We start from the raw sequence: 254,824 nt of genomic DNA, 5'->3' as shown, positions 1-254,824 counted from the left end.
CCCCATGCTCAGCCTCACGTGTGCACCCCCAGCCCTGCACAGCCATGTGCGTGCACACGCACACCCCGCGGCACAGCCTCACACACGCACATTGACCCACCTGCACGGCACTGGGGCACCCACACACGCGTGCAGAGCATGGTGTGGTGATGCACACCCACACCCCACGGGGGCTCACCAGAGCTGCGCCCGCCCCTGCTGTGCGTACACAAACGCGCCCCGTGCAGGGCCCCCAGCCGCTGTGCCTGCACAACGCGCACCCCATTTACACACGTCCCGGCCAGGCCCGCGCCGGGCACACGCTGTCCCACAAAACATAACCCTGCAGCTGCCCTTGTGCGTGCACAGGCAGGAGGAGCTGGCCCTGCCGTGCCCGATCACTTTGCCGTCCCCGTGCTCCCAAGCAAGCCCTGTGCCACCGGTTTGGGTCCATGCATCAACGCAGGGCAGGGGGACGCTGCGCACCGGTCTGCAGCACTGGAGCTGCCCTCCTGGTGCCCTGCCAGGCTGAGCCTCCCCCAGCGTGTCTTGCTCTTGGCCCAGCAGATGCTGGGGACACTTGGCCGGTGCCGCCTTTTCCAGAGCATGGCCAAACTCCAGCCCCCCCAGCTCCAGCAGCAGCCCCAGGCGCTGGGCGGCTGCGGGCGCAGTGGGCAGGGAGCAGCCCCTCGGGCCGGAGCTGGCACTGGCCCAGGCGCGAGCGGCGCCTGCCCGGGCGCGGGGCGGGTGGCGGGGAGGAAATGCCTTGTGCTGGGGGAGGGACCGGGCGGCAGCAGGTTAATTAAACCTAGAGCAGGAGGCAGATGTTTGGAAGTGCCCAGGGGCTGGAATGCTGCAAGGTCCCGGGAGATGGATTGGGGGGCAGGTGACAGGGCCTGGGGCGGGCAGGGGCTCCCGCGGCGCCTGCCTGCGTCACGGTCACCTCCGCCCTGTGCCGGCGGGGGTCCGCTGGGTGGCAGCCCCAGGGTCCTGGCAGGGGTCTCGCCGTGATGTGTGCCCTGACCCCAGCACCGGCCCCTGCTCAGGGCGAGAGCTGGCGCTGGGTGCTCGCTTTGGAGAGATGTGAGGTCTTGGGGGGGCTGGGGCTGGCTCCCGCTTCCAGAGCAGAGACCCCTCCCCAGCTCCCATGGCACCATGGCTGGGGCTGCTCCAGGGTAGGGGGGCTTGCAGGGGAGGCTGAGCCCTCGTCAGCAGTGTGCTCAACGAGCCCAGTAGCTCGAGGTGCAGGTCACCCATCCAGGGACCGTTGTCATCTGCCAGTGCTGCTGGCCCTGTCTGCACCAAGTGGCCCTTGTGCTGCCAGCTGCCAGCATGAAGCCAGAGGCGTTGTCTCTGTCCCAGGTGCCCCATGGCTCTGCCCAGAGCCTGAGCACTATGTGCACAGCAAAGCTTGTGCGAGGGACCCCCCATATGCACCTGCAATGGGAGGGGGCTGGGAATATCCCAGTGCACCCATACAAAACTGCTCCTCATTTCTCGGCCACGGCCCACACCCCCACGGTCCCCGGTGGGTGCCCCCACTCCTGCTGCAGCAGAGCTGGATGTGGGGTCCCCTGCGGGGCGCAGCAGTTGTGTCCCCAGGCCAGCACACTGCATGAACTGGCACCTGCATGGCACAGGCAGGAGGGGGACAAGGCAGAGGGGGCACTCGCCTGGCTTGGGGTAGGAAATCAGCTGTCAGCCTCAATACTCTGCCTGACCCTGCTCAGCGCCAGACCCTGCTGCTGCCAGAGCTGCACGAGGGCTGCACACCCGAGCACCCCAGCATCCCAGCACCCCGCTGCCCCCCTCTCCAGTGGCTACACCCAGCCCTTGGCACAGCCGACCTGGCAGGCAGGGGATGGACACACCAGTCCTGGCACCTGCCCTGTGGCCCCGTGCAGCGATGTGGTCCTGCCCGCTGCAGCTGTCCTGGGTGCTGCCGTGGCCCCCACAGTGCCTCTGCCGGCAGCCCCTCGCCCCGTCCCCCAGCCTGCCCGTGGGCACCTGCAGCACGGGGCTGCTGTGGCTCCATGGCGCCGGGTCCCCACGGGCCAGCCCCGTGCCTGCGTCCCTGTCCTCTGCAGGGCCTCCTGCCGGGCTCAGGTGTTCCTGCCAGGGGGCAGGAGTTATTAAAATGGGTCCCTGCCCACCCTTCACTGCTGACAGCCCGCTCCCTGCGCGCCGGCCAGCGCGCAGCAATTAAGCGGCGGAGGCCTGGTAGGGCCCCACGTTACCACCGGCGAGATGCTGCCAAGCCGTCCTCTCCCGCCCGCTCCCCCCCTAATCTCATTATCGCTGGACGTCCCCTTCTTCCTCCCGCTTCCCCCCCAAACCCGCTGGCAAACTGTAGGGACAGTCAGCTCCTCTCTGGCTGCTGGGTTAATTCTGGGCTAATTAGATGAAGCCAGCCCAGATTGGATTACTTTAGCCTGCATTTGGTCCTCCAGTCCTTGACTTGCGGCTCCCGGGGGAGCTGCTGGCGCCTCCTGCCTCAATCAGACACTTCTTAACTGCATGAAACACTCCCGGTGCCCCGCACCCGCCGGCCCCGGGCTGGGCGCTGGCACCCGGGGTGGGGTGCAGGGGGTGACGCGGTGGCACGCACGCCTCCCACCCAGCACGCGAGAGGGCTGCGCCGGGCCGGGACGCGGCTGTGGCGGCTCCCGGGCAGCTCGGCCGTGCAGCGAGATGTGGCCCAACCGGACCAGGACCCCCCAGTGCCCGGGCCCCGAGAGCCAGAGCCGCCCAGGCTGGACGTCACGGTGGCCGTCGGCACCTACGCAGCGTCCTTGGGGAGGAGCTCGGTGTGACGGGGACGCAGGCGGCTGCAGCGTGGTGGCACCGGCCGAGCTGCCCAGGGTTTGATCCTGCCGGGCGGCCCCAGGCTGCAGCCCCAGGATGGGGGGGGGAGAGGCACCTGGTAGGGGGCTCGGGGCAGCCCCTGAGCCCCATCCCTGGGGCTGGGAGAGGGGAGCCTGGGCTGGGGGTAGAATGGGTGCTGCAGCCCCCCACAGCCCCCTGCTGCCTGCCTCCGTCAGCTTTATGGGATGGGAGCAGGGACAGAAGGGCTTGGGGAGGGGTGCGGAGCAGGCGTTGCTGCCCATGCAGCACAAACCTTCTGCCACGGTGCCTGAGAGCACGACCCTGTGTGCCCTGGGGGGGCAGGAGGGACCCGCTGTGACCAGTGGCAATGCTGCAGCTGCTGGGGTCGGTAGCCGAGGCCCTGAGGCTTCCGCAGGGCCAACAGCGCCAGGGCTCAGGGCTGGGCTGGGGGACGCGGAGCAGGGACGTGGGGACGCTGCGGGAGCGGGGAGGCAGCAGGAGGGGGGGTGCAGCCCCTGGCCCCCTTTTGGCCACAGGCACCAGGTTGGCTGCTGCAACCTCCCGAGTAGCAGCGGGTCCTGCAGTGCCGCAGGGCTGGTGCTGTGCCCAGCAGCCACCGGCAGCCCTATCCCCACCTCCCTGGGGGCTGTGGGGGTCCTGACAGCGGGACCGGGGCTGCGGGTGCCGGGGGGCTCCCGTCCCCGCAGGCCGGGGTGCCGAGTGCCTGCAGCCGTGGCTCTCGCTGCCGCGGGGCCGTTGACAGAAGCCGTCGCTCAGAACCTCGTTATCAAAGGCCGAGGGCAGGTAATTGGATTCTGCAAATCCAATCAGGTGCATTAGGCAGGGAGTTCAGTCCATAACCGCCCAGCCCCCGGCCCTGCGCCCCCGCTGGAGCCCCCCGCCCCGCGCCCTGCCCAGCCCCACGGCTGTGCCTCCCCCAGCCCCCCCGGCACCAGCCGCCCCTGGAGCCCCCTCACCGGGGGACTCCCTCCACTGGGACTTGTGGGGCTGGTGACGGTGTGGGGCAGGGGGCCCCACGGTGATGCCGGGAGGGAGCTGATGGCACCTAGGGGTGCAGGCACCTGGGTGGCAGCCACGGCAGTGGGACCGGCCCTGCGATGGGCCCCCACTCGCCTGGCCCCGGGGGCTGGAGCACCACTGCCCTACACTGGCTGCTGTCACGAGCGTGCCAGGTCTCAGCGCAGCCCCCCCCCCCCCCGCCCCCCCTGTTGCCCCCAGCCCTGAGCAGGGTCCGGCCAGCCCCACACCCCAGGGCCGGGAAAGCCCCCGGCAGGCGCTTACCAGAAGGAGCCGCCCAGACCCCGCGCGGCTCCGCAGCGGAAATGGAGCTGAATATTTGAGCAGGTCTCTGCTAAAAGCACCGGCCTGCCCGGCCCCGGAGCTTCGCGGAGGCCAGGGAAGCGCCGGCTGCCGCCCAGGCATTAATTATGCATCGGGAGATGGAGCTGTGCGGCCCCGCGCGTGCCAGGCTGCAAACGTGGCCCTGGGGGCCCAGGCTGATGTGGACGCCCGTGTCCTGCTGCCACCTGTCCCCAGCCCCTGCCACCCCGCACACCCCGCTCCTCACCCGCGCTCCCAGCCCGGGCACTGGCACTGCCGGCGTGCCAGGAGGTGTCGGCGTGCGCCTGGGCACAGCACGCAGGGTGACACGTGTGTGTGTGGGGTATGGACGTGTCCTGCGTGCAGCAGGTGTCGGGGTGAGGGCACGTGTGGGGACAGTGCATCCGCACCACAGGCTGGGCTGAGGGGACAGCACACCCGGCACGGAGCGCGCGTGGTGCCCCTGGGTGGGCCGATCCCGTGGGGATGTGTGCCAGCAGGCGTGGCAGCTGGGTGCCTGCACACAGCAGTGCCCGTCCCTGTCCCTGGGCACCTCTCCTGGGGTTGCTCCTGTCCCAGCAGAGCCACCGCAGCCCCAGGATCACCACCAGGACGTCCGCCTGCTGGCCTGGGCCACAGCCCAGCCTGGGGGGGCTGAGGGGACAGCGGGGCGCAGGGCTGCGCATGCAGAGCGCATGGCCGTGCCGTGCCAGGGTGCGCGTGCAGGGAGACGGATTGGGGCTGCGCTTGCTGCGGTGCCGGCAGTGCCGCGGTGCCGGTGCTCGGCACGGTGACCTTGCTCCACGCAGTGCTGGTGCCGCTGTGTGGTGCACTTCTGGTGCTCGGTGCGGTGCGGAGCTGGCAGTGAGCGATGCTGCCCAGCCCCAGGGCTGTGCTGGCCCAGCTGTGACCCCCGCAGCCCCCAGCGCGGCCGTCCCTCCCAGGAACTGCTCCTGGCAGGTACAAATGGGGCCAGGCCCTCCCGCGCTCACCCCAGATGCGAGCGCTCACCCCGGCCCCAGCCTCATTTCTCACCGCCTGGCGAGGACGGGGCCGGAGGGGGGGCAGGCTCTGGCTGGCAGCGGGGGGGCGTGTTGCGTGGGCCCACGGCCACCCCAGGGCGCGGGGGCTGGTCCTGGCTGCCCCCGCTGAGGGTCCCCTCTGGGGGTGCCTGGACTGGGGGTACTGGAGCCCAGCCACACACCACTTCGCTGGGGCAGGAGGCAGGGAGGGGACGGCTGACAGCATGAGGACACGCCGGGAGCTGCCTCTCGCGGGCCAGGCTGAGCCACTCAGACCTGGGCCAGCCTGGGCTGGCTGGGACCTGGAGGAGCTGAGGTGACTGGTGCTGGGACCCAGGTGCTGCCATCGTGACCCAGACCCAAAGACTGGCCAGGACAAGGGAGAGCTGAGCGGACCAGGACCAGGACCAGGACCAGGACCAGGACCCGGACCCAGACCCTGACTTGGACCAGCACCAGCCAGGCCAGCAGCATCCAGGGGCCGGTGCGACAGGAGGACGCTGGTGGCAAGGGGACGGTGCGGGGCTGCCCAGGGTCCCCGCAGCTCCACGCTGCCCCAGAGGCACCGGGACCCACAGCCCGACCGACGGGGCGGAGGTCACGGGGCTCCTGCGGGCGGCCCAGGGCCAAGGAGCCCCGCGGAGGCCCCAGGCGCCCCCGAGCCCCGCGCTGCCCATCCGCGCCCCGGGGCCGGCGCCGGTACCGGGCTGGTCCCTGCGCCCCGGGCCCGGCCCCGCGCCCGCAGCGCCCGGCCCCGGCCCCGCGCCCGCAGCGCCCGGCCCCGGCCCCGGCCGCGGCATTTCGGCTCGGCCGGCGCTCGGGGCTCCCCTCCCCTCCCCGGCCCCCCCGCACCGTGCCGGGGCCGCCCCGCAGCGCCGGGCGCCCGGTGCGGGTCCCTCGGGGCCGCGCCGTCTGCCCGCCCGGCCCCGGCCCCGGCGGCTCCCCAGGCAGCACTTGTTGCTGGGGATTGCAGCAATAATCGTAACCGTAACGAGCCATTACGGCCCTTAACAGCCTCTGCTTTGCATTAGCGGGGCCGCTCCTTCCCCTCCAGAGCCCTGATCCAATCACCCCCATTAGCGCGGCTCCAGGCTCCGGCGGCTGCGCTGCGGAGAGCGCCCGGCCCCGGCCCCGGCCCCGAGCCCCCGCGAGCCCCCCCCGAGCCCCAGCCCCAGCCCCCCAGAGCCAGCCCCGCACGCTGCCCCCCGCACCGCCCCCGGCCCCGCAGGTGAGCGCGGCCCCGCGGCACGGCCCGGCCCGGCCCGGTCCCACCGGCGGCCCCCCCCCGGCAGAGCGGGGCCGGGGGCTGCGGGCAGGGCGCGGCGTGCCCCGGCGGGACGTGCGTGCCCCAGCAGCCCCCCCGCCGCCGGGCGCCCACCCGCTGCCCCCCTGACCCCCGTTCTCCATCTCCCCCCTTCCCCTTCCGTCGGGAACTCCCCCCACAGCCCGCTCCCCGGTGCCCCCCGTGCCCCCCGCTGTCCCCATCGCCCCCGGTGCCCCCATTGCCCCCCGTGCCCCTGCTCCCCCCCGTGCCCCCATTACTCCCTTGTGCCCCCATCGCCCCCCCCCCCGGTGCCCCCCCACTGCCCCCCGTGCCCCCGCTCCCCCCGGCGCCCCCCCCGCGCCCCTCCCGCGGTGCCCTGCTGCCCCCTGCCGGCTGCCGGCGGCACCACGCCCGGCGCTGATTGGCCGCGGCGCAGGGCGCCCCCCGCCCATTGGCTGCCGGCGGCGGGGCGGCCACGTGGGGGGGGGAAGGCACGTGGAGGGCCCGGGGGGGGGCGCGAGGCTCCGGGACTGGGCCCCGCCATCAGCCCGGGGAGTGCCGTGCTCGGGGGGGACAGGGCGCCTGGGGCAAAGTACCGGGCACAGCACGGCTCAGCCCGGCACGGAACGACACGGCTCGACACGGCTCGGCTCCGCACGGCGCGATCAGTACGGCTCGGCTCGGCACGGCACGGCTTGGATAGGCACTGAACGACACGGCTCGGCTCGGCTCGGCCCCGCGGGGTCAGGGGCCAGCACCGGGGCCAGCGCCGCGCCGCCCGGCCGTGTTTCCCGCCGCGGCCGCCAGGGGGCGCCCGTGCTCGCGCCTGGCCCGGCCGCTCCCGGCACCGGGCGAGGCGCGCGGGGCACGCCGGGAATTGTAGTCGCGCCGCGCGTGGCGCCGGCCCCGCCCCGAACCCGGAAGTGAGCGCGGAGGCGGAGGAGGTTCTAAGATGGCGTCGCCTCCTCAGGGGGGCCCGATGGCGATCGCCATGCGGCTGCGGAACCAGCTCCAGGCCGTCTACAAGATGGACCCGCTCCGGAACGAGGCGAGCGGCGGCGGGCGGCGGGGCCGGAGGGGGCGCCCGGCGCATGCGTGGGCGGAAGAGGCGCCGCGCCCGCAGCTCGGGGGGCGCCGGGGCCGCGCAGGCGCCGTCCCCACCGCGCTGCGCATGCGCCGGGCGCCCCCGCCGCGGGCGGGCGGGGTCAGGGGGCGGGGCGCGTGCTCAGGGGGCGGGGGGCGCGTGCCTCGGGGCGGGGCGGGCGCGGGGCCAGGTGCGGGGGGCGGGGCGCAGGTGATGGGCGGGGCCAGGCGCAGGTGGTGGGACATGTGTGAGGGGCGTGGCCAGGGGGCGTGGCGCGGGGGCGGGGCCAGGTGCGGGGGCGGGGCCAGGTGGGCGGGGTGCGGTCCCCCAGCGCCGTTCCCTGGCCCCACACGGCCCCGGCCCCGCGGGCAGGGGGTGCCCGGTGCCAGCCCCCGCCCGCTGCGCTGGCAGCCGTGATGGCGGCCATGGGGGGCCGCGGGGCGCCCCCAGCCCCTCGCCGCCCGCCGGGCCACCCCCGCCCCGGGGCCCCGCGCCGTGGGGCCGGGTGACGCCGCCGCGCCCCGCAGGAGGAGGTGAAGGTGAAGATGAAGGAGCTGAACGAGCACATCGTGTGCTGCCTCTGCGCCGGGTACTTCATCGACGCCACCACCATCACCGAGTGCCTGCACACCTGTGAGTCCCCGCGCGGCGGCTCCGGCCTGGGCTGCGGGCAGCGGGGTAGCGGGAGCCCCCCCCGCCCCAGCCCCAGCCCCGCCTGCCGGCGCTGCCCTGGGGCCGTGGCTCCTGCCCGGGGACGCGCCCGCAGCTCCGTGGTCGGCGCCTGGGGGCGCGCGGCCCCGCTGATCCCCTCCCTCTGGCCTCAGTCTGCAAGAGCTGCATCGTGAAGTACCTGCAGACCAGCAAGTACTGCCCCATGTGCAACACCAAGATCCACGAGACGCAGCCGCTGCTCAACCTGAAGCTGGACCGCGTCATGCAGGACATCGTCTACAAGCTGGTGCCTGGCCTGCAGGAGAGTGAGTGTCTGCGGGCTGCGCCCCCGAGGAGCCTGGCTGGGGAGCGGGCGCTGCGGGGGGGCTCCAGCGGTGCCGGGCTGCGGCTCTGCACATCCCAAGTGACGACGTGGGCAGGGGACCCGCTGCCACCCCCTCAGATGCCCCGCAGGGATGCGGCAGGGAGCGGAGCAGAGAGGCCAGGATTTGGCCGAGGAGGTGCCTCAGCCCAGCTCCGCTCCCCCGCCTCGTCACTCCGGGCGCTGGTGTCTGGTTTTTGCTCGGCGGTGCTGAGCCGTGGGGCCGGGAGCCGGGGCCAGCTCTGTGCAGTGTCCCCAGGGCCAGGCTCTGAGCGACAGCGCAGCGAGGGCGGGCGGCGGGCGGGTGGTGATGAATGCAAAGTGGCGCACGCGGGGGGGCTCCAGATTAGCCGCCGTCACTCAGGACAGGGATGGGGAAGGCGCTGGGGACGCGTCTCTGGAAATGTCAGCTCGCCGCAGCAGCGGGGGGAGGCAGAGGGGCTCCGGGCGCTGTCACGGCGGGATGGAGACGTGCTTGTGCTGCGCCGGGAGCGTGCAGCCAGCGTGCGGCGTGGGCCCTGCGCCCCAGAACGCGGGGGGGGAGAGCGGGAGCAGGTCTGAGGGACGCCGAGAGCAGGGACGGGGCTGTGCGAGACGGGGGGGCGTTGCTGCAGGTCCGTGGGGCTGGCCGAGGGCACGTGGCTCCTGGCTGCGCAGGGCGCCAGGCGCTGGCAGTGCTGCTCACCCCCCTGCAGCAGGGAGATGGGCGAGGGGCAGTCGGGGAGTCCCCACAATCTGGGGGGGCAGGGGACAGCCCTGAGCACTGCTTGCCTCTCGCCCGCAGGTGAAGAGAAGAGGATCCGGGAGTTCTACCAGTCCCGCGGCCTCGACCGGGTGACGCAGCCCAGCGGCGAGGGTGGGCGCAGGGCCAGGGGGCTCCAGGGGGACGCGGGGCCAGAGCGCGGCGCTGCCAGGAGCTGGCTGCGTGCGGAGCCCTGGCACCTGGCGCCAGCTGACCGCCACCCCCTTCTCCCCAGACACAGTTGGGGGTGACCCCATGGGGCTCCCCTACAGCACCTTCGACCACTCCCGTGCCCACTACTTCCGCTACGACGAGCACGTCTCGCTCTGCCTCGAGAAGCAGAGGTGAGTGCTGGGGTCGCGCTGAGCCGCTGCCCCTTGGGCTGGGAGCAGGGACAGGGACAGCGCGGAGGCCGTGCATCGCGCTGCTGGGCAGCAGGGCACCCGGCCGAGCCGTGGGGCTGCGCGGGCCCGCTGCAGAGCTTGCCCCCCCCGCTCCCCCCAGCAGCAGCCCCTGCCTGGCGGCTGCGAGCGTTAATAAATGCTGGGGAGGGCGCGCTGCGCAGCTGCCTGCTGGCTCCCGACAGCAAAGTCAATAAGTGGCAGCTCTGGGAGCTGTAACGGGATCGATGGCTGCAGCTCAGCTGCCAGCCCAGCCACACGCCTGCCCCGCTGCAGCCCCAGCTCCACGCGTGCGTGACGGGGGAGCGGGGGGACGTGTGGCACGGGGCAGCCCCCACCTCCAGGGCTGGGCGCAGGAGCCCCTGCGGACTTGTCCCAGGTTCTGCCGGGAAAGGGGTGAGGGGCGCAGCCTTTCTCCCCTGCAGGGGCCCCCAAATTCCCCCTTCTCTTCCCTCTGCAGCTCCAGCAAGGACAAGAGCAAGGCTGTTCTGCAGGTGAGCGCCCGGGGCCTGCAGGCTCTGCCCTGGGGGCTGCTGCGTGCCCAGGGACGGCCCCAGACCGCGGGGCGGGCAGAGCCCCCGCCTCGGGCTCGGTGCCTGTGGTGCAGGGGCTCGGGCTCGGCCCGGTGCTGATCCCAGAGGGGGCGGGGGGCTGGGGCCCCCTGCCAAGCACCCGCGCCGCTCTGAGCCCTCTGCCCCTTGCAGCACAAGTACGTGAGGTGCTCCGTGCGGGCGCAGATCCGGCACCTGCGGAGGGTCCTGTGTCACCGCCTGGGGCTGCCACTGCAGCATGTGAGTGGGGCCCGGGGCTGGGTGGGGGCCAGGGGGGCGCAGGCCCTGGGTGGGAGCTGGGTGGGGGCGCAGGCCCTGGCTGACTCCGTGCCCCCACGCGTAGGTGCAGATCCTGTTCGGCGGCGAGGTGCTCCCCGACCACATGACAATGAAGCAGCTCTGGCTCTCGCGCTGGTTCGGCAAGGTGGGCGGCGCGGCGGGACGGGCACCCAGTGCCCCCGCTCCCCCTGCCCTGGGCAGGGAGATGGGCATGGAGCAGGGTGGGGGTGCGGGGGGGCTCCGGGAGGTGTTTGGGCTGGGGCAGCACTCGGCCGAGGCTGCGGAGCAGGGGAGCGGAGAGAGGAGGAGGATGGATAACGCCGCTCCCTGCAGCCGCAGCCAGGGCGGCAGCTCGGCGCAGAGCCGGGCGCTGCGTCCCCGCACCGGTCAGGGTGGGGGCGCGTCCCGGGGGGGGTGGGCAAGTTCACAGAGCAGCCCCTGCGCTGGTCACCGCTGCCCAGGGCCCTGGCGGGTGGGGCCCAGGGCTTGGGGGTGCTGCCGCTGTCCTGACGCCCCCCCTTGCCTTGCAGCCCGCGCCCCTCCTGCTGCACTACAGCATCAAGGACAAGAGGAGGTAGGGGCTGGGGGCGGGTGCTGCCCCCCCCCCGCAGCGCAGCCCTGCTCCCGCCCCCCTACCCCACTCCTCCTAACTTAATACCCCCCCCCGCTTGAGTTTATTTTTTGAATAAAACTGTTGAAAATCCTCTGTGCCTCCCTTCTCTGTGGCGGGGGGTGTGGGGAGGTTGCTGCTGGGGTCCCTCTGGTGGGGGGGCCAGGCTGGGTGCCCGGGGGGTGCCGTGGGGACAGGGTGCAGAGGTACGGGGGGTGCACAGCACTCGGCCATGAGCAGCAGTTTTGGGGTGCAGAGCCGGGCCACGGGGGTGCACCGGGGGGAGCTGCGCTGGGCCGGGGGGGGCGCACGGTGAGCACGGCGCTGTGGGGCGTGGGGCAGAGCTGTGGGCCCGGCCCCCCCCCAGCCTCATTCCTCGCCCCCCCCCCCCGGTTCCCCGCGGTGCCGGGGCGCGCAGCCCCTCGGCCGAGCGCAGATGCGGCACCCGCCCGGCCCGGCCCCCCCGTGCCAGCACGCGGCTGAGCGGCGCGCCCCCCGCCGCCCGCGCATAATGAGCCGTAATGAAGGCACGGGCCCGGGGCGCCGGGGAGCGGCGGAACGGGGCGGCCCCGCCGCGGGGGGGGCTCCCGCAGCCATCTGGGGCGCGGGGGGGCGGCGGCGCGGGGCGGCCCCGGGGGGCGGGCGCGGGGCCGGGGCCCGCCCGCAAACGCGGCCCGGCGGCTGCGGCCCCGCTCCGGGCAGGGGGCAGGGGAACAGGTGCCCGGCCCCGCCGCCGAGCCCCGGGGCCGCGCCGCGGCCCGGTCCCCGGTCAGCCCGGGGGGTGTCCGCGGGAACCCCCCCCCTCCGCGGGACCCCGGCGCCGGCAGCAGCGCGGCGGGGCCGCCCCCGGCTCCGCGGTGACCCCGCGCCCGGGACCCCGCCGCCGCCGCGGGGGGATCCGGTTACCGGCCCCGCGCCCCCGCCCAGCTGTCGGCCATCCCTCACCCGGGCCGCGGCCCCCCCGCCAAGCGCGCCCCGGGGAACGGGGGCGCAGGGGCCGGCCCCGCACCCCGGGGGGGCCACACGGGACCCCCGCCGCCCCCAGCACCCCCGGCGGCGCGGGCGGGAGGACGGGCGGGGGACGGGGGGACGGGCGGACGGGCGGCGGGGCGGGCCGGGGGGGCCGGGCGCCCCCGCGTCTTTCAGCAGCGGCTCTGGCAGAGCAGGAAACCGCCGCGGGGCCGGGGCCGGGGCCGGGCGCTCCCCCGCGCATCCCGCGCCCCCCGCGCCCCCGCTTATCAGCGCGCCGGGCCCCGGAGCCTCAAACCAAGCGCCGCGGGGGCTGGGCCGGGGGGGGGGGGCTGGGGGCGCGGGACGAGCCCAGCGTGCCGGGAGCACGGGGCGGGCACGGGGACCGCGGGGCGCGGGACGGTACCGGGCTGCCGGCAGCCCCCGTGCCCGCTGCCTGGCCCCGCGAGGCCGCGGGCGGTGCCGGGGTGCGGCGGGGCGCGGGGGGGGGGGGCAGGGGCCGGGCCGGGGCCCCGCGTCCAGCCCGGCCGTCGGGGCCGGCTGCGAGCCGCGGTCACGCCGCTTAGCGTGGGGCGAAGGCGCTTTGATATCCTGCCCCCCCGTCATGCTCCGAGGGGGCTAATGGCACCAGGCTCCAGCCCGGCAGAGAGGGAAACCTGAGCCCCCCGTTCCGCCCGGCCCTAATCCGGGGGGCGGCGGGGGCCGCGCAGCCCTGCCCGGGGAGCGCGGCACGGCCCGGCCCCACCGCGGCACCCCGCGGCCACGCGGGGACCCGAGGGACCGCTTGGTGCCCCGTGCGTGGGGTCCCCGGGAGCGAGCCCAGCTCAGGACGGGGGCAGCGACCGTCCTGAGCCCTGAGCCTTCCGGGGCTGGCCAAGGGCCTGGCTGGGGGACTCGGGGTCGGTGGCCGCAGCCCCGCACAATGACACCAGGCAGGGACAGGGACACTGCTGCGGGTGGCTCACGGCGACATGGGGGTGCCCCAGGCGTGCCGGGCCCCGCGGGCGCAGACGGGTCCCAGTGCCCCTGGCCCCGTGCGGGCGGTAACGGACAGGCTCAGCTGCAGGATTACCTCGAGAAGGGGCCGCGTCTGTCAGCGGGACGGCTCGGCCCTCGAGGGACCCCTCGCCCCCACCGCCACATGGCCCCCCAGCCCCTGCCCCTGCCCCTGTAGCCCCGGGGTACAAGGCAGCACCAGCCCTGCCTCGTGTACCCCATCCTGCTGGCCCCCCTCCCCAAGCCCCCCCCGCCCCTTGCTGTGCTCGTTCCCCCTTTCTGGCAGCACCTCAGGGAGGAGATGGGTGGTGCCGTGAGTCCCGCAGGGGCTGCCAGGGCACCTGGGCCCCGCAGGGAGGCTGTGGGGCTGTGGTGCCTGTCAGAGCGGTACGGCACTGCCCCTCTGAAGGCTTCACCCCCCCCATCTCTGTCCCTGTCGTGCAGGGGTTGGACCCCCATGCTGCCGGTGCTTGGTGCTGGCACCGGCTGCACCACCGTGGGGCCCATCCCCGCGTGGCTGCCCTGTCCTGAGCCGAGCTGGGCAGTGGGCTGGTGTCGAGCACCCGCTCGCTGCTGCTGTCCCCGCCACGCTTCGGCGGCACCGTCTCCCGTGCTGGCTCCTGACAGAGACAAATGAGTTGCCCGTGCCTGCCACGGCTTTCACACCCCATTGCTGGGGTGAGCGGGGCAGCGCCTGGGGACCCGGTGCGTGGGGCCAGCCCTGCGACACCCCCGTGCCCAGGCCAGGAACCCCCGTGGACCTCAGCGTGGCTCCCGGCCTCGGCTGGGTGCTGCCAGCACCGCGGCACCGTGCTGCCAGGCCAGCTGCCAGGCCGCGCTGCGGGGCCCCGCTCGGCTGCCAGCCCGCGCACAGCGGGACCTGACAGTGCCTCTCGGCAGGGCGCGGATGGATGGGGCGCCGCAGGACACAAGAGCCAGGGCCCAGCCAGTGCCACCCCGCAGCCTGCACCCTGACCACGTCACACCCACGCGCGCGTGCTGGAGCTGCTGGGGTGCACGGCTGTCCCTCCCCGGCACCCCGGTGACCACCGGTGCGCAGCACGGGCACGCTGGCATATGGCTGTCATGGTGGGAATGAGCTGTCATGCCGGAGCGGGGAAATTACCCCGTAACGAGGCGCGCTGGAGATTAGGCTAATGAGAAAATCAAAACACAATTTAATTCCTGTCACCGCCTGATCGTCTTTAAACGACGCCGTGCGGTTCTGACGGGCCGGCCTGCTGTGCCCACGCGCCCCCCGGCACGGCGCCGGCCCTGCTCCGGCACCGCGCCACCGCCGCTCCCGGCCCTGGGGTCCCGCACCAGCCCCCGCCGAGCCCCCGCAGAGGGAGTGGACCTGGGCGGAGTGGGGGGGCAGCGCCCGCTTCCTGCTGGCTTCCCGAGGATGTGGGCACCGGAGGCTGGCACCGGGATGCCCGGCACCGTGGGAAAGTGGGGCCGGGGGGGGGCACCTTCCTGCGGACGGAGGGGCCACGGCAGCCCCAGCCCCGTGGGACACAGCCTCAGGGCCTGGGAAAGCCGTGCTGGCCACGCAGGGCTCTCTCCCGGCCAGAGCATCAAAGCAGCAGCCATGGAGGGGTGGGAGGGCTTGGGGTGCACATGGAGCTCAGCCCCCTGCATCCCCCAGCACCCCCCCGCTGCAGTCCTGTCCCCACCCTCTGCCGGGTGCCGGGACCACGCAGGCCCCATAGCAAGCCCAGAGCAGCCCAGGCTGACCTGCACCAGCCCCAAAACTGTGCTAGCCAGCGGCCCTGGCCCCGGCCCTTGGCTGCAGGGATGAACCTGGGACCCAGCGCCACCAGGTGCGGGCAGTGACAGCGTGGCTGCCCTGGCACAAGGGGCGCTGGGGCCGGCACCTCCAGGCCTTTCTCCTCCAGCCCCGTGCAGGGGCGCACGGGAGGTAGGGCTGGAGGCCGTGGGAGCACGGCCAGGCGGGGCGGGAGGGCACCCCCTCACCTTTCCCGGTTTATCTTGGACGGCGGCATTTCCTCCAGCCCTTTGTTTGTGAGGCCGCGCCGCCCGCGCCCCACCCTGCCTTCCTCCGTGCCGCCGGGCACGGTGCGGGGGGATGCGCACCGGGATACGTGTGGGGCCGCGCTCGCGCCTTGGGGCCACCACCCCCGCGTGCCCCACCACGGTCTTCAGGCTGGGGCCACCGTGGAGGGTGCTCAGTGCCCACAGGGCATGGTGCTGGGCTCACCGCAGCCAGCCCCGTGCACACAGCAGTGCCCACACGGGAGCCGCTCGCACGGGGTGCACGCATGGGATGCATGTGCCAGATGCGTGTCCTGGGTGCGCGGGCTGGATGCAGGCGTGGGGTGCAGACGTGCTCGGGGTGCACGTGCAGGGTGCACGTGGGCTGCGGTGCCACCCGCGTCCCCAGGGCCCTGCCTTCGCGGGTGCCACAGCGCTGGGCCCATCGGCCCCGCTATTGTTGCGGCCACAGCCCTGTGCGGCCTTTGAAGTTGGCGAGACTTCCTGCCCCGAGGTTTTATGGCCCGATCTGTCTGCACCGCGCGCTTCCCCCTGCCCATAAATCACTCGGCGCTGGGAGGCTTGGGGGAGCGCAGCGTGCCTGGCCGTAACCCTCAGCCCCGGCCCCGCACGAGGGCACCGTCGGGGCCCACGCTGGCCTGGGACCTGCCCGGGGAGGCGATGCCCTGGGGCCGAGTGCTGTGCGCACGGAGCAGCCGTGGGGCGGTGCCCGGTGCCGGGGCTTCACCTCCAGCACGGACAAGGGCAGCCGAAGGACACGCGGGCAGCTCCTGTGCGGGACCTGGGGTGCCCCAGAGCCCTCGTGCCTGGGGGTCCTTCCCTCCTGCCCTGAGGGATCCAGGGCGTGACTGGGGGCGTCTGCACCCCTGGCCAGGGGGTCCCCTGCCCTGCTCTGTGCCCCTGTCCTTGCATCCCCTGTGCTGGAGCCCTGCCTGGCTGTCTCAGGGACAGACAACACCCTGCCATCCCCATCCCCATCCCTGTCCCCAAACCCATCCCCATCCCTCCAGAACTGCCCCACCGCTCCCCACCGCACTGCCCAGCAATAAAACAGGCAGTGGTTTAACGAGGAGGACGTGGGGTCAGACTTTTAGGGCTAATCACTGCAAGACTGGAAACACCAGCTAGCAGCGAGGGCTGCGTGAGGGCTCAGCCCCGGCCTGAGGCATGTCGGGTGCTGTCCAGTGTGGGGCTGCGGGATGGGGATGGGAATGGGGATGGGGATGGGGATGGCAATGGCGATGGCAATGGGGACAGGGCAGCCTCGCGGAGGCCCCCAGGCCCCAGTCCCTGCCCAGCCGCTCCATCTGCCCGATGCTTCCGGCTTGACTCAGCGCAGAGGCGGCACAAGGGCTCGGTGGAGCAGTTACCTTTGCTATTCAGAGCATTTCCTGGGTTTTATTGTCTTCCCCTCCTTGTCCCACCTTCCTTGCAGGAAGCCCCCGGTCCCAGCGGAGCCAGCGGCTCCGTGCCCAGGACGGTGCTCCCAGCCACGGGGAGAAGCGGGGCTGGCGCCTGCCCCCCAGTTCCCAGCCCAGGCCCCTGCAGCACCGGTGCACGCAGGGCAGCCTGCGCTCAGCACCAGCCCTGGCACCAGCCCCAGACTTGCCTGGGCCATGTGGAGCTGATCCGAGGAACTTGGGCCCTGCGGAACTGGTCCAAGGCTTTGCAGTCCTGCACCCGCTGCCAGCCCTTCTTGCAAGCACTGTGGAGGGAGAGCTCGGGGGGTGCCCCTGGTTGCATTCCCTGCGTGGGACATTTGTGGTCGCATCCCTGCACGGGACGCCTGCAGCTGCGTTGCTGCACAGGACGCCTGCAGCTGCACCAGCACCCGGCCCAGGGCACTTTCCTCAGCCTTCACCCCGGCCGTCTGCCCGCTGGCCGTGGCCACAGGGCCTGGGGACCCCAGGCTCCTGCTGCCAGCGGGTGCCTGCCCAGCCCCAGCTCCCCGCTGCGGTCGTGGGATGGCTCCAGCCCCACTTTGGGCGCTGGAGAAGCCACCAGCTGGGCTGGCTCTGCCCCGCAGCAGGCAGGGGATGCTGAGTGGGCAGGAGCGTGCAGGGGAGACCCCAGGGCTGGGAGCAGGCATGAGAGCAGCGGTCCCCTCCCCGCCCCACGCTCAGGCTGTCCTGGGGTCCCCGGCGAGGCCCCGACCTGGCGCAGGGCGAGGGCTGTGCCGCGCCGTGCCGCATGGCAGCGACTGGGCGGGAGGAAGAAGAGCCGTCGCAGAGGAAGCCCCATCCTTCCTCCTCCTCCCGCTCCCAGCCCAGGTCTATTCTTAGCCCCGGTCTGTCCTGCATCCTCCCTGCCCGGCCAGGGTCTGGCCCATGCTGTCCCAAGGGGGGCAGAGAGCACGTGAGGGACCCGCTGGGGGGGCCCTGCCCCTGCCTGCCCCTCCCTGCCCCAGGCCCTGCTCCCCCCGGCCGCACCCCCAGGGCCAGCCCAGCCGCAGTAACTCGAGAGCCTGACAGCTGTGCCCTGTGCCTTGCCGTGTTGTGCCGTGCCATGCCGTGCTGTGCCATGCCGTGCCGTGCCGTGCCGTGCTGTGCCATGCGATGCTGTGCCGTGCTGTGCTGCACCATGTGCCGTGTGCCATGCTGTGCTGTGCCCTGTGCCGTGCCAGGCAAGGACGCGGGGGGGGAGACAGAGCCCACTGGGTGGCCACCGGGCACCTCTGGGGCATTAGGACCGAGGGGATGGAGCAGGGGACGGCGTGGCCGGGTGCAGGTGACAGCAGTCTGCCTGCCTGCCCGCCCAGTCCCACCAAGCCCCTCTGCTTGGCCCAGGCCGGGGGGGACCCAGGTGTCCCTGGGGATGGGCCCTCCTATGACAGTGCCTGCGGCGTGGGGACAGCGGGTGGCACCTACCGGGAACGGTCACGGCACGGTGACGCGGTGACAGCATCCCTGCTAGGCTGGGGACGCTGGGGACAGCCCTCTCCATGGACAGGGACCTCCGGAGCGGCACCCAGCTGGGTCTGGGGGCCGGGGTCGCGTCCCTCCTGGCGGGGCGCGGGGCTGCGTGGCCGCGGCCGTGGGCGCGGTGGCACGGGTGGGTCCCCGCGACCCCCGTGTCCCGGGGCCGTCCCCAGGAGAGCGGGGTCAGCGTGCCGGGAGCGCCGCATTCCTGCCGCTGGCCCGGCCGATCGGGTTACCCGCAGGCATGAGCCGGGCTCGGCCCCGCCGATTAATCTTCCCCTTGTAACACTTTGTAATTTGCCATTACAAAGCCCATTAAACGCGCGGGCCGGTCCCCGGCCGGGCGCGGGGGGGCTCGTAAATATGGGCCGTGTCAGGAGCAGGTACTCGGGGCCCGGCCGCGGGGCCGCGGGAGCAGGCACAGCCAACATGGTGATGGATGGGCCGGCAGCGCGCCCCTTTCATCTCCGGCCGGCCCTGCTGGGGCCGATTACGCCCGGCCGGGGGGCGCCCACCTGAGCCGGCGCCCGGGGCCGGGGCCGCCCGCGGGACCCCCCCGCGGGACCCCCACTGCAGCCCCCGGCGGCCACGGCCCCGCCGCGAGGCCCGGGATGGCCCCGAAGCGCGGCGGTGCCGCGGCACCGGGTAACGGGGCGGGAGAGGGGCCCCACATTACCGGGGACCACAAGCACTGAGCCGCCAGACGGAGCCGCGGCGTTTCAATAACCCCGGAATTGATTTAGGGAGCGCGGGAGCGGGCGGCGGCGGTGCAGGCAGCGGGAGCCCCCCCTCGGGGCTGCGCCCGGCCGGGCACGTGGGGGCGCGGGGACTCCGGGCCGGGTCGGGGCTGCAGGCTGGGGACACGGGGGCACACGGCGGGGGGCAGGAGGGCCCAGAGCCCAGCGTGTCCCCCCCACACACACACAGAGGTGTGCACAGGGTGGCACAAGCATGTTTGCTGGTGCTGGTGCACACAGCAGTACCCCTGTGAGCATACAAAACAGCTGCATGTGCTACTCAGATGCCTACACCCACGTGTGCCAGCGCACACGAATTCACGTGTGTGTGTGCACAAATACCGGTGCGCATGCAAACATCCGCAAGCTGAAGCACTCGACCCCTGCCGGGCGCACACCCCCTCGCCACGTGCCGCACAGGCACCGGCACACGCAGCCATGCTCAGATGTGTCCTCACTGCCAAGCAGCCACATCTCCCACAGCGTGCGTGTGAGCACCCACTTGCAACACACACGTGCACACACGCGCCCCAGGCTTGCACCCAAGAGGCACCCGAGCGCATGCATGCAGCTGGGGTGTGCAGGCAGGTGCATGCCCACTGTGCCCGAGCACCCACACGCAGGCAGCAGGCACAGAACCCCCACGTGCACGGCACACGAATACCCCGACCACGCGTGTGCGCTTGCAGAAATCACACCCATGCATGGACACACACAAGGCAGCGTGCGGGACACGGCGGGGCTGGGGGTGCCGGGGCTTGGGGGAGAGGGGGAAATCTCCCCACAGCTGAGTCCAGCGGCCCCACACCCTGCCCAGCCCTGGCACCCACGGGCGGGGGGGGTCTGTGTGGCAGCCGGGGGGCAGCGAGCAAGTGCTGGGGTGGGGACAGGGACGGGGTGGGGATGGCGGCCCTCTGCCCTCCTGCTGCCCGCCGGCAGCGCTGTGGCCGCTCCAGCCCGAGCCCCCACCCCGTAGGGTGCCCCCCCACCACGGAGCAGGGCCCCAGCACCCACCTCGCTGAGCCCCGCAGCCCTGGGACGGGGACGCCCCGCAGCCGCCTGTCCCCCCCTGCTGTCCCACAGCCCCCCCCCCCCCCCAGCCCTGAGTGACAGCCCATGCTGCTGGGGGGGGGCGATCAATGGCTGCCCCCAGCGGCACCGTGCCCGCCTGCCTGCACCAGTGCCGACGCACCAGCCCCCCCACAGACACCGCTGCTGCGTTTCGTTGAACTTTTCTTTTTAATTAACCTCTCGGCGGCGCGGCCCGGCAGCCCTGTCGGGGTTAATGATATCACTGACCCGCTGCGTGGCGGCCCCGATCGATACCCCCCCCTCCTTCCCCGCGCCTCCGCCTGCCGCCACGCTGCAGCCCCAGCGCTCAGTGCGCCGACGCACGCCGCCCCACCGCCCTGCCCACCGCTGATCCCCCCGGGAGACGGTGGGGTGCCCAGCACCCTGGTGCTGGGCCTCAGCGCCCAGCCCTGCCTGGCAGCATGCTGGTGCCTGCTCTGTAGGGCCGCAGGGGGGCGTGGGGCTGTGGGGCACTGGCAGGACTGCGCTGTGGGGCGTGGGGACGGCTGCGTGCTCCGGGAAACTGGTGGGGAGTGGTGTGCGGAGCTGCAGCCCTGGTGGTGGCAGAGCAGCTCAACCCTCACTTGTTGCCTCCTGACCCCATCCCTGTCCCCATCCCCGTCCCTGTCCCTGTCTCTGGAGGATGCCCCACGGGCGATGTCCCACCAGAGGAGAGCGCTGCGGCACTGCAGCCCTGCTGTCCCTGAGCCATGCCCTGAGCACCCCAGGGTGCTGGTGCCGGTGCTCCCAGCTCATGCTCCCTGGCTGGGGAGGCTTCACCGAGCCGAGCGGTGGCTCCAGGCCGGGGTTTGTGGGGCTGAGATCGCACGGTGCCCTGCAGGTCCTGCATGACTGCCAGCCCGGCACCACTGGGTGCCTGAGGGGCCTCGCTGTGGCTGCAGACCCCCATTCCCGGGGCTGTACCCCACAGGTGCCAGGTCCCCCTCGCCCCTTGGGCATCCCAGAAGCCCTCTCCCCAGCCCCCCTCGGCCCCTCTGCCGTGTCGGGGTCCCGGGACACCCTGCCTGCGGCCGCCCCAGCCCTGCTCCTCACTCAGGTGCGCCCTGTCAGCGTGCGAAGCTTTAATCCCGCGGTCGTTTATCTTCCGAGCGCGGCCCAGAGCTGTCAGCGGCTCAGACGAGCCATTTCCTCATTTCATTGCCCCGGCGAGGGGCTGAGCTGGGGTCCCTGCGCTCACAGCCCTAATTGAATCCGCATGGCTGCGGGTCGCCGTGCCGGCCCCGCCGCAGCACCCGGCCACCCCACACCGCCCAGGGGCCCCGGGGTGCTGCGGCAGCGGGGCAGGGGCCAGCCCGGCCCACAGCCACCCGTCCCCGCCACCCCCCGGAGGGGACCCTGATTCCCACCCGGCCCCCACTCCGCACGGTGGCTGGGAACCCCCGGGGGCCGTGGGGACTCCAGAGGTTGCCCTGCGCTCAGGACAGCAGTGGGAGAGGGTCCCGCAGAGCCCCCCCGGCAGCTGCCCCCACTGGCTGCCCCGTCGCACGGGCAGGGCTATTTGTGGCGCGGGGCAGGAAGCGGCAATGGGGAGACGGTGCTGCCTGCCCCGCTTCCTGCCCTCGCCGGGCGCGGGCGCACAGCCCTGCACAATGGCCCTGCCCGACCCTGCGGCAGGACGTGGTTCCCACGCCGGGGAGGCTGTGCAGACGCTCGCCTTGCTGCAGCTGACAGCGCCTGGCCCCGCGGGGCAGGGGTCCAGGGCCGCTCCCCGCAGCCCCCGCCTGCTCCCAGCCCCAGGTCTGGCCGCAGTCCCTGCTCCCCTCCACTCCCTCCTCTCTGCCCTGGGCAGCGTGGCCTCCCCCTGCAGCACCCCTCGCCCCAGCACCCTTGGGAAGAATCCCCAGGCCCTGTGGAGGGGCCTGCATGAGGCCACCCGGCACAGGCACCTCGCCAGCGCATCCCCCGCTCCCATCCCTCCGCTGCTGGCTGCTCCACGGGTGCCAGAGGCCACCACGGGCTGGGGCTGCCCCCACCGTCCCTGGGAAAGGGGACGGGGCTGTCCCCAGCAGCCCTGCCCTGACCCAGGGCCAGCGGGGCGCGGGGCTGGGAGGCAGCCCGGGAGGAGGGAGCAGCGTTTGCTCACAGCCGGAGGCTTTGAAATGCAACCCCCCCCCCCAGGCCCATTTGGCTAGAGTTTGGCCCAGGCCCATATGGAGGCCCCTGTGGCAGGGGGGGTCTCAGGGGGAGGGCGGCAGCTGGGGCTGGGGGCTGGCAGCTCCCCCCATGGCACTGGGCTGGGGTCCTTGCGGCGGGGTCACCTGGTCCCTGCTGGGGCATCACGCACAGGGCTGGGTCCAAGCCTTCCCCAGGGCTGGGCGCTGCCTGGGGCCCCCAGTTTGCCAGCACGTCTGGTCCCAGTTTGCAGCCTGGAGCTCTGTGCACCCCCATGCACGGCTGTCACACGCCTGCACACCTCTGTGCACGGCCACAGCCGCACGCAGGGCCGCTGGGTGTCTGCTGGGGGTGCACGCACACAGCACAGACGTGGGGGTGAGCACTGCCTGCACACCACGCACACCTGCACGGCCCCACGCGTTTCAGGTGCCCCCAGCCCCTCAGCTCCCAGGGGGCACGAGCCCCTGCCCACTCCTTGCCCTGTCCTCTCCCGCCAGCGCTCATCCCCGCCGCGCTCTCCGCTTGATTAAGCTGCGGGTCCGCCCAGCACTTGTGCGTGCAGCGAGGTCAGTGCACGGTAATGAATAGATCATTTGCCAGTAACCCCTGGCGAGGGATCCCCGGCGCCCCCCCCCGCTCCCCGGACACATTAATACGCCGTTTCCCCGGGGCGAGTGTAATCACATCAGTTGCTGCTTCGCCGCAGCCGCCCCAGCCGCGAGCCGGGTGAGTGTTTATTGCCAATAATTGGCCGGGTCTCCTCCCCCGGCACCAGGGCGCGCAGGCCCCGCACAGCAGCTCCCCTGGTAATGCCCCGCGCGCCTCCGCTACTGACAGTTTAATTTTACACCGAGCTATTCCCCTTATTAAAGGAAAATTCATTTGCAAGCAATTTCCATGTGCAAACTGCTCTGCATTTCTAACTCTGGCGCGGGGCTGGGAGCGCCCCTAATTGAATTACTGCCAGGCGGTTCGTCATGGAGCCTGCGTTATTGAAATGGATTCACTAAATAATAGATCAGGGGCAGAACGCGGTGCCTTGGCATAAGCATATTAGAGGGCTGAGCTGCCGCCTCCCGCCCCTAATCACGTTACCCTGTCACGGGGAATTCGCTGCACAGCGCAGACACCCGAGCGTGGGGCGTCCCTGCCGCCTGCTCCCAGGGCTGCCATGGCCACGGGTGCCCAAAGCCGCGCTGGTGCCCCCCCAGCCGCTCGCACCCCAGGCCACGGGTGCCCCTGCGCCATGGGCGTTTTGCGCTATGGGTGCCCTCGAGACATGGGTGTCCTGGGCAGGGGCGTCCGGGCAACCCCCAGCCATTGGCGTGGGCACCATGCAATGCACGCACGCCATCCTGCATGTGCTCACACAGCCCTGTGTGCACGCACACCCTCACACGTGCATGCGCAGCTGTGCTCTGGCGCTGCTCACGTTGCTCCCGATGCGAGTGCTGCAGACCCTGCGCAGCTGCTGGGGCAGAGCCACGCTGAGCTCCGCCTCGGCTGTCCCAGGCCGTGCTGGGGGCACCCACGGGTGCGCTGGGGGCAGCTGCCCCCACTCAGGCCTGCACCAAGGGAGTGACATACAGGACACGAGGCAGGTGCTGGCAGAGCCGCACGGGGGTGTGCACCCCCACGGTGTTGGGGACCCCAGCTCTGTCCCAGCACCCGTGCAGGACACAGCACCCGCCGGGCCGTGGGCGCCTGGCCAGCTTGGGCCGGCCGCCAGCCAGGGCGCTTTGCCCCGCTCAGCAGGAAGCTGAAATTTTCCTGCAAAAATTCAGAAGTCTTTTTGTTTTCCACCTTGTGTCCTGCTTTGGGGTGAAGCGCGTTTCCCATCCTGTTCCCAGCAGCTGGGGCCGATGCTTCCCCACCCGGTGTGAACCAGGGGCCAGTGCCCTCTCTGTGCCTAGCTGGAGTCCGTGTGCCCATGGTGAGCAGGGCCGGAGCAGGACAGTGAGCCCGCTGCAGGGAGGGGGCGGCGGGTGGCACGCTGCTCTGCGCCCTTGTGTCCATCTCCGTGGCTGTGCACTCCCCCGACAGCTGCCCTGGTTCAGGCTGTGTGGGGCACGTGCCGGGGGGGATCTCACGTCCCAGCAGGGTGAGCACTGCAGCCAGACGCAGCCCTGTGACCAGCCCAGGTCCTGGCCCCACGGTCCTAGCCCCAGTGTTGAACTCCAGGCACCGCTGGCCCAGGGCTTCGTAGGCGAAGTTCTCGTCCCGGTCCCCAGAGCAGATGAAGTTGCAGGGGGAGATTTATTCAGAGGTGCAGGGCTGCTACAAACCCCGGTCAGTGCAAGAACAAGGAATTAGCCTAAGCAGCAATTTCCTGGTGTGTGTCACAGGGCATTAGCTGAGACAGAGCACAGGGCGCGGGCGTGAGCTGGGGCTCAGCCACCCCACAGGGCTAGGACCAGGGTGAGGAAGGCTGCAAACACAAGAGGGCTGCGCAGGCTGAGGGTGCAGCTCGTGGGAATCACAGCCCCAGCATCCCGGGGGAGAGCTCCCCTCTCCCCACAGCACATGTGGCTGGGGAGCTCAGAGAGCCCCTTCCCTGCCTGCGCTGGGTGGCTGGGACTCAGGGTCCGGCACGGTGCCCCTGTGCTGCCCGGTGCTGCCGGAGGGGACAGTGCGCACAGCTGGCACTGCCACTCGCTGCGGCCCAGCCGAGGCCTGGGCAACTCCTGCGGGGTCAGGGGCCAGGGGAGGCAGCGGGGGCCTGGCTCATCCGCGCCCTGGGACAGGCACTGCAGAGCCGGGCAGGAGCACGTGCAGCGAAGGTGGCACCACCGGCTCCTTGCCGTGTCTCTTTACCGCCAGCTGAGCGCACGAGCCCTGCGGAAAGGACAAAAGGCTGCAAGGCAGCCACATGGACGCTGCCGCATCGGCACCGTGTGCGGGGGGCCGTGGGTGCCCCCACGAGCGGGACCAATCCGGCAGCACACAGCCAGCACCAGGGGAAGGGGCAGCCCTGAGCTCTCCCAGCCTGCGCCGCGGCACGGGGACTTCCCGAGAGCAGCTTTAAAACCTCTCAGAAATTGGTTAAATCTCACGCTGAGGGCTGGAGCGCCGGCAAGCCCTCACCCCACCCCCGCCCCGGGGTTTAATTGCTCCGGCTGCTAGGAAATTTCAAGGTTGAATTTGTCTAACTCCAATTTCCAGCCAGGGGATCGCGTTCTGCCTTTGTCAGCAACATTGGAAGCACCCCCCCCCCTCAGCTCTCCCCCTCCCCAGCACCAGCAGCGGCACACGCGGGTCCCCCTGCACCTGCTCCCACCCGCCCGGCGCGGTTCCCCCACGGCCCCCAGCCCACAGGTTCATTTTCTGTCATTACTGTGGTGACCCCTGCACCCGCAGCAGCATCTCTGGGTTCCCCGCTGTCCCCTCCCCACATTCAGGCTGCCCTCCCTCGGAGCATCACCCACCCCAGAAGGGCACCGGCACTGGCACGAGCCCACCCTGCCCGAGCAGGATCCCCTCTCCAAAGCCCCCCCAAAAGTGCATCACCAGTGCTGCATGTGCCGCACATTGGCCAGCCTGTGCCCACATGAGCTCCAGCAGCGCAGGGCTTCACCGCTGCACCCAGCAGAGCTGCTCCCCGCTTGCTGCAGCATTTCCTCCTTCCCATTCCCCCCAGCAGCTGGGAGAGCCCCCAGGCCATTCCTTGCCTCCTGGGGACAGCCCCTCGCCCCTCCTTTCCCCTCCTATCTGCAGCATCCTGGGGGTGGCACTAGGACAGTGGGACGGTGTCCTCCACTCCCTCCCTGTTCCCATAGCTGGGTGCCCCCTCCCCAGACCCCCAGGGAAGATGCTGCCCAGCGCCCAGGCAGCATTCCCCTAGGATGCACCACTGGGCCTGGGAAGGATCGAGACCTCTGGGCAATGAGACAGCTCCTGGTCCCAATCCCGCCTGGGAAACCGGTCCCGGTGCCGGCGGCGGGGCTCACCTGCGTGTGCGGGCGTCCCTGGGCCTTTACGAGCGGACGGGATCACGGAGCTATTTGTACCGGGGGGTTTACGGCCGGGCCGCGCTCTGAAACCCAAAACCCGCCCGAAGCGGCCTAATCACTCCCAGACGCGGCGGCCCCTGCGCTTTTATGGGGCGTTTTAGAGCAGGGGAGCTAATAAATTTCTGCGACGGCAAAAGCCCCGCCGGGTCGGGCGGGGGGGCTCGGCGGGGGGTTAGCGGGCCGCCCCCGAGGAGCTCTTAAAACCGGTCGCAGTGGCGCGGCGCTGCGCCCCGGCTGCCTCCCGTTACAGCCGCACCGGCCCGGGAGCGGAGCCCCCCCCGCCCCGCGGGGCCGGAGCGGCGGGGACCCCCCCGCCCCCCCCCCGCTCCCCCGCTCCCGGCTCCCGCCCCCGCGGCTCCTCCTCCTCCCGGTGCCCCGTTATCCGCCCCGGCCCCGCGCCTTTAAGGCTGCGGCACCGGGGCCGCGGGGGGCAGCGGCGGCGGGCGCGGAGCTCGCCCTGCCCGCCGAGCGGCTCCCGGCGCCGGGAGGCCGAGCGCTCCGCCGCCGCCGGGCCCCCGCCGAGGGGGCGGGCTGCGCCCGCCGGGTTTAAGTGCGGCCGCGGCCGGCGCGGAGCCGCTTCATGCGCGGGCGGGGCGGCCGGGACAGCGGCTCCGAGGGGGGATCCGCCGCCGCGGCCCCGGCAGCATGAGGCGGGCGCGCCGCTGAGCCGGCCCCGGTGCAGGACCGGGGACGCGCCATGACCTCGGCGCGGGAGGCGGCCGGTTCCCCCCCGCTGCCCGCCGCGGGCGAGGAGCGCCGCCGGGGCGCCCTGGACCAGCTGCCGCCGCCCGCCAACTCCAACAAGCCGCTGACCCCCTTCGGCATCGAGGACATCCTCAGCAGGCCCTCGGGCCGCAGGGCCCCCCCCGGGCACGGCGCGCCCCCGGCCCGGCTCCCGGACAAGGCGGCGGGGCCCGGCGCGCCCCGCAACGGCGTGTGCGCCCCGTCCTCGCCGCTCTGCGCGCTGGAGGAGCTCGCCAGCAAAACTTTCAAGGGGCTGGAGCTGAACGTGCTGCAGGCGGCGGAAGGTACCGGGGCGCCTCGGGGCCGGGCCGGCGGCGCGGGGCCGGGGCCGGGAGCGGGGCCGGCCGGGGAGGCGGCCCAGGGCCGGCGGGGGCCCGGAGGGAGCGGGGCAGGTGCGTGTCCGGCGGCCGGGCCGGGCCGGGCGCGGAGGGGGCGGCGGGCGGCGGACGCGCTCCCGGGGCGGGCCGGGGCTGGGCCGCCTCCGGGGTCTCTCCTCGCCTCCAGCCCGGCGCGGCGCGGCCCGGCGGCTGCGGTAAGTTTGGTTCGCGTCCGCACCGGGAGAGCGGGGCCGCGGCGCCGGCCAGAGCCCGGAAGGCGGCGGCGGCCCGGGAGGGCCCGGTGCGAGCCCGCAGCGAGGACCGGGCGCGGCGTTACCGCTCCGCGGAGCCGCGGCCCGGAGGGAGGCAGGGGCCGGGGCCGGCCCGGGGGGCCCAGCGAGCCCCCCCGCCGTGCGCACCGGCCGAGCCGCTCCGCGGAAGCTCCGCCGCGGCCCCGGGACGGGCGCGGTCAGAGCCCGGTACCGGGCCCTCGGCACCCCGGCGACAGCGGGAGCGCGAGCTCCGCAAAATGCCGCAGCGGGCGCGGGGGCAGAGCCCCGGCGCCTTTACCGGGAGCCGCACATAACGAGCCGCCGCCGGGCCGGGCCGCGGTGTCCGCGCCGCAGAGAGCAGGGGATCGGTCCCGCCGGCGGCCCCAGCCTTAAAACGGAGGCACCGGCCCCGCGGCGGGTGCGGATCCGTTACCGAGCGCTCGGGCAGACCGGCCGCGGCCGGCTCGCTCCCGTCGGTAACGAAAACCTTTAACGAAAACCCGCGCCGGGCCGCGGCTTTTCCGCCCCCCGGAGCGGCGCTGGGTTCCTCGCCGCGTTACGAGCGGACACGCCGGCCCCGGCCGCGATCCGCGTTTGTAGCGCAGAAATCCCGTTTGCGCGGACTCCCGGCCCCGGCGGCCGCTGGCACCCGCTACCGGCAGAGGCGGCCCGGCGGGGCTGGAAATGGCCGCGCGGCTCTCGGGTGGGAACGGCGGCGGCAGCCCGGCCGCTCAGCCACGCCGCCGGCGGGGCCCGGCCCGGTCGCGGCTCCTCCGAACGCCCCGGGCGGCCCCGGGCTCCCGGCAGCGGCAGCCGCCGTGTGCGCGGCCCGGCAGCCCCGGCCCGACAAAGGCCGTTACGGGGCGGACACACGGGCGGGCAGAGCGCGGCCCTCGGAGCTGACGAAAAGAAACCGTTGCACGGGGACAGGGACGGGCAGAGCGGGCTCCCGTGATTAACGGGGAAAACAAAAACGTACCCCGAAGGACACACGGACAGAAACGGGACAGCTCGGGGCTCCGTAATTATCGAAAAAATAAAAGCCCTTACCCGGACGGACACACGGACAGAACCCGGGCAGCGCGTGGTTCCGAAATTAACGAAAAATCCTTTACCCGGACGGACACACGGACACGGACGGGCAGATCGGAGTTCTCGTAATTAACAACGAAATCCTTACCCGGATGGGCAGAGCGGGGTTCCTGTAATTACTGAAAAAAAAGAGAAAAGAAAAAAAAAGAAACGTTACCCGGACAGACACCCGGACACGGACGGGCAGATCGCGACTCCCGCAATTATCGAACAAAACCCTTACCCGGACGGACACACGGACAGAACCGGCACAGCTCGGGACTCCCGTAATTAACGTAATTAACGAAAGAGCCCGCTGCACGGACGGACACACGGGCAGAAAATTGGGACAGCCCGGGGCTCCCGCAGTTACAAACGAGCGCGCCGCACGGACGGACACACGGACGGAGCCGCCGCCGACCGGCGCCTCGCGGAGACCGGGCCGGGCCGGGCAGCCCCGTTACGGGCGGACGGGGCCGCAGCGGGGCCGGGGCCGGCGGCGAACGCTCAGCGGGAGGAGAACCGAGAGCGGCCCGGGCCGCGGCCCCGCGGGCTACGGCGAAACGTTAGCGGGAGCCGCACGGGGCGAGCCGCCGCCGAGCCGGGCCCCGGGAGCCGCACTACCGAGCGCGGCGGGTCGGTGCCGCCGGCAGCAGAAAGGCTTTAGCGGCCGGGCGGAGCCGCGGGCGGAGCGGGACCAGGACCGGGACCGGGAGCGGGACCGGGAAGGCGCCGCCGGTGGGAAGCCGTTACCGAGCGCGGAGCAGACCGGCCGCTGCCGGACACGGATCCGCGCATTTCGCAGAAGCGCTTTACCGGGAGGAGCCGCTGAGCGCGGTCTGTCGGGGCCTCGGAGCTTCGGCGCGGCCGGAACCGACTCACACCGCAAACCGGCCGCGGGGCACCGGCCCGCCGGTAACCGGAACGCTCTGAGAGCGGGCCCCGGGACGGGCCCGCGGGGAGCGGGAGTTCCTAAAACCGCTGAAGCGAAAGGACAGCCGGCAGCGCGGGCCGGTCGGGGGCCAGCCCGGCCCGGCCGCGGCGCGGTGCGGGCCCTGCGGCAGCGGCTCCGGGACGCACGACCGGGGGCGAGCCGCCGGCGAGGAGAGGCCGGACCGGAGCCCCGGAACGCTCCGCCGGGCCGGGCCAGCGGGGGACGGAGCGGCCGCGGGGCCGCGGGACACGGGTGGGCTCGGCCGGGCGCGGCGGGGAGCCGGCGGGCGGCGGCTCGGCACGGGTCGGGGCCGCTGTGGAGCGGCGGGGGAAGCGGGCGGAGCGGGCCGGGAGCGGCGGGCGGCTCCGGGCCCCGGGAACCCGCGGCTGGGCACTGGGCTCCGTGCGGAGCCACGGGCAGGGCCGCGCCCGGCACCGGGCACGGCACGGGGCGGCATGGCGCGGCTCGGCTCGGCTCGGCACTGCAAGGCTCTGCACGCCTCGGCACGGCTCGGCTCGGCTCGCTTTGCACGGCTGAGCGGGGCCGGCTCTGCAAAACTCGGCACGGCCTCGTCGGGCACCGCTCGGCACGGCTCGGGTCGGTTCAGCACGGCTCGGCCGGGGAGGGCCCGGGGGGCGGCGGGGCCGGGGGGGGGGGGGGGGCGGCGGGGCCGGGGGCGGCCGCGCTGACGCCGTGTCCCCGCAGGTCGGGAGCCGCTGGGCGCCTTCGGGCACCGCCCGGCCTCCAAGAAGCGGCGCAAGTCGCGGACGGCGTTCACCAACCAGCAGATCTACGAGCTGGAGAAGCGCTTCCTCTACCAGAAGTACCTCTCCCCGGCCGACCGCGACCAGCTGGCGCAGCGGCTGGCGCTGAGCACGGCGCAGGTCATCACCTGGTTCCAGAACCGCCGCGCCAAGCTCAAGCGCGACCTGGAGGAGATGCGCGCCGACGTGGCCTCGCTGCAGGCGCTGCCCCCCGCCGCCCTCGAGCAGCTGGCGGCGCTCCCCGAGCCCCCCCGCGCCCCCGCCGCCGCCCCCGCCGCCGGCCCCGAGCCGCCGCCCGCCGCCGAGCTCTCGGAGGAGGAGATCGACGTCGGGGACTGAGGCGGCGGGGCCGGGCCGGCACCGGGAACTGACCGCGGGCCGCCGCCGGAACGGGGCGGCCGCGCTGCCCCCGCCCCCGCGCCGGGGGCTTTGGTGCAATTTCTCTTTTTTGTCTTTGTTCTTTTTTTTTTCTTTTTTTTTTTTTTTTTAATTTTATTTTCTATCGTGACTGTCCCGTCGGTCCGTCCGCGAGGCCCGGGCCGCCCCGCGTGTATATATTTTGAATAAAGGAGACACCTTATTAACGAGGAGCGGGGGGGCTCGCTGGGGCGCGGCGGGCTGCGCACGGGCAGACGGACGGACGGACGGACGGAGGGACGGACAGACGGACGGATGCGTGCACCCACGCACACGCAACCCCCGCTGCAGCCCGAGCTGGGCGCGCTGCGCACACGCGTGCAGTGCTCAGCCCGGGGGGGCTCCGGGGCGGGCGGGGGCCGAGGCGGGGAGCGGAGCCGCGGTCCCTGAGCCCCCCGGCGCCCTGCCCGGCCCCGCGCCGGCACCGCCGCCGGGCCCCAGCCCCGCGCCCGGAGCGCTGGGACCCCCCCGGCAGGGCTGGGTGCGGGGACGGGCTCGGGGCGCCGCCACCCGCAGCCGGGGCAGGGAGCAGCGGGGGGGCGAGCAGCGGGCCCCAAACAGCACCCGCAGCTGTGTGTCCGTGTGTCCGCGTCTGTGTGCTTGTGTGTCCGTGTCCGAGTGTCCGCGTGTCCCTGCCCACGCGTCCTTGTCCGTGCTTTTGTCACCGTCTGTGTGTCTCTGTTGGTGTGTCCGTGTCTGTGTGTCTGTACGTGTCTGTGTTCGTACATGTGTGCGTTTCCGTGTCTGTGTGTCTGTGTTTGTACGTGTGTGTTTCTGTGTCCGTGTCTGTGTCTGTACGTGTCTGTGTTCGTACATGTGCGTGTTTCCGTGTCTGTGTGTGTGTGTTTCTGTGTCCGTGTCTGTGTGTCTGTGTGTGTTTGTACGTGTGCGTGTTTCTGTGTCTGTGTGTGTGTGTCTGTCTGTGTGTGTGTTTGTACATGTGTGCGTGTTTCTGTGTCCGTGTCTGTGTGTCTGTCTGTGTGTGTGTTTGTACATGTGTGCGTGTTTCTGTGTCCGTGTCTGTGTGTCTGTGTGTGTTTGTACGTGTGCGTGTTTCTGTGTCTGTGTGTGTGTGTTTCTCTGTCCGTGTCTGTGTGTCTGTGTGTGTTTGTACATGTGTGCGTGTTTCTGTGTCCGTGTCTGTGTGTCTGTCTGTGTGTGTGTTTGTACATGTGTGCGTGTTTCTGTGTCCGTGTCTGTGTGTCTGTCTGTGTGTGTGTTTGTACATGTGTGTGTGTTTCTGTGTCCGTGTCTGTGTGTTTGTACATGTGTGTGTGTTTTTGTGTCCGTGTCTGTGTGGCTGTGCCCGTGTCCGTGCCCCCACCGCCCAAGCAGGGGGAGGCGGGGGCGCACCCCGGTACCCGGACACCTGCTCCGAGTCGTTGGGCTCCACGCCGCCGCCCTTGACGTCATGCTCCGGTGACGTCACCGCAGGGGGGGGGCGATGACGTCACTCCCCGAGGAGGCTCAGGGCGAGCGGGGGGTGCCCGAGCGGCAGCGAGGCGCTGCGCCGTGCCGGGGGCCCGGCCCCGCACCCCCCCGTCCGTTCCCACCGAGCCGGGGCGGCCGCGGGGAGGTGACAGGCAGCTGCCGGCCCCGTGCCCTCGCCAGCGGTCCCCGGAGCCCCCTGTCATCGCCGCTACGTGTGAGCCCCCCCGGGCTCCATATGAGCCCTCGCTGATCTAATTACGCCGGTGCAAACTTCCGAACGGAGACCCGCTTCTTCCATTATTTACTCCATTTTTAATTGCATTGTCCTTCCCTTCCCCCAGCGCTGCAGCAGCGCCGGCCGAGGGGGAGGGGGAGAAATGAGATTTAGCCCTGAAAGTGCCTTTGAGCGTCCCCCCCCCGGGGAATTGCTTTTAATTTGACAGGTAGGAGGCCTGGGGAAGGCGGGCTCGGTGCGTGCGCGGGGCCGCGGCCATGCCGAAGCCCCAGGCTGCGGGTGTACCTCGGGGGGGGGAAGGCGAGGGGGGCGGCGGTGACCGGGGGCTCCCCTTGTGCTACGGCTGCGGGCACCCCACGGGCGGGGGCAGAGGCCCCGGGCAGGGCTCCGGAGGAGAGGGGGCAGAGGACAAGGGGTGGGGGGAGAGGACCCCCAGGGGGTCCCGCCCTGCCTCCCTCCTCCCTCTCCTCGGTGCTTGCGGACTCCGGGGGCTGCCCGGCCTCGGGAGCCCCCAGCTCAGCACCCACACGGCTGCCCCGGTGCTGCTCCGGGGCTGGCTCCTTTCCCCCAGCTCCGCACAGGCCCCCAGAGGCCCAGAGACTTGGGGGGGTCCTCACACCCCGCGGCGAGGGTTTGCACACCCAGCAATGGGGTTTGCACACACAGCGATGGGGTTCACACACCCTGCAGGGGGGGGGTTGCATACACAGCAATGGGGTTTGCACACACAGCAGTGGGATTTACACACAGCAGTGGGATTTGCACACGCAGCAGTGGGATTTACACACAGCAGTGGGATTTGCACACAGCAGTGGGATTTGCACACGCAGCAGTGGGATTTACACACAGCAGTGGGATTTGCACACACAGCAGTGGGATTTACACACAGCAGTGGGGTTGCACACGCAGCAGTGGGATTTGCACACACAGCAGTGGGATTTACACACAGCAGTGGGATTTGCACACGCAGCAGTGGCGCTGCACGCCCCGCGGGATCCCAGGACTCTCACACTGACCCACGGTGCCCGCAGCCACGGCCCCGCAGGGCTGGGGCAAGGCTCCGGGGTGCTGTTGCCGCAGACGCCTCATTCACTTGATGGGCGACCAAAAAGCGGCGGTTTGTGCCCAGCCCCAGAGCCAGGAGCCCTGCGCTCACCCCACGAGCCCCCAGCAGCCGCAGCCAGGAGCCAGGAGCGAGATAACGAGGCGCCTCCGCGGCCCCGCAGCCCCCCGGCCAGCACCGGCCCCCCCGGCCCCCCCTCCCGGCAGGCGGCCACGCCGGGCGATGTCCCCGGTCCCCACGATAGAGACGGGCACGGGGCCGCACGCCCGGGGCCGGGGGCTCCAGCGCCGCTCCCCCCCCCCGCTGTCCCGGCGCTCCCAGAGCCTCCCCGAGCGCGGCCGGGACCCCACATCCTCGGCCCCAGCCCGCCCCATGCGCCCCACAGGCTGGGGGGGGGGGGCGGGGGCGGCGGGGCAGCGTGGGGCAGGGACGGGGGAGGAGGACGGGGCTCAGGCCCCCGCGTTTCGGCCCCGTCCCCGCAGCGAGAGCCGGTGCCAGCACCTCCCGCCCCTCCGTCCGCGGGGCCCGCCGGCTTCGGTGCCCCTGCCGCGGCCCCAGCCTGCCCGAGCCCCCCCCCGGGCCCAGCCCCCCCCCCCCCGGCCGGCCGGTCCCGCGGGCGCAGCTCATCGGGGCGGAAGCGGCCGCGGGGCCGGGCAGCGGCTGGAGCCCCCCCCGGCCGTCCCGCGGGAGGCTCCGCTCCGGGACGCGCCGCAGGCGCCGGGCGCGCCGCCATCAGCAGCCGCTTCCCACCGCCGGGGGCGGCCCCGGGCCCCCCGCCCGCAGCGGCACCGCGCGGGGGCGGCCGGCCGCGGGCTCGGGCACAGGCAGCAGCTGCGGCCCCCCCGGTGGGCGAGCTGGGGGCGCTGCGGGGCTGCGGGGGGGGGAGCGGGGCTGCGGGGGGGTGCGGGGCTGCGGGGGGGTGCGGGGCTGCGGGGAGCAGCGGGGCTGCGGGGGGGTGCGGGGCTATTGGGGGCAGCGGGGCTGCGGGGCTGCGCGGCGCCGCCCGAAGCGGGGCCCCCCTCGCGTACTCCACGCGCACGGGCGCCGAGCACCCCGGGGGGGTTCCCCGGCTGCAGGACCGGGCCCCCGGTCCCGGGAGGCTCTGCCCGGAGCCGAGCCGCGGGCACGCCCCAGCCGCGCTCGCCCCCGGCCCCGGCCCCGGGGCAGGCTCCGTGCCCGCGCCACCCGCGGGGGCACCGCCAGGCCCGGCCCCGCGCTCCGCTCCTCCCCACGCGCTCTCGTCTTTTTCCTCTTCCAATTTTCTGGATGATTAACTCTGCTGCTGTTTCCTGACAACCTCTGCTGTTGGTATTAATTTCTTTTAACTAGTGATTAATTACTCGCTGTCTCCCGCGCTCCTTCTCCCCGCCGCCCATTTGCATATTAATCAAATCCTACTTGATGGCCTGCCTACTGCCTTCCTGCCACGGCCCCTGCGACTCCCGTCACCTGCAGATGACATTACAGGCACTGCTCTCCTAACAGCGGGGCTGGGGGCCCACAGCAAACACAGCGTGGCCCCGTACCGGGGGCAGCGGGACCCCCCCGGGCCCTGCCCCTCGCCAGGACCCCCGCTGACGGGAAACTGGGGCACCGGGAGGCCCCAGTGGGAGGCACTGGGGGCTGCCTGGGCGCTACCCCCCGCCTCACCCCAGGTGCTCAGAGCCTGGCATGCCTCGATGCCTCCCCCATCCCCATGCCCCTGGGACCCCCAGGCTCTTCCCCACACCAGGAGGTTCCCAGGGTTGGGGGCCCAGTGCAGCTGGGCTGACCAGGGAGGTGGTGCCCTCCCCATCGCTGGTGTATTCGAGACACGTGGCCGAGGCGCGAAGGGACGGGATTTAGTGATGGGACGTGGTAAGCCAGGTTGGCGGTTGGACTTGGTTGAAGCTCATTTCCAACCGAGGTGGATTCCATGAATTGGTGATTCCGCACTGTGCGGAGCAGCCTGGGCACGGAGCTGCCCTGTCCCTGCTGTGTGACACCGCTGTCCCCCCGCCAGCACCACCACCTCTCCTGCAGGACCCCCGCACTGCCCTGGGCAATTGCCCACCCCCTCTGTCCCTGCTGTCCCTTGTCCTGTCCTCCCCGGCCAACACCGTGTCCCCACTCCTCCAGGGAGGGAAAACAGCCCCAGGGCAACAGCCACACGGGACCAGGGCAGGGAGTGCCCACGCCCCCCCCTGCAGCACAGCCAGAGGGCAGCACCAGTGGCAGGGCAGCAAGACTCAGGGCAGGCGAGCGACCAAAGCAGCAGCCCTGCGGGTGCCGGGCCCCTGAGGACACAGAGCCGCCTGGAGCACGTGCACCAGAGCCGCTCACCGCAGCCCGGTGAGCAGCGACGGGCCCCGCACGGCCCCAGTGTGGTGAGCCAGCAGCCCCATGGTGAGGGCCTGGTGGGATGGAGCTGCGGCAGCGCCCGGCTGGGAGCCTGCCCGACACTCGCTTCTCTCCCATGCAAAAGCCACCGAGCACGGCTTGCCTCTGTAAATCACATGAAACCCTCAGATGCCTCAAAGGGCAGCTCCATTAGAGATAATCCCGCTAAAAACCCACAGATGTTCGCTGGGAAACCAGCCTCCCTGTGTGCCGCGGGTGCTGCTGCAAAGTGAGCTTTAATGGAGCTCAGCAGCAGCCCCAAACGCTTCAAAGGCCGCGCGCAAGTCCCAGGCCATCAATCGCTGCCAGGGCCTGGAGGGACTGAGAGACAAAACACATCCACCGTGCCCTGCCTGGGAACGCGGCTCCCCCCGCCCCCGTGTTGGGTTTCCCCAGAGTCACACAGGGGGGCTGTGCGGGGGGGCTGCACCGCAGCACAGGGAGCCCGTGGCAGGCGACGGGGCAGGAGCTGGAGGAAAGCAGGGGCAGCAGGAGGTGGGGGGATGAGGTGTGACGGTGGCAGTGCCCCGGGGGGGACGCAGAAGCACAGCCCGGGTGGGGGGGAGCAGCTTTGCACTGATGTGAATGGGGGGGCTGATGGGGTGCCAGGGACAGGGGAAGGAGCAGCACAGGAGCACGTCTGGCTCTTGGTTTTATTAAGAAACCCAAAGCAGGTACAAATCCCTGAAGGCAGCGTCTGCCGCTGTGGGCAGGGCCCAGCCCCGCTGCGTGCAGGGCCCCCGGGCACAAGGAGCTCCATGGGCAGCCCCCGGGGCAGCACGGTCCCTGGTCCCCAGAGCCCCCAGGGGGGAGGCCCCCAAGGCACAGCCACACCAGGTGGCAGGAGGTAGGGCCCTGGGCTGGGACCAAGCCCAGCACACAGCAGCACGGGGCCAGGGCTGCTGCTGCAGAGGGAGAGAGGGTGCGGGCAGGGCCCCCCCAGCCCACTGAGGCCCGGGGAAGGCACCCTGCAGGGTGCCCCCGGCTCCTCCCAGGGCTGGGGACCAGCTCCGAGAGCCCAGCGCACAGCCAGGAGCTGCTGCTGCAGGACGCGGGGCACAAAGCGCCAGGCTGGGGAGGAAACCAGAGCAGGGAGGGCCTAAACCCAGCTGTGCTCACTCCTTGGCTCCAGGGCCTGGGGAAAACATCCCAAGAGGTCACAGCCCCCGCGGCCACAGCCCTGCCAGGAGGGGTCCGTGCTCCTGCTGGCTCCCCGGGGCGCGAGGCCGGGCGCTACGGAGCTGGGTGGCGCAGGAGCAGCAGTCTGTTGGGGCCAGCCCCTGGACAGGGTCCCAGCGGTGCAAGGGGGCAGCGTCCCACCACAGGGGGCCTGGCTCTGCTCCCCGTGAGCTGGTGAGGTTTGCTGGCTACAGGAGCCCCCCGGGGAGGGCACCCCCCTCGCAGCAGGCCTATGGGCGCTGCCAGGGGCTCGGCGTGGCGTGGGAGGGGTGCTTGAGCTGCAGCACCAGCCTGCTTCCCTCCAGGTCAGCGTCCTGGGGAGGGAGAGATATCGGTGCTGCCATGGCCCCGTTGGACGCAGAGCCCAGGAGGGGCCGTGGGTCCCCCCGGCCCAGTGCTCACCAGCATGTCCTCGTAGGCTGCTTCTGCTGATGCCTTCTGCTTGAAGTTGATGAAGGCACAGCGTTTGCCTGGGAGCATCCGGATGGACTGGATCTGCCCAAACCTGCGTGGTGGAGTCTCAGCAAGCCTGCCCCACGGCCACCCCGCACCAACACTCCCCACGCTCCGCAGGGAAGGTAAAACACAGCAGGGATGGGGCCGGGATGTGCCATCGCAGAGCAGGGGACACTCCCACCACGGAGCACGGGGAGCAGGGGCCCAAGTGAGTCAGCCCCACAGGGCAGGCAGGGGGCTGGCAGGGCACCGTGGATGCAGGGTCCTGGCACCGGGATGGCGACACGGAGCAGGGCGGGCACAGGGAGAAACACTCACCGGCTGAAGCAGTCCCGCAGCACCTTCTCGGTGATCCTGGAGGTGACGTTCCCAACCCACAGGGGATAGCAGTCCCTGCCAAACCGCACCACCATCACCGGCAGCTGCCTCCCTCCTGCCCACGCCTGGAGGGCTCCCCAGCACCCCCAGCTCGGTGGCAGCAATAGGCTTCACCCGGCCCTCCCGCTGCCCCGAGTAAGCACCAGGCACCTCCCCTGGGGCCCTGGGCTGCAGTCCCCGCCAGCCCCGTCTCCCTCCCCAGCCCCTGGGCCCTACCTGCCAGGATGATGCGGAGGCAGCTGCTGCTGCTTGCTGCTCGCTGCGGCTGTGGCCCGGGCCTGGCTTTTCGAGTGGCTCCTCGAGTTCACCACGGTCACAAAGCCACTCATGTCGGTGTCACAGCAGCTCCCGTTCACCCACTCCTCTGGTGAGAGGCACCCAGGGCTCAGCACACTGAGGGCTGGGGGCCAGCCCAGCCCCTGCATCCCCCGCTCCCGTCCAGCTCCACCGCACCCAGGGCCCCCCAGCACCATCCCTGAGGCAGAACTGCTGCTGGTGCTGAGCCCCTTACCGGGCAGGGGCAGCGGTGGATCCCCATCTTCCAGCAGGGACAGCACGGGGACGCCCCCAGGGCCGCCAGCCGTGTGGGCGCTGCTCTGCTGCGGAGGGGAGAGGGGTCAGGGCCCGTGGGGTGGCGCTGGGGCCAGCAGCACGGCAGGGCCAGAGCTCACCTGCAGCAGCACCCGGCAGGCCTGCAGCTGGGCGGCCGCGTCAGCGTGGGCACCATCCAGCCGCAGCAGCTCCTCGAAGGTCCTAACGGCCTCGGCGTAGCGCTGGGGCCACGTGGGGAGAGGGGCTGAGCTCCTGTCCCCAGGGACATGCTGCCTCTGCCCCCATGCAGGGCTCTGCCAAGCACCTGCAGCCCCCTGCCCGCCCTGGTACCTTCAGCCCCCGCAGGGCTTTGCCCTTGCGGAAGAAGCCTTTGGGCCAGTTGGGCTGGAGGCTGAGGGACATCTGCGCATCCCTGAGCGCCTCCTCGTATTGCTGGAGCTTCTCGTAGCAGTACGAGCGGTTCCCGAAGAGCCTGGGGGCAGAGCAGGGTCGTGGCTGCATGCTCTGTGCACACCAGCTGGGACGCGGAGCTCGGTGACCCCGCAGCGCCCAGCCCCGTGCTCACCGGTGCTCCCTGGGGTTCAGCTTCACGGCCTCGGTGAAGGCCTGCACTGCCTCCACGTAGTGGCCCTCCTGGGCGGCCTCGTTGCCGTGGCCTGCAGGGAGAGCATCGCCCGCTGCCAACCCTCGAGCGAGGCGGGCAGCCCAGGTGGGGGAGCAGAGCGGTGTCCCAGCACGCGGCAGGGACACGTGTGTCTGCTGGGGACGAGCAGGGCCACAGAGAGGAGGTGGCAGCAGCTTCGCCTTCACCCCGTCAGGTGGGAAAGGTGCCTCGGAGACAGCCCGGTGCCACACAGACCCACAGACAGTGAGAAGCACGAGGGTGCACGCCCAGAGCAACCCTCCTGGGGCAAAGCTGCCCACAGAGCCTGGACAAAGCAGGGCAGAGCTGCCATGTGCCCACCCTCTTGCTCTCGCTGTCCGGGGAGGCCCGAGGCACTGACCTGCAAGAATCAGGCTCTGCTCCACCACGCTTGTGTCCAGGGGCACAGGCTCAGTGGCCTGCGGGGCAGCCAAGCACGGCAGCGGGGGCTCAGGTGCCTGTGGGGCAGCCAAGCAGGGCAGCGGGGGTGAGGACTCCTGCCCCAGCCTGGGGGCCGAGGCAGACGGCCCAGGAGAGCTGCCTGTCCCCGGTGTGCAGGCACCGCTCCCCGCTGTGCCCCAGCTCATAGGGCTGGGCAGAGGATGGGGGCACCCACACCCCCACCAGTGCAGCGCAGCCAGCTCCAAAGAGCTGGGGGAGGCTGGGGAGGAGCTGCCATGGCTCCCGGCCTAGAGCACCGGGGTGGACACTGCCCCTGTCACCACCCAGGCAGACAGAGCACGGCCCTGGGACCCACGTGCTGCGCCAGCCCCTTGGTGACTGGGGGCTCCCTCTGCCCACACACGGTTTCAGCTGTAAGTCAGGAGCTGGGCCAGCCACAGGCTGTGAAGAGAGGCCAGGGCGAGTCAGTGCCGAGGGTACTTACGGCTCCCATGCATCCTTTACCAGGTTCCCGCAGCTGCCATCAGCGTGCTCAGGAGGCCCCAGCCTGAAGGAGCTCTGGCACCAGGACCGCTGGTGCCCAGCCTTGGGACCGGCGGCAGCAGCACCGCTGCCCACGGCCGCCCTGGTTCCCAATCCCTTCCCAGGAACTGCCCAAGGGACCGCCCTGCCCGAGGCCCCTCGTGGGCAGGGGTCCTGCAGAGACGCCCCAGCCCCCTGGCAGCGCGCTCCTGCCTGCAGGGAAGGCCCCTCTGGGGGGCGAGATCCAACTCACTGTCTCCTGCAGCCCCTTGTCAGGCTCTACAGCACCAGGTTTGGTCGGTTTCTCCTTCCCAGGCACTTGCAGCTTCACACCTGCTTTCTGCCGTGCTTTGAAGACAAAGGTGCAGCTCAAGTCCAGTTCGTCCTAGAAGATGAGATGGGTCAGAGCCGTGCAGAGCCGCGTGCCCTGTCTGCACGGCAGGCAGCGGTCAGGGAGCACAGCAGGCGCCGCGCGGGGCTGACCCCGGCTGGCAGGCAGGCAGCGCAGCCCACGGCCGCAGCGCCTCACCTCTGCCTCCTCCACGCTACCATCCTGGTCCCCTGCTCCCTCCTCCGCACCATCCCCGAGGTTCTGAGAGGGGCTGGAGGCTGAGCAGCCCTTCTCCTCCTCAGCACCATCAGCATCGGCGGGAGCAGCGCTGTTCAGAGACGAAGTACTCTGCAAGGAGAGAATGGGAGCGGGAAGGCAGCTGCAGGCAGGGCTCTGCCCCCGGCAGCTCTCGCAGCCCCAGCTCTGCACGTTCCGAGGTTTGTGGGAGCCCTAGGGGGAGAGAAAGGTGCACGGCCGCTCACCGACTCAGCCTCCTGCTTGCTTTTTAGCTCTTGTTTTAACTTTTCCTGCTTCTTCCTGTCCTTCTGCTTCTGAAAGGCAGAGATAAAACCACGCGTTGGCAGCAGCCCAAAGCGGCACAAACCCAGGCCTGACCCGTGGCGCAGCTCTCTGCCCAGCGTGCTGCTGCGGGCAAGGAGCGTAAGCAAGCGCCAGCCCCCGGGAGACATGCCTCGCACCGGGGCTATCAGCGGGGCTCAGACAGCAGGGACCACGCTCCAGGCAGGCCGTGAGAGAGCCCCACAGCGGCACACACCCACCTTCTTCTTCAATTTCTTTTTCTCCGCTTTCTTCTTCATTCGCTCCTCCTCTGCCACCAGCTCCTTTGCGTTCTTCTCTGCTTCCTGGGGGGAGAGAGGTGTCAGTGACCAAGTATGAGCCCCCGACACCGCACCCCAGCCAGGAAAGGGCTGGGGTGTGCAGGCAGCAGGGCCTCGGCTGCCCCTGAGCGTGGTGGGAGCTGCTGCAGGGCTGACGGGGACACCACGGAGCTGCAGGGATTCGTGGGGGAGCCACGGATTCGGGAGGGGATCACGGGCAGGAAGCTGCAGCGGCTGCTGCTCACACAGGAACTACGACGTGGCCCAGCCACAACAGGCCGGAGCCCAAAGGGGCCATCGGGGCAGCCCTGCAGAGCTGGAGCCAACGTGGGGATCCCAGGAGCAGCTTGCGAGAGCTGAGCCTTGCTGCAGCCAGGAGGCGGAGGGACCAGCGGGCACAGTATGGCAGGGACGGGTCAAGCTGGCAGCAGGGGCACCTCGGGGAGCAGGAGCAGCGCGTGTGGCCGAGGACATTCACCTCCGCTGTGACCTGGTGCCTCCAGGACGCGTTCAGGCCGTGCACGCCCAGGTTTAGGAAGCCAGGGGCTGGGTGCACAGGCAGCGGCTCCCGGCACGGGATGGGGTTGTTGGTCCCGTGGAAACTGAAGCCGGGGCTGCTGTAGCTCCGGGCGTAGTCGATCCAGTCGTCATCCTCCTCCTCCTCGCTGGACTCCGGCTGGCTGGGGCAGCCTGTGCAGGGCGAGGCGCTGCCCACACCTCCCCACGGCCGTGCCCCCCGCAGCCCCAGGCACGGCCGCCCCCACCCCGCCTCCCTCTCCCCCCCGGCACCGAAGCAGCAGCAAACGGCCCCGCAGGCGGGGGAGCCGCCGGCCGCTGAAGGCCACGCTCCGATAACGGGAGCGGCGCTGCGGGGGAGCGCCCAGCCCCAGCACGGCCGGGCCGGGTCCTCCCCCCCGCCTGGCGGGGGGCGGCAGCCGCTGCCCGCTCCTCCAGCGCTTCGCCCCGGTGCCGGGGAACGCCGGGCACCGCCGGGCCGCTCCCAGCCCCCCCCCCCCCGCCCTTGGGGTCCCCAGGGGCCGAGCCCCCCAAGCCCTCACCTGGCAGCGGCTCCGCGGCGGCTCGTCCCGGCGCCGTGCGGTGCAGCGGGGGGCAGGCGGCCTGCGGGCGGAGCGGGCCGGGAGGTGCCGCGGCCGCCCCGCACACACCGGGGGCGCTGCCCCGGGGCTCCCAGCCCCCCCCCGGCCCGCCGCCTACCTGCACCTGCCGCATCCTCCGCTCGGCCTCGGGGGCTCCGGGCAGCAAGTGCCGGGGGCACGAGGGCGCTGCGGGGGCCGGGGGCAGCGCTCAGCCGCCGGCGGAATCGAAACCGAAACCCGGCGGCGCGGGGCGGGGCGGCGCGGGGCGGCCCCAGCGCTCCCCGCTCCCCGCTCCCGGGACCCCGCCCCGCGCCCCCCGCCGCACCCCCCCCCCAGCCCCGTACCGCCGCTCCAGCCGCCGGCGCCGAGCACGCAGCCCCAGGGACCGGCGACGGGGGCGGCCCCGGGTCCCGTCCCGGCTGGGCCCCGCATGGCCCGGCCCCGTCGCTCCCGGTGCCCGCCGCCGGACCGCGGAAGCTCCCGCTCGGCGCGGGCCGGAAGCGGGGCGCGGGCGGGGCGTGAGGCCGCCGGCCGCCATCTCGGGTGCGGGCAGGACGGCGGCCCGCGAGGCCCGAGCGGCCCGTCCCGCCCCCAGCGGGGCGATTCGGGGGGCCCCGCGGCCCCTCGGGCTGCCCCCGGGGGTCGCAGCCATGGGCGCCGCAGCCCCTCCCGCCGCCCGTCCCGGGGCACGGCCGTGCCCCCCCGCACCCCGCGGCGCTGCCAGCAGGCGGGGGCGGGAGCGGGCGGGCGGCCGTCCCTGCCCGCCGCCCTGCGCCGGATTAGCGGGGCTCACGAGCGCTAAGCTCATTTCCCTGCGGCCCTGCCGGCGGCGGTCGCCCGTGCCCGGAGCCGTGCCCGTGCCCGGCCCAGCATGCAGGACGGACGGCCCGGGAGGAGCTGCGGGACGCCCTGCGGGCAGGTGAGGCCCCGAGCCCCGCGGGGACGGCGCGGCGGGGACGGGGCGCGCAGCTCTGCCCTCGGGGCCCGGCCCCGGTCCCTGCCGGCGGCCCCCGCTCCCCGGCGGCGCCGTGGGGGCCTTAGTTGGGTAACGGGCGAGCGGGCTGGTGGGGAGCTCTGGGGCCGGCGCACCCGGGGAGGGCCGGGCCGGGCCGGGCCGGGGCGCAGCAGGGCGCCGCCGGCAGCACGGCCCCGGCCCGGCGCAGAGGTCGCGGCCTGGCGGCGGCACCGGGCCCGGCCCCGCTTTCGGCGTCTCCTCGGCAACTGCGCCCGCCCGCAGGGCGTCACGTGGCCCCGCCCCGGGAGGGGGCGTGGCGTTCCGGCTCGGCGGGCACCGATTGGCGGCGCGGGCGGGCGGCCCCGCCCCCTGCTGCCCGCCCCCTGCCCGCAGCCGCCGCCCGCCGCCCGCCCGCCCCCGCTCCCGGTGCCCGGCCCGGTGCCCGCCCCGCCGGCCCTGCCCGCGCTGCCGCCCCTGCTGCCGCCCCTGCTGCCGCCGCTCGCCGCCCCGCCCCGGCCGCCCGCGGAGCCAGGTGAGCGCCGCCGCCCCCCGTTCTCCCCGCCCCGCGCCCGGCTCGGTCCCGGTGCCGGTGCCGGTCCCGACCCCGCAGGCGGCGGCCCCCGGGGCGGCCTGGCCCGCTCGCTGCGGAAGGCGGAGGCCATGCTGCGGAGCTGCGTCGGCCCCGGCCTGCGGCGCCTGCTGCCCCCCCCGCCCGGCCCGGCCGCCCCGGGCGGGGACGCGGAGGAGCGCCCCGAGGCGCTGGCGGGGCTGGAGCGGAGCCTGGCGGGGCTGCGCCGCGCCTTCCGCGCCTGGGAGGACCCGCGCACCGAGACCTTCCGCGGCCACGTGCGGCACCAGCCCGCCGACGCCTTCTCCTTCCACCCGCTGCACCCGCGCGTGGCCGAGCGCGGCGCCACGCTGCAGGCGCTGCTGCGGCACCGCCACCTCCTGCGCCTGGCCCGCGAGTACTGCCGCCGCCTGCACGCCGCCTCCGCCTTCCTCCGCCGGCTGTTCCCCGGGGCGCCGGGGGCGGCCCGGCCGCTGCGGGGGCTCTGCGAGGAGCTGCGGGCGCACGCCGGGCACTGGAGCGCGCTGCAGCGGCGGATGCGCGGCGAGGCCTGGCTGCGCCCGCTGCTGCTGCCCCGGCACGAGGCGGTGGCGCACATGCGGCGGGCGCTGGGGCTGCTGGCGCTGCAGGCGGCGCGGCTGCTGGAGGCGCGGGCCGAGGAGGCGCTGCGGGGCCTGGCGAGGGCCGGGCCCCCGGGTCCCCCCCCGGCGCTGCTCGCCGACCTCTTCCAAGGGCTGGAGATCTACAACCGCGTGCTGGGCGACCTGGACCCCGAGCTGGGCTCCGTCCGAGGCTGGGCGGGGGGGCTGCCCCGCGCCTTCCCCCTGCAGAGGGTGCTGGCGGTGCTGGCGGCTGAGCGCGGCCGGCTGGCGGCCAAGCGGCTCGGGCAGCTCCTGCGGCACGGGGCAGAGGGCACCGAGCTTTGGCCTCCAGCTGGCTGCCCCATCGCAGCGGGGGATGTGGGACCTTCGGGCCGGGGAGTGCTGCAGAACCTCCCCGAGGAGCTGCGGGCGCTGTGTGTGGAGGACAAGGAGCTCGTTGGCCCCATCCTGGAGGTGCTGGTGGCCTCTGCTGACAGCCTCTGGCGCCACGTGCTCAGCGAGCCGGCGGGGAGCCCCGTGCCCCCATGCACGGCCCCGCGGCCGGGCTCCCCGGGCTGGAAGTCGGTGCGCTGGCTGGACGCGTCCCACGCGGCAGCGGCCGAGGCCCTGTACGCCCGGTACCTCCCGCTCTTCTGGGACGCCACCAGCGCCGCGCTGGGCCTGCGGCTGGAGCTGCCGGACTGCAGGGCAGGACGGGCCCCCAGCAACACACAGGAGCTGCGCCAGGCACTCGCCCAGGGTCCCTGCGGAGTGGTCGCCTCCGGGAGACCCCCAGCCCTGCACCGGGGGCCAAGGGTCCTGCAGGGCGTCCCTCAGCGCTGTCCCCCTGCAGCCTGCATCCCCCCGGAGTGCCAGGAGGAGCTGGAGCGGCTCTGCCTGCGCCTGCTGTGCCAGGGCGTCCTGCGCACCTGGGAGCGAGGTAGGGGGTGTGGGGTGGCCAGGGGGGCCCTGCCCGGTGCCCAGCACCGCTCACCCCATGTCCCCCTCGCAGACTTCACCCGGGCACTGGGCTCGGGGCTGTGTGACCGGTGCTCAGCGGTGCCGGAGCCATCAGGGGGAGCGGCGCAGAGCAGCACCGCCCGGCTCCTGCAGCAGCTCTACCCAGGCCTGTCCTTCGCCCTGCAGCACCTGCCGCCCGCGCTGGAGGGTGAGTGGCACCTTGTCATGGCCCTGCTCTGCTGAGCTCCTGCTAGGTGCGGCGTCACCGCAGCCACCACCACGTCCCCACCGCTCTGTCTGCCCCCAGGCAGCCCCCCCGGCTCGCCCTGCCTGCGCCTGCAGCTGCTGGGCCGGTGCCTGGCCACGGTGCAGGCCTCCTGCTCCTGGCTGATGGGCAAGGCCTTCCAGTACCTGGCGTCCTGGTCCCTCCACCAGTTCCTGCTCGTCACCCAGGGAGACCTGCAGGTGAGTGCAGGGCCAGGGTGGGGGCAGAGGGGGCTCAGCCCCACTGCGGGGCTGGGGGCAGGATTTGGGTCACTCTTCTTCCCTCTGCCGCCTACAGCTGCTGAAGGCCGAGACAGACGCGCTGGTGCTGCTGGTGAGCGCGGCCTTCCCGGAGCCCGGGGACAGCCCCCAGCACCTCGCGCCCCACCAGCGGCTCCGGTCCCACCAGGAGATGTGGCTGTGCCAGCAGATCCGCTTCATGGCTGCCAGCATCCAGGTAGGGCCGAGCACTGCCAGCGGCTTGTGTGCCACTGCCGCAGCCCCAGGTGCCAGCGGCTGCCACGCACCGAGCCCTGCACTGTTGGGAGAGGTCCCGCAGCGGGGAGGGAGTGGTTTGGCACGGCCGGGTGCTGGGCTGCGCAGCCCCAGCTCCCCTCGCTCCGCTCCCCAGCAATTTGCGGGGGAAGTGCTGAAGATGTTCTCCACCGACTGCAAGCGGATGTCGGCCGAGATCTTTGACCAGACCATGCCACTGGGCAAGCACTGGAGGGTCAGCCTCCGAGCCGGTGGGTAGCAGGCGCCCCGGCCCCCCCAGCCCTGGCAGGGCCGCGGGGCTGACCGGGTCCCCGTCCCCGCAGAGCTGCCCAGCTCCCCCAGCGAGTACGCGGCGGCAGCGGCCCAGACGGTGCTGGGCCAGGTCCTGCAGGGTGCCCAGCTGCTGCCCCGCGACTGCCAGGTGCCTGCCCTGGCCCGGGTCACGACGGCCTTCGTGGAGGCCTGGATGGATCACATCCTGGCTCGGAAGATCAAGTTTAGGTGAGGGTGGCGGGGCCGCGGCTGGGCAGGGGCAGGGGCCGGGGGCGCCCAGGCTGAGGCGCTGTGCGCAGCCTGCAGGGCGCCCTGCAGCTGCAGCAGGACTTCGCGCTGGTGCGGGACCTGGTGCAGTCGGAGCACTACGGGCTGGCGCCCGAGACCCGGCAGTCGCTGCTCTCCCTGCGCGTCTTCCAGCAGATGGACAGCGCCATCCTCTGCCTGCTGCAGCAGCCCAGCGGCAAGGCCTACCTGTCCTCCCACCCCTGGCCCTCCCTGCGCCAGTGCTGTGAGTTGGGACGGGGACAGGGATGGGAGCCCCCAGCCCGCAGCTCCCGCGGCGCCTGGCTCGGGCTCCTCATCCCTCCCCAGTGCCGGGGAGCTCGGGACGGGGGGCACGGGGCAGGCCCCCATCCCTGCTATGACCCCGTCTCCTCTCCCCATCCAGGCTCCAACGACGGCGCCCGCACGCAGGAGCTGGGCGCGAGCAGCCTGCACAGCCTGGAGACCCTGGAGGCGCCGGGGGCTGCGGCGGGGCCCCCCCCGGACTCCCCCAGCGCGGAGCCTCCCTGCCGGCTGCGCGCCCCCCCCGAGTCCTACCTGGCGGGCAGCCAGCAGCAGTGGCTGGCGCTGCGGCTGCGCGGGGCCCGGCGCTGGCGTGTGCCCGGCCTGCCCTGCATGGCCAAGAGCCCCGAGGGCTGAGCAGCAATAAAGCGCCCAGCGAGCTGAGCTGAGCCGGGCTCTGGGCCTCCGTCCCCTTCCCCGTGGGGGGGTCCCGTGGGAGCACCCGGGGGGGGCAGCCCCAGCCCCGGCTGCCGACTGCCGGCGCTCGCGGCCTCGAGCAGCGCCGTGCGCCCGGCCCGGGGGCCCGTGGCCGTCGTCCCGGTGCCGCTCCCTGCCACCCCGCGTGGGTGCCCGCCCGGGGACACCCCCGGGGACGTCCCCGTCCCCGCTGTGCCCGAGGGGCTCCGCCGGCCCCGCCAAGCCCCGTGCGGCTCAGGCCGTGCTCGCCCGGTGCTGCCCGGCGCCGTGCTGCCCACCCGGGGCCGGTGCGGGGGGGGGGGGGGGGGGAGGTTCCCCGCGGGGGGGTCGGGGTCCGCACCGCGCCGCTGCCGACCCCCGTGCCCCTGCCGTGCCCCCGCCGTGCCCCCGCGTCTCGTTTCTTCCCCTCCCCCCCCCCCCCCCGCGGTGCCGCCGCGCCCGGTGCCGGGGTCTCCCGGCCCCCCGGTGCTCCCCGCGCCCGGTGCCGGCGGGACTACGGCTCCCATCATGCCGCCGCTGCCGCCCGGTCACTTCCTCCGCGCGGCGGGGCGGGGCGGGGTCGGGCCGAGCCGCGCACCCCTTCCCCGTCCCGGTCCTGGTCCCCGTCCCCGTCCCGGTCCCCGTCCCCGTCCCGGTGCCGCCTCGGGCCCGGCTCGGCCCGGCCCCGCCGCCGCCGCGATGTCCGCCGCCAGCGCGGCCGAGCTGGGCGCCGCCGACCGCGCCCCCTTCGCCACGGCAAGTACCGGGACCGGGACCGGGAGCGGGAGCGGGACCGGGACCGGGAGCGGGAGCGGGGCGGGAGGGGCCGGGTCCCGGCGGGGCGCGCGGTGACGGTGCCGGTGGTGCGCAGGGCCCGTGCCCGGCGGGCGCCGAGGAGGACGGGGCCGAGGAGCTGCCGGGGGCCGGGGGGCCGCTGGCCTGGGCCCCCCGCGAGAAGCTGCTGCACGAGGCGCGGCTCAAGGCCAAGGCCAAGCGGCGGCTGCGGCGCGCCTCGTCCCGGGACTCGGCCCGAGAGTCGCTGTCCGAGGGCGCCGAGCCCGGCCCCGAGCCCGGCAGCCCCAAGGGCAGGGCCCACGACCGCAAGTCCCGCATGGGCAAGGGCCGCGGGCTGCCCAAGAAAGGTGAGGGGCGGGCTGGGGTCCCCGCGAGCCCCGGGGGGCTGGGAACCCCCCTCCATTTCCCCCTGGGGCTGGGGACCCCGCACAGCCCTGTCACCCCCCCCCCCCATGGGGCTGGGACCCCCCCTCCATTTCCCTCTGGGGCTGGGGACCCTGCACAGCCCTTTCACCCGCCCCCCCCATGAGGCTAGAACCCCCCCTCTTTCCATTCCCCCCGAGGCTGGGACCCCCATACAGCCCTGTCACCCCCCCATGAGGCTGGGACCCTCCCCTGCATCCTCCCTGACCCGCACAGCCCCGACACCTCCCCACGAGCTTGCCCCCTTCCCCCCCCCTCCTCGCATCCCCCATGGGGCAGGGCTCCCTCCCATCCCCCCAGGCTGGCCCTGCTGGTAGCCCCCCCCGGGTGGTTTCAGTGCCCCCCGTGGCTGAGCCCCCTCTATGCCTGGTGCAGGCGGTGCCGGGGGCAAGGGTGTGTGGGGTGCCCCCGGCGTGGTGTACGGCTACCAGGAGCCCGACGCCCGCGACCCCAACTACGACGAGGTGGCTCAGGTACAGCCCCGGCCCCCTCCCTGAGCCCCTGCCTGGGGCAGCCCCCACTGTGGGCGGCTGGAGCCCCACGGATAGCCACGTCCGTCTGTCCCCGCAGGGGGACACAGTGTATGCCACCGTGGTGCCCGAGCTGGAGGAGGACGAGCTGGAGAAGAACGTGCAGCCCATGGTGCTGGAGTACTTTGAGCACGGGGACACCAGCGAGGTCATGGTGCGTCGGGGCAGGGGGAGAGGGGACCCTCGGTGAGGGGGACGGGGCCAGCTGGTGCGGGGCAGGGTCCCGGGGAGGGGAAGGGTCCCTTGGGGCGAGGAGGGGGGTCCCTTGCTGGTGGTAGCCCTTTGGAAGGGGCAGGGTCCCTCGGGGAGGGGACGGGGTGCCTTGGTGATGGGGAGGGGAGATGCAGGGGCCAGGCTGGTGGTGGGGCAGGGTCCGGGGAGGGGCAGGGCCTGGGGGGTGTGCGCGGGGCTGGCGTTAACGTGCTGGGCACAGGCGCTGCTGCGGGGGCTGAACCTGGGCAGCCAGAAGCACGCGGTGCCCTCGCTGGCGGTGGCACTGGCGCTGGAGGGCAAGGCCAGCCACCGCGAGCTGACGTCCCGCCTGCTGTCCGACCTGGTGGGCCGCGTGGTGAGCCCCGAGGACATCGCCTGGGCCTTCGACAAGATGCTGCAGGACCTGCCCGACCTCATCCTCGACACCCCCGAGGCCCCCCAGGTGTCAGCGGGCGCGGGGACGCGGCCGTGCCGGGGCGCGCTCTGGGGTTGTGGCCATGCCGGGGGCTGCCGTGCGGGGAGGTGGCTGTGCCGGGGGGGTGGACGTGCCAGGGGGTGCCAGGGGAACGTGGCCGTGCTGGCAGTGCTTGGGTCGGCGGCGGGCCACGCGCTGACACCGTGCCCCCAGATGCTGGGGCAGTTCATCGCCCGGGCGGTGGCCGACCACGCGCTGCCCCTGGACTTCCTGGAGCGCTACAAGGGGCGCGTGGACTGCGAGCACGCCAGGTAAGCGCCGCCCCGGCCCCCGCTGCCCGCCCCGCGCCCGGCCCTCACCCCGTCCTCCGCAGGGCCGCCCTCGACCGCGCCGCCGTCCTGCTGCGCATCAAGCGCGACGTCAACCGGCTCGACAACGTCTGGGGCGTGGGGGGCGGCCAGCGCCCCGTCAAGCACCTGGTCAAGGAGGTCAGCGCGTGGCCGGCCCCGCGTGCATCCCGCGCCGCGTCCCCCGGTCCCGCCCATTCCCCGTCCATGCGGATGTCCCCACGCTTCGTCCCCTCCCATGGGCCCTGCCCGTGCCTCCAGACGTGCCCTGTGTGTCCCCCGCCGCACCCCTCTGCACGTGCGTGCCCACGTGGCACCCACTGCTCGTGTCCCCGGTCTGTTCTGCCATACCAGCAGCACCCCCAGCTGTCTCAGTGCCACCCCCCCATCAGGACCCCATTCCCAGCCCTCCCCACACAAAGTCCCGGTGCTGTGTCCCCACTGTCCCCACCGCAGCCGCCTCTGTCCCCAGATGAACCTGCTGCTGCGGGAGTACCTGCTCTCCGGGGAGGTGTCGGAGGCTGAGCGCTGCCTGCGGGCGCTGGAGGTGCCGCACTTCCACCACGAGCTGGTGTACGAGGTGAGGGGCTGGGGGGGCTGGGGGTGCCGGGGGGGCCCCGCGGCCGTGCTGACGCCCGCTGCCCGCAGGCGGTGGTGATGGTGCTGGAGGGCTCCGGGGACGCGCCAGTGACGATGATGGTGACGCTGCTGAAGGTGCTGTGGGAGACGGGTCTGGTGACGCTGGACCAGATGAACCGGGTGAGCGCGGAGGCAACCGTCGGGGGGGTGGGGGTGCGGGGCGGGGGTCCCAGGGCTGACGCCTGCAGTGTCCCCGCGACCCCAGGGCTTCCAGCGGGTGTACGCGGAGCTGGGGGACATCAGCCTGGACGTGCCCCTGGCCCACGGCCTCCTGGAGCGGCTGGTGGAGCTCTGCTTCCAGCGCGGCATCATCACCAGGGCGCTGCGGGACGCCTGCCCCGCCAGGTACGGGGGGGCGGGGGGGCGAGGGGGCCTTCATCCCCTCACCCCCTCCTCCTCCTCCTCCTCCTCCTCCACAGGGGCCGAAAGCGCTTCGTCAGCGAGGGCGACGGGGGCCAGGTCAAGCAGTGAGCGCCGGGCACGGCCCCCCCGGGCTCCGAGGGCCCCGCCGCTGCTGCCCCGGGACCGGACCCGGAGCCGGGGCCGGGGCCGCCGGTGCGGGCGGGCCGGGCGCGGGCACAATAAAGCGGCTTCCAGGGACGAGCGCGTCTGCGTCTGCGGCTCGGGCCCCGCCGGTACCGGGGACGCCGCGGTCCCCCCCCAGCGGCGGCCCCCGGAGGCGCCGCCAGGGGGCGCTCCCCCCCCCCCCGGCCCGGTGACACGCGGCGATGGCGGCGGAGCGGCGGCGGCGGGGCGCGGAGGGGCCGCGGGAGGCGCGGGGCCGGCCCCGGGAGCGGGAGCGGGAGCGGGGCGCGGCGCGGGGGGCGCGGGGCGGGCGGGCGGCGCTGGGGCTGGCGGCGGCGCTGGCGCTGGGGCTGGGGCTGGCGGCGGCGGCGGCGGCGCTGGCGCAGTGGGGCCGGTGGCGAGCGGCCGCCCGCGCCGTCAGCCCGCACCCCGCGCCCCCCGCGCTGCCCCCCGGCGCCGCCGGGCCCCGCGCCGCGCCCCGCCGCTTCTGGGGCTCCTACCGGCCCCACGTCTACTTCGGCATGAAGACCCGCAGCCCCCGCGCCGTCGTCACCGGTACGCGGCGGGGCCGGGGGGGGGGCTCGGGCCGGGCTCGGGGCCGGCGGGCGGGGGGCGGTGGCGGGGGGCCGGGGACCGGGGACCGGCAGCCGGCTGAGCGCCCCCCGCCCCGCGCCCCCAGGGCTGATGTGGCTGCAGCAGCGGGAGGCGGGGGGCGGCCTGCGGCACACGTGCGAGCAGGGCGACGGGCTGGCGAGCTACGGCTGGCTGCGGCACGACGGCGACAACTTCGGGGTGCAGGACGTGCGCGACCGCGGGCTGCTGCTGCGCACCGAGTTCGTCAAGCGGCCCGGCGGGGAGCACGGCGGGGACTGGAGCTGGCGCGTCACCGCCCGGCCCGAGGTGGGTGCTGCCGCACGCGACCCCCAGCCGTCAGCTGGCGACCCCCCCCTAGTCGTCGGCGTCCCCGGGAGGGGAACGCGGGCGGCCCCGGCACCCCCCGATCCGGACGCGTCCCCCCTCCCGCAGGGCGCGGGCAGCCCGGCCTCCCTCGTCTCCCTCTTCTTCTACGTGGCCACGGACGGGCAGGGGACGCTGCGGCCACACGTGGAGGACGGGACGCGGCTGGCCGCCGTGACCGGGACGTCCGAGGAGCTGGGCGACTTCAAGATCACCTTCCTCAGGCCCACCACGGAGAGCGGGGAGGACCCCAAGTACAGCAGGTGCCTCGCGGTGCCCACGCCCCCCGTCCCCAGGGCGCCGCCGGGCGCTGACGTCTCTGTGCTTGCAGCTACCACTACCTGGACGCGTGGAGCCCGGGGCTGCACCGCCTCACCGACGTGGTGCGGAGCAGCCTGAGCGACCGCTTCGTCTTCTCCCCGCCGGGCGGGCCCCGGCAGCGCTTCCTGGCCGTGGACACCTTCCACGGGCTGCCGGGAGCGGCGGAGGCCCCGCGCAGCCACCTGCTGCTGCACCAGGTGACGCTGCGGCTGCCGGCCCGCGTGGAGGTGACCTTCGAGTCGGGCAGCGTGCGGGACCGGCGCGGCCCGCTGGTGGGGCCGGCGCTGACAGCAGAGCTGGCGCGGCACGAGGCCGCCTTCGAGCGGCGCTTCGAGGAGACCTTCGCCCTGGAGCGCAAGGGTTTCCCGCCCGCCCAGCGCCGCTTCGCCCAGGCCGCCCTCAGCAACATGCTGGGCGGGATGGGCTACTTCCACGGGCACTCCCTGGTGCAGTCCCCGCTGCACGAGCACCCCGTGCCTTACCCCGAGAGCTCCCTCTTCACCGCCGTGCCCTCCCGCTCCTTCTTCCCCCGCGGCTTCCTCTGGGACGAGGGCTTCCACCAGCTGCTGCTGGCGCGCTGGGACCCCGAGCTGAGCCGCGAGGTGATCGCGCACTGGTTCGACCTGATGAACGCGGAGGGCTGGATCCCGCGGGAGCAGATCCTGGGCGAGGAGGCGCGCGCCAAGGTGCCCCCCGAGTTCGTCGTGCAGCACAGCGAGACCGCCAACCCCCCCACGCTCTTCCTGGCGCTGCAGCGGCTGCTGGGGACGGCCCCGCTGCCCTACCTGCGCCGCCTCTTCCCCCGCCTGCGCGCCTGGTACGAGTGGTACAACAGCACCCAGGCCGGGCCCCTGCCCTACACCTTCCGCTGGCGCGGCCGTGACGCCGACCCCGAGCGCTTCCTCAACCCCAAGACGTTGGCGTCGGGGCTGGACGATTACCCCCGCGCCTCGCACCCCTCGGCGGACGAGCGGCACCTCGACCTGCGCTGCTGGATGGCGCTGGCCTCCCAGGTGCTGGCGGAGGCGGCCGAGCGGCTGGGGGAGCCGGCGGAGCCCTACCGGCAGATGCAGCGGGCGCTGAGCGACAACGAGCTGCTGGAGCGGCTGCACTGGGCCGAGGAGCTGGGCGCCTTCGCCGACTACGGCAACCACAGCCGGGCGGTGGGGCTGCGGCGCGAGGCGGTGCGGGCGGCCCCCGGGCGGCCCCCCCCAGCCCCCCGGCTGGTGCGCGTGGTGCGCGAGGCGCCTCGGCCCCGCTTCGTGGGGGCGCTGGGCTACGTCAGCCTCTTCCCGCTGCTGCTGCAGCTGCTGCCCCCCGACTCGCCACGCCTGGCCCCCGTGCTGGCCGCCATGCGCAGCGAGCGGCAGCTCTGGACGCCCTTCGGCCTGCGCTCGCTCGCCCGCGACAGCCCCCTCTACATGCAGCGCAACACGGAGCACGACCCCCCGTACTGGCGGGGCCCCATCTGGGTCAACATCAACTACCTGGCGCTGCGGGCGCTGCACGCCTACGGCAGCCGCCCCGGGCCCCACCGGGAGCAGGCGGCGGAGCTGTACCGCGAGCTGCGGCACAACCTCGTCGCCAACCTGTACCGGCAGTACGCCGAGAGCGGCTACCTCTGGGAGCACTACAGCGACAGCACTGGCGCGGGGCAGGGCTCCCACCCCTTCACCGGCTGGTCGGCGCTGGTGGTGCTGGTGATGGCCGAGGACTACTAGGGCAGGGTGCGCCGGGGGGGGGCCGGCTTTCTCAGGGGCAGGTGGAGGCGCCCCGGGACCGGGGCTCGAGTCCTCCACCGACAATAAACCTTGGCCGTGACGCGCCTCGGTGCCTGTGTCAGGGATGGGTGCGAGGGCCAGGCATGCGGCATAGGAACGGCCGCTGCTGCCCCCGCACCTGCCGGACCCCAGCTGTCCTGGTCCTCCCCTGCTGCTGGGGGGGGGCAGCACCCGCTCACTGCAACGCCCCCGCCCACGGGGAAAGATTGGGGAGGGGGAGGGGGGGTCACAGCTCAGCCCCAGCTCCACAGCACCCTGCGCTCCCCCAGGCCCCACAGAGGAAGGCGGCGGGGCCGTAACTCCACATCTCTTTAATGATGAGGGAACGCTACTCGGACCCCGCGCACAGGCCTGCGGGCTGCGGCGGGACGGAGCCGCCCCCCCCGGCCGGGGCCCAGCTCCCTGGAAGCAGTTCAGGGGGGACAGCGGGGGGCACGGCGGCACCGCGGCGGGGCCATCCCGGGGGCTCCGCGGCCAGAGTCCACAGCCCGGGGATGGCGGCACAGCCCGTGGGGCCGCAGCGGGGAGCGGAGGCGGGGGAAGGCGGCCCCGCCGCACCCGGGGCCCTCTGAGCAGGGGCGGCTTCAGCACCGAGGTGCCCCCAGCCCGGCTGCTCCAAGGCGGGGAGCGGCGGCGCGAGCCGTGGCGGCGGGGAGATGCGCGGGCGGCACCGGGCCGGCCCCGGGGGCAAGGTGATGGTGGCGGCGGGGGCAACGGCAGGGTCAGGCCGGGCCCCTCAGACGGGCAGGGCGGGAGCGCCCGGCTCCCCGCCCCCCCCCTCGGCCGGGATGCTGCACCGGGCCGGGGGCGGCGCAGGGCCGGCCTTGCCCAGCAGGCGCACGCCCTCGCCCTCACCCTCCTCGCCGCCCTCCTCCTCCTGGCAGCGCCCCACCTCGATGCCCGAGTCGCCCGTCAGGCGCCGGTGCCGGTAGTGCTCGCCGCCCTCCTCCGGGGCCGCGCCACCCTCCTCCTCCTCGCCTTCCTCGATGTCCGAGCACCGGTGGCAGTCAGCCTCGAAGAAGTCCACGTTGGAGGAGAAGAGGGCGTGCTTGTGCGGGGCCGGGCGGGCGGGCAGCTCCTCGGGCAGCTCCCAGCTGGCGCCGGTGCCGGTGCTGCTGGTGCCGCCCTCCTCGCTGGGCGTGCTGGCCCGGCTGCGCTCCGTCTCGTCCGTCACCTGCACCGACAGCGAGGTGCTGCTGGGGGACGTCACGCAGCTCGACTCGCAGGAGCAGCTGGTGTAGTTCTCCGAGCTGGGCGAGAGCGTGAGGCTGCTGGAGCCCAGGCGGCTGCGCGGCCCGCTCAGCTGGGCCAGGATGGCGCTGTAGGGCGGCGGCGGCGTGCTGGGCCGGTGGGCCACCTCCTCGTAGGCAGGCAGCTTGAAGGAAGCCAGCATCCCTGCGGGGGGCACGCGGTGAGCACGGCCAACGAGAGCCCCCCACCGGCGCCCATCTCTGCGGGGCGCAGCCACCCCAAACTGCCACGGCCCCCTCTGTCCCCGGGGGGTTCCTCAGGACCAGGCCGAGCGCGGAGCCGAGCGCGGGGCCCCGGGGACGTGCGGGGGCAGCGGCACTCACTGAGATCCATCATGGAGGTGGGGTAGTTGCAGGCACCGTGGTAGGCGATGAGGTTGATCTCCCGCTGCCGCTGCTGCTGCTGCAGGCGCAGCTTGGCCCGGCGGTGCCGGTAGGCACAGCAGCAGCTGAAGAGGATGAGGATGGTCCAGAGCAGCCAGAACCCTGCGGGGCAGAGCGGGGTGACCGTCCCAACGCGCCGCTGCCCCCGCCTGCCCCGCGCCCAGCCCCTGCCCCCCCGCCGCACTCACACCACAGCTCGTAGTAGTACGTGCAGCAGCCGGTCTCTCCGCAGCAGTGCCCGGTCTCGCACACGTAGGGCTGGTTGTTCACCCCCGGGCAGTACTCCCGGGCCTGCGGGGGGCAGCGACACCGTCACGCGCGGGGCGCGGAGCCGGGCCGCCCGCCGCCGCTGCTGGGCGCCCGCTGCAGGGCACCGGGACCGGCCCCGGGGGGCTGCGGCGGGGCGGCACGGGGCGGGTCGGGATCGGGCAGAAGGAGACCGGACGGGACGGGACGGGACGGGACGGGACGGGACGGCACCGGCCCGCCCCGTCCGGGCTCGCGGCGCCCCCCCGCCGCGCGGCCTCTCCCGCCGGTACCTGCTGGTGCTGCCGGCCCAGCAGCGCGGCCCAGGCCCCCTCGGCGCCGCCGCTCCCGGGCCGCTCCATGGCGCCGCCTACAGCCCGCCGCGGCCCCGCGCCGGCTCCTCCCGCTCGGCCGCCCCGGCCCCCGCCGCCCGCAGCAGCAGCCGCTGCCCCGCCGCCGCCGCCGCCGCCCCCATGGCGGCCGCCGGGGCCCCCGCCGCCGCCCGGGCCGCAGCCGCCGCCGCCGCCATCGCTCCCGGGCCCGAGGTCCCGCCCCCCCGCCGCCGCCGCGGCCAATCCGGCGCCGCCTCGCCTCCACCCGCCAATCGGCGCCTCCGCCGCCGCCCTGCCCCCGCCAATCGGGTGCCGTCTGCCCGCACCTCACGCCCAACAACAGAGACAAAGGGACCGAGCCCCGCCCCCGCGGGGAGTGGCAGCGACCGCGGCCAATCGGAGGCCGAGCACCACCTCCCCGGCCGCGACGGACGTGGCTCCTGCCCAATGGGGGCCTCGCCCTCCGTAGGCGCGCCTGACGGGCAGCTGGTACCACCAATGGCGAGCTCGGTCCCGTCCCAGAGGCGGGCGCTTAGGAAGCCGCAGCTAAACAGACGCGAAAGCACTGCTCAGGCGAAAGATTGGCGGAGAGGCCGACCAACCAGCGGCGTTGTTCTTTGCCAGACAGCGCTCCCAGCCAATAGGGCCCGCCGGCAGCTGCCCGCCCACCCCCCCACCCGCTGGCCCCGCCTCCGTTGCCCCGGGAGGGGCGGAGCCAACCGCGGCGTGCCCGGGGGGGCGGGGCTGGGCCCGGGGCCCAGCGGGGACCCCCCCGGAGCCTCCCCCAACGCCCCCCGGCCCTGGCCCAGGGACCACCGGGAAGCACCGGGGACCCCCCTGGGATTCCCCCGGTCCCAGCCCTGGCACCCGGCGGTGCCGCCAGTCCCGTCCTGTCCTGTCCCGTGCCTCCGGTCCCCTCCGGTCCCATCCCATGGGCGCCGGTGCTAGGCCGCAGCCTCCTGCAGCCGCAGGTTCTTCTTGTAGCAGGCCAGGCTGCAGAGCGGCAGCCCGGTGCGGGAGCAGGAGTAGCGCTTGTGGTTGGCGCAGCCGCTCACCCCGCAGAGCGTGGGCGGCGGCGGGGTGGGGGCGGGCGCGGGCAGCAGCGGCAGCGCCATGCCGGCCGGGAAGGAGACGGTGATGCGGTCGGCGGCGTTGCAGTAGTGCACGACGGGGCAGGGCGCCTGCTTGGCCCTGCGCTCCCGCAGCGTCTTCACCTTGGCCTTGTTGGTCTTGGTGAGGCGCTCGATGGTCTGGTTCTTGTTCTCCTCCGCCTTCTTGGCCGCCTGCAGGCGCCGCTTGCGGGCCCGCTCCTCGCGCTTCACCAGCATCTCCTCCGTCATCTCCTTCGTCTTGTAGCCCATGGGCAGCTCCAGCAGCGGCTGGCTCTGCTGCTTGTGCAGGAGGGCTTTCTGCGGGGGCCACGGGGGCGCCATCAGGCTGCAGGAGAGGCCCCGGGAGGCGGTGGCACCCCGACCTGGGCCCCCATCCCTGTCCCTCTGAGGGCACAGAGGCTTTGACCTGATTCCCAGCCAGCTCTGGGGTCCCCACGCTCCTCATCTCGCCACAGCCAGCCTCCTCTCAGGCAGAACCCAAACTAGGCAGGATGCCCCTGCCTGGGTGCTGCCCCTGAGCAGGCTTCACCACCACCACCCCAGCCCAGTCCCATGCCTCCATCCTGCCACCCTCACCTGTCTTGCCGTCAGCAGGGACTCATCCACTTCCTTCTTGAGCTCCCCGTTGTCGTCCAGCTCACCCTTCTCCAGGGCATCGAGCCAGCGCTCTTCTTCCTCCTCCTCCTCCTCACGGGCAGGGAAGCAACTCTCTGAGTCCAGGTCTGGCAGGGGTGAGGGGTCCAGGTTGCTGTCCTCATCTAGGCCAGGCAGCAAGGGACAGAACGGTCACTGCGGGAGCGCAGCTGCTGTGTCTGCTCCATCCTGGGGTGACGCCATCCCCAAACTGCATCAGGGTGACTTGCACTGCCCCCATGATGCAGGAACCATCTCTGCCCCCCTCAGTGAGGCACTGGACACTCGCAGCCTGCTTAAAGCCTGGAGGAGGGAACCAGAACATCCCTCCAGGGCTCCCCTCTTGCTCCAGCCCCTCCACTTTCCCCTCCAGCCCAAGCCTTCCTCAGAGACCCTCCAGCCCCAACACCTCCCTGCCTTGTGCCCACATCAGTGGCAGCGCCCTGGGGCTGGCCGAGCGAGCCCGCCCCAGCACTCACCCAGCCAGGCCCGGTACTGCTCGATGGGCACCCCCTCCGTGGGCTCGTCCTCCTCATCCACCACCATCAGCGGGGAGGGGGAGCGCGGCGCCTCGGGGACCACCGTGAAGGTTGGCACGCTGCGGAGAGAGCGCGGCAGCCCCTGAGGCCGGGACAGGGCTCTGGGGGGTGGGGGCGGGCACCGGTGCTGCGGGGCTGGGGGCGCTGGGGCAGTGGGACGCGGGAGGAGGCTGGGGGCCTGCCGGGCCCCTGTGCTGGGCAGGGTCCCAGGGCACAGCGGCCACGCGCTCTCACCTCTTGGTGCCCAGGATCTGCCCCCCGAGCTTGATCTTGAGCTTGAGCTGTGGCTTCCGCAGGGCGGCTCCAGGCTCCGGCGCCTCGAGCGCGGGCGGCCCCGCGGGCTCGTGGTGGTGCTTCTTCTTGTGCTTTTTCTTGTGCTTCTTGTGCTTCTTCTTGTGCGAGCCGTGCCCGCCGGCATCGTCCTCCTCGCCTGCGGGGCACCGGCATCAGCCCTGCCCGGAGCCCCGGCCGCGGGACCCCGGGAGGGGCAGGCGGGGACACCCCGCGGGGCCGGGGCTCCCGGGGCTGGGGCCAGGCCGCCGGCCGACCCAGGGGCACCGGGCCCGGCCCGAGGGGACCGCCGGGGAGCGCCCGGCCCCGGCCCGCCCCGGCCGCCCGGGGTCTCACCGTGCTCGCCGCCCTCCGCCCTGCCCCGCCGCCACGCCTTGCTCATCCGGCCGAGCCGCCCGCGCCCGGTGTCGGTGCTGGCGCCGACGCCCGAGCCCGCGACGTGGGGGAACCGATTCCGGACGGACCCGCTTCCGCCCGCCGCGGAGCACCGCGCGCAGCCTCGGGAGGGCGGGGTAGCGCCGCCGCCGCCATCTTTGAAGCGGGCAGAGGCCTCCGGGCCCCGCGGCCCGGGTGGGAACCGCTGCCGCGCGCCCTGGGGCCGGGCCCGCCCCTGCCCTGCCTCGGCCCGGCCACGGCGCGGGGGGGCCCGGGGCTGGGGGGCGGGGCGCGACGCGGCGGGGGGGGGAGGGGCCGGGCCCGCCGGTACCGGGGAGCGCCGCGGCCGTCCCGGGTCAGCGCCCCCGGCCGGGGGGTCCCGCGGCGCCCCACGCGTGGGGCCCGACCGCCGCCCCCCCGGGGCGCGACGCGCGCTCGGCCCCACGCGCGTGCACGCCGGCGGCCACGCGCGTGTGCGCAGCCCCGGGCACGCGGGGCACGCGCGGACCGGCGGGCGCGCACAGCGCGGGGTGCGCGCGTGGGCACGGACACGCGCCCAGGCCACCTGCACGCCCCCCCGGCACGGGCACGGGCACGGACACGCGCGGCCCCCCCGCCGCCCCCGGCCGCAGCTGCCCGCCCTGACTCGGGCTTTGTCCGCCCGGGGCCGGCGGCGCCACGCGCGGCTGGGGGCACCGAGCCCGCCCCGCCCGTGCCAGGGGACGCCCGGTACCGGCCCCGGCCCCGGCGCCGCTCCCGCTCCGGGCGGGCTCGGTGCGGCTCAGTGCGTGTCGGTGCGGCTCGGTGCAGCTCGGTGCGGCTCGGTGCGGCTCGGTACAGCCCGGTGCGTGTCGGTGCAGCCCGGTGCGTGTCGGTGCAGCCCGGTGCGGCGCCGCCCGCCCCCGCCGCCAGGTGCCGCCGGCCCCGGGGAGGGGTTTGCGCGACTTCGGAGCTCAGGGAAGTTCCCGTGGGACCCGGAGCGGCCCTAGCCCCCGGCCCCGGCCCCGGCCCCGGCCCCGGCCCCGCCGCCGCGATGTTCTGCCGCAACCACCGCAGCCGGGTGACCGTGGCCCGCGGCTCGGCGCTGGAGATGGAGATCCGACGGGGCCGCTGCCGCCTCAGCCTGCTCGGCGCCGCCCCGCAGGTAGGGCCCGGCCCCGCCGCCGGTACCTGGGCGCCCGCCGGGTGCCGCCGCCCCGGAGCCCCCCGCGCAGCCCCTGCGCGCCGCGGGACGGGCGGGAGCCCCACGCGTGTCCCCACGTGTCCGCGTGGGCGCGCCGGGACCTCCCGTGCCGCGGGGTCCGCGCGGGGCCCCACGAGGTTCCCGGGGCCGTGGGAACGGCCGGGGCCGGGCCCGCGCAGCCGCCTGGGAAGGGCGAAGGCGGCGGCGGCCGCTCCCGTCCCGTCCCGTCCCGTCCCGTCCCGTCCCGTCCCGTCCCGTCCCGTCCCGTCCCGCCGGTGGGACCGGGCGTTGCCGGCCCAGCGAGCCCGGCCGGGCGGAGCGGGAACCGGCCCCGCGGCACGGGAGGGGCCGGCGCCCCCGGCGGCTCCCACGGCCCCGCGCCCTCCCCGCCGGCTGCGGGGCCGCGTCCTGCCCGGGGCGGCGGCGGGGCCGTGCCGAGCCCGCCCGTGCCGTGCCGTGCCGAGCCCCGCGGCTCGGTGTCTGCCTGCGTGCGGCCGGGGGGCTGCGGCCGCGGGGGGCTTCGCGCCCCGGGCAGAGACGGGGAGGTCCCGGCGTGGGGGCGCCCGAGCCCCCTGAGCCCCGGGCCGGTTTACGGGGCGGGGGTCCCGGTAGCCCCGTACCGGCTGCACACGCGGCGGCGGGGTCTCGGTACACCGGGGGGGGACGGGGGACGGGCGGAAGGACCCGCCGCCAGGGGGCGCCCCCGCGCCCCGGGGTGCCGGTGCCGCCGGTGCCGCGGGCGGGGGGCCGGGCCGGGCCGGGCCGGGGGCGGCCCCTGTAACCGGAGCCGCCGGAGGAATGCCGGGGGAGGGCGGGCCGGGGGCGGGCGGCCGCCGCCTTCCTGTGCGCGCCGCGCCGCGCCGGAGCAGCGGTCCGGGATCGGCGGCAGGTACCGGCGGGGCGGCCCCGCTGCAGCGCACACCGGGGCCGGCAGGGGGCGGCGGGGGGGCGGCGCGGGGCGCACCGGGGCCACGTCCCCGCCACGCACCCGGGACCCCGACCCCGCAACTCGCGCCACGTCCCGGCGCCCCCCTCACCCCCCTCCCCTTACACCCCCCCGTGCCCGGCCCCGCTCCCCCCGCGCCCCCCGCGCCCCCCGCGTGCGGGTTTCGGGGCCGCTGCCTCCCCCCCCCCCGCCGCCCCTCCCGGTCCCGTCCCCCCCCCGTTGCCCCCGGCCGCCCGCGCTGCCCTTTCCCGGCACAGAGGCCGCTTGTTCGCCGGCCGCGGCCGGGCGATGAAAGGCCCTTTCTCTCCGCAGCCGGGCCGGGCCGGGCCGGGCGGGGGAGGCCGCGCACGGCGCTGGACGCGGCGGGGGCCGCGGGCCGGGGGCCGGGGCGGATGCGGGATCCCCGCGCCCGGTGTCGGCGGCTCCCCGTGGGGCCGCGGCGGGGCCGATGGAGGTGGCCGGGAGGGACGGCTGCGCCCCGCTGCAGGACAAGCTGCGGATCCTGGAGGACCTCAACATGCTCTACATCCGCCAGATCGCCCTCAGCCTCGAGGTACGGGGGGGTCGCGCCCCCCGCCCCCTCGGCAGCGGCCCCCCGGTACCGGCTGCCCCGCGGCGCCGGGGCCGAGGCTCGCGGCCGCCCGGCCCCGCGGCGGCACCCCCGGGGCGATGCCACGCGGCGAGGCCGGGACGGGGCGCGGGGACCCGGGGGCGGCCCCGGTAACGGGCCGGTCCCGCAGCCCGGGGCCCTGCCCTGCCGCGCGGGGGCCCCCCGCGTCCTCCCGGTGGGGCGGACGGAGCCCCGCGGCGCTCGGAGCAGATCCCCCCGCAGCCCCCTCCGCCCGCCCGGGCCGGGCCCGCTGCGACGCTCGGTTTGGGGGGGGTCCCCCGTCGGTCGCCCCCCCCTCGCCCAGCAGCGCCCCCGAAAGCTCCCCGCCGTGGGGCGGGCGCCCTGTGGCGAGCGGGGCCGCCGGGCGCGGGGAGAGGGAGCGGTGCGGGGGGGGCGCGGGGCTTACGGGGGGGGTCCCGGGGGGGCTGCAGCCGCCCGCGCCCCCCGCCGCGGCTCCGGTGGCTATTTATAGCTGCCGGTGATGTCACCGCTCCGGCGCTGCGGCTCCGCCAGCCCCGGCCCCGCGCCCGCCCGCAGCTCTGCCGGGCCCCGCTGCCGGGGGCCGGGGGCAGGGGGCTGGGGCGCGGGGGGCGGCAGGGGGATGCCCTGGGCCGGCATGGATCGCCGCGGCACCGGCAACGTGAGTCGGGGGCCGAGCCGGCGGGGGGGGCGGGGGGGATGCGCAGTGCCGAGGCTGCGGATTGCGGCAGGGGGGCTCCGGGGGGGTCCTGCGGGAGGGGGCGGCCCCGCGCCGGGATCTGGCATCCTCCGCCCGTGTGGCTGTGGGGTGCCCTCCTCCCCCTGCGGCTGTGGGCCCCGGGGCGGGGGGCTGGGGCTGCGGGGGCTTTGCCACCCTCCGATGTGGCTCCTGTGCAGCTCCGGTCCCGGGGGGGGGGAGCTGGGGGGCAGTGCTGGGGGGGGCTGGGGTGTCCGTGGGGTGCGCGGCACCTCCGTGCGGCACGTCAGGCAGCTGCGGGATGCGTCACCGCTCCGTGGGGTGCGGGGCAGCATGTGATGTGCCTGTGGGGCACGGAGCTCCCCCGGGAGGCACGGTGAAGCTGTGGGGTGCGTGGCACGTCTGTGGGGCGCGTGGTGGAGCTGTGGGGCACGTGGCACCTCTGTAGGGCGCATGATGGAGCTGTGGGTATCCGGCTCCCCTGTGGGGTGTCTGTGGGGCACGTGGCTTGTCTGTGGGATGCATGATGGACCCGTGGGGTGTGTGGCACAGCTGTGGGGCATGTGATGCAACTGTGCGCTCTGCGACGTGTCCGTGGGGTGTGGGAAACAGCCGTGGGGTGGATGACATACCCGTGGGGCATGCGGCATACCCGTGGGGTTTGTGAAGTGCTTGTGGGGTTTTTGGCTCTCCCGCAGGGTTCATGATGTATCCGCAGGGCGCGTGGCGCTCCGCGGGGCACGCGACACGTCCTTGGGGCACGTGGCTCCCCAGGGGCCTGGGCTGGGATGGTGGCTCTCTGCCCGGGGGGTCAGGGGACGTGTCTGCTGGTGCAGCAGAGGCTAGTTTGGGCAGGAGGGTCGGCCCCGGGCACTGGCCGTGCTGGGGGGAGCGGGGCCGTGTGGGGGCCGCTGTCCCCTCCATGTGAATGTGGCTGCCCCTTCCCGGGGACCTGCCGGGGTCTGCAGTGGCAGGGGAGGGCGGGACCTGGGACCCCCCCCAGCTGGGTCCTGTGCTCCCACGCCGCCTGTCCCACAGGACACGGACATCCAGAAGAAGATTGACCATGAGATCCGGATGCGGGAGGGGGCCTGCAAGCTGCTGGCCGCCTGCACGCAGCGGGAGCAGGCGCTGGAGGCCACCAAGAGCCTCCTGGTGTGCAACAGCCGCATCCTGGCCTACATGTCGGAGCTGCAGCGCATGAAGGAGGTGCAGGTGATGCAGCGCGTGGCCAGGCGGTGAGGACCCCGCGGCGGGGGGGTGGGCGGGAGGTGGGGGTCCCCGGGCAGCGGTCACGGCTCTGCGCTTCCTCCCGCAGCCCCTCGGACGCTGGCCCCACAGACGACCGCCTGCCCTGCCGGGGCAGGGTCTGCATCTCAGGTATGGGGTCCCCAAAAGCCCTGCGGGGCCAGGGGGGTGCCGGGGGTCCTGCACCGGCCCCTGGGGTGAGGACAGGGCCCCGGGGGTCTCACCACCACTCCCCCCCACCCCCGCAGACCTGCGCATCCCGCTGATGTGGAAGGACACGGAGTACTTCAGGAACAAGGGAGGTGAGTGGGGGGGGCGGCAGCGCGGCCCCCAGCCCCACGCTGGCCTGACCCCCGCCCCCGGCGCAGAGCTGCACCGCTGCGCCGTCTTCTGCCTCCTCCAGATCGGGGTGGAGATCTACGACACCGAGATGGTGCTGGTGGACCGGACCCTCACCGACATCTGCTTTGAGAACGCCGTCCTCTTGTGCGCGCTGCGCCGGGCAGGTCCCCGCGTCCCTGCATGTCCCCGCGTCCCCCCGCGTCCCTGCAACCCACAAATCCCCGCCTATCCCCGCGTCCCCATTTCCCTGCATCTCCGTGTCCTCGCGTCCCTGCATCCCCACGTCCCCGGGGGCTCCCCGGCAGTGCCCCCCCCGGCAGCGGGGAGGGCGGGGGCCGGGGGCTGCATGCGCCCGCTGAGCCGTGCCCCCAGCACGGAGGCCGGGCCGGACTTCGAGCTGAAGGTGGAGCTGTACAGCGCGGGGCTGGAGGAGGAGGCGCCGGGCAGCGCGCCCAAGAAGCTGGCCAGCAAGCTCAGCAGCTCCCTGGGACGCTCCTCGGGACGCCGGCTGCGCACCGCCATGGACGGGGGCCCCGGCAGCCCCGGCGGTAACGGTGGCAGCGGCCCCTTGCTGCTGCCGGCCCCCAGCGTGCCGTGAGTACCTGATCCCCTTTCGACACCCCCCCCACACACCTGCTTGCCCCTCACTCTCGGCTCCCCCAGGGGCCCCAAGTATCACCTGCTGGCGCACGCGGTGCTGTCCCTGGCCGAGGTGCAGGACGGTTTCCGCACCCACGACCTCGCCATCGCCTGCAATGGTGAGCGCAGCACCGTGCGGCTTCCCTGGCCAGGGCTCGGGCTGGGGGCCTGGGGGGGGGCAAGGGGGGCTGGGGTGTGATGGGGCGGGGGAGAAGCAGCTGCGGGGTCCCGGCTGGATGGGGGCAGAGGGGGTTGTTGGGCTGGGGCTGGGGTCCTGGCAAGGTGGGGGGGCAGCACCGGGACGTGGGCAGCTCTGGGGAGAGCTGGGGACAGGCAGGGGGGAGCCAGGGGGGCCCTGCCCTAGGGCCCCCCTGTGAGTGCTCTGCCCCCCCCAGAGGAGAGCTCCTTCTGGCTGCCGCTGTATGGCAGCATGTGCTGCCGCCTGGCTGCCCAGCCCCGCTGCATGGCCACCCAGATGATGTGCGGCTTCCTCAAGGTGCAGGTGAGCACGGGCACGGGATGGGGATGGGACGGGGACGGGATGGGGACGGGACGGGAACAGGGGTGGAGCAGGGACAGGCTGCGTTGGGGCAGGGTGGGTAGGGGACAGGCAGCGCCAGCAGCCCGCCAGGTGTCGGCCGTCCCTGCCGTTAGGCTACGGACTGTGGTGGGGACGGGGAGCGGGGATCCCTGCACTGGGGACGGGGCTGCTCCCACCCCCGGGGCCGGGCTGTGGGTGCTGAGCAGCCCTGTCCCACGGCAGCAGGCATCGGGGGAGCCGCAGGGCTGGGCTCGGCTGTTCTGCGTCCTGCGCGGCACCAACCTCCTCTGCTACCGGCGCCCGCAGGAGGCTGAGGCGGGCGTGGAGCCGGCGCTCACCATCGCCATCAACAAGGTAGGGGCCGGGCCGGGGGGCTGGGGGGGTGCGGGGGCGCGGGCTGACCGCAGCGTGCCCCGCAGGAGACCCGGATCCGCGCCACGGAGCAGGAGGCGCGCGGGAAGCTGCACAGCATGTCCGTCACCAACCGCTATGGGGCCGAGGAGGTGACCCACACGCTGCTGGCCGAGAGCCGCGCCGAGACGCAGCGCTGGATGGAGGCCTTCTGGCAGCACTTCTACGACATGAGTGTGTGCGGGGACGGGGACGGGGACGAGGACCCCCTGCCCCGTGGCGCACTGAGTCCGGCCCCCTCCCCTCCCGTCCGCTCCCCGCAGGCCAGTGGAAGCAGTGCTGCGACGAGCTGATGCGCATCGAGGTGCCGCCGCCGCGCCGGCCGCCTGCCCCACTGCCACGGCAGGGCTCGCTGTACCACGAGATGGGTGAGCGCGGCCGGCGCGCGGCTTCCTCACCTTCCTTGTCACCTTCCTTGTCATCTTCCTCCTCATCTTCCTCCTTATGTTCCTCCTCACCTTCCTCCTCACCTTCCTCCTCACCTTCCTCCTCATCTTCCTCTTCTCCACTGACCAGCCTCTCCTGCCACCTGCGCCTCCCTAACCTCCTGCCTTCTCTCTGCTGTCCTCTGCCTCTCTCTGCCCCTGGCCGTGCCCTCCCACGGTGCAGCCCTGCCCGGCCCTGCCGTGCCGCCCTCGGCCTGCGAAGGGCTCCTGCTGCAGGATAACGCCGTCTCGGCGGAGATCCGCGCCCTGCTCTCCTCCTATTACAGCGACAGGTGACGTACGGGGCCGGCACAGCTACACATGGCGCGGCCGCGGGGCACGGCACGGCCACCCCGGCCACAGGGCACGGCTCAGCTGCCCCGGCCTGCCGGAGGTGTCGCAGCAGCACCGGCTGCAGGGCAAATCCCAGCTGCCCTGGCCACAGGGCGCATCCTGGCTGTCGTGGCCATGGGGCATGTCCTGGCCACCCAGGCTGCAGGGCACGTCCCAGTTGTCCCAGCTCCGGTGCACATCCCAGTCCCGGTGCCTGTCCCAGCCGCGGGGCACATCCCGGCCCTCCCTGTGGCGGGGGATGCACGTGGCTGGCCCCCCGCTGACCCCCGCTCTTCCCCGCAGCTATTGAGCCGGCCGACGACATCGAGGCGGTGACGGACATCCTGACGCGGCGGGCGGCGGGGCTGGAGGGGGGGCCGGGGCTGGGCTGCCCCCCCTGGCTCTCCCTCTTTGAGGGGCCCCCCCTGTGCGCCACCCCCCCCAGCGGGGTCAGCCCCGGCCCCCGTGCCCGGCCCCGCACACTCTCGCTCGACGCCAAGCTCAGCACCCTGAAGGGGCGGGGGGCCCGGCGCGCCCCCTCCCCGCACCCATCGCCCGGCTCCAGCTCCTCCAGCCCCGGCAGCAGCAGCCCGGACACGGAGCGTGCGCCTCCCCCCCCGAGCCTGCCGGCCCCCCCCGGGTACCTCCAGTCCCAGGTCTGAGCCCGGCACCTGCAGGGGGCCCTGTCCCCCCCCCCCGGGGGGGCTGACACCACAGAGGACCTGTCCTGGGAGGGAGTGGGGGGTCCCAGGGGTCCCTGGCCCTGCTGGGGGCTCAGAGCTTCTTTCCTTGGGGAGAAACTGGAATTTACGGTGCCCCTGTGCCGGGGGGGGGGGGGGCACTTGGGGCCAATGCCGCCACTGCAGGGGGCATTTGGGGCTGACCCCCTCCGAGGGGTGCTCGGGGCTCAGCCCACCGTGAGCAAGTGTGGGCCCAGCCCCCGGGGGCCAGAGCCCCCCCACTCTGCTTTCCTCACCGTTCCTAACCCTGGCCCCGCTGCACGCCGTGGGGACCAGCCGACGCCACCACCTCATTCATGTGCATTAAAATTTATTTAACAGCCACTGCGTCTCACTGGGGGGGCTGGGGGTCGCGGGGGGGCAGGGTCCTGCTGCCTGCCCTGTGCCCCCCAATCTGGGGACCCCTGTCCCCCCCCAGCCCTGTGCTGCACAGGTGGGTCGGGGCTGTGGGGTGCATGGCTGCTTCCCAAAGCTGCTGTATGGGGGGGTAGGGGGCCAGCGGCCCCAGTGCAAGAGGCTGTGCTGGGGGGGGGGGGCAGGGGGCTGCAGGCACCACACCGAGCGTGGGGCAGTGGGGCGAGGTGCGGGGCAGCCAATGCATGGGGGGCTGGGGGCAGCCCCGGCTGTGGGGGTGCTGGGGGGCACAGTAGGCGGTGCTCGGGGGGGCGGCGTGCTGCTGTCCCCCCCGACTACACAGCATGGGGGGAGAGGTCCTCGTCCTCGGCTGGGGGGCTGCTGCCGGCAGGCAGCTGCTGGTGGGGGGCATCGCGGGCCAGCAGCAGGGCGAAGCCTGGGGGGGAGAGGGGGTGAGGGCTGAGCCCGGCCAGGGGTCTCGGGACACACGGGGGGGGGTCGGGGGGGTGCAGCGGTACCTGGCTTGGCTTTGTGCAGCAGCTCCGGCAGGATGGTGTCGCTGGGCTCATCCCCCTGCAGGAGAGGGCCCCGGGGGTCCCCTGCTCTCAGGGCCCCCCTGCCCGGCCCTGCCCCTTGCCCCCAGCCCCATCCTGCCCCCCCTTACCAGCCCCTGCCCTGTCTTGTCCCCCCCCCAGTCCCGTCCCTGCTCCCCCTGCTGTCCCCTCCCAGCCCCCAAACATCCACCCCCAGCCCCCTGCTGCCCCCCCACTGCCCCCCACCTGTGCAGGTGCCGCCCATCCCACCCATGCCACCACCACCTTGTGCCCCCAGCCCCCCCAGCCCTACCTGCACCGGGGGGTCCTGCTCCCAGGGGGCTGGCCACCCCCCATGCCCGAGGCCCCCGATGCCGTTGTGTCCCAAGTCGCGGCGGGCCGGCTCCTGCTCGGGCTCCCCGATGGTCCCTGGGGCGACGGGGGCACGGCTGAGCCCCCCCCACCAGCCCAGGTGCTGGGGCTGGGGGGGTGCAGAGTGCAGGACCCCCACCCCAGCCCCACGCAGCAGGCAGGGGGCTGCGGGCACCCACCTTGCTGCGGCTCCCGGGCTGCCAGGCTGGGGAGGGCCGGATCCTGCGGCGGGCTGGGGGGGCTGGGGCCGTGCAGGGGCACCGGGGCGGGCGCCAGCCCAGGGGGAGGAGACCCCCCCCGGGGGCTCGGGGCCCCCTCACCCGGCCCCACCGGCAGCCCCGGAGACCCCCAAGCCGGGGGGCTGGGGAGGGGAGGGGTGCCCGGGGGGGGGCCCTCCTCATCCAGGGGGGTGCCGGGGGGGCTGGGCAGAGGCAGAGCCTCAGCCCCCGCGCTGTCGGTGGGGGATGGCACGGCCGGCCCCGGGGGGGGCTGCCAGGGAGGGCTCGGGGGCGGCAGCCCCCCGCCGGAGCTGCTGGGGGGGCCCAGCCCGGGAGTGCCGCGGGGGGGCTCGGGCTCTGCCCCACGGGTGCCGTCGGGGGGCCCCGACCCGGGGGGGCTGGCGGGGGGCGGGGACCCCGGCAGGGTCGGGGGGGGCCCTGCCCCGGCTGGGCTGGGAGCCCCCGCGGCGGCACAGCGAGGGGGGGGCCCCGTCCCCGCGGGGCCGGCGGGGAGCGGCGGCGGGGGGCGGCGGGGGCTGGGGGGGGGCGCCGCCCTGAAAGCCCCGGGGTCGAGGGGCGCGGGCGAGGGCGGGGGCTCCGGCCGGCGGAAGATGAAGGCTGACTCGGTCAGGCTGCGCTGGTACCGCAGGAACGGCCGCCGGGCTCCTGGGGGAGCGCGGGTCAGCAGCCGGCCCCCGGCCCGGCCCGGCCCCCCGGCCCGCCCCCTCCCGCCCCCCGCACCTACCGGGCCGGGCGCCCAGGGGGCCGGCGGGCAGCGGAGCCCCGGAGGCGGACCCCGCGCGCTCCCGCTGCCGGAAGAAATCCCGGGGGTTCTGCGGGCGCTGGGACACCAGCACGGCCGCCTCCTGCAGCACCGGGAGGGGACGGCCGTCAGCGGCGGCCCCCGGCCCCCTCGTTCCCCCCGCCCCCCCCGCACTCACGGCCGCCTTCTCGATGGACTCGGAGCGCCGGGAGCGGTCCCGCGTGGCCTCCTCGTGTTCCCGCTGCTGCTGCTCCTGCGGGACCGGGAGCGGGACGGGGCCGCGGTGAGGCGGCTGGGGCGGGGCAGCCCCGTGCCCGCGCCGTCCCTCCGTGCCCCGTCCCCCGGTCCCCCCGTGCCCCGTCCCCGTCCCCGCTCACCCAGCGGGCTTTCTCCTTCCTCCGCTCCTCCGCCTCCAGCCGCGCCTGCTCCTTCCTGCCGGGACGGGGACCCTCAGGGCCGGCACCGGGGCCGCCGCCGGGGCTCGGGGACCGCGGGGACCGCGGGGACGGGGCGGGGGCGGCTGCGTGCCCCCGGGGGTGCCGCGCTCACCGGTGCTCCTCGATCAGCCGCTCCTTCTCCCTGAAGCGCTGCTCGCGCTCGGCCGCCTCCCGCCTCTCCTCCTCCATCCGCTCCCGCTCCCACCGCCGCCGCTCCTCCAGCAGCCGCCGCCGCTCCTCCTCCTTGCGCTGCTCCTCTTCGCGCTGCGCCGGGCGGCACCGGGCTCAGCGGGGCCGGGACCCCCGGGAGCGGCACCGGGGCCGGGCCCGGGCCCCCCGGGAGCGGCGGCCGCGCGGGGCCCCCCGGCCCTCACCTCGGCCTGCGCCCAGAAGGAGTCCCGCTGCGTCCGGCGGATCTCCAGCGCCGGGTTCGTCTTGCGGTAGTTGGTGCCCTGCGGGGACCGGCCGGGCCTCAGGGCGGCCCCGCGGCGGCGCCGAGCACCCGGGGGGCGCCCTCGCCCCGCCGGTCCCGGTCCCCGGCCCCGCCGGCCCCGCTCACCACCAGCTCCTCGGTGTCGGCCGGGGGGGCCCTCCTGGCCGGGGGGGCCGCGGCGGGGGCCAGCTGGGCCAGAGCGCGGCTCAGCCCCTCCTGGGTCACCTCCTCGGCGCGCCGGGCGCTCAGCACCACGCTGGCCTCCTGCCGCCAGACGGGGACGGCGTCAGCCCCGAGCACCCGCGGGGGTGCCAAGGCGCCGGCAGCCGCAGCCCCCCCCCCAGCTCCCCCCGGGACGGGCCCGCAGCCCCCCCCCGAGCGCTCCCCAGGGAATCCCGGCGCCGTTCCCCGCCGCGTGCGCGCGCCCGACGGATCCAGGCGCGGGGCCGGATCCGGGCGCGGGGCCGTCCCGCAGGGCGGGCTGGGGCAGCGTCCCCGCTGCTGCGGGGCCGGGCAGGATCCGGCCGGGGCAGGGAGCCCAGCCACAGCCCCGGGTCGGCGGCCAAGGCTGGGAACTGGGAACGGCGGCGCCTGAGTCAGCAGCGCCAGGAATGCACTGAGCGCAGCAAGCAAAGGTCGGGGCTGCCCCGGGCTGGGGGGCGGGAGGAGGCGCGGGGGGAGCCCCCCCGGGTCGGGGCCGCCCCCGGCCCCCCGCCGGCCCCGACTCACCCTGAAGAAGGCTCTGATGGCCGGCAGGTGCCCCGCGCACGCCTGCCGCTGGGACTCGGGCGTCTTCTCCCCGACCTGGCACGGGCACAGGCGGCTCAGGGCTGGGGCCCCGCCGCGCCCCCCCCGCCCCGCGCCCGCCGCCGGCCGGAGCCCCCCCCCGCGACCCGGCGCGGCCGAGGGGCCGGGGGCCGGGGGAGGTCTCGGCCGTGCCCGCGGCGGGCTGCGAGGCGGCGGGGTCAGCCCCAGCCCCCACCCCCCCCCCCGCAGGAGCCCCCGGCCCGCGCTCACCCAGCTGATGAGGACGATGCGGGGGGTGCCGGTGGCGGGGTCCCGGAGGCGGCACAGCCCGTACATGACGCTGCCGGCGCAGAACTTGCCGGCCAGCTCGTCCGCGCCCCCGGCTGCAAGGAGGGGGCGGTCAGGGGGGGCCTGGCGCTGCGGGACCCCCGCGCACTCCGCGGGGGCAGGCGGCGGCTGGGCCCCCCCCTCGTACCTCCGGAGTCCAGCAGCTTGAGGTCATGGTGCTTCTCGTAGGCAAAGACGGCCCTGGGGGGGCAGAGGGAGCAGCAGCTGGGAGGGGGGGAGGCGGCACCCCCGGGGGAAGCGCCGGGAGGAGCCTGGGCAGGGCCGGGGGGGCGGCGGGGATCCAGCCCCGGGTCCCCGCCGCACCGGGACCGCGCGGCTCCGCCGGCCGCCGCCCACCAGTGCCCGGCCCCCGCGCCGTGCCCACCCCATCCCACCCCCCCGCCGTGCCCCCCCCGCTGCCCGCCGGGCTGAATTCGTGGAAGTGCCGCCGGCAGCATCCGCCCAGGGGACAATGGGGCCGCGGGAAGCGCCGCAGCGCCCGGACCCCCCCGGCCCGTGCCCGTCCCCCTCCTCCCCCGGTGATACCGGCCCCGAGCCGGCCTCTCCCCGCTGCCCGAGAGCCCCCCCAGCGGCCGGGCAGCCCCGACCCGCCGGCGCCCCCCGGCCTCGTGCGTCCGGGGCTGGGGCCGGGGGGGCCGGTGAGCCCCCCGCCGGGGCGGCATTCCCCGCCAGCCGCCGCCGCCTTTGTCTCGGCACGGCTCCGATTACAGCCGCATGTGGCGGCACGCTGCGCGCCGGGGACACGGCGGGGCCCGGCTCCAGCAGCACGCGTGCGGAGCGGCACGGCTCGGCACGGCTCGGCACGGCACCGGCACGGCACCGGCACGGCACCGGCACGGCTCAGTAGCGGCGCTCTGGAGCACGGCGCGGCTCGGGGCCACGGGGCAGAGGGCAGCGGCCGCGGGGCCGCGCGGCACCGGGAAGCGGCGGGCGGCGGGGAAAGGGGCGGCCCCGCCCCCGGCCCCCCCGCCCCCCCCGCCCCGCCGCCGCCAGCCCGGGGGACCCGCCGCGACAGCCGGCCCCGACCGCGGCCGCGCGGTGTCGGGAGGGCGCCGGCTCCCGGCCCGGCTCCCGCGGGAGGAGCGGCACCGGTCCCGGGACAGGCTCCGCCGCCCCGCCGGCAACGGGAGGGGCGCGGGGCTCCCACGCCCGGGCGGGGCCGGGCAGGAGCCGCGGTCCCCACGCGGTGCGGCCGGGGGGGATGGCAGAGCCGGGCGGGGCGCTGCGGGCACCCCCGGGCGGGCACCGGTGCGGGGGCGCGGCCGCTCCCCCCGGCCCTGGCGCGTCCCGGGGCCGTTCAGCCCCGGCGGGCCCCGCGCCCCGGAGCCGCTCCCAGCCCGACGAGCCGGGCCGGGCCGCCCGGTTCCCTGCCCGGGTCCGCGGGCTCAGCGCCGGGCGGGGCCCAGCCCCGGGGCCGCGGCACCGTCGCGGCACCGTCCCGCCGTCCCCGTTCCCCGGGGCCACGCTCGGCCGGCCCCGGTGCGCGGGTCCACGTGCGCCCCGGGACCCCCCGGCCCGGCTCCGGTGCCCGGTTCCCCGGCCCCGCGTGGGGCCCCCCCGCCCGCTGCCCCGTACGTCGCGGCCCCCGCCCGTGCCCGGTGCCGAAGCCCGGTGCCCGGTGCCCTCACCAGTTGGTGGCCGCCCGCGGGTTGCCCACGTCCTCCTTGGCCGCCAGCAGCGCCAGCCGGTGCCGGTCCAGCCCCGGGGCCCCCATGCTGCGCCCTGCCCGGCCCCGCGCCGCCCGGACAGATCCTGCGCCCGGCCCGGCCCCGCCTCCGCCGCCGCCGGGAGGGCGGGGAGGGACCGGGCGGGACCGGGCGCCGCGCCAGCCCCGCGCCCTGCGCCCGGCCCGGAGGGGGCGGCGGAGGGGGCGCGGGGCCGCTACCGGCGGCGGGGCCGTTACCGGTGCACGGGGGCCTCCCGGTGGCCGCCCGGGACGGGGTCGCTGCCGCCGGGGGGGCCCGGCCCGGGGCAGAGCGCGGGGGCGCGGCGATGCCGGGCCCCCCCCCGGCGGTTCGGGAGCCCGAGGGCGTGGGTGCGGGGCGTGGGTCGCTCGGCAGGCCGTGGGCTCGCGGGTGCCACGCGGTAACGTGGGCAGAGCGCGGGGCCCACACCGCGGCGTGGGGGCGGTGCGGGGTCCCGCTGCGTGACGTGGGCACAGGGCAGGGTCCCACGCGGTAACACGGGAGCAGCGCGGGGCCCCACGCGTAACACGGGTGCAGGGCAGAATCCCCCGGGGGGGCCGGGACGTGGGCACAGGGCAGAATCCCACGCCGGGACGTGGGTGCGCCCGGTGCGGCGGGGCCCGTGCGGGCGGACGCGGCGCGTGACGCGGAGCCCCCCCGGGGCCCGGCCCCCCGGGAGCGGCCTCCCCACGCGCGGGGCCGCCCGGCGCCGCTGCCCTTATTTGGTCACCGCGGCCTCCGAGCCCCAAAGCCCCAGAGAGGGAAAAAATTCGGCGGCGGCAGCTGCGGCCGGGCGGGGGGGGTGCCCCCGGGGGGCGGGGATGAGCCCCCCCCCCCCGCCGTGTCGCCGCACCGCCCCGTGTCCCGCAGCGCCCCGTGTCCCGCAGCGCCCCGTGTCCCGCAGCGCCCCGTGCCGCCCCCAGCCCCGCACACGGGTGTGCCCATCACTGCCCCCCCTGCCCCCCCCAGCTCTTGGCTGTCGCTGCTGGCGGCATGGGGGGAGGAGGGCGGAAGGGGGGGGGGCCCGGTCCCGCAGCCCCCGGACGCCGGGCACGTCCTGGGCCCTCCTCTGCTGCGAGCAAAGGGGGCGCCGCTGGGGGCCCCTGCGGGGGGGCCGAGCTGCGGCCCCCTGCGGGCACGGGGACCCACGCGCCACAGCCCTCGCCCCCCCCCAAAACAAGGGTCCACGGCCGCAGCGGCCACCGACGCCCTGGGCCACCGGCTCACCGCGGCCCCCAGTCCCGGGGGGACAGCCCCGAGCTGCAGGGGACCCGCAGGAGGAGGCCGGGGACAGGGAGAGCCCCGGCGCTGGGGGGGACCGGGCGGCAGGGAGCGGTGTGCCCGCAGGGCCCCATGCGGCACCGGCACCCCGAGGCGCTGGGGCAGCAGCGCTGCGCGCACCGCGGGGCTGCGGCGGCGGTTTGGAACGGTGCTGGGGGCGTGGGGACAGCGGGACAGCGGGCAGCCCTGGAGGCCCACGGTGTCACTGGGGTCACTGGTTTGTACTGGAGCGTGCTGGTGGTGCTGCGACCGCTGGTGTCCCTGGGGTCCCGCTGTGCCAGGCGTGTGCTGGCTGCGCTGGGCCACTGGCACTGCTGGTGCCACTGGAGTCACTAGTGCCACTGGTGTCACTGGTGCCACTGGTGCTACTGGTGCTACTGGAGTCACTGGTGCCACTGGTGTCACTGGTGCCACCGGTGCTGCTGGTGCCACTGGAATCACTGGTGTCACTGGTGCTACTGGTGCCACTGGTGCCACCGGTGCTGCTGGTGCCACTGGAATCACTGGTGTCACTGGTGCTACTGGTGCCACTGGTGCTGCTGGTGCCACTGGTGCTGCTGGTGCCTGGTGCCACTGGTGCCACTGGTGCCACTGGTGCCACTGCTGTCCCTTTCACCGCCGGTGCCCCTCGCGGCCCCGCTGTCGCTCCGTGCCCCCGCCGCTCCCGGTGTCTCCGCCGTCCCCCCCGTCGACGCTCGGCGGGTGGGCGTGGCGCGGGGGCGTGGCTTCCCGCAGGACCAGCCCACGCGGGGGGCGGGGCTTCCTACGCGACCCCGCCCACCGGGGGCGTGGCGCCGCCGGCCGCGAGGAGCGCGGGGGCAGGGGGGCGGTCACGTGGGCGCGGCGCCCCCTGGCGGCGCTCCTTTGTCCGCGCGCGGGCGGGGCCGCGGCGGGGCGGGCGCGGATTGGCGGGGGGGGGGGCGAGGGGGCGGGGCCGGGCGGGGCGGGGCGGGCGCGGGTTGGCGGCGGGCGCGGGGCGTGGCCGGAGGGGCGGGGCTCGGCGCGGCGGAGCGGGCGCGGATTGGCGGCGGGGCGGGGCGGGGCGGGGCGGGGCGGGGCGGGCGGGGTAACGGGCCCGGGCGGCGGCGGCGGCGGCGGCGCGGGATGGGCGGGGGGCGGCGCGGGGCGCGGCGCTGAGCGGGGCCCCATGGACCTGGACGTGGACTACGAGCGGCCCAACGTCGAGACCATCAAGTGCGTGGTGGTGGGCGACAACGCCGTGGGCAAGACGCGCCTCATCTGCGCCCGCGCCTGCAACGCCACGCTCAGCCAGTACCAGCTGCTGGCCACGCACGTGCCCACCGTGTGGGCCATCGACCAGTACCGCGTCTGCCAGGAGGTGCGGGGGGGGGCGCCGGGCGGGGGCGGCCCCGGCCCCGGGGGGAGCCCCCCGTCACCGGGGGGGGCCCGCCCCGACCGCGGGGAGCCCCTGACCGCCGCCCCCGCAGGTGCTGGAGCGCTCCCGGGACGTGGTGGACGAGGTGAGCGTGTCGCTGCGGCTCTGGGACACCTTCGGGGACCACCACAAGGACCGGCGCTTCGCCTACGGCAGGTGGGGGCGGCGCGGGGGGGGCACGGCCCCGGAACCGAGCCCGGCGGCGGGCGGGGGGCGCCGAGCCCGAGGGACCCCCGGGCGCCACCCGCGGCCGGGCGGGACTCGGGGGGGCCGGGAGAGGTCTGACACCCCCCGGCCCGCCCCACCCCCCCCCGTCCGGTGTCCGGTTGCAGCCCCGGGGGCACCGTGACCCCAGGGCCCGGGCAGGCACCGGTGCCAGGGGCAGCTCTGGGTGCTCGCGGCGTCCCTGGCGGGCAGCGGCACCACCGGGGGGCTGCGGGGTATTTGGGACACACGGGGCCCCGCCGCACCCGGGGCTGCACGGCCCTGGTGTCCCGGGGCCGGACCCGGGGATCCCCTGCCGTGGCCGAGAGCACTGAGCGGCTGAGCCCGTCCTGGCACCGGGAGATGCCCCGTGGCCGTGGCTGTGGCTGAGCGGGTGACAGCCCCCGCCCCCCCGTGCCCCCCCCGTGCCAAGTGACTGGGCTGTAAACAACCCCTTCCCCGTGGCCTCTGGCACGTCCAGGCTCTTATCGCCCCGCCACACCGCGCCAGCTTGGCTTGGCGTGCTCTGATCACCCCCCCGTGTGGCTGGGGGGGCAGGGACACCCGGTGGGAATGGGGGCACCCCTGGGTGAGGGGACACAGCCTGGGGTGCCCAGAGCGCACCCAGCGCCACCACCCTGCCGCCCCCTTCCCCGCGGGGCAGCGGGTGCTGGCTGAGCTGCGGCTCCCGTGCTGGCCGGGGGCCCGGGGGGGCGGGAGGACGGCGTCTATCTTGGTCCCCGGCACGGGCCCAGCTCCAAACACGGCTCCTGGTCACGTCTCAGAAGGCACGGACTAAAAACAAACCCGGCCTGGCGGCCACGCGGCTGCTCCTAGCCACCCTGGTCCCTTCCCACAGGGGTCCGGCCCCACACTGGGCACGGGACGCAGCTCGGGTCCCCTGCGCCCGCTCTGGCCCTGTCCCGGCTGCTGTTGGTGGGCATCTCCCTGCAGCCGCTGGTGCACGTGGCGCCTGCGGGTTGTGCCGGGGCAGGGCTGTGCTGACCCCCTTCCTCCTCCTCCTCCTCTTCCCCTTCCTCGCCGCAGGTCGGATGTGGTCGTGCTCTGCTTCTCGCTGGCCAACCCCAACTCCCTGCGCCACGTGAAGACCATGTGGTACCCCGAGATCAAGCACTTCTGCCCGCGGACGCCCATCATCCTGGTGGGCTGCCAGCTGGACCTGCGCTACGCCGACCTGGAGGCCGTCAACCGCGCCCGGCGCCCCCTGGCCAAGTGAGGCTGCGCCCGGTGGGTGGGTGGGTGGGGGGTCGGGGGCCGGGACCCCCGCGCGGTGACACGGCCCCGCTCTGCACCCCCAGGCCCATCAAGCCCACGGACATCCTGCCCCCGGAGCGGGGCCACGAGGTGGCCAAGGAGCTGGGCGTGCCCTACTACGAGACCAGCGTGGTGGCCCAGTTCGGCATCAAGGACGTCTTCGACAACGCCATCCGGGCCGCCCTCATCTCCCGCCGGCACCTGCAGTTCTGGAAGTCCCACCTGAAGAAGATGCAGCGGCCGCTGCTGCAGGCCCCCTTCCTGCCCCCTAAGCCCCCGCCGCCCGTCATCCACATCCCCGACCCGCCGGCCAGCCGCGGCTGGGGCCCCGCCGCCCTCTTCTGCACCCCGCTCTGCGCCGACGTTGTCTTCCAGCTGCAGGGTGGCCAGCAGGTCTTCGCCCACCGCGTCTACCTGGCCACCTCCTGCTCCAAGTTCTACGACCTCTTCACCCTGGAGGGGCCGCGGGGGGCGGCCAAGGAGCCGGCCGCCCGCGCCCGCAGCCTGGACGGGGAGCGGGGGGCGCTGGGCGAGGGGGCGCGCGCCCCACTGCGGACCTCGCAGAGCGACGATGCCCTGCGGCCGGCGGCGGGGGACGGCGCGGTGCCCGGTGCCCGCGACCTCTCGGCATGGGGCCGCGGCTTCGTCAGCATGCGCTGGGAGCTGGTGGCGGACCCGGTGGCGGGGCGGGAGAAGCGGATGACGGTGGTGTGCATGGACCGGCTGGTGCAGGCGGAGCCCTTCCGCGCCGTGCTGGAGTACCTCTACACCGGGCGGCTGGACCAGGCCCGCGGGGACCTCATGCAGGTGGCCACCATCGCCGAGCTGCTGGAGGTCTTCGACCTGCGCATGATGGTGGCCAACGTGCTCAACAAGGAGAGTTTCATGAACCAGGAGATCACCAAGGCCTTCCACGTCCGCCGTGCCAACCGCATCAAGGAGTGCCTGGGGAAGGGGGTCTTCGCAGGTACAGGGGGTGAGGGGTGGCGGTGCCCTGCTGGGGACATCACACGGGCTCCCTCCCCTCCAGCTGGGTCATTTGGCTCCCGCTGGGCTGTGCATGGACCCGGGCTCCCGGCCACCCTGGGCGCTGCCCCTCCACCGGGGCCACGCTGGGCTGCGCTCCCAGAGCCCTCGTCCCCTCCCCGCGCCATCCCCAGCACCTGCGTGGCTGTGCTGCGGTCCCTGTGCTGGGCTGGCCGCGGTATGTGGGGCTGGTGTCTTGGCACCAGCTGTGGCGTGGGACCGGGATGGCCGAGGGGCGCCTGCCCCGTGCTGAACCTGACCCTGTGCCGCCCCAGACGTGGTTTTCCGCGTGGACGACGGGACCGTGCCGGCGCACAAGCCCCTGCTGATTGCCGGCTGCGACTGGATGATGGCCATGTTCCGGGGGGCTTTCCGGGAGAGCTACGCTGCCGAGGTGAGGGCACGGGGATGGCGGTGGGGGTGACCTCCAGGCCCCGGGAGGATCGGCTGTCGTGGGGCTGCGGCTGTGCTGGCACGGGGCACGTGGGGCCCAGCTGCGCCCATGGTGTCCCCGTGCTCAGCCCCGGCTGCGGCGGGGGCAGGCGATGCCAGTGGCGGGGCAGGGTCTGTCCTTGCTGCAGCGCCCACCCCGCCGCCAGAGACCGGCCCCCAAGCCCCTGTCCCACAGGTCTCCCTGCCGGGCACCAACTGCGCCTGCCTGCGCGCCGTCCTCGACTTCCTCTACACCGGCGTCTTCACCCCCACGCCCGACCTGGACGCCATGGAGCTCCTCATCCTCACCAACCGCCTCTGCCTGCCCCGGCTGCAGGCGCTCACAGGTGAGCCCCCCCGGTGCCCGCGCTGACGCCAGCTGCCAATACGATTACGGAGCCGCGGGGCCGGGGATCGATGCGGCCCCGGGGTGTCATTAGCGGGGTCCTTATGTAAGAGCCGGACGAGCCCGGCGTAACCCCAGCGCCGGGCCGGGCGCGTCATGTCCCTGGTGCGCATGGCTGCCCCGCGTCCCCCGGCGCTCACGGCCCCTCTCCCTGCCCCCAGAGCAGTACGCCGTGGACGAGCTGCTCCGAGCCTTCATGCAGCAGGTGGAGATCGACGAGCAGGTGATCATCTACCTGGAGATGACGCAGGTACGCGGGGATGGGGGGCACAGGGTGGGGGCTGCTCCGGGACACGAAGCCCCAGGGTGGGCTCCGGGCTGTGAATCCCCAGCCCTGGCTCCCCCCACCCCTGCCTGCAGTTCCACAACGCCCGGCAGCTGGCCGCCTGGTGCCTGCACTACATCTGCACCAACTACAACAGCGTCTGCCGCCGCTTCCCCCGGGAGATGAAGTTCATGTCCCCAGGTAGGCTGCCGGGGGCCGGGCAGGGTTGGCCCCAGCCGTGCCGGGGCCGGCCGTGCCGTGACACACCGCCGTCCCCGCAGAGAACCAGGCCCACTTTGAGCGGCACCGCTGGCCGCCGGTGTGGTACCTGAAGGAGGAGGACCTGTACCTGCGCTCCAAGAAGGAGCGGGAGCGCGAGGAGCAGCTGCAGCGCAAGCAGCACACCCGCAGCAAGTGGTGCTTCTGGCGCCCCTCGCCCCACGTCTCCTGAAGCGAGGGGCACGGCCGTGACGCACCCCCGGGGCAGGGGGCACGGCCGCGCCCCGGCTGGCACAGGCCCTGCGGTGCTGGGCGGGGGGCTCCCCTCCCTGCCTCCCCCCCACCCCGGGGCTGCGGCCGCTGCGGGCCCTGGGGGCCGCTGCCTGTTTACACCCCCGTCCCCAGGCTGGTTTACAGGCGCTCGCTGCCACCGCCGCTCTGGTTTACGGCCCGAATCCCCCCCCCGCCGCCACCTCGCGGTGCCTTTCCCTGGGGCGGCGGCGTGCCAAGCCGGGCAGGGCCCCCCCCCACCCCGGCCAGCGCTGGTGCTACCTCTGACCGAGCAGTATTGTGGGGCTGGGGGCTCTGCCGGCCCCCTCCCCTGCCAGGGCCCGCGGGAGGGTGCTGGCTCCCCCGGGCTGGGGCTCCCCGGCCGGGCTCTCTGGTGCTGTATTTTCCCCCCTTCCTCTGCCTCAGCAGAGGTGGGGGCCAAGCTGTGAGCGGGGCACAGGGCGGGAGGGCAGAGGGGCCGCGGGGGCTGCACGTGCCACAGGAGCTGCCCCTGCCCGCGGAGGGCGTCCCGGCTCACCCCGGTCATCTCTGTGCCTTGGACACGTCCCGGCGGGGCCGACGTCCCCGTCCCGGTGTCCCTGCGCTGCACAACCCTTTGTACACTTTTCTACTCCGCTCGCCCCGACCCAGCACAACCTCCCGGGCGCCTGCGCCCGCCTCAAGGGCTCTTTGTACCTACGCCTTCCCAACCACTGTGAGTGGGGCGCCGCGCTTCGCCGCGCCGACTGTTTTAACCTTTAATAAAGCCTTTTGTAACGGGACGGGGCTCCGGCTCCTGCGCGGCAGGGTCCCACAGCAAGGAGCGACACGGGGGGGCTCGGTTCAGGTGCATTTATTGTGGGTGAGGTACAGTGCAGTGGGGCTGGGGGGACAGGGCAGGGTGCGGAGTCCTGACCTGTAGCCGGGGGGGGCAGCACATGGGGGTACAGCATGAGCGGGGGGGGTACAGCAGGGGGGTGTGCGGTGCCTGGGCTCAGAGGTGCTGGGAAAGGGGCACGATGGGGGCCAGGGGCTGTGGCTCACAGCTGGGGGCAAAGCGGTGCGTGGGCAGCGGGCCCCCTGCCCGCAGCGTGCCTCTCGCCCCCGCGCAGCAGCAGGGGCTGGGGCCGCCTTTCCCAGGGCCGTGCCGGACCCTGCTGCTGCCGGGAGCTGCAGGAAGCTCCTGCGGGGCCGAGCCGGATCCGGGAGCTGCGGGAAGCTCCTTCCCTGCCTGCTGAGGACGGGGCCTGCCCCGGGCAGAGCCCCCCCGCACGTGGGGCCCCGCTGCCCCGCAGGGCCCTGGGAACAGCAGCCAGCAGCGAGAGGGACTGGGATATGGACAAGGACCAGGGGGACAGCGACCGCTGGGACAGGGCCGAGCCCTGCCCTGGACGCAGAGGGGGAAGCAGCGGGAGCACGGGGGGAGCCCCAGCACGGCGCATGCCCCCCTTCCAGCACCCCCTGTCTGGGGCCGGGGCAGAGCCAGCAGGGCACAGGGCCCCGGGCTGAGATGGGGAGCTGGAGCACAAGGACAGCCTGCTGGCACGCAGCGCCACGGCTCTGCTCGGTGACCTAGCAGTCTGTCCCTGGGGCGCTCAGCTGGCCTGGAAGAGCACAGTGCAGCCGCCTCTGCTTTTTCCAGCCCAGGAGCGCAGCTGTGGCCCCGCACATCTGCCTGCCAGCCGCCGAGCGTGCGGTCCCGCTGGGACGCGGCCGTGCCCAGGGCTGCTGGCAGGGTGCGGAGGCTCCTCGCCCCAGCCCGTAAGCACGCTGCCCCGAGGCAAGGCGGCCCACGCTGCAGCGCCCGTGGGTGCGGCCCCCCAGGAGGGAGCGGCTCCCGCAGCCCTCCCGGCCGGAGCAGCGTGCAGGGCAGGTTTGCCCTGGATCCTCTCCCGTTTGAAGCAGAGGTGCCGCGGGGAAGAGGGGAGCCGGTTCTGCTCCTCCCCAGGACTGCCGCTACCAGAGCCTGCGGCGAGGCAGCCGCTGCTCAGACACGTCACCTCTGCTGCCTCCTCCCCTCCCGGGAGGGCTCAGGAGGGGGCGAGGGGCAAGGGGGCAGCTTTTGGCTCAGGGACCCACAGCCCCGTACACCTGGGTCCCACTGAGCCAGAGCAGCTCCAAAGCCCCGTTCCCCGTGCACGGCCATGCCCCGCTGAGGGCAGGTTTGCTTTGGGAGTGACAGGATCCCACTTCAGCTCCGCCTCTGCGCTGATTTCCAGCCCAGTGGGGTACGGCGCTGGGCCGGAGGGGTGCCTGGTGACCTGGCTCGGGACAGAGGGCGCAGCTCGCGGCCTACACCTGGCTGTAGCGGAAGATCTCGCTGAGGTCGTAGCCGGTCACGGCAAAGGAGCAGCCCTCGGGGTCGCAGAAGCGGGCGCCGCAGATCTGGGTGTCGGTCACACACTCGGCGTGGCAGTGCTCGATCTGCAGCGGGAAGAGGAGCCAGCATGAGCGGCACATGAAGTAAGTGCAACCGGCACAGCCGCAGGCCCAGCAAGCTGCCTTAGATCCACGCCTTCCCGTAGGAGCATCGCCTCCGAGCAACGGGCAGGCAGGGGAGTGCTGCCACACCACGGGGATGCGGCCAGCGCTCCCCAGTTCAGGGGCACAAGAACCTTTCCTTTCTTGCAGCTCCACCGCTCGAGGGCAGGACTCAGGATCACGCCCAGGGGGAAGAGCGCTGGGCCCCCACGCAGCAGCTCGGGCTGGGCCCAGAGGGCTTCCACCGCTCAGCTCCGCAGCCCCCCAGCGGTAGCAGCACCCCGCGGGAGGCTGTGCGACCCAGCAGCACCGACCCGCGGTCCCAGCGGGCCAGCGACAGCTCGCAGGGACCCACCCCGGCTCCAGGTTCCCTGCCGAGTGTCCGTGCCTCAGGACTCACCTCGACATCGTCGGTGTCTGGGTTCCTGCTGAGCTTCCAGACGTGAACGAAGGAGTCCTCGGCACCCGAGAGCAGCTGCGAAGGGGAGCAGCAGCGAGGCCGTGGGGACCGGGACACCAGAGGGGTGCAGCGCAGCGTGCTGGTGCTGAGCAGCCCCTGCCCGGCTCCGGGCCCGTGGGTCCCGCACGCAGAAGGCACAGCGGGCCGGGTGCCCGCTGTGGGCAGCTTACCCCTTACCTTTCCCGTCAGCGGCGCCAGGTCCAGGGCGTAGATCCAGCGAGCGTGAGCGTTGACCTCGGCGCGCAGGACGCCCGTCGCTGCCTCGTACAGCCGAATCTGCCCGTTGCCGTAGCCAGCAGCGACGACCCCATTCCAGAGCTTCACGGAGGAGCAGGTGCAGCTGGGCACAAGGGCACGCGTCACCTCCTCCCCTCCCGGCTGCACACCCGCACGCTGGGGCCGGGGGTCCCCTCCTGTCCCGGCCCAGCACCCTCCCAGTCCCACACAAGAGCCGGGAAGGGTCCGGCCGGGGATGTTTGGTACCACCTCGCTGTCGGGATCCTGCCGTGCCGCTCCGGCTTACCCGAAGGCTGGGATCTTGTTGAGCAAGGTGAACTCCTCCCCAGAGCTCCAGATGCAGAGGGTCCCCGCGTCGTCGGCAGTCACCAGGTCCCCAGCCCCCTCCTGCAGGAGGGACGTGGGGTCAGCAGTGCCCCAGCACCTGCAGAGGCTGCTCGCGGCCCCAGGCACCGAGCTGCCGCGCACCAGAGCCAGAGCCTGCAGCAGGACAGGCTTAAAGTTTAACTGCCCCCAGAAACTGCTGACATTCTGCGAACGAGGAAGGCTGAGCTATGATCGTACATGGGCATTTCAGTTTAAACATGTCAGTGTTTGGCAATGCTAATTACACACGGGATAAATTTGTGAGAGCAATCACTACATCTCCTCCCTCTGCTTTTGAGTCACAACAGACCTCACCTCGACACGCATCTCGGATTGCATGTGCAAAGCACCATCCCTGCTTGCTAGAAAGCCTTTCGAACAAACCACGGAGCAAAGTCTGAGTGCAGCGAGTTGGAGAAGCCAGCCAGAGACAGATGAGAGACCAGCTTTCACATAAACAAGCTCCATATCCAGGCTAATTGGGAACCAGTTCTAAGCAATTAATTGTTCAAGGGAGTCCCAAGCGCAGAGAAAGTTAAATGTACCTAATTAGAGAAAGTGTTTGAAAGTGTCCTCGTTGGGAAGCATGCAGCCAGTAATGAGGAAGCCAATTAGTGGATCTGCAGAAATGTCAACCAGAACGAACTGAACTGGAGGAAGCCCCATCCTGACTCCAGACCGCTCTGTAATCAGGTGGAGTTATTTCACGTGGCAGGAGAAAGGTCACCACGGCATCGGTGGCAGCTCGGACAAGACACCTCCGTCCATTCGGCAAATTTAGTGAGGGGAAACAGACTTCTGGCCTCAGACGCCTCCTGCACCCGGCCCTGGGTGCGGAGCTCTCAGCCCCGTGCGGGCGCTGCCCTCGGCCTCCCCACCTGCCCTGCTCCTGGGGAGCAGAACCGCGGTCCCGCAGCGGCAGCTCGGCGCCTGGGCTTGCTGCGGGGGTAGGGGCGTGACAGGGCTGCGCCCCCCGTGCTGCCCTGGGGAGGGCACGCTGGCAGCCTGAGTTCAGTGTGTGTTTATTCAGGGCTGGTTTTGCTCGTTTGCTCGTGTAGCAGACCGGCCTTTGGCTTCAATAGCAGCTGTGTGCTCTGGCACGCACCCTGCTGCATCACAGGATATTCTCTGGCAATTAGTCACACGCCCACAGTCACCCTTCTTGCGGGAGGGCCTCAGCTCCTCATCTCTGTCAGGACGGTTCTGCCTCTGCACAGTTTGTCTTCTGAGAATCTGGGTGACCAGGACTGAGGCTTGGTCAGCTAAGGAACGGGGAGATGGAGGAGCTGAAAAGGCAGGAACTGGCTGAACACCGATGGCCCAGCGGGACAGCTGGTGGGGTGGCTGCTCCCAGCTGTCTGAGCAGCAGAGGGAAGAGCTCTGAAATGCCAGCCTGCAAACGCGGCGTTTTAAACTGCTCTCGATGGCAGTCTGCTTACGCTGCACGCCACGCTGAGCCAGCCGGGCGGCTGGTTACGGGCTGCAGCAGGGGCTGAGGGCGCCCCAAGCCAGAGCTTCACCCAGACCTGTCCTGACCTCCCCTAACAGCAGAGACCCCCCGGTGCCACAGCAGCCTCGGGAGCCAACGTCCTCGGTGCAGGAGGGGAGGTGAGAGCTGCCTGCTGCCCTGCACCGCAGGGGGAGGCCGCCTTGGCCGCACCACGGCCTGCATGCGGCAGGGATTGGGCTGGCCGTGGTGCCACACACCAGGAAAGGCCCCAGGCAGCCCCCACGCCGAGGGGTGGCTGGAGCCCCCACCGCCCCCTCCCACAGCCGGGGCCCCTGCAGCACCTCTGGCCCCGGGCAGTTTGCCCCGGTGGCCACGCACGTACCGGAGCCTGGCCCAGCTCCGCCGCGATGTCGGTGATGGCGTCGCGGTGCTCCTCCAGGACCTCGCTCACCGTCACGTTCGTCCCTTTGTGGGGGATGTCGAACACCAGCACTGTCCCAGAGGACGTCCCTGTGGGGGGACCGGACGTGTCAGCAGGACGCGTCCCACGGCCGAGCCCCCAGCTCCCGCCGTGCCTGCAGCCGCGCTCCGCTCTGCCCCCGACCCTCTGCCTGCGTGAGGCCGCTCCCGAGGGAGAACGTTGTGCAGACCGACCCCTCTGCCGGGCACAGCCGCCCCACGCACCAGCTCCCTACGAGAGCCGCAGCGTGAGCGCAGCCCTTCAGCTGATCCTACGTCGCCAGGTTCCACCCGGGGCCACGAAGGCCGCCCGGCGTGGCCCTGCCTTCCCTTCCTCCCTCTCGCTGCCACGCTTCACTCACCCACGCAGATGAAGCGTTCTCCAGCTGCAGCGATCCCTCGGGCAAACACGGCTTGTGCTGGAAGGAACCAAGAGCTGGCTGCAGCCTGTGGCAGCCCACAGGAGCGCCCGGTTGAGTTTCATCCCCAGTCCTGCAGTTGCCACAGGGCCCCCCGAGCCCCTCCCTCCAGCCTTCCTAGGCCCACATGAAGCCTGCAAGAGGGGTCAGGATGGTGCAAAACTTCCAGACCCTTCTACTAACCTGCCATGCAGCACCGGCCTGGCTCAGCCCTGCCTGGACGTGGGAGCGGTGCTGCTGGGGTCCCAGGCCGGCAGGAACTAGGCTGCCCAACAGGAACGCCCGATCCCACCCTGCCAGGGGCAGCACGGGGGGATCCGGGAGCCCCTTGCAGTGCTCCCACTGCGGCACTTACCCGGCGGGTGCTCTGTGATGTCCAGCGCGTGCCAATAAACCATGACGGAGCCATCCGACTCATACATCTGGGAAGAGAAAAAGCAGCGGGGTGAGAGCTGGCCGCCGGGAACGCTGCTCCCGCAGCCTCGGGCTCACCCCCCGCCCACGTGAGCTCCAAACGGGAGCAGCGGCGCCCCGCTCCCGCAGCCCCACGGCCCGGAGCCCGGCTGGAGCCCGGCTGCCTTCGGGCCGCCCTCCCAGCCCCTGGCTGCCGTGCGCGGGGGGCCGCCTCACCTGGATGCCTTTCTGCGAGGTCAGCACCAGCAGCACGCGGGCCGGCAGCACGCACCAGGCGGCCTGGAAGGAAACGCAGCTGGGGGGGGCTGGGGCTGGGGGCAGGAGCCCTCGCCCCCTCCCCAAAGGGGGGACCACCGGCAGCCGCCCGCACACACGCGGGCTGCGGGGCTGGGCTCGCGTGGGCCTCAGCGACCCCCCAGGCTCACGCAGAGCTCTCCAGGAGGCTCCTTCCCTCCCGCCGCCTCCTCCCGGTACCGGGGGCGCTGCGGGTGCTGCCCGCGCCCCGGCCGGGACGGCCCCCCCCCGGCACGGCCCTGCCTCCGCCCGCACAGCGCAGGGCCCGCGGGGCCTGCCCGGGCCGGGCACCGGGCGGCGGGGGAGCGGTAAGGCCCGGGCACAGCGGGGAGCGCCGCCTGCCTCGGGGTGCCGGGAGGGGAACGGGGAACGGGCACCGGGACCGGGACCGGCACCGAGACAGCGCCGCGGCAGGCGCCGGGCGGCCCCGGGACCGGGCCGTGGCCGGGGCCGGGGCCGCGACCGGGACCGCGGCCGGGCCCTGTCGGCCCCACCTGCGTGACGGCGGCGGCGGCGGCGGCCGGGCCCCCCGGCGGGGCGCGCAGCTGGCGCTGGGAGGCGCCCAGCCCGTCGGCGGCGGCGCTGAGCACGCTGGCGGCGGGGCCGCGCACGGCGCAGAAGCAGGCGAGCTGCCGGTGCGGCAGGCGCAGCACGCTCAGGTTGTTGTACAGCGCCGAGCTGCCGCCGCCCAGCTGCAGGCTCCGGCCCCGCCGGTACATCCCGGCCGCGCCGCGCCCGCCCCGCGCCGCCTCAGCCCCGCGCCGCCGCCGCTGCCATGGAGACGGCGGCGCCGCGCGATGACGTCACGCGCGGGCAGCGCGGCACCGGCGCGCCTCGGGGCGGGGCCGGCGTCGCCGCGGAGACCGGGCCGGCGGGGAGCGGGGGGTACGGGGGGTACGGGGGGGGCGCCGGGGGGGTACGGGGGCACGGGCACGGCTGGGGAGCGGGGGCTGGGGGCTGGAGTACGGGGGGTGCGCTCGGTGGGGGGCGGTGGGGTGAGGCGGGGGCACCGGGAGGGGCTGGGGGCACCGGGAGGGGCTGGGGGCACCGGGAGGGGCTGGGGGCACTGGGGAGTGCTGGCAGGTACTGGGATGTGCTGGGGGCACCGGGAAGGGCTCGGGGCACTGGGAGGAACTGGGAGGCACTGGAAGGAGCTGGGGGCACTGGGATGTGCTGGGGTATATTGGGAGGAGCTGAGAGCACTGGGATTTGCTGGGGGCACTGGGAGGAGCTGGGTGGCACTGGGAGGAGCTGAGGGCACTGGGAGTAGTTGGGGGTACTGGGATGTGCTGGGGGCACCGGGAAGGGCTCGGGGCACTGGGAGGAACTGGGAGGCACTGAGAGGAGCTGGGGGCACTGGGATGTGCTGGGGTATATTGGGAGGAGCTGAGAGCACTGGGATTTGCTGGGGGCACTGGGAGGAGCTGGGAGCACTGGGGAGTGTGGCGGGTGCAGGGGGTGCCGGGCCAGGGGGTGCCGGGCGGCAGCAGGGAGCCCCCAGCCCTGCCGGGCTCCTCCTGGGCGCCGCGGGCAGGCCTGGCCACAAGGGTGGCGGCTGTGTCCCCGTCCAGAGCATGGCCTCCCGCGAGCGAGCGGCCGCCTCCAGGCTGCGCGGGGACAAGTCCCGGCCCCCCACGGCCGCCGCCGTCCCCACGGACGTTGTCCCCGGGCGCCTGAGCGAGGCGCAGTGGCTGGCGCTGGTCGCGGCTGAGGAGGGGGACGGGGATGTGGGGGACGTCCTGGCGGAGCTGCTGGGCCGCGTGATGGAGGAGTGCTTCCGCGTCTACCTGGCTCGGCAGGTGGGCAGCGCCCGCACCGCCTGTGGGACGCCGCGGCCGCCGTCCCCGTGGGCCCCCTGCCCTCCGTGCTCGGTGGCCGCGGGGCCGGGGGCTGCCAGGCCTCGCCGCGTGAGCCCCGCTCCCGGCTGCCCTTTGCCGTCCGCACCGGGCACCGAGGCGGGTCCTGTGCTCGGCAGCGCGTGCCCTTCACCGTGAGCCAGGCGAGGGACGCCGTGCTGCAGGTCGCCGCGTGGCGCTTCCTGGCGCGGGACGAGGGGGACGCGGAGCTGCGGGGGGACGGCGCCTGGCAGGAGGACGAGGAGCCCGCGCCCTGCGCCATCGACACCTGGGCTCAGGGCTCGGTTCCCGTCCTGCAGGAGCATCCGTCCCCGCGCCCGGGGGACAGAGAGGTGACAGCCCCCAGACCCTTCCTGCGCCCCGAACACCCCGGATTTTCCTTCCTCCTGTTCGTGGGGCCTGAGGGGGGGAGCCCGGCTGGCTGGGGCTGACCCCAGGGGTCCTCACAGCTGTGGCCACGTCTGGGTGAGGGGCAGGAGGGGCTCTGGGTGCTTGCTGCGGCTGCTCAGGGCATCGCTCGGGTGTTGCTGGGACAGTTCCCACCACCGCGTCCCCCGTGTGATGCCACAGGGCTGCAGGGGTGATGAGGGGCCGGTGCCTGCGGCAGCTCTGGTGCAGCCCGAGCAGCCCCTGCTGCACCCTTGGCAGCGCCGGCGTGGGGGCAGCCCTCAGACCCAGCCCAGGCTGAGCGCACACCGTGACCCACCCCAAACATCCCCAGCTTTGCCCTTTCCTGGGCAGGTGCCACACGTGGGTGCCGTGGCTGGGGCTGTGCCGCCCTGCCCCAACGCCGCCCCTGTGCCCTGGCCAGGTCTCCAGCACCGACACCGTCCTGTCCGAGACCGAGTGCGCGTCCTCAGCACCCCGCAGCGTGCCAGCACCTTCCCGCACGCCTCTGCCTCAGGACGGGGAGCTCACCGCTCCCCAGCCACCCAGGGGAAGATCCAGCAGCTCCCATGGCCCAGCACCACGACCAGCCCCACTCAGCCCCGCCGCGGCACGGCCCCGCCGGCAGCCCCGGCACCAGCCCAGGCCCTCGCCCGGCCTCGAGAGCCCGAAGCCCCTGGCTCAGAGGGAGGCTGGCGGCGCGGCGGAGGACAGCGGGGACGGACTGCTGCTGCCTCTCTCCTGCAGACCCCTGGTGAAGATCCAGACGGGGAGGCCCCCGCGCAGCAAGGCGAGGGCGTGCGATCAGCCCGGCACCACGCTGGGAACCTCCTGGCTGGACCCCACCAGGCGCTGGATCCGGCCCCAGGTGGAGGTGCTGGACCCGGGCGAGGAGGCCAAGCGGCAGCCGTGTCCCCCCGCCGCCCGCCGGCACAGCCGGGAGCCTCGGAGCCCCGCCGTGCGGTGTGAGGGGCCGGGCAGCTCGCTGCCCCCCCTGGGGCTGGCAGCTGCGGGGGGAGCACGGCTCCTGCCGCCCGCCCCGGGGGCCCGGCAGCCCAGCAGCCCCCAGCCCCCAGAGCTGGGCTCCTTGCTGGGTGCCGTCCGGCTGGCCCCCGGCGTCACCATCAGGCGTCGTGATGGCGAGAGACATGGGCTCTGCCTCCCTGCTCGCCATGAGGAGGAGGAGGAGGAGATGGGGGAGGCCAGGCGGGACCTGAGGCCCCTCCGCCCCACTGTGCCCTTCCCCACTGTCGCGGTGAGCCAGGTCACCGGCTATGGCCCGCATTGAATGCAGCACCCATCCGACACCTCCCAGGCTGTGGGTCAGTGTGTGGCGCGTGGGGACCTCCCTCTGCTCGGGGCCAGCCCCGTCCCCATCCCTGCCCCCATCCCGGCGTGTCCCGCACAGACCCGTGGGCACTGTGGGTGCCGACCCCCTGCTCCCCTCTGTAGGCTCTGTGTGACCCGGGGCTGCTTCTGGCAGCCCCTTCCTAACCCAGCGCCTCCAACACCGCTCCCTCCCCTCCTCTCCTGGGCATTTCTCAGCAGCCGCCGGGTCCGGCACCGCGGGCTCCCGGTGTCCTGATGCACCGTGTCTGCGCTCGCCCCGGGCACGAGGCACTGCCTTGTGCCAGGCTGGGTGCCCGCGCCCCCGCTGCACCCCGTCCTCGCGCACCGGGCAGCCCCAGGCTGGGAGGGCAGAGCTGGGGCACAGCCCTCGGCACCGGAGGTGATCCACGGGGCACGGGCTGGGGAACCGGCACCGTCAGCTCCCTGCGGGCCGCCGGCCCCGTGCCCACCAGCCCCCTCGCCCTGCCTGAGCTCAGGTGCTGCGCCGCGTGCTTGGGCTGCGGGCTCGTCCTGTGGGGTTGCTCCCTTGTCTCAGCCGCCCGTTCCCGACTCCCCGGTGCCCGTGGCTGTACCGAGGTCGCTGCTGCAAGCGTGCGTGGGCTCCCGTGCCCCCAGGGCCTGCACTTTGCTGTCACAGGGGGCAGTGCCGTGGCCTGGGGCTGGCAAACTTCCACCCAACCGGCCGAGTGCCACCGATGGATGCAGCACGGGGTGAGGCTGGGCTCTTCACAAGCTCTGGGAAACAAAACAAATAAACTCAAGGTGCTCCCGTAGCGCCTGGGAAGCAGCACTCGGCAGCGATCATTTATCATGCCAGCAGGCTGCTTTTTAGCTCAGCTGGGGGACCGAGCCACCACGGGGCTGGCTCTGACAGCTCTCCGGCTGCACGAGTGCCCCAGTTTCGCTAAAAAGAACCATTTCTGGGCTGTGGCCGTCTGCCGATGCTCAGGGGTGGCTCAGCTGGGGCCGGGGATCAGCACCGGGGAAATGCCCGGTGTTGGCAGGGAGCAGCGGCAGAGCGGGGCCGGTGATGCTCATCCAGCGCCGGATGCTTCGCGTTGCCTGTGCCCGGGGGAGCTGGATGCATTCCCCGGGGAGTACCGCCGGTGCTGCTGCCGATGGAACGGCCAGGAGGGGCCGGCCGGGAGCGTGCCCGGGGGAAGAGCCGTGCCCGTCCCCAAACTGCCCCCGGGGGAGCCCCCCCAGCAGGGTCCCGGCACACCCTGGCTGGTGGCTGAGCGTGTCCCCGCCTGGTGGGACGGGGACCTCGGGGCTGTCCGGACCCAGCCAGCCCTCGTGCCACTGCTGGCCCCGGGGCTCACGGAGGGGCTCCCAGCCATGTGGGCGAGCAGCCCCGGGAGCCACGCGGGCCGCAGCGTGCCCAGCCTGGCCTCCTGCCCCCTTGTTAGCATCCACGAAGGCACATAATCCACAAAGCGATTATATGAAGGTGCTTTTATTAGGCGCCGGAAGTCCAAATCTAACTTCACCTGATTTGTTCACTCAGTTCTCTTTTATCTCCTAAAATATGCATTAAGTTTCACAACACGTCTGTGCATATTCATTTCCTAGCTCCGCCTAGCCCCGCTTCGTATGCTAATTATCAGTCCTTCTGCGCTTGCGTATCACTCTCTGGTGGTCGTCCGGGTGGTCGTCGGGCTGAAGTAAGATGTCTTCATCAGAGTTGAACTTTTTAACTTTTCCTTCTCACGCATGCTCTCTGAGCCCTCGGTCTCAGTCCAAACCACAAGGGTGGTTTGATCCAGTTCCCGGGCTCTGAGGGGCCCCAGTTATCTAGGTGTCTTGCAAATTGGGCATTCTTTTAGTCCCCGTTACTCCTCATCAGGAACCGGTGCATTCTCCCATGCTATCTTTGCACATATATTTTGTATCTTCCAAGCGCAGCCCCGGCACAGTACATCACAAATGTAACACATACGAAGCAATAATCATTGCATAAATGTAGATGTTATCTTCTATTACCAACACCCTCTGCCGCTTCCTGGAGCAAGCCGCAGGTTCCTGCTGGCTGTCCTGGCTCGGGGGGCAGGGGGGGACCACGGCGTGCCAGGGCTGCGGGGCTGGACGAAGGTCCTCAGCTGGACTCTGTCCCCCATGCGGAGCTCGGTGCCCCGGACGCACCCTTTCCCTGAGCCAGCCGCTGTCCCCCGCCATGGAGCTGCCGAGCGCCTGCAGCCACCCGGGCTGGTCCGTGCTGGCGCTGGGCCTGGGGCTGCTGCTCTGGGCCAGGAGGAGACGAGGCTGGGACCCGCGCAGGTGCCCCACCGACCTGACGGGCAAGACGGTTATTGTCACCGGAGCCAACAGTGGTGAGACGGCGCTGGTGGCATGGGGGGGCCACGGTGCTGCAGAAGCTGGGGCGCGGGGACGCAGGACGTCAGGATGCCATGTGGGGGGCCGGGGAGATGCAGGACAGGGGCGCGGGGCTGTGGGACCCCGCGTGGCCATGGAGCTTGGCTGCCGGGGGCCCCCCTCTCCAGCTGCCGGACTTGCTCCGGTGGCACAAATGGCCCCAGGAGAGGCTGGCAGCTGGTCCCCAGGGTGTGCACGTTGTGCCCCCGGTGCCTCCGCGCCCTGCACCGCGCTCACTGCCGGCCGCGTGCCTGGGGACCTGGTGCCCACCGGCATCCTCTGCACGGGAGCTGCTCTGCCTCGCCAGGCTCTGGGCGGCCCCTGCGCCTGGACTCTGTCCCCGCTGGGTTAATGACTGACAGCCAAGGCCAGCACGGTGCCGCCTGTCCCAGCGGGCCGCCAGCCGCCCCCCGCACTGCCTCGCCCCTAGGCTGCTCCCGCCCGGCCCCCTCTGCACGGCACAGGGCTGCCACAGGGCCACGTGTGGGCTCAGTGACCACGTCTGTGCTGCGTGCTCCAGGCGAGCCCCGAGCGAGCCGCGGCGATCTGCCACCCTTGGCTCCTTCCCGCACCGTCCTGCCCCATCCCCATCCCGCTCAGCCCCCCGGCCCTGCACTGCCTGTGGCCCAGGGCTGCCGGCCCCATTTCGGCCCCGCGCTGATGCCCCCTGCTCCAGGGCTGTGGTGCCCGCGGTTCAGCACCGGGCTCCTGGCAGCACCTGAGCCGCCTGGCACGGGCCCTGGAGGCGGCGGGCACGGACCCTCGGGGCTCCCCTCGCCACAGGGCCCAGGCGGGGACCAGCCCGGCGCCCGCTCCGTGTCCTGCAGGGATCGGCAAGTGCGTGGCCCTGGACCTGGCCCGCAGGAACGCCCGCACCATCCTGGCGTGCCGGAGCCGGGAGCGGGGCCAGGCGGCGGTGGAGGAGATCCGTGCGGCCACGGGCAACCCCGCGGTGCTGCTGCGCCTGCTGGACACCAGCTCGCTGGCCTCTGTGCGCGCCTTTGCCCAGGCCGTCCTGCGGGAGGAGAAGCGGCTGGACGTGCTGGTGAACAACGCCGGCCTCACCGGTACGCGCCGGGGCCCCGCTCCCCGTCCTGCCCTGGGGGGCGACGCCTGCCCCATGGCTCCCCGCGCCTCCCGCAGGGCTGCCCCTCACCATCACGCCGGAGGGGCTGGAGCAGACCTTCGCCACCAACTACCTGGGCCCGTTCCTGCTCACCAACCTGCTGCTGGGTGAGCGCGGGGGCTGCCGGGGCTGGGGGTGGCTGGGGGCCGCCCCGCTCACCCCCGGCTCCGTGCAGACCTGCTGAAGGCGTCGGCACCCGCCCGCATCGTCAACGTCTCGTCCTTCCGGCACGGCGTGGGCACCGCCGACGTCCGCTACCTCACCGGGCAGGCGCAGCCCGGCGGCTACGACCCCATCTACAACAGCACCAAGCTGATGAACGTCCTGTTCACGGCCGAGCTGGCGCAGCGCCTGGAGGGCACAGGTGGGTGCCGTGCCCGGCTGTGCCGCGCCATTCTGCTTGGCCTCAGGCTCCCGGGGGTGGCTGCGCCTCAGGGCCGCCCGCCCGTCCCCCCCACACCGCGCTGCTGTGCCGCGCCCCAGGAGCCGCACAGGGGGCTGAGGGGGCTCAGCCCTCTAGAAACACCCCGGGACCCCCGCATCCCCCGTGGGTGGGAGAGCTGGGCTCAGGGACGGGGCCCTTCCTTCTGCCCCAGGAGGGTGCGGGGGCCCAGCCCCTCTTTCCCAGGGCCATCCCGCCACCTCTGCCCGCGCTCGGGTCCCTGCTTGGGCACGGTGGCAGCTGCCCGGTACCGGCGGAGCAGGTGCTGATGGTGCCGCCGGGCAGGGGTGACCGCCAACAGCGTGAACCCCGGTGTGGTGAGCACCAGAATCATGCGGCACTTCAGCTGGGCGATGCGCACCCTCTTCCTCCTCCTCCGCCCCTTCATCAAGGTGAGCGCAGGCACCGGGGGGCTGAGCGGGAGCTGCCCCGCAGCTCAGGGGCGCTGGGCTGGACAGGGGCAGCAGGGCCCCCTCCTCACCCGTCCCTCCCCCGGCAGTCGGCAGAGCAGGGCGCCGTCAGCACCATTTACTGTGCTGTCTCAGAGGAGGTCTCGGGCATCACAGGCAAGTACTTTGGCAGCGACTGCGGGCTTGCGCTGCCCTCCGCAGCTGCCCGCGACACCGGCCTGGCTCGCAAGCTCTGGGAGGAGTCGGAGCGGCTGACGGGGCTGCCGGCGGGCCCCCAGCACTGAGCCGGTGCTGCTGGGGGGGCCCTGGGCTGCCGAGCCGCCTGGCACCCCCCGAGCTGCAGCCAGCACCAGGGTGCGGGACGCTTCCCCAGCTCCAGCGGTGGCACCACCGCAATGCGCGGCTGAGCTCCCCCAGCCCCTTCCCCAGGGGGGCACAGGGAGCGCAGCTGCGCTGGGACGGGGCAGAGGTGTCGTCAGTGGCCACGGGCAGTCGCAGCACTCGCAGTGCAACTCCTTTATTAAAGACCTCTGTACAGCCAGACCCGCTCTCCGGGCTGGGCGCCTACTCCCAGATGATGTCCAGGTCCAGTCGCTGCTTGCGCACCGCCTGCAGGAAGCCGTCGTAGTCCCGGCGGTAGATGTCGCGGCAGCGGGACAGGTCCAGGCGGCACAGGCGGCCGTCGGAGGCCAGCAGCAGCTGCACAGTCTGGCTGGACACCTGGCTCTCGACCAGCGAGAGCTCCCGCAGCTCCAGCAGGGGCGGCCCCGGGGCCGCCAGCACCGTTTCAAACACCGAGTCCAGCGAGAAGGGGATGCCGAGCAGGGAGAGGCTCTGCAGGCGCGGCGAGCGGCACAGCAGCGAGGCCAGCGTGGCACGCAGCACCAGCCCGTGCGGGACTGGCAACGGGCTGGCGGTGCTGGCCAGGGACAGGGAGAAGCGCTGGAGCCGGGGGAAGGCGTGGGGTAGCAGGCCGGTGTCCCAGCGGGGGGGCTCGTCGGGGGGCTCCTCGTCGGGGCGGGCGCCCGGTGGGGCCTGCAGCTCGGTGCTGAAGGCCCGCAGGTTGGGGCAGCTGCAGAGCAGGGCGCCCAGGGAGAGCTCGTCCTCGTAGCAGAAGCCGTGCAGCGCGAGGCTCTGCAGCTGCGGGCCCAGGCTGTGCGCCAGCGGCAGCACCTCGCCCAGCGCCCGGCCCCGCGGCCCCGCGCAGGACAGGCTGAGCCGCACCAGGCGGCCCCAGCGCAGCGCGTCCCAGCCGGCCGCCGCGCCGTCCCCCAGCCACACGCTGACCTCCTCGGCCTCGGGGCAGGTGGCGCAGGCGGTGCCGAGGACGGGCTCCTCCACCTCCTCCAGCTGCCGCAGCGGCAGGGTGAGCCGCGAGCCGTTCCGCCGCTGCGCCAGCAGCTCCTGCAGCGAGGGGAAGCCGTCGGCGTCCCCGCCGCCGCCCAGCTGCTGCGCGTGGAGGAGGCAGAGCGCGTCCGGCACGGCGCTGTGCGCCAGGACCTCCAGGCGCGGCAGGGCCAGCAGCAGGAAGGCCAGCGCCGCCACCATGCCGCCGTCCCCCGCCGGCTCGAGGCCGCGGGCCAGGAGGACACGGAGCGCGGGGCAGCAGAGGGCCCGCTCCAGCGGGTCGTAGGCCAGGTGCCGCAGGGCGCGCGGCGACACCTTCTTGCAGCGGGACACGTCCAGCTCCCGCAGGCGCCGGCAGCAGGAGCCCACGGCCGAGAGCACCTGGACGTTGGCCTGCGTCTCCGCCAGCCCCAGGCGGCTCAGCAGCGGCAGCTCCTCCACCAGGTCCACCAGCACGTCCGCCGACAGCCGGCTGCAGCCGTGCAGGTCCAGGGCGCTCAGGCTCTGCCGCCGACAGACGGAGCCTCCTCAGCAGGGCACGGGGCTCAGGAGGGACCCCACACCCTGCTGCCGGACAGCCCTGCGCCCTACTACCGGGCAGCCCCCCTGGCTGGCTCACGGGGGCTGCAGCACCCAGCCCGTGCCCCCAGCAAGGCGGGTAGTCTCGCACCCAGCCTCAGACAGGGCAGCGTCAGCCCCACGGCATCGGCTGCGGGAGATGTGGGGCACGGAGCCAGGGCCCGGAGGGAGGGACCCAGAGCCCCCCGCTCCCTCCCTGAGCCCCCGCACCCAGACCCCTGTGCTGAGCCCCATGGAGGGCGATCACCCCCCGCCCTGCCCGCTCACCTTGCAGCGCACGGTGACGAGCTGGCCGATGGCGTTGCTGACGAGGCTGGGGCAGGAGCGCAGGCTCAGCTCCTGGAGGTGTGGCACCAGCAGCAGGTGGAGCGCGGCTCGCGTCAGGCGCCGGCTCTCGCCCAGCAGCCGGATGAGGTCCTGCACCAGGCTGCCGGCTGCGGGGGGCGTCGGGGGGGTCAGGGAGCGGGGCCCCGGCACCGCTCGCCCTTCCTCCTCCTCGCCCCCCACTCGCCCTCCCTCCTCCTCGCCCCCCGCCGCGGCTCACCCAGGTCGTTGAAGGGGCCCATGATGTAGCGGAACTGGTACTCGTCCAGGTAGTTCTCGCTGTAGTCCTTCACCCACACGCTCTGCATGTGCTGCGCCAGGCTCTGCAGGCAGAGGCTGCCCAGCGCCGGCACCGGCTTCCTCCTGGGCATCTGGCTGCTGGGGGGGAGCTGGTGGTCAGGCGCTGCCCCCGGGCTGCCCGCCCCCAGCGGGCACCAGGGCTTCCTGGGCCCGAGCTTATTTTGGGCGGGTTTTAGCTGTTTCTGCACGGTTGTTTAAGGAAACTGCTGCCCAGGAGCGTGCTGTCGCACCGGCCTGGCTGCGCGGCTGCTGCCTGCTGGGCTCGGCGAGCCGCGCTGCGCGGGCACCGCTGGCGCCTGGGGCTCGGTGCGGTGGCACGGTTTAACCGGGAATAAACCGCACCAGGACCAGGAGCCGCCAGCAGCGCAGCCGCGGGCAGCCTGCGCGAGAGGTGACAGCGGCGAGGGACGCGCGGAGACCCCGAGCGGCAGCCAAGGGGTGCCCAGGGCTCACGGCCGCGCGCTCTCCCGGCAGGCGGGCCGGGCACCGGGGGCGAGCAGCACGGCAGGGGGCAGGGGGCGGGAAGCTGCGGTGGGAGCGTTACCGGCGGCGCCACCGGGGGCTGGCACCCAGCGGGCCCGGTGCCGTGCCGCACAGCCGCGGGCGGGCAGCGGGGGGGTGCTGACAGCGCCCACGGCGGCCGGGCTGGCGGCGCGCTGCGGGTCCGGTACGGCGCGGGGGGACCCCCGGAGAGCCGGGAGCCGGGCGGGGCGGGGCGGGGGGGGCCGGCGGGGGCCGCCTGCGGGTCACCGGGCAGCGGGGCGGGGGGGGGGGCCGGGCCGTGCTGCCGCCGGACACAGCCCGGCACCGGGCACCGGCCGCCCCCTGGGGCAGAGCGGACACCGGGCCCCTTCCGCGGGGGGGGCGGCGCGGTCCCGGCCCCGGTCCCGGGACCCGACCTCGGCGGAGCCGCGCGGGGCCCAGGGCCTGGGGGGGCCCCAGGGGAGCGGCCCCGCTGGTGCCACCGGGGCCGGGCCGGGCCGCGGGGGGGCTCAGCCCGGGGCCGGGGGGGGCGGGGGACCGGCCTGGGCCGCCCCCACCCCACGGCACTTACCGGCGCCGCTCCCCGTCCCGTCCCGTCCCGTCCCGTCCCGCTTCCTGCTCCCGCCCGGCCCCGCCCCCCACCCCACGGCCGCGCCCTGCCCCGCCCGGCCCGGCCGGACCCGGTGTGCCCCCCCCGCCCCCGCCACGGAGCGCCCCGGCGCCCGGCCGGCTTCACCCCGCGCACTGCGCCTGCGCGCGGCCTCAGGTCCCTTCCGCCCTTCGCTCCCCGCCGGGCTGTCCCGCGCCGCGCCTGACGGCCCGCTACGCTGCCGGCCGCGGGGCCCTGCGGAGCGGCGTGGCGGCGGGCAGCCCCGGGGGGGCCTGGCGGGGGCCTGGCGGCAGGGCGGTGCCGTCGACTGCCGAGGGCGGGCGCGGGGCGCGGCGGTGGCGGCGACGGCAGGTACCGGGCGGGGGGAGGGGCGGCACCGGGACCCCCGGGCGGGCGGGGGTGGGGGAGGAGCCCCGGGGAGGAGCCCCCCAGCCCCCCCCAGCCCCTCCGCGCGGGGTCCGGGCTGCGCCGAGCGCTCCGCCGGCGGCAGGGGGCGGCGGGGCCGGGCCGGGCCGGGCCGGGCCGGAGGCGCTGCGGCCGTTACCGGCACCCCCCGGGCACCCCCCTCACAGCCGCGGTACCGCGGGGGCGCCCCGTGAGCCGCGTCCCTACGGCCCCGGCCCCGGCCCCGGCCCCCCGGGCCTGCCGGGAGCCCTCCACCGGGCCGGGGCCCTCGGGGCCTTCCCCGGGTCGCCCCCGCAGCCCAGGCCGGTCCCGCCGGGCGCCGCGCGGGTCTCGCTGTGCGGCCTCGGCCGGTCCCGTCCCTTCTCCGCTCAGCTCCCGGGCGGGGCAGGGGCCGCGCGCTGCTGCCCGGCGCCCCGGGGGCTCCGTGCCGGGTTAAAGGCGAGGCACCGCGACCCTCCTGGGAGCCGAGCGGGGCGGCAGCGAGCCGGCGGCCGGTTCTTCGCCGTTGCCACTCGGAATGGCCGGGGGGCTGCGGGAGCGGCGGTGCCGGGAGCAGAGGCTGTCCTTGTGACGGCCGTGCCGTACCGACGCCTGCTGAAGCCCCAGGTCCCAAGCAGGGCTCGCAGAAGCTGAACCGCGGGGGTGTTTGCTCCTGTTCCTGAGGAGCTCGCAGGGTTCTGTTTGCTTGTTTAAAAACTTTCTGACAATCACAGAACGGCAAGGACAAAACTTGGCAGTGAACGCGCAGGGGTTGCTGTAGCTGGCCAGGATTTTCCTGTCGGCGTAACGAGGAGCGTTGTGCTGGGTCTTTGGCCGGGTGACTCCGGGTGGCGAGCGGACCCAGGGCCAGGGCGACGCCGCCCCGTGCCCGGGAGGCGGGGTGCTGCCCTCGGTACGGGGGGGCAGCTGCAGTTACGTGCCGCCGGGAGAAACGGGCTCCCCTTGGTCAGGAATTCCATAATTTGGCAAAGGAGAGAAGTTTGTTAAGGGTAATTGCATCTGACAGGGAAGCGAAGGCGGCCGTGTGGGCGCTGAAACGCGGCGGCTGCTTTCCCAGCACTTTGGTCGAAGTGTCCCGGAGGGAGCGGGAGCGACAAACGGCTGCGGCGGCTCCCAGCGCTGCGGCGGCGAGGCAGAGCGGGCGCGTCCCCGTCAGCTTTGGGGCGAGCAAAACCCGTGGCAGCTGCGGGAAGGAGCTGGGCTGTGAAATACCGAGCTGCGAAATAACCAGCGGGCGGCCGGCACTGACCTGCCCCTGCGAGCAGGGCGACGCGGCGGGGCTGCGGCATCCTGCGCTGCGGTGCTCGCTCCCCCGCGAGGCGCGGCGGCTGCGGTGCTGGCGGCCCGGCGTCGGCGGAGGAGCAAACGGCGGAACGCGGGCCGTGAGGGACGCGGAGCGCCGTCGGCTTCCAGCTCCCGGCGCGGCGCTGCCCGGCTTTGTTGCGGCGCTGCGCGGCTGCCGCTCGGCCGGGAAATGCTGCAGTTGTGCAGGGCGCAGGCTCGCAGCGCTCAGCGCCCGCGGGGTCCTAGTGCCGGGGGCTGGCGCTGGCTGCCACCGGGCTGGGCTGCCCCGGGGCCCCACGGCACGGCACGGTGCTGTGCCTGGCGGCAGCTGCCTCCCCTTCTCCGGGGCTCTGCACGCAGGCAGGGCTGTGTTTTGCCCCAGCGGTGCCGTGCCGCTCACCCGCTTCTGTCAGCTGGCGTAGGGACGGGCGAGGGGCCCCCAGAACCGTGCCCGGCTCGCTCCAACGCTTTCGCTGAGCGGAGTTCAGCGCCCGTGGCGGTGTCGCAGGGGCTGTGCCCAGCGAGGGCAGACCGGCTGTGGCAGCTCTCCGCCGCGCTCCTGCCTGTCCCGCGAGCCTCTCTGCTGCTGTGGGGCGCTCGCAGTTACGGTGACGCTTTTTGGCATCTGATGCTGTTGGCACGTGATGCAGGCTCAGGTGCTTTGTTCTGGGAGGCCAGCACCCGTACGGGAGGGTGTGTGGGGCCGGCCGGCGGGCACGTCGCTGCGGTCTGCAGTGGCTCAGGACCTCCCTGCGCTGTGGGTGCGCAGGGACGGGGCGAGAGATGTCCCCAAAGGCCGCGGTCTGAATTAGGGTGAGGGCTGCAGGCCCCTGGAAAGCACAAAGGGTTCACAGGGCAGCGCGATGGCTGTTCTCGGTGCTGGATGTTATCCCACGTGAGGACCCCGGTGAGGTGCTTACCGGCCCCGCAGACTCTCTGTGATGGGGCTCGCACCGGAGGCTGCTGGGGGCGGGAGGTACGGCTGTACTGCCGTTGGCAGTGCTGGGGCAGGAGCTGGCGCTGGGATCTGCTCTGGCTGTTGTGCCAGTTTGGGACAGAAATCTGCCTCCCCTGTGCTGCTGTGCCGCTGGGCAGCGGTGGGCTCATGGCTGAGAGCGGGGCTCAGAGCGGGCAGAGCGAGATCTCTGCGTGCCCGGGGCTAGAGCAGAAGGGACCCCAGGCGGCCTCTGGTCACCCGAGGGCCGTGCGTAGCTGAGAGTTCGTTAGGGAGTCCTGAACCCAGCAGGGCTGGCCTGGATTTGTACTGCCGCGGTGAAGGTAGACGCCTGACGTGCCATCTCTAGGATTTCTTTTCTCAGCAGGATTGCTGGCAGACTCAGGCACTTACGAGTCAGAAAGCAGTGCTGAAGCAGCTTTGTGTGTGTGTGTATATAAATATGAGCACAGTAAGGTAACATCTTGCTCTTCCTAAATAAAAAGCAAGGAGTTTTCGGAAGGCCTGTGGGCTTCCTGCTCGGTTTGCCTGGAGCAGCTAGGCTCTTGGTGCTGCAGCTGCTCTGGGCTGGTTCTTGTCCCGACGTCAGCACGCGGGCTACTGGCCTGGCCTCCCTGTGTGCTCCTTGGCCGCCGGGTGGTGGCCGTCCTCTGACGGGCGCCGTTACACGCAGCGGGGGCAGCTGCCGGATGGCTCCCGGGGCTCGGGGAGGCCTGGGTGGGGGTGTCCCGCAGCGGGGCCCTTGGGTGGGGGTGTCCCGCAGTGGGGCCCGGCCCCCAGGGGACGGGGAGGGGCAGCCCCAGCCGATCCCTGAGGAGCGACGTGCGGGGTTTGTGACATTTTCCACTCTTTTGCAGGCGAAGGAAGATTGCCGCGAGCTCGGGCGAGGAGGACCCCGATGTGCGAATTATGCCCCATGCTGGTCTAGTTCAGCCTCCCGCGCCGATAAACGCCTCCTGAGTGGGATCCGCAAGCCAGCACCCGGTCAGCTCTCACTTTGAGGTGCGTGTTACCACCCCGAAACGGGGCCGCGGCCCCGCGCCCTGCCCTGGTGCCCGGGCTGCTGGCGCCTGCCTGGCCCGGGTGCTCTGGGGCGCCCCGCTCCCTGCTGCCGGCCCCCTGAGAGGTGGGAAGGGGGCGTGCGGGCTGCCTGCTGCTGGCTGGCGGCGCTGGCAAAGGAACGAGCGCCGGGCGTCTGCCGGGGTGAGGGCTGGGCGCGAGGCCCCTCCGGCGCGGCTGGGAGCAGGTGGTGCAGGCGAGGGTGCCCCCCAAAATCGGGGGGCTGCGAGCCCCAGCCCCGACGGCGGGGCAGCCGTGCCGCTCGGGTGTCATTGCCTGCTCCTTGGGCATCGCGTGTCGTTTGGAAGCGCGGCCTCTTTTAGGCCGACACGTCTGTGGTTTGTTGAGCCAAGCTCGTGGAAGGAATTCACGCACGGGGTCACTCCAGAGCTGTAACGCGAGTCAGAAACTCGGGCGTGCCTTTGTGGGGCCGGGCTGCGGCACTCCTGATAGCTGCGGCAGTCCCCGGAAGCACCGGGGGGTTGTTTGTTTCAGTTATTTTGTTTGATCGAAACACAGTTTGTTCGAAAATGACTGTCTGAGTTTGGGGTGGGAGGGGAAAGAGTTGTTCACTGCGACACGGCGCAGGCCCTGGGCTGCAGCCTGCTGGTCCCGCAGCGGCCGGCGGGCAGCCGCGTCTCGCAGGTATTTTTCTTCTTTGCATCCGTGGCTTAAGGCTGCCTCAAAGCGCTTTAATTACAGAAAACTTCACGTTTCCACGCGACGCAGTTTTAGTTAACGAATAAAAGTGCTGTCAAACATCGGCTTCTTGTCTTTTGATCAGGGTTCAGGTTTCACCTGAAGTTCACGTGGGGAGTGGGGAGTGGAGCGGGGGCTGCGTGGCGCAGCTCGCTGCGGTGCCCGGGGAGCGGGGTGTCCCTGGAGGCGCAGCCGTCCCTCCCGCTCTGCCGGGCACCGGGCGCGATGCTCGGCGCACGGTTATCCACAAACCCGTTTTCAAGGGCCCGTGCTCTTCTGTTTGTGCTTTAAGCACAGACGCGGGAGATGTGAAGACAGAGCCGGCGTCCCGCGGCCTGGCTGCGCTCTGCCGTCAGCGACGTGGCCGCGCTGCCCCTTGGCCTCCGGCTTCGGGCGGTGGTCGGTTACGGCGGGGCTGGACGCCGCCGCCCCTCGGTGTCCCTTTCAGCAGCAGAGTGCTCCGTGCGCTGCAGGTGCCGTGCTCTCGTTCTCGACCTCTTTCAGTGGCCGTGTGGGTGCTTTTTTCTGTGGGGAGCTTCCCAGGGGCCCCGGGGGAGCGTTGCTGGGCAGCCGCGGCCGCTTCCCGGCGTTCGGCCGCCTCGTGGTCCTGTTGAAAACGGAGGCGGGCTCCAGCCGCAGCGCTGGGGTCGTGGGGGGGAGTGTGCCTCGGGTGCCGTGAGCCCGCCCGTGCTAGGGCAGGTAGCTCCAGTGTTTGCTAATGTTTCAGTCTCACAGAATCGCAGCGTGGTTTGGGCTGGAAGGGACCTTAACGATCATCCAATTCCAACCCCCTGCCGCGGGCAGGGACGCCTCCCGCTGGAAGGTGTGATTTAGCCGCAAGTGACCTGAAACCGAGGCTTCTTCCCTTTTTTTGTCAGTTATTCTGCAGCTTTTGGATGCGCTGGGGAAGCTTAAAATTCCCTTTTGTCTTACTGTCCTTGTAGGCTTGTTTTACACATCAAATGTTGTCAGGTTTCGCATACGTGCTCTTAGCTTTCCCACGCAACTCTAACTTGCCCCGAAGCTGACGTTAACGATTCAGTGCCCACGCTTACTGGAAGCTGCTCGCACCTCGGGTGTCGGGGAGGAGACTTCGGGACGGGGAGGAGGGGGGCATGAGCCGTGCAGCGTTTGTCGCGTTCTCCTGAAATGGCAGACGTACCCTGCTGGCCGCAGCCGGCCGTGGGAGAGGAAAGCCTTCCCCGTACCTGCGCCTTCTGCCTGTTCCAGCGTGCGTCCTGCTGCTGGCGGGGCTCTGCAGGCAGAGCAGGGGCTGCGCGGTCGGAGGGGGAGCGGAGCGCCCCGCTGTTCCCGGGCTGCGCTTCCTGAGGTCCCCCTGAGATTCTGCAGTTGCTCCCCGGTTCTCATCCCCGTCCTCGGCCCGACCTCGCTGCTGTCATCCGGCCCCTCCCAGCGCACCCGGCACCCAGCGCCGGCCGCGTGTGGGGTTAGCGCCCTGCGGGTGTTTGTGCCCAGTGGCCCCGGTGCCGGCCGTGCCCTCCCCGTTCCGCACCGCAGCCGGCTGCCGCTTCGGCTCTGCGCCAGCCTCGGAGGCCCGGAGGTCGCAGGAGGAAAGAAAACACCAGGGCGCTCAGAATCCACACCTCCCGAGCCTGTCCCGTGCCTCGTCACAGGAACCTTTTTTCCTCCTTACAGTGAGTTTGTGGACGCCCGAAGCCGTGCTGCTGCCCTGCCCCGCGGCACGCCTGCCGGCGGAGCGCCGGGGGAGCCGCCCGGGGCCGCTGCTGCCGCGGGGCGAGGTCTGGACGACCTGGGCCGAGGAAGGGAACCCAACAGCGGGGCGGCGCCGCTCCCTCCCGCACAGCCTCCCAGGTGCTGGCAGCGAGCTGCGGGAGCCTTCCCGCGGCGCAGGTGGCGCTCCCCTCTCCGGTTAAAAGCGCTTGGCTGGAACTGGTGGTTCCGCCTCTGGTTAAAAGCACTTGATGGCGTTTCTGTGAGGGAATAAAACCCGTGCAGTGTTTATCAGAGGGGGGCGGAGCGGGCAGCCCGAACGCGGACAAAATCCTTGCAGAAGAACGAGGGAAGGCTGAGGGGGGGCTGCTTTCGGCCAGGGGGTTTCTTTGACCCATGACTCTGGGATTCTCCTGCAGTGTGAACGAAGATCCCCGGGGCTGCCAGCACCCACCCAGCGGGGCCCCACGCCGCCCGGTGTCACTTACCGATTGCGGTGTGCGGGGTTTTGCGATCTCGCCCCAAAATGTTGGCTTGGTATTGAGCAGCTGGAGAGAGAGACGTGACCGGGACAAGGCGGCTGTACGGGAGCAGGCAGCGCGTCGGAGCGCTCCTGGATGTTGCTTTGCAGCTTCCCTCTCCCGGTAATCAGTGGGGACTGGGCCGTCCCAGACGGGGGGTGTTTGTGGGGTCCTCGGGGACCCGACGGCCCCAACAACCCAACGCCGTTCGTGAGGCACGTGTCGGGCGGGTGCCCCTTGCTGCCCCAGCCCGCGGGCTGGCTGAGCTGATGCTGGTGTTGGTTTTTCATGCTGTTGTTGTGTTTGACCAACTTTGGTTGTGTTTCGCTTGGATCTTGTTCAGATAATGCAGGTTTTGCATCTGCTCTCCTTGATCTGTCCTGGAACTGACAGAGCGGAGGGGAACGGGAGGGCAGTCTTGCTTTTTTGTAACCTTCCCAATAATTTTTGGGCTGGATTTCTGTACGTCCTTTAAAACGGCCCGGAGAGGAGGAAAAATGACGGAGTGAGACGCTCACGTTCTTGCAGAAGGCGTGAGGAAGCGGTCGACAGCTTTTAGCTCCCCTTTCGTGCCAGCCTCCCGCAGGAGCAGGGGGTAGGCTCGCTGGACGCCACGTGCCTGCCCGACGGGTGGCGCGGCGTCGGAGGAGAAGTACGGTGGGCGCTGGCAGCCCGCCCGTGGAGCTCGGTGGGCGCTGCGGCAGCCCCTGGCCCCGGCACGCTGCCCTCGCCGGGCTGAGCCCGTCCCGTGGCTGACGCAGGCCCGGTGTCCGTGTCGCCCCGGGGCGTCGCTCGCCCGGCGGGGCCACGCGGGAGCCGAGGGACCCCGGGTGCGGACGCCGGGCCGGCTCCTTAAGCCGGGCTCTGCAGAGCCCTGGTCCCCGGCCTGCGCAGGCGGGAGCAGCGGGCTCCCTGGCGCCCGCTTGGGAAGCTGCGGGTGCCGCCGGGCGGTTCCTCTACGGGCGCCGGGCTGCTGGAACCGCCGCACGCGCTGCTGGGAGCCGCCTGGGGGGCACCCTGCGGGCCCCCCCCTCCGCCCCGCCGGGGCAGCAATTAACGCTGCTTCGGAAGGGGGGCCGATGATTTTAATTAGGCGTCTATCCGGATCGGACAGCAAGTATTGATCCGGGACGGATTAACCCTTCGGCTGCCACAGCCCCGCTGGGCGCTGGCTGGGACGTGGCTCGGGGCCGGCGCGCCCGCCGCAGCCTTGCTGCGTCCCCGGGGCCGGCAGCAGAGGGCCGGGGGGGGTGCCCGGGTCTCGGGCAGCAGCAGGAGCCCGGGGGGCGCGGGGCAGCGCCCGGTGCCCGCCGGGGCCTTCCTGCAGCACCCTCCTGCGGTGCCCGCCGCAGCCGGGCAGCGTTAGGACCCAGCGCGCTGGCGGCGCGGTGACAAGCCTGGAGCGCAGTAGCGCAGAGTAGTCTCCGTCAGCTGGGCTGGATTCCTGCATGGCCCCGATCCGAGCATCCTCCGCCCGAAAAGGGCCCTCTCCCCTCTCCCTGTGACCCAGCAGCGCGTCGCCGGGGGGGCGCAGGGACGATGAGATCAGCTGAAACGTGAAAAGCCTCCGCTGAGTCGCTGCGAGCCATGAACTGAGAGCATTATTGGAAATAATAAAGCCTTGAAATAAAGAGAAAAGCCGGCGGCAGCATGGCCCAGAGCAAGAGACACACGTACAGTCGGGTAAGTTGGGGGGGAGGGAAACTTATTTACCAACTCCTGGCTGTGCCGTGAGACATTGTTCTGCACCGTAACGCTATCTGTTGCAGTGAAACTGCGTCTGTTTTTGTGCTGAAATTGAGATTGTGTTTCCCGTGCTTTCTTATTTCCTGAATGCGATGCCTTCATCCCCACCAGTATCTGTTCAGATATGCGGTGGGTGGATAAATTTGTCTGAATTATGGTGGTGGCCGCGTCCTTCTGATTTAAATTAGGCTTTCTGTGCCGGTAATTGTCGCGGATAATGCAGCGAGGTGTCAGCTGAGCCTCTGGTGATGACAGAATCTTTCTAGGGCTTTTCAGCACAAAGATTCTGGGTTGTTTTCCTTTCTCCACCGTGGGCTTTTTCTTCCCGTCTGCTTATTTTCCAGGTTGCGCGGCGAGATAGCGACCCTCCGAGTGTCTGAAACCATTTCCAGGTTTTCCCGTGCTGCAGTTAACCCTGGGCTGTGCGGTGGGCAGCGCAACTGAAGCCGGGCACCGGCCTCGCGGCGAGGCCTTGCTTCCGAGTTCCCCTTTGTCGCTCTGCGCCTCCTCGGCAGCGCGATGACGCCGCGTCCCGGTCGCTCGCCGCTCCGGGGACCAGCAGCGCGGTGTCGGCGGCCGCCAGCTCGGCGGAGCGCCGCGGCTCCTGGCTGGCCGCGGGCTCCCTGTCCGCAGGGCCGGGCCGGGCACCGCGAGGCCGGGGCTGCGGGGAGGGGGCGTCCGGGTGGGCCCTGGCCCGGGGGGGGCTCGTGTGGACACGGCCTCTGCCGAGGGGCTGTTTGTGTGGCCGGCCGGAGGCGGCGGTGGCAGCAAGGGCCGCTGCAGGCAGCGGCTCCATGCGGAGGGCCGGAGGATGCCGGGCGCAGCGCAGGGCCGGAGAGCTGCTTCGCCCGCCCTGCGGAGGGGCTGAGAGCCTTACCGGCGATGGTGGGCTGGGAGAGCGATGTCCTCGGCTTGCCACCTCCAACCGCTCGGCCCCGGGAGTCTGCATTTGCTCAGCGTCCCCGTTGTGGTGCGGGGAGCGGGGCGAAGAGGTGGAATTTCAGGCGGAGTGCCGGCAGTACTGTGCTGTGGCTGCGCTGCCTCTCAGCCGGGTCGGACGGCCGCTGGCTGCGGGCGGCGTCCGCGGGGCTTTCTCGAGTTGCGTTGTGAAATGGGTTCTGCAGGACCGAAGCCGAGCCTGCCCTGCTGGGCGGGCTGGGTGATGGCTGTCCCGCCGGCACTCGGCGGGCTGCGTGAGGGTTTCGGCGAGGCCCTTTCACACACGCCCGGTGCCGTTGTGTTCGTGATGCCTGAGCCCTTTGCCTCTGCCCTCTGGCTTCCAAGCCTCGGGCAGGCGAGGTCCGGCAGGACTGCGGTGGGCGTGCAGCAGGGCTCTGTCCCCGCGGGGCCCCGCGGTGCATCTGCGGGGCATCCAGCAGCCACCTGCTTGTCACCGCCGAGGCTCTGCCTCTGTGCCGCCGACCCTACAGCAGTCCCCCCGCCGAGCCGGGGCGGCACAGCAGCACCCAACGTCGTGCGCCTGGCCGTGGCTGGGCTCAGCAGGCGCTGCGGTTACCGGCAGGTCCTCCTGCCTTCTGGCTGTGCTGGGGCACCTCTTGGGTTTGAGGCTGGAAGCGTTTGAACCTGTGGTTGCGAATCTCATCGTGGGAGCTTTCGGAGGCAGTTGCCGTGTTCCTGGTTTGCCTGAAACTTTTGATCTGCGCTCTGAATGACGGTTTGAGGTTCAACTAGTTGTGTCTGCTCGGAGGGAGGCGTCCCCACGTGCCTGGCTTCTGGAAGGAACGCCGTAGGTGTTCCTTGGGCTGTCCCCTGCGATGCAGCGAAGCGCTGAAGCCGTCATGTTCAGGTGAAGCACAGCAGTGACCCAAATCGCATTCGAATCACAAGTTAAGTCACTTGAAATTACAGACATTTTTCAGTGGCTAATCATCAGCATCGTTAAACAACGGAGGGAATTGTGTGTGGGGAGTCGGGGTGGTGGCGGCAGCTTGGCGGGCGGCTGGGGGAAGGACGCCCTGCGGCTGCGCCCCCAGTGCCCCATTTCCCCCCAGCCTGTGCCTGCGGGTCCCCGCTTGGCCGCCGGTTTCTGTTTTAATTTAATTTATTGGCTCATTCGCCCTTTTGGCCACCGCTGCATGGGAGTGATGGGCGTGCGCTGTCCTGAACTGCCCGTGCTGGTGCCTAAACAGCCTTCCTGAGGGCCCCAGGGAGCCTGTCAGGGCGCGAGCCGCTTCTCTCTGCCCTCGTGTGGGTCTGCTGGAACTCCCCGTAGCCCGGAGGTCCCCCGCAGCCTTGCTCACCCACCGGCAGCACAGCGCTCCGAGTGCCCAAAGCTCGGGTGTCCGGAGTGCTGGGGGGGCGGCTGGAGGAGCTCGCATGGGGGCACCGAGCACCTGGGGCTGATGTTGAGGTGCTCGCGCTGCTGCCAGAGCCTCAGCGCCGGCCCGGAGAGCTCTGCCCGTGTGCTTCAGGAGGAGATCAGAGGGGAACCTCTATTGAAGAACCCAAGGAAGCTCTGGGCTGGGTCACCGGCAGCCCTTTTGGGCAGCGTGACGCCCAGGTGACCGTCCCCAAGCTTCGTGGTGTTCCTCACCCCCCTGCTCACCCCGTGGATGGTGGGGGGCACGTCTGCCGCCGGGAGGCATGGGGCAGACCCCCACGGGCTCCCCAGCCAGGCTCTGCCCTTCCCCGTCAGGCTTTGAGCGAGCGGCTGTCCCTCTGGGAAGGTCGATGGGGCAAGGCAGTACGTGCAGCCCGCACAGCTTCTCCCCTTTTTAGATCTGAAGTTGCGGTAATGGCGCTGGTTCTAATCCCTCTGGGAACTCCGGGCTCAGGTCTGGCCGGGCGGGCGGCCCCTGGCTCGTCGGGGCAGCCAGCTTGGTGCTCGCTCCGGTGTGGCGCACAGACAGCAGCACGGGGCGCGGGACGGAGTGAAGTGCCGGAGCAGAGAGCCCTGCAGCACCGTGTTGTCCTGGGGCGAGCAGAGCGGCGGTCCCGGCCTGTGCCCCACCCGGCTCTCCGCGGCTCCAGCTGGGTTGCTTCCTCCCGTTCTGGTCGGAGCAACGTTGTCGCGCGTTACCCGAGCTGTGCGCTCTCCAGGATTTTGGGGAGATGCCTGGGCCGTTTACCGCGGCCTGCTCAGCTTGAGGCCGTGGTGACGGGCGTGCACCGTCATCCTCACATTGGAGCGCCGCGCTTTGTCCCCCTGGCTTATTTGGAGTTTGTTGTGAAGAAAAGTTAGCGAGCAGTCCTAAGGGCTGGAATGTGTTAGGGGGCTTATTCTGTGCTCTCCCATCTTTCCTGAACGTTAAGATTTGGAAAGCACTTGCGTAAAAATTACTGCTGATTACCAAACAGACGCAGAGAAATGGACCACAACATTGGGCAGGCAGCAGCGTCAGGCTTACCTGCGCAGCAGCAGCACGGCCCTGAAGCGCCCTGCGCTCTCTGTATTTCGGTGCTACACTGGGGAGCAGAGGCTGAGGTTGGCAGTGGACGTGGCAGCACTCACGCGCATCGAAGGCACCATCTGAGCAGGGAGCACACGGCGTGGGAGCCCCTTTGGAGCGGGGGCAGCGCGGCGCCCCTGGGCCCGAGTCTCGGCACGCGGCGGGGCGAGTGAAGCTCCTCGCGCGCCGGGGGCATCCCGCGGATTGCGTCCTCTGGGGCGAGGGTCTGGGGTCTTCCCCTGCACATCGCTGTAGCCGCGCCGTGCCCTGGAGGCTCGGCCTTTTCCTTCAGCCCTGCTCGAGCGGGTGTCCCGGTGCTGAGCGCCCTGGGGGCGGCCTTTGCTGTCCGGTGGCTGTGCGGCGCTGGGGCTCCCCTTCTGCGCGGCTCCCGGGAATAGCTTCGCGGTCATTTGGGCTGGAAAAGGCGTCTGAGGTGGGCAGGTCCGACCGTGACCCTCACACTGCCAAGTCTCCCCTGAGCCACGTCCCCACGCACCACCTCTACGCGTCCTCTGATTGCCGCCAGGGAGGCGCTGGGGCGGCCCTCGGGGCGGCCTTCCTGCCCCGCACGGAGACCAGCGGGTGGAGGAGCGCAGCGCGCGCAGGCGTTGGAGGAGCGGGGCTTTCTCCCGGCCGCCTCGAGTGCGCCCTTCTGCCGCCACCAGAGCTCCCTCAGCTCAGACCCTCCGGAAGGCTCGGTGGCGCGGCCACGCAGCCACAAAAAGCTCCTTCGTCGTGGCATCGATCTGGCGGTGCGAGGATTCACGAGCGCGGCTCCTACACCCCGGTTCAGCCCCACGCGAGCTGGGGACGATGGTACAAGATGCATGGGGCGCTCGGTCGCTGCGGCCTCCGGAGCTCCATCCGAGGCAGAGCCTGCTGCCAGGCAGTGACTTGTAGCCTCCCTGTGCCAGTCCTTGGCCTGTACTCGTACCGATACAACTGTAAAAAGGTTCCTCAGGGGTTCCGTGCATTGGGAAGTCCTGCTCTGAAAGAACCCGCAGCTTAGGGATCTTCCTCTTTAGTCGGTCCTGTTGTTGCCCTTCTGTTCGGGATGGGTTTTGTCTCGCTAGAAGTCACCTTCTGGAGCCCCACAGATCGCAGCGGAGGAGCCCCTGGGCCTTCGAGGCACGGTTTGTGCCTTGTGTGAGCCGGGGGGGGCAGCGGGGCTGGGCAGCGCCAGGCTCGGGCCTCGGCACAGCCGGGGAGCTGAAAGGATGCTCTGCGGAGTTCCCGACCTGCTCGGCAGGGGAGGGCGCAGCACAGGGACACGGGGAAACTAGCGAGCTTCCGACCTGCTTCTTAAAAAGAAAGCTGAGTTGACAGATTTACGAAATTATTATAATTTTAAATTTGAGACTGAATACACGCGTACCTACTTCTGCTAGGCTGAATCGCATTAACGTCTCTCTTTCAGCATCAGTGAGATCACAGACGTGAGGAAGACGTTAACGGCTCGTGTCGTTCCTGGAGGTGACGCATACCCGCGTGCCACTAACGCTGCTGCGTTAATTATAACGTCTAATGACTCGAGTGAAGGACAAGCCGTGAGGCTGACCTGTGTCCACGCAGGTGGCGGGGAGTCGGGGGGTACATGAAGCCAGAAGCCCTTTAGGTGCCGCTGCTGCTGACGGGGTGCTGTCCCCGCGGGGCGGAGGCTGCCGGCGTGCAGGAGGCCGGCGCTGGGGTCCTGCGCCCTCGGGGCCGTGGCCTCCTGTGCCGGGGACGTGCCACCGAGCGCAGGCGGCCGCTCTCCTGCTTTCACCTGGCGGCGCTTTGCAGGGGCCCCGGGGCCCTGGCTGGGGCATGGGGAGCTGCGGGAGGAGTCGGTACGTGGAGGAGCCGGGGAGGCGGCTGCTGGCCTGGCTGTCGGCTGTGCCCGACCTGGCGGTACGGCCCTAGAGTGCTGCTTCAGCCTCTGCTCGTTGGAGCCGTGTGGCGGAGCGGGGCAGGTTTCGGCGCTCTCCTTCTGAAGAGTGTGAGCGCTGGGGAGGGGAGCGGATGCCCAAGGCTGATCTTCCTCGGTTTTATGGACCGGCCGCCTTGGGTGAGGTTCTGTTGCTGCAGGACAGAAACGCGGTGATGTGCTGGTGGCCAGAGCAGGGGACGGGACGGGACGGGTGTCATCGAGTGCACCCCCGGGGCCAGGCACCTGCAGGGATTCGCTGGAAGGTGTACGTGAGCCTTTGTTGGGCACCCCGCGGCTCAAAGCCTGCTCGTGCTCAGGGCTTGGAGGCTTAGCCCCGACCCGCTGCGATGAGCGGCCCTGCGGGGGGTGCCGCGGGCTGGCCGCTGGCACGGCGCGGTGCGGTGCAGCTCCCCGCGCGGGGCGGGCCGGGGTGCGCATCCGTCCTCCCGGCTGTCCTTGGGGGCCTCCAAGGGGAACTCGGCTCCTGCGCGCTGCCAGTTGTGTTGTGCCAGTTCTGAAGTAACCTTCAGGTGCTTTGCCTGTGCGGCTGCGTGCGGTGAGGGAGTACGGAGCCCTGCCTGCCTTACTGAGGAAAATGCTAGAACTCGCTTAGAACGACCCTGCACAAGGGAACGCCGCCTGAGGGGGCAGGTTTTTTGGTTTTTTTTTCAGACTACTCAAGAGATTTACAATAGATTCACATAATCTTGCGTTTTGCTCTGGTGACATGAATTACTGTGGCCTGCCTGTTTATGCGGCTACAGAGAGCAGCCCTGTGCTCCATTTCTGTTCGGAGTCAGGAAAATGGCACGTCCTGGAGGCTTTTGCCTGCATTTTGATTTTTCCAGTTGCTTGACAGCAAAGCGGGGGCTTTCCGGTGCCAGGGCGGCCGTGGTATAACGAGCTTGCCAGGCGCTGATCTGCCTCAGTGGTTTATTTGTTTTTTTCCCATTGTTCCCTTTCGGCAAAGCCTGCCGTTAGCATCTTTCTGCTGCAGTAACTGGGTATAGCTGCAGCCTCAGGACGGTTTGGTGCAGGGAAGAGGTTTTATCTTGCACAGCCACTTGCTCCTTGTTGGCACCGAAAGGCGTCACAGCGGCAGAAAATCCGCGCTGAGCACACTGAGCCACAAGATGTGGTGGGACCTCGGAAGGGGCTGACGAGGTGATCCTCTCGTCCGGCCGCGCTGCTGAGCCCTAGGGGTGGTCTCTAGAGAGGCATTGGCAGAGAACAAAGATATGCTGCTGCCTTTTTTTTTTTTCCCCATATGCATCTTTGCTGCATAGTTTGTAAGACAGGCCCTGAAGATCTTTTGGATCAAAAAAGGAAAAAAAGTCTTGTTCCCTGCAAAGTCCCAGATTTTCTTCCCTGGGGAGTTCGCGCGGGGCCGAGGAGGAGCAGCGGCAGCGGCACGGCTGCGCCCAGCCCCGCCGGTGCTCCCTGAGCTGCCCCTGCGCCAGCGTGCCCGGGCCAGGCCGCTCCGGGGGGCGGGCGGGGGGCTGCTGTGGTGTGGAGCCGCGCCGCGTCCGCCTGCTTCAAGGTCGAGGCTCTTGGTCGCTGCGAGGCGTGCTTTTTGCTCTGGTCGCGCCCTGGGGAGGAGGTGATGAAGACCGAGCCCTGCCTCGGCCCTGGTGCCGGCGCCATGCAGAAGTGCCCCCCAGATGCCCCCCAGATGCCCGCCTTCAGCCCCCGAGACCAGGCGTGGTGTTGCTGCGGCAGAGGAGGCGTGATGGCCTCCTGCGGCCTGTCTGGCTGCTGCCTCCCTGCAGGCTGACGCTGTAGAAAAAACAAAAATCAAACATTTTGGAAGCTAATTCGGTGAAAGCCTGGCGGGGTTGTTTCTGTGGGCTCCGTGGTGCTCAGCTCGTCCCTCGCGGTGCGGCTGAGCGTGCTGCCACTCTGCACCTCCTGCTCTGCCTCCCCGAGGCCTTTCTGGGCTTCTCCCCCCCAGCTCCTGCCCCCGGCCCCCCGCGTGGTCCTGTGTCCTGCCCCTGCCGCCCCTCCTGCAAGGGCTTCGGCGTGGGTCCTGCCTGGCAGCCTGCGCCCTGCCCGGCCCCGGGGACCCGCGGCACCGCGGTGCTGCCTGGGGGCCTCCCCTCGGCCGCCCGCGGTCCCTGGCGCAGGCTGGGCCGGACCTGGGGAGCGTCGTCAGTAACTAACAGCAGCCCGAACGCTGCGGGTCGCAGAGGCTCTGCGGGGCTGGACCTGAGTTTCTGCGCGGAGAAGGAGCGACTTTTTGCCCTATGAGTTCACGTAAGGCTACGTGCGTTCTGCTAGCTAGTCAGGCTATGGATCAAATCGAGAGGCGATGGCACGGTGACGTTACAGGTGCGATATCGTCGGTTTATGGTCTCGCTTCCCCATTTTCTCCACACGTATTCTGTTTCAAAAGCTTCCCTAGCCAACGCGCTGATGTGCAGACCTCCCACGACCAGCTGGCAGCAGCGGCGCAGGAGTCACTGCCCCAGCCTGGTGGCTGAGCCGTGCCGAGATGTGCTGTGCCGAGCTGTGCCGTGCTGTGCCGAGCTGTGCTGTGCCGAGCTGTGCCAAGCCGTGGGCAGCTCCGAGCCCCCGCATGTAGCGCTGTCTGGACCCCTGGATTGGACCCACAGGTGTCGGGAGGGTGGACAGCAGGACGGCGGTGGTGCGTACGTCGCTGAGCAGGAAGCTTTCCGCTTAAATGGCGAACCTTGCTTGTCCACCTCTAGGCCCGCTGTTTTCCCTGAGCTGTGCTCTCACGTTTTGTAGCTAGTGGGACGCAGCTTTTACAGCTCCAAGTATTGTGCAGAACGTTGTTGCTGGTCCTGACAATGAAACGATGCAATGTTTTGGCAGACATTTATCTGAATGTGTAGCGTGAGTTTTTAGATTTGAGGTCTTGTTTGTTGTTTTTGCTAAAACTGATGAGCGATTTTCTTTGTATAAAAGAGATTTTGTGCTTTTGATTTCTGCCAATTGCATTTGGACGGAAAGTGGAATTGGGTTGTGTGGAAGCTGCTGTCCCAGCTCGCAGCCACAGCACGCCCTGAGCACCGTGGGGACATTCTGCGTTCAGAGCCAACGTGTTCGGTACGCGAGGGGCGGCAGCAATTTGGTGGTTGGTCTGCTGACGGTGGTGATCTGGGTTGCTGCACGTGCCAGGTAGCAGCTTCAGAACTCTGTCGGTTCTTTGTTCTGGCGGACGTCTGCCTGCCAGTGCCGTGCCGGGAGTGCTGCTTGGGGCCTGACGTCTGCGCACCCCTCGGGTTGCGCGGCCCTTGCTCAGCTGTTTCCTGCCCATGGCTCGGAGGAGTGGCAGAAGCCTTCTGCTCCCTCCTCTGCCGCTTCGCGTCTCTCAGTGCACTCGTCGGAATAGAGAGGATGTTCTTTCACTTGAGCCAAGCCCAGCAGTAATCAAAACAAAATATCTTCTGCACAATAAACAGAGCTGCAGAGAAAGGGGGTGATGTAAATGCCAAGGTTTGCTTCGTTCTGGGGACTGGCGTAAGGACAGCACGACGCAGTCACACCGAGCCGTGCGACTGAGCAAACAGCCAGCTGTCCCCCTTCCTTCCCTTAAATCATATGTAGAAGTAGGAGCCTTTGAAGGGCTAAATTTGAGGAGGGACAATTAGTAGAGCACTGATTTTCAAACCGTTAAAGTATACGGTTAATTTAACTCTGTGGCAATGTAATGTGAGTTTCCTCTATTTATGCAGTCGCATTTTAGAGGAGGCAGCCCTGGGCGGTGGCGGGAGAAGATCCCAATGCCTGTCTTGCCTGCCCCCCCTTACAAACTTCACTGAGGGCGCAGAATTGAGATAAGGCTGAGGGTCCCAGGCGCCGTAATCGAGTTCCTCACCCTCCTCCTTAGCGATGCTCTAATGGAGTTGGTCGACGTGCTTGGTTTCGCCTGACCAGAGAGGCACCTACTGGGGCAGCAAGCCTGATTTCTGGGGGTGCAGAGTGACGTACGCGTGGCCAAGTGTTTCAGATGGCAATGCCTCAAGCCGAACGGGTTTCCTGGTGGCATTTTCTGCCCGGCAGCGCTGTGACCTGGCGGTCCTGCAGGGAGCGGGACCCGGAGCAGCGCTGGGAGGCTGCAGGGCGCGTGGTCGAGGCGTAGGAAACGATGCTGTCGGAGCTCCTCCACCACGGGGGTTTCTGTTCCCGACTGTGTAGTGCAAGAGGCTGGAGGGCCCTAGGCAGCTGCCGACGTAGTGAAAGCAGAATGCAGTCAGGACCACTGAGGCAAGTGAGACTTGCACCAAAATCAGCCCCTTAGATCAGCTCTTTCCAGAGCTGCTCCGCGATCCTCTAAAACCTGCACAAACTGGGTCTGAGTGCAGCGGGTCTGCTGCAAGCTGACGAGCTGCAGTCGGTGGTTTTGCTGCTGTTTGTGATGCCCGTGGGCAGCAAAAATGGAAGGGGGAGGGCGTCTCGCTCGCTCCTGAGAAGGGCCAGCGCGATGCGAGTGGGGACCGACCCTCGGTTTTGGGCAGGGTGCTGGGAGGGCACCGCGCGCTGGGAACCCCGCCGTGCAGGGAACAGGGCACCGGCGTCCAGGCTGCTCTTCCGTCTGGTTGCACCGACTGGATGTAACGTGCTGTTCTTGTCCTCTCTCTGCAGGCGTCCAGCACCGGCCCCAGGATGAGCACGGAAGCCAGCAGCAAGCCCCTGAAGGTGGGCTCCAGAGTAGAAGTCATCGGGAAGGGGCACCGTGGTACTGTGGCTTACGTTGGTGCCACCCTGTTTGCCACGGGGAAGTGGGTCGGTGTCATCTTGGATGAAGCCAAGGGCAAGAACGATGGGACCGTGCAGGGCAGGAAATACTTCACCTGTGAAGAAAACCATGGCATCTTCGTGCGGCAGTCGCAGGTACGCTTCTCCCATGTGCGTGTGTCCTGCAGCAGCTTTAGCTTGCCGTGCTTGTGTAGCTCGTGGATTTCTTGGTTGAATAGAGGAAAATGGCTCTCTGCACCTACTGAAGGGAGAGTTAAAATGCTTTTCCTTCGCTCCCAGGGAGCACAACGTTAATGTTTCTGGGACTCTGTCTTCCACTGTGCAATGGAAAGAACAGCTCCAGCCACAAAGGCGAGCCTCACCAGCAGGCAGTGCCGGTGCCAGAGCTGTGGCTCGTACTAGCCTGGCGCTCATCCCCTCTGCCCATTTCATTGAGCATCTCAGTCCGCCTTGGGGGGTTGTAGTGAAGTGTTTTCAGGTGAGTCAGGTGAAGAAAGTTTGAGTTCCAGACAGTGTGGGATGGTTTTACTTCGGCTCTGAAACGAGGAGTACAAAGCTGCCTGCTGCGTGCTGCCTCAGCGTGCTGCCAGCTCCGATATCCCCAGTAAGGTTTGGGACCTGCGCCTGGGTGTTGGGTCGGTGAGCTCTCGTTGTCCGTGCACCCAGGTAGGAAGTAGCCATCTCAGTTATGTGCAGACAAGTCTCTTCCCTTTTAACTTCCGTGCAGTCTTCACGCAGCACGAGCACAGCAAGGTGGCGTCGCTCTGTAGGCCCACCGGTAGCTGTGCTCCAAGCACGGTGTCGCAGCGAGAGGCGTTCAGCTCCTTTCCTCCTTCCCTGAGTGCAAAACCATTGCTTTAAGCTTGGCTCGAAGCAGAGTGCTGAGCTTGTTTCCCCTTCCACGAACCCTCCTGCTGCCCCACAGACGTGGTGGCTCGCTTCCAGGTCGTTGGCAGTGGGTGACTGCGGAAGTGCAGGGATAATCGGCCGCTTTGGGAGAGGAGTCCTGAGCTGGACCCCGGCATCCCCTGTCCCGGCCGTCAGGAGGGCCACCAGTTCCTGTGCGGTTCCAGGGGCACAGCGACAGTTCACGGATGAGAAGTGAACATTGTCCTGGCTGTTCTGCTGGGACTTGTGGACCCGGCTTCCTTGGCCTGCCTCTCAGCCTAGCCCGCCAGCTGGAAAAGAAAATCCAACTCTTGGTACTGAGTTACAATTAAAAGCTTTGGTCTGCGGGACCGGGATGTGCTGGGGGCTTTTTGGCACAGGGGGCAGTCTGCTGGTGCCTCTGGTGTCTGGTGGACACGTGGCTGGCAGCGCTGGCGTGCTGGGGTCAAGGTGCTGTGCCCGCCCTGGGCCTCGCAGAGGAGTTTCCAGCTCAAAACCTGGTGACGGAGGACGGTGGTGGAAAGGTTCTTGTGCGTGGCATTGCACTGGGGTGTTTGCGGGACAAACCGGAGGTCCTCTGCGGTGTCTTCTGGGATGTGGAAGCTGCCACGCTGCGGGAACCAGCCCGAGGGGAGCCGTGTGCTGCGCTGCCTCGCCTGCAGCGGTTTGGGTCTTTGTGTCGCGCGGCCCCGCTGAGCAGCCCACAGTTTGCTTAAAAACGAGTGGCTTCTCCACGGTGACAGCGAGCAGCTTCTGCGCTGCTCTGCCCTGCGGCAGGGCAAACCCCTGCTTTGGGGGTGCAGACGTGAACTGGTGCTGGCAGCGCCGCCCGCCCCTCTGAGCCCGTGGTCGGGGTGGGAGGGTGAACTCAGAATCACAGAATCACAGAATATCCTGAGCTGGAAGGGACCCGCAAGGATCATCGAGTCCAACTCCTGGCACCACACAGGTCTACCCAAAAACTCAGACCATGCACTTAGCGAGCTCGGTCTCCGAGGAGCGTGTCCGGAGCGGGCTGCGAGCCCAGCGCTTTGTGCCTGGTGCAGCGCGGGGCTGTGGCTCGGTTCCCTGCTGCCGTTTCTCAGCGCCCTCTTTTCGAGGAGCACAGCTTCCCAGAGGAGTTTCAGCACGAGGGCTGGGCGAGCTGGCCCGTACCCGAAGGGCTTATCTGGAACGGTCGCTCTGGTTTGGGGCATTAATTTTTCAAGAACTGTTTTTTAGATGCAAATGGAAGATGGCAGGATTCCCTTCAGTGGAGTTAGTGCTCTGCTTGTGCTCTCAGCTGTAAATCTGTCTGCTGCTTCCTCCCCTCATTCATTTCTGGTCTCTCCAGCGTGGCGGGTGGCTTTCCTGTGGTTACACGCAGTGTCAGACCTCTGGATGGCGATGATTTTTCTCAAGGAAAAAAAGTAACGTGGTTTTCTCATTGCTCATGGAGCAGATGGACTGTGTCCATGTAAGCTCATCTTGGACACATGTAAAATGTTTTTAAGAAATTTCCAAGATTAACTTTCTGTTCTCTCCACTTAAAAATACGCCTCCAGAAATGAGTGCTGGTGATACCAGCATCAGTGAAGCCTAGCCGTATTCCTGGTCTTTTCCTTTGCTCTGGAGTTTCAGCTTTAAAAACGCACTGGCGGAAAGTCAGAGACCTTTGGCAGAGTCGGGCACACGTTTCTGTCCGCTTCCCGCGGCTACCCCGGCGGTGGGTCCCAGGCCGGGTGTGGACGGGTTGCAGATGAGCGCTGTGCTTTGCCTGCAGCAAGCCGCAGCTTGGGGGAAGGATCGAGCCCACGCAGTGCATCCGCTCCCCGCTGCTCTGCCTCGCCAGCTGCGGGGGTGCGTCCCGGCGGCGCCCTGCGCTGCCCAAGGGGCAGAGGGGCCCGGGAGCCCTGGGATGATGACGGCCCCGTGCCCCTCACAGTGCCCCCACGGGGGGCAGGATGGGCCCCTGCGGCTGGGAGCCGGGAGCGCTCCCTGCCTCGCGGGGCTGCGGCAGCGGTGGGGATGTCCGTGCCCACGGGCGGTCCCCGTGCCTCTGGGGCGGGCATCTCCAACCGGGGGCTGGCTCGATGGCTTCTGGCAGCCTCAGCGTCGCACCTGCCCGGGGCTCGGATGTGGGCCGTAGCTCTGGATGTGCGTCGGCTTACGTGGGAACGTCGCCGATTGTGGCGTCAGGTGGAGCTGCTTTTCTGCTCCTGCCTGGCAGAGGGACTCAGCTTAGTCCTGCTTCTGCAGCGCATCTCGCGTGTAGTTGTGCTTCTCCAGCGTAAACCAAAGGCGCCTCGTTCTAGTCCCTTCTCTTGCCCTGGGCCATCTCCGGGTACGTCTGGTGCTGGCGCCTGCAGGAGGACCCCAGGAGCACCCCGAGGGCGCAGCACGTCGCCGTCCTGTCGTCCTCGCCTCTTTCTGTCTCGCTGCCGTTAGCGAATGGCCCTGCAGGTCTGCATCGCCACGCTGCTCAGGAATCAGGCGTACCTGGCTGTGTCGGCAGTGCGCTTTCTGTATGACTTCAGGGGAAACTTGCCTCTCCCTCGCTTTTTAAACCATGGTTTGAGTGTTTTCAGCATTGGTGCAGTCGTAATGATTCCTGTGGCATCAGTCTCCTTGCTTCTTTTCGTTTAAGCATATGATACTTGGGCGTCTTCCAGAAAGAAAGCCGTGACTAGCAGGTTTACAGGATTTTATTTTTATTTTTTAATGTTATTTTTAAACTGAACTCCCGTGCTTAAGACTTTTACAGAGCGGGTAGCTGTGGCAAATGCCTGTCAGGAACAATTCAGGTGGTGTTGGCCTTCCGAGGTTGAGGAATGGTTTTCAGGAAGTGATCTAATCCTTTCCAGTCTTGTTTTCTATATTTATCGGGCAGAAGTGTGTCCAGAAATAGCTGACAGAGAGAAAAGCCCAGATCCTCAACCCTTAGGTAGCTTGGCGCAGCGCAGGCCTGGAGGTGTTCCTGTCCGCGCCTCGCGGGCTCCCCGAGAGCCGGGCAGCTTCGTCTGGGAGCAAACCCAGCCCGACCCCTCTGCTGGCTGCCTGGGCCTTCTGAAGCGCAGGAGTTGCTGTGTTTCGGAGAAAAGCAGTTTTCCTTACGGTGGAGAAGGGTTTTAAAATTAGTTAGACAAAACATACAAATAAAAAGGAGCTTTCTGCCAGGTGCCAGTAACGCGACCTGGTCACCAGCCCGGGGCCGTGAGCGGATGGCGCTGTGGGTGACCGTGAAGCTGCTACCGATGTTCTGGGCGGTCAAATCCCGAGCTCTGACTTTTTCTTCCTTAAGTGAGCACGCAGCTTTTTCAGGAAGCCTGCGGGAAGGAGGATGGCCAAACATCTGAACTTGAGTAACCGAAACAAAAATGTGCACCAAAAACCCTGTAGTCTCTGTAGGAACCTGCTGCAGGGGGGCGTTAGGTGGTCGCCCGTCCCCTTCTCCGCACTGATGGCTGTTGCGCTCTTTTCCAGATCCAGGTGTTTGAAGATGGAGCTGATACCACGTCCCCGGAAACGCCGGACTCCGCTGCCTTGAAGGTCCCCAAGAGAGGTACGGGTGCCGTGCCGCGCAGCGTGTCCCGCGCCGGGGGCTCGAGCTGCGGGCGCGTTGTGCTCCGCGCTGAGCCTTCCTTCGCTCCCTGTCATCAGGCTGCTTCGTAACGGCCCCGTTCTGTTACCTTGGAGTCTACTCTTTTTTTTTTTTTTTTTTCCTTTTGTCAGGCTTGCCTCCCTTTGAGGCCCATTTTTTGAGCGATTATTTAGCGGTACGTTTAGGGATCCTAGGAGCTTTAGGGGGGAAAAAGAAAACCCGTCTGATTGTTTGCAGACTCCAGGACAGGAAGCTGTGCGTGCCAAGCTGAGGATTTCTCGCGTGTGGAGCATTTGTTGAACACATGCTTAGTGATTCCGAGTAGGGTTGTTTCCTTTGTTGTTGTTGTTTTCCTTTCCTGGCCAGTGGAAACCAAAATTTCCCTTTATTCACAACTGAAACCCACCCTGCAGCCGCATCAAGCGTGCCCGAAGGCATCCGAGGGGGGATGATCGGCTCCGAAGGGGGTGTTCCCGGCAGCTTCGTTTGGTGTCCCCGGGGTGGAGGGGAAGTGAGCTGGCGTTCGTGTCTCCTGGCATCCCCCCGCCTCCTCCAGGGAGCCCCGGGCTGCAGCGGGGACCTGGGGCTGCTGTGCCCCCGCCTCTTGGTGGTCGTCCCCTCAGCACCCGCAGCTCAACGGGGCGCTGGTAAGGCCAGCACTGGTGGTGGGGTGCGGGGCTTAATGTGAAAGAGGAAAACTCTTCGGCTTAGTACCCGGGTCCGAATTGTGTCATTTTGCTCCAGAGCAAAAGAAAAAGAAAAGCCCAGTCTGTTGGGCGACTTCAGTCTGTTCTTTTTGTCTACTTGATGTTAATGGCAAACAAAAATATTCCCTAGCGTTTGTACGCTCTTTTCACTGTTTGTCAGTTCAGACTTCCCAGGCGAAGGCTTGTTTTTTCTTGTCAAAATTCTATCCTCGTTTAGGATGAGGAGCTTGTGTGGAGCAGTGCAAGCACTTCTTGCCCCACTTCTCCTGGAGGTCTGGGTTTTCTGAATTTACATTAATGGCCTTCACCTTTTTGAGCGCTGAATGTGCAAAAAGCTACACGGCTCCCGGAGGTGGGAGCCTGCTGTCGTTCTCCTCATCCCTGAGCTCCCTGGGGCTAGGCAGGAGGAACGGGCCGGTGCTTGTCAGACCCTCGTTGAAAGTCCCGAGAGCTGGGAGTGGGCGATGCATTCAGGAGCACAGGACGGACACAGACCAGACGTGGGCCACTGCACGGAGGCAGCCGTGGGAGGAGGAACAAACGAGCCTCTGGGTGTAGCACGGCTCCTCAGCAAATGCTGCTGTGGGTCAGCACGAGGAGCCTTTAAATCGGGTGCCCCCTCGTTACGTGGGAGCCTTTCTGAGGCTCCGCGCCGTGTGCTGCAGGGCTGCCGGTTTCTTTTAAAACCTTCGGGGGAGACCAGCAGCAACTGCGGCACCCGGAGGCCTGCGGCTGCTTCCTCGCAGCACGCCGCTGGCGTGCGTTCAGTGCTGCCTCCTCCTTTTCAGCACGCTCTGAGGCTCGTTGTCGCTGCCAGCAGCATTCACTGAGCTTCCTGCAGGGATGCTCCGGCCCTTTTCCCCCCGCTGCTGGTTCTTTGGTTGAAATACAAAGCGGGTGAAACACAAGCAGGTCACGTTGCGCCTCCCCGTGCGCAGCCTCAGCACCGCTTCGCGCACCTTGCGCTGCCCGGAGCCCCCCGAGCGGCGCGGGAGGGGACGGGCTGCCTGTGGAGCTCGGGGGCTGCGGGGCTGCTGCGGGCTCGGTGCCGCTGCCGTCTGCAGCAGCTGCCCTGGAGGAGCTGCTCCGTGGCGCCGGGCAGGACACGCCGCCGGCTGCGTGCCAGGGAGTTGCCATAGAAATGTCGGTGCCGGCTGCCGCAGCCGCTCCGCAGTACCCGCTGCGCAGACGTCTCAGCCCGGGCTCCAGCACCTGCCTCGCTCAGGGCGGGAGGCGTGGGGCGGGCGGCCCCTCTCTCCTCCGCCGCGTGCCCCTGCCGTGCTTGCTGCTGGGCCAGCAGCAATACCGAGCTGGCAATGCCGAGCTCTGGGTCGGAGCTGGGAGAGGAGGGGGCGAGCACCCCCTGCAGCTGTGAGCTGCTCGTGGACCCATCGGGCACCCAGCGGTGCAGCAAAGGGTGCAGCTGGTTTGGAGGGCGACCTGGGATGTCGCAGGGCTTTGGCTCCGGAGAAGCGGGAAGCCCTCTCTGCTCAGCCCGAGCGCTGCCAGGGCTGCGGCTCTGGGGCTGAGGATGCCCTCGGGGAAGTGACGCGCGGCGTCCTGCACCAGGGCAGGGCAGGGCAGGGCTGGGAAGCTTGGACGTGTCCCTGAGCGGACCTCCGGTGTCCGTCCTGGGTGCGTGCAGGGTCCCGGCTGCAGGCAGTCCTGGTGGACACCTCCTGCTTTGCTGTGTGGAGCAAACGCCCTCCAGGCCCGTGTCTGCTCGCGCTCCCGTGAGGTTCTCCTGTTGGAGTCCAGCTGGTTAGATGCAGCCATTTGGGTCGCTGCGTTGCCGTTCGTTTCCCGTAAGGGGATGTTCTGAAGGTGGCTCAAGGTTCTCTGCATTGCGGTAACTTAATGGAAGAGGAGCAGGGTATCGTGACCTAGTTCTAACGTGTCTGGACGTTGGGCTCTTTTCTCAGGCTGTGTCGGCAGCTCTAATAAGAGTCCCTGTTCCTACACACGTGTATGCCCTGTTACACCGCCACGTCCTGGTTTGTGCAGAGCTCCGTGGGCTCTGCCCCACTCCCACCTCTTTAAGAATGTGTAAATGCCCTCTTAGCATGCCCCAGCTCTCGCTGGGCTGCAGACACTCTTGGTATGCAGGTCAGGCCCAAGGGGACTGCTGTGCCAAAGCTGATGGCTTTCTTTCTGTTTTTCTTTACAGATTCCCTGGAAGCTGCCAAAGCCAGCAAACTGGTGAGTGCTGAGCCCGTAACGCTGCAGGCTGCTGAGATACATTCACTTTGCAGCATGTGATTAGTGGGAGAGGCAGACTCACACATACCGCTCCAGTGTTTTTCCTTCCGTTAACTTTTATCGCCTCTCTAAAAGCTCCATTTTTTAACCCTGCAGGAAAAGTGCCTGGAGATGCACACACACACACAGTGTGCCAAAAGGGCAGGTTTTCCAGCCTGTCTCTTATTTAGTCCTTTTCAATTCTTTGCTCAATAGTAAGAGTGCCAATGATAAAGTGCATTTCTTCTGAAACCCATGGGAAACGAGGCTCTATAAGAAGCAATTTTTCAACTAACAGTGAGAAAGCAGTAAGTTACAGAGGAATACGCTCCCAGCACAGGTGTCTGTGTTACACACTTAAACCTAAGTTCAGTCAGTATTGCAACAGGCACGTCCTGCACGCTTCTTGGCTGTGTTCCTTAAAAAAAACCACACAACAAAGCACACCAGAAAAGCACCCGTACACCCTGCAGGAAGTGCACTCCTCAGGATATGTGAAATAAGCATTCTCTGGCTTGTTCGTAGGGCTTACAGAGGAACTGTGTGTTTAGTTCTGAGTATCTTTGTCCAGGAATCTCGATGGCTCTTGAGGCGTTAATGGGTACGTGTTGTATCCAAACGTACGACGTGTATTCCATAAGGAACAGAAATCGCAGCAGGTTCCTATTTCACAAAGGCTTCTGGCCCCCAGACAAGCTCAGACAGTTGTTTAAGTGTGAAAGCACCAAAACGGCCACGCGTGTGTACAGGTACTGAGAAACCTGTGGTGGTGCTGGGGGGACGGTGACTTCGCTCTGTGCACGCCTCAGAACAAAGGTGGGATGTTCCCTGGGGACAGGCCGGCCCCTCTTGTGCCTAGGCAGCGGTGCCAGGGAAAGCAGCTTATCTGCAGGCAAGGGGCTTCGCCAGGCGGCCCTCTTGTGTGCTCAGCACCCGCGGCCCCGCGTTAGGGCAGCTCGTCAGCCCGCTCACGGGCGTTGCGTTGCGGTACCAGCGATTGCCAGGAGCGGGAGGGACTTCCCCAGGGCGGCGCAGAGCCGTGCTCCGGGTCGGGGTCCGCCTGCACCGCGGTGGGACGTGGGCACGGGACCCACGTGTGGAGGGGCTCCGGGGGCTCAGCGGCCTCGCGGGCCTGGGAGGCTGAGCCTCGCTCGTGCTGTGAGGCCAGTGGACCCCAGAGTAGAGGGTGGAGAAGAAATTCCCGCCCCCCCGCCTCGTATTTAAGGGGCTTGGGGGATTTTGCAGGGTTACCTTCTCTGCTGACTGAGGCTCCCCTTACCTGCTGGCGTGTGATGGCCGACTGGTCCCTTCCATTGCAGGGCCCTGCGCTGGTGGCACCTTCTCCCCCTTGTGTTCTCCGCCTGTGATGACATTTTAGTTCCCTGGTTTAATTATATGCTGCAATTAGTGCGAGGGTTGCTAGGTGAAACTGTGTGCTGTAAAGGTCAGACCAGACTACGGTTCCTCAAAATAAAGGCTGCGAGAGGGAGTTGGGGGTGCTGGAAGAGAGGTTTTAAAATTGTTTCAGAATGTTTGTAATAAGAGACATATAGTAGTTATGAAGGGGGGAAAAATGTAGCATTCATGACATCAGGATGCTAAAATAGTAATTGTTCTGCAATTGTTCTGCCTAAGAAGGCTGCAGAAGAGGAGATGAACTGAAAGGGGTTGCTCCCAGGTTTAGAACCCCCCGATTAAATACCTAGTGGTGCCCCCTGTTTGGTTTTTTCTACGTAAGAGAGAATTGAATTTGGTGCTGGCCACGTTGGAGGCGTTCTGGTAGGTGGAGCTCTGTGCCGTGCGGGGCTGCAGGTGCTGCTGTGCCGTGGGGCGGTCGGTCGAGCTTGTTGGTATGGAAAAACGCTGGAGTTCAAAGTAACGTCCTGCTGCCTCTGAAATACTGTCCCGGCACAGTGGGCTCCCGGCGTAACCCAAATGATGCCCCAGAGACAAGGAGCTCCCCGCAGCGCGCTGCCCCTGCCCCTCCTGCCGAGGGCTGCCTCCTGCCCCCGGGGACCCGCGGGCGCCCGAGACCCCGCGGAGGCTGCGGGAGAGCGCTGTGGTCGGGGTCCTCTCGGCCTCTTCTGCCTTACCCGGGCGTGTGCTGGCGAAATGGTGCCCACTGCCAGATTTGCTCACATCGCCTTGGCGGTGCCTTGAGCAGTGCTTTGGTGTCCGGGCCCTGGTGTTGGGTACCTAAGTGAGGCTGTGAGCAGTGTCTATAGGAAAAAGAACAAGGCTGGGGGGGGGCTTTGCTGGGCTGTGAGCTGGCCACAAAGGGTGCCTGGCAGATGAGGCTGGCCCCTGCTGCAGGGCAGCCCCCACAGTGCCACGGACACAGAAGCAATAAAAAAAAGATAAATTCTGGCACTTGTGAGAAGGTGGGGAGGCCCACCGAGTTCCAACCCAGTTCGCCTGCTCTTGTGGCATCGCTTCGGAGCTCACCTCGCCACGGCAAAGCACTGCTGCGGAGCGGGGCACAGCACGGCCCCGGGGGGCTCGGGGGCTCTGCCAGCAGGGGTCAGTGCGGGCTGGGTGCCTGCGGGGGGGCGATGCTGGGGACCCCGCTGTGCTCCCCCTGCCACCCCCGTACCCCTCTCCCGGTTTGCTCCGGCACATCCAACATCACAACCTGGTGATATCAAAAGCCCGGTGGCATCCAAAAGCCCGGTGACATCAGAACCTGGTGACATGAGAAGCCCGGCGCTGTGCGCTCGCAGCGCTGCCCGAGCAGCAGTTCCAGCCGCACTGTGCAGCCGTGGCGCTGCGGTTTCGGACGGAGCACGCGGAGGGGGCCCCGACCTGTGGGGATGGGGCAGCCGGAGCAGCTCCCCAGCACGCCGCCGGTGAAGCACGGCCCTGGGCAGCACGCTGCGAGAGCCCTGCTGCCGGGGGAACTTGTCCGTGGGGCAGCAACCGAGGGGGGGCTTTGCCTCGCTGGGATCGAGTCGTACTTCAAAGCAAAGCGTTGCGTTACTGTAAGTCGTAAGCGTGTCCCGAGGCGTAGTTGCTGGTTTTACTTCCTCTTCAGTAGCTGCAAATGTACCCCCCAAAAAATGAGAAGAAAGCAGCCGGGCACGGCGTCGCCTTCCCTCTGCAGGGGCTGATCCAAGGTGGGCCAGAGCAGGAGGCGAGCGGCGTCGCAGGAGCTGGGTTTGGGGCGGGCCGTCCCCAGTGGTAACTCTTCTGTGCAAGTGCTGATGGCTGCCCTTAAGTGAATTAACTTTTCTTCCTTTGTGTCCTGGCTCTTAAAAAAACTTTGTGCTGGAGGGATTTGGAGGCCGGATCAGTGACAGCGAAGTGAAGCTAGTAAATCAGGGGACTGAGAACAAGCCCCGATGTCTACTTCCCTGTTAAGCCACCTCACATTTGTTTAAATGTGTCTGAATGTATTTTCCTTCCTTTCTGACGGTACATGTTTTTGCAGCCTGGTGAATTCATTGAGAAATGTACTCTTTCATGAACAACTGGCTCTCAAATTTGTGATATTTGAGCAGAGAGCAAACCGTTCTCATCACTGCTGTCTGTATGCTGTGAGCTCTAACTTTCTAACCTTTTGTTTCCTCTTCATGCAGCGTGGAGTGAAACCTAAAAAGGTGGTGCGTTTTTTGCCAATTAGCCTGCATGTTGCAGTCTCCTGGCCGCATGAAACGCCCCCCGGTGCATCCCAGTCCATCGTCACCCATTGCTGTGCCCCCCATCGTGCACTTGCATGTTTGCTCATTGCATGCGCTCCCCTTCTCCAGCGCCCAGCTTACCCAGAGGATACGAGGTAAATGCAGTGCGAGCGATTGCTCCTGAGCTGGACCACGGCTTGGTGGGAGCAGTTTACATTACCGTATCTCTGCCCCGTCACCGCCCCAGGGGGGCCCAGAGGTTGGAAGACGAGTGTTTTGCTTGTCAGTTATGAGAATCTCACAGTTGTGAGAACTTTCTGCTAATGAGTTAACTGCAGCTGGGCGTTCGAGGCAGCACGTGGTGCCAGTTGCTGTTACTTGTGGGCTGTGCCCAGCATCGCTCCCGACGTGTCTGTGCGTAGGTTTTACATCAACTGGCTTTAAATCTCGGACAGTGAAGTGAACACACACGGTGCTGCTCCCATGTGAACGACGGCTGACACTCACCTTGGCTTTTGCTTTCTTCTGCCTTCTCTTTCCTCTAACTGGCATTTTAACATGGGGTGTGTTCCCCTGCGTACGGGGGCTGCAAGTACCAGCTGCATGCCGAGTGCTTTATGCGCTGTGGGAAGCATGAGCTGTGCTCCCTGGCGCTTACCGCGTTCAGTGGAAACATTTAAAACATTACAGATTGATTTTGGTACCCTGGTGTGTTATCACAGGGCCATCGTGTGGCCCTTTCGTGGTCAATATGTAGCAGGTTTCTAAACAACACGGGGTAATGCTGCACCCGTGGGCAGTTCTGACGTGTAGCTGAGCGAGGTGAAGCGGGGAGCTGTTGTAGCGAAAGCACAAACCACGGGAGTTTGGGAGAAGTACTGTGCTGCTCCGAGATACGCTCTGGGGACTTGCAGACAAGTCACCGCTTTGCTTAGCTGTGGTATTGCCTTCCCCTTGGGATGCGGCTTCCCGTGCTGCTTCCAGGTAAGAACACCCCGCGCCCCGTGTGCTCGTAGTACAAAGCAGAGCAAAAAGCCTTCGGTATCCCTCATTGCCAAAATGAACTACAGCTACACGGGCCCTGGCAGAGAGTGACCGTTTCCCACGGGCTGCTTGGGGAATATTTGCTTTTGCCAAGGAAATCTTGCTGAGCGAAAAGCAGCGCCGGCCGCTCAGGGCCCTGGGCCAGCACAGCGTGAGCAGCGGCGCGGGGCAGTGAAACCATACCTGCTAGTCCTCCGCGCGCGGGATGCCCGTCAGCCGTCTCTGCTGTGGATCTTTAGTTCCCAGCCGCTTCCGTTCTGGTTTTGGGGTGCAGAGGTGACCCAGACAACAGCACTGCTCCTCCTTCGGAAGGTCCCTGGATGAGGGGCAGCGCAGAGGCGTAGGGAGGAGCCGCAGAGGGGTGGCTGGGAGGGACGGCTGCCAGGTGGCCTCCCCCTCTGACCCCTTCCACGGCCTCTGTCCAAAACCTCTGCTCGTGTCCGGCGCTGAGCGGGCATGCACGCACTCGTCCGGCTCGTCCAGTCCCGCTACCTCTTACCCTTGGTGGTTTGCACGCAGCTTGTCCTTGTATCCAGCTCTTTTCCGTGCCTCTGTTGATGGGAAGGACTCTCGTTCGGAACGCTTTGTTTCTTTATTTTCCAGCCCCCCTTTCACTGGGTTTTCCAGGCAGTTGGGCTGACTGTGGGTTGTTGTACGCGCGCTGCCATCTGCTCAGAGCTTTGGCCGTGTGTTGCTTTTGAAAGCGGCTGTATGCTAATAGCTGTCCGGAGAGCTCTTCCTGACTAGAGTTGTGTGGAGGCGGGCTCAGACAGGTACGTCGCAGCTTTCTGCAGAGGGACAGACCCATGCCATGTTTTTTCAGATGTCACCTGAGAATTTAATTTTTCAGACAAAAGCCTTTAAAAAAGCCTTTAATAAACTTGTCGGCTCTCCACCCCCCTCCTCTGCAGCTCTTGACATTGCACAACTGTGTGAAAACTGTGGTCCAGTTGGTAGGATCACAAAATAACTAATGTTATTAGCAGGTAAATCCTTATTCATGAGATTAAGGTAGCTCTTTGCATGTTAAATATAGATTTAATCGTATTAAAAGCTGCTGCTTGCTGCTTTGTTGTGCCAGATGGTCCTTATCCTCCGAGCTACTGTCCCCCTCTCTGTGTGTACCCTTTGCCTTGGTTTTGCTGCTCTTTCGGTGTCGGTCGGAGGGATTCTTGTCCCTGGGGTGCTGCGAGGGCACCGGGGAGCTCCCCCCTCGCATGGGCAGCAGCCACGCATCCCTCGCTCAAGCTGCTGGGGCTGGTCCAGGCGTCCCCTCCACATCCTCGGCGGGGATTGCCAGCCCCAGCCCGGGCTGCTCTGCCAAAACCACTGCTGTGCTGGGCAGGAGGAGTCCCCTGGTGCCTGCTTTGGAAGCAGGAGGAGTGTTCTCAGAGCAAAATGAGTTTGGTGCTACCCGAGCTGGTGTTTCACTGAGCATGCGGTCAGGTCAGCAGTGTTGTTCCCCCTCTTGCCGAAATGCCAGGCGTCATTGCTGGGTCACCTTCCAGCGACCGGCAGCGCTGGGTCCTGCGGTGTGATGGAACTGGGGCGCTCTTGCCCGGGGCACTGGTGTGATGAGGGCGCTTAGGGCTGCCCAGAAGGGCTGGGCAGATTCTCTCCCTGCAGATAAATCTTAAGGAATACAAAGTGCACATGAAACGTGTTTTACTCGGGGGTGCATGAGCTGCCGGTGTCTGGGAGCACAGCTGGGCGCTGCCCGCCCCGCGTGTCCTTCCCTGGGCCTCTGCTCTGCGCTTCGCTCCTGCGCACCGCGGCCGCTCTCCTGGGGAAAGCCCCTGGGGGTTCCAGCACAGCCCGGGGTCCTGCCGCTGCAGCTGCCCTGGGCTTGGCAGCAGGAATCTGGAGGCCCCTTCGGCTGCGTGGCACTAACGCAGCTGCTGACGGGGTGCCCCAAAGATGCTGCCGCGTTCCCCCTTTCATGGCTTTACGCCGTGGGCTCTGCCACGCTTGTCTGATCGTGGGGTAGGGCGGCAGTGTCTGAACACAACACGCTTCTGCCTTCTCTGCTGGCTGAGTCCTGGCCGTCGTACATCCTACCTGCTCACGTGCAGTCTGCTTTCTGCGGCCCGGCCCCGTCACGGCCAGCGCCGCGGTGCCAGCTGCGCGGTGGTGGCTGAGCTGTGCCCCCGCTGGCAGCGGGACGAGCCACCCGCGCGTTCTGGGCTCAACGGGCAGCAACTCCTGGGTGAAACGCTCAAACAAGGTGTGCCCGGCACTGCTGCGTCTGGGCCCTGCAGAGCACCGGGCACGGAGGTCCCGGGTCAGGCGGAGCGGGGCGCAAGTTCTCGGCTGGTCCCAGGTGACGGCCGGGGCCGGTCCCGCGGGCAGGCTGCTGGTGGCGGCTGCTGCAGGCGTGGGTGGGAGCGAGCCCGTCTCTGGCGTGGGAGCGCGCTCGGTGCTGTGCCCCGTACGCCTCAGCCAGGTGCTGCTGCCGAGAACTATTTTCTGTCGTGCTGCCTAGCCGCAGCTCACCCATCCTGTACCAGCGTGATGCCCGCTTTTTGGATTGCTGTTGTTCCCACGCCGGTGGCACTCCTGTCCCCTTCATTCCAGGTGGCGTTTGGCGTGCTGGAGCTGGATTTTAAGCGTTTTGTTTTGAGCCGAGTACAACAGATCCGCAGTGGGCTTCATCTCCTGCTCTGCTGTGTGCTTGCTCTCGTTCCGCTGCCCCCCGTCCCCCCGCCTAGCGCCGCGTCAGGCCGCGGGCCCCTGGTGTTCGCAGTCACATCTCCGCTGGGGCAGCAGATGGCCGCCGCCAGCCTGGAGAGGGCGCGGGGCGCTCCGCTTCCAGATGGCTTCTTTTTAAAGAAGAGGGGCCAGCCCAAGCCCTATTAATCCTTTAAGGGGAAGAGTAATCCGATTACCTCACAAAGCGTGCCTCACATCTGAGCTGCTGGAAACGTGTCCTACAAAAGGGTCTCGGTGGGGCTGGCGCCGGCGCCTGCGCTGCCAGCACCGCTCCTGCCCGGCGGGCTGATGGCAGCGGCAGCGCCTCCGGGGTCGTTCACGGGGGCGTGCGGCGAGGCCTGTGGGGTTGCAGGGTCGGTTATTTTGCCGTTAGCAAAGGAAGGGCCAGCGCGCAGAGCTGAGCAGCGTCTGGCGCCACAAGCTGGTCATACCACGGAAAGGAGCTGAGGTTAGCACGAGCTGGGCTGGCTCCAGAACCGAGATAAGATTCAGCAATCTTGTAATCTGTGGTGGTGCCAGCAGCTCCCTGCTAATCTGCACGGCTCCCGTATAAATAACTTCTCTTGGGTATTGCTGAATGGTTTCTAAAGGGCAGCTCTGAGGCATCTAGCGTCGTTCTTTTCAGTCGTGAAGTCGCATTTTCTTATCTCCTCCTCCTGCTTACGAGGGCAGCTGAGGAAGGTGTGGCCAGCTCCGTGCTGGATGGAGAAGAAACGTGTATAGTCTGGATATGCGTTCGGAGAGGGGTTGGTTCGTTAGAGCAGCTCCTGCCCTCCCCCACTTACTGTAATATCCTTAATTCTCTTAACGTTAAATCTGTGTAAGCTTTCATGTGACTCCGTTAGCAATATATATGGCACTTTGTTCACCAAGGGGCTTACAGCCATGAATGAAGGATGCTTTTGTCTGAGAACACTTAATGTGTGTGCAGGCCTTGTGCCTGAAGGGAAACAGTTGGTTGAGACTGCGCGATGGGGGCGAGCCTCTGCCCTCTGGTCCCCCTGGGGCACCCGGCGAGGGGCTGCCCCCGAGCAGCTGCTTCGTGCCTCCCCGTAACTTAAAAGCCATCTCTGTATAAAATCAACTCCTGATCCAAAGCAAATTTTACTGTGACACGCTCAAGTTAGTGGAACTCTGTAGTTCTCCATGACCATGTGCTATTCGTGCTTTGAGAACTGCCGTTCGGAAAGCCTGGAGCTGCTGCCTGCACCCGGTGGGAGCGCTGCTGGGCAGAGGGGCTGCTGCTGGGGGCCCAGCCCGGCTCTGCAAGGTGTCCGCGTTGTTTGCTACCTGTTACTCTCCGCAGGAGCTCCACGTGAGGGTCATAGCCAGATAAGGGGACCTGAAGGCCCTGAGGCTTGGGTCCTGGGTGTGTCCTACCCCGGGAATGGTTTCTGTAGGCACTGAACCGTCTGATTTGGCAGCTCGTGGAATGGTTTGGGCCGGAAGGGACCTTTAAAGATCATCAGTTCAGCCCTTTGTGGACTAATGGGCTGACTGTGCTGACCCAGAGTAAGCTCCTTTTTGGTTGGCCCTGAAGAGTCATCATCAAAACTGAAGAGGAGGGAGGTGGCTGGCGACAGGGCAGGTGTGCCAGCCTTGTACTGGCGGGTTGGGGACGTAACTTGGCCTCCGGGTTCTTCGTTATCGGGAAGCTCGGCAGAGTGTGGACGTGGTCAGGAGGCTGATGCAGGTCCTCAAATTGTCTCTGGGGAGCAGAATCAGACCTGGCGATGAGCAGGTCCTTGCACAAGGCAGTCGCAGCAGCCCTCATCCTGCACAACAGTTTGCCAGGCGCAGGCACGGTCCCCGGCAGCGGGTCTGGCAGCTGCAAACGGGGAACGGAGCTGGGAGCGAAGACCCAAGTGCAAGCCAGGAGGGTGACTGCGGCCAGCGCAAGAGCAGAGGGCTTGAGACCAACGCACTGCACTTCAGTGCCACAAATCCGTGAGTCTGTCACTGCCTTGGATGCTCAGTAATCCATCACAGGAGAAACGGCTTGGCCCAGGAGCTGGAAAGGCAGCGCTGGGGCTGAGAGTGGCCTGCAGCTGGACCAGCACTAAAAGTGGGTGCCGAGGCACGAGGTGAAGGGGTGGCCGTCCTTCATAAGGCCCTGTCCTTACAGATCTAGCAGCTGCTGCCAGGTCACTGCTTCCCGGCACAGGCGTTCGTTTGTCTGGTGCGGGCTGCGGCCAAAGCCTCACTGCTGAGCTCAGTGTTGGAGGGACAGGCCCGGCTGGGCTCTGACCTCAGGCTGCGTCCGCAGGCGCGGGGTGCTCGGGCTGCTGCAGGCAGGCGGCGGGCGGGAGAGCCCGCGCAGCCCCTCGGGAGCGGGATGTGTGTGCGTGGAAAGCACGGCGCGACCTCAACCCTGCGGGGATGCCCGGCCAGTCCTGCAGCAGCCGTTCCCTTTGCGGGCACTTGCTGCAGGCAGCCCTTGTCCTGTGAACAGCAGAAAATCGTTAATTGCTTGAAAAGACGTAATTTTAATCCAGGCTCATGTGAAAGATATTACTACAGAAACTAGGCTAACGTGGTGCGTTAACTGTCCGGATAAATGTAAGTCTGCCCGTAGGGAGCTTTGCAGACAGGAGCCGTGCCCTGCCTGCCCGTGCAGACGGGCAGATGCCACCGGGCTGCAGCTCCCGGCCCCTCTTCCCCGGCACCTGGGGGGCCTTCGGCCCCTCGGGCACGACTGCGCTCCCCTCGACCCTGCCGGGCGCCTTTGGTCGCCTGTCATTAGGTGCAGGCAGAGACTCCTTGGCTCTTGCTGAACGTGTGCAGGTGGCTGCTGCCTGTGCCTGCAGAGACCGGGTGCGAAGTGCTGTGGTCTCATCCTCCTTCACGGCGGCGGCCTGGGCTCCTGAAGCTGCTTCTCTCGGTTAACGTGAAATCCGCTGTTTTGTCCCCGTGCGTCAGCTCCTGGGAGCTTGCGCTTCCTTTGGGCTCTTCCTTGGGCCGAGTGCTCAGCCATCTCTCGGCTCACGGGAACGCTGTCTCACTTGCTTTAGCAAATAGCCATGGGATTGGAGGCGTTTCCTTGGCCCGTCATGCGCAGGAGGTACTAGAGGTCAGCACTTCATAGCCGGGGTGGCTCTGTGCTGCAGGGGCCAGGCTTCCCTCAGTGTTTATCTTCTGTGGCTGTCTGAAGACTTTTTTTCCCTACTTTAGGAATTCTCAGCGGTTGAGGCAGCCGCGGCTAGTGGCCGGGGCTCCTTTTTACGAAGTCCCTTCTGCAGTGCTTGTGGAATGCAGTTGTCGCGTACTTGTTGCACCCTAGCGCGTTTTGCAAAACTTGCACATTTTTGCTGTGCAGCTAAAGCTGTAGGAGGGTCGTTTGTCCCTGCTCCTGGTGGAGGGGAAGCTCATCTGCGTGTGGGGTTGGCTCTCCCAGGACAGCCTGACGGCTGGCAGAGCAGTGGCTGGGCAGGAGAGCCGCAGCGCGGTGGGCGAGCTGGGCGGCTGTCGGGCTGCCGGCTTCTGCAGCAGGAGGGGACGGGAGGCCGGCGACCTGCCTCATCCTCAGCACTGCTTGGAGACCCCCACCTGCCGAGGACGGAGCCCAGCCCCGAGCCTGTGATGCTGCCCGGTGCAGGAGCGACGCTGCCTGAGGGGGAAATGCCAAGGAGGGCGCTTCCAGCCTGGCCAGATGCCCCAGAATTGTTGATGCTATTTATCTTACCGAGGAGTTCCAGCTCAACTGCCCGGGGGCTGGTGAAAGCCCACCTGTGCTCGGGGGAGATGAAGCGATGGGGAAGGAGAAGTAACTCGCATACGGACCACAGCTTGCAAGTGCTTGTCCCCGAGCTGCCAGGGTAGCTGCCCGCTCCCTCAGGACGCTCCACAGCAGCCGAGACGGAAGGACCCTCACCCTGCCCAGCTCCTCCCAGCGCGCAGGCTGAAGTCCTGGTGTGCTCGGCAGCGAGCTCAAGGACCCAGGGCTGCTCTGGCAGAAGGACACAACAACCACGAGCGTTGCACAAGGTCTGGGCTGTGAAATGTGGGCAGCTTGGCTCCTGGGACCAGGAGTTGCAGAGGGTCTGACTTCCAGGTCCTAGGTCGGGAGCGGATGCGCTGTTGAAGACAGCAGTGATCATAGCTGCTGGACGCGGAGGCGTTTGGAGCATCACGACAAAATGCCAGGCCTTGTTTCCTGCGTTAATTACCTTTCTCACTCTTCATGTGATAGCTTTATGGGATATCCACGCTTGCTCTGTAACTTAATCCAGGGGCGTAATCCTGCATCCTGCGGGAGAACCTCACGAGCTGCACCCGCGTTCTGAGTTCTGCACCGAAGCCACGTGCTGTTCGATCGGCCACTTAAGTGATAATTAAGTCTCTGGGAGGATTTCTCTGGTTTCAGAAACAAAACCAAACCAACCAGCAAAAAACCAACCAACCAAAACCCAGGGCGTGGAAGGCTTTAGAGGAGCTAAAGGCCGAGACCTGCACCCCCAGCGCCGGGGGAGCTGCTGCCCACCCCCAGCACGGAGGGGCTGGGTTTCTGCGCTGCGGTCGTTAACCAGAGCCTTGCACCTTGCGTTCTCCTTTGAGGCCTTGGACAGCGTTGCCCCGTAAGGGAGAAGAACAAAAAGAGATGGAATCTGGCCTCGGGTTAGCAGTTCCCGTGCGGGGAGTTGTCCCCTTCTCGCTGCAGGTGCGCTGCAGCAGGGGCAGCCTGCGCCATCCCTCGCGTCAGCCCCAGGGGCTCTGCGGGGATCGGGGGGTGCTGGCGCGCGGCTCGTCTCCAGCACTAACCTTGGTGGAATGAAATCCAGGCCGTCCCTTGTAGACTATTGATCGCAGCGTGTAACCTGAACGCGGCGCGCTAAGTGCTTTTAAGGTACCCCGAGGACTGGGCCGAGGCAGATGGAAGAGGAGGGGGCAGAGCAGGGCATGATTCAGCTTCTGGCCGCGCCATGTGCCGTGCCGCTGCAAGCCTCCTTTGTTGGGCTGCGGAGCGTCACGGAGCAGCGGTGCCCGAGCTATTTTGGGCTAATAGGTGGTAGCTGCAAGGTTGCCTTTTGTGCAACAAGGGCCCGACGTTTTTGTAGACTTTCAGTCTACAGGAATGTGTATTCCTGCAGCACAGCCGCAGCCCGCTTGCTGTGGCACTGCAGGACCCCAGAAGGGTGGGTGCTAGAAGGCGCTGCCGTAGAGTTTGGATGTGCTGCTTTACTGGTAAATATTGAGGAAGCTTTCAGCAAAGGCTCCGTGAGAGTTTCCAGCGCGTCGTCAACCAGGGGCACGCGGTTTCACGGGTGAGCCCGGCAGGGCAGGAGGTCGCACACGGACGGCCGCTCCTGCGCGCTGGCCTCTCGCGTGGGAGCCGAGGCTGTGACGCACGGCGTGCCTTACGGCCCCGCTGAGCTGAACGGGGCGAGCGGGGGCTGCTGGGCAGAGGGGCCGGGTGCCGCCGCCGCGTGCCCGCAGCCGGGGTCCGTCCTGCGGGAGGAAGCGGGGCTGAGGCCTGCGCTCGGTTCCGCGAACCGAGGGGGTCCCGAAGGGCCGGGTAAGGCGGCGGCACGTCTCCGTGCCTGCCCGCAGCGCTCCGCTGCGCCGACCCGGTCAGGGCCTCGGGGCCGCCCGCAGCCCCCAGCGTCCCCTCCTCGGCCTGCGGGGCGGTAACGGCCCGGTGCGGGGTGCCCGCGGCGCCGGGGGGCTCCGGGGGCCTCCTGAGGGCCCGGTGTCCGTGCGCGGGGCCGCGCTCAGCGCCCGGACCCGGCCCGCCCCGGGGGCGCGCAGGGCAGGGCACCGCGGCCCGGCCGTTGTCCCGGTCACAGCTCGGGTCGGCACACGGGGCGCAAAGGCCGTGCGGGGGGTGGGACCGGGGGGCCCCGGTGCGGGCTGCCGGCGGTGGCGGCACGGGAAACAGCCGCCGGGGGCCGCACGGGGCAGGGCCGGGAGGGGCTGCGGGCTGCGGGCCGGGCCCGTCGCCGGGAGGAGCCCGGAGCAGCGGGGGCGCCCCCGCCCTGGCGGTGCCCGGGCCCGGCGCGGGGGGGCCCCGCCCCCGACCGGGAGCTGCGGGCGGGGCCCGGTGGCGGCGGCGATGACGTCAGGGGGCGGGGCGGGGCGCGGCCATTTGCAGGCACCGCCGGGCGGGCGCCGCCGGCAGCTCCGGGCAGCTCCGCGCCGTGCCCGCTCCCTCTCTCGTCTCCTCTCTCCTGTCCTCTCCTCTCCCCTCTCTCCCCTCTCCTCTCCCCTCCCGCTCCGCCTGCCCGTTCCGCAATGATGAGGCAGGCCCCGGCCGCACGGAAGGTACAGCCGCTGTCGTGCCTCCCCCCGCCCTCCCCCGGTACCGCTCGGCGTCGGGTCCGGGGCCGGGGCCGGGGCCCGCTGCGGGCGGGGGGGCGCGGGGCGAGGCGGCGGCACCGGGCTCACGGCTTCACACCCCCCCCCCTTCCCGGTGCCGCCGGGCAGCTGCCGCCAGCCGCGTGCCGGTGTCGGCCCGACCGGCCCCGCCGCGCCGGGAGCTCGCTCCGGGCCCCGCTGCGTGCCCGCGGGGCCGGCCCCGGCAGCGCCGGCAGCCACGGAGCGAGCGCGGCGGCAGCGGGAGGGCCGCGCCGCACCGCACCGGCCGGGCGCTGCGCTCTCACCGCCGTACAGCCGGGGGCCGGCGCTCCCCCGGCACCCCCAGCACAGCTCGGACCCTCCCGGAGCCGGCTTACCGCGAAGCTCCCGCTCCGTCCGCTTCCCGGCGCGGGGTCCCGCAGAGGCTCTGGGCGCCCCCGCGGCGGGGCTCAGCCCCGCTCAGCAGAGGCCCGGCCGGCCTCCTGGCCCCTCCGCCAGCCTTGGAAGGTCTCGGCTTGGTTTGCTCTCGGTTCTCCTCTCGCAGCTTTGCCTCGAGCGACGGCTGCGGGAGGGTTCGCGCGCCAGGCGTTGCCGCTTGTTTAAACGTGCTGAAATCCCGTGCAGCGTGCCCCCGGCAGCACCGCGCGCCTTGGGACCCCCGGGAAAGCAGCCGGGATGGAGCTCGCCGGTGTCACGCTGCACGGGCGGTGACGGGGGCGACGCCAACAGGTGGGCTCTGGCCCAGCGCTCCCTGGAAGACGCTCGGCTCCTCATCGCCGGGCGATCACTGGGAAGGGAAGGGCAGTGCTTCCATGCAGCAGGAGCCGCACACTGACCTCGGCTGCCCACTGCCAGAAGCCTCCCAGGGACAACGCAGGAAATCTCTGCGGCAGGGCCTGTGGTGTAGGGAGAGCTCTGCTCCGCTGTGCCTGAACCCTGTGAGCCGCGTCCAGCAGCAGACCTCGGTGAGGCGGTACCGGCCCTGCCCGGCGCGAGGAGATAACACAGGCGTGCTCGTCCAGAGGGCAAAGCTGCGGCACGCTCGGGATGGTGCCAGCACTCGGTTCTCTGGGCTGTGACCCTCGTGCTCCGGGTGGAACCGACTGGGCAGCACCCCGGGACCTGCCATCCGCAGCCTCACGTCGCGCATGGGTGACGCCGGCTGCTGCCGTGGGCAGTTGGAGGTAGCCGGGAGTTTCGCCGGGCTGGATGCGGGGTTTATATACGAGCGAGTCTGCCTCGAGCCCCGGATGCGGCTCTTGCTCCTGAGCGTGGGGCTGCCCAGGGAGCGAAGGGTGTGTAATAGCATCATCGAGTGTTTATGCAGCAACATTACGCAGCAGAGTTCAGAACCACCAAATAAAATATTAATAGCCACGATGGGCCGGTGCAGAGCATCCTGGGATCCGGGAGGTCACAAAGTGTCCGCGTTAAGCGACGGCGTGGGGAGCCGGTTCTGGAGCCTGGCAGAAACTCGAGGGCCTGAGCCCCGCTCCTGAGCAGGGCTTCCTCGATGCTCCCGCGGTGGGAAGTGCTCTGTCGGGGGCGTCGTGCTGCCTCCCTTGCTCTCGGATGCTCTTTGCTGCGTGGGGAGCAGGCAGTGAGAGCTGGAACCTACCTGATGGTAATGGCTGGGAAGGAGGAGCCAGCATCCCAGCCCGGGCACCGCTCTGCAAGCTGCTTACAAGTGCTTTGGAGACCACAGATGGTGAATTGCTGCCTGAAAGCTGACCCCAGCTGCTCCCTGAGGAGGTGCGAGGGTCTTGCCTTTATTCCAGGTGGCCTTCGCACTCAGCCCCAGGGGCTCCCCAGCGCCTTCGGCCCCCTCCAGGCAGGGAGCACTTCTGCCTTCGCAGCGCTGGCTCGGAGGAGCGGGGCGTGCTGCGGACAGGCGGGTGGCGGGGACGGGCGCCGCAGCGGGAGCCTGGCCGCCCTCCCGAGCAGCAGACCTCTCCTCTGACCTCCCCTCAGCAAGGGGCGTTCGCCCGGCGCATCGCAGATCTGACGCTTCGGCTCTTGATAGCGGCATGGCATCGCGTGGTCTGGAGCCAAAACAACCTTCCGCGTTACGCTAGGCCGTGCTGGGAGAGGAGGCATGAGACCAGGATTGCTCTCTGCCGTTTAACGTGGCGGGCTTTTAAAGGCCATCACCAGGAGGTCTCTGCTGTTCTTCAATATCCGCTTTGCAGTGGGGAAGGTGCTCTGCTTCTGCCCGCCCACGTGGACCTGGAGCCGCCAGGCGAGGGCTGAGCGATGCGAGCGGGATCAGCGGTCGCTTGTGTGGCGTTCCTGCTGGTGCCGTGGGGTCCTGGGGGGGCTTTCAGATCTCCTAGTGTCACGCCACGTCACCTTCAGTTAGCAGGGCTTTCCACAGAAGCCCTACTCTGGAAAAGCTTGGGCTACTGCTCCGAAGTCAGCGTGGTGTTTGTCAGAGAGTCTTCAGCTTTTGCCGTTTCTGTTACGTTTTCCCAGATAGGTTTGCAAATTGGCAGATCTGGGAGATGAGCGTCTTCCCCTCTGCGCTGACGTGGGCTTGCTGTTGAGCGCAGCCTTGTAGAAAACTGGAATGGAGCAGAGCAGGGTTTAGCCTAAGCAATCCCATTGTCGATTAGCTATTTTGAAGCAGCAATCTGTCCAGTTCTAGTCTATATACAAAAGGAAGAGTAGCTGCAAGATCTCCTGGCTGGCTTTTCCAGGCCCTCCGTGGAAGGCCGAGCGTTGCTCCTGAACATCAGCGGAGCACTGGTCAGCGCGGCCGTGCTGCGGGAGGGAGCGCCGGGAGGAGCCGCGGTGCGGGGCTGCGCTGCAGCGCCCGAGCGTTTGCGAAGGGGCCGGGCGTCTCGTTCGCGTCTGCAGCCTCGGGTCCTGGCGCCTGGCTGCGCTTCTTGCTGCTCGCGGCTACTTCTCGCGCTGGGTTAGGTAACGGTGAGAGATACAAGAGAGATGAGAGGTGAAGCAGCACGTGGAAAGCTTCAAACGCTCTCCGATGCTGCTGTGCAGGCGTCGGAGCTGCTGCAGGGTGCAGGTGCCCGGTTTTGGTGGCTTCAGCGTCCCGCCGCGTGCGGGGCCGTCCGGCTCTCCCCACTGCGGGCTGGTGGCAGAGCGCTGCCGGCTGCTGCTGCGGCGGTCGCGGCGCGGCGTTTGTTAACGGGATGGTCCTGCCCGCGTGTGACTGCCCTGCAAGGCGTGCCGAGCCGCGCGGCGTGAGATCACTGCGCGGGTGACGGCTGTTCTGCTGCCGTGTTGTGCCCCAAACAGCGTGTGTTGGGGGCAGAGGGTCCTGCCTTGGAGCTTACAGGTGTGTTTGTTTCCAGAAATGAGACGAAAATATGTAGCGTTTGAGAAGAAGCTTCACGAGATGTTATGCCTACAAATCTTACGACTAAAGAGCAGCAGAGCCCGGGGGCTCTGGCATCTCTGTGGGCAGCTGGTTTGGCGATGCTCTAGGGCCTTCAGAAACAAAGGGTGGGAGGGAGGAATTTTTTTTTCTATATTTCTTTTAATAAAAAAGTCAATCTCACAGTTTTGTGACCTCTCTAGGAAAGACGGTGTGTTGAGCAAAACCCCCTTTTCGGCAGCAGAACGCCGGCGAGCCCTGAGCAGTGCTGCAGGAACGTGGCCGCGTTTCCAGGCTGACCCCAGGCAGCCCAGGTTTTGCCTGCAAAGCCGAAGCTCTTTTCGGAAGCAAACGGAGCCTCTGCCCCCAGGGCGCCTGCTGGAGTCCTGGGGCTGGCTCCTGCGTGGATCCGTGGGTTTGGGGCTGTAGCCAGCCCTGTGGTCCCGCACCGATGTTACAGGGGGAGAAGCTGGGCTGGGGCACGGTGAATTCCGGGCGGTCTGGGCCAGAAAACCTGAGCTGGCTGGGCTGGGCTGCTGCCGGGCTCTGTCTCCTTGGGGGCTCTGCTTGCAGGGTTTCACCTGGAGCTGTGCTGGGAGCGTGGGTTAATGAGCACCAACACCTGATGCCACGCACACTAATTGCAGTGATGTCTTTTGTTTCCTTTACCTGTTCTCTGCTGCATCTGCTGCTGTGCTGCTGCGGTCTGTCTCTCTGCTCCTGTCTTTCCCTGTGTGAATGTTTCTCCTCCTCTGCCTTCTACTCCTGTTGCCCTCCAGACCACCGCCCGGCGGCCCAAGGTGAGAACCAGCAGCTGCGGTCCGGGGGCGTTGAGCATCTCCGGTTTTCTGAAATACGAACTCGTTGAGTGTTGACCCCAAAGTGCGTTCGCTGTTGTCCTTCTTTGTGCAGAACCTGAAGGAGCTCACCAGACTGTGCTCCTCTAGAGTCACTGGGGACAGCCTTCTGGGGCAAGCTGTGTATTGAGAAACTTGGTGCTCTGAGCCAGAGCTCATCTAACAGAGCGGAGCTTAAAGGCAGCGAACTAATGCCAAGCCTGGCTGGCAGAGCACGCTGCTTGGTGTCCCCGTTAATGTCGTTACTTGCTTCTCGCTGACTGTTGCTAGCTCATGCGGGAGACTTTCCAGCATCTTGAGTTTATCAGCGGGAGGAGGGAGGTAAGAGCTAGCTTCTGGGACTGCACTGATTCCAGCACAGAGAATCACTCACGTTTCGAGGTCTGCCCCAGCAAGTAGGACCTGCAAAGGAGCACAGCACATGATTAGATGAGAACAAACAAGGGAGGTAAAACCTCAAAGAGCTCTTCAATAGCCAAGTTATGGTTTGTAAACGATAAGCAATTTTATCTCTTCTGTGTAGGGTACTCTGCAGGGAGGGCTTCATTTTCACTGACATGTACAAGGAGCACAAAGCAGGGCAGCAGCTGATCCACTGCGTCCCAGCGCAGCCGGGGTCCCAGCTGCCAGGTGTCTGGCTGTCCCTTGAAAAAAATGCCCATTAACGGGCATTTGGGCACTGTAGGACCAGAGCCCCACCTGAGGTAGGACCTCAAGGGTAAAAAAAAAAAGTGACAGCAGTATATGAGCAGTCTGCAAGGTTAAAACCTGTAGGTTAAAATTTCCTCTAAAGCGTCTAAAAGTGTAAAGCCCCACGTGCCTGAGACAGGGCAGGGGTTTTGCTGCGGGCCTGTGCGACACATTTACAGCGAGGCAGAGAAGTGAGCTCAAGGTAAGCAGCTTTGGTGTGCTGCTGTGGATTTCAGGCCAGCTTGCAGTCCCACCTGGGAGCTTGCCCCTTACCAGGCAAGTCCAGGAGAGCTCTCCGCTGATCCTGTGCCACTGCCCCCCTCCAGTGATGTGCTGCCTGTGCTGGGGAGGAGCAGGGAGCGGATGTGCTGCGTGACCTCCCACTCCTGTGATCCTACACCCACACCGGGCAGGAAGGTAGATGAAGCCATCCGTGCATGTTGAGATCAGAGCTGCTGCCCGTGCTGACCAGCGGGTACCCCACGGCACCGAGGGCCCCTCTCGAGCATCGCACCCTGTTCTGGTCGGGCTCACAGCCGATGGGGTCAGCAGGCAGGTCTCGTCCTGGGCCACTGGTTTCAGTGGGAACCACTGGTGAGGGTTGTGCAGTAACTGTGCTCGGGGCTCTAGGGGTGCCAGGACACGCTGCCCTGTGGTCCTCCTGGCAGCAAGCGCATCCCCGGGACCTTGCCGGGCCCCAGCCGCCAGGCTGTCAGCGGGCTCTGCACCACTAAGCCGCACCGGGTGTGTCCCCGGGCGATGCTTCTCCCTGCCCGCAGAAGCTTAAAGCTCGCTCTGTGAAGTGTTTGTAATCCCCAGAGCAGCAGGAACGAGAACTTCCTTGTTCTGAGTGTCACGTTTCTTGGAGATCCCATGAGTGGCTTGGCACCACGGGGTCTGCTCCCGGGGGCCGTGCTCAGGAGGGAAGGCTGAGCCCGCCTGTCCATGGGGCGTTTGTCAACCGCGGCTGGGCCAGGCTTGGCCAAAATGAGCAAAGAGTCTGCAGAAGACCCGGCTGCAGCAGGGCGGGTGATTGCCCTGTTCCTAGTGCTGCTTTAGCAGGCGGGAGCGGTGCTGCCCGGGCCGTGCCCATCTCAGTGCTCATCCCTTGCCAGCCTGGGTGAGCTGTGTGCCTTGTGACACTGCAGTGCACCAAAAAGCCAAGACTGAGGAGTAAAACACTCAGGAAATTAATTTACATGGTGTTAGGTGCCATGGAGACGAGTGCTTCAGCCGTGCAGCCCATGAGGGGCCGATCGGGTGAACCCCGATCCTGGGTTATGCAGCCAGCCTCGCTGCCGGCTTTCCAGCCTGCGGTTAGCAGCCCCGTAAGCGCTGGTGAAGCGGCTCTGCCGCTCTGCTTCTTCAGGTTCCACTGGGCTCTGGTGAACCCTTGGTACTCTTCATTTTGTCCGCCTGTTGCCCTAGGATCCGTTGCTTTGTGCCCACAGCCCAGTTGCAAGCAGAGGACGCAGGTTTAGGAGCCTGCTGCAGTGTCCCCATGGCGCTGCCAGCGGCATCCCCGTGCCCGAGCTGGGCGCAGCACGAGCCCCTTCCCGCGGCAGCCCCGTGTCCGCGGCCCTCTGCACAGGGTGCAGAGGGGCGAGAGCTGCCCGGCCCCCGGCTCTGTGCGCTTTTGGGTTTTGCTGTCTCATCCTCCGCAGCTGGAACCCCAAAAGCCCCGGGCACGTGTCCCGTCTGCAGACAGTGCTGAGGACCCCCCTCAGTCCCTTCGGTCTGCACGCTCACCCGATGGGCGAAGGCAGTGCCTGCGGCTGGGCTTAGCGAGAGGAACACGGCGCTCAGTCTGACTGCAGCAGCAGGGCAGATGTGGTAGCACAAGGGAATAGTTTGTAAGGCAACCGCTTATTGTCCCTGTTACTACAGGAGGGAGGAGAGGGACTGCTGCGTCCGACCTGTAGCAGGGCTCGTGTGCACAGACAAAAATCTGTGGTTTTGTTTGTTTTTTAGCTATGGTAGTGGCATAATAAACTTTTACCTTCCCTTCAGCAACTGATTATCTACGAATTTTGCTCAAGTCAGACTCTGTAGCATAAAACCCACAGAATTTATTGCTGGGAAATCTCCAGAGTGCTGTTCATCCTCAGCACAGTGCAGGTCTCGGTAAAACCAGGTCATGGATGTGCTCAGCGTAGCCAGAGGCGCTTTGCCGTCACCGTCCCCCTGTCACCGTGCCCTGCTGAGCCCCTTCTGCCATCTGGGCGAGCTGTGCCCAACCTCAGCCCTCTCCCAGGGCATCCCCCCTGCCTGCATGGGACTGCGCTGCCCGAACTCCCGCTCCGTTCCTATTGCAGCCAGTAAGTGCCCAAGGAGTGCGAGAGCCCAAAGCACCTCTGAAGTTTTATTCTGGGTTCCCTCTGTGCTGGAAATGTGGGTCTCAAGGACGGTGGTGGCAATGGACCAACACCGTGGTGAAAGGAAGGCAGGACTGAAGCGAGGTGTGAGGGGGGCAGACTGGCCGTGGAAGCCCCCTCTCCCCCGAGACACGCTCCTCTGATGCTCTCCTCTGCCCGCGTTGTTTTGCAGCCCACCCGGACCGCCAGTTCCGCAGCATCCAGCGGCACGGCCGGGCCCTCGGGCTCGGCCTCTGCCTCTGGCGGGGAGATGAGCAGCAGCGAGCCCAGCACGCCCGCTCAGACGCCGCTGGTGGCCCCCGTCATCCCGTCTCCTTCCCTCACCTCGCCCGTGGCACCGATGGTTCCCTCGCCCACCAAGGTAAGGCGCGGCGCCGGCTGCGGTCGGTGTGGGGGAGAGGAGCGGAGAAAACACCCCCGGCACTCATAGGAGGGAAATGGGCCGGCGGTGGTCCCTGTGCAGGGCTCGTGTGCCCGCCCCGTGGGGGCCTGCCAGGCTTCGTCCCGCAGGCAGCCGGGGCTGTGGGGGCAGCGGGCCCAGCGTGGCGGGGGCCGGATGCAGAGGCTGATGGCCCAGACCCGGGAAGGCGCTGGAGAAACAAAGGGTGCCGTGGCCTCGCTCGGCTCCTGGTGCGTTCTCCCTCCCGGGTCCCCGTGGGACACACGTGGTGTCAGACCACCCCCAGGGAACGCGCCGAGGGGCTGAGGCTGCGACTCGGCGGTGCGGGGGGTGCCCCTGATGTGTCCGGCACAGGGCTGGGACGCGGCCCGTGTCCTCCCACCGGCATCAGCAACCCGCAGCGGGCAGGCCGGCAGGAGGGGCGCCCTGGGTCACTGCTGCCTTCAGGTGCACAGACCCCTAGGGAGGACCCGTCTTTCTCTAGCTTGGGTCTTTCTAATAATTATATCTGCGTAGTCATTCCATTTTTGTTCTTTAAAATAGTTTTTCATTACTTCCGTCCTGCTTTGTATTAATTAGTTAAAATGAGAGCTCGTGAAAGATTTAGGGCACAAGGGTGAGGAATTAATAGCGTGAGAGGACAGAGAGCCTGCTCTGAGGTTGTGTGTCAAGGAAACGGCTGGAAGAGTCACCAGCGGGTGGGAAGGAAGGAAGGAAGGATATTGCCGTTCCCCCGAGCCCTGCCTGGCCCGGAGGGTTGTGGTACCAGGTTTACGGAAAGTCTGCAAAAACTATTTGCGTGGTAGCGCTGGTGACAGCGGCACGTCCAGGGTTGAGAAAGCAGCAGAGCAGTCTGGTCTTCCTGCGCTGTTTGACGTGTGGGATTTTTTCAAAGCCCATTCCTTAATGTCACCCAGCTTTGTGACTCTTCAGCTTCAGCCACGGGGCTGCTTTCAGCCGGGGCTCCTGCCAGGAGAGGAGGGCCGCGTCCCCTTCTGCTGCCCTTGCTCACAGCCAGGTACCGCGTGCTGGTGTCAGCATTTAGCTGGCGGTGGGAGCTGACCTGGCAAATACAGGATGAGGTTTCCCTGCCGTGGGATCGAGTGGGCAGCGGTGGGGAGCCTGGGACCGTCCCCGGTGGTGGTGGCAGTGCAGGCGGTGCCGATTGCAGGCTGCAGCCGCAGGCAGGGGGAGTGGGACTGAAACCCAGGGGCCGGGTGGGGACCGGGAGCTTTACCCAGCACTGTGCAACTTCACCTACAAAACGTAAGGACGGCGGGCCCTCAGGTGGGATCGGGGTGTTCTTTAAAGGATGCAGACGCTGAGCTTTCCTCACAGGCGCGTGGTGGCAGGGCGTGAGGTAAGCAGCAGCGGAGGAAACCCCGGCGGGTGCCGGGGAAGGGTTCTCAGGGTGAGGGTGGTCGGATGCTGGGAGGGGTCTGGGGAGGCCGCGGGGCCTCGTCCGCGGGGACAGCCAGCCCTGGCCGGACAGCCCCGAGCAGCCTGGCCTCCGCGGCGTGGCCGCGGGCCTGACCGCAGAGCCCCGCTCGTCTCCTCCAGGACAGGCCGGGCTAACTGAGGCCTTTCTCCGTCCCCAGAGCGCCTCGGCAGCCTCCCGGGTGGGCCCCGAAGGCCGGGTGGGCCCCGAAGGCCAGGTGACCGCCGCCCCGCGGCTCTGGTTTGAGGAGTGTGCATGTGGAGCTGTGTCGGCTCAGTAACGGGCGGCTGAGCTTTGCCTGGACCTAACTCGCTCTTCAGCAAAACCTGCGCGTGGCTGAATGCCCTTATGGCTTTGTGCTGCTCCAGCGATGTTTTCCCTCCCCGCAGGCAGCTCCCAGTGACAGCCCAGCCGCCTGCGCTGGAAACTCGGCGCTGACCTCGCCGCTTTTTAGGGCGGTCACTGGGCCTTCCCCAGAGAACAGGAGGCTTGTCCAGGGAGATGCCGTAGCCGGGTGGGATGCGGCCCCCGAGGGGGCAGCATTTGTGGCTTGTTGGAGACCTCGGGGCTGGGGCCCTTCCCCACGCACCAGCTTTAGTTTCAGCCACTTTGGTCACAAAACAACGCTGCGGGCTCCGGCTGTGTCCCTGTGCAGCCCTTCCCGGCCCAGCGCCGACCAGGATCAGGCAGCACCGCCTCAGGCCCTGTCTCACTCGAGGCGTAGGCGGTTTTCTGACAGCCCAAATCCGCTGGGAGCAGGAGCGGATTCAGGCTGGGAGCTGCGGGATCCCTGGGGGACCCTGGCTGCTGTGTGAGCTGCGCTGGGGCTCGCAGCACAGGCAGCTTTTGGCTTTGGTGCCTCCAGGCAGCAGCACTCCCAGCTTTAGGCCTGTGCCAGGCTTGCCCCTGTAGCCCTCGGTGGCCGAGACCCCCTTTTTTTCAGAGGTCTGCCTCGGTCTGCAGGCTGGACGCCGTGGGAGGGAGAGGGGAGCAGCTCCCACGGAGCACAGCAAGCGTGTGGCATGAGCACGGTTTGTGATGTGCCCCACCGGTGTGTCTGCACGTTTGGGTTACACGCTAATAACTAAAAGCACGGGCTGCTCTGTCTGTAACGCTGCACACGTTGCTGTGGTGGAACCTTTCTGAGAGATCTGCTCTTCGTGGAGATGTTTCCTGCGTGCCATAACTCTGCTGCGACCCTAGGGGGAGGAGGAGAGTTACCGCAGGGTGAATGTGGGCGGGTTACTGCCTCGGGTTTTATTTATCTACTTTTGTTAAACGATTCGGGCATCCTTAGTTCCCGGTGAAGTCAGTGGCAAGGTGCTCAGCATCATGTGTGAGCCAGCCTCTGTCAGTGTCAAGGGGAACACTTACCGCGAGTTCTGTGTAGAAATAATCAGCAGGTTGAATAGATAACTCCGTAGCTGCAAGTGCGGAGTGATGCGCTCTTCTAAAAGTGCCCCGGTAATGATGCCAAGCTACAGGCGGGTGACTGGGCCAGGTTCTGAGGTTTTGCTCTCAGTGGGTTAGATCAATGTCTTTGGAGGTCTCTCCAAAGAACGTTCCTGTTCCCTCTGGTAATTCTTTGCTTGACTTTGCAGGAGGAGGAAAATTTGCGTTCTCAAGTCAGGGACCTGGAGGAAAAATTGGAGACTCTGAAGATAAAAAGAAATGAAGACAAAGCAAAGCTTAAAGAGCTCGAGAAGTACAAGATCCAGCTGGAGCAGGTGCAGGAATGGAAGAGCAAAATGCAAGAGCAACAGGCTGATCTCCAGAAACGGTTAAAGGAGGCCAAAAAGGTGGGCAGCCCTGGGGAGCCACACAGCCACGATGCTGGGGCTGGCATAGGGAGGAGCGATCCCAGGGCTAATTCAATTGCTGAGAATGATTTGTTTGTTTTGGGTGGGAGTTGTGTGTTTTGTTCTGTTTTTTTAATATCCTAGTATTAAACTGTGGACTGTCCTGGCTCTTGGCCTTCTGAATACGTGCAGGGTTGCAAAATGGCCTCTGACCTCACCTATCGCTGTTCTCTCCAACGTAAATATTGATTTAGGTATTGAGCTGCCAGTGCAAATGCCAAGTGCAGTCAGACTACACTGCATGTTTAATTCACCATGTGCGCGTGGGTGCCGACTACATCTGGTGCGTCGTGGCAGTAGTGCACGCAGCTTGTCCTGGAGCTGGAGTGATAGCTTCCTTCTTTACCCACGCTAGCTGTGAGAGCAGACAGCCTTTGGGCGGACCTTGCACAGGCCTGTCAAGGTATCAGATTTTGTGCACCATGGGAATTGCTTTGCTTTCTGCTGCCTGCCTGACCCATCTGTCAGACAGCTTGAGGCAGGAATGTCTGCGCTATCCACAAATCGATTCCTCTGTCAGTCTTGTGCAGGGTAAGACAAGACAGGGTTAGGGGCGGTTTCCTTTAATAGCTGGGAATGGAGAGTGTGATGGTTGAGGAGCAGGTCGTCCATCTGACCGTGCAGCGTAGGTGTCCCCGTGTGGCAGCAGCTGCCTTTCTCCAGTTTAATCTGCTGCTGCAGCTCTGCCAGAGCTGTGGGAATGGCACCGTTAAGATTCCAAACCCACTGGTAAACTGCTGTTCCCACCTTCGAAGTCTGAAGGAGAAGCCTGGAGATCTTGGAGCTCAGTTCAGAAGCCAGTAGGCTCCAGCAGCTTTAAAAGCTTTGCCAGGTGCTGAGGTTTCCGATGCAGCTGCGGCAGCCAGCCCTGTAGGAGCGTGCCCACCGGTAACGGAGCAGGACCTGCTCATCTCCCCCGATGCCGGCTGTGCAGGCCTAAGCTTCCCTGATGTCCCAGTGCCTGGATGTCTTGACAGATTTCTTGAAACTGCCATGCTGCTTCTAATTTCCTCCATGAAGGAGTTTTTTTTGCCCTGCACTCTTGTCTTTGACTCTCTGATGTTTGTGAGGAGTCATCTTGTCCTCCCTCTTGCTTGCTCCTGTGTTATGCTGGGGGATTCCCCTCTGAGAGTGGGCCGAGTGTCCTTGCACAGTGCTCGTCGCGTACAGCAGTTCCATCCCAGCGTGGCTGTGTTATAAATACAGCAGTGACACGAGCTTTGCTTCGTTGTGCTGAGTCAATGATCAGTGCAGGTTCTATCTGGGAGCTGGGCTGAAGGAAGTTAGAGTGTCTCAGGAGCTGTTCTTGCACAGCGCTTGGATGGTCCAGTGCTCTGGAGCCTTGTGGGAGCCAAGCACGTCCTGACGGTGTCAGGGAGGGCTTAGGGCTGGGGGGGTTATCAGTGTGTATAAATACCTGGGGGGGATCTCCACCGTTCCTTTCCTTATGTGCTCTGGGTCAGTTCCTCCCTCCAGCAGGCTCCCAGTCCTGTTTGTCTGTTGTAGACTTTCAATTTGTTAAAATTCTTCTCCCTTTAGCTAAAACGCTGAATCTCGAGCTCCTGCTCTGCAGGGTAGCTTGGTGAGAGTCGCTGCCAGTGAAGGCCCCAGGGCTGGGAGCTGAGGGCCCTGGGCGCTGCTCCTTATGGAGAAGCATTTCTCCATCGGGCTCTGCTGCTGCTGTCGTGGTTCAGCAGGGGAAGGTGCTGAGCCGCTGGGATTTGCACTGTGCCCACGAGCCCTGTGCCAGCTCGTGCTGGGGTGTGGTGTCCTTACCCCCCAGGTGAGGGGTTCCTGGATCCCTCCCTTCTTCTGAAGACTTGTCTCCTTCTAACGATAGCTCTAGGCTGCCTTCTCCCAGCTGGCTTTTGTGCTGTCCTCGCCCGAGTTAGGCAATCACGGCTCCCTGCCCAGCCCTGCCTCGGGTGTCACTGGGTGTCCGCCGTTTGGTGATTACTGCTCGCTCTGCTCCCCAGGGACAGGCGATGCGCTCCTCACGCTGCAGCTCGGTGCTCTCGGGCAGTCGGCCGCACTCCAGCGGCGCTGAGAAATGAGCTTTTTCTTCTCTCTGCTCTTTGCGCTGTTTTGTCCCGGTGCCGCCTCCTTTTGTTTCCCCAGCGATCTGTTTGTTTGTGTGGTCCAGTACAAGTGCTGCAGGTCTAGGTCTCTTCTCTCTTCACGCCCCCCTCCCCTCGCCTGCAGAGTGGTTTCTGTGGGGCTGTTCCTGCTGGGCTCTTCTGATGGAGGGAGAGGTTCCTGGGAGAGGGGAGATGGACGCTGGGGGGCACGGGCGATGGGCCTTCTCCTCTCAGCCCCGACACAATTTGTCAGTTGGACTCGTTCCCTTTGGGAGAGCCGTGAGAGTTGTAATCGTCTGAGGCTCATGGTTCGTGAGAGGGCTCTCATCACCGCCTTGGGCATCCAAGGCATGGTCTCACCTGCGTGTGCTTGGCCACAGGAAGCCAAAGATGCCCTGGAAGCCAAGGAGCGCTACATGGAGGAGATGGCAGACACCGCCGACGCGATTGAAATGGCGACCCTGGACAAGGAGATGGCGGAGGAGCGAGCAGAGTCCCTGCAGCAGGAGGTGGACTCCCTGAAGGAGAAGGTGGAATATCTCACCATGGACCTGGAGATCCTGAAGCACGAGATTGAAGAGAAAGGTGGGAGAGGAGCTGGGAAGGCAGCCCTGGGTGGGCTTGGCTGGGGCGCCCCTCGGCAGGGGAGAGCCGGTGGCTGCCGGGGAGCTGCGGTGGCTCCTCACCGCCGATCGCAGCGGGGCTGAGGCTTGGCCTCTGCGGCTCCTCCCTGGCACCCGCCGCGGCTTTCTGCTGCCGGCCCTGCTCGGCAGGGAGCGACCGCCACGCCTGGGCAGGGCAGGGCAGCAGCTCAGCGTCATGCTCAGCCGGGCGCCGGCCTCGCTGCAAAGGCAGAGATCGAGCTGCTGCTCTCTGAGCCTGGGGATGAGCATTCTTGTCCTGGGCTTGGGGAGGCTCAGGTTTAATGCCAGAGGCTTAGTTTTAAAACTCGTTACTGTTTCTGGGGACAGCGGATCCCACCCCAAAAGGTGTTGCGAGTAGGGCATACTTCATGTGATCGGTAACGTAACTGCTTTTGATGCTCACTGATTTTAGATCCAACTTGCCAGCTTTGCACTGAGCATAGCTTCAAAACCCGTGCACTGCCCTTGATTTGATTCCCCTGTGCCTTTGTAGCTCTTTGTATTCAAGGTGAGCTTTAAAAATTACACACAGCAGGAAACGAGCCAGCCATTATGCATGCACTTACGCATGTATAAATACTTGTATTTATACCTGAAATAAATCAAACCCGTAGAAGATCAGGCATGCAGGCAGAGGGGTGTGACAAAGATGGACGTGTTGAGGGAGAGGAAAGAATGTGGAGAGGACAGCAGTAGCCTGCAGGGACACGTGGACGTTGCTGAAGTGAGCGATGTCTTTTTATTTGAGTTTGGTTTCGCTGAATCCTGGGGGCCAGGAGGGTTGAGATGAGAGCTGAGAGCACTCGCTGCACCCGGCGATGTGCAGCTGTGCCATGGCCCAGCGGGGCTGGTACGGTGGTTCTCCCTCTGCACCGACGGCCTCGATGGCATCAGGGGACTCTGTCAGCCTGTGAGCCCGGTGTTAGGCACCAGGCTTGTTTTGCGCAGGTGCAGGAGGAGATGGGTTTCCCCGTGGTGTGACGTAGCTGTCCTCCTCCTGGTGCTCGTGCTGTCACGTTTGTGCTGAGGGATCTGGATCTGGTTAGCAGCTGATGTTTCTGCACGAGCAGAATAATGTTTCCTTTCCACTCCAGGCTCGGATGGAGCAGCATCCAGTTACCAAGTCAAACAGCTGGAAGAGCAAAATGCAAGACTCAAGGAAGCTCTAGTGAGGTAGGAGACCGCTCGTCACCCCAAAAGGCTGGGAGGCTGCTGCTGAAGTTGCTCCCTGTGAGAACCCATGCCCTCTTGGTCTTTCTTTACTCCCTTGGTTCTTCCCTTCTGTGCTTTAGCCCGTCCCATGTGTAGTTATTCCTTCCTCCCTGTCTCACCTGTGCTCTGTTGTTTGTTTCCCATTCTGCCTTCTTTGCTCCCTCCAGCCCCTGTAGCTCTGATTTTTTTTCCGAAGGTGCTGGCTCAGGCACTGGTTGGGCATTACAAGCGTCCTTGGGAAAGCTTTAAAAATTCACCTCTGTGCCCAGCTGGTCCGTGCAGGTCAGCAGGGCTCTTCAGCAGCTCACTGCCAGTGGGCAGCCAGCACAAATGGGGGGGCGATGTCTTGAAGCCCACCAGGAGTGGTGTATTGCAAGGGGACAGCTTCTTGGCCTCTGCTGGGCTTGTGGTGAGTCTGGTCGCTCTCTTGAAGGATGCGGGACTTGTCTGCCTCAGAGAAGCAGGAGCATGTGAAGCTTCAGAAGCAAATGGAGAAGAAGAACACCGAGCTGGAGTCCCTGCGCCAGCAGAGGGAGAAGCTTCAGGAAGAGGTGAAGCAGGCAGAGAAAACGGTCGATGAGCTAAAGGAGCAGGTGAGTCCACTGGCAGAAGGGTGGGTGGGGAGGGGAAGCTCGGGGCTGCATTGGGCACCGGGCAGCTGCTGCCAGGCAGCTTTGGGTCACCTCTTGGCACGCAGCTCTTTCTGTCCATCACTCCTGGAGAGCCTCGGTGATACTGCTGCAGGGACTTTAACTTCTGGTCTGCACTCACAAGCAAACGCTGTTCCAGCCCTGGAGCTGTGCTGGGCTCTGCTTGGTGCGAGGGTGGCTCCCGAGCGTAGGGCGCAGGCTGGTTGTGCTTCCCAGCAGCGATCTGCTGCTCCCTGAGGTCTGGTCCGTGTAATCTCCCTGCCTGGCCGTCGTTGTGAGGCTTGTTCCTAGCCAGGCTGAGATGTGGGTGCGGGTGTGGGGCCGCCCTGAGGAAGCCCCCGGGGTGGATCTTTGTTCCCTGCAGAGCTGCCTGGGCGCTTCTCTGAACTGCTCCCCCAGAGGGGCCTGGCCCCGCGCTACCTGAGCGTTGCCTGGGTTATGTAGACGTGGGCTGCTGGCAGAGGTGATGCCTCAGTGCAAGGACTGCAACACCCGTTCTCTGTTAAGTGTGTGTGTGTGTAACCGCCTGCCAGGCCCTCGGGAGCTTGGTAAGGCCTGTGTCATGAGTCTAGAGGCCCAGCCCAAAGGTCAGCATCATTTACGCTGACCCAAAGCTGTTTAACATTGTGCCCTGGAGCTGCAGCTAAAGAGCCAGTAACAACTGTAAGAGCCAAGCCTTGCTTTTCATGTGCCCTTCCTGCTGGGGCTACAGGACCGGCTGCTGGCTGTGCTGGTTTGAGGTGTTTGCTGTCCTGGGGGGGGGGTGTTCTCTGTTACTGGGAGGGGGGCGCACCAGCCATGTCCCACAGGGCGATCCCACTGTGGTGTAAAGTGACTTCAAACTGCGTTCTCCAGCTGGGTTGTAGTGTGATGCGGTGTGTGCTTCCAGGTGGATGCTGCTTTGGGCGCTGAAGAGATGGTGGAGACCCTGACAGAGAGAAACCTAGACCTGGAGGAGAAGGTCCGGGAGCTGCGTGAGACTGTCGGGGACCTGGTAAGGCGAACTCCTCTGGGACAAGGGGCAGTGCTTGCGCTGCCTCCTTCACACCTGCCGTGCGGAGGGGCTGGCACAAGGGCCGCGCAGCCTCTCACTGGGCAGCGAGGCTGCCCGAGGTGCTGGGAGCTGCCTGGCAGCGGTGCCAGAGGGGTCTGGGAGCCTCCACAGGCATTGTGCTCAGTGCCGCTTCCGAGCGCTGTGCCCGTATGCCGTGCGGGGCATGCCCTTTGCACCCCAGGGCGCCCCTCCGCTCTGCTCCGAAAACACCAGGCTGTGGAGTAACTGCGTCCCCTGCTGCCCCGTTGCCAGGAAGCCATGAACGAGATGAATGATGAGCTGCAGGAAAACGCCCGGGAGACGGAGCTGGAGCTACGGGAGCAGCTGGATATGGCAACGGCGCGGGTCCGCGAGGCGGAGAAGCGCGTGGAGGCTGCGCAGGAGACCGTGGCCGACTACCAGCAGACCATCAAAAAGTACAGAGAGCTGACTGCTCACCTCCAGGTAGTGCGTTCAGCGCTGCGGTGGGGCTGGGCTGGGGAGCAGGCGCTGCCAGCCAGGAGTGCTTCCCCTGGCGCCAAGGTCCTTCGGGAGCAGACCTCAGTGACAGGGAGGCAGCACGCGTGGGCGAGAGCGTTCCCAAAGGAGGTGGCCCCTGGGGATGGGATGGTGGGAGCAGGTACTTCTCCTCTCGTGTGGAGGTGGGCAGCACACAGATGGCTGATGGCCTGCAGAGCGGGCTCTGAAGGGAGCTTCCCTGAGCCTGCAGCAGCGCCAGGCTGCACGTGCTTGGCGTGACCTCTGACAGGCCTGGCCCTCTGGCCTCCACCCAGAGGGGGAGTTCGCTGGCAGAGCCCCTGCTGGCGGCTGCTGAAGTCAGCGCTGACCACATGGGCGTTTTGGCCTTGTCCTCTGCTGAGCTGCTTCTGCTCCAGGCTGGGAACTGAGTCCTGGAGAGGCCGGGATAGCGTGGGGTTGTTCCTGCACTGCTCTTGGCTCTCCTCGGTTTTGCTGGCGGTGCAAAGGAGACGGGCGATGAGTCCGTGTGGATTCCTTGGCTGTCGTACAGCTTGGTGTCAACGGAGCGTTTGGACAGTGCTCGTGTTCCTCCTCCTGACGTTCATCCATCACTGTGTGTGTTGCACAATGAGCCCCCAGAGCTCTCCCCGCCCTACCCGAGAAGGGGGCGCGTGGAGGTTGAGCGTGGGTGTGCTGCAGAGGTGTGGGGTTGCAGACCTCTCCCGCAGCGGTTTTCTCTGTCTGACAGCAGCTTCTTTCTGTGCTCAGGATGTGAACCGAGAACTCATGAGTCAGCAAGAAGCATCTGCTGAGAAACAGCAGCAGCCTCCTCCCGAGATGTTTGACTTCAAGATTAAGTTTGCGGAGACAAAAGCCCACGCGAAGGTAGGGGCAGCAGGAGAGCTGTGTGCCAGGCACGCCGACTGGGCGCAGGGCACTTTGCCTGTGCGCCAAGCTCCTGAAGTGTGCGGGTGCTGGGCTCAGGGCAGGTTTCCCCCCCACACGTGGTGGGGCTGGCCCTGGGGTAGCTCTTGGGGCTGGGCTGTGGTGCTCCTGCCAGCAGTGGAAACACTGAGGCAGCTGCTGGGATCTGGGGGGAATACGGGGCACGTGATGGGGGGAGCAAGATCCCAGCACGGGGGACACAGGCTGTCACTGGTGTGAGGGTGGACGCGGGCAGGGAAGGCTTAATGGGGCAGAGCAGTTTGATCAAGAAAAAACCCATCTCTGGTTCTGTGTGGTTTGTGTGCCAGTGGGTTGGCACAGGCCAGTGCAGACTGTCCTGCTCTGCTCCTGGCCGTGCTGCACCCGAAAGGCCCTGAGATATTTTCATTGCCTCTGCTGCCCGGCAGCGGGGCTGGGGGGGGCTGGTGTGATACAAATCAGCTGTCGCCGCTGGGGGACAGCGGGTGCCCTTCTCCCAGCAGAAACGTCAAACTTCTCCAATGCTCACCGCTGTGCAAAAAGGGATGTTTTCTTCTGAAAGCATGCTCAGAGCTGGCAGTGTTAGCATTGTTCTTTATCCCACTGTGAATGCTGGCTGGGAAGGAAGAACGCTTGTGAGCACAGCGGCGTGGTGTACCCTGACTTCTCTGGGGCCAGAGCTCCAGAGCAGCCCCCGGGCACTTCCACAGGGCAGCCAGTCGGCAGTGATAAGGCAGGGAGAGTGGGGGTAGCTGTGTCCCAGGAGCAGGGAGGCTCCGGGTCCCTGCTGCACTGAGCGGGCTGGGACGCGCTGAGCCGGAGAGGGGCCAAGCGGGCTCTTGGGCTGTGTGCTGCAGGCGATCGAGATGGAGCTGCGCCAGATGGAGGTGCAGCAGGCCAACCGGCACGTCTCCCTCCTCACCTCCTTCATGCCAGACAGCTTCCTGCGCCACGGAGGGGACCACGACTGCATCCTGGTGCTGCTGCTCATCCCTCGGCTCATCTGCAAGGTGGGACGGGTGCCACGGTTTCAGCCTGCCCTGGGGGTTAGGCTTCCTCGAGAGCTCGCGTTAATTCTTGCGCTGAAGCTCTGGGCTGGGGTTATCTCCTGGGCTGGGCTGATGGGGCTTGGAGCATCTTCAAACCCACCGGGCCTAACCAGGAGGTGGTGGCTGTGCCACAGCTCTGGGGGAGATTTTCTTTCTGTCCCGCGTAACTTTGGCATTTTGAACATTTACTTGTTTGAGAGCTTTCAAAATTGCCTGGGAGGAGGAGGGAGCAGAAACTGCTGCCTCCAGGCAGTGACAGATCGGTGTCTGGAGCACTCGTCTGTGATGCCAGTGGCTCGGGTCTGTCAGTGCAGGGCAGGCTGTCAGCCTTGGTGTCTTGCAGCGCTGACCGGGCTGGTTGGCTCTCTGCTGTCCCTCTTGTTCTCCCTCTGGACTCAGAAATCTTCCCCAGGAAGCTTGCTTGTCCGGGGGTAGGGGTGCAGGGGGCAGTTTGTCAGGTCCGTGACTAAGTGGGACAGGTCAGAGCGGGCAAAGGGGGATTCTGAAGGTTTGTCCCCCCCAACAGGCCGAGCTGATCAGCAAACAAGCTCAGGAGAAGTTTGATCTGAACGAGAACTGCGCAGAGCGTACCGGCCTCCGGGGCGCCCCGGGAGAGCAGCTGAGCTTTGCTGCAGGGCTGGTGTATTCCCTGAGCCTCCTGCAGGCCACGCTGCACAAATACGAGCAGTGAGTACCCAGCTGCCCCCAGCCCTCGTTCCCACCCACTTCACCCTCTGCAAGCACAGAGCTCGTCTGGAAGCATGGAGCTCCGCAGCCCCGCAGCAGGGCCCGGACCCTGCTGGAGCTGAAGTTTGGGCAGTCAGGCTGGAAAAAAGCTGAGGGGCCCCGTGTCTTGCCCTGCGGTGGGGTGGTCGCTTCTGTTGCATCTCCTTCCTCATTTTCTTCCCAAGAACTGACACATGGGGGACTCGAATCTCTAGCATGCATTGCTCATTCTTCAGCTGCGTCTGCGTGTCTTTAGGTCAGGATTAGCCTTGGTGCATTGATTTTTATTTTCCATCTCTCCTACATCACAGTCTTCTTGCTGAGCTTAATTGTGTCTGGGATTCACTCTGGGCTTCAGGCTCCCAGCCCCGTCTGTCCCCCCGCAGCCCAGTCCCCCCTTCCGCAGGTGCCCCGTGCTCAGTTCCACGGGAGAGCTTTCCCAGAGCGTCACTGAACCCTTGGTGAATGTGCTCCAAGGCCTGGCCGTACATAGCTGCAGCATGGAGGCTTTCCTTGGGGGCTGGCTCTTGCCTTCGGGGACAAAAACAGCTGTGGCGAGGCACAGCTTCCACCTTGAGGTGTGCCTGGATTTGCTCCCAGGAAGGCGGCTCACGTTGAAGTAGAGGGCTGAAAGATCCCGTAGCTCCTGCGCCAGCGTGACTGCTGAACCCCTTCCATTGCAAGGGGTCCTGCTGGTGCTGGGTGGCAGATCTTCTCGTGTCTCCTTAGAGACTGGACTGCTCTGCTCTGGGGCTCCCTTTCCCTACAGCTCCCCGGCAGTCCGTCTCATGCCCTGGTTTTCTACGGATGTTTTGTCCTCCCACAGCCTCTCCCTAGCTCCCGTGCTGGTCCGCCTGCTGGCTGAGGCTGGCACCTCGAGTGCTCCGGGGTCGGCACCCAGAAGCACAGCCCCTGTCGGTGCCGTGCGGGGCGTGCGCCTGTCCCGGAGCGGCTGACTGTGCCTGTGTTCCCTTCCCAGGGCGCTGAACAAGTGCAGCGTTGAGGTGTATAAGAAGGTGGGGATGCTGTACCCCGAGATGAGCGTCCACGAGCGCTCCCTGGACTTCCTGATCGAGCTGCTGCACAAGGACCAACTGGACGAGACGGTCAACGTGGAGCCGCTGACCAAAGCCATCAAGTACTATCAGGTACCTGTCTGTGGCACGGGGTAAGCTGCAAATCAGCCCGCGGGCAGCGGTTCCCTTTGGGTGTTTTTTACCTTCAGAGCGTGCAGGACGTGAGCCTGTGACACTGTCACCTGGGGGCTGTGTCCTCTGTCCCCGGGAGGATGCGGGCAGGAGGGACGTGGTTCCCCCGTCCCAGGCTCCTGCAGCTCTGCAGGCGGGTCAGGGTCACTGACCCTTTTGGGCTAAAGGCTGTCGGCTCGGTCGGGGGGCAGGGTGTTGGCAGGGGATCTGGCGGGGGTCACTGCAGGAGGTTTCGCTTCAGTTGAAAGTTAGGCCAAAACCTCGGTGTTTGTTCCTGTTACGTATTTCCTCATTCGGTTTATTTGCTTGCATGTGTGGAAACTTTGGAGGGGTGATGATCTCTGCTGTGCTGATCTGTTTTCACCTAGCACCTGTACAGCATCCACCTGGCCGACCAGGCTGAGGACTGCACGATGCAGCTGGCTGACCACATCAAGGTGAGGTGGTGCCAAATAACCTGAGTGTCCTTGTCGCTTCTTGTCTGCCTCTGCCCCCCCGATCCCTTGAGATCGTTCTGTGAGTTGAGGTGCCCCTCTGCCCCCGCCTCCCCTCGCAGGCACTGTGGGGCAGCACAGCCACGCTGCAGGTTCCCAGCTCAGGGAAAGGGGAGGGCAACCCGGGCCCCTTGCCCTGCAGACATTCCCGGGAGAGAAGAGCAGCGAGGAGGGTGCAGGGAGCCCCGTGTCTGGGAGGGAACGTCGTGCTTCCCGAGCCGTTGTACTCCCTGGGCTTCAGAGGGGAGCAGGGGTGTCTTGTGCCCCACAGAGTAAAGCAAAACTTGATTCAGTGCCTCAAACTTCTCTTCTCCCGGAACACCTGGAGCCCTGGCAGCGTGGCATATAGAGGGCTTGTCCTGAGACACCCGAGACCAAAGCCCCAGCTTGTCCTAGGGCAGCTGCCCTGCCTGGTCTCCGTTGCCATGAGCTCACGGTGCCTGTGCTTGTGCTCCGCAGTTCACCCAGAGTGCCTTGGACTGCATGGGCGTGGAGGTGTGCAGGCTGCGAGCCTTCCTGCAGGTAGGAGTGCCCGGCGCTGGCTCTGCTGGGTGGTGCTGGGTTCCCCCACGGATGGGCCCTCGGTCAGTTTTCCTGAGGTCCTTTCACTGCACCTCAGGCTGGGCAGGAGGCGTCCGACCTCGCCATCCTCCTCAAGGACCTGGAGACCTCGTGCAGCGACATCCGCCAGTTCTGCAAGAAGATCAGGCGCCGCATGCCGGGGACAGACGCCCCGGGGATCCCCGCGGCGCTGGGCTTTGGGCAGCAGGTGAGCTGGGCAGCAGGCAGGGAGCCCGAGTGCTGCTCCCTGTGGGGCCACGGCCACGTGCTGGGAGCTGCGGGCTGGGCTGGCACCAAGAGCATTCAGCTCGCTGCTCTCCTCCTTGCCGGCTCCGCGGAGGGAGCATGCTGGCAGGCCGTGCCCTGCATGAGCCAAGCAGCAGCACGGGGACGGAGTATCTCTGGGCTTTACGTTCTAGTCAGGGTGGAGATGTGGCCTTTGTAAGCTACTCTTCTCTGCTAGCCTTGAGCTTCTTTCTGTCTTTCCTGGTGTTTTCCATCTTCCTCGTGATCCTTCAGAAGCGTGTTTAATGCCAGACCTGTTGAACTAGAGGGAGGGAAGCGTTGCGCAGCCGGGAGCCGCAGTGTCTGGAAGAGAGCTGGAGGGCAGCCCCTCTGCTTCTGCCCTCCCTGACCACCCCGCTTTGCCCGGCTCCAGGTGTCGGACACGCTGCTGGACTGCCGCAAGCACCTGACCTGGGTGGTGGCCGTGCTGCAGGAGGTGGCCGCGGCCGGGGCGCAGATGATCGCCCCTCTGGCGGAGAACGAGGGGCTGCTGGCGGTGAAGCTGGAGGACCTGGCCTTCAAGGCGAGCGAGCAGGTGGGAAGCCCCCTCCTCGGCTGCCCCTTGTTCCCTGCTGCAGCGGGGGGAGGCCGGCGCACGTCCCCGAGGGCTGCGGACCTGCCCGTGAGCACCGTGGGCCTGGGAGGGCCTCGGGGAGCCTGGCAGTGAACTCCTGGAAGGTGGCCGGGGAATGCCGAAATGCAGAGCGCTCTGGTCCCTGCTCTGTGCTCTCCTTCCCCACGGCTGGCCTCGTGCTGCAGCCGCACCAAGGGGCACCTTGTGGGGAGCCGGGAGGGGGCTGCAGCGCTGGCTGCGAGCTCGGCTGAGGGGCACCTGCAGCTTCCTTCCTGTCCTGTGCAGATCTACGGCACCCAGGGCATCAACCCCTATGAGTGCCTGCGGCAGTCCTGCAGCATCCTCATCGCAACCATGAACAAGATGGCCACGGCTATGCAGGAGGGAGAGTACGATGCTGACAGGCCACAGACCAAGGTGGGCTTCGTCTGCGGCAGGAGCTTCAGGCATTTGAGCATTTGAGCTGCTCTGATTCCCCACAACTCGGGATCCTGCTGAGGGAGACAAGACCTTTGCAAGGTCTTGGTGCCTCTGAGGTTTCCCCAGGGGCCGACACTGGTGGTGGTGAAGGCACAGGGAATGGTGACCCTCGGGAGAACAAATCCTGAGGTGCAATGCCCCGAGGGTGGTGGTACGAGGACATGGTGCTGAGCACACGGAGCGAGCTGCTGATGTGCTCAGCACGTGGCGCTTGCCCTGGCAGTGCTCTGGGGTACTCTGCTGCTGGTCCCCTGGCAAGAGAAGTCTTCTGGGTGCAAGGGGGGCAGAGACCTGGGGATGGGTGGCAGAGGCCTGCAGGTACAGGGAGGCCAAGAACAGTCCCCCACTTGTCATGTGGTCCATTTGCAATTACCGCAATTCTTCTTAAAATACCGCTATTTGTATCTTGTTCCCCTGGTCTATGTCGCAGCCCACCCCACCTGCTGACCTGCGGGCCGCGGCTCTTCGGGCAGAGATCACTGATGCTGAGGGGCTGGGGCTTAAGCTGGAGGACAGGGAGACAGTCATCAAGGAGCTGAAAAAGTCCCTCAAGATCAAGGTGAGCCATTCCTCATTTATCTCTGCCGGCTCTGGGGAGCTGCAGTGCTGCTGCAGCGCTCACGTCCGTGCTCCAGGCGGCGTGTTGCCCCTGGTGCTGGCTGTCTGCAGTCCCGGTCAGATCTCCTGGAAGCACTGTCCCTGTTACCAGGGAGGTGCTGCCTGCTGTGTGACCGCAGCCTGGGGCCTCCCTGCCAGGGACTGCCCCGGCCTTCCCCCAGTGTTCTGGGTGCCGGGCACAGGCACGGTGTGGGCAGGACTGGCGGATTCTGGGCAGGCTCCCCCCAGGCACCACAAGGAGCTCTTTTAGCACGTGCCACCCCCAGGGCCTGAGCCCTCTGATTTCTGCTGCTCCAGGGCGAGGAGCTCAGCGAAGCCAACGTGCGCCTCAGCCTCCTGGAGAAGAAGCTGGACAGTGCGTCCAAGGATGCAGATGACCGCGTGGAAAAGATACAGACAAAGCTGGATGAGACCCAGACGCTGCTCAAGAAGAAGGAGAAGTAAGTGTGAGGTGGGGTTTGTGGGGCTGGGGCTGGCTGCTGGAGGTCTCTGATGGGGACTGCACAGCCTGCATTCCTCGGGCTGGCCGGGAGCGTTTGTGCGTTAGTGCAGGGCGATACTGGGGGGGGATGCGCAGGGGAACCGGTGCATTCATGGTGCACAGCAGAGCTCAGGCTGGGAGAGGGATCCTGGGAAAGGCCTTGTTCAAATACCCTTTGTGGACAAGGCCGTTGTCCTGCCGTGTTCTTACTGCCATCGCTGTGGTCCAAGGATCTCTTGCACACGCGGTCTGTTTGCAGAGCAATCCTGCCTTCAGGTGGGGAGGTGCAGCCTACGCAGGGGTCTGTCCTGCGGGATAAAAGCCGGGCAAACAGCTAAGGGGAAGTTGGGTTCAATATGGGCACACGTTTCCTTTGGGTGATACGTTGCAGCCTGCAGTACCGACTGGTGGGGCTCCAGCTCCCGAGTCAGCAGGCTTGTGCTTGAAACAGCAGCAGCCAGACCCGTGACAGAGCTGGGAGCGCTCCTGTCTTGCTCTGCCCGACTCTTTCCCCCTCGGGAGCACCTCTGATTAGACCTGTGGCTGTGTGCGCTCTTCCCCAGGGAGTTTGAAGAGACCATGGATGCTCTTCAGGCAGACATTGACCAGCTGGAGTCAGAGAAGGTGGAGCTGAAGCAGCGCCTGAACAACCAGTCAAAGCGAACCATCGAGGGCCTGCGCGGGGCTCCTGCCTCCGGGGTTGCCTCCATCGTGTCTGGCATTGCCGGAGGTGTGTGACCATCGAACGCTTCTGCAGCCGCCGTGGGGTGGTGGCAGGCCGCAGAGGGGCAGGATGCAGAGGGCAGGAGCTGTGCAGGGGAATGCCCCCTGCACTGGGAGCAGTGCAGCTCTGCTGCCCAGCCTGTCCTCGGGGAGCCACAGCCCTGGTGTGGCTGGCTGGGGACAGGACAGGAGGGGTTTGGGCTCTCGTGGTGATGGCAGTGCCCAGCAGCTCTGTGCGTGGTCAGGCAGAGCAGCGAGGGCACCTTTGTGGAGCCGGCTGGGCCCGTCCTCCCCGCAGGGTGCTCCAGGGGAGCTGCAGGGCTCCGTGCCCTCCCTGCTGCATGCAGCGCCCACCTCTGTGCTGCAGCTCCCCAGGGCGTGGGTGGGCTCTGCTGTTCGCCTGGCTCGGTGAATGAGAGCCAATTTCCCCTGAAGCCCACAGCAAGGGGCGGGTGATGGTGAAGGACGGGCGATGGCTAAAAGGTTGCGCTTCCTCGTGCTGCCTAGCAGAGGTGTTAGCGCCTTCTGGGTCACTCTGTGCGGAGAACACCCTATGAAAACTGCCGGGAAGCGAGTACAGAGGCAAAGCAGGGCTGTGGGGTGGCAGAGCTGTGCTGGCGTCTTTGCCAGGAGCTCTGGCCGTCGGGCAGTGCACGGCCTGCTGAACTGGGAGCTCAGGTGTCCTTTGGGCCTGTGCCCAGGGAGGCTGGGGAGCAGCCTGTCCCTGCAGCCCCGGCGGGGCAATGCTCTGCCGGGTCCGTGTGCTGGCCCTCGCGGCCCGACCGGGGCTGGGTGTGAGCCCTGCACAAGGAGGGCAGGGCAGGTCTCAGGCTTGCTCTGGCTGCACCACGAGTGCTGTCAGTTTGCCAAGAGGCAGAGGTCACCCCGCTTTGCAATACTCCTGCCCCCAAAACGCCCCGTGAGGATGCACTGCAGATCCTGGGTGCAGCAGCTCCTGCTTCCCGTGGAGCTGCAGCTTCTCCCTGAGTCGCTGCGGCCACAAGCTCTGGCTTTCTGGGCACCCTGAAGGTGCCACCGGCGTGGTCTGGGTCCTGAGCAGCGTACGCAGTGCTGAGCACTGTGCCAGCACCAGCCTGCACACGAGCGCTGCGTTTTGCTGGGGACGTGCAAAGCCTGAGGGGCCTCGGTGGAGCTGCTCCTCTGCCCCTGAACTGGGAGGCTCTGGCTGAGCGTCTCGGGGCAGGTCAGGGTGGATCCACACCTCTTCAGACCCCGGGCAAGGGGCAGCAGCTGTGGGCCCACGCGTGTCCCACTCGGATGGCTCACAGCCTGCGGTCCTGGCCGGATCCTGCGGCAGCGGCACAGAGTCCCGCTGTGCCAGCCGGGGTCACCGCTCCCTGAGCGAGGGGATGGGGCTGGCACAGCACCCAGCCGTGGGGGACCAGAGCCCCTCTGGGCATAGCTCCCTTCAAACTTCATCCTTGGCTTAATTCTGCTTCTTCTCGTCTTTCCTCTGCCTCCTCTCCTTGTACCGCAGAGGAACAGCAGAGAGGTACAGTACTGCACCCCAGCATGCGAGTGCTCCCCAGCCCCGGCCGTGCATGCAGGGAGGGACTGCAGGGAGGTGTCCCACGGGCACCCAAGCATGGCCCAGGGCAAGGTCTGGCCAGGGCAGAGGGGGGAAGGAGGGCAGCTCCTGCGCCAGGACGCTCGGGTGCCACGCGGGCTGTGGGGCAGGGGAGCGGGCAGCTGGTGTGCTGAGAGCCCAGGAGGAGCGGGGAGCGTGAAGCTGCTGCGGGGGCAGGCTGCTGTGAGCCCAGCACTGGAGAGAGGGGCCCTGGAGCGGCCGGAGTCCAGGGGGAGCCCTGTGTCTTTGGGCAGTGGGTGACGGGTGCCCGGTGCCAGGGCTGCTGAGGAGCGTGGGTGCGTGATGCTGCCCGGCCCTGCTGGTTTTTGGCCTTTTCCTTCTGAGCAAGGTGTGCAGTGCTGCATGTTCGTGATGGCTCGCGGGGCACCTGGGCGTGCACCAGCAAACCGTCCGCTGCTCACCCGGTGCTGCAGACGCGTGTCCCGGTGCCCAGCCCGGTCTGCATGCCTGGCACCCGCTGCAGCTCCCCGGGCCGGGGCGTGGGGGCTGCTGACACCGCTGCTGTTTGTGCCTGCCGCAGGTGTGGGCGCCGGCCCGGCGGCGGGAGGCGGCTCGGGGCCAGTGCAGGTGAAGGACTCGCCTCTTCTACTCCAGCAAATCGAAGCCCTGCAGCTCTCCATCAAGCACCTCAAGAACGAGAACAACCGGCTCAAGGTGAGGTGGGGGCAGTGCTTCGTCCTGCGGCACAGAGCCCAGCCGGGGGCAGGAGGGAGGACGGGGCTGGCTTGGCCTCGGGGAGTGGGGTGCTGCCGTACCGGGCACCTGGCTGCAGGCGATGTGCTCCCTCCTGCGCCACCGAGCATCTGCCCTGCACGTGGTGGTTTCCCTTGGGGAAGAAGGAGCTGCTGTACGGAGGGGAGCTCAGCCAGGAGAGCTCTGTGGGGAGCTCAACCAGGACGCGAGCGTGCAGGGCTGGCAGCGCCCAGTGCTGGGTTGTCCCTGCCCGGCTCAGCCCCACCACAGCGGGGTCAGGGCGCTGGCTGATGGAGACTGATCAAGTCGTTGATTGATTAATGATTGCACTATGAGGAAATTGGCAAAGCAGCAAATAATCTAATTAGCAAAATAACGTTCCACTGGTATTAGTTCATAGACACATAATTATGCAGATTATTATGCATAACTATGAAGACGTTAATTGTAGCTCTTAAATCTGATGAGTCACGTCCGTGGCCGCTGCCGAGTTACCGTTGAGTTTCCGTGCTGTGAGTACCGCGGTGCCGATCTGTTCCCCTGCCCTGAGGCTTACGGACGCTCAGCGGAGGGGCAGTGGCGAGGCGTGCAGGAGCTCCCCTCCAGTGTCCCGGTGTGTTTGGACATCGCCACTGCCACAGGCACCTGGGCTCCCACCCTTGGAAGGTCCACCCGCTGCTGCCTGCTGCTCTTTCTGACTATAATTTTATGTCTTTTGTTTTGCCCCCCTTTTCATTGTCTTTACACCTTGTTTTCTTTGCTCTATTCCTCCCAAATAACTTCTCCTGACCACCTTTACCCGTTGGTTCTAGGGAGCCCAGATGAAGATGGAGCTGGCCAGCTTGAAACCTCTGCATGTAGCTAAGGTCTCTGTTGCCAAGAACAAGCACGGAGAAGATCTGGCTACGGTCAGTCTCTATCGCAAGACAAGCCAGCTGCTGGAAACCCTCTACCAGATGAGCACCAACACCAAGGTGGTGGACATGAAGCAGACAAAGTCAGGTAGGTGCTGCGCAACCCCCCCGGGGCTGAGGCAGCTGGGAGCACCACGCAGAGGTCCTCTGTGCCGCGGGGGGACCGTTGGGGGACCGGCACCTCCCGGCCATCCAGCTGGCATCCAGCAGCAGGGTCTGTGTGCCGCAGGGCACAGCTCCAGCCTGTCCCCGTATCCCTGGGAGGGAGGAATGCGGGCTGTGCTGCTTCTGCTGGCCGGGCTTCCCCTGTGCAGCTCTCTTGGCCCAGAGCCGTGGCCCTCCTGTCCCACCAGGTGCCTGGGGACAGCATGGCACCAGCCTGGCGGGCAGGAGGCTGAAGCCGTTTCCCTGTGTCAGGGTGGCTCAGCCTCTTCCCCAGGGTGCTGTGGGCTGAGCCTGGAGCCTCTCATCCCCCCAAACCTCCTCTCGTAGCAAAGAACTGGGGCTGCTTGAGCCGGTGCTCCGCAGCGTGGGTCTGTGCCCGCGCACTGTGCTCAGGGCTGGGCGAGATGGGCCCTGCTGGGCTGTTCCTCACGCCCTGCCTTCGTAGGAAGGAGCGCAGCAACGCGCCTGCTGGAGCAGACGGCCCGCCTGTGGTCCCTGAAGACCACCATCGACACGCTGCAGGTGAGGCGGGCCCGGGGGGGTGTTGGGGCGAGGGGTCAGAGGGGGGCTGCCGGGCACAGCCCTCCCCTGCCCCCCGGGGCCAGGTGAGGCCCCTCCAGCCCCCCGTGGGCTCGCGGTGCCGCGGTGTGACGGGGCCGTGCCCCCCAGGCCGACACGCTGCGGGAGGTGGTGCAGCAGCGCCCGGGTGCCAGCGTCCCCACGGCCTTCGGCGTCTTCCCGTCCTCCTCCTTCCTCAAGGTGAGCGGGGGCCGGGCGGGGCGGGGGGGCTGGTGGGTGATGGTCACCGATCAATAACCACCCCCCTGACGGCCGCCGTCCCGCAGGCACAGCGGGAGCAGGAGCAGGGCGCCGCCACCTTCGGGCGCGTGTCGGTGCCGTGCGCGGCCGGGCAGGGCCACACGGAGCGGGTGCTGCTCACCCCGGAGCTGCTGCAGCGCCTGCAGGGACACTTCGTCTGCTGAGACACCGGGACGCCCCCGGACCGGACGGACCCGGACCGGCCCCGGCCCCGCCGAGCCCCCCCCGCCCCGCACCCCGCCCCCTCCCCCGCCTCCCCCCAATAAAGCTCTCCAGCCCCGCGCACCGCGCCTTTATTTACGGGGCGGGGTCACGGAGCGCCGCGGCGGCTGCTATTGGCTGTGGGCGGCGAGGGGCGGGCAGCAGCCGCGCTACCCGGCCCCGATTGGTGGGGGGGCAGAGGTGGGCGGGGCCGCCTCGTTCTCCCGATGATTGGCCGAGGCGGTTCGCGCCGATTGGGGGGGGGGGGGGGGGAGCAGGCGCGGCCGCCCATTGGCCGCGGGCGGGGAGGGGCGGGCTTCCGGCGCGGCGCGGCCAGTTCCGGGCGGCGGCGGCGGCGGCAGCAGCGGCGGGATGGTGAGCGGGGGGCGCCGCGCCGCATCCGCCCGCATCGGGCCGGGCCCGGGCCCAGGGGGGGCGGGGGCGGCCCCGAGGGGCGCTGCCGGGCCGGGCCGGGCCGGGCCGGGGCCTCCTGCGGGGCGGGGGGCGGGGAGGGCACCGAGCGGGGCCTGCGGCCGGCCCGGCCCGGCCCGCGTGTGACCGGCGGCCCGCAGGTGCTGCTGCACGTGCTGTTCGAGCATGCGGCCGGGTACGCGCTGTTCGCCGTGCGCGAGGTGGAGGAGATCAGCCTGCTGCTGCCGCAGGTACGGGGTTGGGGCGGGGGGACGGGGGGGGGACCGGGGGCACGGGGCCGCCGCGCGCCCCTCCCGGGAGCTGCGGGACCCGCCGAGCCGGGGCCGCCCGCCCGGGGCCGTTCCGCGCCCGCCCCGAGCCGCCACGTGCCGGGCCGGGCCCTCACCTTGGCGCCGCCGGCAGGTGGAGGAGAGCGTCCTCACCATCGGCAAGTTCCACAACGTGGTGAAGCTGGTCGCCTTCGCGCCCTTCAAGTCGGCGCAGAGCGCGCTGGAGAACATCAACGCCGTCTCCGAGGGTGAGCTGGGGGCGCACGGGGGGACGGGGGGGTCCGACACGGCCCGGCCCTGCTGAGCCGCCCCCTCCCCCCGCAGGGATCCTGCACGAGGATCTCCGCCTGCTGCTGGAGACCTCGATGCCTGCCAAGAAGAAGAAGGCGCTGCTGGGAGTCGCCGACGCCAAGATCGGGGCCGCCATCCTGGAGGAGCTGGGCTACCAGTGCCAGACCGGGGGGGTCGTGGCCGAGATCCTGCGGGGTGAGCGGACAGGGGCAGGGGGATCTCCCGGCCTGGGGGGGGGGAGGGCATCCCGGGGGTGCTCAGCCGCACGTCCCCGCTGGGGTGATGACGGAGCTCTCCGTGCAGGGATCCGCCTGCACTTCCACGCGCTGGTGAAGGGCCTCACCGCCCAGTCGGCCTCCAAGGCGCAGCTGGGCCTCGGCCACAGCTACTCCCGGGCCAAGGTGAAGTTCAACGTGAACCGCGTGGACAACATGATCATCCAGTCCATCAGCCTCCTGGACCAGCTGGACAAGGACATCAACACCTTCTCCATGCGCGTTCGGTGAGGGGGGTCCCCGGGCGGGAGGAGCGGCGCGGGTCTCCTCCCCACGCTTACCACAGGCAGCTCGTGCTCCGGCTGCCTGTACAGAACGGGGAGGGAGAGCACGGCCCCGAGTGCACCCCGGCCGGGGAGACCGTGCCCCGGCTGGATTGTGAGCGGGGACACACGCGGGGCCGTCGGGTGGGGGTGTGCGTGGGGCCGGGCTCTGCCCTGACGCTGTTCCTGCAGGGAGTGGTACGGGTACCACTTCCCCGAGCTGATCAAGATCGTCTCCGAGAACTACACCTACTGCCGGCTGGCCAAGTTCATCGGGAACCGCAAGGAGCTGAGCGAGGAGAGCCTGGAGGGGCTGGAGGAGATCGTCATGGACAGCGCCAAGGCTCAGGCCATTCTGGAAGCTTCCCGCTCGTCCATGGGTAGGTGGGGACGGGCAGCGGTGGCTCCGTTGGAGCTCTGAGCTGAGCTGAGCGGCGTCGCTGCACGGTTGGTGTGCTCAGCCCTGGTGCTCGTCTTGCCCAGGCATGGACATCTCTCCCATCGACCTCATCAACATCGAGAGCTTCTCCAGCCGCGTGATCTCGCTGTCCGAGTACCGCAAGGGCCTGCAGGAGTACCTGCGCTCCAAGATGAGCCAGGTGGCTCCCAGCCTCTCGGCTCTCATCGGGGAGGTGGTGAGTGCGAGTGTGTGCCCCTGGCTCCCCCCGGCCGCGGAGATGATGTCTGAGTTAATCTGTCAATCCACTGAGCCGTGCTGCTGACACTTCTCATTGCTGATCCCGGCCCGGGGGCTGCATGCTGCCCCGCCCTGCCCCGTCCTGCTGGCGTGGGGCTGCGGGACAGCGGCAGCCGTGACCCCCAACTGTTCCTCGCAGGTGGGCGCCCGCCTCATCTCGCACGCCGGCAGCCTGACGAACCTGGCCAAGTACCCGGCCTCAACGGTGCAGATCCTGGGGGCCGAGAAAGCCCTCTTCAGGTACCGCTGCAGGGTGGTTGCGGTGATGGCAGGCCCCTGGGCCGCTGGGTGCGACGCGCCGGGCCCCTGCTGCCTCGGCCGCGTGTGATCAGCCAGCCCCAGCCCCTGAGCGACCACCACGGCTCTGCGTCTCGCCCGGCGGGGCGTGCCGGGTGCCCCGGGCGGCTCTGCCCAGGGCTTACCCTGGAGGTTAGCGGTGCGGCGGGCTGGGAGCTGGGAGGCAGCCCCCGGGTCCCGCCTCGCTGCCTGCGAGCCAGCGCCGGGGCTGGGGGAGGAGCAGCGGCTCCGCCTGGGGCCCCCTCGGCCCTGGGCTCTGCCCTGACGGCTCCCCCGGTTCTAGGGCTCTGAAGACGCGGGGGAACACCCCCAAGTACGGGCTCATCTTCCACTCCACCTTCATTGGGCGAGCAGCCGCCAAGAACAAGGGGCGCATCTCCCGCTACCTGGCCAACAAGTGCACCATCGCCTCCCGCATCGACTGCTTCTCAGGTGCCTGGGGGGCGGGCGGCCGCGGTCCTTGGCGCCCCGCAGCCTCTGCCGTGATGGCGATATTTTTCGTCAACAGCATTTCACTGGGTGAATGGTGACGCCTGTGGTCTGAGCAGAGCGCTGGGGCTGGGGGAGGCGGGCGCGGAATGGGGCAGGGGGAGGGGTGCTGAGCCCCTGTCCTGTCCCTGCAGAGGTCCCCACCAGCGTCTTTGGGGACAAGCTGCGGGAGCAGGTGGAGGAGCGGCTCGCCTTCTACGAGACCGGGGAGCCACCCCGCAAGAACCTGGAGGTCATGAAGGAGGCCATGGTGGAGGTGAGGCCGTTTGGGGTGGCTGGGCAGGGCCCCGTGTCGGACGTGATGTCAACCTGCCATCCTGACCCGCTGTGGAGGCAAAAAAAACTGATTTAATGAGGCTGATCCGACGGGTGCCGTGGGGAGGGGCTGGGACCAAGTCGCGTGCTGGGAGCCGGTCCCCACGCTGATGCGCTCGCTCTGCTCCCCTGGCAGGCGAATGAGGTGGTGGCTGAGGTCAAGAGGAAGCAGGAGAAGAAGGAGAAAAAGAAGAAGAAGCGGGAGAAGCGGCGGCTGGAGGCTCTGGCCGCAGCTGCAGAGGAGATGGAGAACTCGGTGCTGGAGGCAGAGGTGAGGGCAGGAGCAGCGGGCGGGTGCCTGTCAGGAGGGGGCTGTGGTGACCCTGCTGTGCGGGGGCCGGCTGTTCCTTGCCCTGCAGGGTTTGTGGGGGCGTTAAGCCCCCCAAAACACAGCCCAGGCCCCACAGGTGAGGGAAGCAGCCTGCGTGGACCTGGCATTCGTCTCCTCCCAGGGCTGGGCACAGGCCATTTATTTACACTGGGTTTCCCTTCAGGAAAATGACATAGAGCCCATTAAAAAGAAAAAGAAGAAGAAGGAGCAGGAGCCCCTCTCAGAGCCCGAGGAGAATGGGCTGGAGGAAGATGCCTTGCCCAAGAAGAAAAGGAAACAGACGGGAGAGGCGGCCCAGCTGGAGAAGAAGAAGAAGAAGGCGGCCAAGGACTTGGAGGAGGACTAGGGGAGCAGGAGCTGGAGCAGGGCCGTGCTCCAGCAGCGCAGACTCTTGGCCTGGCAGGAGCTCAGCTCGGCACGGCCGCGGCCCCTTGCCTGCCGTCCCGGGGTTCCTGGCAGCTGCATGCCCCAGAATGTAACTCGGCGGGGCGGCCGCATTAAAGGCAGTTTGGCACCTCGGGTCTGGGTGCGTCCATGGGCCAGGCCCAGGTGCCAGCAGCCTCCACGGCAGCACGTGGAGGCCTGAGCCTCGCTGAGCCCCGCTGTGCCTTACGCAGCGTTGCCTCCTCGAGCCTGTTTTGGGCTGGCTCCCGCTGCGTGCCGCCTGTCCCAGCACCCACAGCGTGCGCAGCAGGGGCAGGAAGTTGCTCGGTGTGACTGAACCTCAATAAAGGGCTGAGGTTGCCGTCGGTCGCCTCTGTCTGTTGTCCTGCTGCAGCTGCAGTGGCTGAAGGCCTGGGAGAGGCAGGGGGAGGCCCCAGCGTTCCTTTGCTCCCTCTTGCCCAGGCGGGGGGGCCGGGCTGCTCCCTGCGCCCAGCAGCACCCTGCAGCCCTGCCCCTCCTGCCCCAGCTCACCCCCAGGAGGGGGCCCGCTCCCTGCCAGCAGCAGCCCAGGGACCACCAGCACAGACCAGCACGAGTCGTGGTCCCGCTGGAGCAGACAAAGCAGCGTGGATGGCGCCGTGCCCCCCACCCCCTGCTGCGTCCCTTGGGTCAGTGCACACCCAGAGCCCCCCATCGTGCTGCAGAGGCCGGTTTATTACAGGGAAACAATAAATTACCAGGCAGGCAGAGCGGGCGCCCCTGGGCTGCCCAAGGCCGAGCAGCAGCCCTAGACATCCAGGGCTGCTATCACCGCTTGGGTGAAGTCCAGGGACGTGGCGTATCCACCCATGTCCGCTGTGCGCACCTGCAACGAGAGGGGAGCGTCAGCACCGCCGGGCTGCGGGGCCAGGCCCCCCCCAGGCCCTCTGAAGCCCCCGTCGGTGTCCCCAGCGCTGGTGTCCCTGCGCCGTGGAGCCGTGGGGACACCCGTGGGAGCAGGGTGCGGGAGGCTTGTCAAGCCTGGATCGTGCAGCATCAGCCCCCCGGGCTTTGCTGCTGTGTCTGACACCGCAGGGCTGGGGGTGTGTGCGGGGCCGGGTGTCCAGCCGCCGGCTTCAGCAGAGGCCAGCGCCGCTCCCGCTGCTCTGAGAAGCCCCCACGGGGGCTGCTGGGGGCTGCAAAGGAAGGGTGGCGCCTGCCTCTGCGCCCGGAAGGCTGCGGTAAGCGGCTGCGGTAAGAGCAGCGCTCCCTGGGCAGAGCTGCGCCCCGGCAGGCCGGAGGGAGGGTGAGGGACCGGGCCCCCAGCTCCAACAACCGGCGTCCAGCCCCTGGAGCCCTGCCTCGGGTCCCTGCCAGGGCTGGGGCCGACCCGCACCTCGCCGCGACCCTGCGGTGCGGGGCAGGGCGGGGGGCGAGCAACCCTGCGGGAAACGGCAGCCGGGCGGGCAGGGCTGCTGGGCAGCGTCGGTCCCTTTATTTGCAAACGCGGATACAAAGCACGGCCCGCACGCAGGCCCCACTCGCTCCCTCACGCGCGGGGCAGTGCCTGGCTGCGCCACGGGCCTGCCCAGCGCCTGCAGCCCGGCCCCACGGCACCGCGGGGCCCAGCCCCGGGGCCTGGAGCGGCAGCGTGCCCACCCCGGGCACTGCGAGCAGCCTGCTGTGCCTGGGCCTCCTGCACCGCTGTGCCTGCGCCTCCTCCTGCACCGCTGTGCCTGCGCCTCCTGCACTGCCCTGCCTGGGCTGGGGGGGGCTCAGCTCACAGCCCCAGGCCCCCACGGCCTCCAGGCCCCAGCCCCTTGCAGAGCCGGGGCAGAGCAGCAGCCCCCCGCCTGCAGCGGGTGCTGGGGGCCGGCAGCGCCCACACCCCACAGCCGCCTGCCGCCGGACGCGGGCTGCCCGTGCTGCGCGAGCCCCTTTCCCTTCTGCATCCCCGGGCGCGGGGCCTCAGCCCTGCGGGCCTGTTTATTGCTAAAGCCTCTGCGGGCAGGGGAAGGCTCCCACAGGACCCCGGCCCCGCTGAGCTGCCTGGGAGAAGGGGAGACGGAGCCGACGCAAAGCCGGGGGGCTGGGAGCCCCCCCCAGTGCCAGCCACGGGTGGGTGCTGGGCTGGGGAGGAGGCGAGCCCCCTCCTCCCCAGGGACCTGGCAGCCGGGGGGCGGGAGGGGGAAGGCGGCGCTGCTAGGCCTTAAGCTGGGGAAAGCTGGTGGAGGGCGCGGAGAAGTCCCAGGGCTGCCCGCAGGCGAGCGGGGCTCCTAGGCCCCATAGTGGGGGTGCAGGTTGTCAATCACAGACTTGACGAAGTCAGAAGTGGTGCAGTAACCGCCCAAGTCCCGTGTCCGAACCTAAAAATCCAACACAGGGAAGGGGAGAAACAAGGGAGAAACGTGATCGTGAACTGAGCGCAATGACCGTGAGCAGGGAGAGGAGGGCAGCTCCCCTCTGCGCACCCTGCCGAGACCCCAGCGGGGCAGCAAGCTGGGAAGAGGCCGCCTGGCGTCCCCCAGAGCTCCGCGAGGCAGCAAACGCTAAGGACAGCACGAGACAAGCACAGAGGGGCCGACTACAGCACGGCTGCACGCACACAGGTTTCTGAGCTGACGGCTGGGGAGGGAGCTGGGTGTGGAGGTCGGGGGCCGGCGCTGGCAGTAAGGACGACGCAGCGCCGCGCTCCGCCACCACCGCTCACACGGAAGCTACAGACACACGCCGGGACCGGCTGCCCAACACTCACTTTTCCGACTTTGATCACCTTCTTCACCGCGTCCGCAATCAAGTTGGAGTGAAATTCCAAGCTAGGGAGTGAAAGCAGCCGCAGGTCAGCCCCTCGCTGCCAGTCTGCGCCCCCCCGGCTGCCCCCCCCCGTCCCCCCATCCCCTGCCCCCCCCGGCGGGCCCTTACTTGAGGTGCCGCAGCATGTTGGCGGCCGAGAGCAGCATGGCAGTGGGATTGGCGATGTTCCTGCCCACGGCCTGGGCGAAGGGGTGCCGGGCGCCCTGCAGGAGGAGAGGCCCGGTGAGGGAGCAGCCCCGGCAGCGCGGGGTGCTGGGGAGGGACGGCAGCCTGCGGGCAGCCCGGCAGAGCCCTCCCTCACCATCTCGAAGACGGCGTACTCGGCGCTGTAGCTCTCCCCGGGCACCACGCCGGCACCGCCCACCAAGCCAGCCGCCAGGTTGTCGATGATGTTCCCGTAGAGGTTCGGCATGACCAGGACATCGAACTGGTAGGGGTTCTGCACCAGCTGCGCGGAGGGAAGAGGCGGGTGTGAGCCCTGCACAGCAGTCCTACCCAACACAGGCAGCAGGCAGCCCTTGGGAGAGGGAACGGTTCATGACTCTGTATCCAAAAACATCCCCAGATGTAGTCAAGTGGCAGCTGGCAGAGCCAGCCCTGCTGAGTAGCGCTGGGCGCCCTGGCATCCAGGCAGTTTTGCAAGCCTCTACCAGACGTGAGCTGCACGTGGCCCTGCCAGCTTCAGTCCCTGCAGCTCCTGCCCTCAGCTGGCGCAGAGCAGGGAGAGGCCCAGCAGCACCCAGTCCGTGCTCCCTCGTGCAGGGAGCAAACCTCAGGCCGGGGCACGGTGACCACCTGGGCCTACCAAGCCGTCAGCAGCAGCAGCTTTTCAGGTTTCACACAGGTGTTTTGAATCCCCTCGCTCAGCAGGGGAAGCAGCAGGAGGTGCAGAATGGCTCTGGGACGGGGTAGGGCAGGGAATCAGGATCCTCACCTGCATGCAGCAGTTGTCAATTATCATGGTGTCAAACTTGATCTTGGGGTACAGTTCTGCCACTTCCTCGCAGCACTGCAGGAACAGCCCGTCGCCTAATTTCCTGAGACACAGCAAACACAGTAAAGGTCCTGCAGGACCGCGGTAAAATCATTGCAGAAGCAGGTAAAGCGGTGTCCCACCACAGCAGGGCACAGGAGGGCCGGCAGCCCTAGAGCACCCCCCACCCAAAGCCAAAGCGGCGGTGAAGTCGGGGCCCAGGGGAGCAGAGACCAGCTTGCAGTGCCAGAGCTTGTCCCCTTCTCAGCTGACAGCCCGCAGGATGCAGCTGTCACGGCTCAGCGAGGCTCGTGCTAGAGCCGAGCCCATACAGAGAGGGGGACGGGGCCGAACACTGCTGCCAGGAAAAGCCCAACTCCTCTGCAGCCAGACGGGCACCTGGCACTGCTCCCATCGGGACGAAGAGCTGGGAGCAGCAAGGCCTGCAACGTGACGGCAGTCACATGTCCGACAACCAGTGACGAGCGCCCCCCAAACCCGCTCCCGCAGCACTCACATAATGTTGGCTTTGTGCACGGCCGTGACCTTAGAGCGCCCTTTTTTGGTGGCGAAGTCAAAAGCGAACTTGGCAATGCGCTGCGACTTGGCCCGGGTGATGATCTTCAGGCACTCGATGACCCCCTTTGCGCTCTGGACACAGAAGGGGTGTGAGCAGCCGTGGCGTGCACCGGGCAGCCCTGCCTCAGCGCTTCTCTAGCTCACCGCCCCGCGCCACTGAGCCCCAGTGCGCTCAGACACAGACGAGGAGCCTCTGCCCAACGCTGGATCTCCTCTCACCAGGAGGTTCCTCAAACCCACGGTGCCTTTCCTGGGCCCTATCCCTCCTGCAGCCCATCAACGTCCCTGCTGGGGTCTGCACATATTGACATCACCAAGCGCTCTCCAGCCCATCTCCTGCGCCCATCGCTGCCCCCTGGCACATCGCTGCAGCTTCAGCCAGTTCCTCGGTCGTGCTGACCCGGTACGGAAAGCAGGACCGTGGCCCAGCAGCAAGGAAAGCCCCCCAACGCGGGGCAGGTGTCCCCGTCCCTCAGCGAGGCCAGCGGTGGCCCCAAAGCAGAGCAGCTGTGCGCTGGAGGGCGGCTCCCGTACCTCGTGCTCCAGCGAGCTGTACTCCCCCTCTGTCTGCTCACGAATGATCACGAGGTCCAGGTTGTTGTGGCGTGTTTTATAGCCTGGCAAGCTCTTCACGTGGACGACATTTGCAAACAAGTCTAATTTGCGCCTGCAAGAGAAGCAGCAGCAGCAGCAGGGTCAGCACCTCGCCGCGAGCTATGCCTGGGGCAGTGGGGGCGCCCTGCAGGTGCTGCGGTGACGGCTGGTGATGGTGCCACCACGTCTCCATCTCGTCATCCCGCAGCTACGGATCCATCCACCCCTGCCTTCGTGGATCGAGAGCTGGCCCCACCTCGTCACAGCAGTGCTCTGACAACCCCGCGTCCAGGCAGGCCACCGCTGCCCATTTTCCAGCCACCCTCCCTCTCCTCGCCAGGACCCCCAAAAAAGCAGGAGGGGGGGGCACTCAGCAGGGGCAGCTCCCGGCCAGACTCTCAGATCCTTCCCTCCCCGGCAGCACACTAACTGCCCGCCTGTCCTTCGGCCCCAGCTCGCCGCCAGGACACAACCGATCGCACTGTGGCTGTCCCACGAGCGCGGGATGTGCCCAGCCCCGGCAGCCGAGCAGGGCGCTGAGCTCACCTGAGTCTCATGTCGTAGGAAGCCAGCTCGCCCTTGTACTCCATGGGGGTGTGGATCTTGCCTGCGGGGACATTGAGCAGGAGTAAGAACAGGGAGCGCGCTGACGGCCGCTAAGGACATGGCCTGAACCCGGGCATGACAGCAGCAGGGTCTGGGGGGCTTTCAGCAGAGCCTTGGCCAAGCGAGGAGACCAGCCTCGCGCTACGGGAGCCGGGCGAGATCCTTCGTTCCTCTAGCCCATGCCAGATCTCCCTTCAGAAGCAGGATACAACCTCCCCATTCATAAGCTAAGGAAACCAAGTACGGGTAGTCTGCCTCTGCTTACAGACACCACGCTTCCTTCTCCAGGGCTAATCCTGCCCTCCGAAAGCATCTAATGGTGTTTGAGTTAAGAAAACATCTTCCTCGGGCAAAGCCGGACCCCTCCGTGGCGGGCAGGCGCTGTCCTTACCTATGAGGGCCACCTTGCTTTCCTTCATGGAGTCCACCACCTGATCCAGCTTCTCCTCCGAGGCCATGTTCTGCACCTCGCTCAGGTGGTGCTCGTCGAAGACCACCGGCACGCTGGCAGCCTGCAGCAGGGAGGCAGCACGGGAGCCACGGCCCGCAGCACCGCAGCACCGCAGCACCGGCGGGGATGTTTTACACACACTGCAGAGGGGCACTGGCTGCACGGCCCAGAGCGCTGGGGCATGAAGCCTTAAACCAGCCTCGGGGAGAGGAGGGAAGCGACCGCGGGCTGTGCTGGGCCTGGCGCTCAGGGCCACGGCCTCCATTTCAGCCCCAGCTGAACAACAGCGGCGTTTGCTGCCACCGCTAGCGCCAGAACTCCCGGAGCGTAACCACAGCTCCAGGCGCACAACTGGCAGCCGGGCAGGCAACGCCGCGCTCTCTTCCTGTGACGCGACGCAGCCTGTCACGCGCCAGAGGCCAGAACTGTTCACTGCCAGCTCCCGCCCCGAGTTCTGACATGGCCGCGGGAAAGCAGAGCTCCTCGACGATGAGGATCGTGGCCAGAAGCCCGTAACGGGGCCCGGAGAGCCGGGCGGTGGCAGCACCGTGGCCACGTTCCCAGCCGGAGCGGTGGGACCCGCGTCCTGCCCAGGACCAGCCCGGATCGTCCCGGTGCCCGCCACTGCCTCAGCAGAGGGGAGAGGACCAAGCAGGCTGTGGGGGCAGCACCGCTCGCTCCGTGGCACGGCTCCGGGCTGGGAACGGCTTCACGCCGAAGACTGAAACTCTTTGCAAGAGCTGAATCTATTCACGGGAAGGGCAAAGCCCCGGGGTCCTCACACCCCTGCAGCTCCTGCGCTGCAGCCCACGGGCACGGCGCTGCCTCAGCGGTTCCGCAGCTGCTGCCCCCCCCTCGGCCCCATCCCACCGGGGGCAGCAGCCGTTACCTTGAACACCTCCTTGACGGCGTGCATCAGCTCCGGGCCCACGCCGTCCCCGGGCAGCATGGTGACCTGGAAGGTGCCCTCCGGCTTGGCGTTTTCCGACTGCAGGGAGAGCAGAGGGCACTTAGAGCTCCTGCCGCCCCCCCGGGGCCGCGATCCATGTGCGAGCCCCAGCCTGCACACCGCAGGACGGAGGAGGGCTGCCAGCCTGGAAAACATCCACGCTGGCTGCAGAGTTCTCAGTAACAGAACCTGACTGCGGTGCTAGCCCCGAGCTGCCCCTAGAGCCCCTCCTGCCCCTCCCCGGGCACCCACCGAAGCGGCGCTGGAACATCCCCGGGCTTTTGTGCCAGGACAGAGTCTGAAAGCATTAAGCACCCCCCAAGCACCTCCGCATCAGCACTGCTGCCCCCCCTTCGCTGGATCCTATTTTTACACCCTCCTTTTACTGATCCCGCCCCTGCAGGCAGTAATTCCCTGCACAGCCGACACGAGACTTCACAGAACCAGCCGCAGACGGGGTGGTCTCAGGAGGAGACAAGAACTGCACCTGGCAACTCAACTGGGCAACAAAGCACGTACAGAAAAGGTAACGCCGTGCGGCGCGGGATGTGCACGTGTCAGCGATACGAGGTGCAGGCAAGCGGAGAGGCAAAATGGAACAGCAAGGGCGAAACGAAAGACGAGAGTCTCTGCTTTTGTCTGTTTTGGAGAACACAACCCCGGAATCAAGCTGCAGGGCGGAAAACCTCGCCAAGTCAGCGTCGAGAAGGGGCAGAGCACGTGCAGATGCAGCCCCAGTGCTGAGCCCTTCCTTTCAGTGTCTTAAATACTAACACAGGACACCTCTGCCTGCAGACGGGACCGGGCAGAAGCCGTCCTGTCAGCCACGACATGACAAACAGGACATTATCCCACTGCCTGGTGCTCCTGTTGTTTGCTCTGTCCTCACTCCTGCAGAGAACAGCCCGCTGCTCCATCACGGCTCTCCTCTTCAGACCATAAGGGGTAAACCACGCTCCTACGTGCTGAGCTACCGCTCACTCCTACCTTATCTGACCTCTACTAGTGACCGCACACTACTGCACAGGACACTGCACGGTAGTTACTATAATTACGCACACCAAAGTTAGGATGAAGCAACATGAAGCAGACCAAGACGCCTGTCAGTACCGCAGCCCCCTGCTCTGGCTGCACTGACCCTGCAGCAGCCAGCGGCAGGCGGGCAGCCTGCGGGGACAGGGACAGGGACTGGCACCACGCAGGCACCGCGGTGGGATGCAGGGATGGCGGGGTGCAGGGGCGGTGGATGCAGGGACACAGGCACAGCGGATGCAGGGCCGGCAGGATGCAGGGACACAGGCACAGCGGATGCAGGGCCGGCAGGACGCAGGCACAGCAGGACGCAGGCGCTCCCCAGGCCCTGCCCCACGCCTTTTGGGCCGTCACCCCGCTCCTGCTCCTGCCGCAGCTCCGTGCCCTCTGCCTGCACGCGTCCTCCTCCGGCAGCTTCTCGCAGCCCTGCCCAGCGCAGCCCCAACCCGAGGAGCTGTGCCGGGCCGAGCCCCCCCGCCCCCCGCCCCCCCCGCGGCTCGGGGAGCACCCCCCGGCCCTCACCTTGCCCCGCGGGGTGTCCCGGAGGGCGGCGGGGGCGCTCAGGGCCCGCCAGGCGCCGAGGCTGCGGGCACGCAGGAGGCCCTGGGGGGGGGCGGCAGGCGGTGAGCGGCGGCCGGTGGACCCCGACCCCCCCCCGCTCCTCCCGGCCCCAACCCCGGCCCCCCCAGCCCACACCGCCCCCAGCCCTAGCCCCAGCCCCCTGACCCAACCCCGGCCCCCCTCACCCCAGCCCCCCCCCGGTCCAGGTCGCCCCCGACCCCCCCCCAAGCAACCCCAGCCCCAGCCGCCCCCAACCCCAGCCCCAGCCCCCCCGGCCCCAAGCCCGGTCCCCGCCGCCCCCCTCACCCCGGCCGCCGCCCGCCCCGCGCCGAGCGCCGCCATGTTGCCGCCCCACAATGCAGCGCGGCTGGGGGAGAGGGGCGGGGCTTGGGGGTGGGCGTGGTCTGCGATGTGGGCGGGGCTTCACGGAGCCCCGCCCCCATGAACGCCCCCTTAGGGCCTCAGCCCCAGCCCCCCCCAGCCCCCCCCCCAGCCCCCCCCGGCCCCCAACCAGCAGCCCCCCAAGGCAGCCAGGCGCTCTTGCTCTTTATTGACCAGAAGGGGGGGGGGGGGGGGGGGGGCAGCCCTGCCCGCAGCAGGCAGCCCCCGGCCTCCCCCCCAGCACAGGGACAGGGACAGGGCCCCCTCAGCTCACCCCCTGCCCCCACAGCCAGGGGCAGGCACGGGGCGGGGGGAGCAGTGAGGGGGTGCAGTGCTAAGAGGTCCGGGGGGGGCCAGAGCGACGTGGGGCTGGCTCCTGCCCCCCGGCCCCAGCAGCTCCCCGGGGAGCACAGGGCCCCCCCGGAGCTCACTTCTTCAGGAGCTGGGCCCGGGCCCGGTTCAGCTTCTCCACCACGCTGGCGTCCGTGCTGGGGGTGCACTTGGACAGGACGAAGTTCATCTCCGCCTCGCTCTTGTGCTCGATGGCAGCGTCGGCCGCCTGGTCCAGGTCCCTGGGGGCAGAGCGGGGGCTGAGGGCTGCAGCACCACTGCCCCCTCGGGAGGGAAGGGGGGGAAGGAAAGAGGAGGACCCCATGCCGCCCCCAGTGGCTGCAGAAGGATGAGGCTCACAGTGCTCCCCCAGAGCCCCCCAAAGCCCCAGGAGTGCCACTGCACGAGGAAGCAGCTGCTCCCAACAGCCCCAGCCCTGTCCCCCAGCTCCCCCAGGGCTCCCCCAGGGCTCCCCCAGCTCCCACGCACCCCACGAGGATGAAGGCCTTGACCCGCTGCTCGGGCGTCACGCGGGGCGCGTACTTCTTGGCCTCGTAGCGGTTGTGGTGCTTCACAGCGATCTCCACGAAGGGCTGAGAGGGGAGGCACGGGGTGAGAGGGGAGGCAGCTGCCCCCCACCCGCCTCCCCCGGTTGCTCCCACTGTGCCCCACAGCCCCTTCCTCCAGGACACGAGTGGGGCCCTGCTGTGGGCACAGGAACAGGGTGAAGGGCTGGCAGGGAGCAGGGCCAGGTCCTCCTTGAGCAAGGAAAGCTCTTACCAGGTAGCCGATGGGCGACTTCTTGCTCTTGGAGAACTTCTCCATCTCCTCCCAGTCCCCGCGCGTGGCCAGGGCATTGATCTTCAGCCACCAGTAGCTGGGGGGGCAGGGGGAGGCGGCTCCTCCAGCTGCCAGCGTGCTGCAGCCCCCATCCCGCCCCACGGCACAGGGATCCCCCAAACCCTGCTGGGCTCCCCGAAAAGCCGGGACCCCCTGCACCCCGAGCTGCCCTCCCGGACCCACCGCTTGTCAGGGATCTTGAAGTCCCGGTAGAGCTGCTCGGCCTTCTTGTGGTGGCCGTCCAGGATCAGGGTGGAGACGGTGTCATGCAGCGAGAGGTCGAGGTAGGGCTTGTCGAAGTCCTCCTGGAGGTGCCGCTGGAGCCGCAGGAGCTTGATCTGATCCTCTGTGGCCTGGGGAACAGAGTCCTGGCTAAAAAGGGTCCCCGTCCGACTGACAGCAGCACCCCCCCGGCAGGAGGGGGGCCCTGTGGCTCCCGTGCCGTGGCCGTGGGCCAGCTGAGCCCCGTGCCAGGCGGCGCTGCCCAGCGCCAGCCACAGCGGGGGGGCCACGGCACCTCCCTGGCCCTGGCCACACTCACCTTGGCAGCAAACTCGTTCTTGGCCTTGTAGTACTCGTCCACAGCATTCTGCAGGGCTCCTACTCGCCCTTCGATGCGCTGGGGACAGAAACCACAGCCACGTCACCCCGTGCCAGCAGGGATGGCACGCTGCAGGGGACAGGGCAGCACCCTCGAAGCCCAGCAGGAGGGCTGGCCAACACGGACACGGCCAAGGCCAAGCTCCAGCATGGTGACACTCTACTTCCATCACCCAGGATGGGCAGCAGGACGAACCCCTCCCTGCCCTGGGGGGATCCAGAGCTCCCCGTCACACGCAGGAGGGGCCGGTGACTTCCAGCGCAGAGCCCCAGGGAGGCGATGGCCCTGGGGTATGAGCCGGGGGGGTCCCTTCCCACACCCGGAGCCTACCCTGAGGGTGCAAGCTCCACAGCTGCAAACACCTGACACACTGCTGAGCCCCATGGGACAGGCACAGCCCCCAGGCAGGATGTGGCCCCCCAGCCCCTTCCCCAGGGAGGGTGCCCAGCCATGGACCAGGAGGGGTCAGGCTGTAGCCCCCAGCCCTTCTGCCACACTCCTCCCGCCCCCGCCGGGCACAGACCTTCTCGGAGTAGCTGGAGTGGACATGGAAGTTGCCGAGCTCCTGGTGATTGTCGTCCTGGTTGTACAGGTCCTTCAGCGTCTCCCGCTCCTGGTGCTTGCAGAACTGGGGGGGCGATAGGGAGAGGTGAGGGCACGCGGGGACTGCGAGCTGCCTCTGCCACACCGCAGTGGCTCCCAGGTCCCCAGCCGAGGTGGCGGGGCAGGGGACACAGGGCAGAGCGGGCAGAGGTCCGACCGGGCAGCCCCTACCTGGCGGTAGAGGCTCAGGGCCACCGGCTGGTTCTGCAGCGTCATGAAGAAGGTGCCGCGATTCAGCTCGTTCTTCAGGTGGAGCACAACTGTGTAGACTGGGATAGGGAGTGTTTTGGGACAGGGGCAGCGTTTTGGGACAGGGGCAGCCAGCCCTCAGCACCAGGAGGGGAACAGGGGCACATCCACGCGCAGGGCACAGCCCTGTGCTTCCCCCCTTGCTCCGCTGGGCTCAGGCAGCTCCCACCAACCCCATCCCACGCAGCACAGAGCCATAAACACGTTCCCCCAGACCCTGAGTCCTTCCCAAGAGAGGTTTCCTGCCTCGATGATGCCAGGCAGACCCCCGGTGCTGGGTTCTGCAGAGCCTCTCCTGCCTCAGGACCCTTCCTTACGTGCGCTGGCTCCCCAGCCCTGCCCCTTACCCAGGTCCGTGTCCCCACTCTCGATGGCCTTGCTCAGGGCCAGCTTGCTCCGCTTCATCTTCAGCAGCAGCGGGACCTGCTCCCCGGAGCGCGGCTCATACTCCAGCAGCTGTGGCCAGCAGAGAGGGCATCAGCGTGCAGCCCCCGTGCGTGACCCCAAGCCCTCGGTGCCACCACCCCCCGGACACGCCGCAGCCCGAGCCCAGAGACCTTGATGGCCAGCTCCGGCCGGCCGCAGTCGTAAGCCCGGGCGGCGATCTCGGAGTAGGAGATGCCCGGCGTGTCCCCCAGCTTCTGGTTGATGGCGTAGGCCACCTCCTCGTCAGACTTGTCCTTCTGCTGCACCTGGAGGGGAGCAGAGCAGAGCAGTGCAGTCAGCACGGCCCTGGCGTGGCGGAGCCCCCCGAGCCGCCCCCCTTGCCTTGTAGCAGGCCCAGTGGGCCAGGATGCGGCTGACGCCCTGGATCTCCGAGAGGCGCAGGTACTCGCAGATCCTGATGGCCAGGGGGTAGAGGCGCCGCAGGACCAGCCTGGGGGGGACGGGGAAGCTCAGCAGGCCTCACGAGGAGTCCTGAGTGCTCAGAGCCCGCTCAGCACCCAGGTCTGTGCGGGACTGCAGCAGGGCCGGGCACAGCCTCAGCCTGGGCTGCTCAGGGATGGGGCCGTCGTGCCCCGTGCAGGGGAGCCTCACCTGTCCAGCAGGACCTCGATGGTGAGCCGCTTGTATCTGTGGTGACAGTCAAGGGCATTTCAGACCCCCAGCGCCCAGGCGACGCTTGCTGGGTGCCTGTCCCCTCCTGGCAGCACCCCAGGGCCAGCAGAGCCAGCCCAGCAGCACGGGATCCCATCACAGAGGGACAACCAGCATGAGGCCGGGCACAGCAGCCTTCTCCTCCCCATCCTGCTCCATCCCAGAGCCCCAACTCGGACCAGCAGCAACCGCACCAGTTACCAGACCCCCTGCCCCCCAGGGACCCCCTGCCCCCATCCCCGGAGGATACTGGGTGAAGGTGAGGGGGATGCCGATCTGGTAGTCCCGGATGGCGTTGAGCACCCGCAGGTCCTGGCACATGCGCACAAAGCTCTCCGGGGGGAACTTGTCGATGAAGCACTTCCCAAAGGAGGCTGCCTGCGGGAGGAGAAGCGCAGGTCATGGGAGAGGCCTGGAGCAGGCGGGGAAATGCCTTCGGCCTCACAGGATCCTCCTCCGCCTCCTTCACTCACCCGCAGCAGGGACTTCTGAGTCTCCGGCTCGTGCTCGTAGCCAGCCGCCTCGATGCACTGGCTCACCGCCTCCGGGAGCAGCTTCTGGTCCTTGATCTCCCGCAGGTACTCGTCTGCCTTCTGGCTCTCCTTCTGCAGGGAAGCGCAGCCCGTGGGGGATCTGCGGGCCAGGGGACGCTCGCCAGCCAGGGTGAGCCCTGGGTGCTTGGAGCCCACGGGACCACAGCGGCTGCTCTCGCCCCGGCAGGGACTGCCAGGCCTTCCCCCGTCCCACCACGGTGGAGGCGATGCTGGGTTTGCATCGGAGCCACCCCAACAGGCTGGGGGAGTAGGCAGGTACGGAGCAGGGCAGTGTGCCGAACCTCGTACTCCTTCTGCGCCTCTAACAGGAGAGCCCCTGGTGCCATGGAGGCGATTTTGAAGATCTCTTGGCTGGCCTCTGCGGGGGGGGGAAAAAAAAAAAGTACAGCATGAGAGGCTGCCCCAGAGCAGGTGAGTGACCTGGGGCTGTCCCAGTGCTGCTCCTGCCCCTGCAGCTCTGGGGCCCTACAGGAGATCTCATGCCAGTGCCCGCTCTCTGCGGGGCTGGAAAGGCTTCACCCGGAGGACATCTCACCTGGGATCTCGTGCAGGAACTCGTGGGAGGTGCGGGACAAGATCCGGACCCCATCCAGTTCTGGCACCAGGTAGGAGTCCTCATCCAGGACAAATCTGTGCTCCCCGCTAAGGGCTCGCGGGAAGGGAGTGCTGCGGGCTGCAGCCCAGCTCTGCCGGGGGCCAGGCCAGCCCAGCAGTGCCACGGAGCGTAACCCCGTCACCCACCCCACCGGGCTGGGCCTCGTCACCCCCCTTTTCCAGGGACTGGAGGGGGAGACAGGGATCGTCCCACCGAGGCAGCCCTCACTCACCCCTGGGGGATCCAGAGAGGGCCGGGCCGGGCACAGCACTCCCGGCTGCAGGGGCTCGCACAGCACCAGCTCCGCTCTCAGAGCTGGGAGGGAGCCGGGGTGCTCCCCGCTGGGACACTCGGAGGAGGGGAGCAGAGGAACCCAGCCGGAGGAGGGGCTTTCACTGCTGTACGGGACTGGGACCAGGCAGGGGAGACCGCAGCAGGACTGCGGAGGGCAGGGATGAGTTCAGCCTCATCTGAGCCTCCTTGGGATCACTGACACGGAGGGGAGCTCCTGAACAGCAGTGCTGGGGGCAGGGCCAGCAGCAGCCCAAGGAGCTTGTGCTGGCCTTCGGAAACGACCCCGGTCCTCCTCCCCAGAGGATACTGGATGCACTCCGTGGAGTTCCCGACCACCATCAGCTGCCGGTCCCACGCCATCACCACGGCGCGCTGCCGGCTGCGGGGACGCATACACCTGCGGGGGGGAACCCAGCGGGGTCAGGGAGCGCTGCCCCCAGCCCTGCTGCAGCACCGAGCCAGCCCCGCAGCCCCCACGCCTGGAGCGGGGACACGAGGGACGGTCCCACTCGTCCCAGGGTGGCCGTGGAGCTGGACAGACCCCGGCAAAGGGTCGAGCATTCAGGGGTGCGTGGCGGGGATGCAGCGCAGGGGGACAGCAGAGCAGGGGGACAGCAGAGGGGGACAGCCAGTGGACCACTCACCAAACCATCTGCTTGGGCGGAGATCGGATGCTGCTGTTGAACTCGCAGAGCTTCTCCTGCAGCAAGAGGGAAAAAGACGAGTCAGGGAGATGTGAGGGAAGGTGGTATCGTGCGCACTGCTGGAGCCACACACCGAGGGGCGCGATAAGAGATGAAAACCAGCACAGAGCACATGTCCTGCTGAAGAACCTGGCTGCATCTCCAGCCCCAGAAGGAGACAGGGCCACGGCTGACACAGCCAAAGGGCAAGGGCACTGTGTGAACTTAAACTGACTGCAAGAAGCATTTATCCACTGCTGTGGTGTGCAGCCCATCCACACGTAAAGCAAGAAACTGCTTGTGCTCAACTGAGACCAGCAAGTGAACAGAGGCTAAAGGAAACTGATTTGTTTCAGGGAAGCACATACGGTAGCTGGGACATCTCCAGTACGGGAATCAGGGGCAAAGTCCTGCAAGGTCTCCTATACCTGAGTGACCACGCTACTCACGGTAATAAGAGCGAGACTATCTAGGAAATGATATTAGAACCACCCCGTTTGGGTATGGATGTAAGAGAATCTGGCGTGGAAAAACCAGTTAGGGGCAGGCTGTTTGGGAATAGGAATTTAGATGTAGAAAGGGATATGCAAATGTCGATTTGCAAATGGAAAAAGTGGTGAAATAGGTATAAAATCAGGTGAAAAAACAAAAGAGGGGGCATATTCCAATGGCAGGAGTGCAGATGCCTAGCAGCAGCAGCAAGGACAGCCAGCAGAGCTGAGCCCATCGGTGCCCAGAGGGAAGCTGCTGGGATGCCTGCCCAGGACGCCTCAGGTCTGGCTGCGAGAGGCAGCGAGGGAGCACGGAGCAGGGGCAGGCTGCCCCCAGCACCCAGCCGCGGGAAGGGGACCTCACCTTCAGCGTGGCCAGCCCCATCCAGATGTAGCCAGTGTCAGTGAAGAGCGCCAGGCAGCGGTAGTTGAAGGACACGGCCATCTGCAGGTAGGCGCCGGCAGAGGGGCTCATGCCGGGGGGGGTCTGGGACGAGGAAAAGGAGAGGGTTACACCCAGGGGCACAACCCGGGGACACAGAACATGCCACATGCCGGCACCGACTGCGTAAGGGGCTGTGAGCTGGCCAAAGCTGTCCCCTCCCACGCTGCGCCTGCCTTGTCCTCACCCGTTTGCCCTGGCCAGGTGTCCCTGCTGCCCGTGGGACAGCAGGGGACAGGGGAAGAACCTGCCAGCGGGTGCTGGAGGCCGCAGACCGCCCCGCTCCCCTCCGAGGGCCGCCGTGGGTCACTCACCACCACGGAGCAGGAGGTGTTGTCCAGCAGGTACAGGTCCTGGCCGACCGCCAGCAGGACGATGGTCACTCTGTCCTGGGACAGCACGGCCCAGCAGGAGGGGGGCTTCTGCAGACCTGCACCGCGCACCAGCGTCAGGGCCCCGCGCCATCCGGAGCGGGGCGCGGCGGGGAGGAGACGCACCTGGGACCTCGGGCATCCTGCGCAGCTTCAGGTCGTCGATGTTGGTGGCCAGCGAGAAGCGGTGCGCCCCGGTGAGGATGGCCACGCCGGTGCCGTACTCCGTGTGGAAGACTTTCGCCTCCAGCACGTGGTTCTGCAGCACCTCCTGTGCCACAGAGAGAGAGGGAGGGAGGTGGGCCTGCGCTGGGGCACTCGGGCTCCGCAGCACGCTGCCAGGAGAGGCATCGGGGCTCTGGGAGCAAAACTGTCCCAGGGAGGAGTGAGCCCAGCCCCGTGCTGCACGGCCAGCAGCATCCCAGCTGTGACAGTTCTCGCTCCTGCAGCAAAGTGGGGGCTTGCTCCGTCCCCCAGCTCGTGTCCGAAGGGAGGCAGCCCTGCAGGGAGGCTTTGGGAGCCTCAGGCTCTCAGCTGAGCCCCGTGGGGCCGAGATCACCGAGGAAGGCCTCACAGCTCCTCTCCAGCACACAAACCCAACCCTGCCCACCTGCGGGTGACGAGCTCCCCGGCCCATCCCGTGCTCTGTGCCACCCCACTCACGTTGCCCATGCTGAAGTGGCGCTTGAACTCGCAGAAGAGGTTATAGATGAGCACCGTGCCGTCCTCCTGGATGCACAGCAGGTCCTCGCTGGCCGTCCAGCCCAGCTGCACCACCTGGCCGCTTTTCCACTGCAGGCATGGGACCGGTCAGCGTGCTGCGGGGCTGCTCGCGTCCCGCCGAGCTGTCCCTCCAGATGTATGCAACGGCAACGGCCGCGGTTTGGTGCTTGCAGCTCTGGAGCCCCCAGCTCTGCAGCGCCCTGAGGTTAGGGCAGCTTTCCCTGTGTCTGCCCCAGCTCTGTACAGGGGGAAGGGAGAGCAGGGTGCTCCCAGGACACCAGCACTGCTCCTCCTGTCCCCTCTCCCAGGTTGGGTGCCCTCCTCCTCCCTCTCCCCCCGCGCCCCCCGCACGCACCGTCACTCCCGAGCAGCCTCCCGAGCTTCCCGGGGGCTGCAGGAGCTGCACGGAGGTGCTGAGGTGCTGCGGCAGCTCCGTGCTTCCCCGCAGCCAGGCCGCAGGCGCTGCCCCCGGGCACACGAGGGCAGAGAGGGCCGCCGGTCCCGCAGCCCCCCCCGGGCACGGCAGAGCCCCCGTACCCCGCCCCTGCCCGGGGCCGGGCCGTGCCCCCGCTCACCGGGATGCTGGCGAGGAGCAGCCCCGAGGCCGAGAACGTGTCCAGCAGCGGGCGGGCGCCGGGCGACTTCTCCCTCCGGGCGCAGTTCCGGAGCAGAGCTGCGGGCGGCCGGGGGGGCCCTCAGCCGGCGGCACCCCCCCGGGGCCGGCCGGGGCCCGGCGCTCGCCGCCCCCCCGGTCCCGGTCCCGGTCCCGTCCGTACCTATGGGCCCCCCGTACGGGGCGGCCGCCACCAGGCAGTCCCGCAGCTCCTCCCTCAGGCCCCACTCCATGGCGTACAGCTCCGACTTGCTGCCGGCCGGCCGGACACACGGACAGACATACAAACGGACCGGTGAGGCGCTGAGGCCCCGACCGGCCGCCCCCCCCCGCCGCCCGCCCCTCACCGGTAGAAGGCCTCCTCGCCCAGCGGGTTCCAGTTGGCCGTGTAGCAGTCCATGGCGCCGCGCCGGGACCCCCGGAGCCGCCGCTCCGCTCCGCTCAGCCCCTGCCCGTGCCCGTGCCGGTGTCCGCGGCTCCGCCCGCCCCGCTCCGCCCCGCCGCCACCGACGCCGCGGCTGCCGCCATCTTGAGTGAGGGCACTGGGGTGGGGGGGCGCCGCCATCACGAGTGAGGGCACCGGCGGGGTGAGGGAAGCGCCGCCATCTTGAGTGAGGGCGCGGCGGGGCGCCGCCATCCCAAGGTGTCCCCGCGGGGCCCCGGCCCCGGCCCCCCGGTGCTGGGCGCAGGCGGTGCCCCCGGCCGCGACGCCCGCCCCTCGCTGCCCCGCAGCACCGTGCACGGCCCACATCCCCCCGACATCCCCCCCGACATCCCCCCGACATCCCCCCGACATCCCCCCGACATCCCCGCCGCCCACCGGGCCTGCACCAGGCTGTGCCCGGTGCCGGGCAGGGGAAGCCCCCGGGGGGCACCCGGTGCGTGTAGGGCCGCAGGGCACCGGGAGCACCCCGGGCCGCAGGGCAGCACCGGGGCCCGCCACGGGCTGCGGCACAGGGCAGGGAAACGCCAGCCTGCAGCACGGGCAGGAGCTGCGGGGGCTTGCACACACGGGCACACCCCCGTACGCACCCCTGTACACATCCCCGTACACATCCCCGTACACATCCCCGTACACATCCCCATACACACCCCCATACACACCCCCATACACACCCCCGTACACTCGTGCACCACGTCCCACAGGTCTCTGTTTATTTCTCAGTGCTCTAGGAGCGAGAAAAGCCCCCGGGCGCTCGGCCTGCTGCGACCTCCCGGTGCCGGTGCCACAGCGGCGCCTAGCGCGGCGGGGCCGGGGACAGAGGGCGGCCGGGCAGGTCGCAGCGGTAGTGGAAGATCTGGAAGCAGAGGAGGCTGGCGAGCAGCGAGGGGCTGGAGGTGCCCACCTTCCTGAAGCCCTGGCCCTCGTAGAGCCGCTGGGCCACCACCTGCACCACGGAGGTGTAGAGCACGACCGCCCCGTAGCCCCGCGCCTGGGCGAAGCGCAGCACCTCCCCGCAGAGTGCTTTGGAGATGCCCCGGCCCCGGTAGTCCTTGCTGACCGACATGCGCTTCAGCTCCAGGGCCACCCCTCTCTGGGACGGGTCCTGCGGCGGTGCCACGGCCACCATGCCCACCACGGCCCCCCCGGCCTCCGCCACCCAGAAGCAGGAGTCGGGCGCCCGCATGTAGGTGGCGCGGATGTCGAGGAGGTCGGTGTGCAGCGCCTGGTGCACGTAGGACGTGCTGAAGGAGCGGAGCAGGGGCCAGGCGGCCGCCAGTGCCAGCGCCGCGGCCCCCAGCGCCAGCAGCCAGCAGCCGGCGGCCGCCCGCACCACGGTGAAGAGGGTGAGCAGCGCCAGCTGCATCCGCGCCGAGCGCAGCGCGTGCCGGTACACGGCCGGCCCGTGCTCAATGATGCCACGGGCAAAGAGGGACCGCACGGTGTCGTAGTCCTGGTCCCGGTACTGCCGGATGCGGTAGGGCGCCATCGCTCTGCTGGCACCTGCGGTGCGGTACGGGGTGTCACGGCAGTGCCTGGCTCGTGCAGCCGTGAGCACACCCGGCCATCCCTAGACCCCACAGTCGGTGAGTGGGCAGGACTCGCTGCACGGGCACCACGACATCTCTCATCGGCTGAGCACCAGCCTGTGGTCCGCATTGCGCTGTCGGTGTGATTGCCCTCCTCCCACAGAACTAGCACCTGCACTAGCTCTACCTGGGGCGGGCACCCTGGGCCCCCGTCCTGCTGGTCCCTCGTGGGGTTTTGCTCTGCTCCCCTCACCTTGAGCACTTTGAGCAGCGCCAGCCCAGGGCTGTGATGGGGCTGGATTTGCATGGGGGTCCCTCTGCAAGCAATGGGCAGGGGGGCTCCCCATCTCTGTTCCTGATGAGATCACGGAGATGCTCATACCGCCAACCCCAGGCTACGGTGAGCATATCCTGAGGGCCCCGAAGCCCTCAAAGCTGCAGGGCTGGGATGAGGGGACGAGCAGGACCTCCCCAGCAGCACAGTCCCTTCCAGCGGGGCAGTGTCTGGGGGTTCCTGCCCCCCTGGCTCCCTAAGCAGCCCCAGCACTCACTGGGCTGCCAGCAGTGGTTCCAGCTCCCCCCGATCAGTGGCAGAGCAAAACCTGGGCAGCCGCCCCGCACCTTGCAGCCCGCCCTCTGCCCTTGTGCCACAAGGAGCTGGCAGCGAAGGCAAGGGGCAAAGTTTGTGCCTGTGCAGGGCGCTGAGCTGCCCTGGTGAGGGGACCCCAGGCAGAGAGGGGCTGGGGAAGGGGCTGGGGCCTTGGGGATGCTGCAGCCCCCCGGGGGCTGTGCTGGCCTTGTTGCTGGGGTGCCACTTGGCCCCATCCAGCTCCGTTAGGGATGTGGCACCGTGCACCCCACCGGTGGGCTCCCGGCCCCCCACCCGCTGCTGCCAGCCCTGCAGGCCCTCTGCGCACACCGTGCCGCCCCCCAGCCCCAGGGACACGGGCACGCAGCCCCCCCACGGGGCGCGCTTTGCATTGCGCAGCTCCAGATCCCCCTCCCCGGCTTCCCCTTTCCGCCCTTGCCGCTTCCCTCTCCTCCCTTCTCCCCTTCCCTGCTCCCTTCTCCCTGCTCCATCTCCCTGCTCCCTGCTCCCTGTCCCCCCCGCCCCCCCCTCCCCGCTCCCCCTTCCCTCTCCCCCCCTATATCCCCGCTCCCCCCCCGTTTCCCTCTCCCTCCCCCCGTCCCCCTCCCCTTCTCCCCGCTCCATCTCCCCGCTTCCTCCCCTCTCGGCCCCCCCCGCTCCCTCTCCGTCCCCCCTCCCTCTCCCCGCTCCCCCCGTTTCCCCCCCCGTCCCCCGCTCCCCCCGGTCCCCCCCCGCTCCCTCTCCCTCCGTCCCCGTCCCCCCCCCGCCGCCCGGGCCCGTCCCCGCACACCCACAGCCGCGGCCGTGCCGGTTACCGGCAGGAGCGGCCCTTACCGGGGCCCGGGCCGGGCCGGCGGCGGCTGCGGGCGGACGGCGAAGGGGAAGGGGCGGCCCCGCCGCTCCGGCTCGCCGGGCCCCGGGAGGAGCCGGCTTCCCCGCGGCGCCTCCGCCGAGGCCGGGACCGGGACCGGGGCCGGGCGAAACGCACCCGAGGGCGGCCCCGGGAGGCGCGCGGCGGCGGGAGATGCTCGGGCACGGCGCGGGGATGCGGGGACTTGGCCCCCCCCGGGGACTTTGCCCACGGGCAGCGCCGGTGCCTTGGGCTCCGTGCCAGCGGCTCCGCGTCCCTCGAGCAAAGGCCGGGGGGCCCGAGGGGCGGCGGGGGCAGCAGCACCCGGGGGCCGGTGCCCTGCTGCGGGGCCGGGGGGGGGGGGGGCGGGGGCTGCCCGCAGACCGGGCGCGGCCCCGCGCGGAGCCCTCCCGAGGGGCTGCTGGGGGTCCTTGGGGAGCTGGCAGCCCCCCACCTGCTGCTCCCCCCCCCCCCCCGGCACAAAGACGGGCCGCGGGCAGCGCTGCAGACACTTTTATTTCACTGCCTGCGAGGGGGGCGGCAGGGGCGGCCCCCAGGCACTGCAGGGGGGCAGCAGGACACAGCCACACGGCACCTCCGTGGGGTCCCCGCGCACCCAGGGGACACGGGGGCATCACGCACACACGTACACGCCCCAGGGAAACCCCCCCGGGAGGCTGAGCCCCCAGGGCGGGCTTCTCGGGGTGCAGCAGGGTTGGGACGCTGGGGCCGGCCGCCCCGACCCCCTGCGCGTGTTCCCAGCCAGGCACCGCACGGCACGAGGGTCCCAGCCCCCCGCGCCCCCCGGCCACACGCTCCCTGAGAGGCATCGCTGGTGCGGCTTGGCCAAAAGGCACGAGGCGGGGGGCTCCCCGGGCGCGGCCCAGAGCTTCCAGCACCGCAGGGTCCGTGCACGGGCTCTCCCGGCGCCGCCGGGCTCAGGGCAGGTCGTAGCGGTAGGTGGTGACGGTGCAGTTGGCCAGGCGGCCGTAGGCGGTGGGCAGGAGGTAGTGGCGGTGCCGGTGGAAGCCCAGGCGCTCGTAGAGGGCGCGCGCCTCGTGCTGCAGCATCATGGTGTTGAGCACCACGGCCCGGCAGCCGCGCTGCTGCCGCGCGAAGGCCAGGGCGGTGCGTCCCAGCGCCGCCGCGATGCCCCGGCCCCGGTAGTCCTTGCGCACCGCCATCCGCTTCAGCGCCAGCTCCTCGCCGCCGGCCGGCCGCACGCCCACCGTGCCCACCACCCGCTCATCCGCCTCCGCCACCCAGAAGCGGGCGCCGGGGCTCTCCATGTAGGCGGCCCGGATGTCCCGCAGGTCGTCCCCGAGGCAGCGCTCGATGTAGGTGCTCCAGGCGCAGCCCAGGAGCTGCCTGCCCAGGGCCAGCATCAGCGTCAGGGCCAGGACGGGCAGCAGCAGGGAGCGGGAGCTGGCGAGCAGCAGGCAGAAGACGCAGCCCAGCACCAGCAGCACCCAGGGCTGCCGCAGCACGTGCAGGCACAGCGCCGGCGCGTACTCGTTCATGCCGGTGGCGAAGACCTCGCGCACCGCCTCGTAGTCCTCGTCGCGGTACGGACGGATCCGGTAGTCCGCCATGGCGCGCCCTGGGGCGGGAGAGGGCGGCTCGGCCCCGGCCAGTGCCCCCAGCCCGGGAAGTGCCCCCCAGCCGTGCCCAGCCCGGCCCCCCCTGCCCAGCAGGACCTCAGGACGGGCTCAGGGCGACCCGAGGAGCCCAGGGATGGTGCAGCACCGGCGGGTGCGGGCAGGGAAGCGCCAGCACTGCCCCGTGCCCCAGGGAGCCCCCGCGCCCCTCGGTGCCCTCCATGCCCCTCAGTGCCCCCCGTGCCCTTCAATGCCCCCCGGGCCCCTCGGTGCCCCCCGCACCTCTCAGCATCCCCTGCACCCCCCAGTGCCCCCCACACCCCTCGGTGCCCCCCATATCCCTCAGTGGCCCCTGTGCCCGCTGGTGCCCCCCGTGCCCTTCAGTGCCCCCGCAGCCCTCAGCACCCCCCGCACCCCCCGGTGCCCCCCGCACCCCCCGGTGCCCCCCGATCTCTCCGTGCCCCCATCTCTCAGCGCCCCCCTCCCCTCCTCGCGCCCACGGACCGGCCCTGGGCGCCCCCCTCGCCCCCCGGCCCCCCCACCCCAGGGACCCCCCCACCCCAGGGACCCCCCCACCCCAGGGACCCCCCCAGCCCTTGCCCCCCCCCCAGCCCCGCCCCCGCTCACCGCGCCCTCCGCCCGCCGCCGCCGCCTGCCCGCCGCCGCGGCGCTCGCTGCCCATTGGCCGCCGCTATTTCCGCGACCACGCCCCCCCCGCCGCCACCAGCCAATGGGCGCCCGGCGGAAGGGCGGCGGGGGCGGGCCCGCGGGGTCACACGAATGAAGCGTGAGGGCGGGGAGGCGGGCGGGGCCTGCGAGCGGGGGCGGGGCTTCCGTCGGCGGAGGCGCCATTGACCTTCAGGGCAAGGGGCGGGGCAAGGGGCGGGGCGGGGCACGTGGGCGGGGCCTGCCCCGTTACCGCCCCGCCCCCGGCTCGCGGCGCTGGGCCCGGAGCCGGCGGAGGCGGCGGCGGCGGATCCGCAGCGGGAGGTCGGGGGGGGGCCGGGGCGCGGCCCCCGCTCGTCCCCGCGGGCGGCGCCGGGCCAGGCGGAAGCTGCAGGCCGTGGGCACGTTGTCGAACGGGACGCGGCACGGCCGGGTGGCCGCCTCGTAGCCCTCGGCCCGCGCCGTCACCTCGTACTCGCCCGGGTTCAGCAGCCGCCAGTAGTCCCCGTCCGCGGCTGGGGGGGGGGCGTCAGGGACGGGACGGGACGGGACGGGGACACCCCGGTCCCCAGCCCCTACCGGTCCACAGCCCCCCCGGTCCCGAAGCCCAGCCCCACGCCCAGCCCTGTCCCTGCTGCCGGCCCCACCCCGTCCCTGTCCCCGTCCCTGTCCCCTCCCCTGTCCCCATCCCATCCCCTTTGCTATTCCCGTCCCCGTCACATCCCATCCACACGCCTGTCCCCATTCCCACCCTCATCCCCCTTCCTGTCCCCATCCCCATCCCCATTCCTCTTCCATCCCCATCCCATCCCACCCCATCCCCATCCCACCCCATCCCCATCCCATCCCCATCCCATCCCACCCCATCCCCATCCCATCCCATCCCATCCCACCCCATCCCCATCCCATCCCATCCCATCCCATCCCATCCCATCCCATCCCATCCCATCCCACCCCATCCCCATCCCATCCCACCCCATCCCCATCCCATCCCACCCCATCCCATCCCCATCCCATCCCATCCCATCCCCATCCCATCCCACCCCATCCCCATCCCACCCCATCCCCATCCCATCCCATCCCATCCCATCCCATCCCATCCCATCCCATCCCATCCCATCCCATCCCATCCCATCCCATCCCCATCCCATCCCATCCCATCCCATCCCATCCCATCCCATCCCATCCCATCCCATCCCCATCCCATCCCATCCCCATCCCCATCCCATCCCCATCCCCATCCCCATCCCATCCCATCCCATCCCACCCCATCCCCATCCCACCCCATCCCCATCCCATCCCACCCCATCCCCATCCCATCCCATCCCATCCCATCCCATCCCACCCCATCCCCATCCCCTCCCATCCCATCCCATCCCATCCCACCCCATCCCCATCCCATCCCATCCCATCCCATCCCCTCCCATCCCATCCCATCCCATCCCCATCCCATCCCACCCCATCCCATCCCATCCCACCCCATCCCACCCCATCCCACCCCCACGTCCCCTCCCCAGCCCTGTCCGTGTCCCCCCGTACCGGTCCGGACATCGTGGTTGATGCCGTCCACGGAGATGATGGCGTTGGCGATGCCCTGCTCCGTGTCCACATCCCGCACCACCCCCTTAATGCCGCGGTGCACCTGGGAACCGCAGACCAGGGCGGTGTCAGGGGCATCCCCCACCCCCAGCACAGCGCCCTCAGCTGCACCCAGCGCTTTCCGTACCCCAAACCAGGCTGCGGGGCACGGCACGGCACGGGACACGTCACACATGCCCTGCAGCCAGTGTGCCGGCACACACGAACCCTGAGTAGGGTGTGCAAGCTCCAAAAACACACACGTGCACACCCAGCACACGCCCACCAGCAGCACACACACGCATGCCCCAGCATACAAACACCACCAGTGCACGCACACCCCCAGTACGCACACACGCAGCACACCTGTGCACACCAGCAAACACACTCGCACCCCTGACACGCACGTGTGCACCCCAGCGCACACCCAGCGCACACAACCCTGGCACATGCCCACCGCAGCCCCCTGCTGCCCCAGCCCCAGGCCAGTGGCAGATGCCCATTGGGGGAGGGGGGAAGGGGGTGCAAAGCCTCCGGGGGCATTTGGGGACCCCATGGCCGTGTCCTGCCGCCAGCCCTCAGGGCCGGGGGTGCCACTGGGTCCCGCACCTGCTCCATGTAGAGCAGCAGGGACTCGCGGTTGTTCTCCCACTCGGCCGGCAGCTCGGAGGCGTGCGGGAACTTGTCGCAGGAGAGCTCCACCGTGATCTCGAAGCAGTTGGTGTGCAGGTAGCTGAAGTCGTTCATGCCTGCGTGGGGCGGCGGGGGCGTCAGGGGGGAGCTGCTGCCGCCGTGCCCCCCCGCTGCCCCCCCAGCCCCGCGCTCACTGCCGGGCACCGTGTGCCAGTTGGCCCCGTTGATGATGTTGCCGGAGCGCATGAAGTCGTCATAGTGGCAGAGGCGGCGCTCCTCGCTGGCCATGGCCAGGTTGGAGGTGGCGTAGACGGTGGCCAGCCAGCGGAAGACGCCGTCGTCGGCCGTGGGCGTCAGCTCCTGCGCCTTCCAGTAGGTGCGGGTCATGTCAAAGGGGTAGGTGACCACCAGCTCCCCGCCGTGCAGGTTGGCGCTCAGCACGAAGGGGTACCGCTGCATCCAGTCGATCACCGCCCGCGTCTCGGGGGCCACCTGCAGGCACGCTGCGTCAGAGCTGCGCGGGCTGGGGGCGCACAGCCGGGACCCCCGCTCCGTCCCCGTAACAGCGCCCGGCTCCGCGGCGCCCTCACCGTGGCGTTCGCGAAGGTGTAGTACTCGGGGATGGGGATGTAGTGGTTGGGGAACTCGTGGGGCACCAGGTCGTTGTCCTCGGCGTCCCACAGCGCCGTGTTGAGGTCGGCGAAGTTGTGGTTGAGGTCGATGCCCTCGTAGGTCCAGCGGCCCATGGCCCAGCCCGACAGCTCGGAGCCCTGCGGGGGACGCGGTCAGCGGGCAGCGGGGCGGGCGCACGGCCCGGCGGGCCCCGGGCCCTACCAGCTTGTAGGCGGTCTCGTAGCCGTCGGGGTTCATGGAGGGCAGGAGGTGGATGCGGGTGTCGGTGACCAGCCGCACCACGCGGGGGTTGCCGCGGCGGAACTCGCGGCACAGGTACTCCATCAGGTTGAGCAGCAGCTCCCGGCCCAGCACCTCGTTGCCGTGCATCCCCGCCACGTAGCGGAACTCGGGCTCGCCTGCGGGCACGGCACCCGGTGGCTGCGGGTCCCCGCTGCGTCCCCCCGGCCCTGCCCCCCCTGCCCTGGGGCCGTGGGGCACGTACCCACTTCGTGCTGCCCGGGGTTGTCGGAGATCTCCATGACGTACATCTTGAGGCCCAGGTAGCTCTTCCCGATGCTGTAGACGCGGGTGATGTTGGGGCACTCGTCGTTCACCCGCTTCATCAGCTGGGGAGGGCAAAGCTCTCTGCACTGGGGTCCAGCGCACCCCCAGGGGTGCAGGGACCCCTGGACCGGTTTGGGAGGTCCCCAGGGGTGCAGAACCGCCTGCCCCAGGCACCTTTCTCATCTCCTTGTAGTTGTGATGCCGGAAATCCAGCTTGTCCGTGGGCACGGGGTCGCTGGGCCAGTAGTAGATGTTGTTCGGGTCTGCAGGGAGCCGGGGACCGGTGAGAAAGCGGCGGGGAGCGGGAGCAGCTCAGCCCCCAGCCCGCGGGGGGGACATCGGGCAGGGGCCGGCGGGCGCCCACCTGGCAGGGGGCAGCCCAGGACCTCCGCCCGCAGGCAGATGGTGCCGTTCTCGAACCAGGTCTGCGGGTTGATGCGGATGTAGCGGGCCACCACCGGCGAGGGCAGCATGTTGAGCACCGGCGTCTCGGGGTCCTTGTTCCCCGGGAAGACCTGGGTGGGAGGCGCAGCCCCTGCGTGCCCCCGTGCCCGAGCGTGGCACCGAGGGGGCAACGCGGGGCTGGGGCAGAGCTGCCGGCTGGGGACCAAAGGGTTACGGGCGTGCGGCCGCCCAGCCCCGGCCTCCCCTGGCCCCCCTCCAGCCCCTAATGAACAGTGGACACGTGGCGCTGGGCTGAGCCCAGCACCGGCACGGGGGGACCTGATTTGGGACACAGCCACGGGGCCTGGGGCACCCGCACTGCTCTGCCCCCACCCCACAGCGGGACCCCCAGCACAGGCACCAGGGGTGAGCATGGGGACCCCCAAACTGCTCCTGGCACGAGGGCCCCAAAGCCGCTGCTGGCACAGCCCTGCCCCAGGACCCCAGCCCTGCTGTGGCAGCCCCCGTTCCTCGCCCATCCCCGCACCCACCCGGGGGGGCTGCCTGCACCCTCCCTGCCCGCACCCCCAAGCGACCACAGCTGCCCAGCTCTCACACGTGCACCCAAGCACCAGGCTGCCGTGTTCGCCTTCGGGCACGCTCTGCCGTGCCATGGGGCCCTGCGCACACCCGCGCGCGTCCCCCCCGTGCTCCCGGCCCCCCCCGGGTGGGCAGCGAGGACAAGCAGCCTTTGTGCGGGAGGGGAAGCGCTGGAGGATGCTCTCTGGGAAGGGAGGCCAAAGGCAACAGCACCGGAGCCCAGCACAGCGCCTGCCCGCGCCGTTAACTCCGCCGAGCCCTCGCTCTGCGCCGGGAGTCAGGGCTGGGCTGGGGTGCAGGGGGGGCTCCGCTCCCCCCCGCCCCGGTGCCTACCGCCTCCTCGGTGCCGTTGCGGCACGGCTGCCACGTGTGCGTGTCGTTGCTGAACTGGACCTTGTAGGAGGTCACCCAGTCGTACCTGCGAGGGGCAGAGGGTCACGGGGGCCCCCAGCCCCCAGCCCCGGGGCCAGCCCTGCCCCGCGCCTTACGTCCAGATGGAGTTGAGCCCCTGCGTGATGACCCCGGTGAAGTTGGTCAGCCGGCGGGCGTCGATCTCCAGCCACTGCTCCTTGTCCTCCTGCCCCGCGCACCAGCCGCCGTCGAAGAAATCCCCGTCGTAGAGCCCCGACTGCAGGCGGGAGGGGGTCAGGGTGGGGGGGACACGGGGCCCATCCCGGGCACGGCCCCAGTGGCCCCGCAGGGAGCTGTGCTGGTGCTGCAGCGACAGGGGACAGCTCCGTGCTGACCGGGCGCCTCTCGGCCAGGAGACCAAGCCCTCCTTTAACGGGGCCCTCAGGGGGTCGTGCTGGAGCCCCCCCCTCTGAGCAAAATGCAGATGAAGCCAGCAGGGCCAAGAGGGGCGATGCCAAGAGCCCTGGTTCCCCTGACACACGTGTGCCATGCACACGCCATGCACACACCATCCACACGCCATGCACACGCCATGCACACGCCATGCACGTACCGCATGCCATGCACACGTCATGCAGGTACCATGCAGGTGCCATGCACGCCGCACACGCACCGAGCACACACCACAGACCATGCACTCACCACGCACTCACCACGCACACACCATACACACATCACGCACACATCACCCACACACCATGCACACGCCATGCACACGCCACGCACACGCTGCCGTCCTACCTGGATGTTGAGCCGCCCGCGGTGGGCGCCCAGGCCGTAGCGCTTGTCGCTGGAGGCGCGGAGCTGGGAGTCCAGCACGCGCAGGGACTCCAGCCCCAGCGGGGGGCACTCTGGGGGCAGAGCAGAGGGGGCACGGCGTGCTCAGCGACCCCACACAGGGCAGCTCCCGTGCAGGGGTCCCCCCGGGGCTGCCCCCCATGCCGTGCCCTCCTCTGCCTGCTGGTCCTGTGCACGGGGTCCTCAGGCAGGGCTGGGGGCAGGGCAAACCCCGCTCCCCACAAAGCAAATCCTGCTCCCCACAGAACAAACCCCACTGCCCGCCATACGGAGGGGCAAGGAAGGAGGCAGAGGCAGGCAGCACCCCTTTGCCGTGCAGACCTGGACACCCGGTGCCCCCCCAGCCCAGGGGTGTCAGCCGGCACCGTGTTGGGGACGTTCTGGGGGTCCAGCCCCTGCTGACCCCAGGACTTGCAGCACCCGGGGGCGTTGTGCCCCCCCCGTGCTTCCCAGCCCCAAGGGGCACGGCCACATCCCGGCACTGTGGCAGACCCAGGGAGCCCCGCCAGTGCCCCCAGCCCCACTGTGTGATGGGGGGGGGAGTTGGGTGTGTGTGCGTGTGTGTGATTTGTGTGTGTGTCCCCCCACACACACATGTGTAAGGTGTGTGCACAGCATGCGGGGCTGCTGCTGTGCTGGTGTGCCCATGGTGAGAGCTGTGCCTGCTCTGTGTGCATGCAGCACGGAGCTGTGCTCGGCACAGGGGCGTGCAGCACGTCGGTGTGTGCACATGCGTGTGCCCCCCTGCACAGCGCTGCCCCCCCCAGCACCGTGTACGTACGAGGCTCCTGCGGGGCAGCCGGGTCCTTGGCTGGAGCCTTCGGCTTCTTCTTCAGCACCTTTTTCTTCACCACTTTGACCCGCACGACCTTCCTCCTGGGCACGGGGGCTGCGGGCAGGCACAGGGACGGGGGGGCTCAGGGCCTGGGGGCTGCCGGCCCTCGGGGTGCCCCCACGTTGGGGGGGGCAAAGCTGGCTGGGGCTGGGGGCGCACCCACCCCAATGGCCCCGGGGGGGCCACGAGGAGGGCTCGGGGAACTGGGCAACCCCGCGTGACCCCTGGGGAGCACCTGGCATCCATGTGCACACACCCATGTGCACACACACACATGCACACACATGCAAGCACCCAAATGCACAGCCCCGTCCCTCTGGCTCACAGGGATACCCTGGGGCAGCCCCTCACATACACGACTTGAGCACAGCCCCCAGGTGTGCGCAGCTCCAGCTCACGCACATGAACACGCATGCACACAAGCACACACACACACACACACACACACGCACACACACCCTGCCCGGGCATCTGCACAGAACTGCAGCGGGACCGGGCACAGGCGGCACCGGGAATGCCGACGCTGCGCCCAGCCGTGCCGGCTGCGTGTGCAGGCAGCGCACAAACACACAAGCACAAACCACAAAGCGCACACACGCGGGCACAAAGCACGCGTACTCCCACACGCCGATACACACAAACCACGCACACACGTCCATGCTCACATGCACACTCACCCATACACACACACTCACACTCACCCCGGTGCACACTTAAATCCCTCCCCTCGCGCACACACACTTGTGTACAAACAGCCCTGCACACAGCCCCGCTTACACTGCCACGCACAGACATGCACAGAGCTGCACACACAGCCGCACACGCACATACACAGACACACACACACAGCCGCACACACACAGATGCACACACACACTAACGCACACAGATGCACACAAACACACACACGCCAACACATGCACACGCACGTACAAGCACACACACACACACGCTCACACACACGTACATGCACACATGTAAACACACACACGTATATGCACACTCGTGCACGCACACGTGTAAAAGCAGACACACGCACATGCACACCCACATGTAACCCCCCCACACACACACGCACCCCCCCCCCCCCCCGCCCCCTCGCCCCCCCCGGCTCCTACCTTTGGCCCCGGCCCCCCCCTTCAGCGTCCCGCGCTCGGGGGGCTGGGGGCTGGCGGGGGTCGCGCTGCCCGGCCCCCCCCGCGCCGTGCCCCTCGGGGGGGTCGCGGCCGGGCCTTTCGGGGTCCCCCCCGTCGCGGCGCCCCTCGGGGGGGTCGCGGCGCTGCTCGTCGTTGGCCCCCCCGTCCCGGCGCCTCTGGGGGGCGCCGCCGTGGAGCCCCGGGAGCCCCCCACCCCCGCGGCCCCGGGCCTCAGAGCGCCGTCGGGGGGCGCCGTCTGGGCGGGGGGCGCGGGGGGGGCGGCGGCCAGCAGCGGCAGCAGGAGCAGCACCGGGAGCCGCAGCCCCGGCATGGCCGCGACGGGACGGGACGGGACGGGACGGGACGGGACGGGGCGGGCAGCGGAGCCGAGCCGAGCCGAGCCGAGCGCAGCTGCCGCCCCCGCCCTCCCCCGCCCCTCGCCGCCCCCCCGGCCCCTTCCCGGCCCCGTCCCCGCCCCCGGGCCCTCCTCGCCCCCCGCCGCCCGCTGCTCTCGCCGGGGCCGGGGGCACCCCCCGGGAGCGGGCTGGGGGCTGCCTCCGGCAGCGGGGGGCTCGGGGGCACCCCGGCTCTGCTCGCCCCCAGCCGGGCTCTGCGCCCCCCGGGGTCCCCGGTGCTGGGGGTGCCGGGGGGGGGGCTCCCGAGCCCTTGCTCCCGCCCGCGTCTCCCGCCCCCAGCACCCAGCACCCAGCACCCAGCACCCAGCCCCGCCGGCCCGGCCCGGCCCCAGCCCGGTGGTGCTGCAGGGGAGCCCCCGGCCCCTCGTGCAGGCGGGGGCTGCTCAGCACCGCCAGGATCCGGCCCCGGGGGGACGCCGCTCGAAGCCGGACGGGATGCGGCCGCTGCTCGCTGGCCCCGGTCCCGCAGGAAATCTGCGGTCGGGTCCTCCACGTCGGCAGCGATGTGCGGGGACCAGCGGGGCAGCCCGGGGTGCCCGGCACGGGGAGCTGCGGGGCCCCCCGGTCCCTGGGGCTGCCGCCTGCCCCCAGGGCTGCCCACACCCGGTTCTGGCAGCAAAGGGTGCCCCCATCTCTCCTTGGCTGATCCCGGAGCGCTCGCACATCGGGTATTGTTGCCGCCCTTGCAGGAATGTTTCAGCTCTGATTACACAGCAGTTTTGGGCACAAAACCCTCCCAGACTGGAACAATCCGCTCGGCCTGTTCCCTGCTTCTCACCCGTGTTCGCTGTTCCTCAGCCGCTCTCCCGCTGTCCCCAGCCCTCCTGGGGCCACTGGGTGCCCCTCGTGCTAGGTGGGTGCACTGGGTGCCCCGTGGGCACCCCGCTCTGCTCCCCACACCCCATCTGCCCAAAGGGAGACCCTGAGCACTCCCCAGCCAAACCTGACCATGGAGCCGTGGCCGGCTCTGCGCAGCCGTGCACAGCGCTTTCCAAGAGCAAGGCATGGCTGTGGGGGCTCCAGGAGCCCCCCACCATTGCTCGCAGCAGCAGCCGGTGCCACCGGCTGAGCCCGGGCACCCGCGAGGCCCCACGAGCTGCTAGCATGGAGCTGAGCCCAGCCGGGGCTTCGCAGCCAGATCCTGGCAGAGCGCAGGCGCTGAGCGGCGCTGCCCTGGGGCTGCGAGTGCACCGCGACCCAGCCCCGGCCCTCACCAGCAGCGGGGGGCAGTGGGAAGCAGGGAGGGATGTCCCCCCAGCCTCTGGCTGGGGGCACAGGGACCCCCAGGAGAGCCAGAGCCGAGCCCCAGGGACGCGATGCCCGCGGCACCCCGCGCACCTGGCACAGCAGGAGCAGGGCGGCTGCGGTGCTTGTGCCAGCACCGAGGCAGCTCTGAGCACCCTGCCCTGCCCCGGCCATGTCCCTGCCGCAGGATCCAACCTGCAGGGAAATGCGAGGTGCTGGAGCTGCTTCCAGGCCCCGCGGTGCCTGGGGGAGCCCAGCCCACACCCATCGGGGGGATCCTGGCTGGGGCACAGGGAGGGGAACTGGGCACCTGCGGCAGGATGATGCCCATGGGCTGGGGCAGGCGGGTGCAGGTGGGAGGCAGCGGGGGCCGTGCAGTGCCGGTACCTGCCTGCTGGCACGGCCCTGCTGCCCCTGCACAAGCCCTTGTGCGGGCTGGGGGAGCTGGGGGCTCCCCTGGGCTGTGGCCGGACCCTTCCCCAGCCCTCTGCAGCTACAGGAGCCGGAGCTCTGCTGCGATGTCTCACCGCAGCCCTGTCCTCTTTCCCTGTGCCCTGCGCAGAGCTCTGGCACACCTCGGCCCCCCGTCCTGCTCTGAGCAGCGTCCTGCGAAAAGCCGTGCCGCTGCTGGCACCGACGCCAGCCTGCCATGACCTCATTTTCCACCCCAAAAGGGCCTTCCTGGGCCTGACCTTCACTTGTGGTTTATTAGTATTTTTACAGCCTCCAGCATCTGGGCTGGGACAAGTGGGAAGGAGGCAGCGGCTGGGCTCTTGCTGGCCACTGGCCACCGGCACCCTTTGGTGGCCAAGAGCAGCTGGGGAGGCTCCGTGTGCCTGGTTGCAGTGGGCAGGGAGCAAAGCCAGCAGGTCGGGGTGCTGCTCCCACCCCCATCCCCTGCTCCCGGTCTCTGTGGCTCTCCTGGAGCCTGCCGCAGCCAACAGATCCAGCCCAGGATTCCCGATCTCTGTTCTCCCTGGATCCCTGGAGGGGTCACTGGACTCGGTGTGGTGCAGGGGGCTGGGAAGTGGCTGCACATTCCTCCTGGGTGGGAGCAGCCCTCTGGGGCTGGGCCAGCACCAAAACGGGTTGTGTTGGCTGAGAGGAGTGGGACGTGTTCCCCCTTGGAGGGGGTCCTCGTTCTCTGCGATGCTGCTCCTTCCCCAGCCCTGGTGAGAGCAGGGTATGGCCAGGAATGCCGTGCGCTCCCCCACACCAGACATCTGGCCTGCAGAACCATGGCTTTATTTCACATCCCGTCCCGGGGCTAGGTCGCAGGAAGGGGTTGCAGGGAGCCGAGGCAGCTCCCGCGGCGTGCCGGAGCACCCGCATCCCAGCGGCTCCGGGAAGGGCCGGGAGGGGAGGCTGCCTGGGGGCCTGACTCAGCCGCCACGTGATGGGGCTTTCTAGGTTCGCAGCGGGCCTGGCACGGCTCCGCGCTGTCCTGGCTGTGCTGCTGGGACCGGTGCCCGGCCGCGGGGCAGGAGAGGCCGTGCTGGAGCTGGCCCCGCTCCGGGGCTGCCCGCGGCAGCGGTGACCGGAGGCCAAGGCACTCGGCGCAGCGGGCTCCAGCGGTAGATTCCGCCCCAGTCAGCACTTCCAGGGACTTGCTGAATTTCCACATGCAGCTTGGACCGGAGTCAAGGCGGCCGCGTCCGCACCGCCGGCCAGCCGCCAGCTCCCTCCCCGGCTGCGGGAGATGCCTTAAAGGCGCCGGGCTGGGGCAGGGGCAGGGGTGCTGCACACCTCGGCTTCATCTCGGATCCGACAGCGCTTCCTTGACCCGCCGGTGCCTGCACTCCTGGGGAGCCTTTGGCTCTCCGTGGGGCTGGAGAGGCCCCGGGGGACCCCAGTAGCAGGGTGCCCCAGGAGGGAGCTTCTCCCCGGGGCACGGATGGCTGTGAGCCCCGGGCTGCCCCGTCGTGCTGCTGCCCCGTGCCCTGGCTCTCTGCCCTGCCCTGCCCGGCCGGGGACCGCAGCCCGTGGCTGAGGTCGGGGCTGCCGGCCAAGGCAAACACTTTGGCAGCCGCTGCTGGCTGTGAGGCTTGTGCCCAAACCGCCCGGCGGTTCCGCGCGCACCCGGGGAGCCCACACGGGTGGCTGAGTGCCCACCTGCAGGAGAGGACTGCCAGCACCAGCCTGGCCCCCTCTGGCCTCATCCCTGTCCCCCAGGCGCTGTCCCACCGCAGGGTGACGGCACCCCACGGGCAGGGGGTGCGGGCAGACCCCCCCTGCCAGCCCCACATCCCCTGTGTGGGCAGGGATGCGGCAGGTGGCTCTGGGTTGGAGTGGGGTCGCTGGGTGTGAGAAGGGGCAAGGGCTCTGTGGGGCTTTGTGGAGCTTTCTGGCTGCTCGGGGCTGTGCCCTGTCCCCAGCAGCCACCTCTGCACCATGCTGATGCCAGAGCCCTCCTCTGGTGGCCGCTCCAGCGATGCTCCATGCAGGGACAAGGGGGGGCTGGCAGCAGCCCTGTGCCCATCCCAGGGGTCCCAGCACAGCCCCCAGCCCCAAGGGAGGCCATGCTCCGGGACTGTCCCCTCCCTGGAGATGGTGTCACCCCACAAGCCCCGGTTGTGACATCGCCCTCCTCACTGGCACAGCCGGGACTTGGTGGTGCTGAGCCGTGGGTACGTGGTGGGCCAGAGGAGCTGTGCCGGGACCCCGACGGGAGCAGAGTTAATGTGTGCCAGCCCCGAGCGGGGCGAGGGGTGCGGGGGGGCCCTGGGTGCTGGGCTCTGTGCGGGAGCACCCCCGGAGGGCTCCCGCCTGGATCTGCAGGTGATGCCCTACGGCTTCGTGTCCCTGCAGGATGGATGCGACCGCCCGGGGCCGCGCACGGACCATGGAGCTGCACAACGAGAACCAGATGGTCCTGGAGATGGTGGCGTGTGTGATCCTCACCTGCTACCTGTCCCACGCAAACGTCTTCTTCTTCTACCTGCTGGTGCTCCTGCCCCTGCTCTTCCTCTTTGAGGACGCCATCGGAGAATGAGGATGGCCGCGGCTCCTGCCTGAGCTGCTCAATAATGCCTCCTGCCCTCCGTGCTGTGTCGTGCCTGGGTTGGCGGGTGGGCGCGCTGCACCCCCTGCTCGCCGTGTGCCTCCTGCCTGGAGGTGGGGGGGCTGGCACCTGGGGCAGGGACAGGGACAGGGATGTGACGGCCAGCTCTGCAGCACGCAGTGCAACGGGGAGGTCCCACGGCCGCGCTCAGCTCCCGGCGCTGGGTCCCTGCCTCCGTGCAGCAGCGCAGGGGGGGCCTGCAGTGAGATGCTCTGAGCGGGGCCAGCTCCAGTGTTGTTGCCTCCAACGCACCTGGGCTCTGCCCTGCCCCGTCCTGCTGCCCCTGGGCGGCTGTGGTGGTTGTACTTGGGTGGGCAGCCGAGTTCCACCACGGCCGCTCTCGCTCCCCCTCCTCAAAGAGGAAGGGGGAGAAAATACGACACAAAGAGCTCGAGGTTTGAGATAAGGATGATTTAATTAAAGGGAAAAGGGAGAGGGGAAAAAAAAGGCTTGGAGGGAGTCCTGATGCGGTGCCAGCACTGCTCAGCAGCAGACACAACACTGGAGTGATACCAGTGCTGTTCCTGCTACCAGTGCAGAGCACAGCACTGCGTGGGCTGCTGCAGCGAAAGCTGACTCCATCCCAGGCAGACCCAGCACAGCAGCTGCAAGGGGAAATCCCCCAAAAGCCCCAAAAGGGGCGGCGGGAGGCAGGGCAGGCACTGGGGCGAGCACCAGGGGTCTCTGCTGCGGTGCCACCAGGGGACAGGACCAGGGGACACACAGCACGCTGCCCTGAGACATGCGCACCCACTTGGACACGTGCAGCCTCTGGGCACGCGCAGCCGATGGCCTCGGCACCCACAGCAGCAGGTACAGCTTTGGATGCCGGGTCCTGGACACGCACAGCCGACGGGTGTACACAGCGGGGGGCACGGGTGTGCACACCGGGGGATGCAGGGGATGTGTGCTCAGTAGACATGGACGTGATGGGACACACACATTCGATAGGGGACACCATGGGACACAAGGGCCACACTGTGGGGGAGGGGACTTTCAGCATGCCCCCCGGGTCCGTCAGCCTGGTGCAGAGCCCAAGGGAGGGCCGGGAAGCCCCCACCCACCTCCGGCACAGGCCCGCCATCAGCAGGGCAGCGTCCCGCTCCTCTGGGCTCTGCCAGCCCCGGCGCTGCCGGTCCTGTGAGCTCACAGAGGCCACGTGCAGCTGGGGACGTGGGGACAGCAACGGTGTCCTGCAGGGACCGCAGCAGGGAGCTCCTGCTTCCCCCCTGCCCCCCAAAAGCCTCCTTGTAGGTGTTAATGGCAGTTACATGACCCCCCCTCACCCAGCGTGACCAGGGGTGGGACGGGGTCCTTGCCACAAACGGAGACAGGGCTGGGACATGGAGACAGGGCTGGGACGTGGAGACAGGGCTGGGACGTGGAGGCAGGGCCAGCACCCCCAGGCACAGGCAGGCAGAGCCACCTCTGTCCCTGCAGTCACCCAACCCTGGGCTGCGCGAGCCCCGAGCACCCTCCAGGTGCTGCCCCCACCCTTGGGCATGGAACGGCCCAAAAGAGCCGGGCACCCCGAGCCCCGTGGGGCTGACCCAAAATGGAACCGCAGGGGACTGGTGGCCAGGGCATGGGGACACGCCAGTGCTGGCCGTGGCCACGCACACCCCCTGGCACGGACACCCCGGGACACACAGCCCCCCTGGACACGGACCCCCTGGGACACCCTCCCCCGTCACACAAGGACACCCTGGGACACAGAGCCCCCCTGGGACGTGCTCCCCCTGGCACAAGGCCACCCCAGGACACAGCCTCCCCCAGACACGGACCCCCGGGACACACAGCCCCCCTGGACACGGGCCCCCTGGGACACCCTCCCCCCTTGCACAAGGACACCGTGCGACATGCTCCCCCTCGCACAAGGCCACCCCTGGCACAAGGCCACCCCAGGACGCAGCCCCCCCAGACACGGACCCCCGGGACACACGGCGCCACTGGACACAGACACGTCGTGCCACGTCTCGGCTTTATTGGCAGGTGTTGCGGGCACAGCAGCAGGGCCGTGGCCGGGCGCGGTGGTGCGGCGGTGCGCGGGCGCTGGCGGCCGGGGCTCCCATCAGCGGCGGCTCCGCGGGCGCCCGGTGCCGGCGGGGACGGCTCAGTAGCGGCGGCTGCGTCTCCCGCGGAGGCGGCGGCTCCTCCCGTAGCGGCGACGCCGGCTGCTCCCGTAGCGGCGGCGACGGGGGCTCTGGTAGCGGCGCTGGCTGCGTCGGCGGCGACGCTGGCTCCTGCTGCGGGTCCTGCTGCGCCGGTAGCTGGCCATGCTGGGCTGGGGGCGCGGGCGCGGGACGCTTGCCCTGTCGTGCCGGTGGCTTGCGCTCTGCGCCCCCGCGCCCCTTTTATAGGGGCCTGCGGGCGAGGCCCTTTGTGACGGGGCGCGCGTGCCACTGAGCGGGGACCCCCGGCGGGGCTGGGGGGCGGGGGGGGGCTGGGGGCGGGGGCGGGGGCTCGCCTGCGCCCCAGCTCCTGCTGCCAGGCACCGAGCCCCACCGGGCACGTGCCTTTCCCACCAAGAGTTGATGCTGAAGTCGCAACGAGGAGTTTGCAGTGCCCCAGCGCCCACGTGCTGTGCTGTGCTGTGGATGCTTCGCCCTGGCAGCGTGGTCCCAGCCCCAGGGGGTGCTGGCTGGCCCCAGCTGTGGCCACACGGGCTGCTGTGGTCCTGCTGCAGACAGAGTCACAGAGTCACAGTCACAGAATCATCTAGGTTGGAAGAGACCTCCGAGGTCACCGAGTCCAACCTCTCACCTAACACTAACAAAACTAAACCATAAACCATATCCACTAAACCATATCGCTAAGCTCTACATCTAAGCGTCTTTTAAAGACCTCCAGGGATGGTGACTCAACCACTTCCCTGGGCAGCCCATCCCAATGCCTAACAACCCTTTCAGTAAAGAAGTTCTTCCTAACATCCAACCTAAACCTCCTCTGGTGCAACTTTAGCCCATTCCCTCTCGTCCTGTCACCAGGCACATGGGAGAACAGACCAACCCCCACCTCGCTACAGCCTCCTTTGAGGTACCTGTAGAGAGTGATAAGGTCGCCCCTGAGCCTCCTCTTCTCCAGGCTGAACAGTCGGCTCATATTCAGCCGACTATCAACCAATACTCCCAGGTCCTTCTCTGCCAGGCAGCTTTCCAACCACTCCTCTCCCAGCCTGTAGCTCTGCTTGGGGTTGTTGCGCCCCAGGTGCAGGACCCGGCACTTGGCCTTGTTGAACTTCATGCAGTTGACCTCAGCCCATCGCTCCAGCCTATCCAGATCCTCCTGCAGAGCCTTCCTGCCCTCGAGCAGATCGACACACGCACTTAGCTTGGTGTCATCTGCAAACTCACTGAGGGTGCACTCAATCCTCCCATCCAGGTCATTGATAAAGATATTAAAGAGGACCGGCCCCAGTACCGAGCCCTGGGGGACTCCACTAGTGACCGGCCTCCAACCAGATTTGACTCCATTCACCACAACTCTCTGGGCCCGGCCATCCAGCCAGTTTCTAACCCAGCGAAGCGTACGCCAGTCCAAGCCCCAAGCAGCCAGTTTCTCGAGGAGAATGTTGTGGGAAATGGTATCAAAAGCCTTACTGAAGTCAAGGTAGACCACATCCACAGCCTTTCCCTTGTCCACCCAGCGTGTCACTTTGTCATAGAAGGAGATCAGGTTCGCCAAGCAGGACCTGCCTTTCATAAACCCATGCTGACTGGGCCTGATCGCCTGCTTGCCCTGCAAGTGCCGCGTGATGACCCTCAAGATAATCTGCTCCATGAGCTTCCCTGGTACTGAGGTCAAACTGACAGGCCTATAGTTCCCCGGGTCTGCCCTCCGGCCCTTCTTGTAGATGGGCATCACATTTGCTAGCTGCCAGTCGACTGGGACCTCCCCTGTTAGCCAGGACTGCTGATAAATGATGGAAAGTGGCTCGGCCAGCTCCTCCGCCAGTTCTCTCAGTACCCTCGGGTGGATCCCATCCAGCCCCGTCGACTTGCGTACATCCAAGTGCTGTAGCAGGTCGCCAACCATTTCCTTGTGGATAGTGAGAGCCACATCCTGCTCCCCATCCCCTTCCACCAGCTCAGGGTACCGGGTATCCAGAGAACAACTGGCAAAGAAGGCATTAAGCACCTCAGCCTTTTCCTCATCTCTCATCACTAAGTTTCCCCCTGCATCCAGTAAAGGATGGAGATTCTCCTTAGTCCTCCTTTTGGTGTTGATGTATTTATAAAAACATTTTTTGTTATCTTTAACGGCAGTAGCCAGATTGAGTTCCAGATGAGCTTTGGCCTTTCTAATTTTGTCCCTACACAGCCTTACTACGTCCTTATAATCCTTCTGAGTGGCCTGCCCTCTTTTCCAAAGATCATAAACCCTTTTTTTTTTCCTAAGCTGTAGCCACAACTCTCTGTTCAGCCAGGCCAGTCTTCTTCCATGCCAGCTCATCTTTGGGCACATGGGGACAGACTGCTCCTGAGCCTTTAAGATTTCTTTCTTGAGGAGTGCCCAGCCTTCCTGGACTCCTCTGCCCTTCAGAACCGCCTCCCAAGGGACTCTGCCACCCAGCGTCCTGAGCAGCTCAAAGTCAGCCCTCCGGAAGTCCAACACAGCACTTTTGCTGGTCCCCTTCCTGACTTCACCAAGAATAGAGAACTGAACCATTTCGTGGTCACTCTGCCCAAGACAGCTCTCGACCACCACATCTCCCACCAGTCCTTCTCTGTTTGTGAACAGAAGGTCCAGCGGGGCACCTCCCCCAGTAGGCTCACTAACCACTGTGTCAGGAAACTAGCTTCCACGCTCTCCAGAAACCTCCTAGACTGCTTTCTCTGGGCGTTGTTGTGCTTCCAGGATATGTCTGGGAAGTTGAAGTCCCCCACGAGAACAAGCGCTGACGATTTTGCAGCTTCAGCCAGCTGCCTGTAGAATTCCTCATCCGTCTCCTCATTCTGGTTTGGCGGTCTGTAACAGACCCCCACCAGGATGCCTGCCTTGTTGGCCTTCCCGCCGATCCTAACCCATAGGGACTCAACCTTATCATTCCCAGATTCAGTCTCGAGTTCCACAATATCAAAACACTCTCTAATATAGAGAGCCACACCACCACCCCCTCTGTGCTGCCTGTCCCTTCCGAAGAGCCTATAGCCAGACATTGCAGCACTCCAGTCGTGGGAGCGGTCCCACCACGTTTCCGTGATGGCAACCAAGTCGTAGCCTGCCTGCTGCACGATGGCTTCCAGCTCCTCCTGTTTGTTGCCCATGCTGCGTGCATTAGTGTAGGTGCACTTCAGCTGGGCCACTGCCTGCTCCCCCGGCCCTGACATTGTTCTCCCTGGCACACCTCTAACAAGCCTTATTCCCTCCCCGTCCCCCTTCCTACCTAGTTTAAAGCCCTCCCAATGAGCCCTGCCAGCTCCTGCGCTACTGTCTGTTTTGCCCTTTGAGACAGGTGGGACCCATCTGCAGTTAGTGGGTTGGGTGCCAAGTAAAGCACCCCGTGGTCAAAAAACCCAAAATTTCTGTGTTGGCACCAGCCTCTGAGCCACCTGTTTATCAGCTGGGCTCTCTGAGTCCTCTCTGTACCCCTCCCTGCCACTGCAGGGATGGAGGAGAGCACGACCTGTACTCCCGCTCCACCTACCAATCGTCCCAGCCCCCTAAAGTCCCGTTTGATAGCCTTCAGGCTTCTCTCTTCAATATCATCGCTGCCAGCCTGGACTATCAAAAGAGGACAGTAGTCAGAGGGGCGAACCAGGTTGGGAAGCTTTCTGGCAATGTCCCTGACCCTGGCCCCAGGGAGGCAGCAGACTTCCCTACAGGTAGGGTCAGGCCGACAAACAGGGCCCTCCGTTCCCCTGAGAAGGGAGTCGCCCACAACAATCACCCTTCTGTCTTTCTTGGTGGAGGCAGTCCTGAGGCGTGGGGTTGACTTCCTCGCCCTAGGCAGCCTCCTGGGTAGGCTGTTCACCTCATCCTCACCCACCGGTCTCTCAAGCTCCAGGGCCTCAAACCTGTTGTGTAAGGGCACCTGGGGAGGCAGGGCCGGTAGGGAGGGGGGTTGCCTGCGACGTGGAGCAGGGACCTGTTTCCAACCCTCCCCATCTCCTAGGTCCCCTCCCTCTGCTCTGCAGGGCAGGGGCTCCACCACTGCTTGGGGTGTCTCACCCCGGTGCCTCTCCTTCAGGCCTGTCGGGGAGGTGCCCCACAGGTCTGTCTCCCGCTCGCACTCCCTGAGGGCCCTCAACCTCTCCACGTCCTCCTCGAGCTCCGCCACCAGGCTGAGCAGGCCGTCCACCTGCTCACACCTCGCACACGCGGCGTCTCTGCCGCCCTCGGGGGCAGCAACAGGCCCAGGCACTGCGGGCACCCGGAGACCTGAACCGCCGCATTTTTGAGCGGGCGCTCGGTCTGGGTGGCCACAGACTGTCTGAAAAGAGCTCGGTGCTGTGACTTTCGGTGACAGCTTGGTGTGACAGCTCGGTGCTGCCACAGACCTTCTAAAAAGAGACGGTGCTGTGCTCGCAGCGCGGTGGGACAGAGGTGGCACAGGGCCTCGGCACAGGGCACTTTGCATGGGGTGCGTGGCACAGGGCCCCCATGTGCAGCTCCACACATGGCACAGTCACAGCCCAGGGCCTGGCTCAGGACCATGCCCTGGTGAAGGCTCCTGGCAGCGACGTGGCTGCCCCGTGATGACCCCAGCAGCGGCAGAGCCCGCCTTGCTAGTGGCCGTGCCCAGCTCCCCCTTTGCTGGGCAGGGGTCCCAGGCAGGCTGCCTGTCCCCTCAGGGACAGCCCCGGGTCCTGCAGGGCCCCACAGTCATTCAGTGCCACCAGGATGGTGCTGAGCCTCATGCTCCTCTTAGTGCTTCATGCATGGCTGCACTGGGGTGCTCCACATCACCCTGCTGTCACGGCAGTGTCATTGACCCCAGCCGTCGAAGCCCTGTCCCCATGCTGTCCCTGTCCTACTCCCGCTGGGTGCAGGGGCTGCTTGGGTCGGAGCGGGGCCAGGAGCAGCCCCTGCGTGGCACGGAGCAGTGTGCGTGCCGGGTGTCTGTGTCCTGGGTCCCCCCATCTCCATGTCACCCTGAAGCAGTGGGGGCACCATCAGGACCCAGCCCAGAGCCCCCCTGTGCCCAGGATGCCAGCCCTTGTGTGCAACCTGTGGGCAGCCACGGCCCCCGGTGGGCCACCCCCAAACCCACCCACGGTGCTCACGGTGAGCTCCCCCCGTGCTGGGGCTGGGAGCCAGGGGCCGGGCAGGGCTGAGAGGGAGGTGACCCCGAGGCGGATGGGGTCTGGGAGGGACCAGGGGTGAGTGCGTTGGGGCCGGCGGCACCAGGAAGGACAGAGGAGGCTGTGCAGGATGACACGCAGGATTTAATGGCAGGTGAATCCCCAGCAGCCTTCGGGGAGCACGGCTGGGGCGGATGGCAGCGCCCACGGGTGCTCCAGGGGCGCAGGCATGGCGAGCGCTCACAGGGCCCTGTTCCTCCGGTAGTAATACACCGTCTTCGCTTGGAAACCTGCAGGAGAGAAGCGAGACTGAGTGCTGTGCCCACTACCGCTCCTGGGGGCCGGGGAGTTTGGGGTCCCCTCGGGGTCCCTCGGGGTGCAGGGACACCACCACGTCTCCGCTGCCTCTTCCCACGGCGCCGCCTGCGCCGGCTGCTGGGCCGGGGGCTCCTCTTGCGCCGCCTTGGTGGGGCACGCGGCCGGGGGGCCCAGCGGCACATGGTGGTACTGGGGGTGCGGCGCTGCCTCCTCCTGCTGCGGCCGCTGGCACCCACGGAGCCTACGCGTGATGTTGTGTAGCCATGGGGACACTGTGCTGTCACCGTGATGTCAGCGGGGCTGGGGTTCTCCCAGGGCCCCAACCCGCTCCGCAGCCAAGCTGTGTCCCCCCAAGTGGCCGGGGACCCCATTTCCCACCCGGCCAGGGTCTTCTGAAGGGCCCCGCAGCCCCCCCAGCTCCCAGTGCCGGGGAGCAGCTGTGGGGATGTTTGCTCATCCTAGTCCGTGCATTTTACCAGGGACGTGCAGGCACAGAGGGGTCATGGGGACAGTGTCCGAACACGGGGACATGCCAGCCCTGCACAGCCCCCCAGGGAGGGTCCCCAGCCCCCCCCGCCAGGGGGATGCAGGCTGCAGGTGCAGACCTCCCCAGGCCCAACAGGGATGCTGCCAAGCTGGGGGCTCAGCAGGGAGCTTGCTCCCAAGTGTGTGGGGTCCCCGTGCTCCCTTGTGCCTGGGGACCACCCTGTGCTATGGTTTAACTCGGCCAGCAGCTCAGCACCACACAGCCCTTCGCTCATCCTCCCCCTTCCCTCTCTGGGACTGCGGAGAGAAACGGGAAAGTGAAGCCTGTGGGTTGAGATAAAGACAGCTTATTAAGACAGGAAAATAATAATAATGACAATAGTACTGCTACGAATAATGTGTACGGAACAAGTGATGCACAACGCAATTGCTCACCACCCACTGACCAATGCCCAGCCTATCCCCCAGCAGCTGGCCCCCCCACCCTGGCTAGCCACCCCATATAATTGTTCAGCATGACCCCATATGGTACGGAATACACCTCTGGCCAGTTGGGGTCAGCTGTCCTGGGTCTGTCCCCTCCCAGCTCCTGCTGCACCCCCAGCCTGCTGGCTGGCAGGGCAGAGCGAGAAGCCGAAAAGTCCTTGGCCTGGTGTAAGCACTGCTCTGCAACAATTAAAACATCAGCATGTTATCAGCGCTCTTCTCAGCCTAATCCAAAACACAGCACCCTAGCAGCTACTAGGAGGAAAATTAACTCTATCCTAGCTGCAACCAGGACACCCTGACATCCTCTGGCAGGTCTGGAGGCACTAGAGAGGGACACTGGGCTGCTCTGTGCCTGGGGGGGGCAGCCACCGAGCAGGAAGGTGGCCAGAGCCTGAGGGGCTGTCACTGTGTCACCATTCCCAGGAGACATGGGGACAGCAATGTGCCTGGCCATCACACGGGGGTGACACATGGACAGGCCTCGTGCTGTGGCCCTTCTCCTTCCCAGTGCTGGGTGCATCCTTCCTGCTGCAGGGCCGGGCACCATCCCGACATGTGCGCCTGCTGAGGAGCAGCCCCAGGAGTGCGCCCACAAGCAGGCTGCAGGGTGCCCAGCGCAGCACGCAGGGAACCACCAGCACGACACTGGGGAGAGGTGGGCGCTTGGTGGGGCTCGGTGCCTGGCAGCAGCAGCTGGGGCGCAGGCGAGCCCAGGCCCCCACTCTCATCCCCCCCTGCCCCCTCAGCCCCGCCGGTCACCAGTGGAGTCCCCCAGGGCTCAGTACTGGGGCCCAGTCCTCTTTAATAACTTTATTGATGATCTGGATGAGCACCCTCACTAAGTTTGCAGATGACACCAAGCTAAGTGCGTGTGTCGATCTGCTCGAGGGCAGGAAGGCTCTGCAGGAGGATCTGGATAGGCTGGAGCGATGGGCTGAGGCCAACTGCATGAAGTTCAACAAGGCCAAGTGCCGGGTCCTGCACCTGGGGCGCAACAACCCCAAGCAGAGCTACAGGCTGGGAGAGGAGTGGTTGGAAAGCTGCCTGGCCGAGAAGGACCTGGGAGTACAGGTTGATAGGCAGCTGAATATGAGCCGACTGTTCAGCCTGGAAAAGACGAGGCTCAGGGGCGACCTTATTGCTCTCTACAGGTACCTTAAAGGAGGCTGTAGCGAGGTGGGGGTTGGTCTGTTCTCCCACGTGCCTGGTGACAGGACGAGGGGGAATGGGCGAAAGTTGCGCCAGAGGAGGTTTAGGTTGGATATTAGGAAGAACTTCTTTACTGAAAGGGTTGTTAGGCATTGGGATGGGCTGCCCAGGGAGGTGGTGGAGTCACCATCCCTGGAGGACTTTAAAAGACGTTTAGATGTAGAGCTTAGCGATATGGTTTAGTGGAGGACTTGTTAGTGTTAGCTCAGAGGTTGGACTGGGTGATCTTGGAGGTCTCTTCCAACCTAGGTGATTCTGTGACTGTGACTCTGTGACTCTGTCTGCAGCAGGACCACAGCAGCCCGTGTGGCCACAGCTGGGGCCAGCCAGCACCCCCTGGGGCTGGGACCACGCTGCCAGGGCGAAGCATCCACAGCACAGCACAGCACGTGGGCGCTGGGGCACTGCAAACTCCTCGTTGCGACTTCAGCATCAACTCTTGGTGGGAAAGGCACGTGCCCGGTGGGGCTCGGTGCCTGGCAGCAGGAGCTGGGGCGCAGGCGAGCCCCCGCCCCCGCCCCCAGCCCCCCCCCGCCCCCCAGCCCCGCCGGGGGTCCCCGCTCAGTGGCACGCGCGCCCCGTCACAAAGGGCCTCGCCCGCGGGCCCCTATAAAAGGGGCGCGGGGGCGCAGAGCGCAAGCCACCGGCACGACAGGGCAAGCGTCCCGCGCCCGCGCCCCCAGCCCAGCATGGCCAGCTACCGGCGCAGCAGGACCCGCAGCAGGAGCCAGCGTCGCCGCCGACGCAGCCAGCGCCGCTACCAGAGCCCCCGTCACCGCCGCTACGGGAGCAGCCGGCGTCGCCGCTACGGGAGGAGCCGCCGCCGCCGCGGGAGACGCAGCCGCCGCTACTGAGCCGTCCCCGCCGGCACCGGGCGCCCGCGGAGCCGCCGCTGATGGGAGCCCCGGCCGCCAGCGCCCGCGCACCGCCGCACCACCGCGCCCGGCCACGGCCCTGCTGCTGTGCCCGCAACACCTGCCAATAAAGCCGAGACGTGGCACGACGTGTCTGTGTCCAGTGGCGCCGTGTGTCCCGGGGGTCCGTGTCTGGGGGGGCTGCGTCCTGGGGTGGCCTTGTGCCAGGGGGAGCACGTCCCAGGGGGTCCTTGTGCCAGGGGGAGGGTGTCCCAGGGGGTCCTTGTGTGACGGGGGAGCACGTCCCAGGGGGCCCGTGTCCAGGGGGGCTGTGTGTCCCGGGGTGTCCGTGCCAGGGGGTGTGCGTGGCCACGGCCAGCACTGGCGTGTCCCCATGCCCTGGCCACCAGTCCCCTGCGGTTCCATTTTGGGTCAGCCCCACGGGGCTCGGGGTGCCCGGCTCTTTTGGGCCGTTCCATGCCCAAGGGTGGGGGCAGCACCTGGAGGGTGCTCGGGGCTCGCGCAGCCCAGGGTTGGGTGACTGCAGGGACAGAGGTGGCTCTGCCTGCCTGCCTGTGCCTGGGGGTGCTGGTCCTGTCTCCACATCCCAGCCCTGTCTCCACGTCCCAGCCCTGTCTCCACGTCCCAGCCCTGTCTCCGCTCGTGGCAAGGACCCCGTCCCACCCCTGGTCACGCTGGGTGAGGGGGGGTCGTGTAGCTGCCATTAACACCTACAAGGAGGCTTTTGGGGGGGCAGGGGGGAAGCAGGAGCTCCCTGCTGCGGTCCCTGCAGGACACCGTTGCTGTCCCCACGTCCCCAGCTGCACGTGGCCTCTGTGAGCTCACAGGACCGGCAGCGCCGGGGCTGGCAGAGCCCAGAGGAGCGGGACGCTGCCCTGCTGATGGCGGGCCTGCGCCAGAGATGGGTGGGGGCTGCCCGGCCCCCCCTTGGGCTCTGCACCAGGCTGACGGACCCGGGGGACGTCCCAAAGGACCCCTGCCCCGCAGCGTGGCTCTGGGGGAGTGCACCCTCCCTGGGCTGTGGAGGTGCTCGGGGAAGGACAGGGTTTGTGCACCCGCAGTTGCCGGGGGCTTGACGGGGTGAGCGGGCATCACCAACGGGCAGGGCAGGGGCCAGCATGCCCCGGGGTGGTTGTCCTGGCTGGGACATGGCAGCACCTCTCCCCATCCCACAGCCCTGGGGTGCCGGCACGGGTGGGGGGCAGCTGGGGGAAGGGACCGAGCCCCCTCTGTGCTCCCCCCAGGCAGAGGCAGCACGTGGGAGCGGGCTGGGTGCGAGCTGGCCCCAGCAGCATGCGCGGCACCCTGCAGCCGCTCCGCAAGTTCCTGTCCTTCGTCGTCACCGTGGCCTTCTGCGACCTCCTGCTGCGCACTGCCTTCCTCTGCCTCTTCTTCCTCCTCCTGCCCGTGTTCGTCGCGCACGACCACGTGCTGCCGGCCCTGCTCGCCCTGCTGCGCGCCATGCTGCCCGTCGCCAACATCTTCCTCAACGGGCTGCTGCCGGCCCTGGCCGCCTTCCTCACTGTGCTCTTCCCGCCCACCGTCATCCTCCTCTGCGCCACGCAGCTGCTGCTGCCTCTGGCTGGCTGGGCCCTGGCTTTGCTCTGGTGAGGGCCCCGGGGATCCATACAGCCCTGGCACTGCCACGAGTCTGCCTCCTGCTTGCGCCTTGGAGGGGGCTTTGTCCCTTGTCCCTTGTCCCTTGTCCTGCAGCCTCACGGCCTCGCCTGCTGCCGGCCCCTCGCCCCGGTGAGCAGCATGTCCCTGGTGCCCTGCCACGTGCTGGGGACAGTGGCTAGGAGGTGACCGGGCTCCGGCAGAGCCCGGAGGGATGTGGGGCAGCGGTGCTGGGGGTGGGAAGACTGCGGGGTGCTGAGGTCCCGTCTGGGGGCCTCCAGTGGGTCCTTGTCACCCCAGCGGGGGACGGAGCTGCCAGGCACTGCTGGGGATGCAGCTCCCAGAGCCAGCACCGGAGCTGGGCTCTCAGCTCCGGGACAGATGGATGTCCCCAGGAACGCCACAGCACAGCCACGTCCCTGGGACACCACAGGTCCCACCTCACCCCCCACTCCCCCTCTCCCAGCATCCCGGGCTGGATCCGCTGCTGGGGGGTCAAGGGGCGAGACTCGATCAGATCCCACCCTTGGGTGCTCTCAGCTCTGCACACCTCGAGGCTGCAGGAGGGGGCTGTGCCCTGGGGGTGCTCCAATGTCACCGCACTGCGGTCCCTCCCCGCGCACCCTGCACACCCCGTGCCCTCTGCGCACCCCTCGTGCAGCCCATGAACCCCACAGACCCCGCGCATCCTCTGCATCCTGGGCACCCCCTGCACCATGCTCTGCATGGCCTGGGGACCCTGGGGGTCACTTTGCAGTGCAACCCCTCCCTGCTTTGCTGCTGCCCCCCGTTAAGGTCCCAGAGGAGAACAGTGCAGCCTGACAGCCCGCGCTATCCGGAATGAATCGACTTACCCTGGGTGCAGCTTTTCAGCATGTGCCTCATTTTCTTGTCCCGGAGCTGAGCGCACAGCCCCAGCCCGCTGCCTCGAGCCGTTAACAGCGGGATGGAGCAGTGCAGGATGGGGGGCTGGGGGGGGCTGAGCCGGATGGGTGGGAGCCTCGAGGTGCGCCCCATGTGTGCAGCCCACGTGTGCCCCCCCGGACAGCGCTCCTCTGCCCTGCAGGGACAGCTCCTTCCTGGGCCAGGAGGGGTGTGCGGAGGGGTCACATCCCTGCTGCCCCCTGCCCTGTTCTGCAGGGGCTGGGACAGGGGCACGGGGTGCTGGGTGCTGGTGTAACGCTGCCAGGATGGGCCATGCACAGGCAGGGGGAGGTGGGTGCTGTGCCCTGCGGGCCCCTGCCCTGGCCCCCGGTGCTCTGCCCCCACCTCTCTTGCAGCAGGGGATGATGAGAAAAGCTCAACGTTAGCAGCGAGTTAATAGGAGCCGCTACCTCCCCCCGCCCCGCTGCAGCAAATGGTGATAAATGGGTTCCATATGGTTCCCATAAAGGCAGCGAGTGCCACATGCCTCTCCCCTCTGCCCCAGCCGTAAGCAAATAAATTAAAGCAATTACTGCTGCAGCTTGTCTGGCTTTTAATGAGCCGCGAGGAGTGGCTGAGAGCTCCCGACGCGTCCCGATGGCTGGAAATGTCAGCGTCTCCCCAGCGCAGCGCCGCAACCGCAGCCAGGTGCTGGGGCCCTCCGGGGCCACCGGCTGCAGGGGAGCGGGGTGCACCGGGGGGTGCTTGGGGTGGGAGTGCCACAGGGAGGTGTTTTTGTGGGACGGCTGCCCCCAGTCTGCTCTGCGCACGTCCCCCCTCAGCATTGCCCCCAGGGCACCCTTGGGTCCTCTGCAGGAGCCAGCTGAAGGTGCCGGGGCGTGAAGCCATGTGCGCTCCCACAGCCAGCGGAGAGGGGCAGGAGAAGGGGGCATGGGCTGGGTGTGTGGCAGGGGGTGCAAGGAGAAGGTGCAGGGGTGAGGGGACAAGGATGTGAGCACGGCGCTCGTGCAAGCAGGATGGGTGTGCAGGGCACTGATGTGAACACGTCACTCCTGGACCAGGGACGTGTGGGCATCAAGGTGAGCGTGGTGCTTGTGCAAGGAGGGCGCACGGGTCCTGCTGCTTGTGCCAGTGGGATGTGTGCGCAGGGCTCGGGTGTGTGCAGCATTTGTGTGTTGCTCGTGCAGGTGGGGTGTGAATGTGGGGCACTGATAAGGGCTTGTGCGAGCCAGGCGTGTGTGCAGGGCACTGTTGTGGCCCAGCAGTGCGCACGCGCAAGGCACCGGTGTGAGCAGGATGAGTACCTGGGGCACTGCTGCAGGCACGTGAGCGGGGCACGAGTGTGAGTGTGCAAGCAGTGTGTGTGTGCAGAGCAGCACGGTGAGTGTGTGGGGGGGTGAGCATGCAGGGCCCCTCTGAGTGTGCAGGCATGGGGGTCACTGATGGAGCATGAGGGGGGTGCACCCGCAGGGCGCTGCTGCAGTGTACGAACGTGCACCAGGGCAGCACGAGTGTGCAAGGTGCTGCTGCAGTGTGACGACATGCACCAGGGCAGCACGTGTGTGCAGGGCACTGCTGCGAGTGTGCAGCGAGCCCTCGGGAGCGTGCAGCCGTGCGGCACCACTGCAGCATGTGAGCAGGGCGCAGGCCTGCAGATGTCTCTGTTTCCCACCAAATGCGCAGCGGGGCTGGCGGCACGGCCGTGCTGCACCCCCCAGGACCGCGGGGTCCCTGCCCAGCCCCATCCCCGTCCCTGCGGTCACACCCACGAGCTGGGGACACCGGCTGCGTGCTGCCGGCCACGATGCCGCCTGTCCCCAAGCACCGTTCCCTGGAGCCTGGCCCCCGGGTGCCATAGCCAAGGAGAAATCTTGGCAAAGTGCTGGTGGCATCAGGTCCCCAGGAGCTGTAGAGGCGGGGGGGGGGGCCACGGGGTGCAGGACCCCTCCCAGCGGGGCTGCGCCCTGCTGCAGCACGGCCCAGGGGGTCCTGGGGCTGGGGGCTGGAGGGAACCCCGGAGCTCCATGGCTCCCTTCCCAGCCACGGGCACAGCGTTCTCTCCTCTGCCTCAAGCACCAGCCTGGGCAGCCCCTGTGATATCCCCGAAGTGACATTTGACAGCAGCAGGGTGGGCACCCCAGGGTCCCCCCTGGACCCTCCCCGTGTCCTCCAGCAGGTGACGGCCACCATGGGGGCACCTGGGCTGCGGGTGGGGATCCCGTGCAGGTGATGAGTCCTGTGCACCCAGGTTTGCCTCGGCGGCTGCTGCTGCCGTGGGTCAGGCATGGTGTGTCCCCAGGAGGGGCACGGGGATGAGGTGGCCCCGAGCCTGGCTCCCCGTGCGGTGCCCGGTGCTGGCTGTGCCGCGCTGCCGCTCGCTGAGCGCTCCCGCAAGCCTCGCGCTGCGCCGGCGCCCGCCGCAGTTGTACACACAGGCAGCCTCATTAACCTTTCTTGATTAAGGCAATTATTTCCAGCACATTATCCTCTAATCTAAACATCGCAGGCTGCGCTGCTCCGCGGGGCTGGGGGCGGGAGCTGGCACCCGCAGCCACGGGGCTGTGCTGGGGGGGGGGGCAGAGGGGTGTCCCCAGGGCGCCCTGATGGGGGTCCCCTCCCTGCCCACCTTGTCCCAGCCCCCCAGGCAGGAGACCCCTGCACAAAGGGGCAGGATGCCGGGGGGGGCCCAGAGGGGCTGGGGGACCCCAGAGGTGCTGGGGCACCCTAAGGGCTGGGGGACCCTGGGGAGGGGGGGCAGCTCAGCTCAGGGGTCTGGGGGCTGCCCTGTGCCCCAGCCCGCGTGGTCCCTGGTCCCGACGTGGGTGCAGGTGCTGGGGTGCCCCATCCTCATGGGGCAGGGAGACCTCGGGGGCAGCTGGGGGGATCCAGGGGGCTGCAGACACTCCACAGGAACTGCTGCCTGCGCCAGGGGCCATAAATATTTATGGTCCTTCCAGGCAGATGCTGTCAGCATCTGTGCGAGGAGGAGGAGGCTGCCGGCACGCCGCTCGGCAGGATGGATGTGCGCCGTCCCACCGCGCCGGCTCCTCGCTGCCACCATGGCCCCAGCCCCTGCCCCAGCCCCGCGGGGTGCTGGGGACACCCGGGGTAGTGTGGGGAGGGGACACCAGCACCCCCCCGGGTCCTGCCCGTGCCAGAGGTGGCTGGTGCAAGGAGTGAAGGGTGATGGGGACGGTGGGTGACCCCTGCTCCCTGCCCCGCCGCAGGTGGCACAGAAGCAGGGGGGAGTGGGCCGTACAGCAGGGGGGTGCTGCCGCCCAGAGGGACCCAGACGGGCTGGAGAAATGGGCTGCAGGAACCTCAGGGAGCTCCCCAAGGAGAAGCGCCGAGTGCTGCCCCCAGGGAGGACCAGCCCCAGCACCGGGACAGCTGGGGGCACCCAGCTGGAGCCAGCTCTGAGACCCCCTCACCACCCCAGGGACGGTGCTGGGGGCAGGCAGTGGGGGCTGCGCTTTGTGCACCCACCCCGGCTGCACCCCGCGGCTCTTCTGCCTCGGTTGGAGCACCCAGTGCCCCCCAGGGCAGGGCCCAGTGCTCAGCGTGGGTGCTGTGGGCGTGCGGGGGCCTGAGAGGGGCTGAGGGGGCCCAAATTGTCACTGCCACCCCGCTGAGCGCCGCCCAGCTGCCCCCCTCTGTGCGCAGGGTCAAGGTGTGGGGCAGGCGCTGCGGGGGTGCTGAGACCCCCAGGCTCCTCAGGGGCACAGCGGCACGGGGGTCCTTCCCCCTGCGTGTGTGTGTGTGTGTGTGTGTGCACGTGTGCCTGCACGTGTGCGGGGCGCTGCTGCTGACCCCCAGCGCTGCTGCAGCTGGGGCTTTGTGTCCAAACCGTGCCTCGAACGCAGGGGCCGTGTCCTGCACCGGGTGGCGCTTGGTGCGTGGGGTCCGTGCACATACATCCCACGGGGGCACACCCACATCCGCACACGCGTGTCCCTGTGCACACTTAGCCCACGCACACGCTCACCCCGCAGCCCCGCAGCTTGCTGTGCGCCCTCTCCCTGTGACCCCCACGTGCAGGAGTGGCTCTCGGGGTGGAAAACCCCGACCGAGTCTGGTGCCTGCTCACAAGCCATGTGCGTGCCCCGCTGGCCCTTGTGGCCAGGGCGTTCCCCAGGACCCCGTGTCCCCCCCATGTCCCCCTGCCCGGCTCCTCTCCCTCCTGCAGGGCTGTCCCAGGCCACTTTTGGGCTGTGGGGGCAACGGGGGACGGGGCACAACCCCCTGCCCTCCCACCCCCCCAAGCGTGCTGGCTCAGTCCCTGGCTGTGCTCAGCCCCCGGGGCTGGCTGTGGGGCAGGCACAGCCCCACACCTCCAGGTCCCACAGCACCCGCTCCCAGGGACCATGGTGAGCCTGGTCTGGGGGCGGCCGTGGCCCCCCCACAGCAGCTGCGAGGGCTGGGGGCTGGCCCCACCTCCCCCAGGCTCTGACCCTGCAGGGCGGGGAGGAGCGGGCGCGTTCCTTGGGGTCCCAGGGGTCCGGCGTCGGAGGAAGCTCCGCGCCCGCCTCGCTGTGCTCCGGCAATGGGAACGGGCTGTGGGGCCAGAGCCGGGGCTGAGCGCTTCCAGGTGCTGGGGGCCAGGACCGGGGCAGCAGCTCGGCTGCACGGAGAGGGGACCCCCCCCCCCGGGCAGGAGCAGCCGGCAGCCTGCGGACCCCAGCCCTGCCTGGCCACATGGCACCAGGCTCCGGCACCCTCCAGAGCCACCCTGTCCCTGTCCCTGTCCCTGTCCCTGTCCCTCTCTCCCTGGCCCCAGGACCCCCATGCGCTCACCCTACCCAGGGCTGGTGCAAGGCAGCCCCAGGGTCGGGGTGCTGTGGTGCTGTGGTGCTGGTTGTGCCCCCGCTTCGGGGCAGCCCCCTCGCCGCTCACAGACCCTGCCGAGCCGCTGCCTTTCTGCAAGTCCTTTTATTTCCGTTTCAAAAAGCCACCCCACCTCCAAGCCAGCCTGCACCGCCCGCCCCGTGCCACCGCCGCAGGGGGCACCAGCACCCTGCTGGGGCCACCCCGTCCTCAGTACTGGGTGACCCCGTCCCCAGCCCCCTGTCCTCGAGGCTGGGCTGGGGACAGGGGCCAGCGCTGGTGGCTGGAGGTCACCGGGGTGGGGGGGCTCTACCCTGGGACCCCCAGCTGGGGACAGGTGGGGACAGCTGGTGAGGTCCCAGCTCTGGAGGAGGGGACGATGCGGGTGGCACGGGCTGGGCACGGAGGCGTCACCTTGGCTGAGGCGCGAGACACACGGCGGCAGGGGGACAGGGGCACACGGCCACCCTGCAAGGGGATGCGGATGGGACAGGGACGGGGATGGGGGGGGGAGTGGTGTTTTTTTTCTTTTCCTTTATTTACAAAATTTCTGTCCGCTCCCCCCTGCCTGGAAGTGCCAGCAGAGCCCCAAACGGGAGGGGGGGGGCAGTGCCAGCCCTGGGGGGCTCCCGCCCGGCCCGCCAGAGCCCCCTGCCCTGGGGCTCGCCTGTCGCTAAAAACAATAATAATATTATTAATAATAACCGTAGTGATAATCACAATAAAAGAGCTGCAGCTGTGTCCTGCGGCTGCCGGCTCCGGGCGCTGACGGGGCCGGGAACCGCGCTGAAGGGCTCAGATGGCTCGGGGTGGGCAAAGTGCTGCGTGCCCCCGCGGGGGGCTCGGGCCGGGGGGGGGCAGCGTGGCCCCCCCGCCCCCCCCCAGCCGGGCAGGCTGCGCTGGGCTGAGCCCCTGCACGGCCCCGGTGCTGCGCGGGGGCGCGGGGGCAGAGACCCGGCCGCGGCCGCCCGGGAGATGCGGGTGGGCGGCCGCACATCTGGAAGCGTGCAGCTGGGCAGCGAGCTGGGAGGTGCGGGGGGAGCGGGGCCGGCCGGAGCCTTCCGCCCCGCTTCCCGGCGCTGCCCCCGCATGGGGGTCCCGGTCCTGCGGCACAGGTCTTGGGGTGCTTCTGAGGCTGCACTCGGAGGGGTTCATTCGATCCCAGGAGCTCCCCAAAGGCCTCTGGCTGGCCCCATGAGGGACTGTGCCGAAACCAGGGTCCGGCCACGTTGTCCCCTTCTGGTCGTGCTGGCCAGGGTCACCCCGCTGCCCCGGGGGCACCCCGCTGCACCAGGGGCTGAGCTCCGGGACCCACGGGCAGCCAGGGCAGTAGGTCCTGGCCCCGCAGCCCCCCCAGCCCCGGGCACGGGTCGGAGGGGCCGGCACCGCCACGCTCACGGCTGCGCTCGGTCCCGTCCCCGTCTGCTGCTCGGGGCTGTCCTGGCTCCTGCGGGCAGCATGAGGAGCCTGGGCACGGCTGTAAGGGAAGGTGAGGGGTCGGCAGCGCTGGGGGGGGGGCAGGACCCCAGCCCTCCATGGCCCTGTCCCCATCAGGTCTGGATGCGGCCCCGCGTGCGCCGCCAGGCACCTACTGTGCTTAGGAATAGGCCAGTCCCTGGAGCGACCGCGCAGGGGTGTGGAACTTGTCCGAGTCCTCAAAAGCCGGGTCTGGGCAGTGGGGACGGAGAGAGTGAGCCAAGAGGGGATGGGGACGGGAACAGGGATAGGGACGGGGACAGGGATGGGGGCAGCAGGCTGGGGGCAGCCCCTTCCTGGCCGGGCTCACCTTGCAGGCTGCTGCCGCTGGTGCTGGAGCAGGCGGGCGGCGGCGAGGTCTGCGGCCGCACCACGGGGGCGAAGGCGCTTTTCTGCTTCACCGCCGAGATCATGTTGACGGGGGAGAAGGAGAAGCCCCCGGTGGGGGCGGAGGTGGCGGTGCCGGACGGGAGGGTGATGGAGGAGGCGCCGAGGGGGGGGCTGGCGGGCATGACTGTGGGGGGAAGGCACTCAGGACCCCGAGCCCCTGTGCCAGCTCCCCCAGGGACATCCAGGGGGACCCAGCTGGCAAGGGACAGGGATGGGGACGGGGAGCCCTGGGGCTGGTGCTCCGGGGGGTGCCCGCAGCCAGGGCAGAGCCGGCGGCACAGCCCCAGGTGCGGACTCACTGGCGTAGGGGGAGTTGGCGGTGGAGCCATTGAGGAAGCTGGGGGAGCCGGGCACCCCCAGGCCGGCCATGCTGCTGCCCCCATAGCCGTTGATGCCGGAGGTGCCGCCGTAGCCGCCCTGCTGCGGCGTGGAGCTGGGCACGTAGCCCCGCGGCGAGGCGCTGCTCGTGTTCCGGGAGTAGCCTGCGGGCGAGAGCGGAGGTGGCACGGGGCAGGGCCATGGCCCACGGCCCCCCTATGGCCCCTCCAGCCCCCCCCGGCCCCGGCCCCAAGCCCACCTTGCTCGGGGCCCTGCGCCGAGTCGCCGATGTTGACGGCCAGCTGGCTGCCGAAGGAGTTCACCCCCATCACGGCGCCGGGGCCGTGGCTGCCGAGCGAGGAGAGCTGCGCGGGAGCGCGGGGGACGCTGTACAGCGCCTCGGCGATGTCCGCCGCGCGCTTCAGGATGATGTCCTGGGGACGGGACGGGCACGGGCACGGCGTCACCCGGGGCTGCGGCGGGGCCCGGGGCCAGCACGGACGTGGGAGCGGGGCAGCTCCCGCGGCCGGACCTGGGCGGCTCCGGCTTCCGCGCAGGTGGGGGGCGGCAGCGCCGGGGGGGTCCCGCGGCCCTGACTCAGCACCCGGGGAATCCTAACGCGGAGCAGATGTGGGGCCGGCTCCTGCGGCCCTGCTCCAGTGCCAGGAGCTGAGCCCGGCCAGCCGGGGGGGGCCGCAGGGTGGGATGGGGCTGCTGTACCTGGTTGCTGTGCGGCATCCCGTAGAGAGCCTCCACCAGGTCGGCCGCCCGCTTCAGCAGCACCTCCTGGGCAGTGAGTGGCATGGGGTCAGGCAGGACCCGACCCCCTCTGCACCCCCCAGGCCCCCATGCCAGTGACACATCCCCGCAGCGATGTCACAGCCCCATGCTGGCACCTCCCCGGGCTGCCGTGCGATGCCCTGAGCCCAGCCCCACGTCAGCCCCACGGGGCTGGGACCCAGCGCTGCCCCACTGTGCCCCCTGGTCCCCCCTGCCCCTTGGCGGGTGGCAGCACAGACCCCGTGCAGGGGACCACCAGTGTGTCCCTGCCTGCCACCACCAGCCGTCCCTGTCTGCACCCGCGGGTGCCAACAGGCACAATGGAGAGCAGAGCGTGGTTTCACTACGGCGCTGGGTGAAGGGGTCCCCACCTTGGGCAAGCGCTCGGGGTCTCCGGGGTGCCGGGGAATGACCTTCTGCAGGCGCTGGAACCCGTAGTCGATGGTGGGCTCGTTCAGCGCTGGCCGAGGAGAGAAGAGGTGAGCGGTGAGGCCAGCCCCAGGCCCCCAAACCTGCCCTGTCCTCTGGGGAAACTGAGGCACGGAGCACTCTGCATGGAACTGAGCAAGGGACAGCGGGAAGGGGGACCCCGGGGTCTCTCCTCCCACTGCAGGGACCCCCCCCCACGTCACCCCTGTTCCCCCCCCATGCAAACTGCCTCAGCCCCCTTCCCCTGGCATCCCCGGTATCCTGCGCTGGCTGTGTCCTGGCTGTGCCCTGGGGCCGGCAGCAGGCACAGAGACCCCATGGCACCCCCGGCGGCCGTGCCCCCTCCCTGGGGTGCGGGCCCCTCACCGGTGTAGACGAAGCGCCCCGGGGCACCCTTGCAGAACTGCTTGGACTTGTAGGAGAGCGTCACCTCCACCACGCCGGGGATGTGCCGCGGGGGGGTCTGCACCCGGATGGCGTGAGGCGTGATGAGCTGCGGGGAGAGGGGGGGGCTGAGCCCTCGGCCGGGCACGCGCCCCCCCCCCGCCCAGTGCCGTACCTCGCTCCACACCAGCATGGTGCCGAAGACGACCTGCAGCCCGTCGAAGAAGTTGTCGCCGATGACGATGACGGTGGCGCCGCCGGTGGTCCAGCCCTCGCTGGGGCTGATGGCTTTGATGCAGGGGGTGGCTGCTTCGGGCGGGGGGGGAGAGACAGGGCAGCAGTGAGTGTGGGGCGCGCGCGTGGCGGGAGCGGGGGGCGCCGGGGTCGGGGCCGGGGGCGCGAGCTGGGGGAGAGAAGGCAGAGAGGGAGAGCAGAGGCAGAGAGTGAGAACCAGGCGGCGGCGGGGCACGCGGCCGGGGACAGACGGACACGGACAGACGCCACGCGTGAGCACGGGATGGCTGGCTCTGCCGGGGAGACGGGGACAGGCGGCGCGGGGACGGGCGGGGACAGCGCTGGGACGGGGACGGTGCCACGGGGGCAGGCGGGTGGATGGACAGACAGTGTGCACAGGACAGACGGACAGACGGAGAGGGAACACGTGTCGGACGGGCAGACAGAGCACGTATACATCGGTCAGACGGACACAGACGGACGTCAGGGATGCACAGAGTGGCTGGCTGGACAGTGTGTGTGTGGTGGCAGGAGAGCCTGGACGTGCCGAACAGACAGCCAGACGGAGGGACAGACAGAAAATGCACATGCGTGGTGGGTAGATGGAGAGACTGTGTGCTGGACAGACGGACGAGGCATAAATACCGGGCTCAGTGCCCACCCCAGGGTGCCCGTTTGCGCCGCTGACCCGGCAGGGAGGTGCCGGGGCCAGGGAGCTGCAGGCTCGGAGCAGTGTGGGGCAGAGCGGGGGCACTGCACGGCCCGCCTGGGGGTCCCGGCACGGGGACACGGTCCCCTGGGGCTGGGGGCTGCCCTGGTGCCGTGGGGCACACGTGGCCACGGGGCTGTGCCGGACCCCGCAGCCTGGGGACCCTTCTCCTGCCCCAGCCCCGTGCCCGGCCACTGCTTGCACACACACACGCGTGGCTCTGGGTGTGCGCGTGGGGATGCGCACGGCTGTGCATGCGTGCCAGGAGCACGGCACACTCGAGTGCACGTTCCACGGGCACATGTGCGAGTCCCGTGTGTGTGTGTGTGTGTGCGTGCATTCAGGCGCTCACCTTCGGAGGGGTCGAGGCGCCGCGCTCGCCGCCCGTGCTTGGAGTTGTTGTGCACGAACATGTTGTCGGACACGGCCAGCACGTGGCCATCCACATTCACAGTTGTCGACACGACCACCTGCGGGACCGACATCAGCGTCACCATCCCCTCGTGCCCCACGGGGGACGCAGCCGTGGGGCACTGGGGCTGGTGCCCGTCCCCATGGGGACCCCGTAGGACCCCCTGCCACGGGTACGTCACCCCACGGGAGGGTCCTCACCCCCGCGGTCACCTCTGGTGTCCCCTCTGCCCCTGGGCACGGCAGCATTGTCCTCCAGCCCCTCCCTGATGTGTGTGCCAACATGTACCACGCGTGTCCGTGCATGTGCATACAGGTGCAGGAGCCAAGGGGGGGGTGCGTGTGTACCTGAACGCGCTGGTGAGCGCTTGTGTGTGTGCAGGCGCGCTGGTGTGCGCATTGTGCACGCGCACGGGTGCCGTACCCACGCAGAACACGGCACCCCCAGCACCACCCCCAGCACCGCCACGCTGCCAGGACCTGCCCGTCCCACGCCACCCCCTGGGGACACCCTGGGTCCACGGCGGGGACACCCCACCCCGCCCCCTGCGCCCCCACCCCACCTTCCCCCCTCCCTCCCTCCGGCGTGGACTTGGCTGTTCTCCCGGAGCTGCTTGGCGCTATGCAAATTGGATAGGTCGTTAATCATGTAAAAATGTCACAATTATCATATCTTTACGAGAGGCCCTAATGAAGGCACCCGTGCTGGGTGGGGGACGGGACAGAGCCCCCCCCCCCCCAGCTTTGCTACGGAAACTCCAGCTGTGGGAAGGGGGACGGTGGGGAAGACTTTGCAAAGGGGTCGGGGGGAATTCAGGATCTGATTCGCCTTCGGTGGATCAAAACCCCCAATTCCCCTCGGCCCCTCTGAGAAAGAGACGGGGCTCCTGATGTGTGGGGCACGGCTTGAAGGGGGGGGCCCGGGGCTCACCTGGAAGCGCCGCATGTCCCGTGGGTTCCCTGCGTTCTTCAGGCAGTTTTGGTTGCACTTGAGGAAAAACTTGAGGAAAAACCTGGGGAGGAAGGAGGGAGGACAGCGGGGTGAGGGCAAGTGTCCCCGCTGTCCCCATGCCCCCAGCCAGATGTGCTCAGGAGCTCTCTGCCACGCAGCCCCCCCCCCCATGCATGCACCTCACGGCGATGTGTGCGCACACGCCTTGCACAGACACACCCCAGGGCCCACGTGCTGAGTGGGGCTGACTTGGAAGATGGGTGGGCAGCAGGGTGAGCTGCCCCCGCCACCTCCCGGCCTGATGAAATATTCAAGCTGCTTGTCCACGGCCCTAATCAGCATCAGCACCTCAATAATTAATGAGCAGCAGCAGCAGCACTCACGCTAGGGGGAGGGATGGGGTGGGATGGGGTGGGATGGGGATGGGGATGGGATGCACAGGGATCATGGCACATACGCCTAGGAGCACAGACCCGTCCCCCGGTATCACGGACACATCCCCTGGGATCAGACGCACATGCCCCGGTACCACACGGGTGTCCCTGCATGCACGCGCACACAGTGCGCACACAGCTGCACGAGCCCCGTGCAAGGCCACACACCACCCCCCCCACACACACCCCCCGAGCTGTGCCACCCACTCCCCCATGCCCGGTTGCGGTGCTGAGCCCCTGGTACCAGGGAGACCCCACTGTCAGCGCTGTGTGAGCACAGGGTGGGGGCAGCCCCGGCCCCCCCGCACCACCCCGGGGAGCCATCCTGCCCCAGTCCTGCCTTGGCATTGTCTGAGCGCCTGATCCCAGCACCCCGCACTGACGCTGCGCCCCAACCTCCTGCTCCAGCATCTCCCTGAGCACCCCGCCCAGCATGCTGCCCTGTGCCCTGGTACCCTGCCCCAGCAGCCCAGCCCAGCACCCCAGCCCAATAGCCCATCCCATCCCATCCCATCCCAACAGCCCAGCCCATCCCATCCCAGCATGCTGCCCTGGTACCTTGTGCCAGAAACCTGTCCCAGCACCCCATCCCGTCTTGTCCCAGCACCCCATCCCATCCCAGCACCCCATCCCCTCCCACCCCGGCACCCCATCCCCTCCCATCCCATCCCAGCACCCCATCCCATCCCAGCACCCCATCCCATCCGATCCCAGCACTCCATCCCCTCCCACCCCAGCACCCCATCCCATCCCAGCACCCCATCCCATCCCAGCACCCCATCCCATCCGATCCCAGCACTCCATCCCCTCCCACCCCAGCACCCCATCCCCTCCCATCCCATCCCAGCACCCCATCCCATCCCAGCACCCCATCCCATCCGATCCCAGCACTCCATCCCCTCCCACCCCGGCACCCCATCCCCTCCCATCCCATCCCAGCACCCCATCCCATCCCAGCACCCCATCCCATCCGATCCCAGCACTCCATCCCCTCCCACCCCGGCACCCCATCCCCTCCCATCCCATCCCAGCACCCCATCCCATCCCAGCACCCCATCCCATCCGATCCCAGCACTCCATCCCCTCCCATCCCAGCACCCCATCCCCTCCCACCCCAGCACCCCATCCCATCCCAGCACCCCATCCCATCCGATCCCAGCACCCCATCCCCTCCCACCCCAGCACCCCATCCCATCTTGTCCCAGCACCCCATCCCATCCCACCCCATCCCCTCCCACCGCAGCATTCAGCCTTGCCCCCCCCCCCCGGGGCTGCAGAGGGGCTGGGGAAGGCTGGGGGGGGCAGGAGGTGGGTGGGAGGGGTCGCAGGCCCCCCGAGAGCCCTGGGCATCCCAAGCGGAGCAGCGCCCCCCCCCCCGCCGTGTCCCCCGGGGGCTCCTGGCCCCGGCCGGCACAGGGACGGTTTTACCAGGAAGGGCACGGGAAGCGCCCCCCCTCCGCCGCCCCCCCCCCCCACCCCGTGTCCCGGGCGCGGGGCCGCGGCCTCGCAGGTGGTAATCAGCGGAAGGAAGGCGCGGGGAGGGGGGGGGGGGGCAGGAAAGCAACCCCCCCCCCGCCAGGAGATTGACAGGGGCGGCGCGGGGCGAGCCCCCCCCGGCCGGGCCGGCCCCGCGCCGCCGGGAGGGGAGCGGAGCGGGGCGGCTCGGGGCGGCGGGCGGCGGGCGGCCCCCTCCGGCACGGCGCAGATGGGCGCGGAGTTAAAAATACAGCGCCGCGCATCCATTAGCATCCTGATGCGCCGCGCTCCCCATTTAATATGCAAATTCCCGGCAGTGCTGCCGAACACCTTCTGTTCCGAGCGCATAAATTTGAATTCGCAATTAGAATAATCTTGTATAATTAATGAAAAGCGTCAATTTTAGCTCCTAAGTAATTTGATTAACATGTTGATAGGGCACTTATCTGGCTCTCTAAACCAGTGGGGCCGGGCGTCGGGCCGGGAGCGGGCGCGGGGGCAGGGCCGGGGGGCGGCGGCGCCGGGCGGGACCCGGCCGGCCCCGGGCACCGAGCGGGCCGGGGGGGGCCGGGGGGTCCCCGCCGGGGCCGGGCCGTGGGGCAGCGGCCGGGGCAGGGACAGAGCCGCGACCCCCGGCCACGGCACGGGGCAGGGGCACGGCCCCCGCGGGTCCCCGTGGCCGGAGGTTCCGGTGGGTCCGGCCCCGGGGGGACCCGTCCCGACGCCGGGCAGCCGGGGGGGGGAAGAGGAGGGCGGGGGCCGGGGGCACCGGGGACCCTCTGGCCACTACCGGGAGTTTGTCTTGGCCGGGCCGCGGCCGTTGCATCCCGCAGCTGTGCGGGGATTTCCTGATCCATAGGGCGGGGGCGGACGCACATCTGGCTGGGCACATCTGGCCGGGCACAGCTGGCCGGGCACAGCTGGCCGGGCACAGCTGGCTGCAGCTGGCAGGGTGCGGGGGACCAGGCCCCGGGACCTGACACCCACCCAGGGCTGGTGTCACACTGGGAGGGCAGGGGACAGGATGGGGACACAGTGTGCGAACATGGCCAGAGCCTCCCCTTGTCCCAGGTGGCCTCCAGCGCACGGGGAGCCACCGCCAGGGACCCCAGGGACCAAGGGGCACGGAGCGAGGTGAGGAGGGGACACGGCCCCAGCATCCCCCCAGTGCCACCGACCCCCGAGCTGGCAGCCCCCAGGGACAGCCCTGGTGCCACCACCAACACGGGCCCCCAAACGCCCCACTGTGCCCCAACAGCCCGGTGGTGTCACTGGGAGGGTGCCACCGTGCTGGGAGATGTGCGGGGACGGGGATGGAGAGATGGCACGTGGGGTGGGGAGACAGGAGGACGGACAGACAGAGGGACGGTGGGGTCTGGGGTGCTGCGGGGTGGAGGGAGGAGCAGAGCAACGCCTGGGGAAGGGGTGAGGGGAGGGAGGGAGGGAGGAGGATGCGGCAGGGAGGGAGGTGCGGTGTGTGCAGCCTGCCCAGGGCGGGTGGAGGGCACAGGGCTGCACACAGATGGACAGACAGACAGACAGACAGACACCCGCCGCAGAGCCAGGGCTCTGCCCGTGGGGCTGGCTGGGGAGGACGCGGTGCTGTATCCAGCACAGAGCGCCGCCTCTCCCCTGTGCCGGGCTGTCGGCCTGGGGCACAGCATGGCATGGCACAGTATGACATGGCACGGCACGGCACGGCATGACATGACACGGCACAGTACAGCACAGAGACTGGGTCCCACTGCTGACCCCCAGTCCCACAAGGGGGGGACCAGGAGGTGGCTCCTGACCATCTGTGCCCCCTTGTGTCCCACTGCAAGGGCAGGGGACCCCCTCCCCGCTCTGTCCTGGGGCCGGGGTGCCCCAGGGGTGTCAGCCCCTGCATGGGGACCCGGGGGTGACACCTGCTCAGCTCCAGCACCGAGGGATGGGGCGCACACACGGGGACCCCAGCACGACACAGGGGTGCCAGCGCTCATCCACCACGCAGCAGGAGGCTCGGGGGGACTCGGGGCTGTCCCTCCCCTGTGGGGCACACGCCTGGGGACACCGTGCCGTGCCAGGCTCTTCCCGCTGCACGTGGCCCCGTGCAGGAGTGGGGCTGCCCCGCGGCCCCGTCTGGCCGATGGCAGTGGCTGGGTGCCGTCTGTATTATTTATTTGTTTGACGCACGTCGGAAGTGCTGCGCTGACTGCGAGCGAGCGGCGCTTCCCCATCTGTCACGGCTGGCTGCCACCGCAGCCCAGTGGGGGGACGCGGGGACACAGGGACCTGGGGACATACGGACTCAGGACGTGGGGACGCGGGACATGGGGACGCAGGGCACGAGACAGCAGAGGTGAGGGTCCGTGGGGCTACACGGTGCTGCTGGAGCAAGCATCTGGGTGGAGACGAGGCGCTGCCTCGTTCGGTGCCACCCGATGCCATCCGCAGGCAATGGCCCGTGCTGGGGGGGGGGACTCCTACCTGTCCCCCAGGGCGCAGGGCAGGATCCGGTGCTGCTGTGCCAGCTGCACAAACAGCAGAGAAGAGGGAGCAGGGAGCGCAGAGTGGCTCCGAGGTCGTTAGCGCTAACAAGGCAGCGCTCACATCCGGCCCCCAGCCCAGGGACTCCCTGCCCTGGCTCCTCGGGGACCCCCGGGCGCTGCCCCGTACCTGTCGATGATGACGGGGTCCGAGGGCGTCTCGTTGCGGTTCCCGCAGCTCTTCTTGTCACAGCAGCGGCTGGGGGAGAGGAGCAGAGTGAGGGAGAGGTGCCGGGACAGCCCCATGGCCCCCCAGGACCCCAGGGGTACCCCCCACCCCCAGAACCCCCCCCATCACCTTTCCCTTTGCTGGGGAGCAAAGGTGGGGGGGCAGACAGGGAAGGGACAGCCACGTGCCCCTAGGGGAGCAGGGCTGGAGGGGTCCCCAGGACAGGGACATCGGCCACGTGGTGCCAGGGCACGGGGGGCTGGGGCGCCACAGGGGATGCCCTGCTGCAGCCCCCCCTTACTGGTCCCACTGTGCCACCAGGCTCTGAGTTCGGGCTCTGCAGCGGGGTGCCATGGGTGGGCTCCGTGCGCCGGGGTCGCCCACGCCCCGCATGCTCCCACGGTGGCCCCGCGCTGCCCACGGGGTCAGGGGACACGGCTGAGCCCCAAGGAGCACCACGAGGAGCACAGGGCCCGGCCGCAGCATCGTTAGCGCGGCTCCTGGAGATCAATTAGCCGTGCTGGCACGGAGCGCTAATTTGCACAAACACCGAGTGAGCGTGGTAAACAAGAGCGGCTCTAATGGGGCACGGGGGACCGCGGTGCTGGCACCAGGCAGCTGGGGCTGGCAGCCCCCCCGGCCCCCTACCTGCACATGATCTCGTGGGTGAGGAGGACCCGGCACATCTCTGGGTTCTTGTCCTGCCCCTCGTAGATGATGGCCTGGGGGGGAGAGCGGGAGGTGGGGGCTCCGCCAGGCCCGGAGCTGCGGGGCTGGGGACCCGCGGGGAGCAGCGGCCGTGCCCACAGCCATGGGGTGTGTGGGGCGCGTGCACACGCGTGTGCCCATGCACACCTGTGTGTGCCCACGCTGCACACAAGTGCACACAGCCGTGCCCATCCCGCACGTCTCCGTGTGCAGTGCGGGGCTCGGTGGCTGCGTGGGATGGGGCGGCCGATGCAGGGTGGGGGCCACGGGGACCCCCCCGCAGCGTTACCTGCTTGGACATGGAGTCGACGAGCCTGACGTAGAGATCCTGCTCGGTCCGGACCCCTGCGGGGCGAGAGGGGTCGGTCAGCCCGGCACGCGCCCCTGCACCCCCCCCCAGCACCCACCGTTGCTGTAGAGCAGCTGCAGCCGGTAGTGGATGCCGTTGTTGGTTTTCTCGCCGTTCTGCTCCTGGGGAGGGGGAGAGCGGTCGGGTGGGGGCCGCGGGGTGTCACCGTCCCCCGGGTGCAGCCCCAGCCCAGTCCCGAGCCGCAGACCCCTCACCCTACGGTGGCCTCACCCCCCCCATCCCATGCCCCCCGGCCTCACCCGCTCCTTCTCCACGAAGTCGATGAAGGAGGTGCGCTCGATCTCCACGGGCTGGCCCTGCCGGTCGTACATGGCCAGGACGAAGTGGAAGAAGTTGGATTTCCGCAGGTTGGAGGGGGGCTGCTTCTCGAAGTGGGCTCGGGCCAGGCCCACCCCGCTGCGGGGACGAGGCAGGGGGTGAGCGCGGGGCGGCTGCTGGGGCCCTGCGCCCCCTCCCCAGGGCCGCCTGCGTCCCCCCACAGAGCCCCTTCCCCAGGAGGGACTCGGCACGACGTGCCCATCGTGATGCCCACGGGGCGGGGGTGTCCCCGGCACCCATGGGATGCTACGGAGAAGGAAGCAGGGAGGACCACGGCCCCCCAGCCCTGCACCACGGCCAGGATGTGCCCCCACCCAGCTCGCCCCCACCACCTGCAGGGCTTGCCCTGATGGCGAGCGAGGCCGAAGGCCGTGGCGCACAGAGGGGGGCAGTCATGGAGACCCCCCAATTCCCACTGCCGCAGCGGGGCCCCACCACGTGCCACAGTCGGGGCGAATGCAGGCACCAGCAGCCCAGCCCCACGGGACCCACTTGCTGTCCCCACAAGGACTTGCACACGGTGACAAAGCAGCGGTGGCACGGGGTGACAAGGCTCGGGTGGCATGGGGGATGCCAGCGGACGGGCGGCAGCTCTGGCACTGCCCGCTCCCCCGGCACACGCAGCCACCCACACGGCCGGCACCGTCCCCAGCCCGGTGGGTGGTCCCCGGCCCCGCAGCGGTGTCAGCGCCCGTGCGGGGGCCAGCGCCGCCCCCGCCCCGCACATCGGCGTGGGGGGCCGCGGGAGCAGGACCCGGCCCCGCCGTGCGGCTCGGCAGCCAGCGGGGCGGCGCGGCCAAGACAAACACGGGGATGTAAAAAATTCCCCGCTTCCGTGATTAAAAACACATCGGGCGATGAGCGAGCCGGGGGCGGGGGGCTTGGCCCCCCCAGCACCAGCCTCGGGGGGCTCGAGCTGCCGGAGCCGGTTCCCACGCTGCCTCGGAGCCTCCCCAGCAGGGCAGGGACCGGGACGGCCCCACGGGGACCCCACGGCCTGCACCGACCCCCGGTGTGGGGCAGGACCCCGCTGTGCCCGCACCCCCCCGCAGCCCCCCCCCGGCGTGGGGCAGCCAGGGCGCAGGCAGGGGTCAGCACTGAGGGGGGGGGGCCACAAACGTGCGGGGCTGGACCCCCCCCGGCCCTGCTCCAGCCCCGGAGCCCCCCGGGGGGGTCACAGGGCTCGGTGGGGGCCAGCCCCGCAGGGCGCCCCGCTGCCGGAGCCGGGCCCGGTACGGGCCCCCCCCCCGCTGTGCCGGGGCACGGCCGCCACCTGATGGCCGGCCCGGGAACGGCGGGGGGGGCACGGCCCGGGCACGGCCCCCCAGGCCCCCTCCGGCCGCCCAGCGCCCCGCAAAGCTGCGGGACGCTCCGAGGGCGGGGGGCGCGCAGCCCACCGAGCTGCCTGCGGGGGCTCGGAGCCCCTCTGCACGCACCGGGGCGCCGGTGCCCCGCGCTTGCCTGGCACACGGGTGCCCGAGCACACTGCGGCGTGCACGGCCGGACGCGCGTGTGCACGCTCACACACTCGCTGTCCCCGTGCGCTGCTGGCAGCCCTGCACACCTCCGCGCACACGCACACGCTCGTGTCCTTGCTGCCGCACACCCGGGCTCCAAGCAGTGCGGGGGGCGCTCCCCGGACCCCGTCCGTGCCCACAAGCTGGGGCTCCGGCAGTGCCAGGCTCCGAGCTCCAGACCATCCTCCCCACACGTGGGTGCTGAGCCCGGGACCCCGCAGTGCACGGGGACCCCAGCTCGGTGCACGAAGCTGCACGATGCTGCTGGGACAGGGGACCCCACCGGCTGCGCTGGAGCCCGGCCACGGGGCTCCTGGCTAATGCGAACGTGGCACGGTCCCAGCAGCAGGCAGAGCCGGGCAGCTGTAGCGAGCCAGCGCTCGCCCCGGCCTTTTAATTCCCCTCCGCCTCCCCCAGGCTTTTTTGGCCCTAAAGTGCAGCGGGGGGGGGTGGGGGGCCCGCGGGCTGCCGGCTGGGTAATAGCTGCATCTCTACTCCCAGCGCTGCCGAGACCCCGGCGCTCCGAGAGCCGAGCCCGGCTGCCATTAATTATTAAAGGAAATCAGAGCATTTCCTAGCAAATGAGACCAGCGAATGTCTGTTACAGGAAAGCAACATCTTCCACTCACGGATCCTCCAGGAACAAGGGGCACCGTGCAATTATGCAGCCCAGGCTCCCCGCTCGGGCTGCGGGAGGGTGGGAGGGAGCCCGGGAAGCCGAGGCACGGCGCGGGCTTCTCCCCGGGACCCCGTCCCCAAACGTCACCCCCGGGACATGCTCGGGGCTGCTCGCGGGCAGCACGTGGGGAGCGAGCCTGCGAGGCGCCGCAGGACCGCGGGGCCGGTGCTTGCCAGTAATGAGAGGCCCCGGGGCTGGGCAGCCGGGTGTGGAGGTGGCGAGCAGCCCGCGCGTGTCCACACGCGTGTCACCGCCGACACACGCACCGTTCACACCCAGCTGCTGGGGACAGCGGCGGGACGGGGACGGCACTGCAGGCTGCCGGGCACATCATCTGCCGCCCCAAAACTGTGGGGCTGGGCAGGGGTCCGTGAGCCCCTTCCTCATGCACCGACACACGGGGACACACGGCAGCCCTGTCCCCACCACCGAGCCCAGCCCTGCCTGTCCCCCGCTGTCCCCCTGTGCTGCTGCAGCCGGGGAGCAGAGGCAGGGGGACGGACGTCATCCGCCTTCCTCACCACCACACTGGGGCACGGGGAAGTCTCTGGGTGCATGACGGCCAGCATCTCCCTGCGCCCTGGCTCTCACCCCCTCTGCAGCCCCCTCCCCACCTCCCGGGGCCGGGCCAGCCCCCCCAGTGCAGCCCCTCGGTGCAGCCCCTCTGCTGTGGTGTTCAGCCGGGCTGCACCGGGTGGCTTTGCCGGGGACGCAGTAGGATCGCTGCAGTTTTGCAGCACCCCGGGGCATCTGCGAGTGCAGCAGCTGGGGGGTTCCTAGGGGAGACCCCAGGGCTTCCAACACAGCCCCCGGGGCGAGCAGGCGGCAGGGCTGGCAGTGGTGCTGGGGTCCCCGGGCACGGGGATGGTGCCCAGATGGGCAACCCCACCATGGGGCTGGCAGTGCTGGGAACGTCCTGCTCCGCTGTGGCAGTCACCCCCCACCAGAGCCCAGCCCCACTGTCCCTGGCTGGGAGGGGACACGGGCACCCTCAGCATGGGGCAGGGGCACTGGGGAGGCAGCACCCACACTCTCACTGGGCTGTGTCCAGGCTGTCCCAGGGCCCCCGGCACCTCCTGGCACTCCTAGGCAGAGCCGCAGCACGCCGCAAGCACGGCACCCCCGTACCGAGCCCCCCAACTCATGGGGACAGCAGGAACAGGGGCACTAGGGACAGGGGTGGAGGTGTCCCCCTGCCACTGCCGGGACCCCTCTGGGCACGGGGCTGGGGAAGGGCAGGGGAGCATTGCGCATGGAGCCCGGAGCCCTGAGCCCCACGGGGACGGGGTGGAGCACAGGGAGCCCCACAGGGAGGGCAGGGGATGGAGACAGGGAACAGAGAGCCCTATGAGGAGGGCAGGGAATGGGGTGAGACAGAGCACAGGAGGGCAGGGGGTTGTGGAGGCAGCAAGCCCGGCGGTGCAGGCTGCGTGAGCGGTGTCTCGCCCGGCCGATGCCACCAGCCCTGCCCAGGAGGAGGGGAAGGAGCCGCCGCCAGCCTTGCCCTACAGCTGGGGCACAGGGTGCGGGTCTGGCCCCAAGATGCACGGCACGCAGCTCGGCACGAGCCCCTCGCAGCTCCAGCAGCAGCACCTGCCCCACTGCGGGACCCGCCGGCCCTCCCAGCACGGGGTGACCAGCCTGGCACGCGTGGGGTGACAGGGCTCGGGGTGCTGCTGAGGTCCCCGGGGGTCCCCGCGGTACCCAAGGTACTCAGGGGTCTGGATAACCTGCGAGGCCCGAGGAGCCCAGGGTGTGGGGGGCACTTGGGATGCCTGAAGTCCCCAGCGGGCACTAGGGATGCCCAAAGCATCCGGGCTGCCCATGGACCTCGGGATGCTGAGGGGGTTGGGTGCCTGGGGTGCCCAGAGCGTGCAGGGTGTGCCTGGAGTGTGCGGGGTGTTTGTGGGGCACGGGGTGCCCGTGGGGCACGGGGTGCTCGCAGCACCTGGGATGCCGTGGAGCTTGTGGTACCCGGGCTGCTGGGGGCAGCCGGGATGCTCCTGGAGCCCACGGAGCCCGGGGTGCCCACGGAGCTTGGGATGCCCGTGGTGCCAGGGATGCCCCCAGAGCCCGGGGTGCCCACGGAGCTCGGGATGCCCGTGGTGCCGGGGATGCCCACGGAGCCCGGGATGCCCACGGAGCTCGGGATGTCCGTGGTGCCGGGGATGCCCCCAGAGCCCGGGGTGCCCACGGAGCTCGGGATGCCCGTGGTGCCGGGGATGCCCACGGAGCCGCCGTCCCCTTACCTCTGCGCCGCCGTGCTGGCGTCCAGGATGCCGGTGCCCTGCAGCCACCTCACCGAGGGCAGCCCGGCCGTCAGCGGCTCTTCCTTCATGGGCAGCCCCCCCCGGGGCAGCGCCTCCTGCACGGAGAACATGGCAGGGGCTCAGCGGCCGCCCCCAACTTCCCCCCACCACCACCCCCGGGCGCGGCGCTCAGAGCCGGGCAGGTGCCGGGCGCCGCCGTCCCGGCCGCCGGGGAAGCGGCATCTGCGGCGGCTGGGCGGCCGGGAGCGAGGGGAGGCTGGGGGGGGACCGGGGGGGGGCCGGGGGGGCGGGCGGAGGCAGGGCCGGAGAAGTTGGAGACGGAGGAGCCCAAGTGCGGGGAACCGGGAGGGGAAGGGGCGGGGGGCGGCGGGGGGGGGGAGGGATGGGGAGGGCAGAGGAGGAGGGGGGGGGAGGGAGGGAGGCAGAGGAGGGGAGGGAGGGAGGAAGGCTGGGAGGAGGAGTGGAGGGAGGGCTGGAGGGAGGCTCGGGGGGCTGGAGGAGGGATGGAGGGAGCAGGGGAGGGCTGGAGGGAGGGAGGGAGGCTGCGAGCACCGAGGGAGGGATGGAGGCACGGGAGGAGGAGGAGGAGGAGGAGGAGGAGGCCGGGGGAGGGCTGCGGGAGGGGGCAGGCGCTGCCCGGGGCGGGGGCTCGTTACCGGCCGGGCGGCGGCGGCGGCGGCGGGCGCGGCGCGGGGCGGCGGCGGCGGCGGCGGCGGCGGCGGCAGCGGCAGCAGCAGCAGCAGCGGGCGGCCGGGGGGGGCCGGGGTCGGCGGGAGCCCGGGGGGGGCGCCCCCCCCGCCCCGCCGCCGCCCCCCCCCCGCCCCGCGGCCCCGCCGCCCCGCCGCGGCCACCAGCACCATCAGCACCAGCACCCGCCGCCGCGGCCCCGCCGCCCCGCCGGCCCGGGCCATGCCGCCGCCGCCTCCCCGGGGAGGCAGGGCCGGAGCCGCCGGGGGAGGCGGGGGCCGCGGCCGGGCAGGCTGACATCATTCCGGGGAGGAGCGGCCCCTCCCCGCGCCGCCGAGGGGCTCCGCGGGCAGCGCCGCCGCGGCCGCCGCCGGGGGGGAGAGCGGGGGGGGGGGGGGGGGCGACACCCGGACCGCCGGGGACGGCCCCGGGGGGGGCCCGCGATGGGACGCGGCGGGGAGCCCGGAGAGGGCGCAGGGATGCTCTGGTGGACACCTCGGCTGCACCTGCGAGACGCCCCGAAAGGACCCCAAACTGGTCCCGTGGATAACCCAGAGTGACCCCACTGCATCCCCCGAGACACCACAAAAGGACCCCAGACTGGTCCTGCGGATGCCCCAGAGTGACCCCACGGCATCCCCCGAGACACCCAAAAAGGACTCCAAACCATTCTCATGGATGCCCTGGCGTCACCTCTCTGCATCCCCCGACACACCCCAAAAGACACCAAACTGGTCCCATGAATGCCTCAGAGTGACCCCACTGCACCCCCCGAGACACCCCAAAAGGACCCCAAACCGTTTCTGCAGATGTCCCAGAGTGACCCCTGAGACACCCTGGGATCCCCAACAGGCTTTGGAGACATCCCCCAGGGACCCCACAGAACCCCTGGGGCACCCTGCAGAAACCCCCCCCATCGCCTGATGCCCCCCAGAGACCCTGGGTGGACCCCAGGCAGGCTCTGAGCACAGCCTGGCCCCACTGCGTCCCCCTGACATCCCGAGAGGCCTCAGTGCCCTTTGGATGCACCCCAAGGCTGCCCAGAGAGACCCCTTGGGCCCCTCACAAACCCCACAGAGACCCACGCAGCCCCCTGTGCCCTCCCGACGACCCCCCCGTGCCTCCTGAGGGACCCCAGTGCCCCTCTTTGTATCCCCTGCATCCCCTCCGCTGACCCCAAACGAGCCCCTTGGATACCCCAGAGTGACCCCAAACGAGCCACCGAGCACCCATCACGAATAATTGGGTCCTTCAGGATACACCCCGGGGGCAGGGACCCCGAGGGCGGCGCTGAAACAGAACCAGGCAGCCCCCAGCCCCCCCCTCCAGGGTCCCCAGCACCCCAAGGAGCCAGGCTGGGGAAGGTGGAGCTGCCGGAGGGTCCGAGGAGGGGGGGACACGTCCCAGCGGGTTTCTGTCCCTGTCTGCAACGGGCAAGTAAACGGAGCAGGAAAGGACAAACCCCGAGGGGACAAACCAGGAGGGGACAAACCCCGAGGGGACAAACCCCGAGGGATGAATCAGGGAGGGGTGGACCCAGGAGGGCTGCACCCAGCTGGAATCGCCCCCAGGACCCCCCCGCAGGGGAGGCTCAGGAGGAGGCTGAGGGCTCGAGGCTCTGCTCCATCCTCCTGCGGGAAGGCAGCGCTGCCAGCTGGGGGGGGGCGGGGGGGTCCCGCGGGGCTTGGACAACTCCCCCGGCTCCTGCGCTGCGGGAGGGGACAGCCCCGGGGGGGTGTGGGGGGGTTCCTCGGTGTCCCGCAGCCCCCGCTCCTTGCGCAGCTTCTGCACCAGGGCTCTGCAGGGGGAGCCCCCCGGGGGGCTGAGCCCACCGAGCGCCCCCAGCTCTGCCCGGAGCCCCCCGAGGCTGGTGGGGCCGTGGGGTTTCCTGCAGAGATGGGGGCGTCCGTTCACCTGTGCACCCACCCGGCCCAGCGTCCATCTGTCCGCGCACCCACCCATCCTGTTGTCCATCCGTCTGTCCCTCCGTCCACCCATCCCCCCCACTATCCACCCATCCATCCACGCACACATCCGTCCCAGTGCCCATCTGCCCTTAAACCCCCCCATTCATGCACCCACCCCCCCATTTATGCACCCCCCACCCCAGCACCCACACACCCAGCCCGTTGTCCGTCTGTCCGGGCACGCGCCCACCCCCGTGTCTGTCTGTCCCCGTACCCCCGGTGGGTGCCCGGCAGTGGGGTTTGGGGTGCGGAGGGGAGGCAGGGGCCCTGCTGCCAGCCCCGGGCACCCCCCCAGCACCAGGGTCCTCGGGGGGGGCCGCCTTGGTGCTCCCCCCAACCCCCCCCCATGCTGCCGGTGCCGGCGGTGGGATCGCAGGGGTGGGCAGCACCCAGGGGACCCCAGCCCTGTGCCACCCCCCCGCCTCCCTCACTTCCAGGCAGCACCCTCGGAGCCGTACCCGGGAAGGGGACGCCGGGTTTCTCTGCCAGGGAGCCGCGTTCCCTGGCACGGATCCGGTAACGCACCCTAATGCCGGTGGGGGGGGGGGCACGGGGGGGCTGCCCTGCTCACGGCTGGGGGCGAGGGGCACGGGAGCAGCCCCTTGGGGGTCCGGGGGTCGAGGCGTTGGTGTAAGGCTGGGGCTGGGGGCTGCGGGGGGAGGAGGGAGCCTCGCCCCGAGTGGTTTGGTTTTATGGCCGGTTCTCTCTCCCTCGGCTAATGGGCTGCACAGGGCCCCCCCGGGACGCTGCGTCACCCTCCTTAGGGTAAGTGCAGGGTGGGGCTGAGCTGGAAGGGGGGAGCCCATTTACCTCCTCCCCAGGGACCCCGGCCCTTGGGGCCCTCCCTGCCTCCCCTGCCGGGCAGCAGAGGGGCTGCCAGAAGGGCTGGGTGCCCCCCAGAAGGGACCCCCCCCAGCTGGGCTCCTGCCCCAAATCCCACCAGGCACTGACGCCCCCCCAGCCACAGTGCGGGTCAGCACCACAGGGACCCCGGCAGGGCTCAGTGCCCCCATCCCCATCCCCTCCTTGGGCTCAGCTGGGAGCGGAGGGGGCCCCACGCCCTCCCCCCAGCATGCGGATGGGACTGGGGAAACGGGGTTGGGGCTCAGGGTGCCCAGACCCACACCAAGCCCCCCCCTTCCTGTGCCAGACCCGCACTGAACCCACAGCACCCCGCACCAGCCCCCTGCCAAGCCCAGCGCACCCCTCCTCCCCCAGCCGTGCCCCCCGTGCCAGGCAGGCACCCGCCCCGCGTGCCCCCAGCACGCAGGGCTGAGCAGGGCTGGATGCGGCCCCAGCACAGCCCCCCCGCGGGGTCCTGCCAGGCCCGGACGCGTGGCAGCAGCACGGGGGCGCAGCAGCTTCAGCTCCGGATTTATTGCAAAAATCAGTCCGTCGGGCACGGCTTGGTCCCAGCCCCTGCGCACTGCGTGGCCCCAGAGAGAGACCCCAATGCTGGGGGGCCTGGAGACCCCTGGCACCGGGGGGCTGCTGGTGCGGGGTGCCCAGCGGTCTGCAGGAGGGGATGGGATGTGCTAGGAGGGGTGGTGGCCACTGTGGATGTCCCCACCGTCCCCCGCACCGGGGTTGGGGCTGGCAAAATGGTCCAGGCTGGCAGGCGAGGGCACCAGCTGCTGCGAGTCCTTGCCGGGGGGCCCGGCCCCGAGGGGCGCAGGGGGCACGGGGCAGGGACAAGGGTCCCCGTGGGGCTGTGGGATGGCACCCGCTGCTTCCTCACCCAGGGCAGGGGCGCTGGGATGAGCAGGGAGGTGGGGGCTGCAGGGCCCAGCCCCGTCACCCTGGCAAGCCCTGCCGTCCCCCGGGCCTGCGGGCGCGCTGTCCCCACGGGGCAGCCCGTCCTCCCGGGGCTGTGCTGGGGCTCCTCCATCCACCAGCACCTCGTCCTCGTGGGCCGGCACCTCCTGAGCCGCCGTCCCGCTGCTGGCATCGTCCTGGGGGGCTGCTGGTGTGACCTGCTGGTGGCACATGGGGCACGTGTCCTGCACGTAGAGCCACTTGCGGAGGCAGGCACCGTGGAAGAAGTGGCTGCAGGGGGTGATGACGGCCACCTGCATGTCCTGCGGGCGGAGAGAGGACGTCACCCGGCGGCACCTGAGGTGCAGGGCTGGGGCAAGGGCCGGCACGGGACCCCGGGGGCTGCTCCAGCCCCCCCCGTGCTGGGGGAATCAGCAGAACGGGGCCCTCCCGGTGCTGCAGGGGGTCCTGGCAGGGGCTCACCTGGAAGCAGATGGCGCACACGTCGTTGTGGTCCCGCAGCTGCCCGCGCGTGGCCCTGGGCAGGGAGTTGATCTTCTTGGCGGCCTCGCGGCGCAGCAGGAAGCTCCTCCAGCCCGTCTGGGCGCGCAGCCAGACGTTGAAGTAGGAGTGGATGATGATGACGGAGGCGCCCATCCAGCTCCACTCGCCGAAGAGGGACTCCCAGGTGCCGTAGGCCACCACGCACAGGGCCACCAGGAACTCCAGCACCCGGCTCACGGCGTTCACGCAGTAGATGATCTCGTCCATGCGCTCCAGCGGCGTGTCCTGCAGCAGCTCCACCATGAAGAGGGCGTAGATGAAGAGCGTGCCCATCACCTGGCGGGCAGCGGGACGCGCCTGGGTGCTGCTGGCCGGCACACAGCACACCCCAAGCCCACCCCACCCTTGGGAGCACGCCTGGGACACGGCCGTGCTCCAGAGCCCCAGGGAACCTCTGCTCACCCTGCCCAGGGCCGGGGAGCTCCCGGGGACGTTGGAGGGGACGTGCACCCCCACAGGAGCAGGGGGCCCCCCCCGTACCTGCAGGGAGGTGAGCATGCAGCTGGAGACCAGGATGAGCAGCCAGAAGTCCAGGTGGAAGAAGTGGGCGATCTTGTAGGCCATGAAGCAGGGGAAGACCAGCAAGAAGAGGCACATGCTGATGCCGCGGAAATGCTTCCAGAGGCTCCTGGGGGGGCGCAGCTCAGCCAGGGGGTGCCTCCCACCCAGACGCCCCCCGGCAGCACCCTCTGCTGCCGGCCCCCTGCTCCAGCCACCTCTGGCTCTGTTCCTGCCCCGAAGTGAGCAGCTTCAGGCCAGGCAGAGGGGTGCAGGACGGGGCTGCGTCCTGCTGCTCTTCCCCAGGCGACCGGTACCTGTTGCGGGAGGCCCCCAGCGCCAGCACGATGGGGTCAGCTATCTCGATCATGGACTGCAGCGTGGATGTCACCACGATGAAGAGGATGATGCTGAGGAGGAAGGTCCGCTGCAGGACCTGCAGGTCGAGCAGCCCCGTCTGCAGCGCCAGCAGCAGCAGCGTCACGCCCTCCGTCACCCCCCTGCCAGGAACAGGGCGTGAGGACGGGGGCCCCCATGCCCCCGGCCCTCGTCATCCCATACTGGATGCATCCCAGCCCCGAGGTCGCTCCTGACACCCCCATCCCGTGCTGGGCTCTGACAGGGGACGCCCCCTGCCCACCCTGCGCCCCAGCCCGGGCTCACCTGTGCATGACGTTGCCGTTCTGGAAGGCGCTGAAGCCCAGCAGGTAAAACTTGCAGAGGTTGAGCACGCCCAGGGCCAGGTAGGAGACGGTGAAGGTGAGGCCGACGAGGGAATAGGGCGTGCTGCAGCACTCGGCCACGCTGCGAGGGAGCCGGGCTGAGCACAGACCCTGACAGCGCCCAGCGCAGCCCAGGGAGTGCCCGGCCCCATCCCTCCTCCTCCTCCTCCTCCTGAAGCCAGGAGGGAGGAAGGCAGAGCTCAGCCGGCACCTACCTGCTGAGCAGGACGAAGAGCAGGCCCTGCTGGGCTACGGCGCTGCCGGAGGAGGCCAGGAAGGAGGAGAGCCGCAGGGAGAAGAGCACCAGCCAGAAGACGAGGAACAGGACGGGGACGGCCAGCTGGCTCCAGAGGGACACCCCCAGCGCCAGCAGCCGGTACACCTCCATGGCCTGCGGGGCAGCACAGCACAGCTCGGGGGGGGGCCCGCCCCATCCTGCCCCGTGCAGGGGGACGAGGGGTCTTGGTGGGCTGGGGACAGCCACAGCGGCGGGTCTGCAGCCCCCCTTACCTGCATGATCTCGCGACAGGCGGCGGCAGCCAGCTGGAAGGGGACGAGGACGTGGGCGCTGAGCACGTAGAGCACCTCCATGCTGGTGCAGATGGCAGCGAAGGTGTTGGCCAGGGGCAGCGCGTGGAGGGGGAAGCCGCAGAGCCGGGCCAGCACGGGCAGCAGCGGGGCGGCGAACAGCCAGGCCTGGCGGGTCCTCATCAGGAGCGCGCAGAGGGTGCAGACGCAGACCTGGCCTGCAGAGGGGACGTGGAGGGTGCTGAGTCCCTGCAGCACCCTGATCCCGCTCCCGGTCCCCAGCCATCAGCTGAAACCGAGGGCAGGGGGCTTGGGGAGACCCCACGCTGGGGCACGCACAGCATGTACGGCCACAACGGGACAGCAACACCCCGAGACTGCCTGAGCTGGGCACTGGGGGGGCTCAGCCCTTCCCCTGCATGCGCTGGGCCAGGCCTGGGGTGTGCCCCTGGACGCATCACCGCAAGCCTCTGCCTTGTCCCCTGTCCTGCAGCCGTTCCCCACCCTCCTGGTGCCACTGTCCCCACGCTGGGGGTCCCAGGGCGCTTGGGAGGCTGGAGCAGCCCAGGCTGGCTCACCTGCGAGGGCAGTGGTGAAGCGTCCAAACGCGGCTGTGTCGCTGTACACAGCGCCCTGGAATCCGTGCTCCAGCTCGCGGCGGACGTAGTCACTGCACAGAGAGAGGCTCAGCACCCTGACACGTCCCCGCACCCCAACACGTCCGCAATGGCCACCCCTGGGGGTGGGCGCTCACAGCGCCCCGCAAACAGCCCCGCTGCTGCAACGCCCCCAAACTGCCCCCACCCCACACCGCGCAGCCCAGCACCGCGGTGCTGTCCCCCCCCCGTCCCCCCGTGGCCAGGCCTCACCTGGCCGCCTGGTGCCCCGCACAGAGCAGCAGCGCCGTGAGCAGGTGGAGGTAGAGCTTGACCAGGGAGCGCACCGGCAGCACCAGCAGCACCACGCACAGCACGTGTCCTGCGGAGAGGAGCGGGTGAGAGCCCTGCCGGGGGGGGAGAGCCCTGCCGGGGGAGGGGGAGAGCCCTGCCAGCCCGGCCCCGCCGCTCGGGGACCCCCCTGTTACGGCACACACACATCCCCTGTCCCCAGCACCGCCACGGGACGGACCCAGCCGGGGATTGCTGCCCGTCCCCTCCCAACATTTTGAGACTCTGCAAGCTGCGAGGAGCCTGGGTCTGAGTTTGGCTTCCCGGGCACAACTGGCTGCCTCCGGTGAGAGGCCGCTGCCACCGGGCTCTTCTGCGCCTCGCACCCCCACGGGGCCGGTTGGGGCAGCCCCCACAGCGGCCGTAGCTGCGCGACGTCCCCTCGCAGGGAGCCGTCGGTGCCAGCGGTGCCACCGGAGCCACCCGTGCCGTAAGGCACCGTCCCCGTTCGCCCACACCGGGGCCGTGACACCGGGCACACCGCAGCACCCACACCCCACGGCCGTCCCCCCGCTCGGTGGCGGGGCTCTCGGTGGGCACCGGGGCGGGTGTGGGGGGCACGGGGCAGAGCCGCCACCCCACCGGGCTCCCCGGCACCGGGGGCCCGCGGGGACCCTCTGGGCACTCGGCACCCCCCGGCCCCAGCCCCGGCCCCGCCGCGTCCCCGCCGCGCCCCGGTGCCCGCCGGAGCCGGGCCGGGCCTGCCCGCCCGGTGTCCCCGCGGCCCTCACCGAGGCAGGAGGCGGCCCGCAGGGCTCGGGCCCGCAGCGGGGCGCCCCCGGGCAGTACCGGCAGCGGGCCGGGCCCCGCCGCGTCCCAGCGGTACAGTGCGTCCAGCAGCGCCAGCGCCGGCACCCGCAGCGCCACGTTGGCCGCCGCCTCCAGCCGCGACATGGCCGGGACGGGCGGGGGAGGGGGGCCCCGGGGCCCGGTGCTGGGGGGAGGGGGAACGGGGGGGGGACACCGGGGGAGCTCCCCCGGCCCGGCGGGGGGCGCCCGGCTGGGCCCTGTGCGGGGGCTCCCGGCGGGGCGGGCCCCGCCCCCGCTGCCCCTCCCGCTCCCGCCGCCGCCCCGCGCCCGCCGCCACTTTCGCTTTCTCCCGCCCCGCCCCCGCGCTGCGCCGCGCGCCCGGTGCGTCGCGGGGGGAGGCCTGGAGCGAGGGCCCGCCCGCGGCCGACGCTGCGGCCGCCATCTTGGAAGCGGGCACGGGTCCCTTCGGCCCCGCTGTTCCGCCATCTTGAGTGAGGGCGATGCGCATGGGGGCGGCCATTTTGGAGAGGGGCGCGGCCCGCCGCGGTGACGCCGGCCCGGCCGGGCGGCGGCCATGTTGGGTGCGGGCAGGCTCCGAGGGGGAACCCGCGGCCGCCATTTTGAGAGGGGCGCGGCGGAAGGGGGGTCGCCTGCACCGCCTCCGTGCCGCTAAGAAACAGAGCGCCAGCGGCCAAGGCGGCTTAAAATCCCAGAATCACAGAATCACAAAATCCCAGAGTCCCAGAGTCCCAGAATCCCAGAACCATCTAGGTTGGAAGAGACCTCCAAGGTCACCGAGTCCAACCCCGGACCTAACACTAACAAGTCCTCCACTAAACCATATCGCTAAGCTCTACATCTAAACATCTTTTAAAGACCTCCAGGGATGGTGACTCCACCACTTCCCTGGGCAGCCTATTCCAATGCCTAACAACTCTTTCAGTAAAGAAGTTCTTCCTAACATCCAACCTAAACCTCCCCTGGCGCAACTTTAGCCCATTCTGTGAGAAGCAAAGTTGTGTTTTTGCAGTAAAGAACTAATTTTCTGTACTCCAGGGTAGCTGTGTAGTCATAATAAGGAGAAATGCTCAGTAGATAAGCGGACAGTAGGCGGCCTCACTGTTCCAAAATAAGGCAGAAGCTTGAGAAAAAACAGGATGAGCAGCGTTGGAACAGTAAAACAAAGATAACAGGTTCTCAAAACGTAAGAAAGGGGGAAAAAAGGGAAAAAGGAGAAATTAAAGGGTTAAAAAAAAAAAGAAAAATTGTACATACATGGTATAGAGGAGCATCGAGTAGCTTGTGAACCTGCAGTACTCGGCCAATGAGGAAACAGGGGAGGGGATCAGGCGTCAGGGAACAGGGAATAAAAGGTTATGCTTTGTTTACTAAAATGCGCTCCTGATTGACAGGACGCCCGCCACTGCAATCGCGAATAAAATAGCTCCACAGAAGATCCTGTCTGAAGAAAATTATTTGAGATTTTTCTCACACTGGGCCATGCCCTGGGCACCCCCAACCCCACGGGGGCGGAAAGAAATGTCCGCACATCTGGATGGGCTGCGTGCAGCTTAACAGGGCACCAGGACGGTGGGTGGCAGAGGGGCCTGGCAAGGGCCGCCCTCAGTCCCGGTCCCTGCTGTACGCCCGCACCGGTGATCCCCAGACGCTGACTCCGTGCCTCAGTTTCCCCGCGGGGGCAGCAGGGGTAGCACAGCTCCTGCATCCCGCGGGCTGGCTCTCGGGGCTGGGATCCGGAGAGGAACGGGGCTGGCAGCACCCGTGGGGAGCTCGCTGATGCCGACCACGCACCCACCGGTTGCCAGCTGCCGGCACCTTCCCAGGGAGGCTGCCCGGTGCCTCCCGGGAGCGTGGGCACCGCCGGGCTCCCACCGGGGAAGGGGCAGCTTGATGGGTGTCAGGGACCGGTGGGCACACGGACAGACGGATGGGAACACGGACAGACCGACGGGTACACGGACAGACAGGCACACGGACAGATGGACGGGCACATGGACAGACCGACGGACACACGGACAGATGGACGGACACACGGACAGACAGACAGGCACACAGACAGATGGATGGGCACACAGACAGACGGATGGGCACACGGACAGACAGACAGGCACACGGACAGACAGATGGGCACACGGAAAGACAGACGGGCACACGGACAGACAGACGGGCACAAGGACAGGCAGACGGGCACACGGACGGACCGACGGGCACTCCCGACGCCGCGCCCTTGGGTGGCTCTGTCCCACGGGCTCGGCTCGGCGCGGCCCCCGGCCCGCTCCCGGTGTCCCCCCGGCCTTCCCCCGGCCCCCCGCCGCCCCCCGCCCGCTCCCGGCCCGCAGCACCGCGGACAGCGGCGGGCAGTGCCGGGCGGGGCTCCCCGCTCCTCCCGGTGCCCGTCCCGTGCGCTCCCGGTCCCGGCGCTCCGGGCTCCCCCGGGTCCCCCCGGTTCAGGCGCTCCGGTCCCAGTCCCGGTCTCCAGCCCGGGTCGCTGCCCCCGTGCGCTCCCGGTCCCGCCGCTCCGTGCGCCTCGCTCCCTGCAGCCCGGTGTCTCCGTCCCGGCTCCCGGTCGCCCGTTCAGGAGCCGCCCCGGTGTTCCCAGAGGGGCCGCGGCTCCGGGAGCCCCCGGGCCACGTCCCCCGAGCTCCGCCGTGCCCTGCGCCGTGCCCCGGGGCCGGGCGGTTCGGCGGGCGCAGCCCCCGGTGCGGCACGGGGGGCGCCGGGGCCGCGGAAGGCGGCGGCGATGCCGGGCACGGCCCCGTTAGCAGCGCCCGCTCGCGGCTCCGCGGGGCTTTACCGGCCCCCGCGGCCCCCCCCCCGGCCGCTCCCCGCCCGGCACGGAGGCAGCGCGACCCCGTGCCGCAGCCCCCCGCACCCCCCGCTCCCCGTGCCCGGTGCCCGAGCGCTGCCGGTCCCGGGAGACCCCCGCCCAGGGACCCCGCATCCCGGGACCAGCTGGAAAACCCGCACCTGGACCCCCAGCCCGGCCCCCCCAGCCCCAGCCGCACCCCCCGAGCATCTCCGGTGCCTCCGGTGCCCCTGCCCGCGGCTGCCTCCGCTCGCCCGGCCCCGAGCGCGGCCGCTGCCCCTTGCGGGGTGCCCCGGGGACACCCCAGGGCGCTGGCAGCGCGCCCCGGTGCTGAGGTTTGGCTTTGGCCTCGGGCAGCGGGGGTGAGGCAGGTGCCCGTGGACAAAGTGCACGGGGTTAGGCTGCAGCAGGTGAGGTGAGAGCACACAGAACTGGAAACACATCCAGCAGGAGGAGGGATGGACGGACGGACGGACGGATGGATGGACGGACAGATGGAGGGATGGAGGGATGGATGGGTGGATGGGGAGATCCTCATGGAAAAGAGGGAGCTCCTCATGCACACACAGAGAGCCCCGGAGGTGCAGATGTAGCAGCTCTGCCATCATGCCGGGGGCATGCTGGGGGTGTGGGTGCCACAACGAGGGCTCCCAACAGTGCAGGGGTGCTGCAGGGTGTGGGTGAGCTCCCCCAGAGCCCCAGCACAGGGCTTCTTCCTGCAGTGCCTCGTCAGGAAGGTTCGGGTGGATTCAGTCCAGGCAGGCCAGGCAAGAATTTGGGTGCAGGCAGCGAGGGTGCAGGGAGCCTGGGGCAACCCCCCCCACAGCGAGGACTGGGGGCAGTGACAGGCACTCCTGGAGCAGCCCCTGGAGCGGCAGCTCTGCGTTTGGGGCTGGTGCACGAGCACAATCCCATTCTGAGGGAACGTTCCACCGCCTGACACCACTCATTCTCCAGTTCATGCTGCTTTGGGCCTGCACCCTGCAGCCTGGGCTGCTGCGGCAAGGCTGACGTGGGCTGCACCCGAACCCCTCGGCTCTTCCTGCTCCCCAGCTGGCCGCCGAGCACGTGTTCGGGCAGGGGCTGTGCCCGAGCAAGTGGCTTTTGGGAACGTGCTTGGGAGCTCGTAGGAGCTGTCCCTGACCGTGGCCCCTCCAGCTCCTGGTGCAGACGGGGCGTTTGCACCAGTGCCCATGGGGGGGGGGGGACAGGAGGGGGTCTCTGCTGGTGGGAGCCAGCAGCTGGCTCAGCACGGCCTGCACAGAGCCATGGGGACAGTGGCAGGCGCCGCGCTTGTTGTGGTGACTGCTAAACGTCGGCGCTTTGCCAGGGAGCTTGGAGGGAGAGGCTGGCCCTTCCTGAGCTGGGGCTGCTCCCTGCCTTCGGGCTCACCTGGAGCTGCTGTCACCGACGGGGGACAGGGATGAGGCCAGCCCACAGGGCAAAGCTCCCCCAGCGGGGACCGTCACCCTGCCCAGTCCCCTGGCAAGGAGGCAGAAGGGGGTGCCTGGGGCAGCCATTGCTCACAGCTGAAGCAGAGGAACCCCCGCCAAGAGCCATCTGATGGTGGTGCTGGTGGTGGTGGTACTGGTGGTGGCAAAGTGGTGTCTGACCCCATAACCCAGGGGCGCCAGCCGGTGACCCCATCCCTCACTTCAGGCAGTGCCACATCGCACCGAGCTGCTTTAGATGCACTTAGCGGGCTTTCTGCTGCCATTTCGGGTAGCACACTCGCTCCCTGCTCGCAGGCAGCCTGGCAGGCCCTGGCCCCGCTCCCCGCTGCCCCCGCGGGCTCCCTCTGCACCACGACCCAGGAGGGCTCCACGCACAGCTGCAGTGCGGGGCCGATGGCTTTGGTTTCGGGGCTGCTTCTTTCGGTGTTTTTTTCCATCTGCCTCACTTGTGCATCTCGGCACGAAGCTCCCCGTGCTGGGGCTTTCAGCCACCCCGTCCTCTCCCTGCGCGTGGCTGCTGCTACACAGCAGCTCCCCACGAGACCCCACCAGCGCCGAGCACCGAGATCATAGAAAATCCCGAGCTGAAAGGGACCAAAAGGATCACCGAGTCCAAGGCACCCGCTGCAACGAGGAGCAAACCCTTCTGGCCCCTAGGAGCTCCTTGGAAGTGCTGAAACCAGAACCCCTCATCCCTGGCCTCAGCCCTGTGCTCGGGGACGGGACATCTCCACCACCCCCTGCCCTGAACCTGCAGCGTCTCCAGTCTCCTGTGACAGCCCCTGCTCGCTCCTGCCTCGTGCTGGGGCTCGGTGGTCTCGGATCTGTGTCCTTATTGCTGGGGTCGGGGGTTTCTCCCGGGCTGCTTCCTGATGCTGTCCTCGTGGGGCAGGGCAGCCTCCAGCAAACCCTTCCTTTGCCCCAACGTGCCTCACAACACCCCCACGAGCTGGGGGGGCGACCCGGGGGGGGACAAGGGCTCCCAGTTCATCCCAGCAGGGCCACTGGAGCTGAGCCTGCCGAGGAGCTGCAGGTGGGTGGGGGAATCACGTCCCGGCCTTTTTGGTAACT

General features: G+C 69.0%; 25 protein-coding genes across 70 annotated transcripts in view; 11 read left to right on the top strand and 14 right to left on the bottom strand.

Annotated features, from left to right (window-relative positions):
* TLX2 (T cell leukemia homeobox 2) overlaps positions 1 to 5,858 on the bottom strand; it is a gene marked incomplete at its 5' end in the record, with an annotated part of 11,535 nt that extends 5,677 nt beyond the window's left edge. The window contains one exon of the transcript XR_014583083.1: positions 4,108 to 5,858. The remainder of the gene's footprint in view (positions 1 to 4,107) is intronic.
* A 1,430-nt stretch (positions 5,859 to 7,288) lies between these two features.
* On the top strand, positions 7,289 to 11,226 carry PCGF1 (polycomb group ring finger 1). Its single transcript, XM_083832873.1, has 9 exons — positions 7,289 to 7,480; positions 8,044 to 8,149; positions 8,341 to 8,493; positions 9,334 to 9,405; positions 9,527 to 9,635; positions 10,153 to 10,186; positions 10,397 to 10,483; positions 10,587 to 10,667; positions 11,053 to 11,226. The coding sequence occupies exons 1-9, from the start codon at positions 7,385 to 7,387 to the stop codon at positions 11,098 to 11,100; spliced, it is 786 nt and encodes a 261-aa protein (XP_083688999.1). The 5' UTR covers positions 7,289 to 7,384; the 3' UTR covers positions 11,101 to 11,226.
* A 15,190-nt stretch (positions 11,227 to 26,416) lies between these two features.
* LBX2 (ladybird homeobox 2) lies at positions 26,417 to 30,672 on the top strand. The gene is made up of 2 exons (XM_083832872.1): positions 26,417 to 27,013; positions 30,029 to 30,672. The coding sequence occupies exons 1-2, from the start codon at positions 26,683 to 26,685 to the stop codon at positions 30,424 to 30,426; spliced, it is 729 nt and encodes a 242-aa protein (XP_083688998.1). The 5' UTR covers positions 26,417 to 26,682; the 3' UTR covers positions 30,427 to 30,672.
* Positions 30,673 to 36,251: 5,579 nt separating this feature from the next.
* On the bottom strand, positions 36,252 to 42,534 carry TTC31 (tetratricopeptide repeat domain 31). Of its 2 annotated transcripts, none has more exons than XM_083832866.1 (17): positions 42,356 to 42,534; positions 42,130 to 42,197; positions 41,973 to 42,033; positions 41,393 to 41,604; positions 40,855 to 40,938; positions 40,558 to 40,626; positions 40,274 to 40,423; positions 39,998 to 40,129; positions 39,182 to 39,278; positions 38,743 to 38,833; positions 38,508 to 38,649; positions 38,297 to 38,398; positions 38,137 to 38,221; positions 37,842 to 37,989; positions 37,566 to 37,640; positions 37,194 to 37,296; positions 36,252 to 37,105 (listed from the first exon to the last, which is right to left on the bottom strand). In XM_083832866.1, the coding sequence occupies exons 1-17, from the start codon at positions 42,441 to 42,443 to the stop codon at positions 37,022 to 37,024; spliced, it is 1,791 nt and encodes a 596-aa protein (XP_083688992.1). In that variant the 5' UTR covers positions 42,444 to 42,534; the 3' UTR covers positions 36,252 to 37,021. The 2 variants fall into 2 exon arrangements, with proteins under 2 accessions (XP_083688992.1, XP_083688991.1); XM_083832865.1 differs by having other exon boundaries at positions 38,137 to 38,224; positions 42,356 to 42,533.
* Positions 42,535 to 42,749: 215 nt separating this feature from the next.
* CCDC142 (coiled-coil domain containing 142) lies at positions 42,750 to 47,063 on the top strand. The gene is made up of 8 exons (XM_083832843.1): positions 42,750 to 45,055; positions 45,128 to 45,283; positions 45,383 to 45,540; positions 45,638 to 45,796; positions 45,971 to 46,085; positions 46,158 to 46,335; positions 46,407 to 46,618; positions 46,778 to 47,063. The coding sequence occupies exons 1-8, from the start codon at positions 42,883 to 42,885 to the stop codon at positions 47,029 to 47,031; spliced, it is 3,405 nt and encodes a 1,134-aa protein (XP_083688969.1). The 5' UTR covers positions 42,750 to 42,882; the 3' UTR covers positions 47,032 to 47,063.
* A 520-nt stretch (positions 47,064 to 47,583) lies between these two features.
* Positions 47,584 to 51,038, top strand: LOC310898238 (programmed cell death protein 4-like). Its single transcript, XM_083832870.1, has 11 exons — positions 47,584 to 47,826; positions 47,942 to 48,212; positions 48,664 to 48,761; positions 48,859 to 48,972; positions 49,252 to 49,473; positions 49,660 to 49,757; positions 49,820 to 49,934; positions 50,266 to 50,373; positions 50,442 to 50,552; positions 50,638 to 50,777; positions 50,852 to 51,038. The coding sequence occupies exons 1-11, from the start codon at positions 47,599 to 47,601 to the stop codon at positions 50,901 to 50,903; spliced, it is 1,557 nt and encodes a 518-aa protein (XP_083688996.1). The 5' UTR covers positions 47,584 to 47,598; the 3' UTR covers positions 50,904 to 51,038.
* A 107-nt stretch (positions 51,039 to 51,145) lies between these two features.
* Positions 51,146 to 54,061, top strand: MOGS (mannosyl-oligosaccharide glucosidase). The gene is made up of 4 exons (XM_083832844.1): positions 51,146 to 51,512; positions 51,637 to 51,857; positions 51,984 to 52,177; positions 52,246 to 54,061. Exons 1-4 carry the CDS (start codon positions 51,161 to 51,163, stop codon positions 53,954 to 53,956), a joined length of 2,478 nt encoding a protein of 825 aa, XP_083688970.1. The 5' UTR covers positions 51,146 to 51,160; the 3' UTR covers positions 53,957 to 54,061.
* A 473-nt stretch (positions 54,062 to 54,534) lies between these two features.
* On the bottom strand, positions 54,535 to 56,417 carry WBP1 (WW domain binding protein 1). Its single transcript, XM_083832871.1, has 4 exons — positions 56,190 to 56,417; positions 55,839 to 55,941; positions 55,591 to 55,752; positions 54,535 to 55,411 (listed from the first exon to the last, which is right to left on the bottom strand). The coding sequence occupies exons 1-4, from the start codon at positions 56,256 to 56,258 to the stop codon at positions 54,753 to 54,755; spliced, it is 993 nt and encodes a 330-aa protein (XP_083688997.1). The 5' UTR covers positions 56,259 to 56,417; the 3' UTR covers positions 54,535 to 54,752.
* A 156-nt stretch (positions 56,418 to 56,573) lies between these two features.
* On the bottom strand, positions 56,574 to 59,339 carry INO80B (INO80 complex subunit B). Of its 2 annotated transcripts, none has more exons than XM_083832867.1 (5): positions 59,140 to 59,339; positions 58,747 to 58,942; positions 58,453 to 58,571; positions 57,917 to 58,098; positions 56,574 to 57,665 (listed from the first exon to the last, which is right to left on the bottom strand). In XM_083832867.1, the coding sequence occupies exons 1-5, from the start codon at positions 59,183 to 59,185 to the stop codon at positions 56,775 to 56,777; spliced, it is 1,434 nt and encodes a 477-aa protein (XP_083688993.1). In that variant the 5' UTR covers positions 59,186 to 59,339; the 3' UTR covers positions 56,574 to 56,774. The 2 variants fall into 2 exon arrangements, with proteins under 2 accessions (XP_083688993.1, XP_083688994.1); XM_083832868.1 differs by having other exon boundaries at positions 57,040 to 57,637; positions 59,140 to 59,303.
* A 393-nt stretch (positions 59,340 to 59,732) lies between these two features.
* Positions 59,733 to 67,592, top strand: RTKN (rhotekin; the record flags this gene model as incomplete). Of its 18 annotated transcripts, none has more annotated exons than XM_083832848.1 (13): positions 59,769 to 60,322; positions 63,632 to 63,831; positions 63,912 to 63,973; positions 64,090 to 64,143; positions 64,210 to 64,327; positions 64,556 to 64,777; positions 64,847 to 64,941; positions 65,218 to 65,324; positions 65,589 to 65,717; positions 65,783 to 65,948; positions 66,038 to 66,142; positions 66,384 to 66,492; positions 66,836 to 67,592. In XM_083832848.1, exons 1-13 carry the CDS (start codon positions 60,212 to 60,214, stop codon positions 66,840 to 66,842), a joined length of 1,485 nt encoding a protein of 494 aa, XP_083688974.1. In that variant the 5' UTR covers positions 59,769 to 60,211. The 18 variants fall into 18 exon arrangements, with proteins under 18 accessions (XP_083688987.1, XP_083688983.1, XP_083688982.1 ...); XM_083832847.1 differs by having other exon boundaries at positions 59,781 to 60,322; positions 65,586 to 65,717; XM_083832849.1 differs by lacking the exons at positions 59,769 to 60,322; positions 66,384 to 66,492 and adding exons at positions 61,186 to 61,250; positions 61,620 to 61,860 and having other exon boundaries at positions 65,586 to 65,717.
* LOC310898234 (drebrin-like) lies at positions 67,566 to 73,266 on the bottom strand. Its single transcript, XM_083832864.1, has 14 exons — positions 73,106 to 73,266; positions 71,605 to 71,657; positions 71,400 to 71,512; positions 71,112 to 71,186; positions 70,509 to 70,646; positions 70,324 to 70,401; positions 70,062 to 70,213; positions 69,890 to 69,944; positions 69,691 to 69,765; positions 69,495 to 69,615; positions 68,711 to 69,415; positions 68,473 to 68,588; positions 68,145 to 68,199; positions 67,566 to 68,062 (listed from the first exon to the last, which is right to left on the bottom strand). Exons 1-14 carry the CDS (start codon positions 73,189 to 73,191, stop codon positions 67,962 to 67,964), a joined length of 1,923 nt encoding a protein of 640 aa, XP_083688990.1. The 5' UTR covers positions 73,192 to 73,266; the 3' UTR covers positions 67,566 to 67,961.
* Positions 73,267 to 75,508: 2,242 nt separating this feature from the next.
* On the top strand, positions 75,509 to 80,718 carry LOC310898215 (rho-related BTB domain-containing protein 2-like). Of its 3 annotated transcripts, none has more exons than XM_083832807.1 (9): positions 75,509 to 75,782; positions 75,892 to 75,995; positions 77,091 to 77,276; positions 77,363 to 78,285; positions 78,620 to 78,738; positions 78,973 to 79,123; positions 79,344 to 79,432; positions 79,543 to 79,648; positions 79,729 to 80,718. In XM_083832807.1, the coding sequence occupies exons 1-9, from the start codon at positions 75,591 to 75,593 to the stop codon at positions 79,896 to 79,898; spliced, it is 2,040 nt and encodes a 679-aa protein (XP_083688933.1). In that variant the 5' UTR covers positions 75,509 to 75,590; the 3' UTR covers positions 79,899 to 80,718. The 3 variants fall into 3 exon arrangements, with proteins under 3 accessions (XP_083688933.1, XP_083688934.1, XP_083688935.1); XM_083832808.1 differs by having other exon boundaries at positions 79,349 to 79,432; positions 79,729 to 79,887; XM_083832809.1 differs by lacking the exon at positions 75,509 to 75,782 and having other exon boundaries at positions 75,899 to 75,991.
* Positions 80,719 to 80,778: 60 nt separating this feature from the next.
* On the bottom strand, positions 80,779 to 87,284 carry WDR54 (WD repeat domain 54). The gene is made up of 9 exons (XM_083832835.1): positions 87,011 to 87,284; positions 86,439 to 86,501; positions 86,164 to 86,230; positions 85,752 to 85,808; positions 85,313 to 85,440; positions 83,401 to 83,501; positions 83,055 to 83,217; positions 82,818 to 82,892; positions 80,779 to 82,360 (listed from the first exon to the last, which is right to left on the bottom strand). Exons 1-9 carry the CDS (start codon positions 87,233 to 87,235, stop codon positions 82,229 to 82,231), a joined length of 1,011 nt encoding a protein of 336 aa, XP_083688961.1. The 5' UTR covers positions 87,236 to 87,284; the 3' UTR covers positions 80,779 to 82,228.
* A 35-nt stretch (positions 87,285 to 87,319) lies between these two features.
* On the top strand, positions 87,320 to 90,899 carry LOC310898218 (uncharacterized protein C2orf81 homolog). 4 transcript variants are annotated; one of them, XM_083832813.1, is made up of 4 exons: positions 87,320 to 87,401; positions 88,088 to 88,315; positions 88,492 to 88,704; positions 89,184 to 90,899. In XM_083832813.1, exons 2-4 carry the CDS (start codon positions 88,091 to 88,093, stop codon positions 90,045 to 90,047), a joined length of 1,302 nt encoding a protein of 433 aa, XP_083688939.1. In that variant the 5' UTR covers positions 87,320 to 87,401; positions 88,088 to 88,090; the 3' UTR covers positions 90,048 to 90,899. The 4 variants fall into 4 exon arrangements, with proteins under 4 accessions (XP_083688939.1, XP_083688940.1, XP_083688941.1 ...); XM_083832814.1 differs by having other exon boundaries at positions 87,349 to 87,410; XM_083832815.1 differs by having other exon boundaries at positions 87,372 to 87,432.
* A 146-nt stretch (positions 90,900 to 91,045) lies between these two features.
* Positions 91,046 to 95,033, top strand: LOC310898222 (retinol dehydrogenase 12-like). Of its 2 annotated transcripts, XM_083832832.1 has the most exons (6): positions 91,046 to 92,439; positions 93,310 to 93,549; positions 93,626 to 93,715; positions 93,784 to 93,972; positions 94,336 to 94,442; positions 94,550 to 95,033. In XM_083832832.1, exons 1-6 carry the CDS (start codon positions 92,076 to 92,078, stop codon positions 94,742 to 94,744), a joined length of 1,185 nt encoding a protein of 394 aa, XP_083688958.1. In that variant the 5' UTR covers positions 91,046 to 92,075; the 3' UTR covers positions 94,745 to 95,033. The 2 variants fall into 2 exon arrangements, with proteins under 2 accessions (XP_083688958.1, XP_083688959.1); XM_083832833.1 differs by lacking the exon at positions 93,626 to 93,715.
* On the bottom strand, positions 94,953 to 98,145 carry LOC310898224 (uncharacterized protein). The gene is made up of 4 exons (XM_083832834.1): positions 98,065 to 98,145; positions 96,931 to 97,088; positions 96,654 to 96,820; positions 94,953 to 96,311 (listed from the first exon to the last, which is right to left on the bottom strand). Exons 2-4 carry the CDS (start codon positions 97,079 to 97,081, stop codon positions 95,025 to 95,027), a joined length of 1,605 nt encoding a protein of 534 aa, XP_083688960.1. The 5' UTR covers positions 97,082 to 97,088; positions 98,065 to 98,145; the 3' UTR covers positions 94,953 to 95,024.
* A 156-nt stretch (positions 98,146 to 98,301) lies between these two features.
* DCTN1 (dynactin subunit 1) lies at positions 98,302 to 167,238 on the top strand. 10 transcript variants are annotated; one of them, XM_083832797.1, is made up of 32 exons: positions 98,302 to 98,454; positions 101,605 to 101,749; positions 116,392 to 116,640; positions 120,856 to 120,934; positions 123,848 to 123,879; positions 127,494 to 127,514; positions 141,696 to 141,716; positions 145,011 to 145,199; positions 148,278 to 148,475; positions 150,994 to 151,198; positions 152,352 to 152,430; positions 152,903 to 153,062; positions 154,009 to 154,113; positions 154,426 to 154,617; positions 155,401 to 155,517; positions 156,414 to 156,566; positions 157,132 to 157,292; positions 158,311 to 158,479; positions 158,908 to 158,976; positions 159,493 to 159,555; positions 159,653 to 159,802; positions 160,253 to 160,414; positions 160,739 to 160,870; positions 161,364 to 161,492; positions 161,849 to 161,991; positions 162,596 to 162,762; positions 164,254 to 164,268; positions 164,885 to 165,018; positions 165,870 to 166,059; positions 166,582 to 166,658; positions 166,806 to 166,895; positions 166,982 to 167,238. In XM_083832797.1, exons 3-32 carry the CDS (start codon positions 116,413 to 116,415, stop codon positions 167,117 to 167,119), a joined length of 3,768 nt encoding a protein of 1,255 aa, XP_083688923.1. In that variant the 5' UTR covers positions 98,302 to 98,454; positions 101,605 to 101,749; positions 116,392 to 116,412; the 3' UTR covers positions 167,120 to 167,238. The 10 variants fall into 10 exon arrangements, with proteins under 10 accessions (XP_083688923.1, XP_083688925.1, XP_083688926.1 ...); XM_083832792.1 differs by lacking the exons at positions 98,302 to 98,454; positions 101,605 to 101,749 and adding an exon at positions 106,143 to 106,401; XM_083832799.1 differs by lacking the exons at positions 127,494 to 127,514; positions 141,696 to 141,716.
* Positions 167,239 to 167,447: 209 nt separating this feature from the next.
* Positions 167,448 to 171,560, top strand: NOP56 (NOP56 ribonucleoprotein). The gene is made up of 12 exons (XM_083832811.1): positions 167,448 to 167,531; positions 167,729 to 167,818; positions 167,991 to 168,105; positions 168,182 to 168,343; positions 168,452 to 168,650; positions 168,879 to 169,066; positions 169,170 to 169,321; positions 169,523 to 169,623; positions 169,964 to 170,112; positions 170,304 to 170,425; positions 170,621 to 170,755; positions 170,979 to 171,560. Exons 1-12 carry the CDS (start codon positions 167,529 to 167,531, stop codon positions 171,159 to 171,161), a joined length of 1,599 nt encoding a protein of 532 aa, XP_083688937.1. The 5' UTR covers positions 167,448 to 167,528; the 3' UTR covers positions 171,162 to 171,560.
* A 334-nt stretch (positions 171,561 to 171,894) lies between these two features.
* On the bottom strand, positions 171,895 to 180,121 carry IDH3B (isocitrate dehydrogenase (NAD(+)) 3 non-catalytic subunit beta). Of its 5 annotated transcripts, none has more exons than XM_083832827.1 (12): positions 180,044 to 180,121; positions 179,699 to 179,779; positions 178,085 to 178,183; positions 177,136 to 177,256; positions 176,685 to 176,745; positions 176,079 to 176,211; positions 175,483 to 175,616; positions 174,927 to 175,029; positions 174,294 to 174,509; positions 174,101 to 174,195; positions 173,934 to 173,994; positions 171,895 to 173,544 (listed from the first exon to the last, which is right to left on the bottom strand). In XM_083832827.1, the coding sequence occupies exons 1-12, from the start codon at positions 180,077 to 180,079 to the stop codon at positions 173,455 to 173,457; spliced, it is 1,230 nt and encodes a 409-aa protein (XP_083688953.1). In that variant the 5' UTR covers positions 180,080 to 180,121; the 3' UTR covers positions 171,895 to 173,454. The 5 variants fall into 5 exon arrangements, with proteins under 5 accessions (XP_083688953.1, XP_083688954.1, XP_083688955.1 ...); XM_083832828.1 differs by having other exon boundaries at positions 171,895 to 172,064; XM_083832829.1 differs by having other exon boundaries at positions 174,294 to 174,440.
* Positions 180,122 to 180,270: 149 nt separating this feature from the next.
* VPS16 (VPS16 core subunit of CORVET and HOPS complexes) lies at positions 180,271 to 189,149 on the bottom strand. The gene is made up of 24 exons (XM_083832802.1): positions 188,953 to 189,149; positions 188,769 to 188,857; positions 188,568 to 188,665; positions 187,933 to 188,061; positions 187,396 to 187,540; positions 187,213 to 187,328; positions 186,821 to 186,943; positions 185,927 to 185,982; positions 185,590 to 185,679; positions 184,929 to 185,023; positions 184,675 to 184,751; positions 184,313 to 184,444; positions 184,090 to 184,217; positions 183,780 to 183,815; positions 183,510 to 183,618; positions 183,299 to 183,433; positions 183,089 to 183,197; positions 182,664 to 182,761; positions 182,413 to 182,517; positions 181,830 to 181,907; positions 181,472 to 181,641; positions 181,229 to 181,325; positions 180,938 to 181,041; positions 180,271 to 180,690 (listed from the first exon to the last, which is right to left on the bottom strand). The coding sequence occupies exons 1-24, from the start codon at positions 189,003 to 189,005 to the stop codon at positions 180,546 to 180,548; spliced, it is 2,517 nt and encodes an 838-aa protein (XP_083688928.1). The 5' UTR covers positions 189,006 to 189,149; the 3' UTR covers positions 180,271 to 180,545.
* Positions 189,150 to 189,743: 594 nt separating this feature from the next.
* Positions 189,744 to 192,283, bottom strand: LOC310898228 (N-acetyltransferase family 8 member 3-like). 3 transcript variants are annotated; one of them, XM_083832841.1, is made up of 2 exons: positions 192,154 to 192,283; positions 189,744 to 190,550 (listed from the first exon to the last, which is right to left on the bottom strand). In XM_083832841.1, exon 2 carries the CDS (start codon positions 190,534 to 190,536, stop codon positions 189,844 to 189,846), a length of 693 nt encoding a protein of 230 aa, XP_083688967.1. In that variant the 5' UTR covers positions 190,537 to 190,550; positions 192,154 to 192,283; the 3' UTR covers positions 189,744 to 189,843. The 3 variants fall into 3 exon arrangements, with proteins under 3 accessions (XP_083688967.1, XP_083688966.1, XP_083688968.1); XM_083832840.1 differs by having other exon boundaries at positions 192,000 to 192,200; XM_083832842.1 differs by lacking the exon at positions 192,154 to 192,283 and adding an exon at positions 191,981 to 192,147.
* A 533-nt stretch (positions 192,284 to 192,816) lies between these two features.
* On the bottom strand, positions 192,817 to 194,373 carry LOC310898227 (putative N-acetyltransferase camello). The gene is made up of 2 exons (XM_083832839.1): positions 194,241 to 194,373; positions 192,817 to 193,615 (listed from the first exon to the last, which is right to left on the bottom strand). Exons 1-2 carry the CDS (start codon positions 194,293 to 194,295, stop codon positions 192,954 to 192,956), a joined length of 717 nt encoding a protein of 238 aa, XP_083688965.1. The 5' UTR covers positions 194,296 to 194,373; the 3' UTR covers positions 192,817 to 192,953.
* Positions 194,374 to 194,524: 151 nt separating this feature from the next.
* On the bottom strand, positions 194,525 to 202,205 carry CPXM1 (carboxypeptidase X, M14 family member 1). Its single transcript, XM_083832803.1, has 14 exons — positions 201,816 to 202,205; positions 200,644 to 200,751; positions 199,806 to 199,915; positions 199,142 to 199,281; positions 198,987 to 199,071; positions 198,034 to 198,184; positions 197,844 to 197,932; positions 197,608 to 197,731; positions 197,325 to 197,521; positions 197,081 to 197,260; positions 196,685 to 196,982; positions 196,467 to 196,606; positions 195,819 to 195,921; positions 194,525 to 194,794 (listed from the first exon to the last, which is right to left on the bottom strand). The coding sequence occupies exons 1-14, from the start codon at positions 202,162 to 202,164 to the stop codon at positions 194,529 to 194,531; spliced, it is 2,340 nt and encodes a 779-aa protein (XP_083688929.1). The 5' UTR covers positions 202,165 to 202,205; the 3' UTR covers positions 194,525 to 194,528.
* A 22,386-nt stretch (positions 202,206 to 224,591) lies between these two features.
* On the bottom strand, positions 224,592 to 241,965 carry LOC310898213 (transcription factor COE1-like; the record flags this gene model as incomplete). 5 transcript variants are annotated; one of them, XM_083832804.1, is made up of 18 exons in its annotated part: positions 224,592 to 225,979; positions 226,095 to 226,170; positions 226,289 to 226,492; positions 226,668 to 226,850; positions 226,946 to 227,120; positions 227,407 to 227,472; positions 227,838 to 227,926; positions 228,262 to 228,388; positions 228,455 to 228,588; positions 229,575 to 229,692; positions 230,565 to 230,646; positions 235,154 to 235,222; positions 235,841 to 235,914; positions 236,190 to 236,245; positions 236,308 to 236,371; positions 236,510 to 236,666; positions 241,034 to 241,149; positions 241,711 to 241,965. In XM_083832804.1, the coding sequence occupies 17 exons, from the start codon at positions 241,963 to 241,965 to the stop codon at positions 226,100 to 226,102; spliced, it is 2,040 nt and encodes a 679-aa protein (XP_083688930.1). In that variant the 3' UTR covers positions 224,592 to 225,979; positions 226,095 to 226,099. The 5 variants fall into 5 exon arrangements, 3 of the variants coding, with proteins under 3 accessions (XP_083688930.1, XP_083688932.1, XP_083688931.1); XR_014583076.1 differs by lacking the exon at positions 241,711 to 241,965 and having other exon boundaries at positions 228,262 to 228,358; positions 228,455 to 228,682; positions 241,034 to 241,281; XR_014583077.1 differs by lacking the exon at positions 241,711 to 241,965 and having other exon boundaries at positions 228,455 to 228,682; positions 241,034 to 241,277.
* A 3,105-nt stretch (positions 241,966 to 245,070) lies between these two features.
* Positions 245,071 to 249,760, bottom strand: LOC310898679 (RING finger protein 145-like). 2 transcript variants are annotated; one of them, XM_083834048.1, is made up of 10 exons: positions 249,454 to 249,760; positions 248,645 to 248,753; positions 248,354 to 248,445; positions 247,758 to 247,993; positions 247,463 to 247,638; positions 247,189 to 247,329; positions 246,843 to 247,025; positions 246,508 to 246,655; positions 245,947 to 246,303; positions 245,071 to 245,786 (listed from the first exon to the last, which is right to left on the bottom strand). In XM_083834048.1, exons 1-10 carry the CDS (start codon positions 249,614 to 249,616, stop codon positions 245,244 to 245,246), a joined length of 2,148 nt encoding a protein of 715 aa, XP_083690174.1. In that variant the 5' UTR covers positions 249,617 to 249,760; the 3' UTR covers positions 245,071 to 245,243. The 2 variants fall into 2 exon arrangements, with proteins under 2 accessions (XP_083690174.1, XP_083690175.1); XM_083834049.1 differs by having other exon boundaries at positions 245,947 to 246,252.
* Positions 249,761 to 254,824: the final 5,064 nt, after the last annotated feature.

Source organism: Anser anser (assembly GCF_964211835.1).
Source record: "Anser anser genome assembly, chromosome: 4".
Lineage (NCBI taxonomy): Eukaryota > Metazoa > Chordata > Aves > Anseriformes > Anatidae > Anser > Anser anser.
The sequence above is the reverse complement of the archived record's forward strand: the minus strand, read 5'-3'. Positions and strand labels throughout refer to the sequence as shown.

What these genes read in the sequence shown, in the direction of transcription:
- LOC310898215 (XM_083832807.1), top strand. Translation starts at nt 75,591, where the DNA reads ATGGACCTGGACGTGGACTACGAGCGGCCCAACGTCGAGACCATCAAG. An exon ending in CCGGCTGCAGGCGCTCACAG is followed by an intron (nt 79,124 to 79,343) that starts GTGAGCCCCCCC and finishes CCCTGCCCCCAG; the next exon opens with AGCAGTACGCCGTGGACGAG. An exon ending in TCTACCTGGAGATGACGCAG is followed by an intron (nt 79,433 to 79,542) that starts GTACGCGGGGAT and finishes CCCTGCCTGCAG; the next exon opens with TTCCACAACGCCCGGCAGCT.
- LOC310898224 (XM_083832834.1), bottom strand. Translation starts at nt 97,081, where the DNA reads ATGCCCAGGAGGAAGCCGGTGCCGGCGCTGGGCAGCCTCTGCCTGCAG. An exon ending in GGGCCCCTTCAACGACCTGG is followed by an intron (nt 96,821 to 96,930) that starts GTGAGCCGCGGC and finishes CGCCCCCCGCAG; the next exon opens with CCGGCAGCCTGGTGCAGGAC. An exon ending in TCGTCACCGTGCGCTGCAAG is followed by an intron (nt 96,312 to 96,653) that starts GTGAGCGGGCAG and finishes TGTCGGCGGCAG; the next exon opens with AGCCTGAGCGCCCTGGACCT.
- LBX2 (XM_083832872.1), top strand. Translation starts at nt 26,683, where the DNA reads ATGACCTCGGCGCGGGAGGCGGCCGGTTCCCCCCCGCTGCCCGCCGCG. An exon ending in CGTGCTGCAGGCGGCGGAAG is followed by an intron (nt 27,014 to 30,028) that starts GTACCGGGGCGC and finishes GTGTCCCCGCAG; the next exon opens with GTCGGGAGCCGCTGGGCGCC.
- NOP56 (XM_083832811.1), top strand. An exon ending in GCCGAGAAAGCCCTCTTCAG is followed by an intron (nt 169,624 to 169,963) that starts GTACCGCTGCAG and finishes CCCCGGTTCTAG; the next exon opens with GGCTCTGAAGACGCGGGGGA. An exon ending in ACTCGGTGCTGGAGGCAGAG is followed by an intron (nt 170,756 to 170,978) that starts GTGAGGGCAGGA and finishes GTTTCCCTTCAG; the next exon opens with GAAAATGACATAGAGCCCAT.
- LOC310898218 (XM_083832812.1), top strand. Translation starts at nt 87,878, where the DNA reads ATGTGCTGGGGTATATTGGGAGGAGCTGAGAGCACTGGGATTTGCTGG. An exon ending in GCGTCTACCTGGCTCGGCAG is followed by an intron (nt 88,316 to 88,491) that starts GTGGGCAGCGCC and finishes TGTGCTCGGCAG; the next exon opens with CGCGTGCCCTTCACCGTGAG. An exon ending in CGCGCCCGGGGGACAGAGAG is followed by an intron (nt 88,705 to 89,183) that starts GTGACAGCCCCC and finishes TGCCCTGGCCAG; the next exon opens with GTCTCCAGCACCGACACCGT.
- LOC310898679 (XM_083834048.1), bottom strand. Translation starts at nt 249,616, where the DNA reads ATGTCGCGGCTGGAGGCGGCGGCCAACGTGGCGCTGCGGGTGCCGGCG. An exon ending in CCTGTCGCGAGATCATGCAG is followed by an intron (nt 247,639 to 247,757) that starts GTAAGGGGGGCT and finishes GCTGCCCCGCAG; the next exon opens with GCCATGGAGGTGTACCGGCT. An exon ending in AACGGCAACGTCATGCACAG is followed by an intron (nt 247,026 to 247,188) that starts GTGAGCCCGGGC and finishes TGTTCCTGGCAG; the next exon opens with GGGGGTGACGGAGGGCGTGA.
- TTC31 (XM_083832865.1), bottom strand. Translation starts at nt 42,443, where the DNA reads ATGCGGGGCCCAGCCGGGACGGGACCCGGGGCCGCCCCCGTCGCCGGT. An exon ending in GCAGAGCCTGATTCTTGCAG is followed by an intron (nt 38,834 to 39,181) that starts GTCAGTGCCTCG and finishes CTCTCCCTGCAG; the next exon opens with GCCACGGCAACGAGGCCGCC. An exon ending in CTGCGGGACTGCTTCAGCCG is followed by an intron (nt 37,297 to 37,565) that starts GTGAGTGTTTCT and finishes TCCACCACGCAG; the next exon opens with GTTTGGGCAGATCCAGTCCA.
- DCTN1 (XM_083832792.1), top strand. Translation starts at nt 106,369, where the DNA reads ATGGCCCAGAGCAAGAGACACACGTACAGTCGG. An exon ending in GGCTGCGAGCCTTCCTGCAG is followed by an intron (nt 159,556 to 159,652) that starts GTAGGAGTGCCC and finishes ACTGCACCTCAG; the next exon opens with GCTGGGCAGGAGGCGTCCGA. An exon ending in CGTCCTCCTCCTTCCTCAAG is followed by an intron (nt 166,896 to 166,981) that starts GTGAGCGGGGGC and finishes GCCGTCCCGCAG; the next exon opens with GCACAGCGGGAGCAGGAGCA.
- PCGF1 (XM_083832873.1), top strand. Translation starts at nt 7,385, where the DNA reads ATGGCGTCGCCTCCTCAGGGGGGCCCGATGGCGATCGCCATGCGGCTG. An exon ending in TGGACCCGCTCCGGAACGAG is followed by an intron (nt 7,481 to 8,043) that starts GCGAGCGGCGGC and finishes CGCGCCCCGCAG; the next exon opens with GAGGAGGTGAAGGTGAAGAT. An exon ending in TGGGGCTGCCACTGCAGCAT is followed by an intron (nt 10,484 to 10,586) that starts GTGAGTGGGGCC and finishes CCCCACGCGTAG; the next exon opens with GTGCAGATCCTGTTCGGCGG.
- LOC310898228 (XM_083832841.1), bottom strand. Translation starts at nt 190,536, where the DNA reads ATGGCGCCCTACCGCATCCGGCAGTACCGGGACCAGGACTACGACACC.
- IDH3B (XM_083832827.1), bottom strand. Translation starts at nt 180,079, where the DNA reads ATGGCGGCGCTCGGCGCGGGGCGGGCGGCGGCCGGG. An exon ending in TCCTACGACATGAGACTCAG is followed by an intron (nt 176,212 to 176,684) that starts GTGAGCTCAGCG and finishes CTTCTCTTGCAG; the next exon opens with GCGCAAATTAGACTTGTTTG. An exon ending in AGGTGATCAAAGTCGGAAAA is followed by an intron (nt 173,545 to 173,933) that starts GTGAGTGTTGGG and finishes TTGGATTTTTAG; the next exon opens with GTTCGGACACGGGACTTGGG.
- MOGS (XM_083832844.1), top strand. Translation starts at nt 51,161, where the DNA reads ATGGCGGCGGAGCGGCGGCGGCGGGGCGCGGAGGGGCCGCGGGAGGCG. An exon ending in GCGTCACCGCCCGGCCCGAG is followed by an intron (nt 51,858 to 51,983) that starts GTGGGTGCTGCC and finishes CCCCTCCCGCAG; the next exon opens with GGCGCGGGCAGCCCGGCCTC. An exon ending in GAGGACCCCAAGTACAGCAG is followed by an intron (nt 52,178 to 52,245) that starts GTGCCTCGCGGT and finishes CTGTGCTTGCAG; the next exon opens with CTACCACTACCTGGACGCGT.
- WDR54 (XM_083832835.1), bottom strand. Translation starts at nt 87,235, where the DNA reads ATGTACCGGCGGGGCCGGAGCCTGCAGCTGGGCGGCGGCAGCTCGGCG. An exon ending in CCGCCGCCGCCGTCACGCAG is followed by an intron (nt 86,502 to 87,010) that starts GTGGGGCCGACA and finishes GTTTCCTTCCAG; the next exon opens with GCCGCCTGGTGCGTGCTGCC. An exon ending in CCTCGCAGAAAGGCATCCAG is followed by an intron (nt 86,231 to 86,438) that starts GTGAGGCGGCCC and finishes TTCTCTTCCCAG; the next exon opens with ATGTATGAGTCGGATGGCTC.
- CPXM1 (XM_083832803.1), bottom strand. Translation starts at nt 202,164, where the DNA reads ATGCCGGGGCTGCGGCTCCCGGTGCTGCTCCTGCTGCCGCTGCTGGCC. An exon ending in GCAACGGCACCGAGGAGGCG is followed by an intron (nt 198,185 to 198,986) that starts GTAGGCACCGGG and finishes CCTCCCACCCAG; the next exon opens with GTCTTCCCGGGGAACAAGGA. An exon ending in ACACCTTCGCGAACGCCACG is followed by an intron (nt 196,983 to 197,080) that starts GTGAGGGCGCCG and finishes GCGTGCCTGCAG; the next exon opens with GTGGCCCCCGAGACGCGGGC.
- LOC310898227 (XM_083832839.1), bottom strand. Translation starts at nt 194,295, where the DNA reads ATGGGCAGCGAGCGCCGCGGCGGCGGGCAGGCGGCGGCGGCGGGCGGA. An exon ending in GGCGGCGGGCGGAGGGCGCG is followed by an intron (nt 193,616 to 194,240) that starts GTGAGCGGGGGC and finishes CTCCCGCCCCAG; the next exon opens with GGCGCGCCATGGCGGACTAC.
- CCDC142 (XM_083832843.1), top strand. Translation starts at nt 42,883, where the DNA reads ATGCAGGACGGACGGCCCGGGAGGAGCTGCGGGACGCCCTGCGGGCAG. An exon ending in TCACCCAGGGAGACCTGCAG is followed by an intron (nt 45,541 to 45,637) that starts GTGAGTGCAGGG and finishes TGCCGCCTACAG; the next exon opens with CTGCTGAAGGCCGAGACAGA. An exon ending in TCATGGCTGCCAGCATCCAG is followed by an intron (nt 45,797 to 45,970) that starts GTAGGGCCGAGC and finishes TCCGCTCCCCAG; the next exon opens with CAATTTGCGGGGGAAGTGCT.
- LOC310898234 (XM_083832864.1), bottom strand. Translation starts at nt 73,191, where the DNA reads ATGGGGGCCCCGGGGCTGGACCGGCACCGGCTGGCGCTGCTGGCGGCC. An exon ending in GGAAGGAGAAAGCCCGCTGG is followed by an intron (nt 69,766 to 69,889) that starts GTGAGCGGGGAC and finishes CCGGTCCCGCAG; the next exon opens with GAGCAGCAGCAGCGGGAACA. An exon ending in AGCCCGGGAGCCGCAGCAAG is followed by an intron (nt 68,589 to 68,710) that starts GTGGGTGCCCGC and finishes CCGTCGCCCCAG; the next exon opens with GGACCATCGGGGAGCCCGAG.
- WBP1 (XM_083832871.1), bottom strand. Translation starts at nt 56,258, where the DNA reads ATGGAGCGGCCCGGGAGCGGCGGCGCCGAGGGGGCCTGGGCCGCGCTG. An exon ending in GTACTACTACGAGCTGTGGT is followed by an intron (nt 55,753 to 55,838) that starts GTGAGTGCGGCG and finishes TCTGCCCCGCAG; the next exon opens with GGTTCTGGCTGCTCTGGACC. An exon ending in CACCTCCATGATGGATCTCA is followed by an intron (nt 55,412 to 55,590) that starts GTGAGTGCCGCT and finishes TGCCCCCCGCAG; the next exon opens with GGATGCTGGCTTCCTTCAAG.
- VPS16 (XM_083832802.1), bottom strand. Translation starts at nt 189,005, where the DNA reads ATGGACTGCTACACGGCCAACTGGAACCCGCTGGGCGAGGAGGCCTTC. An exon ending in CCCGTACGGGGGGCCCATAG is followed by an intron (nt 188,666 to 188,768) that starts GTACGGACGGGA and finishes GGCCGCCCGCAG; the next exon opens with CTCTGCTCCGGAACTGCGCC. An exon ending in AGGCGCAGAAGGAGTACGAG is followed by an intron (nt 184,445 to 184,674) that starts GTTCGGCACACT and finishes GCTTCCCTGCAG; the next exon opens with AAGGAGAGCCAGAAGGCAGA.
- LOC310898238 (XM_083832870.1), top strand. Translation starts at nt 47,599, where the DNA reads ATGCCGCCGCTGCCGCCCGGTCACTTCCTCCGCGCGGCGGGGCGGGGC. An exon ending in CCGCGGGCTGCCCAAGAAAG is followed by an intron (nt 48,213 to 48,663) that starts GTGAGGGGCGGG and finishes TGCCTGGTGCAG; the next exon opens with GCGGTGCCGGGGGCAAGGGT. An exon ending in CGGGACGCCTGCCCCGCCAG is followed by an intron (nt 50,778 to 50,851) that starts GTACGGGGGGGC and finishes CCTCCTCCACAG; the next exon opens with GGGCCGAAAGCGCTTCGTCA.
- LOC310898222 (XM_083832832.1), top strand. Translation starts at nt 92,076, where the DNA reads ATGTTATCTTCTATTACCAACACCCTCTGCCGCTTCCTGGAGCAAGCC. An exon ending in GAACAACGCCGGCCTCACCG is followed by an intron (nt 93,550 to 93,625) that starts GTACGCGCCGGG and finishes CGCCTCCCGCAG; the next exon opens with GGCTGCCCCTCACCATCACG. An exon ending in GCTCACCAACCTGCTGCTGG is followed by an intron (nt 93,716 to 93,783) that starts GTGAGCGCGGGG and finishes GGCTCCGTGCAG; the next exon opens with ACCTGCTGAAGGCGTCGGCA.
- INO80B (XM_083832867.1), bottom strand. Translation starts at nt 59,185, where the DNA reads ATGAGCAAGGCGTGGCGGCGGGGCAGGGCGGAGGGCGGCGAGCACG. An exon ending in CAGATCCTGGGCACCAAGAG is followed by an intron (nt 58,572 to 58,746) that starts GTGAGAGCGCGT and finishes CTCTCTCCGCAG; the next exon opens with CGTGCCAACCTTCACGGTGG. An exon ending in CCCTGCTGACGGCAAGACAG is followed by an intron (nt 57,666 to 57,916) that starts GTGAGGGTGGCA and finishes CCTCTCCTGCAG; the next exon opens with CCTGATGGCGCCCCCGTGGC.